Source organism: Myiozetetes cayanensis, unplaced genomic scaffold, assembly GCF_022539395.1.
Source record: "Myiozetetes cayanensis isolate MyiCay16 unplaced genomic scaffold, myiCay2020 scf3, whole genome shotgun sequence".
NCBI classification, from domain to species: Eukaryota; Metazoa; Chordata; class Aves; order Passeriformes; family Tyrannidae; genus Myiozetetes; species Myiozetetes cayanensis.
In genome coordinates, this window is record NW_026087521.1 from 69,511,007 (window position 1) to 69,758,491 (window position 247,485).

Genomic DNA, 247,485 nt, shown 5'->3' on the forward strand with positions numbered 1-247,485 from the left:
TTTGCTGACCTTTTGTTTTGATAAACTCTCCTCAAACTCAGGTTGGAACTTCAAAGATCAACACCCACAGGTGTGTAGGCTTTTTTTTAAGAAGGGGGAGGCATTGGTTGGTGTGGTGGAAAAGTCTGAGGGAAAGATTTGAACTTGGATGTTTTCTGCAATATCTTCTCTGCTGGAAATTTCTCTTAAACCACAATCATGGTATCTTGGTTCCATCACACTTGCCTGGTGTGTTGAGAAGTGCAGCATGATTCTACACACAACAGAGTCTTTGCCTATTGCTGAATAGTTCTGTGGCAACTGAATTTGACCCTTGTGTTGTGCCCACTAAAACCCTAAGCACAGAGCTGTATCCTCAGATCTAGCTTTCATTTTTCATTTCCTTTGGCTACTCTTTCAGACTAAAACATGTTCATTTTCACTGGTGCTGATGCTCACAGTAGTGCTCAGCATCAACAGTTTAAGCACTTGAATATCTAAAAGGAAGGAACACAACTTATCCTTCCATAAAATAATCTACTTAGTCTTCTTTAACTACCAGAATATTGTTTAACTTTAAGGAAGCTTCATCCAAGTATTTTAAAGATCCTATTGCAAGATTTTTCCTTCTTTCTTAAAAACCACTGAGGAAAAATCATTTTCTCTCCAGAGTAACTGAATTAAAATGCATTTAATTACAGGACAAAGAATTACACTTCTTTGTATTTTAATATAGGTACCTACTTTGGAATAAAACTTTACTTGGTCCACACAGGTTTTGTCTAGGATAAAACATATTGGTAATAGGCCAAGCTTACTGGATAAAGCCAGGGCTTGGATCAAAGCACCTCTTTAGCAACATGGTTCTTGTTTAAGATTAAGCTTATATGGACTGTGGGTCATGTGTGGTACAGACTGCAGCTAAACAAGGGGATGAGAACATGTATACACTGGCCCCAAAACAAGCACTTTGATTTTAGGAAATCTGTGTGCAAATCTCCACCACTCCATAGCAAGCTTGGACTTGGATCAGGAAAGGGCTTGATTCTCTGACCCAGTGCTCAGTCTTCCAGATGTTTTTCGATGGAAGAGTTTTTTTTTTTTCCTCCCTGCAGTAAACTGAGCAGATGCTGCAATACACAGTTAGCTGAGTTCCAGCAGCATTGGACTCTCTTCATATTACAGCAAATTAAAGAGGAAGTCTTGAGAGGAACTGTGGTCCTGTGGGCCTCCCTGAAAACTGCAGAATTCCAAATCAGTACACAAATCTCACTGGAGCTCCCAGTGGCTGGCTGGGTGGGGAAGGAGGGAAATTGCAGGAGCTGGCTGCATTACAGCTATTTTTCTCTCCTGTCTTCAAGAAGGTGTCCTGAGAAATAACCTTAAATTGTTTGTGGAATCGTGGAGTCAGGAAAAACTTCAACTAAAGAACCTCTGTTGGAATTTTCCTGCGAGTCTTGTTGCTGCTGTTAATGTTTCAAATGAAACACTGTTGGTTCAGGGAAAGGCCCAAAAGAACTGCTGCAGGAATCTTACAGGATCTTACCGTGATTTGGCAAGATGTGCTGCCAACTTACCCACACCTCTGCAGGTGCTCTGCCAGGCTGCTCCTGGAATCTGCAGCCTCTGGAATTTTTGGTGCTCCTTGGAGTGCTTTTGGTTTGTGCTGGTTTTTGGGTTCGAGCTGTGCTGAAGGATAAAGGGAGGTCTTTTGCAGAAGGCTATAGGAAGGTCCTGCTGATAAATATGTACATGCTTCAGTGTTCCTTGCATGTTTAGGGCCTTCATTAGACAGGGAAGGTGAATGATGACTGACCACAGATGATGGGTAACAGTAAGAAAGTAACAGCAGAAAGTACCTCAAGTGCTTTGAAGAAGAAATCAGAGCCAACTGTAGCCACTTTTGAGGGAAAAGTTCACTTTAAAAAGAGAGCTCATGAAATGCCTTCCAAAACAACTCACTAGCTCTCTCATTTGTTGTGTTACTAGAATTCTGGATGCTGTCCTGTGCAGTCCAGAGCAGTTAATGGCTATCCAGAGTTAAAGATTTCAAATTACTGTGGTAAGCCTAAAATACCCAAGACAGTACCTGGGTGTTCAAGAGAGTGGCATTCTAAAACAGCTGCAATAGAGTTACTTCTTTGCAATCACAATAATTGGTGAAATTCATTTTGAGTGACTGAACTGCCCATGCTAAGATACAGTGTGAGGGAACCTGCAGCAGATCAAGAACCAGGACTTGCCCTGCCACCAAGTCACTGTTTTAAAGACTTTGGTGGAGGAGTCAACGAGCTAAAATTCTGATCCTACCCTGGTCTGAAGCTAGTGGATGGGCAAAGAGCAATGAGATCCTTTTCCCTTGGTAATTCCCTTCTGGCTCCCTTGTGCCTTCACTTCCTAAACCCAAACCGTTTCAGACTGCTGCTGCCCACCTCCTCGTGAGCACAAGGACACATCACCACTACGACTTTGGCAACAGAGTTATCCAACAGGACTTTCAGAGAGGTGTCGTTTTCAGCTGCATGTTTCCACAGGTCCTTGTCATCCTCTTCCACCTGCTGTAGTATAATCTCAGAGCAGGTTGTACATAAAACCACGTTCAGTAAAACTTCTCTTGTGTTTTCCTGGAAAGAAGCAGTATAGCATCGAGCACATGTTCATGCCCATTGCCTCTAGTTTCCAAAGCTTCCCCTAAGTACGTGTAGAAATGCAAAATATGCTTTGAAGAGCTGGTTTTACATTGCTCCTTTCTTCCTAATAGGAAATATTTAAATAAAGCTTGGAGATAGATGATTCAGGGTTCAAAGCACAGGTGCTTCCTGCACAAATTCTGGAACATGGACTCCTTTTTCCCTCATCTGAGGGTGCCAGGCTTCACTCTTTAAAGTCCAGTTCTTGAAAGTCCAGTTCAGTGAAAGAGAAGAACTGAAGTTAAAGAGGTCAGATATGGCTCACTGGCCTCATGAAAGCCCTAACTGGAGAGACAAAGTTTAATGTGTTATTTTGAAAGACAGGCCCTGCTACAATGAGTTATCCTTGTAAATGGACAGAATGGACAGAAGGAAGGAAGAGAAGCAGAGGTACAACCACTGGTTCAGGTGGTTGCAGAGGCTATTCAGTCTCTGCTGGGATTCACAGCCCTATCTATAGCTCGTGTTGCCTCCTGAGGCAGATTTGGCCCCAGGATGCAGGTGCTCATAAATAGCAAACCAGGAAACCAGATAATTCTGCAGATGCTCTTCTGTCTTCTCAAAGCATTTTTGGAATGGTTCGTGTCTGTGGGAGGTGTTCTGAAGGCAAGGCTGCTGCTCTGCAGCCACTCTTCTATTTATGCCCTTTCCTGATATTCAGCTCTTCATGGACCTTCTATAAAGAGATGGGTCCCAATAAAACACACTTCTTTCATTATTAACTATTATTATTATTTTATTGGAATAGTTCCTTCCTCGGTATGGAAGAACATTAGAAGCCAATTAACATGCAAGTTGTTGCTGCAGGCTGCCCAAAGGTTCTTAGGCAGAGCTCAAGTACTTTGGTAGAGAGCTTAAACGTGGCTGGTGCTTCCCAAAATGGAACATTTGTATCAAGGTGATGCCCTTTCCTGAGTGCTGTACAGGTGGGAGAAGTACTGTATAGATTATAAATGCATATAATTGTATATATTCACGGTAGAAATATCATGTATACATATAATATGTGGTGTAGAGAACATCAAGGCAGCTGGGAGTATTTTTTTGCTTTGTCAAACCCCTTTGTTGCACTGTGACTTTTTAAAAAGTTGAGACAGTTCTTTTTTAGACAATTCTAGTTAATTCCTTCGTGAAATGTAAAACATTCTGGACAATTTATCCCGTGATAAATTTCAGCGTGCTCTTATGAAACAGAATGACAAAGCCAGTTATGAAATATATATATATATATATAAAAGGATTTAGAGAAGATTTAGCCTTGCTTTTCACCTAGGACAAAACTCCTGCTTCCCAAGTCTCGGAAAAGAGGAGCCTTCGGGTCGCTCTGCTGCAACATTCCAAAAGTAGGGCACTAGGTGGCACTCCAAGGCTCCAGGTGATCCCTCTGGGGACATCCGTGGCAGGAACGCTCGGCGTATCCATGGGAAGGCTGCGGCATGGAATTCACCGCTGCACCTCCGCGTAGTCACACACACACAAAAAAAATAAGGGACCGGATTTAAAACAGCAATAACCCCTGCCCCAGCCCCGAAGGATTAAGGCCGGGAATGCCCAAAGTCGAGGTGTAAACACGCGGAAAGCAAACAGCTCTGGCACCGGGCAGTGGGAGTTGAGTTTTATGAAGGAGAAGGACGGTGGTTTGTGCTTTCACCAAGGGCTGAGCAACTTTTCTCACGTTTCCTTCCCGTCTCTTCAGGCTTAAAGGTACTTAACAGTGCTACCCTCTGGGCGAGCTGTGCTGAACCGCACATTCATTTGGGAGGAACTTGTCGAAAAGAGGCGTCCAAGGCTGTGCCGGGGTGTATTTACTTTCCAGATGACTAGTGGATGTCGCACACTACAGCCTCGCTGGGGAATTAGGAGGAGCTGAAACAACCGAAAGTAGCAAAGCATTTCAGCAGGGGGAGTGTCTGTGAAAGAAAGGTGTAAAGCAAATAGGGGTGCTCATAACAAGGGACCTTTGCAAGCCGTTTCAGTCCTTTAAAAACAGTCTGGAAGACTTCAGGGTCCCAGAGTTTGCCTCTGAGGGGGGCACATTTCTCCTGTTTGGGTTTAAAAAAGGACGGATTTTCTCCTCCAGGGTGCTGGTGACAATGACACTCGCGTGTCTGTCTGCAGCAGAGGCAGTGCAGCTTCCCTGATGATTTTGGGGAGAGTGGGGCCCCTGGGCTGGGCCAGGACCACACGGGTCACCTGCAGAACCCCAGTTGGATCCAGAGCAGAACCTGGAGGAGCGAGACAGGTGGAAGGGCTGGAAAGAGGCAATCATCTCCATAGCAAAGCCCTGGAGGAAGCCAGTGGCTGGTGGCAGGCAGGGATGGAGTTAGCAGAAGTTGGGAGGGAGGCAGGGGCAACCAAAACAAAAAAAAGTTGTGTTTTAGCCTGAGCCTGGGAAGGGGGAAGGATCCCTGCCTGCAGCTGCAGAGGAGATGGGCAGCTGTGTCTGCCGGCCTGTCTGCCCTCACAGCCTGCAGTGCAGGGCCACCCATCCCTCTCTCTGTCCATCCCTTCATCCACCCATCCCTCTGTTCATTTATCCCTTCATCCATCCTTCTGTCCATTCAGCCCTCCATCCCTCCACTCACCCACCATCCCACCCCTCTGTTCATCCACTCATCCACCCACCCATCTATCTATCCATCTAACAACCCATCCCTCCATCCACTCAGCCCTCTGTCCATTCATCCCTCTGTCCTTCCATCCACTCATCCACTCACCCCATCCACCTCTTAATGCCTCGTCCTCCATCCTTCATTCCCTCCATCTCCATCCACCCATCTGTCTATCCATCTAACAACCCATCCCTCCATCCACTCAGCCCTCTGTCCATTCATCCCTCTGTCCTTCCGTCCACCCATCCACTCACCCAACCATCCCTTAATGCCTCCCTCCCTCCGTCCACCCATCCCTCCCTCCCTCTGTCCACCCCTCCATCTATCCACCTACCCATTCTTGTGTTCCTCTGTCCACCCATCCTTTCATTCCTCTTTCCATTCTCTCCATTCTCCATCTCTCCATTCGTCCATCCTGCCCTCCCTCCATCCACCTGTCCCTCCCTTCACCCATCCCTCCATCTATCCACCTACCCCTTCTTCCTTTCCTCTGCCCACCCATCCTTTCATCCCTCTTTCCATTCTCGCCATCTCTCCGTCCACCCATCCTTCTGTCCACCCCTCTTGTCCCCCCCGCACTCCCCCGGAGAGCGCCCTCCCTCGATGGGGCCCGATCCTCGCGTCCCGCTCCCGGCGCGTCCCCCGCCGTCCCCGCCAAGCCCCACGGCGGGCATCCCCCGTGCCGGCGGGACCGTGGCTGTCCCGCAGCACGCCCTCCCCGTGGGCGGCCCTGCCCGCCCGTCCCCGCCCCGCGGCGGGACCGCGGCGAATCAGCGGGGCGCTGTGCGGGCGTCAGCGCCGCCGGCTCCGCGGCCGCCCCGGCGCGTCCCTTATCGCGCTCCCGCGCCGCCAGCGCATCGTTATCATGGGCACTGTTTGCTTTGCGCGGCGCTGCTGTTTGCTTTTCGCCCTCGCCTGGGCCGGCAGGTTGGCGGGAGGCAGCGGGGGCGCAGGTAAGGAGAAGCGCGGGGTTGGAAAAGGGGAGGTGGGGGGGGGGAGCTCCGCCGCGGCGGCCCCGGGGGGAGCCGTGTCTATCTGTCTGTCTGTCTGTCTCTCCGCTGTGCCCGCTGTAAGGTGCCGAGGGGAGGGTCGTTTCCAGCACCTGGGGGTGTTGGAAGTTGCGGTGGGGAGGCGTTTTCTCGCGTGTCTGACACAGCCGGAGCCGAGGGACTTGTGCTGGGGAGAGATGGGGAAGAAAAAGTTACTTTGCTTAAGTGCCTGCGAGATAAGTCTGTGCTGAGCCCTGGGATATCTTCACAGTTTTTTTCCCTGTCTGCGCATTAACCCGAAGACCTGGCGTTTCTTACACTCTGTTTAATAGCAGTAATGATACTTAATCTTTGCTTTAAAAAAAAACAACACCCCGAAAAATCAAACACCCCCCGTCCTAGCTCTCTCTGCCTAGGGATGTTTGTAAGCCCAAAGTGATTTCTTAAAAGATGCGTATGCGGTCTCTGAAGTTGTGCTAGAAGTAATCCTTTAAGGTGAAGTACGAGCGAGGAGGGTTTGGGAGGGGGATGCGTGTAAAAATCCCTCAGATAGAGGAGTTAAAACGCAGCAAAATGAACGAAGTCAGCGTAAAAGTTCTTAAAGTCCGAGAAATGCAATGTGAGATGTGGAGCAGAGCAAGGGCTCATATTTGGTTTTGCCCTTTCATTTGACTCATTGGCATTCACGCCTGACTCCCAGGCATCCTCTGGTTGCTGTGAAATGTCCCCCTTGGCTCAATGCAGTTTGAATTTTTGACGGCATTATAAAGAGTCCAGCTGTCACTCTTGCTGATCTTGATGGGAGATGGGTGCCGGTTTAATGACTCAAAAGTATGAACCAAGGCATTTAAAAAAAAAAAAAAAAAAAAAAAAAAAAAGAAAAACAAAAACCAACCCCCAAAAAAACTTCTTTTCATTTTGTGCTTGACTGAATCTCTGCCTGATCTAGGCAACACCCTCGGACCCCCTGAGCTAATTCACGTAAATCATGGCTAGATCTGAACCGGCTCGGCGGTTAAAATAAACGAATGGACAAGAAAGAAGGGAACAGATTACAGCAGCCGAGCGTTTCTCCTTAAAATCACGGCGCTTAGTGCGCCGTTCCCCTCTTTCTTAAAAGAAAGAAAGGGGGAAAAAAAAAAAAAAGACAAAAAATCCCCCACAACAATACAGAGTCCAGGGAATTCTCTTGCTGGGATCCCAGAGGTGCCCCGCGGGGCCGCCCTGGTCTGCACCTCCCAGACAAGTTCTCTGCTGTGTGCCATGCCACAGTGTCTGCTTATCCTCCCCTCTCCAAACAGCCCCCTCCTGTCCCCGGTGACTTTGAAGGATCCGTGTGTTATCACTGGGGATGGCTGAGTGAGCACTTCTGAAACAATTAGCGTTAGGATTTCCAGCTCACAATAAAGCTGTTTTCACTTTAGGGCACCTTTTTGGAGGATCTGCTAATCTCGTTGGCGTGATACCAGCTGCACAGGTCTCTCGCTGGATGCCCCTCTCCCTCCCTCCGCGGCACCCCCGGTGCCCTCGGTCCTTCCTGGGCATAAAGGGCAGGCTGTGCTCCGCTCCATCCCCCGGGCAGCGCTCCCCTGCCCGTCTGGCTCCTCCCGGGAGCCCCAGATGTGGCTCTGGAGCGAAATGGGGAGGCAATCCTCGTGAGGGGAGCTGTTGACACGACCCTGTCCGCCCGCTGTCCCCAGGGCGGGGGCGGCCCCCACGCTGCGGGTGTCGAGGTGGTCGGGGACCGTCTGTGGGGACTCCGGGGGTCAGGGCAGGTTAGGCGTGGCTTTAAATGTTCCCCTGTTACAGCACACCCCATCCCTTAATAGGTCAGAGCTGCTTCTTTTTCTTTTTGCCTTTTTTTTTTTTTTCTTTTTCCCCTCCTATGTTCACTTCATTAACATTCCCACGACTACCAAATCTCCCTCTCATCCTCCTCCCTCCCCATCCTCTTTAAATCCGAATGCCCGTCACTGAAATGTTTGTAAAGGCTTCCTACCCTGAAAACAAGCGGTCTGAGTGCCCCCTTTCCAGAGCAGGGGCCGGGGGGGACTGCTGGGACTTTCTTCCTCCTAAATGAGTTTTAGTCCAAGTAGATGATGTTATTGCAGGTTGCTTTCCACCGTACTGACTTACCGAGTTTCATATGGTCTGCCATTTCTTTCTTTTTTTTTTCTTTTTTGCCTCTTAGTAAAAAGTATTAATGTGGTTTTACTGTTCAAATATTTCTTTTTCTCATTCCCCAACCAGCAGAGTTTATTTAAACTAGGGTCTATCTTTATAAATTAGGAAAATCTTTTCGCTAGAACACGCAAATGGTCTTTTTCTGTCCTCTAAAAGGTCATTTAAATGCTGGTTTTTTTACTAAGGGTCTCCAGTACCAGACCTGCACAGCAGAAGCTAATTTTTAGTGCCTGAGGATTTCCTAATGCGGGAATGTGAGAGCCAGTCCCTGTGGCTCGGTGGAGCAGTGCTTATAAATGACCTGAGGAGAACATCCCGTTGGCAGGTTCAGATATTTAACCTCAGATGTTCCCCTTTCCAGGATGACACTGGGAAGGCAGGCAGGCAAACAGCTCCAAGGGGACTTTCTATCCCCCGTGTTCTGCGTCTCAGGTCTCCCTCCTTATCTGTCCCCCTGGGGTTCGTTCTGTGCTTCCAGATGTTGACGAGTGCGCGGAAGCCACGGATGACTGTCACATCGATGCCATCTGTCAGAACACACCGAAATCCTACAAATGCATCTGCAAGCCGGGCTATAAAGGGGAAGGGAAGCAGTGTGAAGGTACGGACAGATCGGCTCCTCTCCCCTTTCCCCTCCCCTCCCTTCTCTTATTTGTTTGCTCTTTGAAAGCTTTTGTAAATAGCTGAATTCCTGAAACGATTAATGCAGATTTACAGCTGCTTAACCTCAAATCTGGGTGTTTATTGGCAAGCATCCCCCTGCTGCTCTTGCTAATTGTCCGGCACCGCAAACGTCGTGCCCGCCAGCCTACATGGAAAAATTAAATTTAAAAAGGGGGGCTCGGCCGCGGGATGGGATGGGATGGGATGGGACCGGATGGGATGGAATGGGATGGGATGGGCCGGGCCCCTGGATCGCCCCCTGGACTGGCCACCGTTCTCCCCGGCCAAGTTACAGTAGGTGCTTTTCTGCATCTCCTCGACCAGGACCCTGGAACTTGCTTCTCTTTGACACTATGAATGTGTCACGATCGTGTATTTCTAGTCCGTGGTGCAGTATTTTAAAAGGAAGCATTTCAGATTATTGTGCTTATACAGATTTAAAAAAAAAAAAAAGTTGTTTTTACTTTTATATGCCTTCTTGTAATTGAGAAAGAGCTGGCATGTTTTATTAGGCACTGGGTACACTTGTATTTCAGATTTTGTCCCTCATCTTGTCTGTTGAATCTCAGCAGAGAGATTCTCTGGTCGATAGAATTAATACTGTAAATCACAACCCCTACAAATAAAAGATACAAGAACATTATGTTTTCCTACTTGTAGGTGCTTAGCAGGTATAAAAATTTTCCTTCCAAGTCTCTCTCTTTCTGTGGCAGAATGAAACTTTAAAAAAAATGTTTATAGCCAGTCCATTAAAAAGATTAAAGACCTAGAAATGACTTTGCTGAAGTCTACAAAAATTTGAAACCACATATTATTCTCCATGGACTTCCGAAGTGTTTGTTCAAGTGCCCTCATGAAGCATTTTTGTGGTTGTCATATTTTTCTGTCTTGGGCTTAAATTGACAGAGACAAATTCCTACTGTCCACCTCTTGCTACTCTGAGCTGCTGTTCATTTGGAAACCAGATTTTCTTCCTTGCAGACAGGATAATCATTCAGCACCCCTTCTTCCTCTCCTCATCCCTTCCAGGGAAAGAGCTACAGAACTCTGAGGAGAAACTCAAGGCCACAGCTGGGAAGTTACAGCACTCTCAGCTTTGGAACTTGTGTTGGTTTTGCACATCAAGAGTTTCCTTGAGCTTTAACTATTCATGTTTTAGTTGTTAAGCTCTGTTTAATGGTGAAAGACATGGCTTATACTCATGCTTGTTTAATATACATATTTTATACTCATGCTTATTTAATATACATATTTCTCTTTGCCTGACTTACCTTGGCTTTGTAAAAATAACAGAAGAGAGCTCAGTACGTAGTAAAAACCCAGATTCCTCTTTGCAGTGATGTACAGAATAATGGAAATTCTCTGTCTGATATCAAACTCATATCTAATAGAATCAGTGTCTGACAAGCCTGATAACTAAAGTGAACTGGGACAAACTGCAACATATTCTGCATGGACACTGAGCATTAGTCAGGTCAATGAGCACAAGCTGTCTAAACCAGGTATCCCTCTGCACGATATATAACCTTTTTTACAATATTATGGTGCCAGTTCTAAAGATTTTGCATCAGCTGTGTGTCTCGAGTTTGCAATTAATATCAAACTCCTGGATAAGTGGAAAGCTTGAAATGTTTTTGAATGCCTCCTGTCTGGGGCTTGTTTTGAATTGTTTATGTAGTACCTGTGAATTTGATCCCAAAGTACTTTCAAGCACGAAGTAACTGAAGTTATGTAATTCAGTGTAGGGCAGGTATCATTATGTCCTTTTCCTAAGTGAGTAAGCTCATAATTAAAAGGAAGGGTCACAAAAGTCAGTGGCAGATCTGAGATCCACCTCAGGCCTGCTGTGCATGTAGGATGGGTTTATTTTGCCTCTTGAGCTTCAGTATTCAAAACCTACAGAAATAAATGGGCTAAATTCAGTGATGGGTATTTAGTGTTCTGTCACAAGACAACTTCAGTGATCAACCTTTTTAATTACCTTTTAAAATACAGGTTATTTCTTTAAGATAAAAGTAATTTATTTAATAATATTTCGTTAACAAAAATGAAAGCTACTGACTGGTCTCTGTGGTGTCAAAACCAAAGCTGGGTCATTAAATGATTCTCAGAGTTTTATACCTGGGCTTTTCTAAACAAGCCTTTTGATCACTAAAACTAGTTACCTATGAGGCAAAAAAGACCACATTTTTACAGATGATGTGCCTCTTGAGCTGAGTTTGTAGCAATTTACCTGTATCGCTTCATGTCTGAAAAACATCCATTATAACACAACTGACTCACTTATACCCCAGGCTCTCCCACGCAGCCAGGTTTTACTAAACAAGCAGAATTGCAATTTATGCAGCATAGTGAGCTTGAAGAAATTACACCCCATGATCAGATTAATTCTGACAACTTTTCGTTGAGGTTGTACTGAGGCACTGCAATTGAGTTAGAAACATGTCCATGGTTGTTTATTTTAAACATCAATCTTAAATACTGCTTTTGTTCACTTGAAATCCATTTTTGGAGGAAGGGAATATAGTATGGGAAATAACATTTTTTTGGATGGTTCTTAGGTTTTAGAAAAGCAACAGAGCATATACTTATAGAAACGTGCCTAGTATGTGAATATATATTTGTGTGCTCCTGTGTATTTGTTTATATTTCTTTTAAACAATGGGATCTTCAGGTCAGTGCAGTAAATGTGGAGCCCAGCCACTTGGGCAGGATTTTGTGTGTGTTTTGCTGCTGTGAGCTAAAGGGTGGGGAGGAATACATAAGACAAAACTGTTTCTTTAAGGACCCTTGGAGAGCTCTACCAGCAATTACACAGAAATGAAACATTTTCTTGACAGTCTGTTAAATTCCTTTTAGCAGGGAATTCCTTCCGAACTTTGCTTTTCTCTCAAAATGTCCTTTATGGCCTGGGTTTCTCCAGAGGTTCTGAGGATCAGGGATGACTTGTCAGACAGATCTACCTTACCTTTTTCCTTTGTTTTATTTTCTGGTGAGCCTGTTGCTGAACCAGCTGACCTGTTTCTTTCCACAGAGCACAGTTGTTTCTCCAAAGACAGGAGTTCCTCATTCTTCCTGCGTCCTGTCTCCTGCTTCCCTCTGTAGATTTCAGTTTATACCTTTGTTCTTTTTTTTTTTTCTCTTTTTTGTAAAGCCTTATGGTCAGCATTGCTCTGATGTTCTCCTGTATCACATAATATTTGTGTTCAGTATCCTTTGAAAACAAATTTTCTTACCTGACCTTTTCATAGGACAGAATGATGTGTCCAACCCAGGTGATCTTTAAACAAAAGTAATTGCTTTCAAGTCTCCATTTCTATTCAATATATAAAATGCATTAATTGGTAATTAACTGATTGACTTGCCTAGGAAATCCTCCCTGTTGGGATTTTATTCAGTATCTCAAATGCAGTGATCTTCATGCCCCCTAGGTCTTTGTCCTCACCTTCTCTGCCTTGACTTTTGGCTTCCCCACAGGGTGATATCTCAGTAAAATTGTGAGCTGGAAAACTGTGTCAAAGCAGTGGAAATTCCAGAGGGTTCAAAAGTATTCCAAGTCCTGGTGTTCCTTATGCCCTGATGGCCCTTCTCTGCCTCCAGTGCAGTGTGTCAGGTGTTGTAGGGTACCCTGTCACTGAGCACTTTATGAAGAGGTTGAACTCTTAAACCTAGCTTTTAGTTGGTTTTTTTTTGCCAATGCTGCTTCTTTGGCTACTCCAAACCCTCACCTCATTAATAGTTGAAATGCTCTGTGTAATTTTTCATTGATGTTTATCTGTGCCCATTTTATATCCAGTTACTGTGTTATCATTATTTTAAATGCTTTTTTTTTTTCCTTACCCTATTCTTTATCCTCAGTGTGACTGTAATCCCAGGGAGTTGCTTTAGCTGTAGGATTTTTTTTCCTTTGGATTATACCTTACATGTAGGACCCTTTCTCTACAGTGTGTGGAGGATGTTAGTGAACGGATGGGATTTTTCCTTAAGACATATTCACTGGGACCTGTTGCTTCTGGATTGCAAAACTCTACTCTGAGATTTCCCATATTGACTGTGATTTTCTTCTAGGAGTAGTTTGTTGGTTTTTTTTTCTTCTATCTTTCCTAGTATTTGCATAACTCTTCAGTTCTTTTAATAACGGATCACGCACAGGTCTTGCCATGTTACTTTTTGTACAGAAATGGTCAACAATTTTTAGCTCTACTTTTTTTTTTTTTAATTATTATTCCTGTTGTGAAGCTTCATCATTTTTTTGATGGACATCTTGCTGAGGGCAAGATATACATACCATGGCAAAGTATCTTGGCCGAGTCTGCCCTGAGAGGGTGATCTCCTCATTCCTGCTCACGTTGGAAATTTGTGCTGTATCAGCAGCAGCCCTGCTTGTCTGCTGGCTCAGTGGGCCTGTGCAGTTCTGGTGATGCAAGTTTGTCACGTGTTGATGTATTTGCAGTCCTTTTCCTAATGTAAACAGTCGTTCCAGGTAAACAGGCAGGTGGTCGTGGTAACCTGCAGCGAGGGCTGTTATTCCTCATTGCCCCATGGCTGGCACCTCACTGGCTTTAAACATCATCCCAAAATCAGGTAAACCATTCCTGCCTCAATCACAGGTAGATCCAGCCTCACAGCAGGTCATGTTCCTCGTATCCCCATTTGGAAACACACCCCAATTGTCCTTTCTGACCCCCAGTGCTCATTTAAAGGCTACTGAGCTGAAGGAAGTTTTTGGAAGATGTCCAGCCAACCTAGCAAGTCAGCTCCTAATCTCCTAAACTTTTGTCATAGTTCCTAATATTGCTCTGTGTACAGTGGATGAGAAAAACTCAATGCTGTATCTGGAAAAATCCTTGCATTGGTATCCCTAGATTTTGATATTTCCATGGATGCTCTCTGATGCCTTTGTCTCTTACATGACCTGTTGCTGCAGAGAGAAGAGCACAGAGTTCTGCACAAATCACCTCTAAACTGCCAACTGAAAGCCCTTTTCTGAACTAGGAATTCTAATTCTGTGGAAACAGCAGGATGGTGAATTTCTTCCTTTGGCAAATTTGAGACTCTCAAATCTGTCACATTCACACAGCAATTCACAGAATATGCTGAGTTGGAAGGGACCCACAAGGATTATTTCGTGCTGCAGGTGCAGTATCATCCCTAAGCCAAAATTTAAACTACTCACAGTGTTTGAGAGCAATATACTAAAGTTTAAAATGATACTTCATTGCACTTGAGTCAGAAACTGTACAGATAAACCAGTTTTTACCCTCTTTAGTAATTTTGTGGATATGAAGCCAAGTTTCTTCTTATACCTGTTTGCTAGGTCTGTTTTTAAAGGATTTTAAACAAATCTTAGCAAATGGAAAAACATGTAGAAAATGCACCCTCTTATCGATTTAATTTAAATAATAACGATTGTCTCTTCAGGCTTGACTTAATATTCATATAATTTTATAATAAAGACCTGTTTTATCTTTCATTTACTTGGGAAGCTCATTCATGGTCTGACACTATGGATTTTTGTTTTACTACAGTGTTTGAAATACCTGCTGTGTTCTTCTCATGCCTTTCCAAAATGAACCCAAATATTGAAGGGGGGCTGCTCTCTGAATCAACCAGCCTGGAAACAGCACAGGGAACCTCAGACTTGTCATTTCCCAGCTCCTGGTCCTGTATCTCCCACCAAAGCCCCCTCTTGTCTGCAGGGATAAGCAAGTAAGGGGCTTCTGGATGTCTTTTGAATGGAACAGCAATCCCATTTATTTTGAGGGCTCGGTTTTGTCCCATCAAGCCACTCTAAGCAATTAATTCTTAAGTGGACCATCTTCATCAGTGATGGCATGTGAGAGTTGGGTGTCCTGTGGTTTCTGGAATTTGGGCATCTTGATGCTTGCCCAGGTCTAGGGAGCTGAGACTTGTGACTGATGATCTTTGTAATTGCAGTAGAAGGTGAATTAATTCCTTTAAGGACACCCTTGATTTCCCTGAATGAGGTCTGTGGTGGACATTAGGTACTGGAGCTGCTTTCCAGAGCTAGAACACCTTAACAGATGGTGTTAATGTCAGATATTGAACTTCATGTCATCCTCCCTTCATGGCTGTGTTCTGGATGAGACCTGTTGCTGCAAGTCTGTGATGCTGGTTTAGGTCCTGCTCATTTATTTGGTGTCTTGATGCATTTTTTGGGGGTTTAATGTTTCCCAAAATTAGATTCTGAGGTGTTCTATATCTGTGGTTTTTTTCTTTTCAAATTGTCTGCTACCATTTAATACTCCATTCCAACTTGCCAGTTTTCTAATTTGCTTCAGGGAATGAGCTTTCTTAGGGGATGGAGAAGCAGAGAAGAAGTAAGAAAATACTCCTGAGAACATCCTGTATTAAAACAGAATTTTATTACAGCCTAAGTGAATTAACAGCTTATGATAACTTTTTTTTCCCCCTCCTTCATGCTTCTTCAGTGAATAGAGCTTTTGTTTCGGTCAGAGCTGAGCCTTAATTTTATTTATTTATTCCAATTGCTTTAGTTTTCCAACGTTGTTCAGTAGTTTATCCAATAAAAGCAGAATATCCCTTAGCTGGGCTGACACGACCCGTTTATCTTCTCACAGGGCCATCAGTCCCCACGTGTCACACCCCCTATTGTTTTCTCCTCTCCCTTTTCTCCCCTCCTCTGTCCTACCTCTTACTTTCTGCCAGCCCATAATGCTGCCTCAGTGAACAGCTCCCCCCGTGGTCCACTTTGGAAATCTTCCATTTTTACTTAGAAAAAGAATATTTACTCCAGCTTTATTTTTTTACCCTCTTCAGAAATATTTCTCAGATAGAAATATCACTATATTTTACATAAACAAATCCACACCACTAGAAATATGATCCCATTCTTCAATGGGATTCCCAGTTTGGAAAAAATGTGGGTTTTTTTCCAAGGACACTTCTTTAAATAGTTGATAAGCTCCCTGTCTGCTGGATGGTTCTATGGATATTCTGGGAACTTCTAAATATCATAAAATTTCATCAGTGTCAAGAGTTGCTGAGCTGCAGAACCCAGGGTGGCCTCCTGTGGTGATGTGAACTTGGTATTTAGAAGGAACTTTTCCTTTTCCCCAGATATACAGTGCAAGTTATCTGCCAGGAAAACTATAATAAGCTGAAGGGGCATAAATAAAATGCACTAAGTTCAATAGGTAAGAGCCTGTGCTTCTTTTGTCTTCATTCTTCATACATCTGCCAGATGCTGTCCCATTTTCCTTGTTTTCCCACCTGTCACCTTCTGGTGCAATCCCCTTTCCTTGCAGTCTTGTATATTCTGTTACTCAGCTCTCTTTTAACCTTGTCACTTCCTTACTGCAAATCCTGCTTCTCTTTTGTCCTCTCCTCGTGGATTTTCTGTTACTTTATTCAGTTTTCCTTCCCCTGTCCTCTCTCTCTCTCTGGGAGAGAGTTACCCAGTGTCCCACAGCAAGACTTGTGGGACTGGAGAATTGGTCTTCAGGTCAAACCAGCGCTCAGGTTTCCCTTTTCCTTCCTTCTTCTCCACCTCTCTCCTGGCCCCCCTCCCCATCTCAGAGCTCACCTGTCCCTCAGCCCATTCCCTGCTGTTCCCATGGCTCTTTCCTCGGTGGCTGGCTGGAAAAACCTCTCTGCATGGTTGTTTGCCGTCATTTGTTGGCTCCCATTCGATCATGGGGACTCCTAAAATGCACATTCTGAGACTGATGGCATCACAAGGTCGTGGAGCTTCAGGTTCCTTTTCCCTGATCCTGTTTTTTTTTGCATAGGTGCAGTTGTTGTGGGGCTGCTCTGTTAGGAATATCACTGAAATAACACCCCTAAAAGTGGAAGAAAACAAAGGATTACAGCCTGGCCCTGTAAGCAGGGCCATTTCTACCCTGAAATGGCAGTGAACTGGGATGTAGAGGCTGAGACACATGGCAGGGAGAAGGTGATGGTGAATAAGGTGAATAGATTTCCTAATCTGGTTCATTTTCTGGAGCCGTTGTGTTGCAAAAGGCTGGGGGAAAAAAACACCTACAAAGAAGGTTGTTTTGGAAACTTAAGCTGCATAAATTTCAGCAGGTTGAGCTTTGAGTTTATTGTATTTGGGTTTCTCTGTAAGGATTTTTTTTTTTTTTTAAGTGGCCTGTTTTTGTTTGGTGAATTTTCAGCTGTAATTTGTCCATCCTTTTTTTTTTTTTTTTGTGCTGAGAAATCTCCTGAAAGGGAACTCCTTGACTCCTTGTAGGAAACAAAATCTGAGAGCATTTAATCTGTCCAAGTAAGGGGAGAGATTTTTTACAACACAGCAAAGAAGTGAATTTTCCATACAATCACTTCAGGGAATAAAAAGCCAACTTCTCGAGGGTTTTTTTTTCCCTTTGTTTTAGTTATGTATATATTTGTTTAAAATTTTGGCTGAAGAAAGCAGACCTGCTTTAAAGCAGATACCTTGCATGAAAAAAACGTAGTTCATACATAAATATTTGGCAGAGTTGTAAGACACTGAAGGGAGGGTGTGACAGACCCCCTTAAATTTCAAGACTTCTCTATGTGCTTAAGATGCTGAGCAAAAGGAATACACTTCCATTAGTTTGCTCAAATGCCTTGAATCATCAAAGTACTCAAATGCTTAATCTTAAGAAACTGTTACCCTTTAATTCTGTGGAAGTGCTTTATTAAATTGAAGATATCATTTTACTTTACAGTGCTGCTTCTCTGGAGCCTGTAGAAGGCCACAGTTTTTCCTTCAGTGACAAATTAATTAAAAAAATAAAATCTGGATCATTTAACAAGCTGATACAAGACCTTGATCTTGCTTTAAACCTGACCTTAGTGCTTAATACATGAGCAGTTAGTTTGGTGCTTTAGGCCTCATAGACAACATACATCAAATTAAAGGCCATGTTTTCACAACTACTGATGATGTTCTACAGCTCAGCCACCAAAGAATCAGAAATGTTAAACAGATTAAGCAATTTTCAGATGATTGTTCTGATTCCTATAAGCAACTTGTTAAGCAAATGAGCTGTTAGAATATGGAAGCTGATTTTCATTTACTCTCTCAGCTAGAGGTTGCTGAGCTGCATCCCATCATTCCCATGCCTTAGTCTGCATGAACCACTGTCAGTCCTCACCTTTAACAAGGCATTGTGCTCACAGAACCTCAAAAGTTTAACTGAGGGGGGGGAAAAGAAGAGCAATGCATAATATGAATTTGGGGATTATTGGGGGGAATGGTGTTGCTGCAGAATGTGCTGCAGAGAATGGGAACCTCTGCAGGAGTAATTATTTGTTGGACATACCATTGCTGAAAATCCTGCAGGGTGTAACTGCTGTGCATTCTGGTTCTTGCTGTTGTAAGAGGGGAAACTGCTCTGAAGTGCCTTTGTTCCGATTTCGTTATCTGGAAGCAGAGGTCACATTCTAAACTTCCAGTCTCCCTGTCACAGTGGGAAAAGGGGATGAAGTGAGTGGGTATTTGCTTTGCTGAGCAGGGAGTGCAGGTAATGCATATCTCAGTTGTTTGGCAGCACATGCATGGGGGGAATTTGATATCTGGCTTTTTACCCCTGGAGATGTCAGTCTTTGTTGGGTAGAGTTGTGCCTTTATTCTATTTCCACTTTTCCTGTTTGTAGAAATTCCTTGGAAAAGGAATCTGTAAGAACTGTGACTTGGAGACATGCCAGCGTATTCCTCTACCTACAAAACACCAAAGTCCAACTTTATTTAGAAATTCCAATATTTTTTTTTCCCTGGTGCATTTCAACCTGCCTAAAGATGAAGGTGATCAAAGCTCCTCCTTCCACGTCCTCCCCTGTGACTGTTCTGGCTTTTAAGAGTGAGCTTGTCAGTACTCTGTTGGCCTGACATAAAATCCTGAAGACTAAAAATGCTTTGGTTGGATATAATCTGTTTTATTAGTTATAGACTGTTTCACTGTGTGAAAATGGCAGCAGTTTATTCTGTGTGCAGTTGCACATTTAAGGAGATTACGCCTTCAGAATGGAAGAAGTTTTGTGTTGCAGTTCTCTCAAAAACTTCAACAATGGAAACAACCCTATCAAATTGTTTATACTGTGGTTGTTGAGTAGGAAAATACTTTTTCTTTGTGATATGGGTAAAATCTAAGGTGTTGTCGCTCGAGTTTTCTGTTATCAGTCACTTCTAAAGGCATACAAGAAGTATTTCTCTTCTTTAACCCCCTGGCACTTTGCATCCTTTCACTGCCTGCTCTGAAATATTTTTTAAAATCTTTTCCTTGAGGGAAGTGCAAGAAGTGCATTATAAAAGAAATACCAGTTGACTGCATCACATGTGGTCTTGTGAAGGGAAACCCCAAAGCTTTAGCATTCTTTTCTGAATAGGGGATACACAGAAATGTCTTCAGGACAGCAGCAGCAATTGCATTAATTTTCTGTAATAGCTCAGTGACATACTTTGGGTTAATACAGAAGTGCTTTCACTGGGTGTTGCTGCCCAAAAAAGAAGTTACTGCAACATGTTCCTGTATTACTTATCCTGAAAGGCTCTTAGTGATGACCATTAATTTTGATGTCATGATTATGTACTAGTCATAATTTTTAGCTGTTTCTGAGGCGAGTATTTTGGTGGTGGTTGCTGTAACCTGTTCCTCAATGGGGAGACAACATCAACCCTTGTCCTGAGTAGAATTCCACGGCACAATTGCCCGAGTTAGCAGCAGTCTGGACTTGATCTTAAAGATGGCACCAAGCATGAAGAATTTCAGCCTTGGAAAAAACTGCGAAAAAGGGAAATGGAAGGGGAGTTGGGAATGGCTGTAAAAGGCCATTTATGTAAAGGATACAAATCATAGTATAGAATTATACTCTATATATATACTATATAATATATATATTATATATATACTATATTATACCTTTACCTGCCAAGTACACACCCAGCTGCTGAAGACCATTATGCCAAGTATGAATACAGAGAGAAATACGCTCCTGGCAAGTTTACTACATATTTTTATTACTAAACTGTGTAAAATTAAGGGAAAAAAACATAATAGGAGCAAACTTCATACTATATAAAATCACAGAATTTGTGTTTTATGGTTAAATTGTGCACGATAATCTGTAACATACAAACACATAGCAATTTTTTTGTTCCGCTGAAAATCTAGTTCACCAAGGATTCCTTCTTTAGCAAACTTTATGATCAGCAGGGAAGTAAAAATCTTAAGGGGAAATACGTGTCTTCTGGTCTGAATTAGTCACTGACATAGTCTTTTCTATTATAGTATTTGAAGCAGGAGGGAGTGCTTTAAATGCTTCAACCCATTTAACCTTAATTGCTCAGTTTTAATAGACATTTGCTAACTAAAGGAACCAAATTATAGCTTGAATTAGGCCTTACTAATCTTAATTAAAAGCTCTACTTTATAATCGGAAACAGCCTATGTTTAAAACACTGAGCCTTTCTTAATGGCTTATTTTAAAATGCTAAGGCCCTTTTGATAATAATTGTTTGGACTGAATCCGGGTAACCATTATTCTCCTTATATTGCACTTAATTAAAAATATCTCCTCCATGTGGTTTTGTGCAATCTGCTGGCTGTAAAATTGTTTGACTGGTAGGGGGTGGGATTACTTGACTTTTCCTGGGGTAATTTGAAAACTTGTTGCTGCCCTTTTTTTAAAAAGTTTTCTGGGGTCAAAAGTTACAAAACCAATATGTGAATCAGTACAAACATTAGCTTATCAGGCACTTAGAGCCATTAATAATACAGCCTAATAATTAATTTAACATCCAAACTGTGTTTACTGCACTCCTTTCAGAGACCTAACTTTCAGTAAAAATAAAGTCTATTATGCTGGGAGGGAGGCAGGTCCTGGCTCTGTGTGTTGAACATTTGGGATAGGGACAGAGTTTCTCTTTGTTTCGAGGGTATCTGAAGAGGACAGAGGGTGGATTTCATCTCTCCAAAGATGGGGCTCTGTAGTACAAACCACTACTTTATTTTCCCTTTATAACTGATGGAGCATCATGCTCAGGAAGCACTGCTGGACTGTGTGATCATACCTTTATTTAATGCACGTTGCTCTTAATTTGTGAAAAATTAATAGGTGCTTTGAAAAGCTTGACCTGGATGTTTAACCTGACTTGAGATGGCTGCAGTGTTAAACCAGGTGTCGTGGCTAAACACCCATAATCCCATTATTTCGTTTTTGAGTCTTTTAGTGAGGGGGAAGTCCTGTGTTATTCATGGGTGAGTTAAATAGTCAGGCCTTGGGACCCTGTTTTTAATGGATAAGCAAGGATGTTGTAGCATGTTCTTTCCTGGACTCCTGTTCGTGTATCTTAGGACTGTACTGGTGTATATTCATTGTGTTTCTAAGAGAGGGATTGTCTAGAAAGAGGGGAAGGAGGAAGAAGCATGGGGAATTCATCAAGAACATTTCCAAAAGTGACAGCTCATCTCTAGTCTCATACTGGCTGTAATGTCCCATTAAAAAAAAAAAAAAGCCAACCCAAACTGTTTATTGGGTTGTTAATTGAGTCTTTAGGCAAGATATTGCTGCATTTTGTTTATCTGTGCATAATAAAACAGGATTGTTGTGCAAGGCTTCTCATGAGAAACCACTTAAATGAGAGTATTGGAAATAAGTTTACAGGACTAAAGAAATGTTTATATAAACTTACCCACTTTTATCCCTCTACTATTGGGGAGGAGATCTATTGGAGTTGTAGACTGCCTGGCTTTTTATGGTGCATTCTGTGAATAATATTCAAAAAGTATTATTTGAATACTGCACAGGAGGTGTAGGCATTTTTTGGTCATTTTTACCTAAAGTTCTCCCCAATATAACAAAAATAGGTAATTACAAAAAATTGCCAAAGGAAAATTTCCAGGCTATGAATATAGGCATTCTTCAATTTACAGCAAATGCCCACATTACTGTTTCCATTCTGCACTTCCATTCTTTTTCCACTGAAGAGCATTAATGGAAGCTGTATTTTCTAGTACAGGATGTTTGAACATTGGAGCAGAAATGTCTAATTTTTCTTGGCAAAGCCAAAATTGCTTCTGTTTTGCTCTTATCTTTCTTTCTTGTCCAAACATCAGATGTAAGCACAGCTTGTAAATGAAAATATTTGATGATTCACAGGTCAGCAATTGTGGGTTTGAATTTTAAATTTCCTCCTTACCGCTTTTCCTGGATTTTCCTCTCTGGAAGTAGGTGTTGGTACAGCCTGGCTTCATGTCACCCTCACAAGATAAGTGTGTAAATTCATAAATTCCTGATCAGAGAGGCTCTGCCATTGCTTACCTCTCCAGTGGTCAGAGAGTCCAGGCAGTGTTTTGGGAGTCTGTAAAAGGCGGTGATGTAGGAAAAGCCAGTGGGTTGCATTAATATTCACTGTCTGTACATCTCTCTCCTCTCTGGATGATGGGTACACATCCAAAGCTCAAAACCCAAAGGCTGCTTACCACTGTTGGTTAGATTATTTGTCTCTGGTGATAAATAGAGCTCTGGCTCACAAGATTAATTTCTGCATGGCCTTTTAGAAGACTAAGGAGACCCTGCATCCTAACTGATGGACTCTCCCCGTGATTAAAATTTTAGAACTGTCAGCATGTCTCAGTAGGACAGGGTTCTCTCTTCCAGGAACGAAATAGCTGGAATCCAAAAATTACATCAGTGTAGGATTTGTTTGCAAATAAAACTCTTTTGCATTGATCTGCTACATCAGCAACCAGGGCTTCTTGTTGGTACTGGCCAGGGCCAGGCTTTCAAAACATGGAAAACATTCAATCTGCACACCCAAGCGAGTTGCATGGCAGGTACTTTACACATTGTGGAGGCAGAATTGTTTTTAAGGAGCTGGGAGGCTGTGCCAGAATTCTGAGGCTGCCAAGTGTTTTGGCATCCTGAAAACAGCTCCACATTTCCTGATTGTACAGTGCCCAAATTCCCTGACTCCTGGTGGAGGCAGCTTTTAGAGCTGTGAGCTGTTTGGGGCAGTGCTGGTGTGTGCTCACATTTAGGGTGTGGTCATTTATCACCACACCTTTGGTGAGGTTTAACTTACTGAGAGAGGAAATTCTGAAACACAAAATCTGTAACAAGCTGAATTTGTCATTACAGGAGCAAAATGTGACTTGATCATCTTAAACTCTGGCATGGTAACAAAATCTGCAGCCTAGTAACCTTTTTACCTTTTATATGATGCAGAGAGCTGGAGGATGGGCTCACAAGAAAAATCAATACTTACCACTCTCCTGAAAACATAATATATATATATATATAATCTATCTATATTGCATCTGTGTCTAGGCTGGAGCACTGAAATATTTTGTAAGAGGGCTTACTATCAGTACACACCACAGAAAAGAGAAGGAAAATAAGAATCCCCAGCACTATCTCCTGGATTAGAAAAGTGTAATGTGAAATGATTAATGTTGGAAGTTAGGAAACACGCTGATAGTAATCCATTCCCCTTGCCAAAGGTGCTGTGAGTTTTAGTTACCACAAAGTGTGAGGGAACTTCTGTTTCACTGGGTTGTAAGGGCCATTTTTCAGTGCATTCTCTGTGTGTTGAAGCTTTTTCACCATCGTGTAGACCTTCCTAGTGCAGATAAACACTTCTGTAGTTAGAAAAACTATTTACAGCAAAAATAAACGTAGTTGTGCAAATTAAAATACTGGGAGGCCTTCACTTCATCAGAGATGCTGTTGAGGGATGGTGGGAATTTGTCTGCATTCAGGGAACAGGTAACAAAATAATAGGCAGAGTTGGTTTCTTGGGCTTGATGAGTGTTCGATCTGGCATTGTCAGGGGACACAAATTCATGGTTTCCCTGTGTGTTACGTTCAGAAGTAGCTGCAGAACTTCAGTAAATGTTGAAATGAAAGGCAGCCCTGAACAGGTGGGCTGGTGAAATTAATATCTGATACGTGTCCCTTACAAAGCAGGAAGTTTGACCAAGTGATACAGGATGACAGGAAGCCCTTTATTTTACAAATCTTCTGTTCTCCTACACCAAGGGCCACAAAAAATTAGTTAAGACTCATTCACTGACAGGTAATAAAGAGATTTACTTCAGAATCGAAGCTTGAGATTGTTTCCCTTTGTCAGTGGACAAACATTTAAACATGAAATGCAAAGGGAGGTTGGAGAATCTGAGAATGAGGTGCCTGCAGAGTCTGGGATAAAAACCAGGTGAATTATGTCTGTATCAGTGAGCTAATTTCGCTCCTTTAAACCTCTGCCTCCAAATTTATAGGTGCAGTTTTCAACTAAAAGATCTGGGAACGACCTCCTGCCAGGACTTACTGAAATGATTATCATCAGGATGCAGGCACACACCCCCTGTGCCAGTAAGGTGCACAAAAATCCTTCCCCATTAGGCACCCAAGAACTTTGAAGATTAGATGTGCAATCAAACATTTCCCATTCTATTAGAAGAGGGGAATTGGGGTGGAAATGGCTGTGATTTAGAAGTGGTGGGAAAAAACGCTGCCAAATGTCATGTTTCACGTTGGGAACAGCTTGTGAACAGGAAATCTCTCTGCTTGAGCTTGTCGGGCACGGCAGCCACTAAATAAAGACAGGCTCTGAAACTGCTCTGTGCTCTGCAGGTATCCATCTTTATTTGGGTATCTCACTTGCAGTTCAAAGAACTTGCAGCCAATCTGTTTAAATATCAATTAAGACAAATGTCAAACTGCAGCAAACTCCAGTCAAGGGTTCAAGATGCTTAATGCAGGGTAACAATAATTTGGGATTTGTCTAGAAAAATATTTGGTGTGAATGGTAAGATTGCATTGTGCTGGCTGAGATGGCAAATGACACACAGGGATAATACTATGGTACATTAACAGAAAGTACATTGTCCCCTAGGGAAAGAACTCTGCTTAATTATTTTTTTTCCATAAATGATTCGAGCTATCCAAAGGTTTTAGACACCTATAAAAACAGAAGGAAGACTTGTCAAAACCTCTATAAGGTAAGAAAGATCCTAAGGGAAGTGTTCCATGTCAGGTGTTGGACTCGATGATCCTGGTGGGTCCTCCAAAACTTCGAATATTCTGTGATATAATTCTGTGATTTATTTGATCTCTCCATTCCTGCCCCTGAAGCTTTATGTATGACTGTATAGAGTATTTAGGTGGCTGGCAAATGGTACCAAATCTCAGCTTTCAGTTTATATGTTACTTTTTTATATATATTTAAGTCTTGTTTATTCTCCTGTTCTTCAATGATAACTTCCCATTGGCAAAGTACATGTCCACTGAAGCAGGAATACCTGAGAGGATGAATAAAGGGGTACTAACTTCTGTTTCTTGTCAGTTTGACGAGCTCATCAATGTCCAGCCATTAAAAATGTTCTTCTGACTCTTTGAACAAGGAGTTTAAGTAAGGAAGGAAATGCAGAGCGAAGAGAACAGAGACAGGAAACTGGGAAGGGAAGGAGAATTTTAGAAAAATATGAGAAACTGAGTTCTAGAGACCAAATTTCTTATCAGTGGATGAAGAATGTGAAGGTCATTCACCAAAAATATAAAATAGAGCCATTCAGCTTGGATTTTCCTCATCTGTTGCCTTGTTTCATTTAAAACTATGTGAGCTGAGGCAGCTGAATTCAGCTCACAGCACTGGGTGCCTGGTAGTGTCTGGAATCTTTAAATGTGACTCCTTAATGTGATTCTTTAATTCTCTCTGTCTGGTACACAATACTTGAAGATCATTAACTAAAACTTGGAAAATAACAAGTGCTAAACACACCTGTGTTTTCTGCAGCTGATAAACTCAGTGCATGCACTTCATCACCTCCTTAGAGAAGGATTTGTGTGTCTAAAACCTTGTCTGGGTTTTTGGTTTTTTTCCCCAAGCAGTGAAGGTGACTCTTGTAAGGCCACCCCTCCTCTGTGGGATTTGAAAATTTGATTCATGTTTCCTGTGCTCAGGAAAAAAAAATTCAGACACTGGGCAAAATAGGGACCAACAATAGGTGACTGTGCTTTCTCTTAAATGATGAGTTAGTAATTGTGGTTAGAGCAAAAATACTAAACACCATATTAAAATATTAATAGAAAGTAAAGTCATATCCTACAGCCAGTGATAAATGGGATGGTGTCTCATTTGCCTTCCAAGTGTTGTCCTAAATGCTTTTAGGCAAGATAGTTCTAAATGTGGGACCGTTCATACTTTTAAAATGTGTGTGCTGTTTAACCAGCTGCACAAACCTCTCCATAGCTTGGTTTGTATTCCATTTTCCCCTCCTTTTTCCAGACAAGTGCATTAACAAGGTACAAAGCACGATGAGCTTTGTGCTTAACCATCACAGAAGAAAAGGAAACGAACAAAGCTGCTGCAGAGAACTTGAGCTTTTCTGGAAACTGTGGGAAATGGCTTCCAGAGAAACAGCACAACAATACCACAGATTGCATCCAAATCATCTCCACTGAGCTGCCGTGGCATTTTCATTTTAGTGCTGGTTTAATGCTGGAAAACAGGGGTTTGTGACATTTTTGAAGGAAGTTGTAAAATTGATTTTTTAAAAAAATTTTTTTTAAATTATTTTGTTTGTTCTTTGTGGATGCACTAATGGGAAAAATGTGGGAGAGGCAGTGCCCGTGGTGGAAAGGCTCTTGAGGGATTTATACTGGGAAAAAAAAAAAACAACCTCGTGCTAAATAACGTATTGGACCTGTTCTTTTTCTTTCTCCACTGAGAAACATCAGGCTGCTCATTCTGATTTTCCCCTGTTCCCAGCCTGCCCACCCTTGACCTTTCCTCTTAGACTGGTCCTAATGGCTATCAAATTTTACAGTTTTCTTTGGCACAAGGGTCTTGAAAACATCATGGCAACTGGAAAGCTGTAAAAGCTGCACTCAGTGTTCCTCTGATTCATTAGAGTGTAACTTTCCCAAGGTCACAGCATCTAAAGAATAAAGATGTTAACATTTATGAGTCAAAAAAAGTATCTCAGGAAGAACCAGATGTAACAAATGATAGATTTTAATTTAAGAAGCTTTTCGTGGGAAGGGATTTTTCAGAAGCGGGTGAAGGTTTTTTTATCTGGAGTAGAAAAATTGAATGAGTCTTGATGTGTCAGCGTTTTCTTCATAAAATGTGGTAAAAGCTGAATTCTGGTACCACAAAACTCAGAAGTGGTGTCTCAGCAGGTCAGGTGGAGTGACATGGATAACATTTTCCCACCTGATTCTCTACACATCAAGCTGAGTCGGTTCTTGCAAATTTATTTAAGAGTAGAGCTGAGTGGACTTCAGCTACTTCTGAACATTTGGAAATGGGCTGGTGCTGAACCCTTCTGGAGAATCTGATCATTTGAGTATCCTTGCCTGGGCTGAGTTGTTCCCTGAGAGAGCTGAACTGCTGGCAAATTTGACCTACACTTAATCAAAATGGGCTTTAATCCTGGCCCTTAGGTCTGGAACCGGTTCCCCTTCTTGAGGAAAGTGCAACTCGGTATGAGAAATACAAATGCCAGGGGTTCAGGTTGCCCAGTGTGTGTTGTATATCTGCAGGAAGTGTGTTAAATGTAGAATCTACCAAAGGAACAGAGTAGATATGAAGATCCCCATGTAATTTTTACTTAATGATTTTTACAGTCCCCAAATCCAGTCATTAAGAAGAATAAGATGCTGATCTGATTGAGATCCAGGACTTGAACTTGTTTCTATTTTTGTCAGTGTGCATGTCACTTAATTTCTGATTTAATGTCTCCATGGTGCCTCTTTGACTGTATTTTTTAGATAAACACCAAAATACTGTTTTTTCTTTAGATGTTGAAGAAATATGTGGATTTATCCATCAAGGTGACCTTACAAAGATTTTATTAGTTATTTTTCTATCTATTTAATGGATCCAGCTTCTTCAGGAGATATTCCACATCTGCAGAATATACCTGTGTGCTGACTTTTGTTTGTGGTTCTCTAAATTAGAAGCAACTGATGTGGGCAGACAGCTTTCTTTGGCTATTTATTTTAAAATGTCCAAGCACATAAATTACTCCTTTCAAAGTCAATTGAGGTTTTTGTTTAGTAAATTAGCTCCAGATCTCTCCCTCATATTACTAGTCAAGGAATACTTTAAAATGGGCTCAGATTTTACTCAATCCCACCCCCCCATTTTGAACATCTTCTCTTGCATTGTGAGTGTTGGGATGGATCCGTGGCCTCAGCAGATGCCAAGATAAAAACCGTGCCAATGCACACTTCCCCATTTTCTGTGGAAATCTGTGGAATTCAGCGCTAAAAGCTGAATTTGGCTCATGGACTTCCAGGCCTCAGCCATTCTTCCTTTTGCGTGTCGGTGCCATAAGGCTTCTGTGACACTTCAGCTGCGACACTCATCCAAAAATTCATCAGCTCCTGCAGGCATTTGCTTTGATTTCAGTATCTCTGCCCACAGTGATCTGTAGCTGTGCTGACAAATTTGGTTACGTGCGTCGGAACGATTTGGGGACATCCAGGAACTTAATGAACTGCGACCGTGGGGACGAGTGGGGATGAATTCTGCTGGAGGTGGACTTTTTACTTTCTTGGCATGGATTCTGTGCCACCTTCCAGCAAAGCTGCTTGCTGCTTGGTGAAGATGATTAGCACACAGTGAATTCCGTGCCGCTGCTGAAAATGTTCAGGCAAAGAGGGAAGCAGCATGTCCCTCTCTGTTTCACAGTTGGTTCGTGTTTTGGACATTACTTATTGCATGCTGATGTGTCTTCTGTTCTCTGCTGAAGCAGCTGAAATCCTCTGATATCGGAAGCTGAAGAGTTTGGTTGTTGTTTTTATTTTGAGCGTTTCTTAGTCAGGTTGTATGAGCTCGTGGAAGAGCTGCTTCTCTGCAGGGTGGCCTTGGGAGAACTTCTGAGAGTGCCATCTCCTTGCTGCAAAATACACAAATTAAACCAATTTCTGGGGGAGTGTCACCTCTAATAGTGAAAGAAGAGCCAACCTCAGCATGGATGGGATACATGACACATCCCATCAGACTGAAAAAGAGTTGTGTCACTTAAAGAAAACAAATTCAAGTTGAAAGACAAGGATTGTAAATTAAGCACTAAGAACACGCTAAGCCCAAATAGGTCCTTGCCAGACTGTGTCACTATTATAATAATATTATAATATATTATTATAATAATATTATTCTCTTAATAATTTTGGAGCATCTAATTCTTGTCCAGGACTCCTGTAATTCCTGCCACTGTAATAGCATAGGAAATTAATTCCTCTTAGAGATTTTCAATACGTTTGCAGTTTAAGGTGCTTTCTCAGTTTTAAGGTGATTTCTTCACTAAACACCCTGAGTTTCCTGTCTGAACAACCAGACTTCACTGGATTGAAAACTCTGGGAGTATTTTGCCAGTGTAGATAAAACTTCAGATTTCCCTTTGAGACAATTTCATAGTTGGATGGCAACACTTCTTTTTTTTTTTTTTTTCTTCTCTTGTTATGGTAATGCCTTCATGTTGAAAGACAATTAAGTGATCACCTGCTAAAAATCTTGCAGATAGTTGAAGCTACAAATTTAGGAGGGAGAGTTTGCTTTCTGAGTTAGAGGTGTTTGGAGTCCAGATTAGTAGACCCAATTCTATCAATTACAGGAAAAAAAAAAGAATAAGAGAAAAAAAAGCATATGGAGGATATGACCTAACCAAAAGGAAATTTTGAGTTGTACAATAGACAAAATTAAGAGCTGGTTTGCAGGTTTTATGTGTTTAAATGTACTCCCGTTGCTTTTACTCTGTATTAAGCTTTCTAAGGAAGCCTTATCCAGGCATGTCAGGTGTAATGTTCTGTCCATAAATTATAGTTGGTCCACGTTTTCACTGAGGCATTCTTTAAAAATAAAGATACTCCTTCCTCCAGGTATGTGGGAAGAGAAGATGGGATGGTGGTCATGTTGTTTGCTTTGCTCTTGGCAGCAGGAGCTTGAAAAAAGTTCAACATTTGGACTTTGAAGGCTTTGTGAATGTTTTTTTCTGAGATTTTCTTGTTTACTTCTTTTTAGAGGGAAGTGGGGAGGCTTTTTGTGGTTTTGTTTTTTGGGTTTGCTTTGTTTTAATTTTTTTTTTTAAGAAGGGTTAAATTCACCATTCTTACCCCCTTCTTGCTCTGCTAGCAGTACTGGGGATAGAAATTCCATCAGCCTGCCAGGTGAAAGTCTCTTATAAAGCAATGTGGTTTAGAAGGGGGAAGAAACACCAAAAAACCCACAGCATGGCTCTAAAAAAGTTAGAGTGTTTGGTTCCACCTCTAGTTTTGGACAGCTATTGGGATACAAAGGGGAGAAATAATTTTCTAATCCTCCTGCAAAATTTATTGTGACTCTGACTCCTGAGAAAGAGATGAAAAGAATCTGTTCCTTTTGTTATTTTTGTGGTTTATATATCTCTTACATTACCCTTTCTGTAACTTGAGTATTTATTACATCATCACCTTGTGCTGCTAATCACAGCACAGCTTTTTAGAAATAAGTATTATTTAAAGGGCAGACATTCAAAAGGCTTCACATTTCTTTGATTTTACTTTTTTGGCCCCTTCTGAAGGCTCTCCCATTGCTTATTTAAACCAATAGTCCTATTAGATTCGTTGTTTGGAAAAAAGGCAGTTAACTGATGGATGGAAATTGTTAGTGAAGGATGAGAACTTGTCGAAAGAGAACAGTGGTTGAAAGACTAGGAGGCTTACCTTTAAGCAACAGGTTGTATTTTGGGGGGGAAGATCCTTCCTCCAGCTTCTTATTTCCAGTATTTCTGTGGTGCTGACTGCTGAGTTATGAAATAGCTGATTGGTTTTGCAGATAAAGCTGCATTTGTAATTTCAAGCTGCTTGGAGAATGTAAAGGGGGGGTTTTGGAGCTGCTGGAGGGAAGTGGATGGAGACTTTGGACTACTCTGAGTTTAAGGTGGATTTCTGGGAGGGACCAACATGAGGGGGAAGGCTTGGCAAAAAAAAAAAACAAAACCAAAAACTTGGGAGAAGTTTTCCCTGCTCTGACAGATTGTGCAGGAATACTGAAGGCATGGGGGAATGAGTCTGAGCTGGCTTTTCATCAGGGGCTGTTTTTGCCAAACTACCTTGGCTGTCTTGGGCTTGAATCTGGGTGTGAGATCAGGTAGCAAAGCTTTTCTTGGAGTACTTTTAAAACTGGGGGTGGAGAAAAGGCAAGTCTGTGTGAACACAAACCTAATTCAGAAATATGTTGAGCACCTTTGCAATGGAAGGCACATTTGAAATGTTCTGATCATACTAACAGGTGATTTTTCTAAGAAGATCATTTTATCTGTTTATCATTCGCTGCCTAAATTAGGGAAAATAACTGGGGTTTTTGGTCTAACCCACTGCAAATTTCGGCCTGATAGTCATCAAGCTGTGAGGTTATCTTTAATTATTGATGTATTTTGAGTTGGTTGATGTGCACCACTGAATGATTCACAACAGTGACTGTGATACTGATGTTCCAGGTGTGAGCCAAAATACAGTCTGTGAAAAGCAGAAAGTGTTGCCTTTTCTAGAATGAGTGAAGAAGTGGTTTTGGATTGTTTTGTTTTGTTTTTTTTTTTTAATAGGAGGAAGGGAAGATCATAACAGGATTTGTAGTTAAAGCAGAATGCATCTCTCATCATTCATGATACTCTTTTAGATACAGGCCAGAGTACAAAAAAAAATAAAAATCCTGTAAATCTTCTAAAACACTGGACTTTTTGTGGTTCTTGCTGTATGTGGATTAATACAGAAAAATGTAATAAGGATTATTTTGTGGGGAAGACAATCTTTTGTTACAAAAGCCATACCTTTTACTCATGCCATATTAACAGCATGTTTCAGGTTGTTGTTTGTTACAACAAAATCAGTGTTTGAGCTCAACTGCCTGCTTATTTTAAAGTCAAAAAATTAAAAAAGTACATTTTAAATACAAAAAGTGTACCAAAGTCAGGTGTTTGGTTTTGATTTTTGACGGCATATCATTGTTTATTGTGATGACACTCCAGTGATTTTGGGGAGGAGTGTTCCATGCACTGGGTTGCTGCTTTCCAGTTGCACTTATTCAGTCAGCTGTATATATATTTCAGCTGTATATATTCAGTTTTGTTTGTTCAGGGTCCCTGAGCATTAGGCAGCAAGTCTGTCGACAGATCGGGAACGTGCATATATTCCCAAAAATTGGAGAAATTCGTCTGTGTTCTCAGCATCCTTTTCTTAAAAAGCTGCTTTTTCCCTCCCCTTGTGTTTCAGACATCGATGAGTGTGAGAATGACTTCTACAACGGGGGCTGTGTCCACGAGTGCATCAACATCCCAGGAAACTACAGGTGCACGTGCTATGATGGGTTCATGTTGGCCCACGATGGCCACAACTGCCTCGGTGAGTGCTCAATTCCGACAGAAAAATCCCATTTCATGCCTCTGGCCTCTGCTCTCTGCTACATTTTGTCATCTGGTGTGTTTTCAGGGAAAGGCTTGATCCAGATCACGCTGAATTAAAGTTTCTGGTGACCCCAGTGTGGTTTAGACCAGGCCTTTAATGCTGTCACTCCTAATCCCAGCATATCAAAACAAGTCTTTAATATCCCGTCTTTAATATTGCTGGAGAAATCTCTGACCACCAAAGCCTGTGCTGGATGTTTGGCCAGCCTTTTTAAAAGAAAAGTAATCTGTTAAATATATTAAATATACTGAAATCTATTTGGTCTGCTTCTTCCAGTTTTGTAATTCCAGTCGTATCTGTAGAACTTCCCTTTCCCTTTTTTCCCCTCTCTGGGATGTGATGTATGAAGAGAAATTACAGGATGTTAAAAGTGCAAGTGAAGATTTTGGGATCTATATTTTTGAATTCATGTCCAGTGCTCTGGTTTAAATAGGTTGAGTTTATCCTATAAACTAAATAAGTATATGTTTTGTCATAAAATTTCTTCACACCAATTACCTGGAAATGAACCTTGATTGCTATGCCCAGTTTCCTATACCTGCTTACTTGGTGGTCATTTTTGGTTGGAAAGTCTCTAAGCACTGGCATTTTTCTCAATATGCCCAGTATAAATGCCATGACCAGTGTTTTGGTACAGTCCTAAATTAATTTTGAGGTGATGTTTATAAAACAGTTTGGAAAAGGGATATTTTTCTGTGTCAGGCAGCAGCTTTACCTTGGTAAAACCTGAATTACTTGCAATAAAAGTCAGGAAGTGAGGCACTGAACCAGAAATACTGAAGCAAGGATTTGGTTACCCTTTCAGTAGATGTATTTCCTACCTGTGTTCATTTTTAAGCTGAGTAGTATTTGTTCACGTGAATTATATATGCTACCCATTGACAGGCTTTTGACTCAAACTTCCAAATTTCATGTGTTATAAAAGGAACTAAATAGATTTATTTGCCTTAGTCTGAGGTGGTACAATGATTATTTGTGCAAGAACTATTTCTTATACAAAGAGCAGACAGACATTAATTTTAAAAATAATTTTAAAAAAAACCCTCTTATTTATTCTAATTCCAAATTGCTTCCATTGTAGTAGGGTAAGAAACCTTTTGAACAATGAGCAGCAAAAGGAGTGACCTGGTAAAGGATGAGCCATTCAGGAGATCTGTGGGATTTTTTTGGACCTCCTGTCTGTGTTTTTGCTCTCTGCTCAGGAAACAGAGAGGTTAAATCTACAAAGATAGTCAAATTTCTAATTATATTTCCATTAATTTCTACTCAGCCACTTGGTTTTGGTTTTCTTTTGAAACCAAAAATGTGTAAATGCAGTTGGCTGGATTTAAGAGGTTGCAGTGAGGTCTCAAATCAGAAACAAAACACACAAATTTAAGTTAGGATTTCTATAAAATTTTGGAAATTGGTTTGCTTCTGCCAGAAAATTTCTCTTTCACCATAGTGAAATTAGGCATTGAAAGGAATTAAAGTTTTGATGAGACCACTGTTTTCCACCCTTCCTGCTTTTTGACAAACCACTTATTTTTCACGGATTTTAAGGAGGCAAAGAATGCTGCATAAGATTAGTAGCCATGTTCTTTCTCCTTCCATCCTTCCCTCCTTCCTTATTTACTTGTTGGGAAGAGATAATTTGGTTAAGAATTCTTGGTTAAAATTTGTACTGAAATATTGCCCGAGCTGTCCTCACAGGAACTCGACTTACTTTCTGTTTGGTGTTTTCACTGAGGAACTTCTCAAATATAGCATGAAATGTCACCACAGGGTATTCAAATAGGATGAGAACCTTTTCTAGCTAAAAATCATTTATTTTAGCACTGTAATCACTTGAAATACCAGTTCTTTCTCAAAATTTCCTCTGAGTTCTGCTCAGTGGATGGCAGGCTGAGATTTGGTCTCATGAAATAAGTTTGAAACCAGTTAAGAAATATGTTTTCCCTTTTCTCATATGAAATACCAGGTCTGGGGTTTTTTTATAAGCAGTTAGTTCACTGGTCCAGATATTCTTTCCTACTCGATAATTTTTCTCTTCCTGAGATAAATTGACTTTTCCTCCTTTGTGCCTTTCATATGTTGGGTCATGCTTTCACTTCTCATTCTCTCTCTTGCCTTCAGGAAAAGTCATGGCATAACTGATCCTCCTTCCTGTTATTGCCAAACACTTTGCCCATCCATGTAGTAATCTGGAGTCTGTTCTCAGATATCTGGTAAAATCTGTGCTGGAATATCAATGGATAAGATGAAAGAAAAGGATTAATTTTCTTCCAGGCAAGAGAAGATGAAAAAGAAGATTAAATGGTCATCAAGAATTAGATTTTTCCCAGTTTGGTTTTGTGTCTCAGCAGAAGTGAATGAGGCAGTGCAGTAGTTGGTTACTCCCTCTGGGATACTCAGAAAGAGCATTGAATTATTTTTCCTTTCTCCTGAAAGACTCTCACTATCTCACATTAATGTTTCCCCTGCTGTATAAAAAAATGAACTTCCTGAGAGATTCTTATGTGCTGTGTTGGTTCTGAAGCATCACCAAGGAAGGGAGTTCTGAATTTTATCATGGATTTCTAAACCTTGGGGTTTATCCCAAGCAAAAACTTGCTAGAAACCTTGCTGAAAGCAGTTCTTGGTAATATTCTTGACTAAGTCTCACAAGTTTATTCAGCATCTGCGAAGCGAAAGTGGAAGAGAGTGCCAGGACTGTTCAGATCAGAAAGCAGAGAGCTTTGCTTCCCCAAATTCCCTTGCCAAAGGACTCAGCTGATATTCCAGCTGTTCCAAGCCTTCTGAAATTCACCTGTCTCTGATCAGAATGGGGAAAAAATGGGGAATGAAGAGTGTGCAAGAAAAACATGCAAAAACAGAAAGCTGATGGTTGTTGATTCTTATTTGAGAAAACCAGGTGACAACTCCTCCACATTCTGTTCTTGTGTCCTTTTTTCCTGGAGGCAGGTTGTTGTGTTAGCGAATTCTTCCTAAAATGTAAATTGTTTTATATTATTTTCTCCTTAGCTCTCCTTAGATTTGTGGTAGTTGCTTTTTTAATGGGGTATAAGCTTGGCTTTTTTTTGCATGAACACTTCTTGCTGCCAGGTTGCACTCATCTTAACTCTTCTTTTTTTTCTAAGGATAAGGATAGGTTCCATGAAGTCCTCTGCTTTTTATGTTTCTCTCATTAGTAAATGTGCTCAAGATGGTTGCAAACTGTTCTTAGAAAGTATCTAAAAAGAGACAAAGCAGCATAGAGAAAAAATCTATTATGATGTAATCAGAGACTTACAGGTTTTTCTGTGGAATTAATTGCTGTAATGTAGGAACACATGAATAGCTGGCCAATACTAATAGACTTGTCCTCAGAAAGTCCTGTAAGTATAATTTTAATTGATTTATAGATGAGCAACTAGGGCAAACAGATGAAGTTCCTTCTCAGTCTTCACACAGGGTGATTGAGGCATCTCAATATGTGCACCAAAAATAGAATCCTTACCCTTCTGCATCCCTGCTTACACACTCTTATTTCAAAACCTCTGTGTACCTGTAGTTTCACTTACAGAAAAATAGCAATTACCTAATTTTGACACCTATAATACGACATCTCAGTTGATTCTTTCATGTGTCAGACTTCCTGCAGATAACTATAGAATTAGGTTTTGATGGTTCATCCTAGTTTGTGGTTCTTCAGCAGTTAATCCTGTGTGTGATGGGGAAGAATCCTTGGAAGCTGAGTGAACTTCTGGTTATAAATCAAGCCAGAAATGCAGTTACCAGTGTTCCATATGTGCTCCATGGATGTTCAGTGTAGTGGACACAAGCACAGTGAAGGGAATATCAAAGTCCTGGTCGTGTCCACAACCTTGGAGTTGTGCTTGGGGCAGAAGGCCTGATTTTCCAGCCTGAACAATGGACATCAATTTTTTTATATGTCTGTTCTCAGATGCTGCTTTGCATTTCTTGACTGTGTCATGTGGAAACCCCTGTGGGGAAGGAGAGGGTGGCACTTTCCCCAGAGCAATGGAACCTGCTCCAGGGGTGGAATTGCTTGGCCAGCTCTGGTGGCTGAAGCAAAGCAGCAACTGCAGCATTTGGGAGCCTGCAGCTAAATGAGACAAACTGGGGACAGATGAGTCACAAGCCTGTTATAAAATGGACCTTGGGATCCTAAATCAGTATAAAACTTCACGTTTGAAATGCCATCATTTCATTTCTTTCTTCCTTTCTGTCATTTCTTCTAAGGTGTGAGGTTAAGATCTGAACCCAAGTGTGTGTGTTGCAGTGCTCCTTTAATATCTGTTGGCTTATTTTAAGAGGAGAAGAGGTTTTAAGCCTGGCATGTTGGCTTAACTCCTGCCTGGGTGGTGCAAATCTGCAATCTGACTCAGGTGGCAAAACTAACATTAGGATGTACACACAGAGAAGCACAGAATCATTTAGGTTGGAAAAGACCTCTGAGACTGAGTTTAACCTTCAGATTGTCAAGTCCATCCTTTAAATGTGTGCATATCCCATCATACCATTCATCTTCTTTCAGTGAATGCTCCAGTGCTCCATGTTTTCCTTTCAAAATAAAGCCAAACCAGTTAGAAATCAAAATCTGTCTGTTCCTACCCTGCAGTTTGAATGTTCACACTGGGATGTGGGACTGTGGCCTAATGTGACAGTCTACATGGAGTGGGAGGAGAGCTGCAAATGGATGAGAAGTCATTTCTAGAGCTCCCAGATGTGTAATGTCAAGTAGTGGTGCATAACTCAGCATTGCATAATCACTGCTGTGATTAAAGAGACCAGTGTCTTCCTTTTAATTTAGCTGGATTTTTCTTCTTCTCCAGACAGCTGTGCACAACGTGTTGCTTTGCTTAAACTCCAAACAAATGCTTCTGTTACTGATACTTATTTTTCTTTATGTTTCCCAACAGTTCAAATCAATTGGTGGTTTTGGTTTTGGTTTTTATTTTTTTTTTAATGTGAACATTTTTAATATAAAACTAAACAGCTTTTGGAAAGTTATTTTTAGTTAAATTTTTTTTAAAAAGCATTTTAAAGAGATTCTGAAAAAGGCTCCATTTCCTTGGCCTCCTCCTCCAGTTTTCCTTGACCTTCTTTCTTAGTTCCAGAAAGGTGAGCTGACAGTTAAGTGTTGTCTTCTTCCAGCACGTTAGCAGGGCCTCTAATAATGTTATCAGTCATAAATTCCCTGCCAGATTTTCATGGCTGGTAATCTCAAGCTTCTTGGCAGATGGAGGAAGGTTGAATACACCTAAGAGTCTTCTTTTCAGAACTCCTCATTTTTGTTGGAACACGTGTAAAATGATGGTATTTTTGTAGAGGAGGTTAATAATGTATATCTGTGATGCTCTTCCTCACTAGAATCACTAGAAATGAGCAGAATTTCAGGACTTGGCAGTTGTTTTATGCCTTAAGAGAGGCAGGTTGGACTCTCAGATTAGGGCTCGGTGGTTGAGTTGGGAGCTGTTCTAACTACGAGGGGCCCAGGCCACATTTCCAGATGGGAATGGGAATGTATGTCATATCTGTTTACAGACTAGATGAAAACTGTTGAAATGCAAGGTTTAACAGTAGGTGTATCTGTATGTTTTAAACCTTCACGAATTCTATATTCCTGCACACGATGATGGGCAGTGATGAGGTCCTTGGAGCAGAGTAAGGGCTTTGGGACGAGGGGAGCCCTGCAAATAGGAGCCCAGAGCTATTTAGCTACTGAACCTTCCCCAGACAAGCTGCAGTGAGTGCACTCCCAAAAATCCACGCTGCCAATAGCACAACAGACTGCATTTCAGTGACAAAAGCCTTCTCTCAGCATGAAAAACTTAAATGCGTTTTTTTTTTAAAGTCCTTTATTTTTTGGATACAAGAGAAAGTTAGTTATTTCTGAAATATTTCTTCAGCAAAGTGATTTTTACTGTATTTCTGGTTTCAGATCTTTTATCAGTCTTGTTTGGTCTGTAGATTAGATTAATAGCAGCAGCTGTGTTTCATCAGAGCAATTTAAAGTATCCAGTCTTTGTGGTATTTTAGAACATGTACTACTGTTCTTCTGACTGATGGCTGGGTGCTGAGAAAATATGAATAGCTGGGAGGTAAATATTCCATAGACAGTTCTTTTATTGGATGTTTACATGCAACTTCTGTATATATGTTTACTTCTATTGCCTGTGTCTCGTGAAAGTCTTCATAATGCAAATGGTAGCAGGCAATCCTAGAGCTAAATTAAATCTCTCTTTCAAGGTGGGATTATAACGTGTAAATCCTGATGATCTTCCAAAATCAAATAATCTCTGCAGCTGGAATCTGAACACAGTGCTTTTCTTACCCTGCTGCTTCTATTTCTGGATCCAAAAGTTTCCCCCCCTTTAAAAGTACTCTAATGTTTGGTCACCCCACATTAATCTCTGGAGTTTAAATGAGATATAACTTTCTTTACATGTTAATTTGCCGTATGTTTGCTTTCTTAAGCCAGTGTGATCTGAGAAGTACTGAAACAAGTGAGAACATAAATCAGCACGGGCCCAAGGTTTTTTGTTAGGTATGGGGAAATAATCAGAAGTGTGGAATAAATCTTGGTCTCTGTCAACTATGAAGGTAGATTCTCAGACTGTCATAATAAATTAAGAAACTGGGAGCTATGTGACAGCAGCATCAATCTCAGTCTCTTGTTTCTGCAAGTCTTCTTGTTGTCTCAGCCTTTTTTTTTCTTTTTTTTTAAAAATACTTACTCCCTGGAGGAGGTGATCAATCACAGCAAAGATTTCTCTGCATGGAACACTCAGGAAAAGTAAAGAATGATCAGCTTAGAGTGTGAAGTTAATACGTGTAAGTTAAATCCCATGTGGATGATCTGTCAGTTGTTCTGATAAGCCTGTTCTTGGTTCAGAAAGCTCAGAATTTTATATTGTATCCTCACTGCTTTATCTTGTTTGTGTTAGTTTTGTGTGCTTTGTTAATTCATCTTAACCTTCTCATAGTCGCAAATTTCTAACCCAGTCTGGCCTATAGTGAGAGGAAAAACTATAAAGTACATTGAAAATAACCAAAGCTTTGGGAGCCACGTTGTGTTTAGCACTTACTTTAAAAAAAGGGAAGATGTGTTCACCCAAGGGTGCAGGATTTCAGCCTGTAATAGGTGTGTTTCCCAGTCAGATGTGTGTGCCATTCAAGCCTTCCCTAAGGAATGGTGTCTTTTCCAATCCTAGAAATTGCACAGATCAGTGAAAACACTGAATTCACATGGATTACAAAAAGACATCAAAGTGGAGAGCAGCAAAGTCTCTCTGATTTCAAAGAGAGTCACTGTCGTTGTGGTGTGCTTACAATGCAGACAGTTCTTGGCAGGGCTGATTTATGATAAATATTATGATTTATACAGTCAAGAAACAACCATCAAAAAGACTCTCTGCTACATAGTTCCTTCCTGTGTTAGAGGATGAATCCTGACTCTTTTCCAGTATGAATGAGCACTAGATGAAAAGCTGGGAGTGAATTTCCTTGTTGAGTAGATTTTAGGGTTCTCAGCTTTCCACAGAGCCCTGGCTTTGCTGTCTCATACTTTCCATGGATTTCTGCACCTTGCCATTATCCTCTTGACTTCAGTGTCCAGTATGCAAATTTCAAAGTATGGATCAAACCACAAGACCAAGGCAGAGGGTTGTTTTTCCGCTACCTTGAGACTTCAGTTCCTTCTCTAGTATCTCAAAATACTCCCTGTGTGCACATTCCTTACTGGAGCATAAGATGTAGTTTTACTAGAAAAAGAGGGGCAGGAAGGGAGATGGACTAGTTGATGGCAGTATGTTTTGATATGACTTTTTGATGATTTTGGTAGCTGGCACCAAAATAGTCAGAGCAATAATAATTACTCATTAAAAAGTCACTGGGCATATCTACAAGAATGATTTTCTGGTCACAGTCCTGTGCAGCCTGCTCCAGGTGACCCTGCTTGAGCAAGGGGGTTGGACTGGATGATCTCCAGAGGTCCCTGGCAGTCCCATCTGTAATTAAAATACACTTTATTACATAAATAAGACTGGAGTAGACATACATTATTGTGCTGTAGGAAAGAGAACTGTTTGAAAAAGTTAAGAAGCTTCATTTGTTTAATTATTTCTGTTGTTTATTTGGAAGGCATAACTAAGAAACTGCTTCTGAAATTAGTCAGAGACTGCATAAAAATTACGAGTATGAGAGCAATGAATGGGTTCTGGACCTGATAGTGATGTAGTGGGATTAGAATTTTGGGGTGTGACCAGTCATTTTGGGCTTGTTATTTAAGATGCTGAGCACTCTGATCCCAGTGCATCAAAACTTCTGTGCTCACACCAGATATGAGTCACAAAATTTGCTTTCTTCAGTAGGCCTGAGATCGTCTGTACATCACCAAGGGTTATTCAGTACTTACAGAAATCTCTGAAACTCCCTGTATGAGCATCTTAGGGAAGTCTGAGAGGCTTGATTTTACTCATTTTAAAAATAACTGGATGAACTATAAATTCTCAAAGAACCACTGGCTCAGGCTGTTAGTGACTGCACACTAAAGACTGTGAAAACTCATTCCTGTGCTCTGAAATGACGTGAATATCCCAGATATGAACTGACTCTTGCTTTGATTATTTCAATTTGAAGTCAGAACTCAAAAGAACTCTAGGAAGCTGAGCCTCAATTAAAAAAATTCCAGCAAGTGCCCACACTGTCCCTTCACACAGGCTACATGTCCATTTATGTGTTCCCAGGTGCTGGGGAAAAGAATATAAAGGTCTGGTGAATTTTACAGGGAAGGTGGAGTTAAGGTGGTTGTTTGTTTTGATTTATTTTTGGGTTCTTTGTTTGTGTTGGCTTTGCACTACCAAGCCAACCCCAAACTTATTAAATTCGTTCCTGCTTTAGATAATTCTGATGTTCCTGAAGTCAGGTTTTTTTGACTGCTGTTGTTCTTCATCGATAATTCCCAGCACTTAATTATGTTTTCAGGTATTTCTGTCAGAGAAATCAGGGAAAATAGATGTTCTAAATACTGTTGTTTGTTTTACTTGTGTTTAGGAGAGTGGAAATGCTGACCTTGTTTCATAATATGCCCCTTTGCCCAAACATTTTGTGCTAAATGAACCCTTCGTTCACTGAAACTTCAGAAACTGAGGCTGTCTTTATAAAATCCTTCCCACCAGGGGAGGTGCTTTCAGGAAAATTGTTTTGGTATGACCTGCAGGAATAATTTCAGCACTTCCAAAACATTTTGCAGCACTTTTCTGTTCCCCAAAAGTTTACTGAGTGTCTGACTAAGCCAGTGTACCTGAATAAACCAATATTTTTCAACTCCTGCTGTAATTCTAATTTCAGTGTGTTGAAGGTTGTGCTCCAGACTCTCCCATTTCTTACACTTTTCATGGACTTTCAAGTATTATCCATATGGAGGGTGAGAATATGAATCTAGAGAGTCCCCTACCTGTGTTACCGATAGATAAGAAAGAAAATCATTAATCCAGGCATTTTCTTGGCTTTTATTACCAGAGCTGAGAATAAAGTGTTTCATGTTGTATAGACTTGGAAAATGTTCCCAACCTGAAATGAAAATACTGTTTCACTTTTCCTGTCAAATTTTATGTTTTGCTTTGCCCACAGCAAAATCTCCTTTTTCATTTTTGCGAGGAAAAAAAAATCAAAACAACAATAATAATAATAATAAATGAAATTTTTGAAAAAGGCAGTTTTGAGTTAACCCAAACCAGACTTTTCTAATGCTGGCAGGGTCTACAAGTAAAAGGAAACAGGTATAAGCAGTAATTAACCTGGAAGAGGGGTAGAGGATATTGCTTCAGTTGAGTCTTCAGCAGTTAATGATGCCCAGGGACAAGACAAAGCGGGGGACATGATGGTAATAAACTGGATAATTTACTTAACTTGTCTCAGATTTTACCTTCAGTTGATCAGGACTGCTGCTTGTTTGTATCTGTAATTAACTCCCCTCCAGTAGTTCACGGGGTACTGTTAATCCAGCATTTGCCACTTGGAATGAGAGGGCAGAAGATGCACATTGAAGGAGTTGGGTGTTTATTTTGGAAATGCTAAAAGCTGTGAAATTAAAAAAAAAAGTTTTGGTGGCTTGGAAGGACAGAGAGTGGTGCCCAGGTTGTTTAAGGAAGGAATAAACAAGTGATGTCAAGAGACTTGAACTCCAGTGGAACACTCATGGAGCATCCATGGGGCTGTTTAATTCAGGCAGGCAGCACATGCAGCAGAGTTAAGCTATTGCATTAAATGCATGTTTCCTGTGCTCTAGACAGCAAAAAAAGTCCTTTGCCAGCCACGTTTACACCGTGTTTGTGTAGTGTGAAATGTAAGGAGTTCCTCTGTGTGTCACAAAATAGCTGCAGAAGTGATTTTAAGCCTCCTTTTCAAGCTGTGCAGGCAAACAAGAAGCCCAGTCAGTGGGTGTTGAGGTGATGGGGGGGTTGTAGCCCATTAAAAGACAGAATTATTCTCCAGGGCAGATCATGGCCATCTTTTTAGGTGTTGTATCCTTGTAGATAAGAGTGGTTCTAGAGGTCAACTCATTGATCATTTTGGAATTATTTTAGTATTCATCACCCAAGAACATTGTTTATGTTTCCTGTCTGTAAAATATGCTTCATTTTTCAGGGAAAGGTAATTTTTCACCCTTTTTTTTTTGTTGTTTGTTTGGTTTTTGTTTTGTGTGGTTTTGTTTGTTTGGGTTTTGTTGTTGGTTTTGTTTTGTTTTTAATGTCTAGTTCAGTAAACATGTAGGATGTGTTTTTTGCAAGTGGATCTTTTCTCAGCAGGGGCTCCAATGAATTTATCTGCAGCTGTGGTAATGAGTGAAGCATTGGCTTCAAGGCTCTTCTCTCTCCTTTCCTTCACCAGATTTTTCAGTCTCTCAGAGGAGGGGCCAGAAAGTAGAATTCTAACCTCAAATAGTGCAAACAGTAGACAATTTGGGCCCAGCTTTTAAATTTTGGGTGAAGCCTGCTTTCAGATCTGCTGGAGATACAAATGCTGTGCACACAGGTAGTGATGTCTCTCTCTCCTGCTGTTTCTCTCTGTGTGCTCATATGCAGTTTGGCTACAAGAGATGGTTTAGCAGTTCAGTTAGCAATGATTCTCGTTTCCATGGCCCCCTCAGCTGATCCAGTGTCTCCTTCCCTGCCTTTCCCAGCGTGTCAGCACTTGTATGAGCATTCCAGCAGGAGCACCTGCCTGCAGCCTCTAATCTGGTACCACTTGCTCTACTCCCACATGCCACATTTGCTCCTTGGGCTTCCATGGGTATCAGGAGATCACATCTTCCAAGACACCCACTCCAACAGAGCATCACGGTACTTGGGGGAGCAGAGAAGTGAGAAGAATGTGTTCCAAATGTTGCTGTCATTGAAGGGTAGCTCCTAGAAAGGAGCACTTTTTGGTTTAAGCATGAGATACCCAAGTAATCGGAATTGTTTCTGTGATTATCTTGTTTGTGCACTGCTGTGCTTCGGGGCTCAGGGCAGATGAGAGGGACAGTGCGAGGCTGAGGGGGATTTGTAAGATCAAGAAAGATGCAGGAAAGGCAAGTAGTGAATGAATATTTACTGTTTCTCACAATAATGGAATTTGAGGACCTTCATTCAGATTGAAGGAGCATGTTTGAGATAACCAAAATCATGTCTTCTTGATATAACTCATAATTAAATTGCAGAAGTGATTGCCTCATCATGTTGGGTTCATCAGAGATTAGAGAAGTTCATCCAGGAAAAGGTCCAGCAGGGTGATGGTCTAGCAAGTGATTTAGGAAAGTTCATGGGTATGTGATGGCTGAAACCTGGGAGAGCATGTCTGCAGTGGCTCTGTCCCATCTCCACAGTCTTCTCTTGAGTATCAGCTACAGGGAAGTGTCAAAGATCCAGGAATGTGATTTTTTATTTTATTTTAATTTTTCAACCAGTTTTCTGACTGGAAATATTCAGAATATAAGGATTTTAAAATCCCAGAATCGGGCATGATATAAATCTGAGTTTGTGGTTGCTAATCATTTCCCCTACAAACTCAAAATATCCCAAGTGGTGTTTTGTTGCTAACATTTGAGGAAAAGTCTGTAGTGCTGCAATCAGCAGTTCATCTCTCAGTCATGGTGTTATGCACTGGTAAAATGGGCATCTGACAGAGCTCTTCCAAAAGCATCAAAGAGTAGCTTAGAGGGAAAAAAAAAAAAAATCAGGATCAGCTCCCTGGATCATGAGTCAAAGTCCTGATTTTAGAAGTCTTGATTCCCAAATGCTCTGGAGACTTTGAAGTCGAGACTCAGATTTCTCAGGGGCTTAAGTGTTGATGAAAATGCTGACACGGAAGGAAAGCGTCCGAAGGAAGGAAGAGAAGATCCTGGGAGGAAGTGAACAGGCAGGCTGTTCTTGGCATTGGCTCTGTGGAGGGTTTCGTTTTCTGTGTCTTCCTGCTCGTGGTTTTGGTTTCAGGTACCCTCAGCAGACCTTTCCCCCTCTGTGGGTACCCAAACAGGGCACTGTCACGAGAGCTTCTTCAGGCCAAGTGCTGCGGGAGGCTCTGCCCCACATCAGGGTGAAACACCAGTGAAGCTGGTTTGGAAAGTTCATCAGATAAGTGAAATGAGAAACTGAAAACATTTGGTTATTTATTAAATAAAACGTTCGTCTTTATCAGCTGTGATATTTCCTACCCTTTGATACTGATCTGGAGGATCTCATCTTACCCGGGTGCAGAGCACAAGTTTGATGATGTGAGGGCAGTGGGCCAAAAAGCTAGAGGTCTTATGCAAATTCAGATCTGCATTAATTTGCATAATGCTTCTGATCCATAGATACAGCTATACATTTATGCATAGATGCATCCATTTATCTGTCTCCTTTGAAAGATACTTCTCCTTTCCCAGCCTCTCCCTGAGCTGGCTCTTCCCCTGTTCCTGGTTGTCCTGGATGATGCCTGGCCACTCTGAATCCAGGCCCTCACCTGCCTGGAAATTGGCCTAAATTCTGTATAAGCAATCCCAGTTCTCATGCTGGGTGTCCTCTGAGCTATTTGTTTCTAACTTAGAGCTGTGGGAACTGAGTTATTTCTGGAGGATTGTCTTTGGCAAAGGTAATCACAGGGCAGTCCTTTGTGATGAGTATTAAAGGGAATGGCTTGAGGACATTTATTCACTTTCTCCTAGTTTTTCATCCTCTTTTTGAGGATGAGGGTTGGAGCAGCCACGTGGAATCTTTTTCCATCTTTTTGTGAGTCTGGATTCTGCAGGTTTGTTGAGATCTCCTACCGTGGGATCATCAGGAGGATTTTGAGACTCAGCTCTCCTTTAAGCAGTGGATGATGCACTGTAGGAATCACACTTGGTGGTGAAGCCAAGCTGAAACTTTTGTCAGATAAGTAGCCCAGGGAACGACTTTGACTTTCCATACATCAGTTTAAAGGACTGGAAACCTGCCCCTGCTGCCTTGGGACTGCCATCCTCAGAGGGACAGTCTGGTCCTGACTGGTCAGTGGATTTTGTGCAAAAGGTTATGAAAGAAGACACACTTTGTTCTAGGGGAAAAAAAAAAATCCTTTTTATTAAGAGTAGAGTAATAGAGCAAGTGAGCTTTGTATTTGTGCTTCAGTTTAAAAGTTTTTAAAATGGGTTTAGTTGGGGCTTGGAGTAGATTCACTTGAGTGAAGGGATTTTATGCCATAAATGACTTTTTTCATGTGTCCTGAGTTAGGCCCTGGAGTGCAGGTCTCCAGTGTCACACAGAGTGGCCACAATCAAAGCTCCTGAGAATCCACCCTCAGTTTTTTCAAAACACTCAACAGCCATGTTTGACATGTAGAGCCACCAAAACTGGAGCTTTATTGAAAACCTGACCACTAATTTTGGTGCTTGTGTGGTACTTGATCTCTAGCAAATCTGGTCCAAAATTCAGTCTCACCCCTGCTGCGCTGTTGATGTTTACAGGTTCAGCTGGGTAATTTGATCTGAATTGAATGAAATTGCACAATAAAAGAAAGGAAAAGCCCCTTTGGCAGCCCCTTTTCTTTTGTGAGCTTTGAAAAAAATTCAGAAACATGAAGGAATTATTCCTACAGATCTACCAGAGCTTGAGCTTCTTGGAGTCAATGGAGTTCCATCTGCTAACTTCAGGAGACCATTTTACCCTGTTCTCTAAATTGGGTTACTGGTAATCTGATTATAAAGCGACTTTATTGGAAAGACAGTTTAGCAAGTAAATAATTCAATAAATATTTTCCAGGCATTGATGTCCAGTAGATTGCTTGGTATGGTGGATGCTAAGCATTTTTAAGAACTGTAGTAATACAAAGTGCTCCAAAAAGCCTGGCCTAGAAGGACTGAGGCCTGAGAAGAGAAAATATTAATCCTGCACTGTCAAGCCAAGATCCATTGGAAGGCATGTAGTATGGAGATAGGGATATAGTAGTCCTAAATCCAGCTGTTCCCTTTCTTCAAGTCCTTCTATTAAAAAATGCATATTAAAATAATTTTGAGGCAAGTAATTGAAAACAATTGGCAGTAATTCCTCATGGTAAAGTTTTTTTTAAAGGGTTTCAATTGTAATAATTTTATTCCAGCATGTGGATTTGGGGCTTGGTGGTAAATTGAGCTGTCTCTTTATGGAAGTGGTAAATCCACCAGCATTTGCTATCAAGAGCAGGAAAAAAATGTGTTTATAAATCATTGCATTTGTTTCAGATTATTCATCAGAGCTGGAAGGCAATTGTTCAAGTTATTTGGGATATTATAAACAGAGCTCTGGGAAGGCCACATACTTTGTAGCATAATTTGGAGGTTTGTGCATGTACCAACTGAGAGTTTTTCCTTCAGTAAGTGTTCAGCTGATCTTCCAGAGAGGAGAATCCAGATTCCAGGGTGCTGTTTTGGAGGGAGCAGGTTGGAGTTGGCACTAAGAGGGCAGCAGGGCTGGGAAGACAGAGGAAGTCTCTAACTAGGATCACTTATTTATCTTTCCTTCTTGTGCAGCAGTAGGCAAGGAAAGTCTTCACTTCTCCCTGGGCACTCCCAAACTCTCTGATGGGGGGGATATGAAAACATTCAGATCTGGAAAAGAGTAAGAACTGAGGGCAGGGGGGACTTTGACACAGAAAATTGGAGGCCATAGTGCTTAACATTTCCTGGTCAGTAAAACAATGAGGACTGTCCACACACTTGCATTGTAGTTCAAGACAGAAGGAGCCTGCCTGGTTTCCCTGGGTACTGTAATTACCCTGGAGCTTTTTTTCTCTGTGAGAAAGAGCTCTGATTTGTGTCACATGAAGTGCAGGCAGCACCCCAGCACAAATAACCAGCAAGGGGCTGGAACTCACTGGCCTTCCTGCATTAGTTGCTGGCAGAGTTTCTGCAGCCTTTCAGAGCTCCCTGGCCTTGCCTGCAGAAGTACCAGCAAACCAGCTTGGTTTTACCTTCGTGTGTTGTGGCCAGTCCTGGAGGAATTAATTCCTGCAGGAGCTGTGCCAGCTCTTCTGAGGTTTTGGGTGTCGTGGATCATTTACCTTTGTTGTGGGTTTTTTTGCCCCCCCCTCCAAAAACAAAATGAAAGCAAAACACACACCAGCTGAGTTGTTGACATGTTGGCACATACTGTGAAATAATTAACTGGCTGAAGAGTCTTCATTAAAAAAAAAAAAAAAAAGGAAAACATGGGATTTTCAGGTAGCAAGTTGCTCTTATCAAAACAAAACCAAAAAAACCCAAACAAAAACAAATAAGAAAAAAACAAACTAACAAAAAAACCCCAGCAAACAGATACGATTCACTTTTATGAGCAAAACAGGAGAGTTGCAAGGTTGAATGTGGGTCAGGTATCTCTTAGTGTCAGTGGTTTTTCAGTGCTGGAACTTATGTCTCTGTTCAACACAACAGCATAAAAACTGTTATGCCAAAGGGAAGGGATAGGTAGAGACCCTCAAAACAGCCAGTAGCCAATGCTGCCTTTGTGGTTTTATATATTTGCCTATTAAAAGTACAATACAGACGTGGAACATTCAGATTTAAGAAGCCTTCTTTTCATTAAACAACATTAAACAAACTGACAGAGTAGGGGGTTATGACTCCAGTAATTGAAACATGCTGTTCTCTTCAAGACCAGGACTCCATAAAGACTCTTTTCACCCAGTAATGCCCTTTATGTTTGCCTGCTATCCCTGCTAAAAATTACTGTAGACCTGAAGTATGTCTTTCCAAGTGGAGTGGGAATGACAGAGTGCAACAGCACACTTGGCAGGTGGGATCACAGCCCTTTTAGGACCTTAATGTTCATTGTGCATTGGAAATCAATTTGCAGCTCGGAATACGTGGAGATGTAGCCGGACTCCCCTCCCCACTGTTTGGTTTTTTTTATGTTAACTTGAAACCTGGGATGCAGGAAAAATAATTAGGTGGATTCATTTGGGTTAACTGATGGTGTTTGGGTAGTTTTTCGTTAGCCTTTTTGTGGCTTGCTTGCTCTTCCAGATGTATCTTCTGAATCTGTTGGTTATCTTGGATTTCTTTTCCCTTCTCTCTTCTAGATGTTGATGAGTGTCTGGATAACAATGGAGGGTGCCAGCAGATCTGTGTAAATACCATGGGCAGCTATGAATGTCAGTGCAAAGAGGGCTTCTTTCTGAGTGATAACCAGCACACCTGCATCCATCGCTCCATTGGTAAGTTCTCAGCCTGTAAACTCTGCTCCTTGTTCAGTCAGAAATGCTACAACAGTTTGGGGTTTGTTGGTTTGATTTTGTTCTTCTAATCCCCAGAGCTCCCAAAATCATTTTACTGGTTGAGTGGGATTGATTGATTCCTCTGCTACTCGAGCTTGTAGCAGAGCCATAAATGAGACGATGGAAAAGGCTTTAGTTTGACACAGAAATTGTACTTGATTTGCGCAGCAGACTCTTTGGGCAGGCAGAGACAGATGTTCAAATGGCAGCTGAATTCCCAGGAATTAAAAATTTCTCATCTGTTTGTGCAGCAGTTCACCTGTCTTTCAGCTGGGAAAGCCTGGCATCCAAAATTCAAATGACCAGCTCGTTGCTTCTGGAAATGATACAGGTTATGTGGGGTGTCCTTTGCCAGTTGTGTTGCTCGTTACTTCATTGCAGACTGATCATGGCTGATCTTGTATTGACACAGCACTTTTCTTTGGTTCAGTACCCTGGCCTAGGGTGGGTTAGAAAGCTGTTCCGCTGTTGCCTGTACACTAGTGGGAGAAATAAGGAATCCCTGCAAAACTGGGATCCTTGTCTGCTGCTGGTTTTGAGCAGAACAAGCAGCTCTCCCTTTTCTATAGATGTCAGACACGGAAGACAAGTTTGAGTGGAAAGGGAGAAAAGAAAACAACATAGCTATAAATCTTGGCAATTAAGTGGACTCCTTCTGTGTTCATTCAGACTTCTGTGACCCTGACAGCAATGGGAATATATTCCAGCAAACTCATTTCCCAATAGGCAATACAGGATGACAAAGTAGCGAGATGAGACTGGTGATCAACAATGTAAGCATGCTGTAAATTCCAGCAAGCCACACAAATGGTTCTGAGCTGTTTCAAGGGACTCAAAATGAACCAGAAGACCCTACTTGAACACAGAGTATGGATTTGCTCTGTTCACAAGAAGTCTCAGAAATGTAAATGTATTCCTGGCACTGCGTGTCTGCTTACACAGAATTGCAAAAACAGGTAGTAATTTTGATTTTTTCACAATTGTGAATCCCTGGAATACACTCACAAGTCCACTTTTTAGCATGATTGTTAAGTTTTAAGCAATTGAGGTGTTTTGCTTATGGCAAGAACATGCAATTAAGCTCCATCAAGCAGTGCATTTTGGGGGTTGTTATCTAATAGGCTTTTAGTCATTCTTTTCAACATAAATTGTCCAAACTTCTGTCCAGTGTAAAGTAACCCTGACACAAAGATATCCAACAAAGCAAGGAATGGTAGCTGGAGGCTTAATGAAAACCAGTTGAAGAGTATTGTGATACAATCATTATTTCAATTTGCACATTATAAAAATTCCCAGCTGTAATAAAAAAGAATTTAGTTATCTGAGATGGAAACTAATGAAATAAATGAAAAATGAGACTCTAAAGGCAAAAGTTTATTCTTTATTGAGGGAAAAGGGTAAGTTTTTATGGCAAGGAGGATTCCTAGTTTGCCCCAGGGACTGGGGGAGTAGATTTGAAGGCTGACTGCTGTGTGTGTATAATAAATATGCATGGGAAAATATATTTGTGCTAACTTGTTTATGAAGAAAATGTCATGAAAGGCACGGATGTTTAATTTGAAGCAACACCTTAAAATTATTTTAGATCTGAAAAAAACCCCAAGCAAACTACCAAATAGACCAGTGGGGATTGCAGAGTGTTTTATGAACAAATGGCTTGTAGCTTTTCAAAAGTGAAGTGTCAGTTTACAGTGACAGCAAACATGGCACTGTAGTGCCGTGATGCCCCCCCAGAAATACATCAGGTGGGTGTGCTGGAGGAAGGAACTGAGATGAAATGATCTCCTCCACTTGCCAGAGGTGACTGAACCGCAAACAGTAAACACGCAGGGTGAGAAAGCAAGTGGCTTTTTTAGTATCTGTGTTTACTTGTTTTTGTATGTCTCACTTGTCAGTGCTGCTACAGAAGCTGTTGGAACATAAAAATACACATCAGCCTGTTTAGTTGTGCCCAGGGCTGGGTTGTGCCTGTACCTCTGTTGGTAAACAGGGCTGGAGTGGATGAAGGCAGAGCACGCAGCCAGCACTGCAGTGCAGACACTTGGACCTGGCTTGCCAAAGCCCTTCAGCAACTTTGCTGGCTTTGTGCACAATAATATCCATTAACTGCAGCGGGATTGCCTTGGAAAAATATGTGTGCACTCACAGAGTCTCGGTGTCCTTGCTGTTGTTACCTGAAGTCTCTTCTGGGGCTCAGCCGGTCCAAAACCATCCACCCCAAGGTTCTCGGTGCAGTTTGCTGCCACCTTTTCTCCCCTGTTTTCCTGTGCCTTGGGAAAAGGGGAGGAGGCTTGCAAGGTGCTTGGGGCGTGTTTGGAGTTGGGATGGGTTCAGGATGGAGGGAGCAGTACCAAACCTAAGGATGCCCTGTGTGCTGGTGCTGATGCCGTGCTTGGAGCTCATCAGCACATTCTGGGGGCAGTTTCAGAGCTGGAAAAGGGGCATTGGGTATTCTCTTGGGGGTTGAGCAGAGGAAGGAACGTGTCCCTTTTTTCATTAACCAGGCACAAGAAGGGTGTCTTCTGATATGAGGTGCCCTCCCTAAATTGTTGGCTGCTGTGTGAATTTTCTGTGTGAATTTTCACTGTGCTCCCACAGTGGTTAAAAGCCACACTGGAGTTCACGACAGGACATTGTAGACAAAAAGGATTAATGATCCACAGAGAAATATTAATTTTATACCAGTGGGAGGCCAGGCTGACATTAAAGTCAGAGCAAACCCTGGTGTCCCAGCATTTGCTTTGTTTCACTGTCTTTGTACTGATTTCTTATGTTTAGTCTCAGTATCTTTTGGGAGGATTCTGTGCCCTGTACATCTTGCCTCCTTTATTTTTGCATAAAACTTCGTTTCCCTTTGCTGAGTCAGATTTTGGTGGTAGTTTGCTCACAGTAATGATGGCAACAACAGGGAGAGTGATTGGGAGGGAGAATAGATTGTAAAAGATACGGAGCACATAACAGTTGTTTATCTTTGTACATCTTAATTGCAACACTAGGTGTGAACACTGTGAATTATACCAGAGACAGGGTTGTGTTTGTTTCCACGTGACTTAAAAAGAAAGCAGGATAAAACAGCTGTTACTGTATCATCTCCAGCTCCAGAGGGAGCATGTGTTTAATAAATGTGGAGATTAGGATCCTGCAGTGCAGCTGTGACTGAGTCAAGTGAGTAGGTTACGCCACATTTTCCCTTAATTTGATGATGAGCCAAAAACCCTAATTCAGCAAAGCCTCAGGGCACACCCTTAAGTCCTGATGTTGGCAAGGCTGGTTAAAAATCTGAGTTGGGCTTAAGAAGTAGCAAAATAGACAAGAGTTGAACTCTGTGTCTGTATCTCCACTGAAGGTCAGAGTGATCACATCCTTCTGGAGTTCTGTGGCTGGCAAGGCCTCTGTCACTTCAGATTCCATCCCCTGAATGCCTACCTCAAGCATAAATTATGTTATGTCTGCTCATCATTCACTGCCAGTGTTTTTACAGCTGGCTCCAAACTGGACAGGCAGGTGCCACTCTGAGCGGTGACAAGAGGTGGAGAAGCACCAGGTTATAGTGCTGAAATTAAGGTGGATTCATCCAGTGGTGGAAAAGCTCTTTACACAGTTGTCACTGTCACTTTCAAGCCTGTTAAAAATCCATTTGGCAAGGAAATGCTTTTTCACTTCCCCTTATCCCATTAGCCTTCTGTCCTTAGCAGAGTTAAGGAATTTGACGTAAAGTCAAATTTTACCACAACTTAGCAAATTGCATGTGTGGCAAACAGAGCCTCAAAACCAGGTTCTCTCTTTTCTCCACTAAAAGTGTGTCAGTTTAATCCCAGAGGAAAGGGGAACATGCTAAGCCACGTTGCCTTGCATTTGTCACGGGCTAAGGGGCATTATGAAATGGCTTACCTTGCTCATGCTGATACACAGAGACTTGTTAAACTTGATTATGTGCTAAAACCCTTGTTAATTTTGCAGTAGTAGCACAGGAGTCCTTTGGTCAGATGACATCAAACTACAGAGTTTCTTCTGGCCCTGAGGATTATAAAGCCACCTTTGTTCAGGTTTTTTTTTTTTTCCCCTACCTATTTTCCATGATTTATTTTTATTCTTTACCTGTTTTCTTAGTTCAGTGTGATTTTTGTGGTGGCAGAATAACCTGTTAGGACTCGCTGGGAGGAATTGTGGTCCTCCTTGAGTGCAGGAAGGGTTAGAGTGGGACTCTGGGATTCTTTATTCCCATCTCTGATGCTGATCCCCTGTGAGACTCAGGGCTTGTGCTATTGTGACTCAGAACTTCTGCACTAAAGCACTTCAGAGGACAGAGGTGTATTTTCTACAGAAAGCACAATAATCTATTCACATTTAGATTCATGTGGAAGGGCGACTTTAAATAATTACGTGTTGCCAGCACTGTTCCAGACTTTATGAAGTACAAGGTTTCTCATCTCAGCTATGAAAGCTCTTTCATAATGATGTAACCAGTTCAATGACTCCATTACTTGAACATACATCACCAGAGGTACCCTGAGTGCAGGCACCCCATTCACAGAACAATCCTATTTGTCTCTTCTAATTGGAGCCCTAATGTGATTGTAAAGGAGAGGAATATATGTAAGGCAAGTTTTAAGGAAATCAGTCCATGTGCTTTTAGATAATATAATAAGAAAACATTTCAGGCTGTATAAATTTTATCTGGACAAACACACTGCGATCTTGGAAGCTTTTTCCTAAACCTGCACACAGTATGACCTAAGTGCAGTAGAAACTTGTCTGTTTGTGCATTCTCATGGTACATTTAGAATAAGAAGTTCAATTTCTTATCTTTCTCAGAATATAGGATACATATATATATAAATATATACACACACTATTTTAAGTCTCACTGTGCCCTGTTAGAAGTGTATAACCTTTTAGAACTGTGTATAACCCACAAAAATTGCTGTCCCTCAGTTTCTGGGATTCTTACTTGCTCCAGCAGCCTGTGTGAAGACACCTCAGTTATCTTTCTCCATTCCTCTGGAATGGGAGGAGTTTTTAATGTGCCTGGAGGGAAGATGCAACAGGTGAAAATACCTGGTTTAAGTAAAAAGCAATTTCTGTTGGACCTGATCTCCCTCCACTTGTATGTGAATGACTTAACCATGATTAGGACTAGTAAAGGTTCACTGGTGTAAAACTAGTTTAAGTGTCATCTGGCTTAGGTTCAGCTCTGAGGGGAAACAGTAATTATCACAGAATCATAAAAACAGTTTAGGGCTAGATGTTGGATTAAATAGTCTGATAGAATCATAGATCAGCCCGGGTTGGAAAGGATCTCCAACCTTCTGTGGGAAAGGGAGCCCAGATGAGAATATCAAGTGCTCTGTCTGGTCACATCTAGAAAACCACCATCAGTAGGGACCCTGCTATGTCCCTGAGGAGGTTTTTCCACTGAAAGGTTGTTCTCATTGTAAAAATCACCTTTCTTAATGTCAGGATAAAACCTCTGCCAGTGCAACTTGTACCCAATGCCCTTTATCTTTTCTCTACTTCCATCCTCTTTGTAGCTGCCCTCTAAGCACTAGTCAAATAAAACTAATTCTGTCTGAATTAAATTGCAAAAGCAGAGTTTTAAGTGTCAAAATTGTCAGTAGGTTTTTTGGGGTTTTTGAGGTTATTGTGGGTTTTTTTGTTCTTGTTGGGTTTTTTCCCCCTCAGCTTTTCACTTTAAGGCCCTCACTGAATTGTCAGCTTAAATGGTGACTGCTTAGGATGTCACAGAATTGGAGGCAAAGGCACGTCACTTTTGGCTTACAGAAACTGTAAATGCACCTGGGGCCTGAGGCTGCAATCTTCCTTTTGTAGGTGAGAAAACCGAGGTGTAAATATGACAGTATTTTCTAAGACTCTGTCTGGGCTGCAGGACAGATTCCCTGTAGCTGCAGTGCTGTTGCTCAGAGCAGCCCAGGTGGAAACCAGGATGTGAGGAAATGTTGTGTGATACGAAATGAAGAGAGAGTTTCAGCATATCCCAAGTTGCAGAGTTAAACACAGCCATGGAAAGATGGTTGCTGGCCTCAGTTGAGTTCCTAGGGACCAATTCAGCCACATATCCCAGTTACACTCAGCAAAATGTGGTGAAGCCTCTATGCACTCTACCTTAGTTTTGTAGCTCACTTGCCTTCTGAAAGAAAAACCCTGTGTTTGAAAATTTTCTGGGACTTTGAATGGGTTTTAATTCAGAAGGAAAACCAATTTTTGTTGAGTAGCCAATGCCTGTTGTTGCTTTGCTTCAGCTGGGTTTGAATGCATCAGTAAACCAAACCAGTCACCAGGGCACAGTACTTAGGAGTTGATTGAAACTCAAAGGAGAAATCTCCCAACACTCAAGGAAGAGCAGCAGATTGGCAGACTTTGCCAAGAAATCTGGGATTGAATTCCAGGAGTGTAGTGCAGAAGCTGTCCTGTAACAGATAGCAGATTTGATATTTTGAAAAGAAAATAGAACGTACAATAATAGTAAAAAAAATTAAAGCCTAGATGTACTAGGAAACACCACCTGGGAGGTAATCTAGAATTTAGTGCTTGAACAGCAGTAAAAGTAGATGCACAGTGGAACATGACTGAGTGACAAAATAGGACGTGCAGGTAATTTCTCAACAAGCAAGAACCTGAAATACTTTTAAAGGTAGTTGTTTCTGCACGGCTCCACTGCTAATGCCTTTTACTAGGGAAAGGATGAAGCTAAAGGGGGAAAATAAAGCTGGAGATGCAAGGAAGTATGTCTTGGAAAGAGCTGCAGCAGCCTGACAGCTTGTCAGGGGGAGCAGGGGGTTTGTAAGCCAGACCAAAAATCTCTCCACACTGTGTGACAGAAAGGGCAGTGACCGGTCTGGAGCTCAACAGCTCCACTGGAAGTGCTGACAAGATGGAGAAGCAACACACACCAATGGGAAAACACACTGGAAAGCAGTACATTAAAAAAAAATTGAAGTATGCAAAAGGGGCTTTCACACTCAATCCTTCAACAGCACTGGAAGTGAACCAATATTCTGTTCGTACTGTCTGCTCTGGGTATATCAAGATTATAGCAAATAAAAGAACTGACGTGTTTTTTAAAGGCCTCTCCAGCATCCAGTTGACTGAAACGTCAGGTGAGAAAGATCTGGGAAGGATATTAATCCAGAGTGTTCTGGGAAAAAAAAAAAGCTTGCATTCGCAGATGCACACAACAAATGGACTCTGCTTTAAGTAATACCTTTAAGTAAATGTGTTGTATTTGTCATGGTGTGTCTCCCTGTGAATTCAGGCCTGCTCTGAATACTGTGTAAGGATGCTCAGCATCTTTTGGAGTCAGTATGGGTTTCTCCATGGATTTTTATTGTATATTTTTACTCTGCAGAGATGTCAGGCACAGACCATGTTGCAGGCCCTGTTCTTCTTTTCTGCTTTTCTTTTGCAGACATGGGATCCAGCAGGAACTCTATAGACTGGTATCACAGGGTGGTTTTGTTTTTAAACCAGCAGAAATTCAAGATTTGAGTACCAAATACCTGTTCATATATACTGTTAGCCTCCTGTATATGATGTGGGTTCTGTTAATTATTCAGTTCCATGTAATTATGTTTGAGGTTGCTCTGAGCTACTCCGAAATAATTTAGGAATTAATGGTAATAGGAAGGAAGATGCTTGTATTTAATGGCTGTGTATATCTGGAACTTAAGAATATCTACATGGCTTTGTTAAGCTTCATATCTTAGAAGTCACTGTGAATGCTTTCATGGCAGGAACTTTGTAGTAGCACTATGAGATATTTTTAAGAGGAGGCACAGAGGAAGAAGGGAATGAGAGAGAAAGAAGGGAATGAGAGAAACAGAAAAAAAGGAGAAAGAGAAACAACCAGCCTGGGGGGAATGAGGTGAAGTGCAGAAGAGTAGATTGAAAATGAAGAGAAAGGTGAGAAGCACCATGAGGCAAAAATCCATCCTTCTCTCTCCTTAATTCCTTGGCTCACTAATGACATTTCTTTTCATTATCTTAGAGTTTCCTTTTCATTTGGGAAACTCCTCTCCTGTATAAATCACAGTATAGCCATAGTAGAAATGACTTTGGAATCTTATTTTCTTCTCTCAGTGGAATGGATCAGGTACTGAGGTCACAAAGCCAACCTGCAGTCATGTGCAGGTCATCGGGATGACACCCTGCAAGGCTTCAACTCTTCAATCCTCCCAGGAGCCCAAAAATGCAGAAAGGGAGATGTTAAGTGTAACAGGGAGCGTTGTGTGCTGTTGGGGTTACTCTCTGAACTATGTTTCACCATCGATAAGAGCGCTGAGCTCTGCAGCAAATCAATTAACCTGCTATTTTTGTGCACGGGGCGTAGTGGGACCGATCATTTTCAAAAGGCTGTGCCTGACTTATCAGTGCCGAGGAGCTGCAGATAAGCTTTCTTCTCTTGTTCCAACATAAAGCATTCACCTCTGAGTAAAAGCAACGGCACTTTTGGCCCCCTTTGATATGGAGCACCTCCTTTAAAAGTTCTTCTCTCTGTTTATAGCTCACTAAATCACTGCACATGCAATGTAAGGCCAGAGTATCCACTTTTGCTGCAAGCATTGTGTTACATCGGTGATTTACCAGAGCTGGCAGATTTTCTGCCCACAGTTAACATGGGCTGAGGATAATATAATAGCTGCTATCTTCAATCCATATCAAACTTCAAAGTACCAGACAGGCCAAAACTAAGAGCCTCCTTGCTAAAACATTAATTTTTGACAGAATTCCACATGATCAGGGTTGGCATTTCAGTATTTAGCGTAATGAGAACTGGTTATTTAAGCTGACATTTCTTTACAAGGCTACAAATGCCAAGATGGGGGGAGCAGGGATGGGAACTGTTCTTCTGCTGTGTGTTTCTCATCCTGCCTTATTCAGAAGTGAACTCCTAGTTATTTGCTTTTCTAATCACTAATTCACTAGAGGATGTCACAGGAATATCCAAAAAATTACCTCAGGAGTCTAAACCCCCTCTGAAACAGGAGCTGTTACTCCATGTGCTCTGACTTACAAATCTGGGAGGCAGAAAAGTTAAATAATTTGCCTGGAGTGACACAGGAAGGCTGCAGAAATCACAGGAACTTTCCAGAAAAGCTGTGAAGGGCTCATTTGACAGAGCATGCAGTTTAATGTGTCGATCTCACCAAATCTGTTTTGTTAAGCTGAGGATCTGTTTTTATGTGTGCTCCCACTAGGAACAGAATGCAGATACCCTGAGCCCCCCATTCTTTTGGGCTGTTATTTAATTCCCTTCTTTCATCCCTGGTGCACTTTAACATCGGTGATTGATGTACATGTTTAGAGGTCAAAGTGTAGCACGGGGAGCCGGGTGGGTAAGGGTGCATTTTGCAAATCCTGTTCTCTCCCGCCTTTCCTTCCCACACTTTTTTTTGTTCTTTTTGTTCTCTGTTGGCTCAGTGTTGTAAACTGAACAATTTCTGACGGTGCCAGGCAGCTTGACTTCTTACTGGGATTCGGGGGTGCCTGATGGGACTCTGCTGGGAAGGGCAGCCAGACTGACTCTGGAAATGGGGAGGCTCTGAAAAGTGAGGTGGAATCCAACCACCTGAACCAGTTGACAAAATATTGCCAGCATTATTTTTGACAGAAGTTATTCTGTCACTGAAGCAAAATGAGTTCTCAGGAGTAGCTGATTTTCTTGGAGAATTTTTTTTTTTTTTTAAAGCATAGGAAAAAAACCCTCTGAAACATTTAGACCTGGAGGTATTGTCCTTGGCACTCCGTAGAAGTGGTGGTTAGGCAGCCTCTGGTGCCTCCATGGGTGGCTGTTGTATTGCTCTGCAGCACAAATATCCATGAACCCCCAACAGCAGGAGGAGAGACTGGTACAAGAAACAGCTCAGACATGAACCCTGATTAGCTGGGTGAAGCAGTGTCTTCCTGGGAGTGTCTCTGACTTACCCCTTTCCTAGGTGAAATATTTCAGAGTTGGGGGAGCTTTGCAGGAAAAGGCCAAGCTAAACTAAACTAAACTAAAAAAAAAGGTGCTGCCAGCTCTGCCAAGGGGCAGCATTCAAGCTCTGTCTGCCTGCTCCTCTCCAGGACTGTGTTTCTGCTCCTCAGCTCTGCAGGCAAAATGCTTTCAGAACTCCCTCTAAGCTTCCCAGGAAAAGCTATCATTTGGCCTAAGTGCTTACTTAATGGGTATTTAGTTACTCTGCTCTAATAGGAGTCTGAAAAACAGATCATTAAAAAAAAAAAAAAAGAAGAAGAAGAAGAAGAAAAGCCTGTAATGAGCTGTTTTAAAGCAGGATTTGTACTTTCCTAATCTGTGTCTCGCTCTCGAGTCCTGAGTAGTATGTTTACCTGGAGATTTGTTTTGAAAAGGTTTTCTGTGTAGATCTAAACATGACTTTGGAGCATTTGGCGTTAGTTGAAAATACCTTCGTGCTGCTCAGTCTTCTGAGAATTCCCAGAAAGAGATAGGGAGCTGTCATTCCCATGCCCCCTCTCAGAGAAGCTGACCACTTACTGGCCAAATGAACTCTGAATTAATCTGCTGGATTACCTGGCAGGAGCTCACTGAAATGCTCCATGAGACAGCCCCATGACAGAGCAAAGAGCCAGAAAAACAATAAAATCCGAAGAACACAGGCTGTAATACTCTAGTAGTTAAAACTTTCAAAAGGATCTTCAAGGATCCTCCCTGGTGGGAGCAGGAGAGCTCTGTGGGTTTTGTGCTGTTCTTGTTAACTTCATGCAAGAGGGGCATTAGATGACTAAAGGAATTTTCCTGTTGTCCAGACTGTGGATGTGTATTTTAAGGCAGCTCTGAGTGTGAATGGTACCACTTCTGAATGTCCATCAAAGCCCCCCCTTGCTCTCAACTACCAAGTACCCAAACCTAGAATATAAATGAATATATCTCCAAGCACTCCAAGTTTATTTCTATGTCCTTTGGTTAAATATTTCATGGGATTGTTTTGTTTCTTTGTTTCTTCTAAAAACACCTGCAGGGCCCTCAATTTCCCTCTTAGTGTTTGTTATGACTCACTTCGTGGACTGAGCCATACAAAGCTGACCTGTCTCAAAAGCAACATTGTGGTCAGGAGCGTGGCTGTGTTGAATGACATCCCATTTTCCCTGTTTCATATTTATTCTCTCTTTGGACTTCCACAAGTCCTATTTACAGGTAGAAACAGGGTTTCCTTACTTTCCAACACGGCATGAGATCCAGAAAAACACTGTCAGGTCTTTCTTTCTGCTTGCCTTGACCGCCAACAAATACTGCCTAAATTAAAATACACGTTCAGTGTTTAGCTGATGCTTTTCTTCACAGTGTAGAAATCAAATCCAGCCTCTTATCAAGAAGAATTCTATTTTTCCATGTTCCCCCATGCACAGCAATATTGACTACACTCTATTTACAGTCCTCTGTTGACCTCTTGCAAACAGCCCATAGATTCCAAAGGATTTTCTCCAGCTTTCTTTTCTTAGATCATTGAAGCAGAGATGGCTACAAACCAGATATCCTGCTGAGCTTATTTCCATGTGCAGCTCTGCCCGTGTATCACCATCTTTGCTCATCCAGACTCTTCATTTCCTTTTAGAAAATGGAACACACAGGTGTAGACATGGTGACTGGGATGAAATAATGCAGCATTGTTAGCCCACGGAGTCTGTGGAGGCCTAGAGGCTGCTCCAGCCACTGCTCCAGTGTTCCCTCTGAAGTGGAGATGAGATTCCTGCCCCATCAAACCGGTTCAGGCATCCACCAACTCCCCAGCAGTCTGGGTAGAGTTTGAACTGGCATCACGAGACTCTGAACATCTGCCAGCACCAGAGATTGAATCAGAAGCTGAAGCAAACCATGATGATTTCTTTGGGGTTGCAGCACTGTGCGGGTGGTGCAGAGAAAATCGTGAATAACTGTGCTACAGTGGTAAACTTTTCACCTGCTGAGGAAGACACTGGCAAGTTATTTCACTAAACTGTAGGAGAGAGGTGTCTCCAGGCCCCACACAGAACTTTGGGAGGGTAAAAAGAAACTGCCAGCAAGAAACCAATATATGATAACTGGACTAAAGCCAGTTCAGTCCTGAAGGATATGCTTGCAGCAATTACAGAGCTGCTGCTCCCAAAGGATTGTTGTGGTAATAAGAGGTAGGTAGCACTGAAGCAGAGCTGTAAACAGGTGCTGAGATAGTCACTTGGGCACAGAAGGGAGCCTGCCAGTTTTAGGGTGAAGAAACCATTCTGCAGTGCCAAACAAGCCTCAATCTACAGAAAAAGAGCACTGATATGACAGCAGCAGTGTGGTTTGTGTACACACTGGATGTTTCTCACCCTGAATGTGCCAGCAGAGCATTTAGACCTCTGAGAGAAGCAGGTTCTTCCACTTTCACACCACTGTTGCCCTGTAAACATTTCATTCATTTCTGAAGTACAGCTTGCAGATTAGACTTCCACTCATTGTGTTGGTGATAGCATTTGGTCTTAAATGCCCTAATAACATAGCACTGCTGTTTCAGGTGCCTCCACCTGAAATCTGATGCTGAGTGCCCCAGAAAAAAAGAATTAACTGTTTGTGACAGGACTGGGATGAGATTTGCTGCTTTGTGGGAGATGTGTTTGCCTGCATGTGCTCACTGTGTGTGTGTGCTAGGTGCTGGTTTTAGCATCTGAACAGAGAGACCAGAGGAGGAATGCAAATACAAGTGACAGTAAAAGCAGAAATTACAACTGCGCTTTAAAATGGTCCTTTTGCTAAAATTCTTTCTCTGATAGTGAAGGATTTTGTTGCCTGAGGTAACGGGAAAAGTGGTTTTTTGAATGCCGTAATGGTGCTGTCTGAGCAGATCTTGAGAGCAGGTAACTTTTCTCAAATGGCAATATATTCACCATCTCCATTCTGATCCATCCTTTCCGAGCACCTCTCAATTTTCCCTGGTCTAGACCCTGCCGGGTCTCCTCCCAGACTGTGAATCACTCCTGTCTGTCCCTTGTGCTCCCACCAAGTGTTGTCATCACACTCTCCTGAACCCTGACATTTGATTTGTGTAAGCCAGGGTTGCTGCGTGGCTCAGGCTGACATTTTAGTCAGATTCCTCCTCTGAAGAAAACTCAGGGAAAAACACAGCAACGTGTTTCCTTTCCACAGTGTGGCAAAGGGTCTGACCATAAAAGCAACCCCAGCAAAAAGTTTGGAAGTTTTTTCATGGCTAAATGGCCCTTTGGGGGTCAAACCTGTATGGTGTTTGTGACGTTTTTGTTTGTTTGTTTGTTTAGAAATCAATATGTTATCCCACTAATGTATGTGTATTTCAAATTTCTGTGTACAAATACAAATGCATGTTTTAAATACATTTTCCTAAGCTGTCCTTGAATGTGGCTGCTGTGACCCCACTCCTTGCTTGCTATACCCAGGGGAGGCAGCATTGATTTTGTTCTCTGGGTTTTGCAGGTTTTAATGAAAGCAAGGGAGAGGCTTGTGCCTACATTGCAATTTACTTTAATGTATGGGCAGTCTTTCAGACCTTTTGTTGTTGGGACTATTCATGTGCTTAAGTGTTTTGCTGGATTGGAGCCACAGAGCAGTTAGTGAATTAGTGCACATACCAGGGTATAGCATTCTATTTCTGCTTTCCAGACGAGTTTGCATTTCCAATGTTTGTGTAGGATATAAGGTGACCAGCAGCCTGTTTTCTTTATGTATGAAATTGTATGTCAGAAAAATGATTTGTCTTCTCAATACTCTGTATTTCTGCATCGCCTTCTGAAAGATGATCTTCCCCTTTTCTTCCCATCCAAACTCTGTTCCCTGCAGAAAAAGTGTCTGTGGTGGCCACTGTTGCCATACTTCCTTATCTCCTGTGAAAGTAGCATTGTGTGAATGGGCTTTCCTCGTGGTGTGTCCCAGACGGTGTTGGAAACAAAATTTAGCTGCCAAATAATTAGAGCGATAGTGGCAACAGGAATTCAGTGCAGGCTGACAGAAGCTTTCTCTGAAAAAACATTTCCCTAATTCCGTGCTTCCAGCTTGGAAGGTGGGAGAGCAGTTGTGCATCCCTGTGGCAGATTTCTCCTTGGGAATGAAATTTTGGCAGTGGCACTTGAACTGGGAACACACACGTTTCTGCACACTGTTTCGTGGCATTCTGGGCGATTTTCTGTCCTGCAGCGTGAGAGCTGTTTGGTTGCATTAACTTTTCGTTCCTGTGTGGACCAGTAGACCAGAAGTTATTTTAAGGCATTGGTGTGTATTGTTTTCTCACAGTGCTGCTTCTGAGGTAGTTACCTGTTTTGTGGTAGAGCACCTTTCATCCTGGAGTATCCCAGGGGACTTTAGGGATGTGGTCCTAGGACATTTTGTTACTCCATCGCCTCTGGACAGAGATGCTGGAAGATGGGGACACTGTGGGATGCACAGACATGGATTTTGCTGGAAACAAACCATAATACTCACAGTAGTGATGAACACTGGTTTGTAGAGAAAGCAAAGCTGTGGTAGCTACTATGGAGGTAAGAAGAGAGGAAAGCTGGAGTGGTAACTTTTAGCAAGGGATGTTGTGACAGAAGAAATCTGGCAGTGTGGTAACTGTTGGCCAGCGAGAATCACATGAATTTGGGAGTTGGACACAGTGATCCTGAGGGGTCCCCTCCAAATAGAGATAAGTTATGATTCTGTGATTAAGGAGGTTATCAAAACCCAACACAAAGAGGAGAAACACCTCAGGAAGATATAACTCAGCTGTTATGTTCATCAGCTTCTATATAGCAACCTTACTTTGATTTGTTGAGAGAGGAGGGGGATGAGTAGTTCAAACTTTTTTCTTTGGAATTGCTATAAACAGCCTCAGTAAATAGGAAATTAGTGGTAAATGTATTGTATTGTGCACAGTAAAGTGCTCTGGTGTTGGGTTAGCTACTGAACAGCAAGTGGGAAGTGAGAAAGAAAACAGCAAAATATATCTGTACTTACAGAAAGTGTATTGTCACGTGCTGATTCATAGAAGTGTATATCCCTTCACACAGCAGCTTCATTCTAAGAACTCTGGAGGTTTCTGAAGATGTGCTGATATTTAAGCATGTAAAGAACAGCTGCTGATGTTTTGGGGTAGAGGCAATTTACTCTCCAAGTGTAAGCGCAGCAAAATATTTATATAACCATCAAACTCTCCACTTTGGATGGGTCATTTGATCTGATTCTTGCTCCTCATAATGTCAGCAGTGGGCATCAGGAGACAGTATCTGTACAACCAGCACAGATCTCAGGCTGGCACAACTGGTGCCCTTTGGTTCTGAGTCCCTGATTGTAAGTAAATGGATTCGTTCCGAGATGCTCTGAGGGAAAGGGACTCACTCCTGCTTTCAAACTATGGAAAACATAGTCATGCTGCCTTTAACTGTTCCTGCTAGAAGAACACAGTGACTGTGTGCAGCACCCTCCTGTGGTGTCTTGTGGCTTTTACTGCTGCTTTCATTTTCTTCTCTGCTCTCTCTTAACCAAATTTAGTGTCTTGGTACTGACTCACAGGTTGTAGCCAAGGCTGAGGACAGCAGGGTGTACCACAATGAGCAATCCATGGGATACTGCCAGCTTTCCTCATGGCTCTTATCCTTATTTCTGGATCCTACCACATCCTTTTCCAGTTCTGCCTGACGTCAGAATTGGAAAAATGGTTTCTGAATGTGTTTAGAGTCACGTTAAGAACGTAATTGAAAGAGGGAGTATTATGAAAGGTAGATGTAGTATGAATAAAGGCCCTTCATCACATCTTCCAAAATTCCTCATTCTTATTTGCTGGTAGCAGCCCTTTTCCTCCCTTTTGTGACCCCTTGTTGGAGCAAGAAATTGTTAGTCATGCTGAAATAAGTGTGAAGTCTCCATGTGGAAACCTTCACCTGAATGGTTCCGTTCAAGAGCTGAACTTCAGGTTTCCAGGGTGTAGTTCAAGCAGCATTAATCTGCTGTGATGCTACTCCATTCCATCCATACATTTTACTGTATCCTAATCACCTCCATCTCTAAGCACTGCAATATCACTCTGCTTCACCAATAGAAATTATTTCTATTGCATTTGTCTTGTTTGTATTCTCATGTTTTCCACAGGATGATCATGAGGATCTCGTGATTCATTTCCCCTTCTTCCATTCACCTCCAGGAAAGATGTGTCTCTGCCATAAATTTAACTTTACCTCAGAATTACACCCCTATAAAGAAGTTTCTTTTTATTTTTAATTATTTTTCTCCCCTTCTTTTTAATGACTAAAGGTCTGCTACCTCCACAATAAAAACAGACACTATTCCATGTGGGTTTGGAAAACAGCCATACCAAAATTAGGTTGAACTGATACGTTTTAGACTCTTATCTGTTGCTCCTTTTGTATGATATTAAATTGCTGTTACATGTCTCTGTAGGAACAAGAGTGGTTAGGTGGGTGATGGAAGAAAGGGCTGACAGAAAAGCACTAATTAAATACTGTTTTGCAAAGCCCTCATTGAAATTCATAGCTTGGTACCTTTGGGGACTTGAAAGCAGGGGAGATGGAAAGATTTCAATTAAAAAGGTATTTGTATGGTGCTTTGTGAAGCCAATCATTGCCTTTTTAATATGAAGCATGTAAGTGCCTAATACGCTTTACAAACATCAAATATTGTGCCTTGAAACAATGAGTGTCTTAATAGGTCTCAGAGCAAGATACTTTGAAATAAAATAAAAATCCCACAGACCTAAAATTTAATTCAAATGAAAGCTCTGGGTTGTTTTGTTTTTTTTTTTAGCACAAATGCAATCTCAGTGTAATTTCTGTATTGATTGACTGATTAGAAAATTTGAAAGGAAAAATCTGCTTGCAGAAAGAAATAGTGTTTTTAATGACTAAGTTAGTTAGTTGTGTTTAGCTACAGCTGTAGTTGCCATTTAGAGATTTTTTAATGCACATAATGATTATATTATTCTTGCAAACCTTTTAGTTTTTTTTTTTAATTTGTTAATTATTCCAGGGGCTTTTCTAGCGTGAACCCCTCACTGAATGGGTGTCTGGGCAAGCTCAGTCACCAAATAACAGAAATAAAGCAATATATGGCTAGAAAAGCTGCAGTCAGTTGCAAGAGACACATGGTCCAAAAGGGTTCAGAGAACATGTATTCCAGATGCATCTAAATGCCACAAAACGCTTGTCAGCAGAACAAACCCCAAACTTTCAGTAGAACCCCCAAAGCCACTATAATTTACTATAATAAGAAAAAAAAAAATTCAGGCCACTGCCAGGTCCCTAAATCCTTGAAGTCATGAGGAACTGGAATGATATTCCCAGATAACCCTGGTGTTCTGTATGCAGTTATAAAAGCAGGTTCAGAGAGGCTGCAGTGGAACTGACTTAAAATAAGAATTCCTCTTGTTCCTCAATCTCATGGACCCAATATGCAGAGAGTGTAGAAACACACAAACAGGTGTTGTGAGGGCAATAAAACCTGCTGTAAGTATTCTTCATCTTCTGTCTTCTTACCAAACCATGAGCTCTGCCTCACTCCTACAAATCCAGGCAAAGCCAAGGGTTTTACAAATCAAACCTTGGAGAATCCCTGGAAGCAAGTGCAGCCAGTGGGATTCAGGGCAAAAGTTCCTGAGCAGAGAGGAGCTGAGGCAATTTTTTGCAGTCATTTGGATCTCATCAGATCTCCTGCATCTCATGCAATACTTGAAATTGTATCTTGGAGCCACAAGGTTTTCACTCTGGGAGTCTCCAGAGCATTGGGCTGAAATGAGCAGGATTTCTTGGCAGGAGCACAAATGGCAGCAGATTAAATCAGTGCCCTTTCAAGGCGAAATTGCTCGGGAATTTAATCTCCTGGGCTGTATCTGGGTTTGTGTGGGGCATCTGTGGTGGCATTTGAACCCCTTAACTGCTGCATCACTGGAAGTGGCAGAGCACTTAACAGGCTTTACAGTAAATAAAAGACAAATTGTATCTCCTGTTAGTGAATGACAGGAGGATGCAGCAGAATGCTTTATTTGAAATAAATTATTTTGCCTAATACCCCCCAAGTTCTACTCATCAACTCTTTTTTTTTTTTTTTTTTTCCCCCCCCAGAAGTTGCCTTAACTTTTTGCTTGATCCACAGGCCCATCTAGTGAAGCACTTTGATTTTGTTCCTGCAGAATTTTTATGTAGAACTGCTGGGGTTATGTCCATAAAGAAACTTCATTATGACTTTGTTATCTAGAAAAATGACTCAGGAGGCAGAAATAAACTGTGGTTTTAGGTTTTAGGACCTGTTGTCTCATGCTCAGTGGAAAGCTTTTGGGATTCCCAGTGGATTCAAAACTTACCTGGAAGGACTGAGAGGTGGATAAGGCAGCACAGTTGCATGAGCATAATTTCCGTATAAACAGCAATAATAACAAATAGCAATTGAATAATAACAACAAATTATACCAACAGTAACATGTAACAAAGATAAATACCACTTCATTTTTTTTTTTTTTTTGTAATTATGACTGCATTTTATTTTAAAGTAGCAGCCACTTGGAAAGTTCAGATGGCTAGGCTTGCATTTTTAAGTTATGAGATTTCCTTAATTTCCTTTTAAACAAATCCTGTGCACAGCTTGAATAAAAAACATACGGTCTTCGAAAAATTACTGTCATTTTTTTGCCATCCATTCTACATAATTATGGCTGCTCTACACAGGTTTAAACATAGTAAGACCGTAGTCTTGCCAGTGGCAAATCTTGTGCATTTTACACTTTGCAAAAGCACAGAAGTATCACTTAGGTGATGAATATTTCAGCAGAGGAGCTGGCATTGAACAAGATGATGCTATTTTCTTTTTATACCCCTGAGATCTAAAAAAAAAAAAAAAAAAAGGATACTTCACTTTGGGAATCGCAGTACAAGTGGTAAAAATCTCTGGTGCAACGGATTTGTTTTGTGGCCTAAAAGTATATTTAGGCAGCTTGTGGGGAAACTGGTATTAATTTGTATTACAGTAGCTTTTTGGTCTGGAGCTATTGTGTCAACTGCTCTAAAAGCTGTACAGAGAGAGAGGCTGAGGGGTTGAGACTCTCCCTTGCCATTCAGGGAGACAAAAGATGTGTATCCCTGCTTTTCCAGGCAGGGAAATGTGGTTTTCAGCTGAGAGAGAAGAACCCTGCCTCCTGATTTCTGGCCCACTGGATTTGTGGCCTTCAACTACCTGTGTCAGGCAAGATCTCACAACCTGTTCATTACTTTAAAAAAATCACGTTTCTATAATCTGGAATAATAAGTAAATTCACAGAAGAATAAGAAAACTCAGACAGAGAAACAGCTGAAATAGCTGCAGGTTAGAAAATAGTTACTTTGATTGTCTCTAAATGAAATCCTTGCTGCTTCATTTTGGCCAGAAATATCCCCTGAACCTAAATGAAGTGGGAAAAAAGCAAAAGTGTTTCAGCCTCCCCCCTCATGTGGATATGATGGGAAGAGGTTCTCCAGAGAACATTCATTCAACATCCATGCTCATCATCAGTAGGAATGACATGAACTCTGATGAAGCTTTGGTTCAGAGCACTTGAGTTCAGCACATCTCCAGAAGGCCCCAGGAACACTGGTATTAGGTGCCTAAATTTAACAGTGGAAATGACATCCTTTTGCCTTGGGATTTGATGTGAATTCAGGACTGCAGTGTGATGTCAAGAGCTGTGAAGATAAGTTTACTTCTACTTGAAAAAGAAGCCAGTTAAATCCTATTATAGGTCTACTAAGGCAGCAAGGAGCAGGACACGTTTGTCTCAGTGGCAATTAAACCCCTACTAAGTAAACTGAAAATTAATTTCCCTTCTGGATGATGAAATAAAACTCCATTGCACCCCAAGTTTTGCTTTAAATGGTGAAAATCAGTTTAAAGTTATTTAAAACCCTTGCTAATTAGCCTTTTGTAGAGAAGTATTTGCTGGTATTTTCAAATATACGTACCTGACTTTGCATTCTGTGTTACCAGGCTGGTCCACACTTAATGATCTAGAGAAGTGGTTTGTTGTCAGTCAGAAAGCTGTTGGGAGAAAGTGAAGGGGATTCAAATATGCAAATGTGAGAGTGGGTGCTTATTTATATTTACACTTATATTTACAACATATATTTACAAATATATATTATATTTATATTATTCTATTTATATAATTTATCAGTGTGGAATTAGAAGCAGAAAAGCTAAAAAGAAAAGCACTTAAAAACCGCCTCATCTGCTGTGTGAGTAAAATAATTCCTTTGTTATCCAGGAAAAGTGTGATGTGGAATAACCTGTTAATAATGGGGAAAAGCAGAGTATGTGGGCCACAGGGAGCATGCTGGAGGGACTCTTCTTGGATAATAAGAACAGTGGTACTCGCTCAGAGCACGTGTGTGCCCTGCTGTAATAGCTGCCTCCAGTAATAGCCTGAAGTACCTGGGGAAGAGGAAAAGCAGGGCAGGCACATGTGATACCTCCTTGCTCTGTTCCCAGCTCCCAGGGATTTCCCAAGCCTGCTTTGGCTGCTCCAAAGATCCATCAGTGGATCTCTCTTAGGTCTCCTCTCCTTGTCTGCCCCTGAATGCGTGCAGGCACTTTGAAAGGAGCCCTGCAGGCCTCCTGCCTCTTGTCTGAAGCGCTGCCACCTCCTATTTGTCTCGTCCTGGCTCCTGCTCCCTTCCTTTGGTGGCCTCTTCTTCCCAATTAGTGATTTACTGCTTATTTACTTGCTACTCACTGGGGGTTTGGAGTAAGGGGTCCACCTAAGTGAGGGAAGCTGAGGCCCATTGGGTGCTTCTTTTTTTTGTTTCAGTAGTTGCATTTATTTTTCTATTTGTGGTTTCATCTCTGCAGTGTTTATAAGCCAGCCCAGGTCTATTATAAGGAGTGGAAGTGGATGCCTCTTCACAGTTTTGTTGAATCCAGACCAGTGTAGATTCATGTTGTTGTGCATCAGAGAGCCCTGAGGAGCAGTGGGAGTTTGCTTGCTTGAAGATTACGTGGTATTATGTGTTTGAAAATGTAGTAAGGGAAACACAAACAAAGCATGAAGCATAAGAGAGATTTCTGAATAATTAAAGCAGGACTTGTTTAGTAAATGCATCAAATATGTTTCAAAGTAAATAATGAGTGTAGCTGAAAAACAATCCTGTTATTATCTTGCCCTCTCTCCAAATAGACATAAAGTTCTATTTCATGTAGGTGGGTTACTATTAAGAGGAATTACTTTTGTGGCACAAAAAGTGATATTATGGTCTTAATATTAATACACCATTTTCTGCAATGTACTCTACAGCTCAGTTGCTTTCCTGAGGCAGTAAGTGGATACAGGTGTGGGGTGAGGCAGGAGGAAGCAGTTAAGACTCAGTATCAAAGCTTCAGCTCTGATAGGAGGTGGAAAAAAACCAAACAGCAAACTTGTTAACTGTGTCAGGATATGCGAGTAACAAGGCTGGAAATATGTTGTTAAAAATGCCTCATCGGGGGGTTAAGCCCTCCCTTTTTTGAATTACAGAAATAAATTTCAGTTAGCCTTTTACAGTTCAGGTCTTGTCTTGCAAACTTTTAGAAGTAACTTTTACTCCCTAGAGATAATTTCATGTAATATCAATAAGGTTCTTTGGTCAGAGTTTTGAAGGGATGTCTTCCTGTGAAATCAAATAATAAAAAGGAAGAGTTTTTCTGTTTATGCAGTTCTACATTGCTCATTTTACAGATTCCTGTCATATGGTCTAGTAGGTGGAATAGGTTATCTTGAGCTGCTATAAGATTATATACCAGCACAAGGTGTCACAAATGATGTAGATAAACAGTTTTTTGCAAATAACTCGGGTTTATGGTACTGCTTGAATTCTTCCTCCTTTTACTCATATCATGAAAGGAGCCTGTGCTTCAGATATTCAGTAGTGAGAATACTTTCTGACTCCAGGAGGAACAAGTCTCATAAAAGAGCTGATGTTTTGGAGTGGCAGGTGTGTTCCTAAAGCAGGCAGCATGGGAATAATGCAGGGTAAACTCTTCATCCTTTTGAGCACAGGAAAAATTCTGTTTCTGTGCATACCTCGGAAAGAATAAATTAAAACTGATTAATAAATTAACACCTACAGGGCTTCGTTGGAGCCATTTGAATTCCTGGTTTTCAGCAGTGACAGGTGTGCCTGCAAGTCTGGCTGGGAACAGTCTTACACTAAATGGGCTTACTAATTTCTGAAAATTATACTCCTTAAGCAGAAACCAGAAGTCAGATCCTGAAATACTGACACATCCATTCCTGAGAGCTGGCCTAAATAAAAAAGGAGCTGATAAGTCACTGTGTCATCTCAATGGAAATACTTCTCATTACTAATGGATGCTGCATCAGGCTCAACATGCAAGTGAATTCCTTTACATCAAGAAGAATTCACTTCATTTCACAGGAGGAACAGGGAATACTTCTTTCCAGAAGAATAGGTGATGGGAGTATACAGAGGTCCAAACCACTTTCTAGCGGTCTCTGTCTTTTCCTCCTAATTTCTATTATGTCATTTTCAAGGCTGTTAGGTGTGACTCAACTTGCTTTCCCTTCCTTTGCAAGTGACAAGAATAAGCTGAAGTGTGTAAGAGCTCTGGCCTTTTGCTCCCAGCACTCTGTTCCTACTGCAGTGTGTTGTTTTAATGGAATGACTTAGGTGGTCTCAGTTCAGATCCCAGTCGACTGCAGGCCGTATTATAAAATCACTGTGTACAGATTCAGTGGAATTGGCAGCCTCTGCTTGAAATAAATCCAGGGCCAAACAAGCATAAAGAATTAATTATTTCTTGCTTCTAGAGAGGGTCTCTTTAGGTCAGGGTTGAAAGCATTGGCAGGCCAGTGCAGGGAAGCTTCCACTCCAGCAGCCTGCATGGAAATCAGGCTGTCGATAAATAGAGGGACTACAGTTTCCAGAACTGCCAACTCCTTAACCTTCATTAGCACAAATATTTGCTCAGGGGTTTATGAATGTTGTATTTTCAGTGTCTGCTGTTGCATTTCATCCCTAGAATGATACCCTTCAGGACAAAATATTAGGGAGTTGTCTCTTTCTTCAGCAGCATTAGCAAGGTGTACGAGATCCTGCCGTTTTCACAGATAAGTTTCCTAAATTCCCCAAAGCATTTCCTCTTGTCTGTGGGTGTTGGATTACTTGGTAAAGAGGTAGCATGAATTTTTCCTTCATAAAATGGGCAGGAGGCCCACAAGGGACTCGTAACCTGACTTCAAAAAACTGCTTTCTTAAGCCACTCCTTATGGCAAACGAGGAATCCCTGGAGAGCTGGGTTAGTTTGCGGTCTTGGCAGCATTTTCCTCTGGCCCACCAGGTCTGGTGCAAGCACAGGTAGTCCTAGGCATAAATAACTCTTGATTTTAATGAAAAAGATTTATGTGGTCATAAAGGAAAAGGTTCCCAGTGAGCCAGTTCTGTACATGCCCAAATACCAGACACATGTATACAGAGAAATAGTGTCTTTTTTAAAAAAAATATTATTCCACCCCATAAACAATGGAGATGATTTGGGATAATCTAATGGCATAAGAAGCATGGGGATTGTCAGAAGGGACAGGATTTTTTTCAGACTTACTTGATAGACATGGAAAACCTGGCAAGCTTTGAGTGTGTAAAATCTTTCAGGTCTGGAATAGAAACAGAAATGTTGAGGAATAAATATGAACTGAGCACAATAGTTCCGTGTTTGACTGGATGCACTGAGGGAAACACTGGCTGTACTGAGCAGGGGAGTAAAGGATAATAAGGTCATGGTAGAAAAGAGGGGTGGTGATAATTGTTCTTCAGGTGATGCTGTTTCAGCGTCTCCTCCAAGCAGATTATTTGGTGTATTCTGCTACTTATTTTTTTTTAAATACAAGCACATTTCTAAGGTGGCAAAAGTACAAGTGACAAATGTCACCAGCATCAGTAACTGCATAACAAAGGGCTGAGAATTTTATTAGAAAAATCCTCAGAATTCATTTTCAAATATTTAAAAAAGACATTTTACCAGACATCACGTGGTTCATAATTGCTGTGCTGACAAATAGGTATTTTTAAGAGAGCAAACTCCAGCAATGCAAGATCCAGTGTAACTCTGAAGCTCTGAACTAATGATCTTTTAAGGAGCCTTCCAATCTATGTTATTAAATTATTTTAGGACAACAAGACTTACTGTAATTGGTGTTCTGATGATAAGGATGCAGGTAAAGAGGTGTGGAAAATGCTTGGGCTAGAAGAGGTGTTTATAGTGATTTTTATTATTGCAGCTGTAACCCTAGAGTACCTCAGAATGAGTGTGTATCACGAAGTCACAATAATGTGCTGTGCTTCTCAGTCCATATTTGCCTCTTTTTGTCCAGTACTAAACTGGGGAGAGAAAAAAAGATGTCAAACCCTTTAGAAATTGTTTAGGTTCACTAGGGTATGATTCCCTTTCAATAATTTTATTTTAATTACTATGCAAATTCTAAAATAGCATAGAAATTATTTAAAAACTCTCCACAACTGCCTTTTCTTTTTTGGGGGCTGCACAGCCTATGCCTCAGATGCTGCATCCCAGGAAACCATTCCTATCACCCTTAAATCCAGGGAGTCATAACCCTTTTCTAGCCTTTCCAGTGTCCAGCCAGGTTCTAAATATCTCCAAGGATAAAGGCTCCATATCCTGACTGGACAACCTGTGCCAGTCATGCCCACAGGAAAAAATGGAATTTTATGTATTCCAGTGGAATTTCTTGCCTTTCAGTTTGTGCCCATTGCCTCTTGTCCCATCATAAACACCACTGAGTAGAGCCTGGCTCCATCTTTTTACTTCCCCTTTGCTGTCAGGTGTTTACACACATGGATAAGATGCCCCTGAATGTTCTGTTCTTGGGGCTAATAATTCTGGCTGTCTTAGCTTCTCCTCCTAGGTTAGATGCTCCAACCCCTAAATAATGAATTATATTCATGGCTCTTCACTGAACTCCCCCTGCTGTGTCCATGTTGTGCACTGGGTGCATAAACAAACAATAAACAGCCTTCAGATTTCCAAGATTTTGGCTTCAAAATACTGTCTCCAGGCTACAAGAAGCACTGCCATGTTCTAAAAGCAATCTCATTCCTGGTAGGCAGATACTTTTAAATGGTTGCAAGAAAAAATGGTATTATTTTTAGACCAAAATATGTTGCTATTCTCTGGAAAAACAGGTTAGAATGGATTTTTTTTATCATTTTTCCTAATCTCACTGGCAAGGATTCTTTCCCTAGTTATAGATGATGGGTCTTGGAAGGGAATTGATCTGAAACAAAGAGCTGAGGCTTCCTGAGTTGTACTCCTGTGGGCATGACTTTATCTGAATACTACTTCATCTTCAGGTGTTTTTTTGTTGTTGTTGTTGGCAACTATTCACAGTTTCTTTATATTTTAAGTGGATTTCTAATTAAAAGTGCAGATCATGCAAGAAATGACATTTCCGTGAGTGGGCAAATGCATTTCTGAAAATTGGAACTTAGGTGTGAATTCTTAGTCCCATACACCCAAAATACTTCTCTTCATAATTAATGTGCAATTCCAGCTTAAAATTTGCTGTTTCAGTGGGTGCTTTTGCCAGTAAATTATCTGAGTGAAATTCATTGGAAAACACCCTGAAAAGGGAATGCAACCTTTATTTTAAAATTCAAATGCACACTGGGCATTAAAGGCATTTTTAAGAGTATCTGTTGCATTTCTAGCTCAGGTCTTCAATCGTAGGGGGTTTTATTGCTGAGAGCCCAGCTCTGTGGAGACCATGCTGGTGGTGATTTGTGGTGAGCACTGCACCGTGTAGTGGTGGGGTCTAACCCTGAGAAATACCATCAAATGACAGAACTATCTCATCTTCTAAACCACAGAGCAGTTATATGGTAAATACTCCGGGATCCTGTGGAGTGTAATTATCAGGTGAGCTGCAAACACTTGTAATTACTGTGGAGCCCTACCTGTGATGTTTGCTGGTGGAGTTACCACATAAGTCAAATACACTGCAGAACTCTACTCATTCTCTCAGTGTAAAGTATCACCGTTGGGTTTTGTCATGGTTTTTCAACCATAATTCTTTTATTTGTGGAGCTTTCAGCTCATGTTTCCCCTTGCACCCCTATTGCAGCTGCCCAAAGGGAGGGCTCAGCCCGCTTCTCACATGGGAGCTCAGGAGGAAAACCTACTTGTCCTGATAAAGTGTGGTGGTTAAAAGCTGAAGGAAGGTTCTACATACCTCAAAAAAAAAAAAAAAAAAAAAAAGGCAACAACTTTAAGAGATAGTTGCTGCCTGTATTTCTTGGTACTTGCACAGACTGATGTGAACATGTAAAGGGTGAGGCACAACCGTGGCAGAAATTGTCACAGGTGATGCTGGTGGCAGGGAACACCGAGAATAGTAGGATGAAAGTACTTTGAAGTTTGGGAGAAAACAAACTGGTAGATTCACCAGGTGTAGTGGTTGCACTTCCTGAGAGAAGCAGATTTGTCAGCTTTTCTGCTGTATTTTGTGATTTGTAGGTCTGGCCGAGAAGTCTTTCGCTCATGAGCCTTTTTTCTCCAGTGTTCCACATTGCACAGGGCAAGAACATTAACTGAAGGGAAACACACTAATCCAGATGCTGTACAGTTGGTTGGTTGGTTTAGAAACCCATAAGCACATTGCTTTGAAAGAAATAATGTTTTCTTCGGTTGTCAAGTGCTGGACTGTTGTCTTGGTCAGACACATGCACACAGATCCAGTGCACTCTTTTTCTAGTCTCAGTCATAGTAATATGTTCAGTAATATTTTCTCAAAATGATGTCCAGGGGCTTTTATCCCCCTATTTGTGGTATTAGAAGAGCGGTGGGTGACATGGACCTGCTGGAACAGCTCCAGAGGAGGGCCACAAAAATGATCAGAGGGATGGAACAACTCTCCTATGAAGACAGGGTGAGGGAGTTGGGGTTGTTCAGCCTGGAGAAGAAAAGACTTTTGTGAAAGCTCATTGCACCTTTTCAGGACTTAAAGGGGGGGGTTATAAGAAAGATGGGGACAAACTTTTTAGCAGGGCCTGTTGCAGTGGGAACAAGGGGTGTAATGGTTTAATACTTGTAGATTCAGACTAGATTTAAGGAAGACATTTTTTACAGTGGGGGTGGTGAAGCACTGGCACAGGTTGCCCAAAGAGGTGGATGCACCATCCCTGGGAACATGAATGTTTTTAACCATCCTTCAAAAAAACATTCATCTGATGTTATGTTGGCAAAGCTGTAGTTCACCAACAAACTTCCTTTAAGAGGGTGAGGGAACTGAGGGGTGCAGATATTGTCTCTGTATTTAATGTCACACATCCCAGAGAGTTTCTGCCTTCTAGGGGAGTTTATTTCTCTCCCTTAACCGTGCAGAGAGAATACAGAGACTACTTCAGACAGGAACTATTGGAGATGGACTGTAAAAATACAAACTTCCCACTTCCACATCCCTTAGTTTCTTCGGAGTTACTGCTGTAATCCAGGCAATCTCAAATGTTTTGTTCATGTGAGGTGCAGTTGGTTTAGAGATTTCTGGGAAAGCAGTCTTTTTGCTGTGAGGAGTAGCATTTAAAATCACTGGCTTAACTGGCCTAACTATATGAACAGTGCTATTTAATTTTCTTCCAACAACTTTGTTATCTTTGGAATCACAGAATGGGGCAAGCTGGAGGGGCCACAGTGGCTCATGTGGTCATCTGCTCAAGCAAGGCCATCCCAGAGCACATGGCACAGGATTGTGTCCAGACAGCTCTGGAATATCTCCAGTGAGGGACACTCCACACCCTCTCTGGGCAATCTGTTCAGTGCTGGGTCACTGCACAGCAAAGTTGTTCTTCCTCATGTCCAGGTGGAACTTCCTGGGCATCAGTTTTTGCCTGTTAAACAACATTTTCCTTGGCTCTCCTTTTGTTGTTGATGTATTTATAAAAACACTTTCTGTTGTCTTTCACAGTCAGTCATCAATTACTAAGCAATCTCAGTAATGCTAGAAAACTCTGGCTAAATTAGGTATGTTTTCCATTTTGGATTTTCTCTTTGACAATCTTCCTGCAACACTGATTCCTCGTGTCACTGCATGACATAGGAATGCAAATCATTTCATCCTTACTCCTAGAAAATGAAGTTTAGAACTCGAGACCCCTGACCTTGTCAAGGTCAAAGAGGGTGAGAAATTACGTAACTTCTTCACTTTTAAACTCTGAAAAGTTGTTATAGAACCAAATCAGTATTAAACTAAATATAAAACTTTCCACTGATAGCAGATCTTTCCACTCCTGTGGAACTAAAGCGGAGGTTTTGTGCTGAGTAAAAAGATTGCCAGTGATTATTGCGTTGTACTGTCGCTTTTGGATCCGAAGGCTCTTGCAACATCATAAATTCCATGCAAAGAGCAATGACTTCTAAATTATCAATCTAAGCTTGCTCAACATTTCATTAAAAAACCCTATTTTGTAGGAATGTTATGTGCAAATGTCATCTTATAAAAACACATTAATGCAAAGCCTCTTATAAAGTACTATTTATTTAAAAGATTATGTGGTTTTACCTAACATTAGTCTGATTCCTTATTATTTCTTAAGCCACTGACATTAATAAAACTTGCATGCAAGAGGGAAGACCTGGAAGACAAGAGTCAGGGTCAAAAGTAACAACATAGCAACCCTCTCAGTACTTATGAAATCTGGCAATTCCCATAATGGAGGGGGAAAGCAGGGTGGCTGCCAGTAGGGTTTCATAACAGGAGATGGAAGGAGAACTCTGTCCTTCTGCTCACACCAGGAAGATGAAGGTGGAACCTCCGTGGCATCACTGTGGGACAGAACGCTATAAATAAATTAAAAAGCCTTCCTGTTGCTGGGGAGTGTGGTAAGATCGGGGTAGTGCATGTCCCAGACCCATAAATTTGTGTGCCTGAGTTGTGAAGGAGAGGCCATAAAAGCAGTTTCACAGAAGGATTGCAAGTGTGGGGGGGAGAAGAAAGGCTTCCTGTAGCACCTCTGAGGGGCTGTGGGGGTGCAGTCCCCATTTTGCTTGTTGGCCCATCTTCTTGGTTACTTTTTGGCCCAAAAAGGGGGAGCATTTCCCATCTGGTCAGCACACACACCCTAAAGCAGCCTTGTGTCCTCTCCCTTGGCTGGCCAAGTGAGGTAGCTGGAGTTTGTTCTGCATGTGTTGTGTTTAGCTCAGATTATGGTACCCTGTAATTTTTAAGGATGTGGATTACCATCAAATTAGGTTTTCAAATTCAAAGTCAGGCCCAAGTGCGTGTTCTTTGCCTCTTTCAGTGTTTCAGTGAGCACAGAAAAAAACCCATCAGCGATACCCATATGAGCCATTCACTTAAGAGATGGACTCTGTGATCCTTGTGGGTCCCTTCCAGAATATTCTGTGATTCTGATACCCAGAACCAACATACACCACCTATTAGAATGGCTCACAACCCACAGCCTGCGGGGATTTCCCAGGTCTGCACATTATTCTAAATTATGGCAATAACACAGCTAATGTAGAAACCCATTGTTAAACACACAAAGAACTCGACTTCAGAAGCACTCAAGAATGCTAAACTCACCCAGTGTAGCACCTGGAGACTGAAAAGCTCGTGTTTGTATCACAGAGTGTTTGCTTCTAAACATGTAGAGTTTCCAGTGTTCTGCTTTGCTGGATATTGATAATGATGGTCCTTATGCCAGTGGCAGAGAAGGAATGCTCCCAGTGCTCCTTCGGGCTGATGTCACCCCACAGGCAGCCTGGGTACACAGAGCTGTGGTGAGAATGTAGTGGATGAAATCAAGCCTGCCCACGAAACTCAGTTAGAGATCCTGAAAAACATACATTTCCTCCAGCCAAGAGCTTTAGTGACGTGTGAGTAATTGTCACTGAGGAGCACGGACTAAAACTGAGTGGCACACCTTTTCCTGGTAAGCCTGATGGCTGTGGACAATGACTCCTTCTGTCTGCCAGCCTTTCCATTTATTTCTCCAGTATCCCACTTTTTCAGTGTTTTCTTTGGGGTTTCTTCCCTGTCTTTCGAGGTCCAGAGAATGTAACTTACTGCTGTATTCAGCTAGACCATTTGCAGCACTTCATCCAAGACAGCTTTGCCTTCCTTCCCTTCGTGGGACTTGCCTTTCCCTCTCCAGCGTGGGACTGTGACCCACACCTTTTATCCTCCAGAGAATATATTATTAAAGCTTTTCAGTGCTGTCTTTGAGAACATTTTAAAAAAACTTTTGTAACTTAAGCGTAGGGGAAATACACCCATTCAGGTAGAAATGCTGGTCGTGTAGAGGTGGAAACAACTGGAGTTATAACCAGGATATGGCACGACGTAGTTTGCTTTTTTTGTGGTTGTCCAGCCACAGTGAAAATTTTATTTAATTCTAAATTGTCACAAAGGTGCACTTTAGGGTTCATCTCCAGGTTTCCATTCTGCAAGCATTCCTAAAATGGAAAGATCTTGCTCTCCTGAGAAGCAACCTTAGCATTGAGAATATGTTAGCATGGGGGAGTTTAATTTTTTACATCATTCCTTCTGCTTTTTTCCCATTAAAAGTGGTACAATTTTATGTGATCCAATGGAGGAAATTCCAGCTGAGGATTCAGGGGACACAAAAAGAGAATGATTTAGCTAATGCCTGATTAATGTAAGGAATTTAATTTTTTTTAATTACTGATGAAGGAGAATAATATTATGAGTAGTGGGGTATCTTCATAAGATGTCTCATCTCACAAGCTTTCTTCTCTCTTCAGAATAAAAATCAAAGAAGATTTTTCTCAAAGATCTGTGTAAGAATGTGTTCACATTGTAGTGACCCAGAGGTATTTCATGCGTTCTGAGGTAACCTACAGGCAATTAAAATTACTAGGTGTCCTTTCAGCCACAGAGTTCAGCAGAGTTAAGAAACTGTTGCTTAATGAAACACATGTACACTTTTAATACTTACTCCATAAATTAAGGATATAAACTTCCACTGGCCTTGAAGTATCTCAGGGGAGTTCAGGAGCCTCTCACCAGTTCATCTAAACAATTGGCTTGGTTTGTTGACAGCCAGGCAGGAGTGTTGATCTGAGGGACCGGGAAACTGGGAATTGCCATCCAGCTTTCAGCCTGTTGAGTCCAGCTAGGAAATTACAAAAGCAGATTCCCCCCCACCAAAGTCTGAGGCAAATCAGAAGGGAAGGGAACCATCATTCCCTTCTTTTTCAGATTTCTCTTTTACTCCTTTGGCTTCAGAGTCGAAGGGTAATGTTTGGGTACTGAGAAATAGATGTCAATAATTGCTGTTTTCCGGGGAATTTGGTGAGGAGCCCCTCAGATAAGCTGAGTTAGGCCATCAGCTGCTCTATTAAAACCTTTCCACGGAGCTTTCTAAACAATTCCTAAATGTGTTGAAATCTAGAAGGAGTTTTGAAGCCTTTTTTTTTTCCCATTAAAGAGAACCCTGTCAGTGTTTAGCATTTAAACTGAGCTGAGTAGTGGAACACTTTGAAACACCTCATGAGCTCTAAACCAGAAAGGAAGAGAATTGGCTCCTGCCGTCTCCATATGTTGTTCATCTTCACTGGCTCACAATTCCTGTAGGATTTGCACAGGAACAAGTGGAGAGCTGAAGGAGCTATCCAAAGTGAGCAAGCATTCTCTCACTTTAGAGGTAGACAAGCAGTGAGGAATCAAAGGACAGTGTAAGACAATAATGTGTGCAGGAAAAGATCCAAACCTCTTGAATTCCCTTTCCTAACTAGCTCAGACTTTGCTGCCATATGATTAACTTACTGCCTTTTTCTCACAGAGCACTCTCAGTCAGCTGAAAAGTTTGGAATTGCATCATCCTAACAGGTTGATTTTACTGCTTTAAACCTGATTAGTTTTCTGCTGTCATTAATCCTGATGGCCCTTTGGTCTTACTCTGTGGGACCTGCATGTCTGAGCTTATCAGCTCCTCATCTTCAGCAAACATCGCGGCTTTCCTACACACTTTTCTCTCACTTAATGTTCCTTTTACTACCTGTAGGCAAGAAGGAAGCAGGAGATTTTTCCCTTCACTATCTTCAACCTGTGGCCTTAGTGTAGGGATGTTGAGAAAGGTCCAAAGATATAAACAAGCCAGCGCACAAAACATTGAGCTTTACTGTCTGTAGGAAACACTGAGCAGCATGTTCAGGGCTCCCATTTGCCATCAGAGTCGGGATAAAAGCGTAATGTTTCAGAAGGGCTTCCTAATTATATGACCCTTAAAAGTCCCTGCAGTCACATCTTGCCCTGGTGAAGGTTCCATTATTTATGAAGTGACTTGCTGTAGTAAGTGCACCTACCATTTTGTTTTAGCCACTGAGGTTTTAAATTGAACAGTGTTTTCCAACATCCAGCGTTGAAATCCCGTTTTCCCCCATTTGTACAGAATCAGAACAGCTTCCTGTTATTATACAACTTAAAAAGCCCAAGTTTCCCACTACAGACAACTTGAAAGTTATATTGATTCTGTCACTAATCTAGTTGCTTTTGTTATGAGTCTTTAAGGTGAATGTGCAGGGTTCTGTAAATTTAATTGCAGCAGATGTTTCTCTGGGTTTTCTCTCTCTCATTTCACTCTGGATTTTAGTTGTTTTTCCTTGGAAAGGTACATGAAAGGGAAATCCTTGTATAGTCAAATGTTTGTTTTACCATCTAAAGCTTGCAAAGGGTCCTTAGCCTGGGCTGATTTCTTCTTGAAGAGCTGTAATTATTCATGGAAAGAGAAAAAAAAGCCTTTGTCACTAATAGGCTTCTTGGTGCTTCTTGTAACAGTCTTTATTATTCCTTTCTACATAATTTTCTATTGATGAGGTGAAAAAAAGGCTTCCTCTGCTGTTGAGAGAGAAAAGGTAATTGTTCTTTTTTCACATTTACCAATGCTTGTTGCGTTCCTTATGTGTTTAAAGGACAAGGATGCAGAAAATGATGTTATTGATGGCATCACCATGGCAACAGTTCTTTGGAATAATTCGTTCTGGCATTGTTATTCTGCACACACAAAAAAAGGGGGACTTTCTTTTAAGCACAAACAGATTGTGCCCCTTTTAAATGCACCCATGAACTTTGCTTTTCTGAAGATTTACAGACTGGTTTGGGGCAGAAAGGATTCTGACATCATTTACCTCTCTGTGTACATCACATTATGGTGTAAAAAAAAAAAAAACCACTTTGAAAAAGCCAATGGTTTAAAGAGACACAGTATGGGAAGGATACATAAACATTTCTTTGATCAGAAAGACAAAAAAAAAAAAACTTGAAAGAATTTTGAAATTTATGAGCTCTAGCACCAGACTTGCTAAATAATCAGTCAAGAGACAGAGGAGAATGGAGGAGCCAAACACTCTGAGCTTATTAAAGTAGTTATTTAGTTATGACAGTACTCCAGATAACACTGTTTTCACCCCAGACATTACACATATTTGAGCACATTTTGATGGGAAATCCAATTGCTGCTTCACAAGGCAGTTTGCAAACATATTTTGGCTTTCATACTCGGTTTTCCATCCTCCTCAGGTGTGTAAAGTCTTGCTAATATTAACATTTTAGAAGCATTTTCTAAGGCACAGTATAATCCTGTTCTTTCTTGCCTCCACTGCAGTTCTGAGTTGAATTCCTTTGTTTCTCTGATACTTTCCAACGAAATACATATATTTGTTCTTATTAAAAAAAAAAAAAAGGAATTTATTGACATTTGCACCAGGTTTGAAATCCATTCTCCACTCTGGCACCCTGGTGTGCATCTTCTTGTCTGACTTCCCCGCAGGACAAACTGTGTCCTGCACACCAATGACGAATGGAAGTGGGCTGGGCAAACCTTGAACACATGAACACTTGGCACCTAAAAAGGACTTGTGGAGTGTGTAAAAATACTGCTTAAATATACCAGTTCTTGAAAGGAATTGTAGTGAACTCCAAATTACACCGCTAGGATTTTGGTTCTGAGTTGCACACGATTTTTCTGGGAGTCGCCACAGCTGGTAGAAATCGGCTGTTTGGTTGTTTGGACAACAACCTGGACCACTGGGTTTTTCTCCTCTCAGAATGTTGTTGGAAATGTGGAGCTCTGGGGACTACAGCACACCCAGGTGTGGATGTTCCTTCACATTCAGCTTTTCAGAGCTGAGGTGACCCCAAAAAACTGAACAGGAGGCTGGAAACTATTTGTTGATCCCTCCTGACCACCTCTGTGCTATGTGGTCCTTTCTGCATGGGGGCAAGTCTAGGAATTCCTTCACATCATGGTCAGTGTTTTATTTTGTAAGGAACAAAGCAACAGAATGAGCTTTAGGTCTTTTGTAGCTTTAGCCCTACAAAAATGATAATGCTGGTGTAAAATAATCATTTGATCTGTATTTACCTGTAGAACAGAGAGCAACCCTCACTTCTTGCACAGCATATTCTTGGGTTTAAATAGGTTGTAGATGTGTTAGTAAATGTAGTATTACCTATACTTATGAATATTCATTCTAAAAACTATTTTATATTAAATATTATATATAAATATATCTATAAATCATAACATATATTAATATAATACATAGTGTCAGTAGGTACATGCACTACAGTGTCCCGTATCACTTTGATAATTAATCTCACAAATGTCTTTTCTGTTGATGTAAAAAAAAGCAATAGGAAAAATTCTAGTGCTTGTATGAAACTTTTTCCAGCCATCAGCACCTAGAAATGCCTTCACATGTTGTGTTCATGGTAGTAAAATAATCTTGCTGGAATAGCAAAATCAGTATCAGGTTTCTTCAGGCAACGTTGTCTCGTTTGGAGCGTGTCATGCCTTGCTGTAAGTCAAGGCCACAGGAGACTCTGCTTTCCTGAGAAAGAACTGCAGGGTTGTGAGAATATTCCCAGGGCAGAATAGGCATTGCTGAGGTCATTCTTCCACTTGGAGCTCGAAAGGAAACCCTCACACACACCCAGGGCCCTTCACCATCAGCTGGTTCCACGAGGAACGATGCGTTGTAGTTAAAGCTCAACAGGAGCCCAGAGGAAGAATCTGTTTCATCCTCCTGTTTTGCAAGATTTTATTTGCTACAGAACTTTCCTAAATAGCAGAGTTGGAAAGTCAGCCTGCTAAATATCTCTTCTGCCATTCTGCCCGATCAGGGGGCTGATCAAGCACGCGTGCATTTTATGTTTCTTTACGTGATTTTGCAAGAAGTTAGGAAATTTCGATGTGAAGGGGTTCCTGTAAAGAAAAGCAGTGTTGAAATATTTACTGTTGTTCCATCTATTTGAAAAAGTGCCCTAGAAATACTTGTCTTTAAAATATTTTATTAGAAATATTTCTGGAAGCCAAGTCTCTCTCGTGTCGGTTGTGCAGATTTCAGAAGAAGGGAAAAAAATACAAGATTTTAGTATTCTTTTTTTTTTAATCCTATCATCCCATCTCTTGCCTTATCTTTACACAGATGATACTATAATGATTTAATTTTTGCTTAGACCTGGTTCAAAACATTCTCACTAATGAAAAACCACCTTTTCAAATTAAATTATTTATTTATATTTGTGCAAAGTGTCTGCTTTCTGAGATTATTTTAAGTCTTTTTATTGGAGACCTAAAAACTTTGCTCCATCTTTGTGAGAAGTTTCACTTGGTAGAGGTGGTGAATGTTTGATTAAATACCGAATTTTCCTGTGATCAGGGAGGGCAAAAACATTTCCTTGCCACTGTCTGGTCTGTTGTTCTACAATTTTCCCATGTTGTAAATAGGTATTTTTTATCTCTAGCAGGAGACTGTCAGAAAAGAGGTTTTCATATCTCTAGTGTGCTTAGAGGCCCAGAATATTTTTTAAAAATTATGTGGGAGTTTCTTATTCTTGTGACAGCTCAGGGTTTCTTTGTGTTTACTGAACTCCTACTGCTGTGAATGAGTGTTTGGAGATCATGCACACAGATCATATGTGTGGCAGTGTCTCCCTGAAAACCAGCTTTTCCTTCTACTTTGCTTTACTGTTTAAGGAATTGCTGTTTAAAGATGGAGATTGTAGTGTTGGCTGTGTTTTATTTCACTTTCTTGTCCTTATCTGTCTCTCCCCTTGCTATTTATTTGCATTAATTTCCCTTTGTGTGAAGTCAGAGGGAATATCTGGTGCCACTGACAGAGACTGACACTCTTAGTTCTGCCAGAGCAGCAGCAACTCACATTCTATGGTCTATCTTGCTAAATTTTTATTTGAGATATAATCCATATCTATGTGTGAGAAGGTAACAGAGACTACTAGAAAGGTTTCTCAGTGAGCATCAGCTTCTCTTGGGAGCTCTGCAACGTGGAAAGCGGTGTGAGATTGCAGAGCTTCTTCCACGTGCTCCACCAAAAAGCCATCACCCCATCACAGGTTGGTCACAGCCAACCTGACGTGGATTTCAGCCAGTCTTTTTTATCCTCTTCTTGATCCCAGGGGAACTGCTGATTTTCTGGCAGCTTTTGATCCTCTCTCCTTTCCCTGCTTCCATGGTTTTTCTGCTAAATTAAACTTGGTCTGTTCATTCTTATCCCTCGCTTGATCTTTCTCTCCCCTCTTCTGAAATCGCAGCACCTTTGCAGAATTGCAAGTGTTTGCCCTTCCTGACAGAATGGAGTTACATTTCTGACACTATTTCTAAGCCTTAAGACAGAATCCCTCTCCGTGGCTGGAGGACACATGTGCTTTTCTGGCCACCACTCAGAGCAGGAACATCTTGTCAGAGACCAGACTGCTGGAGATGCTGTCCCTGAGCACGTTTTAGGTCCAAACTGAAAACACATGTCATTGCTAAACAAACTTGAATTTGTTTATTTTATAGTGTACCAGCAGCTGTTTTCTTGTATGATGTCCAGGATTTCTCCAGACAACCTACTTAGTGGTGTAGGATTCTGTTTCCTTGGGGGTCAGTTTGCCTGCCTTATTTGTTTGCTTTTTAACCTCCGTTGGGGTGAGTTGTAGTCACTGGAACAACTGTATTTTCCTAAAGCTTCAGGCAGAACCAAGGCACAAAGTCAGAAAGTTTTATGTTCTTTCAGTGAATACAAAAGACATTAGCCCGTGACATAGATTGTTACACTCCCAGTTTACCCAGTGCCAGGTTTCTCACTTGGCTCTGAAGGTCTGTTCTTAGATGGATGCTGTGCACCCATCGTGTCATGATCAGCTCCATCAATTCCTTTCATCCTCCATTTTCTTGCTGAAGAGAGCAGATCTTGAGAGGGATTTTATCCTCAAGTAAGGACATTCTGTTTGGAGATGAAACCAACTTAAGCTCTCACTGGGGGGCCTGAGCTCACCCAGCCAATTCTTCACATCCCAGAATCGGGCTCTCATTAGTGAGCCAGAAATGTCCAGAAGATCTGATGCAACTGTGCAGCATTCCAGGCTGTTGGAAAACAATCCTTCTGCTTTAATGGGCCTAAGATCTGACCATATGTATTTGTTGGCTGTAATTGGGTTGTTCAGCCAAATGCTGATTTCCATCACTGTCGAAACGCACACGAGGTGTTGGCGTTAGAAGGTCGAAGCAGGGACACTCGCAGGTGGGGATGGGGAGCTGCTTTCCACAAAGCCACACAAAAAAGTTAACAGTGTGGTGTTTTTTATATGACAAAAATTTGCATGAATAATGTAGCATTTGGCATAAAACAGCCATCTCACATTTTTCACTACCATCATGTTCCTGTCTTCATCAGAAACCGAGTGTCTTTTGGTTGGGTTTCATTCCTCACGGAGTAAGAACTCTGGGAGAGGAGTTGTCTTTTATCAGTTTTCTAAGCTGCTTGCTCATTGACCACTGGGGGTTTTTTGTAAGTGCTGTAGTTTCTCACACAATTTTTAAAAAGTAAACAAAACAAAAAAAATCCCATTATATTAATAGTTTAGTAAACAACTAAAATGAAAATACTTGTTTTTCTCTTGCATTCTTTCCTCTCCCTGCTGCTGTAAATATATGCCCCTCTTCCCAGCACCAGGCCTGGAGAGAAGGACCACGAGTGACAATCAGATCATCTAAAGACATTGTATTTCACACCACCTTCTGTTTCTTTCTTTATAGTTATTACAATTGCAGTAGAGTTGGTATTGTTATAATTTCCTATGAGATTTTGCTATGAATTGTATCGACTGATCCTGATACAGCTGAACTGTACTATTCCTTAAATTAACAGTTCTCCAAGAGAGAAAAGTCCTGAAAGCCCTGAATATCCCCAGTCCCAGTTTCATGGATCCTGTACCCAAGCAGGAGTAATTATCCCCCATAACTAATACTGATGGGGAGACACCGACCACAACTGCATGTTGTTTGTAATCGTGTAAAGGTTTATGCTGTACTTTATGTGTGGGTTATGTTCCAAGAAGTGTGTAAACCAGCTCAGAAAGAGTTAAGCACTGTGGCTTCTCCGAGTCCAGCAATTCAATGACTTGAATATAACTCATATTTGGTGTCTTTTTAGCTCTTCTGGGAGTTACTGGAACAGAATCATTCAAATTATGTGTAATGCATTAATTTCATAAGTAATGTCTACAACTGTTTTTATTATTTTTTATTAATAAGGTACATATTTTGTATTTTGTATAGGGTGCAACTCTAATAAGAGCTCTCACTCTGTACCTGGTGCTAAAATTAACAACAGAAAGGATAATCTGATTATGTAGCTTTGAGGATTGAGTGTAAATGATGCTACTGTGCATATCAGTGTTCTTATAGGTTAAGTTCAAGATTTCTTATCTTTTCTTACCACGTTCAAGTCCACATAGTCTGACAATACTCTAAAAGTTACCACTGTGTGTTACATCTTTGGTTGCAATTTAAATAGTCTTCTTCAGATCGTGTTTGGAATCAACTTGTTTATTTGAAAGTTATGAAAACAGCAGCAATGCAAACAGCCAGTAACTGAAATCATGACAACATAGAGGACAATCTGAGCATATACGATGAACCACAGGGTAAAATAATTGCTGGAAGTCTTAATTAAGATGAGAACAGGCAGTGTTAATGAAAAATAAAGGCTGATCAGTACATTAGTTGTCACAGTCAAGCTGATTTAAGCACTTTCAGAGCCATTGAGCTGAAAACATTTTTAGAGCATAACACAATGGAGGGGTCATTGTATCAGACTGAACATTTTGCAGAACAGCACTGTGAGGAGATCTGTGATAACCAGGTGGCAGACTGGATTAATGTAGTGGACTCACACCCAAAGCTCTCCTAGGCCAGGAACAAAACTGAGTGTGGGTTGTGGGTGCACATGACGACGTCTGCCACTCTCCCATGAACAACCTTTTGTAACTCAAAGTCAGAAAAAAGATCCAGGAATGCAACAGGAGAGAGTTTCTCAAGTCGTATCTAGAATGCTGAGAGAGGATTTGGGTTTAATTAGATTAGTGTTTTCCTTTCTCAAGTGGCATTTCTCTTCCTGTTTATATTTTCCAGTGGATTCTGTTTTGCTGTGTGTAAGGTGAATTTGCTGAGGATGTGTCTGTGTTCCAAAAGTTTATTTTACTGTCTGCCAGCACTGCCAAAGGGAACATGCACCCACTCTTGTGCTGACTTTGGAGATTACCTTGAGTAACAGCACATGGAATTGAGATACTGCTTTTATTAACAGTTAATATGCAAAACTTTTCAACACTGGGCATTTTAGGGTCATGACGATAAAGTGGGGGTTTTCATTTGGTGTTGTGTTTTGTTTTGTGGGTTTTTTTGGGTTTTTGTGTGTGTGTGTGTGTGTGTGTTTGTTTTTTTTATTCTTTTGGTGTACAGACTTCTCTTTTACCAACATTTAGACTTGCCCTGCATTTGGGAACTGTGGTTTTTCACTTGACCCAAAGTCCCACCAGTTCTAGAAGCTGATCCCTGCAAAAATCCCAGCTGGGAACAGCTCCTGGTGTTCCAAACCTGAGTGATGCAGATGCTGAAAAGAAGACTGAACAAAGTCATTTCAAGAGTATTTTTCCCTCCCATTTACATGCATTTCTGTAGCAACAAAAAATATTACTAGGAAGGTATTTAGCATATTTTTGGGGTTTTTTTCATGTGATTTATATGCTGTATCATTTAAGATTCAGTATTGTCTGAAGAGTCAGCTTGCAGAAAAGGTAAACTTTATTTATCAACAATAATTTTTAGATTATTTGTGTATGTAGATTGATACAGAAAACATCTGGCCAAATACTGTATTTGCTGAAAAAATAAAATTTGGAATTATTAGAACTATTTGCAAATTAGGACAAATTTGGTTTAGATTACCTTTTTTTAGCAAGGTAAAATTTGCTACATTCTTCTTTCAGTATTTTTCTTCAGGCTAGAAAGGTTTTGCTCAGGAGTTTTTTGTGATTTAATTTTCATTGTGCATGAGTTCTTGCTCTTGACTGAAAAATAACAGTCTTTCATTTCACAAGGAAAAAACTTAGCATTATCTAAAATAATGAATTTCAGACTTAGGAGATTTCCAGCGAAACGTGGAACTGAAAGAGTTTTTCTACAACTCTGACTACCTGATTCTTACAATAGCTGAAATAATTAATACAGTAACTGAAATATTGTGAAATTACACACAAATAGCAGGATAAAATTCTACTCTTGTCTTACTTTTGTTTCAAAATGTCATGATTTTGAGCTTAGTTTTCTCTCGGTATTTTATGTTGTCTGCCCAAGTGATTTTAACAATGGCAGATATTCAGTATCTGTAAGCAAACAGTACACTCCTGGGCCCTTAAATATCTTCTTTCATCTCTGTAATTCCCCTCTTCTCATTGCCTCAGCAGTGTGACTCAATCAGCCATGTGTTATCTTTCCCAGATCCTTTTCTGGGCAGAGCTGGAGTGCACAGGAATGCAGTTTGACAAACACATTGTGTCTGAAATCCTTTGTTGGGAGAAGTGGAGAGAAAGAGATTATAAAATGCCTCAAAACCTTCACTGAGGCCATTCCCAGGTTTCTTGTATCTGTTCAGCCAAACAAAACGTTCATACCTCACTTTGATGTGTAGGATGGTGTTATAGGATGTGTTGTATCTCACAATAGCATCTGTTGTCCAGGCTGCAGAGTTTACAAAGAATAACTCATTTTGTGTTTTGGCAAGTTTTTAGACTCAGCAAGGACAACACAGAGGGGGATTCAGAAGTGATAAATATATCTGTTGTCTATAATGTTGGTTGTTACAGGTGGTGAGGTTTAAGATCCTGGTATCTTTTGTAGGACTGGTGGTGATGTGTGTTTTTCATCCCTCTGCTAATATAAACCTTTCAGAGGTAGAATTGAGGAGAGAAAAAAAAACTCTTGGAGCTGTTAACTTCTGGCAACCTGAGGGAATCTCTGGCTTTCTGTAGCGTTTCTTCCTCAAAATTTTGCACAAAACCCCCACATTTGCTTACAGTAGATTTAAGTTGAACATTTTACACTGCAGTTATTTTGAGAAGTTAGCCTAGAATAGGTTGGGATGTGTTGCAAAGCATCAAGTGCCTTCCTGAGTCCACACTGGTGATGCTCACACCAGTGTTTTGGGGAACAAACGCTGGTTTTTGGGCAGCAGGCTGAGTTACTCTGTGAATTCTCTGTCGGTGTACTCTGAGAGAATTTGTCTCCTCTCCAGGTCAGATATCCAAGGGGAAGTCTGGGAAGGCTTTGTAATGCAAATCTGGCTAGCCTCCCTTCACAGGAGGAATGTTAGATGCTGACCCATAAGAGCTGAGTTCAAGATTTCTGTGAATATGTGGGATTTGAATTAACCCAGCAGTGAAAGGCTCTAAGAGTATAAGGTGCATTCAGTATCTAAATCACTCACATGGTTTAGAAAGCTAAAATTGGCACTGTGATGGTTAAAAGAAAGCTGGTTTGCACTGGCACAAACATTAACAGGAATCCACCCATGGCACTTGGATATTTGTGTGTTTTGTTTCTTGGAGTCAAAGAGAGAAGTGGTGGTAGGTTTGTTGGAGGTGACAGATAATTGAGGTGCATAACAAATAGCAAAGAAACAGATCCAAGGAAAAACAGTATTTGATGGATTTTGTGTGTTAGAAAATATAAAGAACATTAAGAGGCAAATAAAAATGCATCAGACAATAACAGCCATTAAATGTATACCAGGAAAAAAATAACAGTGAGCTCAGTTGTTGAACTCTGATAATCACCAGTGGGACATTGCTGGAGTATCCTTTAAATCCATGATATTTTCATGGAAGGTTAAGATATAGATACAGAATAGGGAAGTCACAAGTTCTGAGTTTCCACATGCAACAGAGACACCCTGCAGTCCACAGCAGTACTTGCCCAGGAGGATGTTTGACTTGTATTACTCTGTTTTGTTGATTATCAATCTCTTTTCAGCTGTGTCCTCTCGTCTCGTGGAATAAGCAAAATGAAAGTTAAAATTGCTGGAGGACTGGAGATGTAAAACTGTTTTGTAATTTTTTTACTTCAACACTAATAATTTCCATTTTTCTTTCTTTTTCTTTTCCAGAGGGTATGAACTGTATGAACAAAGATCATGGGTGTGCACACATCTGCCGGGAGACGCCCAAAGGTGGGGTTGCCTGTGAATGTAGGCCTGGCTTTGAGCTTGCCAAAAACCAGAAGGACTGCAAATGTAGGTAGATGAAGATTAAATTTCAAATGCCCCAAAATGTCTTGTTTTCTTGTTGTTGTTGTTGTTGTTGTTGTTGTGTTCCAGAAGAAGTTAACTTTGTTTCGACCAAAGATGATTTGTAATGTTAGTGGGGTGGGGTTTTTGCTGTGGAAGGTGTATTTGGGGGTGGATAAGAGGGATTGGATGATGGAATGTTGAAATCTTGACAGTGGCTCTGTTGGCAAAATAGTAACAACTTTTCTACCTTACTATGAATGCAGAAAAGTGAAGGATCAGTTTAATCCAGACTTTCCTTATAAAGCATATTGGATTCTGGCTTGCAGTGTTTGGGAAGACCATAGTGACAGATGCATTGATAAGTCTGCTAATGGATTTAATGATAAACCCACCAGAGCTATCAAATTAAGAGCGTGAATTCCTCTTTTTTAAGGGATAGAAGTGATTAGTCTTGATTCCACTGCACACAGTCTAGCTTTCCTTTTATTACTTGGAAAACATGCAGCTGTTATCATATGTACTGTTCTTCAGAGAAAAACCCTGCGTGACATATTCTTGAAGCTGGGGTGCTGAAGATACAGATATTCATTAGCACACCAAATTAGAAATTGCTCTGTTCAGGTAGAAATAATTGACCTCAGCATCATTATCTGAAAGCTTCAGGACTGAGTCTTTCTGGTGGCTTCAGGGAGTGTTAGATCTGACTCCAGTAGCTTCCATTCCTACTTGGTAGCTTTGTGAGAGACCAAAAGAGAAGGAACTTCAGTGAAGCAACGTGAGAAATGTTTGGTGCTTTGCACAGGGCCAGTATTTTTGAGACAGTGTTTCTTACACTTCAGTTTTTTTCTTCCTGAGATCTCCACTGCATAAACATGCTGAGATGGTGTTAGTTCCCAAGTACAAAATCAAAAGAACCACCACTGATTATCACCAAGAAATGCCACAGGATATCATACAGCCTGATTTCTGCTTAGTATTAAGAGACTACACAGGGCCAAAGGCAAAAGCACAGAGAAAAACTGCCTTTATGGTAATTTCCATTCCCAGTGTTTATCAGAAGTGGACATTGCGTGCTGGTAATTGCAGTGCAGCATCAGTTCCATTGGTGAAGTGGGAGAGGATGTTTATTTGTGCTGTTTGTTATTTGTTCCCTCAAATTGTGTATTCTTGAGGAATCTGAGGATCCCTTTTCATACTGAGATGGTGGCAGGAGTATGAAAGCCTTTTCCAGAACACTGTTTCTAAATGCCTCGAGGTTTAAGAGAGTGAAAAACCTCAATTTATTCTGTGCCCTGTGGTGGTGTTCACATTGTAGCTGGAAGTATAATGAACTTCTGGTGACAGACCTCTTAAGTGAGGATGTTGAGTTTTTCAAGGCTGCAGACCTTACTTTGGAGTGCACCAACCCCCAAACCCCCAGCACATTCTGCAAGCCTATTGCAGAGTTTTATTTAAAATAACCACTTCTGGCCCTCCCAAACACAAAATAAGCAGATAGCCTGGGACAATAATTGTGAGATTACAGCAGGCTCTTTATAAAGGTCTAGTTCTGAAATCAAATACTGACTTTTTTAAAACTCTTTCCCAGCTGACCATTTCAGTGGGATTGGCTTAAACCTTGAGCTGGAGTTTTGCAAGCGACAAGATTGTCATTAAGTTCTAATTACAGCATCACATATGATTATCATCTGATCATTTATCACCTCGTGCTGATAAGGAGGGCACTCTGCTTCATTCACTGTACATGATGGTCAGTGTTCAGCATCTTCCTCTCCATAATTTAGTGTCACGCCTCTCCTGCTGCACACCATTTAAACCCTATTATGAACCCCAAATTTTTAATTTCCTCGTGGGCTTTTCCCACGATACCCATTACTGTAACATCAAAGTGCTTTGTGGGCGCTGGCAGCGTGTTTTCAAAACATTCTTGTCAAGTTACAAAGTGCTGCCTTGCCTGGCTTACGGATGGGAAATGGATATAAGGCTGGTGATGTCAAAGCCATTTAGTAGCGACAGGTGACGAACAAGAAACACACAGAACCCAGCTCAGCATTTACAGCACTTTGGTGTGGTCTCAGCCGAGCTCCTGATGGCTCCAGCCCTAGTTGCAAATGCCATGGAGAAAGGGATACAGGATCAGCAAGCTGTAGCAGAAGGGATCCAAGTGATTTGCCAAACCCTAAGCGGGAATTCCACGGCGAAGGCAGGAGTAGATCAGAGTTTTTAGGGCTCTGTCTGAACAAGACCATTCTTTCCTGACAGTCCATCTCTGATCTGCTGCTCAACTCTGCAGCAAATGAGAAAAGATTCCCAGCTTTTTCCACAGCCCTGACATTCCCCAGCTTCCCTGGGCACTGAAGGGCACAGAATTGGTTTCTGTATATGCCAGTCAGGAGAGAGATCCTGATCCAAGGAGTCTGTGGACAAGAAGCCTGGGATTTTGGAGCTTTTGAGTGCTTAAGGTTGCAGCCCTTATGCTTTTCTTAGTGTAAATTTTAAGGGTGCAATTTCTCAGTTGCGCAACATGCTGAGAAAACAGTGGGACTGAAAGGGCCCTCAAGAGGTCATCTGGAGAAACACCCAAGATCCACACGTAATTCCTCCGATGAGCTGCATCCTTTAGATCCAAAGCTTTGGGAAACTTCAGCTTCTGGTAGTTTACTGATATTTCTGTAAAAACTGCTTTAATGGCTTTATTAGAAGAATATTCTGCTTTGTCAGTGGTTCTCACAGATACTTGCTGGCAGCAGAAAGAAGAGACTTCAGAGTAGCAAATTTGGTTCCAGATTATATTGAGAAAATGTGAGAATTTACCCTCCTCTTTCTACATCTGTGTATGGCAGATTTTAGGATCCTGCTCCTGAGCATGATTGCATTAGAAATCTTTGATAAATTGAAGATTTTTTTTCCCCAAAAAATGTGAACCAACCAGGAACATTTTGTGTTCATCTCTTTATTAGCTGGAAGCTGAAAAAGTAAGAGGAAACCTATAGCAGATACACATGCCTGCCAGTTGCAGCCTAAAAGAGTTATAAACAATTAAAAGACCTTCAGAATATTAAATATTTAAATAAATAATTTAAATAAAATAAATTTAAATAGAATAAATAATGTAAGCAAAGCTGCGTGCACAGCTTAATCACATAAAAAAGAGAAGCCCATATATTAAGGTAAATTATGTATTTAATGGCCAATTTAGTTAAAAAGCCGTGCAGTTTTTAATTTATCTGGAATTACAATGTCTGAATCATTGCAGAAATCCATTCTACAAAACTGTAAGACCTGGCTTGTGACAAATTCTGTGGCATCTGAGCCATAGGATTCATCTCAGGACAAGATCAGGACATTGTTGTCCTGGGGGATTTTTTGAGTTACTGGGTATTAAATGCTGGATTTAATAATTAGCACGTGTTTTCAAATACTCTTTTTCATGGGCATGTGTGGTGGAAGAAACAAAAAAAACCCAAGGTTCTCTGAAACTTCAGAGAAGCCCTGAAAACAGGATTTAGGGTGTAGAGTGAGAATTCTGATATTTTCTGTCTTCTGGGAAGTTTAACATGGGACACCAATCATTATTTAGGGGAATATGTACCTTAAAATCCTTTTTGTTCTTTAAGATGTCATTCCTCTTCCAGACAGTTGGATCTTGTCTTTCATCATGGAAGTATCATTTCTAGACTAGTCCATATGTATTTCTAGGGATGTAGGCACTGGTGTCTGAAGCAGTGGTGTTACTCTGGGTTTAAATCTGCTGTGTGGGAATAAATATATCTGAATTCTAACAGCTAGTTCCATATTCTCCTTTGGTTAAAAAAAAAAATACTATATTCCATCTCTTTTATTGTAACATGATTTATAATATTTTAAGGTGATGTGTGTCTGTCAGGATTTACTGTTTTGCCTCTTTTTGTTTGCCTCTTTTGACTTCATAGGCTCTGAATGAGCACACAGCCTTTTGCATGGCTGCAGAGTCCAGATTAATCAGAAATAATCTTTAAAAGCACACTTTGGGAATTCTCAGTAATGCTGCTTTAATGCTTTCTGACAAAAATGGAGTAGATCTGGGTGTCCATTTGCTTTTAAATAATTACGATTTTCTTCCTCTAAGCAAGAGAAACTTCTCACCATGTAACTGCCACGGAATTAGGGCTGGAAGAAAATTGAAATGACATATTTTACAACTGGATTTTGTTGCCCATTTCACCTGCAGAGCTGTCAAGCTTCAGAATTTTGGCTCAAGTTGCTTAAAATAAATAAATAAATAAATTTGTAGTCTAGACAGAAATTCAAATCCCTCAAAAACATGATTAACTAATGTTTGTAGGAGACAGGAAAAGGAACTGACCTACATCTGTGTTCACTGACTGGGTAGAACAGGAACCAGTAACTTTAATAGACAGGGAAACTATAAAAGAAGTGTGTGATTCTGCAGGGTTTATTATAAATGCCATCAGTCTGGATTTTTTCACAGGCAAATATAGTAAGGAAAAGTTCCTCATATTTACATCGGATATTTTCATCCCTGCCAGCAGAGGCTTTCAGCAAGGAATGCCAAAAATAACCTCTACAGTCAAGTTTTTTAAAATGTGGGCTTTGTTGCTGATTGCACTTTAAAATCTCAATAAAAATACTGAAATGTATTCAAACATCTGGCATAAACAAGGCCTTTAAGTTAATTTGTGATGGAATAGAAACATGGGATAAACCTCCATATAGTCCTGGAGGCACATGGGGTCAGGAAGGAGGGGAGGAAAGGTAGAGGGAAATCACTTTACTTTGGATTAGCACAAATAAAAGATGGGAGGTTTAAGAATAGAGAATTGACAACAAATTTTGTTTGGTTTGCATCAAAAATAGAAGCTAAAATGCTGCTGTGTAACAAAGGGAAAGAAATGTTGCAGAATCAGTTGTTTCAGGTGTGGGTTTTTGTTTTGTTTTGTTTTTTTCACAAAGATAAATGATTAGTTAAGCTGTAAAAGTGGAGGAGAAGAAAGAATGCCTGAGGGTGGCTGTTGCTTAGGGGGATTTTTTAATGTGATTCCTTGGAAGTTTAGGATTCTTATAACTTGGGCTGTGTGAGTTCAATTCCCTCCTCTGTCTGGTGGGACTGAACCCACAATTCCCATTTCCCAGTCTAGTCAAGCTCCAGTAAGGGAACACAGATCAGGCTGCTCTCCATTTTTCTCATTGGCATTCCTTGCAGCTGGGCAGATATTCCTGGAAAGTGAGGTGGGAATCCAGGCAGGCTCGCTCAGAGATTGTTCTCAGCACTGGGCACCGAGGCTGTTCCCTCTCTGTCCCTGAACAGCACAAAGATTTTATTCCAAGTGTGCGTTGGGAAGGACCAGGGCTGCACCTGTAGTGGCCTCAGGTCTGTGCTCACCTGAGAGATGGACAATTCCCATTGGGATCTTTGCTAGACTTCAAGGACTGAGGTGGTAAACTCGCAGTTCCCACACCGGCAGGAGGCTTGAACGGGAATCCTGTTGGGTGTGGGTCTCCCTCAGTTGGTTTTCTTAGAACTGTTCCATTTTAAGCTTCAATATTTCAGTGGTTACTGAGAGGGACACGACAGCTCAGCACTGAGGTGCTCACACCAGAGGGGGGGAATTTCAGTTCTGAGCACTGTGACTGAAAATTCCGGTCTACTCCATTTTCAGAAGGTGGCATTAAAGCAGGGTCACCGAGCTCAGTGGGAAAACAGATGAGCTGCATCAGATGAAACCTCAGTGTAGAGTCAAGTCAGATACACGATTTTCAAGCCCTGTTAACCATTGTCTTGGTTTTAGTGTATATTGCAAATTGCTCCCCTGGCTCTTCTCTAAATTTTCTTATCTAGAAGGAAAATTCTGCTAAGACCAACATGAGGAAGTTCCTTCTGATAGCAGGAGTCAGCATTTTAATTACTGTAACATTTCAAAACAGGGAGATGAAGGGGAGGCAAACGAGAGATGTTGTCTATAGACTTGAAAAAATACATGTGTTGATTTCTTCGTGCCACATCCATCATGGACATGAAGCTTTTAGGAAGAGGTGGAATTGGATACCCACTGCTACTAAAATTATTAATACAAATAGCCTGGGGAAAATGTAGCACATGGCCTTGATTTTTTCTCTCTCCACTGCATGGATCGAGGTTAGGGCAGGAGATAGACATAAGGGAGGGGGCAGAAAGAAGAAGAAGAAGCACAAAATAACTTGCAAACACAAAATGTTATGTTGCCTCATGTCTTGGTATGTTACTGCTCTTCCGCCTTCCGCGAGTCCCTCAAGACTAATTGGTTTCATTGTCATTTTATTTATATATACATATATGCACATTCATTTGGGGCTTAACTAGTAACCTGTAACTATGGGAATGGAGGCTGCCAGCACACCTGTGATGACACAGATACTGGTCCTGTGTGTGGTTGTCACCAGAAGTACGCCCTGCACTCGGACGGCCGAACCTGCATCGGTAAGTCCTGCTCTGCAGAGCCTCTTTATTTGCTGTTCCTCGCAGAATACACGTGTCTGCACGCTGGTGTGTGTGCACATGAGGGTGTGTGTGTGTTTGTACCTCACAGGGGTTCAGCAGCACTGCTGAGAGGAGTGTGGGGCAGCGGCTCCTGCCGTGGCTGAGGTCACGGCGGGCAGAGAGAGGAGCGTTTTGTGCATGTCCTGTCAAAACGTGTGTTAATGGAGTATCCCCTCTGTTACTCACGTGTGCAGCTTTTGTTTCTCTTCGTAACTCTGTTCATTTTGGAAGTTAAAAGGTGTAGAAGGTGATTTTTTTAAGTAAAAAGGCGTAGAACATAATTTCCGGCTCTTCCCTCTCACTTCCATGAGTCAAGACTTCCTTGCACGAGCAAAGTTAGGAAAATGATCTTCTCTCCTAAGCTGTTATCGGGGAAAATTAGTCATCAGGTTGTGCCTTCTTAAGCCCTGTTGTATGATTTATGATTCTAAAAATTGTAACACCTGTAGTGAATAAGTTTTGATTCAGAATATCAGTAGAAAAAGGCTATTGAAGAGGTGGAGCATCTTGGGAGGTGCTGTGCAAACATTTGTGATTAGAAAATGTGTTATTTGCTTAACACCATTTCTTTCCACTCTGCTTTAAAAGAAAAAGAAAAAGAAAAGAAAAAAAGGATATTTTTGCATAGTGCAAGTTAACATTTGAAAATTCTTGGTGACAGATCAGAACCTAAAATCCATAATGTTTTTCTCATTGGTGAGGGCTTTTAGAGCAGGTTTTATTGAATGGATAATTGATCTTCTGTTTATTATTGTTCACTAATACCCTTGGATTGATGTTTTATTTTGTTCAGCATGTAAAAAATGATTTGAAAAGCTGTGTACACTGCACCTGGTTTTTTACTTTTTTTTTCTCATTTTTTGTAATGTAATACATACAACTCCATGTTACATTCCTTGGTCTTGTGATGTAAGTCACATATTACTGCCTGTGCTGATTTTCGTCCCTCTAAATAGTTCTTTCTCTTAGAATACTTCTAATTTTTTTACTTCCTTTTTTTCTTTTTTTTTTCTTTTTTTTTTTACATTTTTATTCCTGCTTTCTGGTGATGGTTCCTGATTGCCTGTCTTGTCTGATAACTGACGTTTATTAATTATTTACAGAGAAAAAAAAAAAAGGCAAAACAAAAACTCAAACACTCAAACAAAAGCCTCTATTGCAGCCTGATCCCATCTAGAACTTGTTAAAAACAAAACAAAACAACTTCTTGTTACCACTCAACCATGTAGTGTTGCCACAAACAAAACCTGCCAGCCTCCTCCTCCTCCTCACTTCAGTGATTCCAGTGTTTGCTGTCTTCAGTGGTGTATCTTTACCAGGCATCACTGCAAGAATGCAAACTTCTGCAATGCCAGATAAATACTTGTTGACCCTTTGTCTAACATATTTTGTCTTCGTTTGCTTGACTTAACCTTTTATTTTTTAAAAAAAATTTTTTATTTTATGTTTGCTGCATGTGAAAGCCCCCACTTGCATTTTTTTCCTTTTGTTTTTTTTTTTCCTAATCAGCATTTCCCTTTTCCTAGAAATCATTTCATTTACCCAGCTGCTGCTTCTCCATTGCTCTCCTGTTATCAGAAACCTTTAATTTTATTTCACCTACTGATCGTCTCTTCCCACACTTGTGACTGTTTCTGTGTCTTTCTAACAAAGCATAACCACAGTCCTCATTCTGCTGTATGAAACTCTGACATGTAGGATATCAGAGACTACCTTGTCAAATGATCTTTGATGCCATCATCCTGCTCAACTGCATGCTTCTAAAATTACTAAACCCTCTTCTTTGCAACATCTTTCCTAGCATTGAATGTTTAGCTAGTAGTGTTTCATAGACAAGCAGGCAACCAGCACTGCCCAAATTGATCTTTTTTTTTTTTTGTGTTCGTTTGGTTTGTTGTTTGTTTGTTTATTTTTTGGTGTTGTTTTTTTTGTTTGATTTGCATGCTGGTGTTTGGTTTCTCCTTCTCTGATGTGTCAGTGTGTACAAGACTATGGTGCATCCATCACCGGACTCTTCCTGCTCTCTCTGTCTGTCTTAGTCCTAGTCCTTAGTCTTAGTCTTAGTCTTCTGCCTGCCACCTTCAGATCCTGGTACCACCATCAGCCTGAACCACAGTTTGGTAGTTTGTTTAACTAGCCTTCCTGAATTTTAATTTTCATCACTAACACCTCACTGGGGCACTCATGGTTAGCTGTCTCCTTCTCCAGTAGGAATGCAGCTTCCTGTGTGCTGTTAATTACCTCACAGTCAACCATTCTCCCTTCTCACCCTCTTCCTTCCTCCTCTCCCTGAACTCCCTTGAATTTTTTCCTGGGGTCTCGAAGGGAATTAACTCTCTAACGGGGATTTAGTGCTTTCATGCCTTGCTTCTTGGCTTCGGCTGTGCCATGCCAAGAAACTGTCTTAGGCAGCGGAAAATTGGGCTTGTGATTAACCAACTGCTCCATGTTTGTCCCTTACTTGTGTTTTAGAGAAGGATGAGGCTGCAATTGAGAGTTCTGAGTACAATGCCACGTCAGTAGCTGATGTGGACAAGCGGGTGAAACGGCGGCTACTTATGGGTAACACTTTTCTTCCACTTCCTTTGTTGTGCTCTCACTTTTGTCTGTATGTGTGTTGGGGGGGAGGTTCTCCTTTGGTCTCATTTGGTTTTGGTCTCCTTTGGTTTTGGTTTGGCTTGTTGGTTTTTTTTGGTTTTGTTTTTTTTTTTTTTTGTTTTTTAACCTGACTTCATCTGTGTGGAAAGGTCACCGATTTTGTTAAGTTCTCATCTGTTTGTACAACTTCATTTCTTGTTTTTAAACTTCCTTTTTTTTTTTTTTTCCCCCTAATGCTGCAGCTTTAATGTTCAATTTCCTCTGCATAGAAAGAAGCTTTTGCCATTAACCTTACTTACCTTTTGCAAGCTACTTTTTACATGTGGTTTGTGTGTTTGTGTGTATGTGTTGCTGTAGGATTCCTGAAAAACCTCCTGTTGCAGGCCTGCCTGTTGACTTAAAAGTGAATGATGATGATGGTGATGATATAAACCAATGTTCTATTACATATGTGGTGTTAAATGAACAACTGTATTTGCCTAATTAAAATTTCCTGTGCTTTTGATTGAAGTGTAAATATTATGACTGGAAATTCATTTATTTCCTTTGTGCAGCTGTTTCAGTAACCACTGAAAGATCTTTCCCTAGTGACTAGTGAGCTTCTAGTATGTTCTTCTTTCAAGACTGAAGCATGGCTTGTTCCTCTGTGTGGCTGGAGCCTGAGAGTAGAAGGGAATACCAAGTGCACTGAACAATGAGGATAATTCTTTAGCTTCTGCTCTCAGTTAACCCACTGCACACCCTCGTGCTTGTCTTCTTCACGTTCCATTTATGGCTGTTTAGTGAGAGTGGCCTTTGGGGAATGGAGAGTGGAGAGTGGCTGGACCTCTGCCAGGCCCTTTCCGTGTGACAGAGAGCACAGAGCCAGCAGTTTGGGGTTTCCAGGTGGTTTATTTCTCTGTATTTTCCATTCTGATGCCCTGCTCACCACATAAAATTACTTCCACTAGGATTTAAACATAGTGAGCGTTGGTGAGATGTACCCATTTACAAGACAGAGACTCCCCACCCACAGAAGAGCTCCTGGCAGGACAAGATCCTGCTCTTTTCCCTCAGGGTTACTATTTAATTTCTTAAAACCTTCTGAGTCCTTTGCAGAGGGTCCTGCTGGCCTTTGGCAAGCTCAGCTCTGGCTGGGAGTGCCCAACACCTACCTGGAGTGACCACCTCTAGGAGAGCAGAATATTCACTTGGAATATTTAGTTGATTGCTGGGCTAGTAGTTGCAGGAGGTGACAGTATTTATGAAGTTCCCATATCACTTGTATCTTGCCACCCGTGACAAACCATCCCCTCACCAGCAGTACAACCCCTGGGGTGGAAATGGCGCAGTGTTAATAAGTCTGTAATGGTATTAGATGAAAATACTGAGGTAGAATATTTTCCCTCAAGTGAAAACCTGGGGGCAAAAGTCTCTTTATTTTTAGCTCATCCACTATTGTTAATTTGCAGTTCGCCTGCAGGCCCAGCAAGTGAGCCACGCCAATTTATTGTTTAATGATGCACTATTTCAAGTAATTGAAGCCAACAAGAGCTGTGGGGCAGCTCATCTTGCTTTGGAAGTGTGCTATTATAGCACTTCTAGCTATCATTTCAAGAGGACCCATGGTCTCACAAAAAGTCAGGGGAAAAAAAATGTGCCTCAAGACCAGTGAAAAATGCAGCCCTTCTAGGTCTAAATGGTGAGTTTGCCCAGTTAAAAATAGGATGTACAATACAGTTTAGAGGTACTGAGCAACATAATGCAGTGTTGATGCCTCACCCTCTCACAGAAGCAATTTATCCAACCTGAAAATAAGCTCACACTGCTTACAAGAATCCAGGAAAATGGCATTAAAAAGTTCAGCATTAAAAAGGTTGGCAACAGCCTTCTTAATTACACCAGCTCTGCAAGTTGCAAGCTGAACACAGGCCGTGGAAATAGGTTTAGGCAGAGAGTTTAAAATCCAGATGGCAAAATACATTGTTTAGCTCTTCAGTACCTCCTGTATTAGCAGGTATCACCCAAGGGCTGACAGTGATTCCTTAGTGAAACATTAACTGGGCCAGAAAAATTCAATTAGTGAGTGAAATCTTATCACTTAGAGACTTCTCTACTTGTTCATTTCTTCTGATTTCTGATGCTCAGAATTGATTTTTTTTTTTAATGGATCTTACTCATTTCAGAAGTGTTGTGGCATTTCCACAAAGTTCCACATTGTCTTCAGATGTTTTCTAAACAGCTGGTTTAGAAAGCACTGGAAAGCTCCTCAGGAAACTTTTTTTTCCCCAGCTTTTCTAAATGGACTGTGGTTTTTTGGCCCTCCTGCAGGCAGTCTTGGGAGAGCAGGAAAAGTGGATGACTTTATGTAATTTTAGTAGTCTAATGAAAGGTGCTTTCAGTTGCAAGTCCTGAGCTGATAATTTCTAGTCCCCTGTCATTTGCTGCACACAAGTTAAAATTACTTATGGTCTGTATAACTCTTAATATCAACCAAGATGTTATTAATAATAATAATAGGATTATTAAATATTCTTATTTATTACAAATAATTGCTAAGAATAGGCTTCCACAAGATGATTTTGGGAGAACATTTTGCTGTCATCTTGCTACAGCAAGACAGGCCACCCCTGTGTCTTAGGCTGATTATTACAGGGGCTGTGTTGTAGTCATGGTGTGGTCCTGTGACTTGGGGCTAAATCTTAAATAGAGCAAAGTAATAAATACTCTTTCTTCCTCCCTGTTAGGTGCATTTTTGTCTGGGTCTTGTGGGGCAGCCAAGAAAGTGGTCTTCTCTCATGGCCTACGAGAAACTTTCCTTTAGAACCATCCAATTATTCCTAGGAATTTTCATCCAGCTTTTTTCATAGTGTTTGGAAGGAGTCTGTGGATCAGGAAGGGCATTCACCCTGCAGAAGTTCACATCCACCCAAGCATTTAAAAGCAAAGCTGTACCACCATCTGTAAGGTCCATTTACACCCCTCTTGTAGCAGAACACCTTGCACTTACTACAGACCAGCAGGGCACAACCAGTGCCTTCAGCTCTTCTTAAACATTTGGTATTTTTATCTTGCAGTTAGTAGAGCACTGCCTTCAGCTCTTAAAATTGCGCTCAAATCTCTGTTTTGTGTGGCACAACACATTTTTTTTTCTGAAAATATTCTCAGTGTGTTTCTTAGGGGCATCACAGAGACCTTCTCCCTTTTCCTTTCCCTTCTTTTTTCCTTGGGAGCCTCTTTGGCACGACTGTTGTTCCTGTCACAGCATCACAGCATGATCTCCTTTTGCAGTGCAGAACTGTAAAGATGAGTCATCCAGTAGTCCAGCTTCTTATCATTAAATAAATTGTAAATTTATCAAATCTCATGGGTTTGACATCCTTCTTGGCCACTGTCTTTCGCTCAGAAAGGCTTCAGAGTTTTTATGGAGCAACTGTCTGAAGCTTTCTTGTACACAGAACGTGATATTGTGGCCACAAAAGTAGAGTTTGTAGCACCAGTTATGCCATTGGGGCTGCCTCATTACAAATAAATCAGCTGCTTACGAAGATGTGACAGGCAGCTTAAAACTTCCTCTCTGAGGAACCAGAGCTGTAAAACTGATGTTAAGGAAATAATGCTTTGCATTTTGGCTACTCTTTACAGAAACTCTTAGAACCAAATAATTTTTTTGTTGACATATTTTTTTATATTGTCTTTAAAAATGCAGTCACCTGTTACAGTGGCATCATCACAGGCCTTCCAAGACTGCATGAGGTGTTTTAGCAACACAACCACGACGTTCTATCTGTGATCTTGCCCTCTGATCAGCTCTTTTTGAAGACCCATTTCTTTCTCACTGTGGTTCATTTTCCTTCCTGTACCCTTTTAGCAGTCAGAGGATCAGGTTCATTTGGGCTTGACCTCAGGTGACTTCAGAACAACTGCCAAGGCTTTGCTCATCTTCCTCACCTTCAATCCACCTTTTCCATTCTTTCCAGAGATCCCTGTTACAAGAACTCACTTTGGCAGTAAAATGTTCTTGCTCTGGCTGTAAGGCTGGTTCCTTCTTGTCACAAGAAGAGAGTTTTACAGAGTTCTTTTGGGCATAGCAAAGAGCAACAGGACACTGAGCCCATCTCGAAGTTAAGGGAGCACAGTAATTTCCCTGGGAAGCATTACAGTGCAAATAACAGTAATGCCATTGCTACACATGTCTTCAGAGACCCAAACTCTTCCCAGAAATTCACTCTTTCATGAGACAAGTTCAACTCATTTCGTGCCAGGGCAGCTTAAGATTTTTCCAGTGGACGGTGACTTCTTGGGTCATCAGTGAGGTTATTTGCCACCTACATCAGAAACAGTGATGCAGTTCTCTTCCCTCTAGCTGGATCCCTACAAATTATTTAATGTCAGTTGGTCAGCTCTTTCATCCAGTCTCGTGTCTCCTGAAGGAGGAAACATGGAAACATCAGCCAGGGTAAATGTGTTCATCCTGTCCTGGCCAAAGCTGGTTTGATTGCAGATTTTTAGCCCAGTACCTACGAAGGATTTTAGTGAGCTGCTCATATCATATTAAGAAAAAAAAAACAACACAATTCGAGCTTGTCATCGTGCCCTACAGCATTTACAGCAAAGGGAAGCATTTCAGCATCTCTTACATCAAACAGACAGAGAGATTTACAACTTTAGAGCTTAGGTTTACTCATTTGAACCAAAAGTGGCACTCAGTTTCATATATCTTGAGTCATCTGAGCTTAATAATCAGACCTGTGGTATCTATCCCTGTCTAAGGATTAGGCTATCCTGTTCATCCTGGACATCAAGCATGCTTTGGTCTGGAGCACCTGATTGCCTCGGTGGCAGGGAGGTACCTGCTTATAGCTCTTTTCCGCACCAAATGACCTCTGCAGGTGACAGGTTGTGTCAGCTGATTGTCAGTGGGCAGAGGTAGAACCATCTGATGTGAGCTGAGCACCCTCCCCAGGAGTTCAGGACAGAAAGGCCACCTGAAGCACCATCCTTGATTCTGCACTTGCCCCTCGCAGAGGCTCCCAGGTTTCAAGCAGCTCTTAGCAGATCATTCCTCCACATTCCCTGCTTCCAATGAATTAAGATCCTCCTTCAGGTATCTTGCACAAAGCAGGGATTGCAGAGGGCACACGCCCAGTGTGTGAACTTCATATTGGTCATGTCTTGTCCCTGTGCACATCCACAAGGTGCTCAGCCACCCTTCTTCCCTTTCTCCCCTTAGTCCACCTGGAAATTCCTGGGATTCCAGAGCTCAGAAGAACTGATGGTGTGGGACTGTGTGGTCTTAAGGCTAAAAAAACCCTCAGGTCTTAACTTGCAAGGGTCTGTGCCCTGCATGAACATGCATATGAACAGCAAGCAGATAAAAAACTTCTAATTTTTCTGGTGTTCTTTTCCTTTCCACCTCTCCACATGACACCCTTGAGGGGATTAATCTTTCTACTGAAGACCACGAGCTTGGCAGAGCAGCAAGGGGGTGTTATGGCTTCTGGATTTTGGAATCATAGAGTAACTTGTGAATTTTCTAGTCCACTGATTCCAGTCTGGTGTGTTCTTTGTCAGGAATTTCAGGGCTTAATTTCATTGAATCACTGTTTTCTCTTCAGCAGAGACATACAGCTCTTTCTCCATTACAGGAAAATAGAATCCACAGAGTTAATAAGAACTACCAGAGTCTCATAATGAAGTTTATTTTCTCCTGCCACGTTTAAAATGATGGCATATCAATATGGAAACCTTCCTTGTGTGTCCTTTCAGTCATCCAAGGATCTCTCCTCTGGTGATTCAGCATGAATAACTTCTCCAAAATCAAACCTCTTTCTTGAAATACTGTATAAACCATACAGTGTTTGTGTAGCTGATATGGAAATCCACCACTTTCTGCATTTCAGGTCGGTATGGTGGAGCCATATTTAGCTGCTTTTCAGCTCAGGAAAAGGAGCTGTAGACCAGTAGAACCTACTGAAACCATGCATTCTTAACCTAAAAGAAAAAAAAAATAATCCTTTCACCTGATGAGAATTATCTGTCAAAAGCCTTTTTCTCATGAAAGTAAGTTGTGTGGGAAGACTCAGGTTTTCACAGTGCTTGTGCTTGGAATGATCTTCAGAAATAGGGAGGCAGGATGTCCCCAGGAGTCTTGTCAGAACATTCATCTGAAAAGTGAGGAAATGGTACCAAAGGCCCTTTCTTGTTGCGTTGCCACCCGTGTTCAAGGGAAATGTTGGTCTGTGAAGTCAGACTGACTCGTTATTGCCTTATGGAGGTGTCCCACCCTTGGGACCAGTATTGATAACCAATAGCCTGAGAGGGGATTGGGATTCTTCAGGTTCAATAAACATAAAAGCATAGAACATTTGGTTTTCTAACATGGCATTCAATGCCCTGACTACCAGGCATTGGAGTACAGAGTGTTACGAGCTCTGGTTTGCCATTAGAGGATTTCCACAGGTCTTAGGCTGTTTGATTCCAGTGTGAGTTAAAAACAGATTCTGCAGACTTCTTTTTTGGTTTCTTTCAAAATGGAATTTTGAAGAGTTCCCAGGTGATACTGCTCCCAGTTCTCTGTCTCAAAGAGCAGGGAGGTGGACAAGCTGGTGTTTGTTTTCAAGTGTTCTTTCAGAGCAATTAGCTTCGACCACAGGAACAGCCTACCAAGGGTCATTTTAAGCCAAGAGCACCTTTTCAGTCTGTACTGTAGTACCTAGCTTTGTTGTGCTGCCTCCTAGGACTCTTTCCAGTTGCTTAAAATACGTCTTTTATTTTTCTGAATGGCTTTTCCCTGACTTGGAACTGCTCGCTGACAGCAAACCAAGCGTGTGGCTCTGTGTGCACCACGAACCCCTTTGTGCTTTAATCAATAAAGAATTTAAAACATATAACTAACAGGCACATTGCTGGGAGGCTCCCTGACTCAGTTACTGGCTTGTGAAACCAAGACCTCTCTTTAACTCCTTCTGTCAGTTCTGCTTTGCTGTATGAAATCATAGCAAACAGGGGGAAGGAATCCCTGAGGTCATTCATGCATTCTCTCTCTCCCAAGGGCAGGTCCTTTCATCTCGAGTTATCGTCACTTTTATTCACTGAGTTTGTGAATGGTGTGCTATTTCCTGTAAAAATCCCTTTTCTCCATTTCTTTGCTGATGATAAAGACTCTGACCTTATCCAGAATTCCTGGCAATACCTTCCATTGTTTTGCTTTTCCATTTTCAATGAAAGGATTTGTCCAAGGTCAGGAGATAATGCTCCTTGGCAGTGCTCAGAGTATTTCAGTTTGTCTTAAATGCAGCTTCTCCGTGTAGAAAACACACCACAGCTCCTAGTGCTAATTTTGAGGGGCCAGACTGGACTCACAGGGTGCTTATAAAACACCTGATCCAAATCTACCAAGTGATGTTCCCTAAATATGTCGCGTTGCCTGAAGAGGAATCGATCTTCACACGTTCCCTGTGTGGCAGTGCAGAATTCTCATCCTATTTTCATGCAAATAAAATTCTACCAATCATGAAATTGCAAGGAAATGAGGAGACAAGCATAACGAAGGGAAGAATTCCACATCCTGCAAGTTACCCTTTCTGTCTCACCTTTTTCATTCCCTGCATATGAAGCTCTTTCACTTTCTCCTTCATCTGTTCACAGCTATTTGTTTCTTTCATTATACTCCCGTGAATGCTCTTTCTCCCTCCTTTCAGCATCACAGAGCAGAATTTGCATGAGAATGGCATAGTTCTCCCTTAACTGAAAATTGAAATATTTCAGTTGTGTGTTTAGTTCCTTCTTGTGCCTGTTTGTCCTTTGGGTCCCTCCTTGTTCCCTCATCCTGTGGCACATAGAGCCATTTGCAGTAAAATTCTCTTTATGGATGGCAGCAGCAGCCTTACCATGTGTTCTGTCTCATGGCTTTCTTACTCATACTGAATATTCTCTCTTACTTCAAGGCAAACTCAGCTTGATTTTTTTTTTTTTTTAAATTGCCTAAGTTGAGTTTTAATCTCTTCCAAGTCTCAGGCTTTCAGAATTTGTGTATTTTTGGTCAGAGTCCAAGGGAGCTCCAGTGTGGGGGTTTTTTTGTTATTCAGTTAGGACTTTTATCCAGTCCTGCAGTTCACCTGCACACAGCAGTGATACCACTGGTGGTTAAAATTGTTTCTGTGTGATTCTCTGTACAACACAAAAGTTAAGAGGAGGAGGGTACTGTGAAAATCCAGTGGAATCCTGCTGCTGGTCCTTATGAGGGCCCTAAAATGCTGCAGTGATGCAAAGAATCATTACAGGCAATGGCAATTCATGGTTTCAGATTAGACCTTCTCAAAATTCCCAAAGCTGTCCATTTGGCTTTCTTTAACAGATATCCTTAACCTTTCCTCACTTGTTCAAAGTTTGCGTTTCGCTGTGAATTCGATACACAGAAATAAACTCATTTTTATGTGCTTAGCACAGGTAAACAGGTCACCCCTTGGTTCAGGCCCAGTAGCAGTTTACAGCAGCTTTAGGTACAGCACAGCTGCTGAGAAACCCTTCCTGCCACTCCAGTTTCCAGGCAGCATCACCTCAGAGGCAGCTCTTTGGGAAAAACTGGTCTGAGGTAATCCCTACACCTCATGCTTTCACTGTGAGTGCACTAAAGCTGATACCCCTCTTGCAACGTTTGGCCTTCAGTTACATCAAGATTGATGTGTCTGACCCCTGAATTTAACACAGAATATACTGTGTTCATGTGCACTGTGTTCATGTGCAAAATTGGGACCAGGTGCAGGAGGAGATAATGGTTACACTCAGAGCACTGTTACTCATAACTCTGCTTGGACTGTGAATTGCTTTGATAGCACCTGATGTCATCTCTGAATTCAGGCTCCTCCGTCAGGAATTCCTCTTTGGCTAGCAATAAAATTGACTCAGAATAAGCTTCTCCAGGATGGCACAGATTTTGAGAGCAAAGCTGACCCCAGTGAGCTTTAGGCTTCTGCAAATGAATTCCAAATAAAGGCAGTTTGAATGGCTGGTTTGCTTTAACTTGCCCCATGGTCAGTGTTACCACTTGGGCAATCATGGGAACTAAGCAGGGGGAAAAAGCATTTTTCCACTTCCACATCTTCCTTTCAGCTGTGCTTACTGCTCACTGTGTCAGCCTTTTACAGAAATCTGGCAAACTTAAAGAATATTCTTTGTTTTGGGGACTGCCATCTCTTTTATTTGCAGCCTACCTGTTGCTGCAAAAAAATCCTTTTTCCTCTGCCTTAGGACAGGAGCTCAGTCCAACCTTCCTCTCTGATTCAGAGATGGAAGTTGTTGTTGTTATTTTCTCTTCCCAGTCATTGTGTTATGATCAAGAATTAGAAAGCAGATAGGGTTTTCTGCATCCTGTTGACTTCAGTTTGCCATGCTGGGTAACAGAAAAGATCAGGTGTTTACCTTGTCCAGTCTCACAGACCTGTGTAATTTTGTTCTGCTTTGCACCATATCTCAGTTCCTGTAAAATTGGTTTGGATCTTTAGTTCAGATTGAACCAAAAATGAGTAGGACAGATTTGCCTGATTTTGACCAATACCCTTAAAATCACGTCATGTTCTTTTGGTCATGAGATAAACTGAAGTCACAAAAATTGGCTTTATTAAATAATTGGCTACTCCAAACAAAAAAAACCCCAGATTGAATTAGAAGCTTGTGTTTTAAATGGTCATGTTTACTTGTTTCATAAAAGAAGATGAAAATCAGTTTTTCAGAAATGTTCTCAAACCATATCCCACGTTGCAATATCCCATAGTTACTGTTTTTTTCCTATATATACATATATATAATTGTTAGAGCAGTAAATATTCTAATGGAGTAAACCACAGGTAAAACATATTGGTAAGTGATTTTAGTTATTTCTTGTCCGTGGATCCCTTGAGCAGATTGTTCCAGAATTAAGAGCTTACACTGGAAAAACACAATGTAATTTCTCCCAGACTGCCTTATGTAAATAGATGTCCTGTTCTTTAGATCCCTGTCTCTGTCCGAATTTTCTGGTAGGAATTCAATAAGGATGTAGATGGGGCTACAAACATCACTTTTAATTAATGGCAAAGTCTAATTGTTTCAAATTATGAGCTTTATCGTAATTCAGAAGGAACCTAAATGTCAGTTCTGTGACACTGCTTTACTTGTGTCTTCCTGTTCTTTTTCTGCTCCCTCATCAGAACAAAAAAAAAAGAAAAGCCAGAAATGCGTGAAAAAGTTTAAAACAAACAAACAAAAATGCTAAAATGCTGAGGTTTTCCCAGAGGAAAAAAAAACAGTGAAAATGGTCTGTAGGACCAATATCACCGTGAAGACCCGATGCAATTTTTAACATCCCCTTTTTTTCCCTTCCTCAATGCGATAAAATGAAAATAAGTAATTTGCATCTGCTCTTCATTCGAGGCCTAAAAGTTGTATTTGCTTTTCAAATATAAAGTTTGGTAGTGCTGAGGTGAAGAAGAGTGAGTTGAAGTCCTTACCACCAGAAGCACAAGGTGGTCATGCACTTGGGTTTGTGCTGTGTATTGGCCTCAGCTCCTCTCTTTGATGTGGCTCCCAGGACCTCTTTCCCACATTCTGCTATTCATGTTTGCTTTCTTTTCCCAATGTTTTCTCACGACCTTGAGTTTAAGGAATTTCATCAATACATCTCTCCAATAATCCAGAATGTTAGAGGTACTGTCACATGTCCTCCTGCTCACTTGGGTCTTCATCCTGCTAAAGGGTTTGTCATGTATGAAAGTCAGAGTCACTAGGAAAGTTGAAGGGTATTTATCCCTTTCGGTTTGTTTTACTAAATCTGTGTGAAAATAAGAAAAGCTGGCTTGATTCCTTCTATTTATATGTAGAAATAACTCTTGTTCACTGAGTGACCCTTACCCTATAGATCCAGTCATCCATGCCATGGGAAAAAGAAAAAAAAAAAAAATTGTTGTGTCTATTCATTTTCACTGGATGTCATCCAGAAAGCAGAAATATTACTGCTTATGTTCATCTTGTGCTGATGAACTACAATAAAGGAGACTTCATGTGCCAGAGTTAATCTGCTAACATAAGATTTACTGCTCCTTGCAGTGCCATGCCAAACCTAATCTCCAGTGCCTTTCCCTGGCTTTTAACCTTAATTCTTTACTCCTGGCAAATCATCCTGCCCTTAAACTGTAAAAATTTTTCAATCACCTGAAAGGTTTTCCCTTCTCTGAAAGATAAAATGATCTGATATGCTGGCCTGCACATGCATGCACACAGACAAGTGGAAATGCCAGCAGAAGAATTCTTCCAGCAGTAGTTTTAACCTCTTAAATCTATGAAATAGTCCCTTCCCAGAGGGGTAAATGAAAATCAGAACTGTATTACTTAAACAGTTTGGTTCAGGTCCTGCAAAAGCTGTACTTGAGGTGAGCAAGAACTCCGCCTGAAAATCAGGAATTGGCAGCCTCAGCTCCATTCCCAGAAAAACACATTGATCCATTGGTTAGCTGTGCCTTATGGCAGTTATATGCAAATCTATTTGTGTACTAATTGCCCTTTCTAATTAATGTTATTATGTAGCAAACATGGCAAAAAACCTAAAGTCCATCCAGAGGAGCTTGTGTGAATCTGTCTGGACTCAGAGTTCTGTCCCATGCTGGTAACGCAACCCCTTGTTTTTGGGTTTTTTCCTAAGTGCCAGGAGCTCATTCCACAACTGATGTAAAGGCCTGTGCCAGTGCAAAAAAACCACCAAAAATCAAACCAAAAAACCCCAGAAAGAAACCAGTTACACTTTTTTTCCCTCCCTATTTTAAAGCAGTGAAGTCCCTCCAAAGGGCCAGTCTAAGTTCACCTCGAGGACAAAGCAGAGGCTGCTTTAAAATATAAAAAAAATCTTTTAGTACTAGTCAATTGAAAGATAAAGCCTGTTCTGTGTAAATAATTTTTGATCAATGTACTGTTCTAAGGCAATTCCCAATTAGCATATCCTATAGCTTATTGTCAGACCCTGTCCACAGGGTACAATTGTGACACAGGCTGTGAATATTCAGCAATTGGAGTCTGTAAATCTGAGTAAGTAATGACAAAGCCTCTTTAGGGAAGGAGGTGAGCTGAGCAGAATAATGGAAATCTTGGGGGGCAGTGGGGTATTTTAATTTAATCAAAGCCAGAGCAACTGAAAAAGATACTATTAAAAGGACTTGCTCTCTGAAGTAAATACTTTTCAGATAAATGCCCAGTTCAAACTGACGTGCTAAATTGGCATCCTTACATCCACTCTATTCTGTGGATCAAAGCAAAGTTAATCATTTCACTTGCCTTTTATCTGTTTTATGGATGTGTTTGTGAGTGTGACGTGTGAGCCTGTGCATGTGTAATGTGTGTGCATGTGCATACATGAGTGGAAATAATGGCACTGAGGGGAGGGGTTTTGCTTTTTTCCTAACAAAGTTGAAGATTTTTTTTTTTTTTTTTTTAAATGTAGTGGTACCTCACAGTCACTGCCCACTGTAGTAAAAGCTCAGAAGTATTGCAACTTTCTCTTGCCTGTGTTTGCCCAGCCACCCTTCTACATACTACAAGCACTGGGAAATTTCAATGACACAGCTTGGAATGGGTTCAGTGACCTCAATTATGCCCTCCCACCCACTCCAAACTCCTTTCAATTTGCAAAAAGCTTTAAGTGGACAAAACCCAGATGCCTTTTGCTTGTAGTTCAGTAAGAACAGATTGGGCATGTAGATTCTTGTCAAAGTGATATATGTAGTTCATTTTCCATTAACTCTTTCTTAACTAAGGATTTTCAATTCTCAGTTCCAAGTCTGGCACGCTGCTTTGCTCTCTACTGTTTTTAGAGTTCATTGTGCCTACAGCATCATTTAAAAGTGAAGCCTGAAATGCCTCAGCCAGACATTGACTGATACAAAGCAGGCAGAGGGTTTGCTCCTGCTTTTAGAGGCAATCGCGCTTTTTTCATCGTTTTTAAACATATTTCCTACGTAACAACCCATCCTGTTGTCTAAGGCGGTTGAAAAGTAAATATAATAAGGAAAACCTCCTGGGAGGAGAAAGAGATCATGACTTGTGGAAAGGATTTCCCAGTCCAGACCAGTCCGTGGGCCCTGACGACCTCGCGAGCTCGCTTGGGTTGCCTTGCTTAAACTCGCATTGCTTACACACACCGTAATACCCCAAATATGTTGTAATACTGCAACATCCCCGAGAGCCAGTGCCTCTCCCCTCCCCCAGAACATCTCATTACACTCCCTCTCTCCCTCTCCCTCTCTCCCTTTCTCTCTCCTTCTGCAGAAACATGCGCTGTCAACAACGGAGGCTGCGATCGGACGTGCAAGGACACGGCGACGGGGGTTCGGTGCAGTTGCCCAGTTGGATTTACCCTGCAGCCTGATGGGAAAACGTGCAAAGGTCAGCCTCTGTTTGCTTTGCAATGCATCATTTGCCTTCAGTGCTTCCAGTGGAAGATGTAAATATCGAGTTATTTGATCAATACTTTCAAGTTAAGGCAACGCTGGCGTGGGGTTCGCAGTTGAGTTCGTTCGTTTTTCTCGCCCCTGATTTTTCCGTGTGTCCCTCCCAGCTCAAAATATTCTGTGATTTTGGTCATATACATTTCTGTGCATTAGAAGGTTTTATTACTGCAAAGAAATGAGATGCAGAGAGGTCAAGAGGAGCAACTCTGGGCTGCAAAAAGCCTTTAGTTTCAAAGGATATTCTTGTAAATCTGCAGTCATCCAGAGGTGTCTGAATTTGTCTGTTGAAAAAGCAAGTTAAGATACTCAACCAGTACTTTGTAACCTGCAGATAATCAGCTGGCTATCACTAACATAATCAGCTGGTTATTACCAAGGGAAAGACAGGAAAAATCCCAACCACTTGTCCGTTTCTGCACCTTCAAAACACAAGTAGCAGCAAAGGAAAACCAAAATAAACTTTGCAAATGCACGGGTCTGAACCACATGGCTGGTGCTCAGGTTTTTACTGTTCCAAAGGCAGCACGAGACCCTTGGTGTTTTTGGTCCTTCGTGGGTGTGTTAAAACCAAGGTCAGGGGAAGAGGGGGCAGAACGGAGCATCTGATATCGCTGTCAGCATTCTGTCCTCAGTTAAGGAGACAGGCACAGTCCTCAAATATCCCTCCAAAATCACCCTTACTGGCATGTGAGTAGATTTGGATACATGTTGATAGGGCCAGGCCATCCATCAACCATTGTCCCATCTTCCTTTTGAGCTTCCTTGCAATGGACTCGGTGATGGACACCCAGGAGGACGTTGCATATATTCCTGTCACAGAGAACACTTTTTATCACTCAGTGACTTGGCATAAGCTGACCTAACTTGCTAAGGAATTATTATGACTCTTTTTTCCTTCAAAATACCCAGAAATGTCAGAACACCTTCAGTCCAGGGCTTGATGTTACTTAAAATAGTAAACCCCACAAAAATAAACAGAAAATGTGTGGTTTCCTCTTGCTCCAGGCTGAAAAATCCCAGTGCTTGGGCATGATCCTGTTAGTATTTATAGAAATAACAGTCCATTTTGCCTGTTTATTTGAAAATAAAACATTTAAGCTGCCATTGCACACAATGTTAATAGTTAAGGGTGAGCTCACATCAAAACCCAGTCATCTGAGTTCAAGCCACGTAAAAATAAATCTTCATTTTTACCGGCAGAACAGTAACAGTGATTCCACCAAGTGCTTAAAAAGGAGGCATTTTAATAATGTAACATACACCTAGGCTTGATCATAATGTTTACTATTGAAACTGTGTCATGGAAAAACAAAGATTAATTCTAAATTTAGACACTTGGCCAGAGAACTAACATGGAACAATATTTATGTAAAAATCAAGTCTGTAGTTAGTCCTATCTCAAAGCTTCGTTCGTGAAGCCTGGCCATGATGATGAGTTAGTCCTCTAGACAAAATGAAATATTCAGCTGATCCTCCAACCAAATACTTTAGCTCCAAGCTCTTTCACTTTTTGCTTTTCCTCTGTTCTTATGAGTAGAGAATAGAAGAAACAGAATTATGATGCTGCAGATTCTTCTTTACTTTCCTCAAATAAGCAGCAACTGGAAAATAACTTACATTGTTTAATTAACCAACCAAGCCATTTCTTTTTAACCTTTATTGGCATTTTAGGAAATATCCTTCCCCATAAAAAGGTAAAATATATGTTTCAAATTTAATTTATTTGTAATTAATCACGTTTATCTCATGTGAGATTCCTGGGCTAAGATTCTGCTTTCCTGGAAGGTAGAGGTACAGGGCATGTAAGTAAAGCTGAGAGGAACTGGAGGGAAAATTGATATATTAACTGCAAAATGCACTTGTGGCTTGAGCAAAAATGATTAATATGTTTAGGTTTAATTTAGCAAATAAGGTTGACCAAAAATAATGTTTTCATTGGAAAAGTTTGTGACTTTTTAGTCAGTTTTGGCATCTTCCTCTCTTAAGACATTATACATTACGGAGTTGCTGAGATTCAGAGACTCAGAGAAACATCTGAACTTTTGAGCACTGCAGGGTGGACATTGTGTAATTTATTAATCTGTAATTCTAGCTCCCTTGTAGGTGACTTCCTCAACAATGGGCTTTTGCCATAATGGCATTTTATAGAAATCTTTTGACACTTTTCCTCCTTATTTTTAACAAGGGAATCAGTTAAAATAAAAAAAATTAAAAAAAAATTACTATTTTTCTAAATAACAAAAATTTCTAGATGGTTCTGTTCAAAAATCAGGACTAATCTGGTTTAGACATTGTATAGACATATAATGGGGGAAAAATTTACTGTCCAAAATGCCCAAAGATTTTTGTTTAGTAGTTTGGAATTACATTAATTGTTTAGTATAGAAAAAAGGCAAGTGGACCGTTAAAAAAAAAAGGGAAAGACAAGTTCTTAAAAAAGAGTATATGCAAACATGCTTGATTGCCAAAAGGTGGCAAATAAACCCTATTAAATGTAACTAATTGTGCTATACTTTGTTTGCAAATCTCATATTTCCCATTCTATAGTTCTGTCAGAAAAGCTGGCATGAATTTAAAATTCTAGTGTTTCTCCTGGCCCCTTTCCCAACTTATCAGAGGGTGGAAGGTGCAGGAAAGCAATTTCCAAGCAATACAAGGAACTACCTTCCGTGGGTTTGGATGTTGAACTCTTCCTCAGGCTCAGTGGGAAATGAGGGTTCATTGCACCTCAGAGAATCAAGCTCCTTTTGTTAATGCAGATTACAGTCTGGCTTATATCAAATGTCGATAAAACAGGGGGCAAATTTGTTGTGGATATGGTTTTAACATGGAATACAAACGGCCATCTGCACAGCCAGTAGGAAAACTACTGTCACAGAAGGTTTCTTTGGTTCCTGGAAACTGAAAAAAATCTTTTTTATCTCTGACTGTTTCTCCTTCTCATATATTTCTTCCCTGGTCTCGTAGTGAAATAAGAGCAAAATTGTCTGTGGTCTGGTTAGAGGGACCTTCAGATGTATAAATGGTGGCTGGGATAAAAGTTCATTAACCTTTTGCTGTTCTTTAAAAGTCAGTCTGGACCTCAAGTCCTCCCTCAGCTGGCTTGGCACACAATGGAGAGCGCTCCTTTATTCCCCTCAGCTTTCCTGTCAACTTGGCTTTTAATAAGCCCAGCCATGGAGGCTTTTGACAGCTAAGAGAAGAGACATTCCAGGCAGAAAGAGTTCCATATTCTCCCTCTAATTAACGCTATTTAATTTCTCCTGCCATTGTAACTGGGTGATCCCAGCTTGATGCTCAGTTCATTTGATGCTGTCCATTATTGTGCTCCTGCAGGACAAAACAGTGTCGTTCATTTCCTTAAATGCCTCCCGAGTTATCCCACAGAATTCAGCTAATTCAGCCAGAAAGGGAGCCAGAGGATTAAAAGGCACAGTAGCCCAGGGTGCCTGATGCTCATTGCCTCCTCCCCACTTTTTAATATCCCCTGTGTTGTGCAATATCAGGGGTTCTGTGGTCCCAAACCCCCTTGTTTGTTGGTTTCTGTGCATCCTTCCTGCTGAGAACCCTTTCCATGGATCCAGCTGAAATCTGCCCTCAGCGAGAAGATTCATCAGCCCAGCATTTCAGTTCTATTAAATACAACTTAGTGAAGTCAGACTAGGTTAGACCTAGCACAGAATTCTGAGGGTTGTTTAAATCCATCTGATAAACTGGATCAAACAATAAAGGGCAGCTACAGAAGGATGGGAGACAAGCATTCTTCTCCCAGGACTTACAGCAGAGAAGGGCAGTGAGTGATGGCAAAACACGGTGTCTGGAGAGAGACAGGGACTCTTGGGGTTCTCTGAGGGAATTAGAGCCAGAGGAAGGGCCACAATCTTCTACAGCATGGTATAAAATGTAGGGCCATGCGTCTGATGTGCTGCATTTCTGCCTTAAAACAGAAACTGTACCCCCAGGGGACTCCTGTGGCCAGAATGATGCAGCTTCCCAGCACTCTGCACACAGGGACACAGAGGCCCTGTGCAGGGTGCAGCACCTGCTGAACTCCTCGAGTCAAACAGCAGAGCAAATAAAATCCTTAAGCAGCAGAAGAGAAGCATAACTGGATTTCTAAGGGTGGTGGAGCAAAAGCCACGTGTCAAATACGACTTTTCCATGAACACCCATGAGGTGCTGCCCAGCTTTGCAACGTCCCTTTGATGTTTTGCAGTAGCAGGATGTGTGTTATTTTGTTCAGCTAACTTTGTGGTTTGCGTCATTTCATCGCTTCCGTTTGTGTCCCGTGACAATCCACCCTTAAGGGGCAGGGACTTGATGGTGGGATTTTGGGAAGGCTGGGCTAGAATGTCGGTGGGTTTAGCAGCAGCATGAGGTTATAACCTGCAACAGGATTAATTCACGTGCCCAAACAGGTCTCTGTGAAGCCCAGGTGATCCCATGGGCGTGTATTTAAGGAGGCAGAAAGTTCCCTTCCCATCTCCACCCCGAGATGGTGCGTTTTATTTACCATGCAACAACTGAGAAAGGCCCTTCTTAGCCCTCTGGCATATTGTTTAACTAGAGCAGTGTTATGCTGGGGTTATGTGGCTGGATGGCAAACATTTCTCCTTCCTGCTGTCTCATTGTCATGGTGACCCAGCAATGTGCTCTGCACATCCTTGAAACAGCCCCCCAGCCTTCAGCATTCAGATGCAGTGAAGAAATGTGGCACTTACATGCGTAAATACTCGCCTGTGCTGCAGTGGGAGCATCAGGAATGCCTGAGTGTTGAATCCAAGGCCTGTAACTCTGCTCTGTTACTCCTGTTAACTCCCTGATCATTCAGCAATCTAGGAAAGAAGACAGGGATTAAGGAAAAATACCAGTCAAAGAACTGAATCCGAGTTAATTCAAAATAAAAGGGAAATTTTGCATTGGCTCTACAGGGTTGACAAAGTGATAAGTTTTTTTTTTCATCTTTCTTAATTGCATCCTATTACAGCAGAAAAATGCGTTTTAAATTAGTTTTGGGTACACACACACACACACAAAAAAAGAACTCCTGAAAATGAATTAAATCTTGAAAATGGAATTGTTTCTCTGAGGAAAGAGTTTGTTACAGAATGAGTTTTAATGAAGCAAAGTGTGTCAGGTTTTGTTAAATATGAACTGAAACGTTTCATTAAATGAAATGTTTAAATGTTCAGAATTAATGCTTGACATCAGCTTGGTACAAGAGTATGACTCAGATGTTGAAGGCTTTCCTCTCTTTTAATTCAGAACACACTAACACTGAGTGAAAAGCTCACAGTGAGCAGTTTAGCTGGCCAATTTGGCTCCATTTCCTGGCTGCAGAGTATCTGTGAACAGTTATGATTTCCTCCATCATTCCATTAATCGAAATTACTTAAAATTTGTTTTAGGGTTTGTTTTTTTTTCCTCTAAATTGGATTAAATTGACTAAAGCTTTTAGAATTGCACCTTGTCGGTCTTAATCAATTCATACGACACTGAAGACGTTTCCTCTCTTTTCAAAAAAGGAGCTCAGGTTATTTTTATTGTCTGCTATTAGGAAGATGCAGTTGTTGATCTGGCACATCAACTATTAGCCTGCCAGAAGGATGATAATACCTTCCTTTGATTGTGATGGATTAAATGAGTCTCAGAGTGATATAATTTTTCACTGGTTGTCTAAACGCAGTGTTTTGCACTAGGGAGTAATTACCTATGATAAACTCGGGGTTTTTTTGATTAATATCCCTGAACAACCTGACTTTTTTTTTTTTTTTTAACATGTTAGTAAAAATCTGACAGTAAAACATATCCCTGTCCAAGATAACCTCTGTAAAATATATGCAATAGTCAAATTTACATCAAAGCAGGTAAAACTTCAGTGGTAAAAATGCAAGACAGGCCCAAGTTATTTCATGGGAATTAACTTTTTTTTTTAATATTTTTTTGTTTTGTTTTGTTTGGGCACTGTTCTAGTTTTCTTCCTTAGATGTAAAGAGACCTCACTGAAAAAGTAGGTATCCTGCCCTACCTTTTGCATGGCATTAGTGACAGTAAGTATTGTGTGAGATGTCATACAAAAAGAGCTTTTTTCCAGCTCACCTTTCTCTAGCAACATCGAGAGTTCTTTTTTAGCACGTGTGAAAAGCCAGCTTAGCTCCCTCCACACCAGGCACATAAGGTTTTTGAGGAGCACAAGCCTTATGAGGCACAACAAGCCATTTCCAGTGCTTTCTCAAAAAAAAAAAGGGAAAAAACACATGCAAATGGTGTGAAAGGATAAACTCAAGTGCAATAAGTTGCTGGCAGTCATCACCTCCACTGCAGTCAGAGTGCTGTGGTACCAGCAAATGTCAGCCTAAATGTCAAAATTACAGAAACTCACAAATGTCAAAATTACATAAATTTCAACACTACAAGCAGCATTGTTTTTTTGAAGAGGATGAGAGGATGTCTGGCAAAGCCAGAAAGGGTAGAAACCTGCTTGTCTTACTCCCTTTTGCTTCTGACTGTGTTTCCCTGGATAACTGCACCACGGCCATCTCCTCCTATGTCACATCTTTAAGATAATTTAGGTGGGTGTTGCTCAGAGTCTCTCAGAAGTAACGAAGGGAAGTGCAGGGTTACTCTCAGCAGACTTTTAACTCACGATTCTGGTATCTCTGCTGCAAAAAAAACCCTGCCAAACTTTGCAAATGGAAACAGTTGACACACACCCTCTCTGAAGAAGCTGACTTGAGCAGACAGAGCACCTTAACCACAGTTCTTGGGAGTAGTACAAGGTTTTTAGGTGGCAGGCCAGATACACTGCAGACTTTTTAGGGGGAAGGACATGGAATGAATTTTCAGTTCTCAGAAAAGTGAGTGCTCCTGGGATTTCAAGTCAAGAGGCTCAGTAAAAAAAAAGAGGCATTTAAAATCACTATTTCATTTTTAAACAGAGGTCCTTTGTACAGACCACACCTTCTGTGACTATTCATGTGATCCCCATATTGCCCCTGCTGTGGATACCTAACGAGAGTGTCTGTGCTCTCTCCTCTGCATCAGCTCTCAGTGGGCATTATATTTGATTTTGGGCCTCTTACTTCTCTCAGGAATCCCTCAGTGAACTGTGGTTTAGAATATAGTCAGAAGAATAGGTGAGCCCAAGGAAAAAAATAAGCACATCATCCTTTGTTAATTCCTGATGGGATTAGAGGTCTTGCATCATATGGCTGAGCTGTTTGTGCAAGCTTAAAGATATGTGCACTGGGAAATAACATGGAGCAGCTGGGCCCTCTGAACTCATATCTTATCCCAATAACCTGCTCATAAGGACGTGGAAATAGCCTAATCCCAGCCTACAGGGTATCCACTTTACCTGCCTGGAAAATATCCCTGAACTGGGTTATCCTTCCCACTTCCCTTCGGAGTCTAACCAGGGAGAAATGAAATTACTCTTCTTGAGCTCAGTAAGAGGAACAAAATACAAGGAAAAAGTGGATGTTGATACAGTGGTGCAAAGAGGCCTCTGTTCTCCACTCACATGTGAAAGTCAATGCAGGACAAAATCTCAGTCCCCCTCTGGTTTTCTTCTTCCTTCTGTGTCACTCCCTCTGAAAAACTCCCTACTCCAGAGGAATCAGGCTCCCCTGGTTTTTTATCATCAGCAGGCCATAGCCTGTTTGTCAAAGCCAGTCCACAAGTGTCCAGAGTCAGGGGATAGAACTGTAGAAGTTAGTTATTAAAGTGTGTTTTGTCTTTTAACAACCCTTAAGTGTTTACTGAAGTGGTTTATTCTTTGTCCCTGATGGTTTTCTCCCTGCTTCTCATCAACTTAAGCCAAGAGTAAACTTCCCAATAGTCAAATCAAGATCTAGTTTTCATAATTCATTATAAGCAACTTCTGCTTCCATCAGACTCCTTACATGATTCTGCTTTCAAGCTACAACTTACCCTCCCAGTGTTTGTAACTAGGAATAAGTGCATGTTCAAATATAAACACCATTTGAGTTTGCTTCTCTGTACATGTAAGCAAAGAGCTATCAGAAAATAAAAGAGATCAGATGAAATCACAAGGCACTACGGCCATGTATCAAAAAATAAAAGATATACCTTTGCCCTCTCCACGCTGAGCAAAAAGCAGATATAGACTTGTGGCTGAGGTTTGCCTTTTATCCTAAAAACAAGGGAAAAAAATAAATATAAGGGGCAAAACCAGTGATATGCTGTATATGTATGATGCACAGATTAAATGTGCAATTAAAATGGCTGAGCTTTCTTTAAATTGCTTTCTGACAGACAAGTTCTGACCATTTTCCAGTGCTTCTGCATAGTTGAAGAGTTTTGGGATCACATTCTTTTTTCAGGAAGCAAAGTAAAAGGAAACCTTCTTGGTAAAGGCTGATTTGTGTGAATCTCCTCAGCTGCTTTAGAGCTACCAACAGATTTTCTGGGAAGATTTTGCAGCAGCAAAGATACTCCTCTTTTTTTGACAAAACACGTATGAGTAGGAAAATAGAGGCATTTGTGCCAAACAGGCAACCAAAGGCAGTGATTTAACACTATGAAACAATAGATGTGGCTGCCTAACCAAAGGAAAAGGTAACAAAAGCAGCATTAAATGAGAGGGAAATTAGGAATTTTGTCAGTGAAAACAGTGGTCCTGTTCAGTGCCTGTGTACTGGCAAGATTTTCTGAGAGCACTTTGTGACCATTTTGGGGAAGCCCTGAGAAGACCTCCTGTAGTTTTAGTGTGACTCACTAAATGCTTCCACAGGGAATTTTTTGGTATGTGAATGAACCCTGTGGATGTTGCAGAGATAACAGGTAGACTTGTAGTTGATGAAAGAAGACACAAAGGGAATTGATTTGATAGGAATGGCAAAGGAAAGGCTAAAGCCAAGAGGGAATATTAAATTACAGAGGCAGTTTTGGGGTTGTTTCTGGTTTGATAGGACTCTAAGTGAGATGTGAGACCATCTCTGTCCAAAAAAAATAAAAAAAAAAGCCCTCATAAAGATCAGGATTGAGAGATGGACAGGACCTGAAAATTGAACCAGAGCACGAGCTCCCAGGTAGCTACAAAAACATCTTCAGTGTTTTTAATCCTTGCTTCTTTAATCAAACGTGGAGTAAAGAAGCGAACATTAAGGCCTGTCTGCAGTAGCCTTATTGCTGAGGCTGCAGTCATTTTATGCTGTGACACTGATTTTATCCAGGTCTCAGGACAAAGAACATACAAGATCCATCCAGTGTGAGGAAAACAGGAGCAGCATCCAGCAGGCAGCTGCAGCAGCTCAGGACAAAGCTCTGTGTCATGTCCAGTGAGGGAGCCACAATCATCTGGGCCAGCACTGCTGCCCTGGAAACAGCTGTTTCAAGGCTTCCTAGGACTGGGAATTTAGGTTTCTAATTTTTTCCCTGCTTTTTTTTTAAAGGAAGCAGGGAGTTGAATGTTGCTGATGCACCATAAAGCGTCTGATTTGAGGGGGGTACAGAGAGAGGAGAAGGCTCAGCCAAGTTGGGGGTGAAACCATGAGTAGAGGAGGAGATGCTGGAGAGACAAGAAAGATGCTGGTGACCAGCAGAAAATGAGTGAATAAATGGGGCTTGGAGGAGAAAAAGGTAGAAAACTTCTGGTGGTCAGAAGCCTGGTGAGGGGATCAGAAAAACGAACAAAACTCACTGATGATGGGATGTTGACTGAATTTTTGATTTATAGGCATTAATTTGATTCAGACTTTCTAAGAGGCACTTAAAAGTTCCAGGCCACAGGGACAAAAAAATCAATTTATAAAGAAAAAGAAAATGAATGCAAATTTTTGATATCAATACAGTTGGAAAGAAAGAAGAAAATGGAATGGAAGACCAAAAAAAAAAAAAGAGAGAATGGAAAGCAGAATCCTTCTTGAGTGTTGCTGCAAATTTACTTAATCCAGAATATGTGTGAAATTTTCATTGCCCCTTCCTTATTTTTGAGGGAATTGCCTTTTAGGTTGGTTTTGGGGTTTTTTTAGGTTTTTTTTTTGGCTTAAAGACACACAATTCATTTGTCTGCTGCAGACTTGTTCGTGACAGACAAATATAATATAACAAATTATCTTCCATTAAAAAATTGCAGACTTGGGTCAGCTGCCATGTAGCTCATTGAGTTTCAGTCCCTCCCAAGGGTTCCATCTATCCCCACGAAATAAATTCGTGTGTACTAAGTTAGGGGTTTTTTTTCATGACTAGGCAATATCCCTGTTCCCTGGAAACTTGCAGTTGTTATTTGTCTTTGTGAACCTCCCCTTTGAAAATGCCAAATCCTTTAAATTAATGCTTCAGAGGGTCATATTTTGCATTTCAGTTGTTGAAAAGACCTTGCATTTATTCAACAATATAAAGCCCCCTGAGGATTAACAACCACAGTGTATTTTGGAAAAGTGTGCTGTGCTTTCTGTTACTCGGGGCTCACATAATGTGACTTGACTACTCACATAATCAAAGCTACCAGCTTTCAAAACTTACAGTATTTTGCCATTCTTTCATCTCTGCCTTTTTCACCACGAAATAACAGATTTTGTATGATTTTTGTGTGGTCAGATCCTGCTCTCAGTGATGTGTCTGCCTTCCCTGGTACGGAACAGAACAGATCCCTGGTTGGTTGAAGCGGTGCCTTCAAAAAGTTTTTGGAGGGTTAATTTTTTGGTCAGCAGCTGAATTTCTTTGATTCATTAAGAGCCATGAGGCACCTGAATTATCATGGGCTAATTGTTTTCAGCTGCCCCTTTCAGCAGGAGTAGCTTTATCACAGGAAAGCTGGCACAGTTTCACTGGCACTTTAGAGGGAGCATCAGGACCCACAACTGTCTTTAATACCAATTTTATTTTTAAATTTCATTTCATTAAAAAACCCCCACGTTTTTAGAAGCAAACTGAGGTCCTTGCAAACAAGCACACAGCTTTCCTGAGCAGGTAAGAATTCCAAGAAGGGAAGTGAAGACAATTAACATAAAATTAAATGTAAATTGAGTTAATGCGCGAAACCTGGGGATTCTTGTCTCTCGGTCCAGCAGTGCACAGCTCACTGCTCCTGTGCTCTTTATTGAGATGACACAGCAAAATTAAAGAAAGAGCAAGGCCTTGGGGTTTTTTAGTGAGATCTAGTACAGAAAAAATGCCCAGGGATATCAGTGCCTTGAGTTTTATACCTCAAGAAACGCTGAATTAACCCCTTTGCTGTTGTTATGGTGTGTAACCTTCAGCAACCCACAGAGTTCTTGTGCCTCAGCTCTTCCTGCATAAAATACACGTAGAACTGTTATGGTCCTAGGGGCTGTGTGAGTAATTAAGGTCCATAAGTAGTCAGCCCAAGGTATTTGCACAATTCTTTACCACCGTTTTAACCACAGCCCCCAGATCTGCACACTTATTTCTCCCTCTCCCGTGTTTTATAAAAAGCATTTTGGTTGCTAAAACGTTACAGTAGGAGAAAAACTGGTTTGATTTTCTGGGATTCCTATGGCTGTTTATTTTTTTTCTTTTTTTTGAGGTGGGGGAGGATGGAGGTGGAGGGGTAGTTTTAGCATTTGACTCAGCCTAGACAGTAAAAGACCATCAGTCTGCTCCTTTATGTCTCCAGTCCACTTCACATTCTGGTGTCACAGCCTCAGACAGCTCGCACTGTTTGGGTTCACAGCGTTGCACCAACATGTTTTCAGGTTCAGAAAAGAATTCAGTGTTCAGCAAAAAAAATTTCAAATGAAAATCCTTTCTTTTCACATTAGATTTAGTAAATCCCCTTCCCTTTTACAGCTGAGAAATTTGGGCCTAACCTATTCTGACAGCTTTTCTAAGTTTTTCCACTTTCGAAGGTTTTTGTGTTTTATAAATCTAATTAACTGTAATAAGAAAATAATAGGACATAATGTTTGTTTTACAAGGTGATTGATCTCTTGGCAGCCTGGCAGACTCTTTCATTGATTGGTTGGTGGATAATGTCAGAGTGGATATGTCCTGGAGGAGAATAGCTGACACCTAAATCCATATGTGACAGATTACCATCTGTGTTGGAAGACAGGTTTCTTCGTGAAATTGCAAAGATAACAGGTGAAAATTGAGAAAGTGACATGAGGGAAATGTGTTGAAACCTGCCCCAACCTTTCCATGCTCTAAGAGCATTTACACAAAGCTCTCTGTTTTGTGGGCAGCCTGTTTTCAGGATGAGGGAGATTAAATTTTAATTACACTCATTCCTGTCTGCCCAGTCTAGATTTAATCCTGTTAATTAGGAAAATGCCTTGCCCCACAACCTAGCCATAAAGCTAATTAAACAGAGAATCTTCATTTGCTACTTAGTGGAACTGCAGTTCAGTAATGATTATCATACATTACAGTTAATTAGCACTGTGGGAGGGAAAATGAGAATGTTGTTGAAGCTCAGAACTCAAATTAGGGGTGCTGCAATATCTGCCTTTATTTCATTTTGCAGCTATCTGATGCAGGGAAGTCACACACTACCCTTACCTGCCTCAGGTTCAGGTTTGTGAAAGAAGAGTTAATTAAATGTACCTCTCCTGCCAGAAGTGTTGTGTAGGTTTAACGTGAGGAAGGGAATAAGCTGCTGGTCTTTGAAATCCTCAAGCAGAAGACACTGCATAAACAGAATTATTCCTGCCTGGAGCATGCAGAGCCTGCTGGAGGCAAAGAGCTGTGCAGTCACAGGGAGAGAGAGTGGTGGGACAGCAGTTGTGCTTCCTGAAGTAAAGGTGGCCATAACAGCTCTGCAGACACACTCAGAATCTTCCAGGGGGAAACACTACCAGCTGCTGCATCAAACCATTCAGAAGTCCAAATCAGGAGCTAAAAACAACTGTAATTTGTCTAAAATTACTAATTACTTCGATCCATAATGCTTTGTTCAGTTATAATAGGCCATTTTAAAGTATTGGTCCATAAAATATCAGGTGATAATTACCAAGACCCCATTCCACAGAGGAAGGAAAGCAGAGAAGTGTTACACCCTGCCCAAGCTGCTGGATAAAGCTATTGTAAAACTGGAACCAGGGCTAAGTCCATGTAAATAAACCACACAACAGCTGGCTGGGTGTTTTCTGGAGGGAACAGCAGAACCTGTGTTCTGCTTTGGTTTAGGTTTTCTCGCAGTGGCACTGAATCCAGCGAGTCTGAGGATGTGAAACTATCTTTCTACCTCAACAAGATACGGCTTAAAGGCATGCATTATTTAAGGTGCTACGGAATATTTTGAGTATTGCAAGTGTAGCCTGATAGTTCACGTTAATCCTGAGTTATTGCCTTTCAAGTTTTATTGCAAAGTGACAGGCAAATATCAAAATAATTGCAGTCTGAGCACTGGGGGCTCTGTAATATTTGGAAGGTGGGGACAGCGTGTGTTTGGTGGAAGCCAGTGCTGATTGGCAACACCGGGGGAGCCTGCTGAGTTGTGCACTGGGCATGGATTCAAGTGTGGATGAGTTGGTTTGTTTTCCTGTTCCTCTATTTCCCCACCCCTGACACGGGGTTTTAAAAGTTTTGTGGCTGCTTTATGAAGTACTTTGTGGTCTGTGTGCATCAGGGAACCAATATCTGTGTCAACAGGGCAACACTAGTTAGGAGCTTTAGGGGACAGTGGTGATTTGTAAAAGCATGAGAAAAGAGAAGGAAAGAAAAGCAAAGGAAGGTTGTGAAATCAGGGAATAAGAGCAACTAGCAGAAAATATATTTGTATTAATGTCCACTGAGTACTGGTAATAGCATTATTAGTCATTATTAAAACCAAGAAGGTTATGAAGTTTGTGTAATTATTTCAGGCTGATCTGGGAGTTTATGATTGTCCTGGAGCTAGGTAGCATTTTAAATCTGCAAAGGATTAGACAGACACAATCAGTTCAAATATTTGTCCAGCCATTGAAAGGAGAATCCTCACTTCCGCCTTTGGAAATCTCCATATCCATCATTGTTCAAGAGCTGAGTGAAGATTGCATATTGATTACCCTTTCAGTTGCCTTTAAGCAGCTTATGTGAAAGTTCTAAGTCACCCCAAATCCCTAGTTTTTAATTTGTTCCCTGACTTGTGTGCAGCAAGGCAGATCTTTGGGAGTTCATATGCACACACAAGTGCAGAAATGCACCCTGATCAGAACCAGGTCCTTCCCAATATGAATGACACTGAGCAGAGCTTCAAAAGGTGTAAGTGGAAAAGGAGCAGCCATTCCCATTAATCTTCTTCCCAAGGTCATGAAAAGAAAAATAATGGCCTGCCTGTTAACCCGAGTCAAATTGTGACTGTGCAGTTTATCACAAAGCATCTGAGTTTCTGTGCCTTTATTTAAAGCTGAAAAGTTCTATTTAAAGCCGATTCCCACTGCCTGCCTCGTGTTTTGAGATCCTCAGAAAACTTCAGGATCATCAGTTACTTCAGAAATGTTTTGTTCATTCCTCCTTCATCCTTCTGAACTGATTGCCCCCTCCACTCTGCTGAAATTACCTGTCCAAAAAAGAGCACGGACATTTGTGCTCCCTGCATGGGTTGGTGTTTGTAGCAGATCAACAGCTTCGTCTTGAGCGAGGTATCATTTAACAATATTGACTTACTTCAGGAGAAATCCTATGGAATTTCATTGCCAAATGGAAACCCATCAAAGCTCCTACTCTGACGTGACCCACAGTGTCTGATCAGGGGCCATGGGGGCATTTGGTGTGCAGCCCCCGTGGAGAAATACAGTTCTTTATGTCCTTTGGCATTCCTGAGGATAAAGGGGAGCAGAACTGTGGGAAGTTGGAGCCATTCTTCTGCAGCCTGGACCATCAGCTGAAAAGGAGCCACTTGAGACCTGTGTTGGGAGACTCCAGGTTTATGACTCCTCTACAGTCCCAATATAGGATGGGGAGTAGATGACTAAATAATATCAAAGTCAGTAGAGATACCACAGTGGGTTTCCACTGTGTTTTCTCTCCCTACAGGACAGGCAGACAGGCTTTGCTCTCTGTGAAGTTCAAAGAAACACTTGACAAAGTTGGGTACCAGTGAGTTTGAAGATAAATGGGGCCTCACCTTCTCAGGCAGTGGAATCATTTATTTTCACACGGCTCATAACACGAGTTATTTATAGCTATGGAAAGAAAAATAGTGGGGATATAGACGTGGTGCAGTTCCTGTGAACCAGTTAGACATGATACTGCTCTCTTCCAAGTGAAATGCAGCCATGCACTGCTCTCCACAGAGTGAAATAATTTCTGCATGCCTTGTCAGTCTCGCTATGGTCGTGGAAAGAAATACAGTGAAAGCAGAGACATTGGCACTGTTTATGTTATTTAGAATGTTTTTGCAGCTAACAGTTTTGACCTCTATTCTGTTTTGCTGGTGCTGGTTTCAAAAGGTCACGTCATGTTTTCCAGTCAGAAGAAATGTATAAATACTTTCTTTTCCTGTGGACTCTCCCAGGTTTCACCCAGGTCCTGGTTCTGAATCACTCCGAAGGATTGCTGGTGTAGAACTGTAGAACTGATCTGCTGCATTGTCAGTGGAATTACAATTATATCAGCAGCCTAAAATCTACCCTCTCGTGCCAGCAGGGTTTCATTTTTGTCCCTTCTGGTCTTCAGAGACCCTGAAAAGAAAGTCAGTGAGGCTGGAATTTGGAATTTAACGTGTGAAATGCAGGGGCCGTCATTTAAAGCATCAATCATTACTCCAGAATGATGTTTGACAGGCTGCAAGTAATTTCTGCTTCAAGCAGTCTCAGGCAGCAAGGAGTAGCCCAAAGGTCATGTTGTTCTTATCACAGGGTAAAAGATATCTTCTTCATGATGGATGACTGCTCTGTGTGTATGTGATGCGTAACATATTAGTAATTTTAATTCACAGTTCCATTTGTCCAACAGTTTTGTCAGGGCAAGCTTAAACTGTGGTTAGGTTACACCTGTGCTGTGCAAAAGGATGGGACCTTTTGTGGCGATCCATCATAAGACCCTCAAGACAGTCCCAAGCTGCACGTGCTGGAGCTGGGAGGAATCACTCCTACGAATGGAAATGCAACCTGCAAGAATTGGGCCAAAAAGCCGTGCTTTCACTGCTTTTTCACTGCTGATCTGGAGCTGGGCAGGTGATCACAGCTGAAAACAAATGGGTTTCTTCCTCCAGTCTCAGGGGATTATGTAGAGACACTCTCAGTGTGTTCTTTGCAGATACATCAGGTTGAGAGCCCAGGGTTGTCTGTTCTTGGCCGGCCAAACCCCCAAAACTGGAGGACCACAGACAGCAAACACGACTCCTGATGTCTGATCACTTTAAGAACTCTGTTGCCTGAGACATAAAGATTTGGGCAGGCTCGTGCAAAGCTCTCAGGGTGTGATATCCCCACAGCTGCTGCCTGCAGTTTACACTCGTTCTTTTAACAGGATTGAGTGCAAAAACCTCTCTTCTGCAGAGCCAGACACAGAAATAATAAGCAGCAGTATTAGTTCAGAGGGTCTCAGAGCAAATTTCTTCTTTGCCACAAATGCAACTCATAAGAAAAAACCTCTATAGCAACATACATTGTTCTTGCTTTATCTGAGTCCTGAGCAATATTTGTGTCAATGGGTGTGCAGCAAAGTGCTCTTCTTGGCTGAATTTGCCTCTCCGAATTTGCTGTTAGAATTTTTAGGTTTACCACCTCACTCCTCTTGCTGCTGTTCGTATTTTACAGGCAGAGATGTGGTAAGAGCCGTGCCACTCTCCCGATGTGTTTCCAAAATTAATGAATGACTTCCACCAAGAGTCATCCTGAATTCCAGTAATTTTTAAAACACGCCCTTCACTCACCGTCATCATGCTGGTTTTGATACATTTCCACCTCCACATATTGGATCTTTTGGCATCTAGATTTGCACTTTGCAAGATTGGCTTTTTAGGTGGCCAGCTGTTACCTGAAAATTTCAAAGCTCTTACAGCATGAGGGTTTTTGAGAGGAAACATCACTCTTCACATCTTGTTTTCACTTCCAGAAGTGGGCAGCCAAGGCTTGATTTCTTGTTCCTTCTTCACTGTATGCATTCATGAAAAGAGCTGGGTTTTGGCACTGTTCTTCTCTTGGGGGGAAAGAAAAAAAAGAAAAGAGTAATTTTTTTCTTTTTCAAATAAACATGGATTTATGATTGGGGGAGGATGGAAGGATGCTCTGTATTTCAAATGAGGTTTTGTGGCCTCCCAATATACTTGCTGCACAACCTTTTATGGGCTGGAAAAGGGACTGGTCATTCCAGTTCTTCAGCACCTTTGGGAGAAGTTAAAAGGTGCAAGGAGTAGAATCAACAGTATGAAATTCAGACCAGAGGTCTTTTCAAGTTCATCAGTGCACTTTGTAATCATTATGTGAAGTCAGAGCCATTGATACTGTCCTTCATACATACAAATATATATATTTATATATATATATATTTTTGGTTTTCAAATGCAGGCAATAGGTGCTCTGCCTTCAGAACAACTGGAGAAGCAACACTGGACATGTTAGTTGCTCTTCTTTTATACCAAATGAGAAAAGTTAAGACACATGAAAATGGGTTTTCAGGACACTGTGTGTCACTCTGTGTCACTGAATAATGGACAAACTAGCATCTGATGTTAATTCTGAAAAAAATGCATCCTTACATTTGTCTATGTAGGCATTTTTTCAGAATTCAAGTGTGGTTTATTTTGTGTTTGTTGTTATTTCAGGTTTTTTCCCCTGTGTTCTTGGGTTTTGATTGTTCCTGCACAAGGCAAAGGACTCACGTCTTGCACAGGTTGAAGTCTTCTCTCAGGCAGACCCACTACATCTGCAGAGGAGCTTCCCTGAATGCTCCTTAACATCAAAATACCTCAACTTTGTTGAGTTGCAGCTCTGGGTGGGGAAATACCTGTGTCTCCTGAACTACTCAGCTCCTACCTGTCTTGTGAGATTGGTTTGGGAAGGGACACACCTGACCAGCCTGGTTCCTCACAGGGACAGCAGCTTCCTTGGGGATCTGAGTGAATGAATTCCTGTACTGCTGCCCTGAATTGCTGTTGAGAGCTGAACTTTTGCTGTTCATTCTCTGCAGATATCGACGAGTGCTTGGTGAACAACGGTGGCTGTGACCATTTCTGCCGAAACACAGTTGGCAGCTTTGAGTGCAGCTGCCAGAAAGGCTATAAACTGCTCACAGATGAGAGGACCTGCCAAGGTAAATGCTTCATTTGCTTTCCTCTTTGCATAATGAGGATGCTGTTTCCAGTGGATTTAATTTTTTTTTGTAATTAATTCATTTGTGCTACAGGTTCTAAGCATGCTGTTGTAGGAATTAGGGTTAGAAAAGACCCACAAGATTTTCGTTTTCTGAGGTGGGGTTAGAAGATTACTGGAAATGTCTTGTTTCCATGTTTTTAATAGCAGGAATGCCAGTGTCCTGTTGAAGTGTAAAAATCCAAGTGGCACAGTGGAATAGCCTCAGGCAAAGAGCCTGATGTTCAAATCCTCTAATTTGCTATGATCTTAATGGGACAGAGGCTTATCTTACTTGGACCAGAGTTGTTTAGAGTAGCTAACTGGAACAGAGCACTTGCAAGGTTTAAACTGAAAAAAGAGAGTCTAATTTGTAAGCTCACCTTTGCCTGACAGAAACTGTTTGTGGAGGGATAAGGGTGGTGTTTTGTGGGAATTCAAATGAAGTGTGGTTTATATCCTCTGCTGTGCGTGCCATGATTTGTTATCTAAGTCACATGATGTTATTTATGCTTTGACTAATTAAGTGCACAACTGTTTCCAAGTACTAACCATGTACCTTTGGAGAAATGATGCTTGAAGCATTTGAGCTCTTTAAAAAAAAACCCTGGAAATGGCTATAAAGATGAGCATCAATAGAGAGAGAAGGGGAAGCAGGATATATTCAATTAAAATTTTATTGATATGTGATTATTTGCAGGGGCTTTTGAACATGCAGAAGTCCGAAGCAGTGTTAGTATTTTAGAGTTTCTTTGTTCGTCCACAAAAGAGAAACCAAGGTCTGAAGATATATCTGCCATTCAGAAATTTTTCCATTGCTTTTTGTTGGTACTTCCATCCACCATCTGGGAATGCTTCTCCAACCTGACTGTGAGATTAGACACAAAGGAGTCAGGGAAAGGTTGGTCTCAAGCTGGACAGGATGGGAAGAACTGGGAGTAGCACAAATTGGGCAGTAATAACATTGTAGGATCATGTCAGACATGGGTAAGTTGTCAGGTCTTAACTTACCTGCTAAAAAGGGGAACAAAATGCTAAAAAGAAACATTCCCTAGGTGAGGGATATATCTCTCTCCCTTAGAGAGAGTCAGAAATACCTTCTGGCCCATGAATTTCTCGTGTCATGACATGGTCTCGCTGTGGTGTCAGTCAGAGGCTTCACCACTGAACTAATTGTACTTACACCGGAGAAAAACTCCAGAGAAAAGTTAGCAGTAATAGGCTTTGAAAGCTCCCTGTAAATAATCAGGTTTCTATCATGGTAATGGAAATCTGGAAGCAGCTCTGTAGATGTTGTTCCAGTGGGTTTTGTTTCCTCCTGTGCCTGGGCTGAGGAACGAATGAGTCGCTGGTAACAAGAGATACCCTGCGAGGACCAGAGCAGTGGCTGATCTTCTTCCCTCCCTCGTGTGATCAGACATGGAAGTACAAGCATGGTCTGACCATCCTGCTTTTCCCATTGTCCATGAGGAAGGGCAGGCCCTCCCTCTGGCCCCTACATGATACTTTGACTGATTAAAACTGCAGCTTATCTGGTGCTGTAACAGATTAGTGCAAGCCCAGAGAATTTTGGGGCTGGACAAGTTCTTCCAGTCCCAGAAACGCTGGTTCTTCGGAGGGGAGGACAAAGTCATTTCCTGTTTGAAGTCTGAGGTGTTTGGACCCCAGAGACTGATTACAGCAGCCGTGGTGTGATGCCTGCTGTGTGGAGGGAGCACTGTGATAATTCAGTCCCTGCCCGGTGCTTAAGGTGATAATTGGTGCCTCATGCAGTCCGTGCTAATAAAGAGAGAAGGAAAGTGAATATAGAGCGAGAAATCAGTGATGTGTGAATCACCTGTACTCTGCTTCTCCTGCTGCACAAGGGGTATAGTTAGGGGAAGTGGTTGTGGTTATTAATGACAGGTCTGATGGAAAAATGTGTTTTGGGGTTAGTGACTCTTTTGGGATATAAATCATGCACAGGTTTGGTTTTTTTAACAGCCAGTCAACACTGACCATGGAACGTTAATGAGAGATTCAGGGAAATTTATTTTAGGCATATTGGCCTTTCCAGTGCTTGAAATAGAAAAGTCTTAATTTGTGTTTATGAAAGAAGCTGTTGTTCATGTTACATCTGTTGTTTTGATTCATAATAGAGTTTCTGTGATTTATGGTCTTTCTGTCTGCATTGCCTTTCTCCTCTGGTTTTCTTTTTTCCTTTTTTTTTTTTTAAATAAAGATTTCTTTCCGTTACTAATCAACATGTTTACAAAATACTCATTTAGGACCGTAGAAGTGTGCATTGTTTGAGGCTGAGTCCTCTTTAGTTCAGGTGGTCTCCCTTGTGTATAGAACGTTCATCTCCAAATGTGCTCATCATTAACATCAAGGAACAGATTCTGCTAACCTCGGGCAAAATGCCCATGGAAACAGCTGGTAAGCTTGCCCTTTTACAACCTGCAGAACCCCTGGATAAGACTTTGGATATTATTCACAGGAAGGAATCAGTAAAGAGCAAAGCCACAGAGATATAGTTCATGTTAGCAACATTTTTCAAACTGTTGGAAAATCCAAGTAAGCTGTTGCTGCATAACTTCATTTGTATGATTGTTGACTTCAGCACAAGGCTGAATTCATTCAATTTTACATGTTTCAGTAAAAAACCTCCTTCATATTCCCTGTGAAATTCTGAATTTGTCCCACCTCATGTAATTTCCTTGGTGTCCTTTCATTGTAGACCTCAGAGCTGACTTGGAGATTACAGGGAAATTGTATCAGTCCCAGACTTTGTTCTGGTTGTTTGCAGAGCCCCCACCCCATCACACCAAGTGCCTTACACACATTCATCCCCTCTGTGAGGAGGAAAGTATTCCTCTTTCAGTTTTTTAGGCAGGAAGGGTGAAGCCAAATATAGCAGCTTGCCTAAAATCACGCGTGGGAATGCCTGGGGAATAAACCTCCAGGTTTTGTGAACCTGCCCTCTGTGAATTTGCCTGTTACAAGTTTGTGTTTGGGTTTTTTTTTTTTTTCTTTTCTGTTCTTGCTCATATTCTCATATGAAAATCCACCGATTTTCCAGGAATTCTGCTCTCTTGGTGCCACCCTGCACGCAGAGGGCTTGTGTAAGCTGCCCTTGCTTTTGCAAAGGGCCTTGAAATGTCCTGCATTTGTCTGTTTACAGCCAAACCATTTTTAGCCCTGGCTGCAAAGAAAACCATTGTCAATCAGAGATTACTCCCGCTAGGGAGTGGTTCTCACGCTGTGGCTCCTTGTTAGACAAGGAGAATGTGGGGGGTTCCCTTCCCTTTCCCCTCCCCTGCATTCCAGCCGTTTAAAAGGAAACTTATTTCTAACCCAGAAGGTGAAGAATCCACATTGCCCTGCCAGTAATATTGTGGAGACTGATGCTGCTTTCCCAGAGTCTCTTTTTTAACCTAGACTTAAAAATAGGTCTTTTTCCTCCTTTGACAGTGAAATCACCCTATGACAACACAGCTTTATTTTAATTGATCCCTTAAGTCTAAGGTATTGTAAATTCTTGGATGCAGGAAGAAGTAGTTGGATCTGTTTGTATGAACTTAGCAAAAGAGGTCTGCCTCTCCTTTGAACATGTAATAAAAATAACATAGCTGTATTTATAGCGAGGAGAACTTGTGTTTGTAACCTTTTTGGTAATTAATAGAAGGACAACAACTCAGATCAGTTTTAGAATGACATCAGCAACAAGCAGACAGGCGAGACTTGCTGCAGTGAAATGAAGCTGCAATGAAAGTGTGTAAGCTCAGACATAATTACCTTAATCCTCAGCCAATATGAGTTTTAAAGCCAGTTAACTTAATTGCTTATTCAGTTTCTGTTTGTTGTGCAGTGATCTCGAAAAAAGATCAACAATAAGCAGCCTCTCTGCTCCACTCAAGTTCAAGCTTCATTAAGCACCCAGAAGAATGTGTGAAATTCTATCAGAAATAATTTTCTCTTCCTGCTCCAGGAATTGCTTTTTGCAAAGCAAGACAGTGAGAGACAGCACGCACATTTATCATAAATTTCTCCAGGGAGTGGCAGAGATGGAAAGATGTGTTACCCTGAGGAAAAACAAGCGTTCCTTGAGGAAAATCAAGGGCAGTTCAAGGCATTTGCATCATTCTAGTCCACTCACAGCTTCCACAGAAGGCTGAAGTGGGGCTTGGTGATTGCAAGAGCTCACAGACAGCGTGTTCAGCCATGAAGCAGCCTTTTCACCAACCATTTGAACTGACACAGGCACTGTAATAAAAGGAGGTGACCGTCCCCTGGGGCACGTGGAATACCTGCATGGCATTTTTGGGGCTTCTCTGAGGCCACAGGAGACAGCATTTTTTTTATATATGCTTTGAGGTATTGCCTGTTGGTTATTCTTTGTTCCCTTCCTACCAGATTTTCAACAGATGCACTGAGTGTTCTGTAGGTAGGCACTGGAACACAGGGTCTCACAGTCTGCTCTGGGCACTGCTGGTGTGTCTGCCCAGAGGAAATTTCAGTGATGCAGGTCTATGGAGCAGGAAATCCCTAAACAGCATTTGCCCCCTCGCTTCATGGGTATTGAATTTTTTCCCTCCAGTGATTTTCTGTGGGCACATTTTGCCTTTTAGTGCTAGAAAGGTGTCCAGGTACAGCTGATTTGAGTTGTTTTTCTCTCTCATTACAAGAGATAGGTTACAGGATATTACTTATCATCTCTAGCCATCCACACCTGGATTTTACTCATGATCTGGAACATTATTCAAATCCAGCCTCAGGCCTTCTGTGTTAACCTGCTGCACCACAGAACTGTAATCCATTCAGTCCTAAAATAACACTGTTAAATGAGAGACTGGCCATTTTTTACTGCCAAATAGCCCTTAGTTCCAGTGAATCTGAGGTGATTGGACCTAGCTGACTGACTCTGTGATTGATCTATTAGCAGAGGGATGCTTTAGATAGGGCTCCCAATGCAGAATTGTCAAGAAAAGCCTTATTTCATTCCAGAATGAGAGGAAGAAACACAGCACCTTGGAAAACACAGTAACACACTGTGATCCAGGGATCCTGCAGGCCTGGCCTTGAAACAGTGCCATAACATCCACCTTTTCATTTATTTGTGTGAAAGATGCCCTATTAGCCTTCCAAGGGTAAGATTTGAATCTCCCAGCATGGTATCTCCATTTTGAAAATGGGTGTGAAATGAGGGGTTAATCATACAGGGAAGGACAGATAGAAAGTGTTTGTGGGAATTATTTTTGGCCTGAAGAGGCCCATATAAAGATTAAGCCACAAAGATCTCACTATACTCTTCTGTATGGAACCATTGATGGTAAATATGGATGTATAGGACCAGTTTAATCCCGAATAAATCAGTGCATCCACACTGGCAGCACTGAATCACACTGGACATCTTTGACACAGGGTGACCAAATTAAGAAGTAAAACTGGCAAAGAGGTTTGCACCTTGGGCTGCATGACAGGGACCTGCCACTCACATTTGATCTTGAAACCCAGGAAAGCAACTGGCCTTGTCCCAGTCACAGAACCTGATGGAGGTCCCAGGATAAGGATACAAAGACAAGATGCCTTGATTTATGTAGTCACCCATCTGGGATTACTTAACAAAACACGTACACAGGGGTCAGGGCTGGAGCATCTGCCCCTCTCTGTCTCTCACTGCACTGTGGAAACAAAGGACAGGAGTATTCAGCTTTAAAATCCCGAGGAACTTCCTTGGAATGGCAGGACAGAGGAATTTTATGTCATGGTTCTGCCAGCCAAGCCAAGCTATCTTTTGCCTCACTTCTTGCCCTGAGTTATAGCTGAGTGTACCCTGGTGCAGTCCCAGGGGCTGTGAGGAACATTAAATGGGTGCAGCAGGAAAGAGCTGATTCAAGACTGCAGCTAACCCATGTCAGTGCTAGAACTGAGCTTTCATGTGAGTCAGTTTAAAACACAACAGGTCCCCCCAAATTCAATGCATCAGCATCATGGTTTGGCCAACTGTCCAGGGAAGAGTGTTGGAAAGTTTCATTGTTGGTCTAGCCCCTCGCTTCCCTTTTCTCCTTCCATTAAATATACGGAAAAGGAAGCAAATGTTCAATAAAAATAACATTATTTAGCCTTCCTCTCCTTTCTGGAGGGGCAATAATATACAGATGAGATTTTACTGCCTGGGTGTGGGGTTTTGTCTTAATATTTAAAACACATTTTTAGCCTAACCCACTCAAATCTCTTGCTGAAGTTGCCACCTTCGTGGTCAGGACCGAACTGTAGAGAGTGGAGAGCATTAGAAATCCATGAGGCTGCTGCTGCCTGTGTCCTTGGGAGGGAAGGAGATCCCAGAGAGCACATATGCTGTCTGGGGTGAGGAGCAAGCAGACTTAAAAGTCCCCTCATGGACTTTTTGCCTGAGTCTTCACGTGTATTTGCTGTAACTTTGAGGTCTTCAGCAGCCAGAGGAAATATTCAGAGCTCATTTTGCTCTCATTTATATCGAGGAGAAGGCTACTGTGCCCAGCAGAGTTGCAGTGCTGTCACACTAAAGGAAGGGTGAGTCAGTGCCCCTGTGGAGGTGATCAAAGAGAAAGGGATGAGGAGACTCAATCCATCCCCTATCAACATTCCCTTTGTGTGATACACGGGAAGGAGAGTGATTTTGCCTTGATGCACTCATCCACAGGACCCAGGAATGGCCTGGAGCTGTGCCAGGGCAGGGTCAGGTTGGATGTTGGAAAGAATTTCTTCCCCCAGAGGGTGGTTGGCACTGAACAGGCTCCTCAGGGCAGTGGACACAGCACCAAGGCTGCCAGAGCTCCAGGAGGGTTTGGATGATCCTCTGGGGCACAGGGGATCTTCCAAGGGATCATCTTGGGGATGGTCCTGTGCAGGGCTAAGGGCTGGGCTGGATGATCTTTGTGGGTGCCTTCCAGCTCAGGATGTTCTGTGATTCTGTGATCAGAGGGCTGTGCTGTAACTTGTAAAATACATCGACTTGGCAGAGGCTGATTTTCACCCAGTCCAGCTGGGTCTGGCCCAGGGTGTTTAATTGTGTGGACTCTTGGTATATAGACAGCAGTGCTGGTTCAGTTGTTAATACAGCTCAGAAACCAGTGACAGTCAGTGGCGTGCTGGAGGAGATACTGGGAGCTGCTGGTGGAAACCAGACTGGCCCACAGAGAGAAAATTCAGGATGATTTCCCTGTCACTGGTGATGTTCTCTCCCGATGCAGATTTTCTCTAAGGCGTTCTGTGCCACTGAGCCTTGCAAAAATATCTTGCTTCTGACAAGCACCATATTGCTCCTCGCATCAGATTAAAAAAATACTCTGCTGGGAAGCAACATGTTACACTGTCAATGAAAGGAATACTTTTCAAAATCCTTTCTGTTACACTTGGTGTCAGTGAGACTGTGAATAGTGGTGCATTTGCTGCCTCTGTGAGAAAAAAAAGGGTTGCAGGATCATACCCAGAAACAATAAATGCCCCAGGCATGAAGTAAAAACAGCTCTAGCCAGTACAAGTTTGTTTGCCAAGTGATAGTATCTGCCGTGTTGGTTGTAGCAATTAAGTCTGCTGAAACATGAAAACAAATACATCCCCCCCGCTCCCCACCTCCAGCTCTCCCCTCTGCAGCACAATGTTTTCATAAGTTAAAGGAGAATGTTCTTTGGAAGGAATATTAAACCTCACAATCTAGGCTTTAAATCAATTTCTGATGGGATGAGACCTAACGTGGGGAGGGCAGATGGGACAGATTATTCCACTTCTATTTTCCCATGAAGCCTCTGACACAGGCTACTGTTGGAAGTAAGATAGTAGATTAGTTTGACCTCGGGTCTCGTTCAGTATGGTAGCTCTTGCACTGTTAAACTCTCTAAAAGTATACTGCTATCAGATTGCTTTTTACAGCTCTGCCTGGCCCCCTCTCCTTGATGATGTGTGTGGGAAGCCAAGCAAAACGTTCCATTAGTGTTTAGAGAGAGAATTTGAGATACAATTTTCAGTTGATGCTGTAGGATTTATGATGTGTATGGTGCAGAAATGACTTCAGTGGACTAGAGTCACGTTGTGTATTAATGAATTACCAGGATATGAGTCAGCCTTGGAATAGTTTGAGCAGGAAGGTAGCATTCTTCCACAAACAATAATCTGTTGATAAATAATGCTGAAAGCTGTAATTCAATAGGAATTGTTTTTAAAGGGAATCAGAGAAAGACTATATGGATAGATATAATCACATTGATTAAGGTCAAGATAGCCTTTACCCTCATTATATATGTACAGAATTGCATTAGAATGACAACTCTGTCCCAAATATTCATTTTCCTGTGCTTGCAGCTCCACTCCTGAGGCTTTTAAAAGTGCCCTGGTTTGCTTATTTTGTTCTAATGAGAATAAAAAACCCTAACCCATAGAAATGAAGGGATGTGGTTTTCTTCCAGTAGCCATGTTACAAACTCTGCTGCTCTTTGTTGTGGTCACTTGGAGATGAGACCTGAGTCAGGACAAGTGAGATAAAACCAAAAATCTAAGCTCAGATATCGACAGGCAGTGGAATGGGGGAGTGTCTCCTGGGGGTTTGCTGGGTGGGGTTTTTTGATGCATTTTGCAAAGGACAGTGTTAGTGTTTTTGGAGGGATACATGCCTTTCTGGGCAGAGTTTTTCAGCAAGCTTTTGAAGCAGAGAACAGCAATTCTTGTGTTCTATTCAGCGGTCACTGACTTCAGCAGGAGGAGCTGGGAATTCCCAGTGAGGTCCACGGGAGGTGAAGGGCAGTGCTGCATTGGAGTTCTGGGCTGAAAACTGAAACTGTGTTGTTGTACTTGCTCTTTCAGCGCCGTCAAATAACACCAGGCACGTTTTCACCCAGACTGGTCCCCTGCTCCTGCAGGGAGTCTCACCAGCAGCTCCTGCTGAAGGGTAATGGAGACAAACACCTTAGCAAAGAGAACAGTTTTCTCTTTTCAGAAATGTGTCTAGAAATCCAGTGTATTGCAGGATAGAGGGAATATTCCTTCCTTGGCACAGAGGAGGGTAAGGCCTTTATTATGTTGTCTCATCAGGTTGTTAAGCTGCTCTTACAGAGTTGCTGTGTAAATAGTGGCCTCAGCAGAGTGCAGACTAGTAAACATGTTTGTGTTTGTAGGGAAACCAATAAAGTTTCTTTTAATGTGCCTGAAGTTTTTTTTTAATGTACTTCTCCTGATATATGGCTTCTCCTACCCCAAGCCCTTGAAGTAGTAGCAGAGTTTATTGCTATAATAGCAGTAGCTAACTCAGCTTGCCTTTGCCTTGGGAAATGATTGATATTGGAAAATGATACATGTTTGCTTATAAAATCTTGGCAATGTTTTGATGAAAGTGCTTTGTTTTCTTTAAAAACAAAACAAAACATTGGAAATAGTATTTAATTGCATTTTAGATTGCCCTAGCAAAACAATGGTGAGAGCACAAAGGTAACAGGAGCCAAAGCCAGCTGCCTCCTGCTGGGTTCCTCAGATTAGCAGGGGAACCTGAGCACAACAAAACCCTCATGTCACGGGCAAGGGATGGGGAAGATCCAGGGCAGGTAAGCCTAGACCCAAGAGAAAGGGAAGTCTGAGCATAGACACAACTTTGCCTCCAATTTCAAGATGTTCCTCACCCAGAAATTCAGCCTTTTGCCTTTCTTGTTGCCGTCTCCCTTTGTCCTTCCCCTCACGTCACAGCAGATTAAACCCTCAAAGAGAAAGCCAGGAGGCCTTCGTGTAGCTGGGAAGTGACTGTGTCCAGTTGTCACCTACAGAAATACCCACACAAGCAAACTGGCTCAAAAGGATCGATATTTTCATACCATAAATAATTTTGTTTCAGAATTTCATGCCAAAAACAATCTGTAGGTAACGTGGGGCAGCAGTGACGCAGATAAATTCAGTGTCAGAGATGCACTGAGGGTGTTGGTCCCGTCCAAAATACCACTGGTTGTAGCTGCAATTTCATTCTCTGGGCTGAATATTAAAACTTAAACTCAGTTTTAAGTCAGGCTCATTTGTCACAGCTCTGTTGACCTTTCTCTGATTTGTCATCATTAAAAAGTTGCACATGTACTTGGACTTGCTCTGGCCTTTCACCAAGCAGTTCCATCCCCTCCTGATCCCAGAGTGGGTAGATTTTGCAGCCCTCATGCTCAGCTTAACTCACTTTCTACTGATTTGAAAAGTAATGGGTTATAAAAATGAATAATACTGTTAAATGTACTTAGGCATGTTTTATAGTGTTATTGATACTATTAGCTTTGGTTGTATTTAGAAGATAAATGGTGCTTTACTCAGCTTTAAATCCTTGTAGTACATTTTTATATATTTTTATGTCTATTTTATTTTTTATTTATATATTTTAAAATCCTTCAGAAATCCCTTTAAAAATTGTTATTCACACAGATAACAGTAAACACGAGAAAACTGCCATGAGCTTGTGGTGAGGTTAAATGTGATACACTCGACAGAGAAAACCAATAACAGTTTGAAATCTTCCTTTCCAAATGCCTTAATAGAACACCTCCCCTGGCTCACTTTGTGCCTGTGACCTTGGGCAGACTTACTAATTTTATACCATTGTGTCTAGTTATTAGGAGGTTTTTTCCATGTTCCATAAGAGACCGGGCAAACTTTCTTACCTGAAAAAAAAAAAAAAAAAAAGAAGAAGAAAAAAAGTCCCTTTCTTTTTTTAACTCCACTGTTTGAAAGTCTCTGCAGAGCTGCCTCTGGTAATTGGGCTGCCTCTTTGCAAACCCTCTGGGGAGACTGCCTTAGCTGAGGGTTCTTCTGCCCTCTCTCCCCCTTCAGCGGGTGGGTGAGCCCTGAAGTTCCTTATCTTGGAGGATGTGAATGGTCAGGCTGAGGGTTTCCAGGGTGTGTCTGTGCAGAGGTGACGTACAGAGAGTGACACATGGCCGGATACACGGGCACCTTGGGGTGCAGTCTCACAGGAGGTGACCTGTCCTCACCTGCAGCACAAGTCTGTGGCCTCTCCCTGCCTCCAGAAGGTCCAACATCCAGTGCTGCTGGTCATTAAATTTAATACCAGGTTGACTAAGCTTTAGAACTCCCCTTGCAGTGCTGAGATTCAGCAGGCAGTTTTGCACAACCACGTTTAAAATGCTAGAAGAGGTTACTGTCTGCCAAATTGGCATTTCTCAGGTAATCCTTTACCATTATTCTGTTTTTTAGTTTGGTGCTCCGTGCAAAAAAAAAAAAAAAAGTGGGTGGTGGGGTCTTTCATGCTGCTGCAGGGAAAAAAATATCAGAAATCCACCCAACAGCAGAGAAATAATAATCAGTAATAATGGTGGTGATAATGATGATGTATTTCATTATAGAAGTGTCAAAAAGTTTTGGGCCAAACCCCACCATCTACAGTCAAAGAAACCCCCAAAGACCCCAGAGTTGGCTGCCAGTTTTTGCCTGACTGGAATGGCCAGATCCTGCAGTTTCCATCCCAAACCATAAATCTTCCCAGCCCCCCTCGGGAAAACCTTTGGTGCTCCCAAAGCAAGCCAACAATTCCACGGCTGGTGCAGGAGGCAGAGCAAAGGCAGAGAGAGTGGGAGCAGAGCTGGCCCTGCAGTGCTGGCAGGAGGGGCAGTGCGTGGTGGTCACTTCACTTGGCACGTGTGGTAAGGGGAACACCCAGGGGATAGACCTTTACTGCATTAAGATGTTGTTCCCCAGCCCCATTTCTGCAGACTCAGAGGAAGCCCCGAGGGAGGTTTGTGGAAAGGGAATGAGCTTGTGGACTCTGTGTGGAAGAAAAACCAAATACGGAATTTTCGGGAGGAAAAAAAAAAAAAAAAAGGAGAAAGGAAAATTAATTTGTCGATACGTGAGATCGCATAAAGCTCCCTTTGGAAGAGTTCCTAAAGAAAAGATTGTGTTTGCTCTGGAGAGGGAGCAAACAATTTAGGCCTAGAATTTTATTGCCAAGCCTCATTTTTTTAACCTGCTTTCCTTCTGTTTTCAAGCCCCAGAGACAGCACGGTGGTTCACAGAGAGTGCAACTGGTCTCTTTTGATAAGGTCTGATAGCAGAGATAAAGAAAACAAGCTGCCATTTGCCTTTAAAGACTCTTACTTGGAATCCTGCTTTCTTGTGTGTAGCCTCAGACCCAAGAAAACAGCATCTACCAAGAGGTACCTGGTAATTGCTGAAAGGAGCAGGTATTGCACTATACTCTTTTAAGAGAAAATATTCAGCCAAATGTAGCAATTAAAAAGAAGGATGCCAGTTTGAACTCTTCAAAATTAAACTGATGGAAAAGACTAAGGGTCCAGTCCAGGAAAACATCTAAACCCTTTCTGGAGCAGAGATGCTTTTGGAGGTTACCAAGCAAAATGCCAGGCAGAGGCTGCTGAAGTGCAGGGGGTCAAACTGAATGGGTATGGTCATCCTGCTGGCATTAAAATGCACTCATTCTTCCAAAATAAATATCCAGTTTGTGGATTTTGTCTTGGAAGATGTTATTTGATTTCTGACATGTGAGAACACACGGTAAGAGGAGAGATCAGGGGTGCCCAGATATTCCACAGAGCAAAATGAGAGTATCTGAGGTGATCAGACCATAATGATAAACAACAGATTACTGTGGCTCCCTAAACTGCACTTGCAGCCAGAGCTATACAGAGTGTTAACACTGCATTTAGTACTGCATGAAGACAGAAAGACATGGCCTTGGACTTGTCCTTCTCTGCTGCTCTGTGCCTGTCCCTGAAGCTGAGCAATAGTCATGTCACTGTGCACTGCTACATCCTTGAAGTATCTCCTCAGTGGGATGCTTGCATTGTCACAGGTTTCTGATTATTTGTTGCCTCTGTCTCGACTATATTTTGCAGGTTTCTTTTCGCTGTTTATATACATTTATTTGCTTTGCTACCTCTCTGCATTCTAACAAATCATCTCTAATAAAAAGCACATTTCCTTGCAAGCAGAATCAATTGCCTTCAGAAGTCTTTCAGTCCCTGATTAGTGGGTTGCATTTGGTCTTCACTAATCACATAGTTAACTCTGAGCAATAAAGTTCTTAAATAAATAAATGCTCTGGTCCAAGTCAACCTTAAGTCATAATGCACAGTTTCCCACTTAAATTTCTGAAATACAAGATGAGACTGTGCTGCTTGGGCACTTAAATTCACATTAAAAGTATAGCCATTAATGGCAGATCTGTTTTTCTTCCTGCAGGTCATTAGTATGTTATTAACAATTAAGTCTCAGCAACAAGTTGCCTTGATTGCAAGGCAGTAATGCAGTGGGAAGTCGAAATGGGTGTGGGTTTTCAATTACTTTTAAAGGCTTGGGGTTATGGCTTTTTTTTTTTTCCTTTGCCTTTGTGTTAGCCTGCTCCAGAAGCACTCGGTGGGAAGGTAATGAAGTAGAGGATTTGTACATTACTACATCTTTCCACGCTTCCTTTTCATTGGTTTTATTATTGCAGACTTTGAAACATAAGGAGAAGTCAGCCCTAAGCCATTCCTTCTGGTCAGGGGTGGATGTGTGTTAGAGAGCTCTCAGATGGAGGGATGCATTTTTACTAACTGTGAACAGGGGCAGGTCACCGTGGATCAAAAAAAAACGTGAGATGTGGTGGAAACCCCATCACGGGGCAGAATAATGCCTTTCCCAACACTGGGTTTAAACCACCATTTGCTGGAGAACAGAGCTTGAATCACGACTCCCTGTGGCCCAGCAACCACTACTCAGATTAAGATATGTGGTTTCCCTTCATGTCTGTCAAATATTGTTGGAAGGCAGGCTGGCTGGGCTCTGAAGTGAGCAGCGTTACATGGGTGGTATCAGTTCCCTGCAGGAACTGGAGGGGAGGGGGGGGAGGAGAAGACAGAATATAACTTCCAGCCAAAATACATACAAAAAAGCATTAGTGTTTATTTTAAAAACATCATGTAACACTTCTTTAGAGTTCCTATGTATGGGTGTGCTTAATGAATGGGAACAAGGGAAGGCTCTGTTCCTCAGAGGAGCCGATAACTTGGAAGCCGAGAAAGGTGAACGCGAAACGTTCTGACTAACCCTGAGCTTGGCTTGTGTGCATGACCTGGGGTACAAATGAGCCCACAGTTGGCTTGGGGGTTAAAAATAAGCCAGGGCTGTGTGAGGTGGACAAAACACAACTATATATTGGGAGTGTGTGGACTCAAGAGTGTAACAGCACCTCGAAGTATTGCTGTGATGTCATGACTATTTTTGACTGATGTACCAGCATTCAGGGTGTCATGAGCTGCTTCTGCTGATGAAGGAGTTGCTAGTAGACACAGATATTTCCTTTTCTTTTTGTTGTACATTCCATAGCTGAGCAAAAAGTATTCATTTTCTATTTTACTTCTGTTTGAAATGGTGTATATAAATTTATGTGTTTTGCATATATGCAGTGATCTAGTGCATACTTCATGTCTCGCCTCACCAGACACAGATAAATCACATATAAGATGTGTCACGCAGATCAAATATATCATTACAGCCTGAACTCTGTCACAAATCCCAGTTATAGCTTTTATTGATTGTCTTTGAGCCCCCCCGTCTCGTTCTCTGGAGCACAAATAGCACCGTCAAATACCAGTGATCTCTCCTTGCCACTTTTATTTTCAGATCACAGGGCAAAATACTCCAAGCAGCAAGGCCAAACTCTTCTTGAGTCACGATATGTGGCCTGTGTTTAGGGAGGAGGTTCCCAGCCAGTGGAAAAGAGAAGGAACTTGAATGAGCATGGAAAATAAGCTGCTGTATTCGCTGTTCCCTCAGGTCACCTCTGAGACACATCTGTGTGAGGAGACTTTAGAAGAAATTTGATCTGTGGTAGCTCCCTTCTGGAGATAGAAGACTTGGCTTTCCAGTACTGACAACCTGACACCCACTTACTAACTTTGCATTCAAGAAAAATAGTGATTATTAAGGGATCGTTTAACATGTGAAAGCAGGGGGGAAAAAAAGAAGCTAAGTATGATTGAAAAACCAACAATAAAATCCAAATGCTGACTTGAAATAATGGGAACCCAGCCAAACTAATATTATCAAGTGTGGCCACCGCTGCCAGAAATTGCTTCCCTCAAAAACCCAGGGAAATCCTGCTCTTTTATTAAACCATTGAACAATCTCTTCAAGTTGAATCCCTTCTGTGCAAAAAGCAGGGAGTGCTTGCACTGTTCAGACGTTCTCTTGGCAGATGGGAACATGGAGTGCTAGAAGAGATGTTGGACTTTATTCAGCCTGAGGTGATGCCTTGATGTCATTGGAAACAGGGGCTGGAAGTTGACCCGTCAGGAGCATAGGAAGAGGTCTGGGACTGCCCATGGATCAGTGGTGGAGATTGGAAGGGGCCTTTGGAGCTCCTCTGCTCCAGCTCCTGAACTTGGCATTTCCATTGAGCCATCTCCTGTGAAACAGGGAGGTCCTGCTTTATATGTTTTTATATAGATTTTATATGTACCATCAGTAATCCAAAAAAAAAAAAAAAAGCTGTCAGGAAACTAATCAAGTACTATAAGCAATGAATTTAGCCCCATAGTCCCTGTAAACTTCAAACAGCAATGCTGTGAAGACATCTCTTCATGTGCTGAAATGGCACAGCAGCCTGTGCAGTGATGGATGTGATGTGAATTCACCTGCAGTGGTGAGTGTGATAGGAATTTTTGACTTGATGTCAAATAACTGCATTAGCAAATCTGAAATGTTCTGACAGAGCTTGGACTATTTCTGAATTTACGCCAAATTCAACTAAAAATAGAATACAAACTTCAGCCTCAGGTTGAACTTTTCCACCGCAGCTCCTTGAAAACACAACGCTTTGACTTTTCCTGTTGAAACAGTTAAAAATCTTCATTTAAATAACTTTAAGTTGACCCAGAAAATTAATTTATCAGTATTTCTTCTGCCCTGTGGGAGGGGGGAAATTCAGAGCAGCACAATACAAAAATGTGTGTTTGGGGAGGGTGATTTGACCAGAAAGCTGAAAGATAAACTTTTTGTTCTCAGTGCTCCAGTTGCAATCTGCCACATCTCTGCCTTTGGGCTTTTTTTTACTCCTCTTCAGTAGGTGAGGCTACTGGATTTTTTGCAAAGGAGACAGGATTTAGATCCCTACATTTTTTCCCAGTTGTTGTAGTAAGCAAGGGCTGCAAAGGGGTAATTCCTGACTTCTTGTGTATCTTATGAGAGAATATTGTGAGTTGGAAGGGACCCACAGGGATCATCGAGTCCACTTTCAAGTGAGTGGCCAATACAGGGATCAAACCCACAACTTGGTGTCATTAGCACCTCAGGATAAAGGTATATGGGAAACAAGCACATCCTTTCAGGCTCAGTTTGGAGACCTAATTATGAAGCACCACAGAGGTGTCAGCGCCAGCTTCAAAGTTTCTGGGAGCCAGGGGATATGACAGCGTCCAGAGAGCACTGATTTCAGAGTTTAAAAAGAAAAGGGGGGGCGGGGGGAGAAGAGGATTTCAAGGATTTTGGCATCCTGTATCACACCACCGGTTTCTTGTAGTGAGGAGTATGTGGCGCATATTTTTCCCTTTTCTATGCCAAGTGCTGAATTCCTCAGGGGACTGGTGATTGTGCAGACAGGGCTCTGCTGGCTCCCTCGGGCAGTGCCCAGCCCTGCCTTCCCCAGCCAGCAGGAGAAGGGGCTGGGGGTCAGCAAGGGAAGTCCTCGTGGAGCCTTCCCGCGTTCCACAAGCCAAAACAAGGTGCTGAGTTGTGGGGTTTTTTTTTTTCCTATTACATCTTTGTGATAGAAATGCATTTGTCCATCCTGAGTGCCTGTTCCTCGGCAGGCAGATGACTGGTGGTGTTATTGGGCAGAGGGATTTGCATCCTTCCTAATGTGAAACAAGAAAAGGGCCCAAGCCCCACAAAGTGCCGTGTGGGTGAAAGCAGCTCATAAACCCCACTGACCAAACTAGTCCAGGGTAAGATCACTGCTGAGAAATATGAAATTGTAGTTTTGAAAAAGAGCCTTCCAGGGCAAGGCAGAGGCCAGAAAACGAACTGCTTTTGTGAGTTTCCCGAGGTTACCCGTGAATGAAACCATGATGTATGATTTGGCTTCTTAGGCATTAAAAATCCTTTATAACTGCAATGTTCATTCCCCAGTGATTTTACTTTGTGTATTTATTTTGAGGAAGCTGAAACAGTTTGCCATTTACGTGTGTTCAAAAGCTGCGTATTACCGAGACTATAAAGGAAACCTTTAAAAGAAATTACTTTCAGAACTCAAATAATGATATTTTAAAAGACATAGGAAAATGCATTAAAAATTAAATGGATGTCAGAAAGAGAAAATCTCAGTTGTTATTTTTGTGGCTTGCTTGTAGTAAGTGACTGTGATGTACACATAAAACCGGGTAGCACAGATTTTTGTTCATCATGTTTATTTTATTTTGTGTTATGCATTTGCCTGAACAGTTGCTTCCCACGTTGTGAATTATCTTTTGTGTGAATGTTTTGAAACATTTAAAATTGGAGATTGTATAAAAATAGAGCTGTTTACGACGTTCTAAATTTGTGCCTAAGCTCTCACACAGATTTTTGGATTTGCGTACACATGGAGAAAATCTTGATTTTATACTTCTTGCAGTTAAGTGTCTGCATTTATAATAGCAAGATGAGACCCAAAATGTTTCATTAAACATCAAAACTGTGTAAATAATACTTGGATCTAGGAATACAGTGAGTTGTCAAGTTTTTACAGGCACCCACAGCTTTCCAAGCATGTACAATATGAAAGTCCAAGTCATATATTGTAATGGGGTTGCTCAGGTTATGTTCTTAATAAGTAACTCTAGAAAGTGTGCAAAGTGTTACAGGAATATTATTCCATTCATTTATATCTCAGGAACACTGGAGGAATGAGATCCGTTGAAACTACCACTCTCAAATAATGCCATTGTATTAATTTCTCTGACCTAAACAAAGAAAAATTAAACCCTGAAAAGAATGTGGTTTTTTTTTTAAAAAACCAATTGTTTAAGGATAAAATTAACTCTGAAGTGCCATTTTGCACAGATTGCTGTTTAAGGTGCCTTTACTTTAACCATTTTCTGTAAGTCTGTTCTGTCGTGACTGCTGGCAGATAAACCTCTGTAGCTGCTGCAGGTCTGTCCTGGTGGCCAGGGTGTCAGAGGAATGGTCAGTGGAAGAGGGAACGACCTGATTCAACCCAAAACTTTTTCCCGTTGTGCCACTAACCCCCCAAAAGTTGAACAGTCCCCCAGCCCTGCCGGGTCGGTGCGATCAGAAGTTAAAGGTTGCCATCTAATGGTGAATGTACATAATACAATCTGAGGGTTTTTTTCCCAAATTATCTTTCCTTTCTCTAAGTACCTGTTAAGTATTTCCTTTATAAGGCACTAAAGGAATCGTTTTATTCAGATTTTACATGGGATTAAAGTAATAAATATCTTGCTGCTTTATCAGTATCAAGGGTTTGCAACTGAATGTTTAGCTGAACTCTAATTTCTCGCTGCTTTTTCTGTTAATTCAGATATAGATGAGTGTTCATTTGAGAGGACCTGTGATCACACCTGTATCAACTACCCTGGAAGCTTTGAGTGTCTCTGCCACAAAGGCTACACCCTGTATGGACTGACACACTGTGGAGGTTTGGAAACTTGAGTTTTGCTCACGTGTGTGTTTGTTTGCTCCATGAATGTTTATTGAGCCGAAAATTTTTTCAGATCGAGGTTTTAGAACTGAGGATGATAAAGCAATAAAGTTAAAATAGAGCTAAAAGAGCATGAGCTGGGCATGACTAAAATTTGCTGGGATAGGTTTTTGATTGTGTTTAACACACAGGTCAGAGGAGATCGAACGGGTTTTTTGAGGGGTTTGTTAAGTGTCTCAAGTCCGAATTGTGGATCTTAACCAATCAGATCAGCATTAAACAAACAAAAGTGAAAAGAGAAAACTGTAATAAAACCTGAAATCCCTGAATCTAAATTACACATTAGAAAATACTGACAACCAAAAAGCTCTCCTTGGTGTTTTTAAGTGTAAAACTAAATGGTTTTGTTCAGTTTAATGATGGTTAATAAATAGCTACTTAATTATTCAAATTATTCAATATACAATCTTAAGTAAAGCTTACATCATACTATTAACAAAGCCTTGGCTTTAAATCCATGAGGCCACTGCTAATGATGTCTCTGCCTGGCTGCTTTTTTGGGAGAAAGGTGTAGGAGATGTAAGTATCCTGTGAATTCACTGTACAGTAGAGGCAGGCAGGAAGAGAAATAGGAGTCCATCTAAGGAAACAGTTTGGGGAAAGACTCCACTTGAGGGCAGTTCTGAAAGCAGAGTCAGAGTCTGAAAGTTTTGGGGACCTGTGCTAAGTGTGGCGTGGAGAGACTGGTCTTCAGTTTCACTGTTAATTCCTTAGTGTCATAATTTAGGGAAAGCCTCAAAGATTGGGGTCTGGCCTCGGTTTTTAAATGACCTTCAGCCTCAGTTCAGCTTCAGCCTTTTAAATAAGGCTGAAATAGGACCAGAACTCTTAACTGGAAATAGTCAGTGCTGAACTTCAGGCAAAACCAGAACAAGATCCAAGCCTCCTGCTTTTTTTCCATAATGAACAAATCCAAAATCACAGCTCAGAATCCAGACTTATCCAGACCCTGAGCTTTGCCACTCAGGCCTATCTTTAGTTTTAGTCAGCCCCTTGAGAGAGATGTTTACAGTGGAACAAACAACTTCCCCTGGCACTGAGCAAAAGTGAAAACTGGGGTGAAATAATGAGAACCTTCCAAAGGATGTGGTGCAGGCTGACCTCTTACTAAGCTTTCTCTCCATCTTGCTTCCCCTCTACTAGGAATCAATAAACCACATGGAAATGTCCTTGTTCTGGGCCTTTTTATGCTGAGGGGCAGCTCTTGTTGCTCTCTCTCAGGCTCTTCTCATGGCATCTCTTGTAAATAGAAGTTGTGTGTCGTAAGGGGATTTTTTAGAAGGGCAGTGCTAGTGCTTCCACTACCTGTTTATGTAAAGGGTTTTTCTGGGACTCTGCCTTGTCAGTTTTTGGGACTGCTGACCCAGGACCTCCAGAAGTCCTGACTCTGGCCCAAAAATCGTAACGTTGTCTAGAGACGTGCCTGTTGTATGAAGGTCTCTTTCCCAGTTTCTTCCATGCATGTAGTCCGTGTTTTCTAGATTTTTGCTTAATCACACAGGCTGAAATCTTGCATCAGAAATTCTGGATTCCACAAGGATCATCGAGTTCAGCTCTTAAGGTCCATATGGGGATTGAACCCACCACCTTGGTGTGATTAACCTCCCCTCACCAGAGGAGAGATCTGCCTCGTTGGCACAAGTGTATAAATGCTGAGTGAATAGGCTTAGAAAGGATATACCTCACATTGGCTGAATACTTTTCTGAAGCACCAGAATTTGAAAGATTTTATGTGGGACATCAGTGATGACATACACAGTAACTTCTTTGCCTTCTTGCAAGCTTTCACCTTTTATTTTTATTCAAGGAGTAGAAATCTAAACTACACTTGAGCCGCTAGGATTTTATTGAATCCATCATTTCCTCCTTCACATGGATCATAAAAGCAAACCCTGGGAATCACTGTGGAGAATTTATCTCCCTGTTTTGCACAAGTGACCCAATCTCGCAGATGTTCGTGCCTCTGACGTTTTTCTCTGTAATGCAATATGCATTACTGTCCAGATGCTGCAGAGACTTTCGAGCATGTTTTGTATCTTGTGAGGACTTCCAAGAATTTCAGTGTAACTACTCCTGGCAAGTAAATTGTGTTATATGCATAAATCCTTGAGAGAGCAGGAGCTTTACATGGGTCTGAGGACAACAAAGAGAGGCAGTAGGCACTAAAGGTGGTTGGCATGGGCATTGCCTGCCTTTATACATGTTGACAGAGACTCAAATATAAAAGATAGAGTAGAAAGAGGTTTCCTTATGCACACATTACCTTGGTGCACAGTATATGTTGGTACATATGGTTAACACTCCTTGCAACTCAACTTATGTTTTCAGATATTGATGAATGCAGCATCAGCAATGGTAGCTGTGACTATGGGTGCCTTAACACCATGGGGAGCTATGAGTGTGTCTGCCCACCTGGAAAGAAACTGCACTGGAATAAAAAGGATTGTGTTGGTAAGTGTGGAAGCCTGGACTGTGGTGATGCTCCTGTTCTCAGGAGAGTGGAAAAGCCCTTGGTTTTGTCTGGGAGATGCTGCATTTTCACAGTGTAGAGCCTCAAATTAATTCTATAAACTCAGATAACACCTTGGTCCTTTAGGGGTCCATGGGCTAGGATAAAACTGCAGGTAGTTCAGAGAACAGGCAGTATGTTGAATTTTATTTGTGTAGATTTTTTTTTAAGGTTACAAGTCCATTCAGAGAAAAGTAGTGTAATTAGTATTATCTTATGTATTTTATACTTTTGTCCTTAATTTATCCTTTTTGCATCTCTATAATGTCAGTTATAAAGCTATTTCCCTCTAAGATGAATTTAGACTATTCAAAACATTTACCTGTTTACAAGTAGAACATGGTATTAAGATTAATAATCTACATTCACAGCAGCACACCCCAAATTTTCAAGTTATCTCCAAAGGTATCCTGCCTAATATAAAGTACTGACACAAGCTGTGTCTAGAGACTTAATCACAATGAGCACAAATCCTGAGACCACTAAAATTATGGCCCTTGACCTGAATTTCTGTATCCTTTAAATAGATGACTGTTTTTTCTGGGATCTTATTTGAAGCACAGCAAATCTTGCTCATGGCCACAGCCATTCTGATTATTTTCCCTGAGATTTTAATTCTGTTGTTACATTTTTAACGGGAATGCCATAGCTTGGGTTTTTCACAGGCAAATTTGGGGGCTGAGGGTTTTGTTTGCTTGTTTTGGGTTTTGGTTTTGGTTGGGTTTCTTTTTAAGCACAAATAACTTCTCAGATATATTTTGGGTGATGCCTAATACCTGACAGGGAGCAAGACAGAGCAAGAAGGGGGGGACCTTATTACTTCAGAGAACTATATATTGCTTACCTTTATATGTATCTTACCTTCCCTGCTGTATAGAGAACTAAGTGTTGTAACAGTGAGAAACAGATAACTCTGTTTCTTAGTTATCCACCAGTTCTCCCTTGCAACGTGCCAGTTATTCCTCTGGAAAGGAGCTTGTAAATTAGCAGCAGGGACTCAAGTTTTTGGAGGTGTGGTATGAAGTCAGACTACAGAAGTTTTGAGCTGTATTCCCTCTCAACCTACTAAGAATGCTGTTCCCATTTCCCACTGGAAGCATTTTCCTTGCTGTAAATTTCTCCTCATTATTTGCAATACTCTGCTGGAAGATGGGAAATAGAACCCCCCTCTCTATTGATGCACACCATTGTGTTTGATTACTTTAATGAGGCTTAAAATGAGTGTCATCTCCCTGTTGATCGCCTGCCTTTATTCCCATCGTCGTTGAGAGGAAACCACATTCACCATTGTTATAAAAGCACAATAAAAAGCAGGTGAATTATATTCAGTGATCCTGAATGCCACAATTTGGAGACATTTGCAGTAACAAAACCCTCTTCTGCTCAGCAGTGGCGCTTCGTGCTTTGTTGTCTCCTCGGTCCAAGGAAATAGTTTCTTTAAAGACATCACCAAAGCAATATAAAAGACCTTAGGAGGGAGATAAGTGGAGGATGATTATTCCCATACTTGAGATGTGAACATCAGGCGTGTTTATGGGACTTGTATATATTTATATTTAATGAGCAGCGAGGCCAGGAATATGAACCAGCTGGGTGGCTGCTGGGACCCTTCCCCTGCACTCAGGCCAAGCCAGGCAGCCTCTTCTGGATACAGAATTTGAATTGCTCTGGTCATGCCAACTTTACTGGACTTCTCCCAAACCCTGGTGGAGCCAAACCAGTCTGATCTCAGAAGTAACCCCAGCCTTGGTGTGGGTTCAGTGGTGAGCTGACAGGGAGGGAAGATGACATTTGCAGTAGCCTGGTGAGCTGTGAGAAAAACCAAGAGTCAGCCACAGCCCACCTTGTAAGGGGAGCATGGTTGGGAGAAGCAGCAAGAGAAGCAGCTGGAGAAGAATTATGTCCCTGAAATGGCCTTTCTGTGGAGCTGAAGCAGACACCTGGCTGAGATTTACTGAGATTTAACCAGCTGATGCCTGAAGAGGTGCCCAGCTGCGCTCCGTGCAGAGGTGAAATCTCGGGGAATAAAGGAGGGAAGCAGCGAGGCTGCCTCAGGGATGGCACCTGCCAGCTGCAACTGGGAAAGAACCTTGTCATTTGGGGGTGAAAAAGGATGCACTTCAGCAACACTTCAGTCCAAAAAAGCGATACATTACAGTGAATGCAGGCTTATGATCATCAGTGTCATCACCTCGGGGTGCAGCACAGAGACTGCTCTGATGCGTTGTAACAACTTCGTGTGTTTCCAGCCAGAGCACTGGGCTAAAGTCTGTGAGAGTGAGAGGAGTGGAAAACACGATTTTAGTGGTTCATCTGAATAACCAAGTCTTTGTGAGGGTGACTCCTCGTGCACAGTGTGGTAGCTGGGCTGTTGAACCAGAGAGCTGTGCCTCCAAAGGGGGGGGAGAGGACATCTCAGGTGATGAGCGTTACCTGTTGCTTCTGAGATGAAGATGTGCCCACGAAACTGTGCCCACAGAGACTCCTGCCTTCCAGAGTGAGATCCGGAGCCATGGGTGGGTGGTCCCAAAGCAGAGGACAGGAGGGAAAGACCGATCTAGAGTTTAGGTCTAAAAACGTGGAGGAGTTTCACTTGCAAGTACAAGCTCAAGATCCAAATCCAGATCCTCTCTCCCTAATATTTTCTTACTTCAGAAATGCCTGCACCTGTCATTTTGGGGTTTTTTTTAGCACTTCTGCCTCTCCTCACCACTGTATCCAAGTATAAGCACAAGGTTCTGGGTTGGGCAGTGTCTGATTTTCTTTTTTTTTTTTCATATTTCTCCTTATTTTTTTCTCCTCAGAGATGGTGAAATGTCTCCCAAATGCCAAACCAGCTCCCAAGGCTCAGCTGGTGTGTAGTAAGACAGGAGGCATAGAGAGCTGCTTCCTGTCATGCCCATCCAACACTCTTTTTGTTCCAGGTTTGTAGAAGGCATTTGCCCTTATAAGTCTAGAATCGTGACCTGATGATTTTTCTCTGTTATTGCATTCCTGATTCTTGCATTCAGTTTTTGTTATGGACAAGGGGAAATGAGCAACACATCGTTATATATATTAAATTGGGCCAGATATGCACATCAGTAAACACAAGGAGAGCTGATTGCCAGTTCCATGAGAGGTTTGGTCCTTCCTTGTTTAATTTGAGGTGTCATTTGCGGGGGTGGGAAAATTCTGACAAAAACCTGGGAGACACATCCACCTTAGCCAGGATGGTGCACAAGAAAAATTGCAACATATTGAATTGCTGTGTCAAAAGGGAAGAAAAAAATGGATTTCAGTGAGTTCCTGCTGCTTTTTAGTGCCATATTTTTCAGCTTGAATAGAGTCTCCCCCCCATTTTTCTTTTTTTTAATGATTTGCTACAGTTAATTTGCATCTACACAGTTTTTCAGGGCAGGGTAGGTGTTGCTATTGCTTTTTCATAGATATTCTGGCACAGGATTATTTTTGAGTGTCTCTGCTTTTCATGTTAGTCCTGGCACAATATGCAGCAGAGCTGTTCACTCTTTATTTACAGTTTAGCAGAGATTGCTGGAACTGTGCATTTGTCTAATTTGTAAGCAGCAGTACACAGTTTGATCTGTGCAATATGTAAACCCTGTTATGGTTCTAAGTGTATTATTATTGTTTCTGCCAATAAATTCTGTCGGAGCCTGAAGCTAAAATTATTGTGAAAATACATGGTTTATTTTTTTAAATTATAGGGATGATCAAAGCAGAAAGACTCTGCCATGGACAAACACAAAATATTTTCTACTTCTGCACCATGGAATTATGTACAGTTAACCTCGTGCCAAATCATTTATAAAATGTAACATTCCAGCGCTGGGAGAAACAAAACTCGCAGTCAGCGCTGGGAAAGCAGCAGCCTTTGGCAAATCATTTCAGCCTTTCAAAATCCAAGTTCAGCACTTAAAATGTCTCTTTAATTCAGTGGCATCGAGAAGTTTTCCCAGGCACTGAGCATTAACAGGAGAGGGTGCTCTGTGAGGGTGTTGCCCCCTGTGCTGACAGTGTGTTCTGCCCCCCAGATTCGGAGAACAGCTACACCCTGAGCTGTGGAGTCCCCGTCCAGCAAGGCAAGGCTCAGCCAAAGCGCAACACCACCCTGCCCAGCTGCCCAGGTAGGTGCTGTCCTGCTCTCCTGGGGCCTCAGGGGAAGGTGATGGATGTCCCCCAGCCCCTTTGGGAGTGGCAGGACATGGAGCTCTCGAGTTACACACGGCCAGGATTAAGGTAGCTGGTGTTTCATCAGAGAATCACAGAATATGCTGCGTTGGAAGGGACACACAAGGGTCATCAGTCCAACCCTCAGCCCTGCACAGGACCATCCCCAGGAGTCACACCGTGTGCTGAGAGTATATTTCAAACACTTCTGGAGCTCTGGCAGACTTGGGGCTGTGCCCACTGCCCTGGGGAGCCTGTTCAGTGCCAACCACCCTCTGGGGGAAGAACCTTTTCCTGAGATCCAACCTGACCCTGCCCTGGCACAGCTCCAGCCATTCCCTGGGTGCTGTCCCTGCTCCCCACAGAGCAGAGCTCAGTCCTGCCCTCCTGAGGAAATTGTAACTCCAGTGAGGTCTCCCCTCAGTCTCCTCTTCTCCAGCTGAACACACCAAGTGCCCTCAGTGTCCTCACAGGGCTTCAGATCGAAGCCCTTCACCACCCTCACTGCCCTCCTTTGGACACTCTCGAAGGGCTTCATATCTTTCTTACGCTGTGGTGACCAAAACTGACACAACATTGTGCACACATTCACTTTTCTGCAGCTCTCCTTGAGGGCTGGAGGGTGCTGAGGTGCCCTCCAGCGCAGCATTGTATTGGTTGGTCAGTGTAGGAGCAGTGGAGGTTTGAGACATATCCAGTAAGCAGAAATATTTAGAATCATTTGCTTTCCATAGTCCAGCAAGGCAGTAGCAAGCATATCAAAATGGGATTTCTTCACTGGGAGGTGAGCCAGAGGGACACATCAGGAGCACAGGAGCAGAAGACCAGGGTGGGTCCCGACCCTCACCTGCAAATCCCTTCCACAGGAGCACAGATCCTCCTGCTGGGGATTACCAATTAAAAGGTTATGAGACTTGTCTGACAAAACACTGTGTTCCATTCATCTTTTCCTCAGAAGTAGCTGTATTATTTTTGCAGAGATGTTTGGGATGGTCCTGTGCAGGCCTGAGAGTTGGCCTCGATGATCCTTGGGGGTCCCTTCCAACCCAGCATATTCTGGGATTTCGAATTGTTTATAAAAGCTGATACTCAGCATTAAAAAAAAAAAAAAAAAGGTTGAAGTCTGGCAAAATTAGAAGCAGCTGAAACAACATCCAGCAGTGGGAAGTGTCAGCCCACTTTACATATCATTACCTGCTGTGCTTCTCCCATTTCTGCCAGTTCTCTAAGCGTGCATTTGGGATGTGTTAGGAGGTACAGTGCTATGGAGGGAGGTGACATGGCAGCAGATGTGTCTACCTGTGGCACAGGGACAGGCTGCCTCTACAGTCCTGGTTCTAACCGCCTTTAGAACAAGGCTGGGATTTAAAGCTGAAAAATCAAGGTTGCTGGCCATAGACTGCAGTCAAATAAAGGTGTTTCCTTTGGATGGTTTTCAGCTGCCACTAAATTAATCTTATTCCTGGCTGGCATTAACAGAACTGCAGCCAAGTGACATGGGAAGTCACAGAGAGAAAGCTGGGGGTGGGGAGAAGGTAGGAATTAATCTTTTTCATAGTAAAATGAATTCACTTAAAATCCAACAAGATGTGCTGGAGGAGAGGTGTATGTTCAGAGCATGTGTGATACCAGCAAATTCCTTGATCTCTCTGGGCTCAAGGGTAAGTGCTTCTGTGAAGAAATGAGCTTATGGAGATGCATCCCCTTGTACAAGGTGTGTAACTCTTGGGCTGCCTCTTTTCCACGTCACAGGAAAGCTTTTGAGCCTGCTTTTAAAAACAAATTTCAGATTTCATTTCCTCTGCATCCCAAACGATAGCTTTTCCTTTTTCTTTTTTTTTTTTCCCCACTTTACATCAACAGATTCATTAGCCCCTCCAATCAAGCAGAAAGCTCGTTTTAAAATCAAAGATGCAAAATGCCATTTACGGCCTCGCAGCAAAGAAAAAACAAAAGATTCTGGGAAGCAACCTGTTTCAGGTGGGTGGTTTCTTCAACCTGTAAATTTTTTTGTTTGGTTTGCATGTTTTGTTTTCACACTGTGAAAGGAAGAAGGAATGGTTTTCATATTGGGATCTGAATTTCAGTTCAGGCCAAGATTCTCAGTGCCTTGGGAAACAAAAGCTCTTATTTATTTGCTCTGTGCTGGATTAGTGACCTATTGTAGCAGCAAAGACAACCCCTAAGCAGGAAAGTTATTACCAAAATCTGATGTTACACAGCCTCAATCTTTTGTTATGATGCAGTGAGTACTTACGATGTTAGAAAAAAATATTCAGAAGATTTAGATGTGATTGTAAAACATGTGACATTAAAAAAGTTTGTGTCACAATGAAAACAAGTAATTGAATGTTTTCAAAACTTGTCTGACTAGGTATGTGTTTTATTGTTACTAGTTTTGAACACCACCACTTTTAAGGTGGAAAAAAAGGAGATTTTAGAAGTTACGTATTTAACAGATTCCTTGAGACATTTATATCTTACTCTGCATCCCCTTGATGCCATGACAGGGACAAATCAGGAGTGTTTGGGTGTCATTTCCACAGCTTTAAGTGTTTGGAGTTTATGTCAATTTAATATTAATGCTAAATGTTTTGTGGATTTTAATATCATTATATTTGTGTAATTGCAACAGCTTATATTGTGGTTTAAAGCAGTTTAGCAGCTTACACCAAACACCTATGGGTGATATATTTTCTGTTGTGAATTTGGCTTACCACCACTTATGCCAGTGAGTGAGGAGTTGTATGTAAGCCATGAACAGAGAAAAAATAGGTATTTAAAAAACAGCTATTAAAAAAAAAACCAAAAAACCCAAAACAAAACAAAACCCCCCACAAAAAACCAAACAAAAACACAAACAAAAAACCAAAACAAACAAACAAAAATAACCACAAAAAACACAACCAAAAACTCAAAGGTTTAAGTATTTTATTTTTAAAATTTAGACTGATTTTCTCTTTACCCTGAAATCCAGACACTTACGTCACTAATTTTGCAAGTATTGGCTTAAAACAAGTCTCAGCCATCAAGGTGCTTATGTGTTATGCTGTCTTTATGCATTGCTTTCTCTTCCTAAGATGTGATTATCAGACCCATTTTTGAAGTCGTAGAAGTTGATTTTTTTTGATCCTTTCATTCACCATGGATTTCTTGGATGCATTTGCTTGCCTTGCCTTGTGGTTGTTATGTCACCTGAACCTCTGGGTCTGAGAGGAAGGATGATATCACACAGCCACGCTCTGGGAATGAAATCCTTCCGGTGGCCTGAGTGCTCCAGATTCCTCCCTGACCTGGAGGGTCCCTCACCCACAACAATCTGTGATTCCTGCTCAGATGAAACCTTCCAATATATTTTCCTCACCTTTCCTATTGCACAGAGGAGGAGGTGTCTCACCACACACGTGAAATGCTGTGACTCGCTGCATTCGCGATAACCCAGATGTTGCCTGTTAGCCTGTCACTTGCTGCTTTGCCACTTGATTTCTTCTCTGTGTTGCTTCTCTTCCTGCAAAGGAGGCCAATTCCCTTGCACAGACAACTGCCAGGTGACCTTTGTGAACCTCAAGTGCGATTCCTCCAAGAAGAAACGCCGAGGCCGCAAGTCCCCGTCAAAAGAAGTGTCCCACATCACTGCAGAGTTTGAAGTGGAGATGAAGTCAGAGGAAGTCTCAGGTTTGTGAAAGATCTGTCTGTGGAGGGAAATCAGTATTTAGTCCCTCAGCGTGTTGTTAAAATCTCTTTGATGCTATTTCACCCTGCAAATCTTTCAGCACGAGGCTCATTCCACAGCCTTTCCAAACTCCAGAGGTTCAGAGATTCAGTTGAAAAGGATCAGGTGTGAAATTAGGCCAAAGGAACAAAGATTGAATCTGCAGCAAAATTCCTTCAAAGCCTTGAGTTAAGACATGTACTTTAATGCAGTCTGATTTCCTTGAACAGAAGAAGGGCTAATGGATGCACAGGGAATGTCAAGATTGTGTAGAAGTTCTGCAACAACAATGATAAGAATAGCTTCCAAAAATGTAAGTGGCTGAAACTTCACTCTGAGATTCAACCACTTCTATCAGACCGCTGGAAAAATCATGTTTTCATAACAATCTTCAGGAAGAAATATTATTGCTTCACACGATTGAGATGGAGCATTATGTTACACATTCCAGCCAGAGAAAATATGTACTGAATTCTGTAAATATGTCAGCCCTCAAAGGCAGATTCCTCAGCCTTGGGGGGGCAGCTCACTAGCCAAGTGATTCAAACAGTAACAGTAAATGTGCCTGTGAAAGCACCTTTCTTTTTGTCACTAAGGTATTTTGGTCAGGGAAGTGGCAAGAACTCCTGATCAACCAAGGAAAGCGTGGGCAGAGAAAATTCAGAAACATTAGTGGTGGCAGACTGGAAGTACAACACAGTAGGGTGGCAAATTTGCCCCCATGGGCAAAGCCCACAGGAGGCACAGTGTGAGGGATCACTGGCAGGAAGTTTCCTGCAGTGTTTGCAGAAGGGAGGTTTGAAGGAAAGCCAGCACTAGAGGAGCAAACACTTCTGTATTGATACTAGAAATCTTGCCCTGATTTCTTCTTCAAATGCCTACTGAATTATTCACACACAGCTTTAATCTGCATCTCTTTTGATGCTCCTCGTCCTCCCACCTGGCTTGCCATCACGAGTGTTTTATTGTCCTCAACTTATCAGGAGCTCAGGGACAGCCAGTGTCGTGGCTGGGAGAGAAAGCTGTGGCCAAACCAGCAGGACAAGAGCGGGCTGGAAAGTAAATAATCAGTGGCAGCCTTGCTGAATTCACAGGGGTGGTGGCAAAGCAGTGCTGAGGGGAGGTGTGGGCTGGAGGGTCAGCTGAGCACGTTAATGGCATCTTGTTAAAGCATCTGCTTCAAGCATGTTCAAGCCCTGTGTGACTCCACGTATTCTGTGTCTTGTGTTCATGTGTGTATTTAAGTAGGGGTGTTTCATGTGTGCTTAACTCTACCAGACATCTTAATTAACCTTTACCAGGGAGGTTTGGTGGAAAGCAAAATAACTGCTTGCAAACGTTGCAGACTGCTTTATGCCATTAGTAACGATGGAACACAAACTTAGAAGCAAATTGGAATCCTGGACTGCAGCAGAATTCTCAGGGAGGTCTGAGTGCTCTCTGCAGCCCTCTCCCTGTGCACTCAGTATAACCTCAATGCTGCTATCAACACTCAGAGTGCACTTGGCGGGTCATGAAGCTGTGATGGACCTCAGGGCACTGTCCTGGCCTGATCTTGAATCCAGTGAGCTGCTGCTTCAATTTATATGGAGAAGACAGTGAAGCAGACAGAGGTGTCACAGTGCAAGGCAGGCTGAGCTCTTTGTTAAGCACCTCTTTTAAACATGAATCTCAATTGCTTCTAGTTTTGTTATCATTTCCCATCTAGACACCTGTAACATTGACTGTGTTCGGAAAAGGATGGAGCAGAAGCTGCAAACTGCAATCAAAACATTGAGGAAATCTATTAATAAACAGCAATTTTACATTCAGTTTTCTGGGACAGAGTATGAAGTGGCTCAGAAGCCAGCTAAAGCTACTGAGGGGCACGAAGCTTGCAGTACAGGGCAAGTACTGCAGGATGGAAAATGTGGTAAGTGCAAACAACTCGAATATCCAGCCATATCCCCTCCCCCCTACCCCCAAAACCAGCCATCCAAAATTACCTTTTCCCTGGTGGAGCAGGGGGGAAATCTCTGAGATAACGATTTAGATCAGTATTACTCAGCATCTGTGCATGGTCCATAAGGCTTTGAAGGAAGGGAATTCATTAGAGGGCTGCAGGAAAACAAAAGCATATACATGGATACATTCCCATGGTAGGTATCAAAACCTGCCACAGGGCAGTGTTGGCAGTTGGTTCCCAGTTGCTCCCAGCATCTTATGAAAACATGATTACAGTGCTGTAAAACAATAAGATAATGTTTGCCTAGATGTTATTTATTTACTTTTATATCACCTCTTTCGCTCTCCTCACCACCAAATAATCTGTGACCCATGGATATATTTATATTTAATGCCCAAGAGGTCCATTAAAAAGTAAACTGCAGAAACCTATTTTAACTTTACATAAAATACCTAATGCCTTTAAGCCTTTTCCCACGTTACCAGGCTCTAGTGCTTTGCTGGGGGCAGTGTGCTGGTGCAAACTTACTGATGGCAGTTCTCAGCACTGCAAGCTTTCTCATCACCTACAGACACCTTTTCAAAATCAGCATATCTGTTTTTCCAGCTTTTTAAATCACCAGGTGATTTACAGGCAGAAAGAAGTGCATATCTGAGAGGTGCTGCCAGTGAGGCTGTGTTGATCATATGGGAACAGTGATTTAGAAACTGTATTTGAAAGACTGTTGCTGTTGGTCTCTAGAAAAATGTGCATTGCAACCACCTCTGTCCAGCAGAGGAACATGTTTCATGCAGTTATGTGCCCTGTTGCAGCAGGAAAAGCATCTGTGCTCATATCTGTGTCTAAAACACTTTACAGTTGGGGTGTTTTGAGTGTCAAGACACATAAAATATTACATGGGATACACTGCCCTCAGAGAAATCTCTAGAACTGATCTCAGGAGACAGACTTTTTGTAGTCACCTGTCATAAAACAAGCACAGAAATGCACCTGGTGTAAAGTAAAAGCTCACATTGCTTCCCATACGTTGTTCAACTGTTTTAATAAACTGCAATATACTGTTTTAAGGCTGCATCAGCTTTATAAACATCTGTGTGATGAACACTTGAGCACAGCACAATGCCATTTAATAGTTTAAACAACAGAAGAAGGACTTTATCCTGATGTAAACTGACCACAGTGGAGATGGGTCTGCTTGCATCAAGTGAGGATCCTGCTCTAACACGTGCAGAAATTACCCACTGTAATACCTGGGCCAAAGAGATCCATCTTCTCTGAAATGTTTTGATATAAATGTGATGAAAATGACAATCCTTATGTAGATTCCCCTTCTCTCTCCTCAGTTACCTGCAGCACGGGCACCTTTTATAGCGGAGAACACAATCAGTGCGTTCCTTGCTCCCCAGGAACATACCAGGACACAGAAGGACAACTCACCTGTGAGCCTTGCCCAAGTAACGATGGACAGGGAGTAGCAGGAGCCCGGAACGTGTCAGAATGTGGAGGCAAGTTTAATTTGAATCCCAAGGGAGTAGGTGTTGCCACCACCTCCTTGAGGCGTGGGGGCTTAAATGAAGGGGGAGCAATCCACACTTCTGCCTTGTGGGGGTAACTTTGAAACTCACCCATGTAATTTACAATTAGTGCTTTCTCCCAGGATACCCAAAGTGAACACATGATGAATGTCACTTAAGAAATTGCTGGTTTTTCCCACTGGGTAAAAAATAACTGGTGTCTCCAGTCCAAACATGTAATAGATTTACTGATTTTTGCTGATTTATTGTATGAAGGAACTGTCAAAGGAAAAATCTTGCCATGCCTGTGCATCTTTGCTCTGTTTATATGTATTTATCCCAAGTCCAACAAGAACAGCTTATCAAAATAAAATCTGAGTTTATAAAGGTTGACTGTGGAATACTGACAAAAGCAGCACAACTCCTAGAGGAAAAAGACTTTTGTTTCAAGGCTTGCATTTGAATTATTGTTCTGCACAGCACCAACAAGAAGGCTGGCACCTTCTCACAGAAGCCACTCCTGTAGCCCCCTCGCTACCAAATCCTGGCCGCTCCAACCCAATACATGTGCTGTGATACTTAATTTTCATGAGATCCGTGTAGATATGAGGCCAAAACATGACTTAGTCAACCTAGTCAATTTGGGGCATTTCTCAGGGAAATCACCTCAGATCTATTTTGCTGGCAATTTCAGTACAAAAGGCAAGTTAGTTCATTCTAGGAATGAATAGGAAGATTGTCTTCAAACTGGTAACATAATATTTCTCTGAGCTCTGTGTCACAACAGCTGACAAAGTGCTTTGAAATACTCAGACAAGAGACTTGGTGAAAGTACGAAGTATTTTAACAAAATCTTAATTAAAAAAAAAAACTACACACCAAAAAAACAAAAAAACAAAACAAAACAAAACAAAAAAACCACACAAAAAACAAAACAAAAAAACAACAACAAAAAAAACAAACCAAACAGAGATACAGTTACCAAAAAGCATATTAAGAAACTAGTTCTATTTACTGGTGGTGTTTTTAGGAAGCAGTGACAGGAACAATACAAAACCAGCAGGTAAGATTAGGATTGGATGTGCAGCTGCCTTGATGTCACACGGTTTAAGCTGCAGGAAGCCTTGCTAAATCGCTGGTGGGTTTTATACTTCGCCCAGAAAATTCAATGCACTAATACAGAGGATCCTTTTCACTTTCTAGGGCAGTGTTCTCCTGGGCACTACTCTTCAGATGGTTTTAAACCTTGTACAGTCTGTCCTCTTGGTACCTACCAGCCTGAACCAGGGAGGACCCTCTGCTTTCCGTGTGGCGGTGGGCTGGTGACCAAATATGAAGGTGCTGTTTCCTTCCAAGACTGTGAAACCAAAGGTGAATTTCAGACTTTTTCCATGATTCACGTTCTCTCTTTTTGGTTTTCTTTGGGATTTACCACAGGCAGGTCCAGGGTCAGCACTGAAACTGGTAAGTGAATCAGCCCCACTGTATGGCAAGAAATAAACTTGCATTAGACAGTGCTTTAGCTCCCATATCTTGTATATTTTTATGTGTCACGTCAGAAAAACAAAACACTGCAGAAGTTCTAGGAAGCCAAGGACTGATTATTAATGGGCCAGGCAGAAACTGTGAGGGTGCAGCACGTTCTGTGTTCCATAATATCAACTTCCAGTGCCAGTGCTGAAGAAGGAATCTGCTCAAATGCATTTTGGTTTAGTTACTGGAATGACATGCAAACAGACAGAAGTGGAAACCTCTCTCCTGATGTTGCGAAAGTAATTTTTCTTGTTGAGGTGGGCCTGCATCAGCTTCCATTTATTATAAATTCATAGGAAACAGTGAGAGACGTGTGTGGCACTCCCTACTAGTTCATCAGGGTTTAGCTCTAGTCTTGGGATTGTAGTTAAAGATCCTTTGTACTGGGAAATGCAGGGACCTGCTGGTGTCTTTTCTGCCCTTTACACTTAATAAGTATTGCAGGACAGGGATCCTGAGGTATGTCCAGGGTAGGAAGTTCTCTTTGCACTGAAATTGCTCCTTTCTGAAAATAATACACCTCCTGCCTTGCAGTTCACTGCTCTCCTGGGCACTACTACAACTCCACCACGCACAGATGCATCCGATGCCCCGTGGGAACCTACCAGCCTGAGTTTGGGCAGAACTACTGCATCACCTGCCCTGGGAACACCAGCACAGATTTTGATGGCTCCACTAATGTTACACACTGCAAAAGTGAGTCACACTGATACGGGCTGGGGACACAGAGCACAGCTTTGGCTCTGAACTGCAGCTTGAAGGCTCCATCTCGCGGGCTGGACTTCAATTCTGTATTTCCTAGTTAGCATGTATCTACTGCCAGAGGGAATAGTAAGAACTGGGAAAACGATGAGGGAAAAAAATTGAAAAAGTACCATTTGATCCATATGAGTGTTTTAGGTTTAATATGATTTCATAGAGTGCCATCTACAGAGCCTTTAGTTTCCCCAATCCTGTAGGTTATCTAACAGTGAGGCCTATTTCTGTGTGTCTCTGTTAGAGCACAACATCCTCTCTCAGAGTTACTGCCATCTTATAATAACTATAAAATATTAGCAGAAATGGCCCTGCATTCTGCAGCTGCCAGAGAATCACTTAGGACAGTGAGATCTTGTAGGCTTTTTTGCAGTACTCAGCCTCCTACCTTTAATTACCATTTTAAATCTTCCCAAGGATTTCAGTGCAGTTTTATTTGGTCTTTTGTGAACGACTGATTCTTTTAGGCAAGCTTTTGTTTTCACCTCTACCATGCTAATTTAAGACAGTGTCTCCAATAACAATTAAGCAACGTCATCTAAACTAACTGTTCACGTGCAAAGCTATCGTGAGTTTTTATTCTGAATATGTGAGATGTGCCTAACCCTTCATCATTCCTAATGAAATTGGAGTAAATTATATATTTGTAAGGAATTTGAAGAAGTTTGATGATTCTCCTGCTGTCTCAGATACTCCCTGTTTTCAAGCCACTTTCTGACCTTGCACAATCTTTGATGGATTAAGCAAAATATTCAAACATATATCTAGTTTTATGTGGATGAGTAGGCCTGGAGAGATCAAGCTTAAGTGACTTGTGCCAAAATGAAGAGGAGTTTTGAAAACTCAGAAAGAAAAACTGATCCTTCAGTAGAGATTCTTTACTGGCTGCTTTAATGTGAGATGAAGCAAGGCAGATCTGTGATCAAGATCACGCTCATTCAGCCAAATCAGGTTAAAAAACAAGTGAAGTGAAACCAGGTTCATGTCAGCACAGTCTCCATGGTGACCCCTGTGCCAGTAACTCCACAGCTGGATCATGTTTACCTACCTGTGTTTCTCAGTGAAATGTTAAAGCAGCCTGAATGAGGTATTAAATCAGTTTATGCACCTGAGATTAAGCTTTTGCAAACCAGCTGGAGCAACCCTGCAGATCAAGTATTCCTTTAAAGGCTTTCCCTAAAGGCTTTTCCTCGTGCCTCTCTAAAGCCACAAGGAGGAGTTTCGACTTGCTCTTGACAGATCTAGAGAAACACCTCAAATTAGCTGATCAGCTGACGCAAATGCTAATTATTTCTGTTTCTCCCCAGACCAGCACTGTGGAGGAGAACTCGGGGACTATACTGGCTACATTGAATCACCCAACTATCCTGGAGACTACCCAGCTAATGTTGAGTGCATTTGGAATATAAACCCACCCCCAAAGAGGAGAATACTCATCGTAGTGCCTGAGATATTCCTCCCAATCGAAGATGAATGTGGTGATGTTTTAGTGATGAGGAAAAGTGGTGAGTTGCCAGACGTGGGTTGTATTTATTATTGCAAACTGACTGGAGTGGAAAGTTCATGTTGAAGGGACAGCTGGTGTTTCTAAAAAGACTGTGGAATGAAGGGGCACAGGAAATTACAACAAAACCCTACCAATAACAATTGAGTGATATTAATTAGGCAGGTTTCTTGTCTGAATCACAGAGCAGGTAATGGGCTTCTGTCTGGCCCGGTTATCACAAGGGGTAAATCACTGCCTCTCTAGAAGTCAACACAGCCATGCTAAGTTATATTGGGAGGGTCATCTTTAATCTGTACAGGTTGTCCTCTCACCCTTCATAAATACACATACACTGAAGTTACTGCTAAATCCTGGCAGTGGGTTGGTACCACTGACACCCTCAAGAACTCCAGAGTTTTCCCAGTTTTATGTGGAGTTAAGACACCAGTGAGATGCTCTCCTGTTTCCCATGGAGCAGATTCCATCTGCTGATCTGTTGCTGTATCTCCAAGAAGCACCAAACCTCTATGGGAACTGTTTATATATGGAGCTTTGTTCAAAACAGTGTATTTTACTCACTAAAATGGTGTATTTTATTTGCTAAAGCAGTTTTCACAATTTTTTGTCCTTGAGAGCCTGTGTGCAGCTGACTTGTTCTTTACCTGTCTAGAACAAGCATATGGGAACTCTGGAATTCAGTGCTAGAGAAGGAAACAAAATAAGTAACATCGATAGTAACTTTATAAATGTCAAAAATTATGCCTCACCATCTACTTAAGCTTCTTGCTGTGGGACTCCTGTTACCTTTGTGGAAAATCCTACTTCTCCTTTATAAGCAGATAAAGACTAAAACCATTCAATCACAAAAAACTTGTCAGCTGAGAAGCGTCCTGTCAATTTGACATCTCTGACCCCTAGATGAGGAAAGGTGGCAAAAAAAAACCATTTTACAAAGAGCATCATTTAACTTTGTTTCCAGCTTCTCCTACTTCAATCACTACCTATGAAACATGTCAGACTTATGAGAGACCTATTGCATTTACCTCAAGATCGAGGAAGCTCTGGATTCAGTTCAAGTCAAATGAAGGCAACAGTGGCAAAGGATTTCAGGTCCCCTACGTGACCTACGACGGTGAGAATGGAATTGTTTTCCATCTTCGTGTTACGTCTGATGTGCAGAAAATTGTCCTTCAGAATCTCTCTTACACTGCTTACAGGGGGAGGACAGTGAGGAAAAACTTCGATGTAGCTCATTTTTAGTCCATTGAATTACTTTTAGTTGTGAAGACTTTGAAATAATATAAATGTATATTGTCAGTTGTTTTTTATCCCTGGTCCTGTTTCTTCATCGGATATGCAGATAATTATCTGGGGGGAGTAATATTTCGAGGATGTTAGCATTTATAGGGACAATTCATCAGAATTACTGTTCTAAAGCAGTAGAGAATTTTCAGGAGTTTTTTAAAACTTAGACTAAAGCAGCCTGAGAGACACTGAATAATGAACTGGATGTGACATTTCTCAGCTCTGTCTTCAAGAGGAGGTCTAATGTCTGGCTGTTATCCCCCCAAAAGGTGTCCCAAACAGTCACTCAAGTGATCTTTATTTTTCAGAGGATTACCAACAACTAATAGAAGATATTGTTCGAGACGGCCGATTATACGCGTCAGAAAATCATCAAGAAATTCTAAAGGTGAGAAATTTCTGCTTTATCTGAGGCCAACCAATAACTCCTTTTACTGAGTGTTTTCCCAAAATAGTCCTTATTACCTTGAGAGGGTCATTACTTTTAAAGCTCAGGTGTGACCCCAAATTCAATTCTCTGTCTTCTGAGGTTTGTGCCGGTATTTGAAGCAGCACAAAAATCAGTGGCTCAGCTCAGTCCTTTGTGGAATCAGGAACTGAATTAAATGTGTGCTAATGTGATTAATAAGATTGTATGTTAGAAAAGTTACTCAGCCAGGAATGAAGAGCCCATTGTTTGAAGGGCCTTTGCCAGCCTCAGCCTGGCATTTCAACGTTTAAATGAGTCATTAAGTTTCCCGTGCATTAAAAAATGTGTTTACCTAAATCACTGTCCTGCCTCAACAAGACATAACCATCGTATGGAGCATTGTGAGCTGTCCATGAAATGGCTTTCCAAAGGGACTGCAGCAAGTTGGTGATTAACTCTGTCCCTCTCGGAACAAGACCTTCCAGGAATGCTAATTGTAGACAGATTAATCAGTATAAAACTCCACAGCAACACGGAGCAGTTTCTGTACTCTGCTTCACCCAGACTCAAGTGTTGCAAGAGAAACCCGATTGTTGTTCTTTAATTTCAAAACCTGGGCAGACACTACATCCAAACTCTACTTTTACCTAACATACATACATATATATATATATATATTTTGTCTTCCACAGGACAAGAAACTGATTAAAGCTCTCTTTGATGTACTGGCACACCCACAAAACTATTTCAAGTACACAGCACAAGAGTCAAAGGAGATGTTCCCAAGATCATTTATAAAGCTGCTGCGATCCAAAGTGTCCAGATTTCTCCGGCCATACAAGTAGTCCAGCGGTACTCAATTTTTGGTTACTTTGCATTCCTGTCAAATACCATCTTTCCTCCATAGTAGAAACATTTGCTAATTTGAAGGCTCTTTTTTTTTGCAGTCTTTGTTCTCAGCTGTATACGGAAGAACACCTGTAATGTTTTATAACTGTTAAAAGTCAATGTTTTGAATGGGATTTTTACTACCAAAAAAAAAAAAAATTGTGCATCCCTGAGTGCATCTCGTTGAAGATCTGAATTTGTGTCTGCACTAGGGTATCCTCACTCCCCATTTGAAATTTCACCGTGTAGAAAATATTCTTTCAAGCTTTTTATTATTCCATCGACAATAACGTTTGTCAAAGAAAGGAGGAATCTATTCCAATGTGATTAAACTACCTGCAGATAAGTTCTGTTGTAGAGAGAAGTATGTAGTATAAATAATATTTGGGTTTTTTGAATTGCACTTGAAGTTTATATTTGAATCTTTAGAAGAAAACAAAACAATCTAAATTTTGTTATTTCTCAGCTGTGGCTTGGTGGAACCTCTGTCCAAGTAGAAATCAAAAGGGAAAAACAGAAAAGAAAAAAAAAACAAACAAACATATGTATAATTTTGTTTCATGAACAACATGAGATTGAGTCCCATGCCCTTATGTCCTAATGTTTTTATCTGTCCTCTTCCAAACTTCCTCAGAGGTTTGCCACTGTGGATTACTTGATTAAAACAGATTTAGCTCTGGATTTCCGTGCCCCAGTTGGTCCCTTTAAAGGCATTTACAATAGGATGTGTGAGAAAGGAACAGCAACACCAGTAGTCTTGTTTTTCTTTCCATTAAGAGAGCATCTAATTAAGTACAATATATAAATATATAAATATATACTTCTATTTGTGGGTACATTAGTAATGTTATCTCTAGTTACTGTAAATATTATTCATGCTTAAATCTTTACTCCCACACACCCTATTTACTCATATCTATATGTAACTTTGTGTAGAGGATTAAATGACTTCTCCAAGTGCTTGTCACTTCTGTTGACACCGAACTGAAGCCTTTTGGAGTTTTATAATGCTGGATAATGGTTTACTCTGGGACAATCTCTTTCAATATATGCAGAGGAGTTGGAATCTTCAGAGACAGCCTCAACTTAGGGTCTAACAATGGGCTTTCTCTTTAATACCTACATTAACCCTCATTTCCAAATGTAACTTCTCCATAAAAGTTACCATAAAAGTTAAAGGCTGTTAAACCTAAACCTTTTGAGAGGATGTTGTCACTACTTTTATTTATTATTCACCACAAGTTATGAAAAGTGGACTTTCAAAAAAGGCATTCTTATCACTCCTGGATTCGCTGTGTGTCTAGAACAACAACAAGGAAAAAAAAATTTAATGTATTTTTTTCCCTTCTCAGTAATTATTTGTAGGAAAGAAAAATTTAAAAAGTTTTTAGGCACTCAATTCTGTGAGAGTGTATAGCTACAAAAACTACTTCAGAGTCTGACAGGTTATTCAGAGTATTCTTAAGATACATTAGAACAGGTCAGGATTGCAGCCATTCCACTGAAAGATATGAAGGAAAAGATATTAAAAACATGGAGAAAATTAACTCCCTCATTTGGTGAATTATTTACAGTGACCTTTAGAATTTCAGGCTTCGGTGAGCAGACTTTGGAACCTGCTGCTGTACAGGTTTAGTAAAATAAAAACTGCTGTACAGTTTAGTAAAATCCATGTTATTTTTAAAAAAATCCTAAAACTTTTTTCTTAATGACCATCAAGTTTGGGCATGATTAGAAAAATGAGTCAGGTCTGAATGTTTGCGGCTCTGCTTAGAAATACTCTCGGATGTGCAAATTTCTATTTCCAGTGAAAAAAGCAATAATGACAAGTGGTACATGAAGTTAAAAATGCTTTGAATTTCATACTAGATTTATAGTTACAGAAACTGGCAGTCACCAAATAGAAGGTGTGGGTTCAGCTCTCCATTTGTTAGTGTAGGATGCCTTCATTGTCAGAGGTCAGAGAACCTGTTGCTCCTACACAGTAGCAGCACGACAACAAGGGAAGTCTTCTTCCATGGAGAAGACCTGGGAACGTTTGGGAATCAAAATACACACAAGGAGGAACGTGGCTGCCTTTCAGAAAACCAGCTTTGTGAAATGGTAGAAGCAGTAGAGCACAGAACACAGAATTGGAGCTTTTACCCTGAATGTGAAATGTTGCATTTAAACATCAGAAATCCAGCCCTGCATCTGCTCTTCCAGAATTACTCATGGTATGCAGGAGAGGTGCAACAACATGTTTATGTGTTATTGCAGGAAGGCTGAAGAAGTGCCCATTTGTGATTGCCCAATTCTTTGGCACAAACAGAGCTCTTTATTTTCCATTTGCAAATGCCTGTGTGCTTAAAAGCTGCACCTGCAGCACTTACCATTTTAAGCCTCCTCTGCTTTAAACACTGCACTTATTTTTAGTGAGGTGGCGGTGAATCATCCCTAAACATTCTCACAGGCCACCAAATCACCTCCTGCCACAGTCCAGGAGCCTGCAACAATCAGAAGTTGCTAAGCAAGCCCTGAGTCGTGCCTTGAAAGCACTTAGGGCAAGGTCTGTGTGTGTCATTGGAGTGCAGGCACCATCAGGATTTGGTGTTCAATACATCGCCATCTGCAATAGCAAGATTCATTCTGCCTGAAGATTTAGCTCCTTGAAAGTGGATTTAAAACTGCTTGCAGTCTTCTTTCAGCTCCATCATACACCAGATTTTTACCTAAAGACAAATTTTTCAAAAGGAATTTATTTCCTCTTTGTGCCTCCCTCATAGAATCAAATTAGGACTACTTAAGATTTAGACTAATCTTTCCTACCCATCAGCTTCATTCTAGGGTAAGCTCACTTAAAAGTAAGTCAGTTTACTTAAAACTAGCTTTAAAAAGCCAGGTTTAGTTTAGTTTAGTTTAGTTTTAGAGTAGCTTAAATAAATACTGGATTGGTCACAGAGTTTTCAGAGCCCCCATTCTGAGTTGTCAGCTGGTTTGGAAAGAGCAGAGCTCGCCTGTGGTCCTCTGTCTGTGAGCAGAACACGAGGATGATGCCACACCAACAAGAAACATCCTTTACATGTGTTCAGCATTGAAAAAGGAAAGTCAAACCCCACCCCAGGGCCCTTTGTAAGCCTGCCCAACAGATTCAGATTTCTCAGGTCAGTCCAAACTATAAACAACCCAGTTTTAATCTTGCAGAAAACAGGTTGGGAACTTCAGGAGCAAAAGCAGGGGATGACTCTTTTCTGCAGGATCTGCTGACAGGTCTTGAGACAGTAAAACCTCCCTGCTCTGTGACAGTTCCCATGTCTGGCACTCTAAATACCTTTGGGGCTCTTAAGAAGAAGCTGGAGTGAAATCTTCAGCAGCTGAACCCAAATTTCTCAACCACCTCAGGGGTGATTTTCTGATGATGGCAGTTCCCTGGATCTGTGTCGTGAGTTCGAGTAGTTGCATTTTTTTCCGAGTTTAAAACCACTGATGGACAGGAATGGTAGTAACTGGAGGAGTTTCTTGTAGACTCTCAATACTTTGAGACTTTATTGAAATAGTTTTCTAGAACGAGAGACTGTTGTTGTAAGCACTTGGGAAAAAAAAAAACAAACAAACTTTTGTCTTCCATAAGAATTTATGGAAGAAGTGAAATTTCTGTAAGGTACTATGAGCTTATTCCTCAGAGTGAGACTTGGGTTCAGAGACAAGTCTCAGGTTTTATCATAACATCTCTCATCTGAATAGAAACAGACTGGGAAATAAACAGTGTCAAAAACCTGTTCACTAAGTAGCTGAATATATACAGTTCCAGTTTGTTATTTCATTTATTTATTCTGTTTCAGCTTTTAATCTATAAAATTAATATGTAATATACAAGAGTAAAATGTACAGAAGTACCTTTAGATGTAATAATTTAAACCATCTGTATTCAGAAAGTGGAGATAGCAAGTTATACCAACAATTGCAATTCAATTTTAGCTGAACTTCTCCATATCTAGAAAAAGAAGTGGCTTTGATTAATTAAACTTTATTTTAATGATTGTGAAAATATCTTTTTTTAGAGTTTGTTTTTGTTACTTTTTTAATTAAAATTATTTTGTAAATATTGTTTTCTATGTTTTATAACTTAGAAAGGCCATTCATTTGCATTGAAAGCAGCAGAGACTCAACATGATGATTATAAAGGTACTTTAGGAGACGGGGGTGGTTATCCTTCCAGATTATAGATCCTGTTATTCCTTCAGTCTCACTGGCATCATAGGAAGAGGTTTTTGGGGCAATTTAACATGTTCCTTTCCACAGAACTGACTGTCAAGTGTCATTCTGAACTGTTTACTGTTTTCATAATATATAAAGAATATGTATTTTAAAGTTAGTGCTACACAAAGCTCAGAAATAAAATAAAAGGGAATTCAATGGATTACAGCCAAGAATAGTAAAAAGACAAGGGAAGGTACCTCTGTGCTCCTACTGGAAGAGATAAAACCTCATATTGGATCAGCTCATAGAGCCTTTTTTAGGCAAAAAGTTCACCATCATCACGTCCATCACCAGTTTAAGCAGGAATTTCTGGTAGAATAGATTTTGGGGGAAAATACATGGCTTCTGCCCCAATTTGCTCCTTGTAAATCACTGCACAAGGGCGACATTTTGAACTGTTGACATTTTAAACTGTTGTAGATGCTGCTGGGACTTCTAAGCTTTATTACCAATGTAAATTGTGTACAAACAGTATTTCCACATGAAATGTACGATAATAGTTTAGGGCAAGGATAGCGAATAACTGTACAAAATTTGATACTTAGAAAATAAAATACAGTGCTAAGCTTTACCAATATTTTAACAATTCTGTTCAGATTTATAGTAGAAGATGTTGTTGTAAATGTACCTTATAAGAAAATACATTTCCTTTTGCCTCTGTATATTAATAGCTTTGATTTGCTACGTCAAAGCTCAAAATGAAGCATGTAATAAAACTTTTGTTAAAATCACTTTCATAATAAACATAAAATGGAATGGATAACCCCTGCCTGCTGTTTATTTGTGTACATGGACAAGAATCAGAAGAGAACTCCTCTTTTTTGATAGCATTTACATATCTTGGTCTGGTTTTCATCCCTAAGCAACAGAGAGAGCTTTTTCTTTCTCATCAAACAACTGGAGTCTGTGGGTGCTGGGCCACTGAATTAATTTCCTTCCAAACAGGCTTCAAGGAGAGTTTTTCAGAGCAGGAAGAAATGGTGGCCACAGTGAAGCACCACATCACTAACATCCCTCCAAGACCTTTAACTATTTCTTTAACTCTGATGTTACTGTGCAGGTGCCCTTTTCCACACACTTCTATTCCTCAAGAAAAGAGGAAGGAAACTCTTCCACTGGTGGCCTGGTGGGCTGTTCCCACCACAGGCTGCCAAGAAGACCTGTGACTCCTCCAAACACAGCTGCTGCTTGTCCTGCTGAGGACTAGGATGAGAGCAAGCTACGTTTGCACCCACAGCAGTGACTTAAAGAGAGATCAAAAGTGTGGGTTCAGCTTTCCTGTAGAAAAAGTGTATTTATTTGCTGCTGAATTTTACTATGGTTGTACCCTTGGGTAGTCTGGAGGTTACAGAGCAAGTAGAATCCGTACAATCAGTGGCCCACGTGATGCTGGTAATGATGAAAACAGATGATTGACAGAAAATAGACTCAGTGGCCTCAGTAGTTAGGTCTGATTTGAATCACCTTTCGCAGTGCAAGCTGTCACTGCGTGCTCAGGCAGACAGAAAGCAGAGCTGTCATTAGCTCAGTTGGGTAACACCTGGTGCAGGTTTAACAACACCTGGTGCAGGTTTGCTAACACCTGGTAGGGGTTTGCCACTCAGCAGCGAGGGCTGGTTAGGAGCTGAGCACAGCCTGTGGAGCATTGCTAGCTCTGCAGCAGCCACCTGCTGCAGGACAGGCAGGAGGCATCCCATCCATCCCAGCATCCCGCTGCATATCCTCGTTTAGCTCGTTAAGGGAAAGCATTTATTATGTGACTTTACACTCCGCTGATTTTATATACGTTGTAAATGATGTAAATGCTGTCAGCGTGACTGAGGGTGTCTCTGAAGGCTGCAGAACACCAGTTGCTGCCTTTTTTCAGGTGGTAGCAATCCATTTAGGTGATATGGGCAGTTACCTCGTTCCAAGAAGACATAACCGTTTTTATGGGAGCACGTTAAGATGGCACTCAGCTGTCCTTAACAGCTTCAGGGCTTTAAATGTGCAACAAGAAAAGGCAGCTCCTGTCAAGCACAGAGAAAAGCTGAACTCTTAAAATCCCTAAAAATCATTAGAAGTCAAACTGATTTCTGGTAACAAAGTATCTGTGTACAAGGATGAAATCTTCTGTGGAATTTTGGAGAGGTCCCAGCTGACTGGAAGCTGAGTGAAAGAATGAGGAGGACCCTGGAAACCACAGGCCTGTCAGTCTCAAGGAGAAGATTATTCTGGGAAGTATTGAATCTGCACCAGGGGAGGTTCAGGTTGGACAGACTTTTATAAAAATAATTTATCTGATGACATGCTACGTATGTAGGCCTAAAGACACAGGAAAGGGGAGAACAGGGATCTGCCTTCCTGAAGGCATCCAAGGAGCTTGTGGAAAAACTGCAGCAAATACGTTTACTGCAGTAAATAATGTTCCTTGGGGAAAACAATCAGTGAAAATATTGTTTATACCAGACAATTTGTTTGTTTATTATCCTTAAGACGCTGATCTCTTGCCAGACTTTTAGGCAGGAGTTTTAAGTCTGGCCTGCTAAGATCATTCATCCACCTGTTCCACCATCTCTGCTTCTCCAGGGCTCTTTCCAGACTCCACACTCACTGCCTCTGCACAGCTTCCTTGCCAGGTGAGTGCAAAACACAGTCAGTGCTGTTTGGGGGATTATTGAAGGACCTTCCCAAAAAATATACCTGCCCACAAAAGCAGGCAAGCCAAAGCTATCCACGGTAACTGCTATTTTGATGCAGGAGAATATGTCTTGCCTTCTTATGGCAGCATCTCTGAGGTTTTAAACTCAGAGCTATGATAAAGTATTCACAGAAAATTATGTTCCTCTTATCTAAGCCCCATCTCAGCTTTCCATGCTTTGAAGTCCTAGTTTTACCATTGAGAAAGCTGCTTATTTGAAAGCAAATAGTTTCTTCTATAACATATTACAGCATTTATTGTAAAATGCACCAAAACTATGTCCCTGCATCTCCTTTTCACTATTGTGTTAAGGCCTCTTCTGTCCCTTGCCATCCTTACCTCTCTTGTTGCCAGAGAGGAAGGTTCTAACGTGAAGCAACAGGAAGATGAAGCGGGCAGTGCACAGCAGATCTGTTTGGATCAGACAGCCACGAACACCTGGAATAAAGCCACAAACTACTAGACTCACAGAAACTCTGTAAAACGCCAGTTGTGTCTGTTGGGGGACAAATGCTGCTTCACAGATGCCAACTCATGATAAATTTCTGCTGGTGGTGGTGGATAAGTCATTGGGACTACTGTGACAAGAGGCTCAACAGCTGCATGGGTTGGCCCCCTACAGATAGTGCCAGAAGGCTAAATCCTCCTATTTTAGACTGGGCTAGTGCTAGTAAGCTCAGCCTTGCTGAGACCTATTTGCATTCTCTGCAAATACCTGTGTAAAGTAACCCATTAAATTTAACAAGCGCTTGGCCTCGGTAAGGACCGCATTGTTCAGGCACTGTAAATTAGCCCCTCTTGCTAAGGAAACAATCAGAATAAAATACTGTGGTGACTTTTTCTTTACAAAGATTATCCACCTGCTTTCCTGAGAGGCTGACTGGGGTATTTCTGGGCTATGGCACAAGCAGGAATGAAGTGATGGAGCAGGATCACATTCCCCTTGCCTCTGGACAGGACATCATCACTGTGGCTTTACTGAACAAAGAAATGAAAATACACCCCACTTTGCATACTTGGTTTGTTTGAGGAAAAAAGATTATTTTTTCCCTAAAGGCTAAAAAATGTTATTTAACTATAACGTTATTATGTATTTTCTGGGAACTTTCTTATTTTTATAGCCATCTGGCAAAAAAACCAAACAGAAGAGAAGTAAACAAACGAAACAAACAACCAGCTCAAATGAGGAGTAGTAAACACTCCCAGCCTGAAACATTTTTTGCAGGGAACAAAATCTATGCTAAAAAAACAGGTCATGTAGGTTGATATACTCGATACTGTGTAGAAATGTATCATGTTGTGTTTGTACATATAACATCAGGTAGTGAGATTGTGGTGAAGACAGAAATGAGGGAAAGGTGGCCTTTTCAGTATGCAAAGACTAATAAATGATCTAATCTCCACATTTTACAATACTAGGACAAGGTCATTGCCCCAGCCATCCTCTTTTTACCAAACCACAATATTGGCAAAAAAAGTACACTCAAACTCAGGGTAGCATGGCAGGAACCCAGTCCAGGAACACTGGAAATACAACTATTTTTTTTGATCTGCTGCTGTTTAATCAGGGAGGTTCCCCCAGCGACATCCCAGCGGAGCCTTTGTGCCGAGGAAATGTGGGAACGCAGCGCGTGGGGAGGCAGACACGGTCCCAGGCAAAGAGGAACATTTGCCTGCATTTACTATTCAGATATCCAACGTGAAGACTGAGCTGGATCCCCGTCTGCTAAAGGGTGATGTTACAGCACGTAGGCACCGCTTTTAATGTCTTTCTGCTCTATCAGGCACAGCAAAGCCCTCTGAGTGTTGGACACCTGCTCTTGTAGCTTTATGACCATACCTGAGCTGAGACCAAAGCTACCAGTGATGTTCAGAGAGCCTCGGGTGAAACTGGTTTGGGCCATTCCCCACAAAATCTCGGAAGGAAGGGAAGGAAAGCTCTTCTGAACAGCACTGGGAAGGCAGCTCCCTGGTTGCGGGAAGCACACCTCCCTCTTGTACTGAGATACTTAAGAGAGGCCTAGACGTTAAAATTTACTTGTCGGAGTTCGAAATAGTGATAAAAAGCGCTTTTAATTTAAAAACGACTAATTTTTTCCCCAGCCCACGCAACTCTCGGAGAGCAATCCCCGCTGCTGTGGGCAGTGGGGCCGTGGGCTGTGCCAGCCCCCTTGCCAGGCATGGCACCACACCCGCAACCCGCCGCGGCCGGGAAGAGCCCCTTCGTCGGGAAACGCTGGGGAAAATAAACGCCACCGGGGCAACAAACGCTGCGATTTTACTGACGCTTTTGTGATTTTATTAGAGCGAAGCAGAGGCAGAGCCCGCACCCGCTCGGCAGGGTGGAGCCGCCCTCAACCCCCTTCTCCTGGGGGGCGTGTGGGACGCGGGCACGGCCGAGCCCCGCTCCGGTGCCGCGGGCACCTCCCTCCTGCCCGCCCTCCGCGGGGCCGGAGCCGCCTCCTCCCGGCGTGTTCCGGTCGGCGGCGGGAGCGGCGGGGCCCGGCCATGTCGGGGGACGGCGAGGAGGACCCGGCGGCCTTCGTGGCCCTGCACGGGGCCGCGCTCCGCGCCTCGGGCGTCCCGGCGAGGTACTGGGAGAGCCTGAGCCGAAAGCTGCGGGCAGAGGTGGGTGAGCCGCGCCCGGGGCAGCCCCTCCATCCCCGGCGGAGGAGAACCGAGCCGGGCTGTTCCTCGGCGGGGGAGGGCGGGCTGCGATGCGATGCCGACCCGGCGGGCGGTGAGATGGATCCAGGTGTGCTGGTCTGTTTCCAGGCGTCCGAAGCTCTCGGGGAGAGCGGAGAGGGGCAGTGCTGGAGGGAGTGATGAATCCTGGAAGGAGGACGTGATGAATCCATAAAGAAACGCAGCTGCTAAGAAGGAAAATTAGCTCTGTCGCAGCCAAACCCATGGCAGTGCCCTAAAGCCTTAAGCCCTTCTTGCCGAAGAGGAATTTTAAAAAGCAGCAGCAGTAGTAGTAATGTTGCTATATGTTAATCCATTACGGTTTGGGTTGGCTTTTGCCAGATTTTTTTTTTTTGTTCGTGGTTTTTGTTTTTTTATTTCTGGGTTTTTTTCCCAGTTTGCACGCAGGTCTACCCTGCCCTCAGTCATTTATCTGTGCAGGTGTGGTCTCCTGCACGCACAAGTTACCTGTCTCAGGATGCTTTCCAGGAGCGCTTTCAGTTTGTACATTAATTCCCGATCCAATTAAAAGCTCCTCACCTCTCTCAGAGAACAGGGATGCTGGTATGAGAATGTTCTGGCAATAACAATTCAAGGACTGCTTTGTAAAGCAGTCCGGGAGGGGTGGTGCTGACTTTTTATCAGGCTGAATTCTGTAAGCCTTTGTAAAATTGCCATTTGTCGATGCAGTGGCATAAATTCGGGGATGCTGCCTTGTCTGAGCCTTGAGTTCCCCTGTTGTAGCCCTGCCCAGGCATCATACAGCTCATCCCCTTGCCCGAGCTGGCTGTGTATCAGCTGGAGCTGAAACACCTGGCCCTGAACTAAAGGGGATGTGGTGGCACCGGCACAGCTCCAGGACGGAGTATCCCTTTCCACCTTTGTAGCAACCACCTGCTCGCTCCCTGGAGCTCTGTGGCGAGAAAGGGAAGAGAAGCTAAGCCGAGGAGTCACTTAAAATAAACTTGTAAGGACACTAGGTTGAGTTTTGAAGGGTTTTTTTTTTTGTTGTTGTTTAAACATACCCAGCCTCAGTGATGAGGAAAACTCTCTTGGATTTGTGGAGGTAAAGGAACAAGGAACTGAGGCAGGAAAGAGGTGCAACCCGAAACTGGTTGTCTGGAGACCTGAGAGTGCTCGAGGGAGTCTGGAGGAGTCGACCTGGAGGAGGAGAAGAGATAAATGAGGTGAACTTTTAGTCCTGGGGAGAGAAAGAGAGCAGGGAAGGGAACTCGTGTTGGTTTGCTGGAGGGCATGACGAGCAGTGAGGAAACAAGTAGGGCGGGATGAGAAGTTTGAACAGGTAGTGTAGGACGGCGGGGACTGCAGCTTAACATCTGTGTACAAGTTAATTTTTAATCACTTGAACGCTTCTTTTCCCCAACTTCTCAACTTTAAAGGAGGCTCAGGAGAGGAGCATAGCAAGTCATGATAGGAATGAATATTTGTAGGAAAGGAGTTACCAGCATTTAGAAGGTAAGACGATGGAGTGAGAGGAGACCTGTGGTCCTGATCTTTTTAGAGAGGCAGGGTGACAAAAGGCAGAGTGAGGAAAGGATGTGCCCTAAGGCAGCAGCTGCTCCTGTTTCATTTTGCTTGCAGTGGTGGCTGAGCGTGTTCTTCCGTACTAAGTGTTCCAGCATGTGTGGAGAAAGAGGTTTAATGATTCCAGTGAGCTTGAGAAGGTAAATTAGTCTGCTGAGGGTGCTTGTCTCTGCTGCTGTAGCTTCTGGGTTTTGTCCAGAAGAAGGGCAAAAGGATATTGAGAAGGTTGGGATGTCCAGGAAAAGTTCCTGTGAGGAGTGCTGTGGACTGGGATGACCTCTTGAGGAGGTAGGGACAGAGCTACACCACCTCACTTAGAACTGCACCACGAGGAATGGCTGGAGGAGAGCAGGAAAGAAAGCAAAGGAGGTGAGGGGACAGGATGAAAACGTTTTGGGAGCCTAGGTAATAAAGAATAACTGAGGGGGGAAGAAAACCGGTGCAACGTGGAGCATAGGATGAGTGTCCTTGTTTCCACGTGTGGAGGTGGGAGGAATTTTTCATTTGTCCTAACCTGTTGCAAAGATTAAAACTTTCTAGCATAGGACTTGAAAAATTTGCATCCATAATAGAGGTAAAAATATCTCTTGCATCAGTTCCTCTAGAACCCAGCCCAGGGAATTGTTTTCCAACCCACATGTGCTTCAACGTGGAATGGATGCACCCTCCCTCCTTTGTGTAGGCTAAAGCCTTAAAACCTGTGAAAAATGAAGAGTTTGGGTGGTTCTTTTTAATTTACCTTGAGATCTGCTGGAGCAGCTTTCCTTCTGAGAGCATTCTGTGTTTGGATTACATATTGGATTGCTCATTCAAAACACAGCGTTATCTGCTAGCTTGGTAAAACCTGCCTTTATTTATCCCTTCTGCATTTAGCATTCATCAGCTGCTGGGGAGGAAAACTTTTCTGTGTCCCTGGCAGAAACTTCAGAAACAAAACAGATGCGTGTGTAATCAATTTTTATAAACACCAAACCTGCATTTCTGTAGTGGTGGTTGTTTCTTATGTTACTGGATAAACCTTGTGTAAGCCTGGAAAACGTAGTGCCTGCATCCAATTTTATTCATAATCTCTTTTTTTTTTTTCTCCCTATTCCAGCCATATGCTAAGTTATTTTGCAGGCTTCTGTGTGTGTATTGCAGCAAGATTTTTTTTATAGCCCTGAGATGTTGCTGGCAAAGGATTGCTTAGAGTTTCATCCCAGTTAGAAATGGAAGCTTTTAATTAATTACTAGAAGGAATGCAGCATGATAACACTACTAGGCTTTACTTTGCAGGGCAGGGGAGTGCAGGCTGTTTGTTGCTCAGAGTCTACCTGTGGCCTCTAAAGCAGCTTGCACTTGTAATTGTCGTGGCATGTGCCTGCTTTGTTATCGAGTTCTCTGGTTTGTTGGGTTTGTTGGGTTGGAACTGCACCCGAGCAGGGAGAGGGAGGGGTTTTGCCCAGACACGTTTTGCTTGCGAGTAGTTGTGCCACCAAAACGTGTTGTTGGTACCCTTTTGTTGTTCTTCTAGACATCATTGGTTACTCTGTGGGAGCACTTGAAGGGAGCCCTCCCTGCTCTGCTTCGAGCCAGAGGTTGTGTTTTTCAGACTGGTGGCGTGATCTTATCCAGCTGGTTTTTGCTTAAGTAGCTTAATTAAGATTCCCTTAATGCAGCTGCTGTGTTAATAGGTTCAGTGGGACAGATTACCTCAAAGGGAGGGTGGGGAGGACAGCAGTGCTGGCTCCCCCCTGACAACGAGGTGCTTCTGTCACAAGGCCATCGGTGTTTGCATCATCCGTCATGAGTTAAAAAAAAACAGCCCTCGCAAAAAACACTGATTAAGGTGGCCCTGAGCTGCTGCTCCCAGAAAGGTGCATTTCTCATCTTCACCAAATCACACAGTTCACTTCTCCAAGGTTATAAATTCTCTGGGAGATGTTTTTCAGTAGGCATAATTCTGTGAACTTCTTCAAAGTGGGGATTTTTTGCTAAACGCAATCTTGTGCGTCGGATGCTTTGTTGTGGGGGGAGAGATCAAAACTCTGGCTCAGAGGATTTGGAATCTCTTAATTTCTTAAGTCTTGAGATGATGTTTTAATGAAATACGAAGCCAACATCCTGAGTGTTGTAGAAGAACTTTATATCAACATTTATCCAGGAGTGTTTGGTGAATAGGTGGAGCCTGTTGGGAGTGGAAGCTACACCTGAGTCAGTGGCTCACCTCCTACCCTACAAACTCTTAAGACAAAAGATGTAGAAAAAAGCGTAGACAGAAGTGTAGAAAGCCACACAGTAGCACCTGTCAAGTGCTCCAGTGATTCACACTTGCAGTTTTAATCTTCTAATGACTTGGCTGCAGTTCCTCCTGCTGGCTAATGAGCTCCTTGAGGACTGCTCTGAGCCAGTGGCAGGAGCACTGAAGTGTCACTTCAGGGGAGGGTGGAACACGAGTGCCCTGGCAGATCTGTTTTGGCTGCCATGGGCTGGGATTAACACTTGTGTGGTGAACCAGACCTGGGAGCTGATCCAGCTGGGAGCCAACCTGATGAAAAGGAGTTGTGAGCACCCCTGAAGGCCACTCTTCCCTTGGCTGGGACCTGCCTGCAGCTGCTGTGAATTTTCCAGGCAGCTGTGCAGAGACTTAAACGTTGGTGGCTGCTCTCACAACACGAGAGGCTGTGATACTGCTCACCATTGAGTAATGTTATCCTCTTCTAGCAAAACTGGAAAACGAGGAATAAATTAGAGCTACTGACTATTTTGACACCTGCTGAGGTGGAAGATGCTGAGTCAGTTTCTGATTTTTATTTGTTTGGTTTTTTTAGTAGGCGTGTTTTTAATCACTAGTGAGTTTGTTTGCAAAGTAATTTTCTTTACCCTAAGAAAAACGCATGTGCTTATGTTAGCCAACATATTGCTAGCATTTAGCTAAGAAGCTGTTTAGCCATTGTTAGCATCTGGAAGGTGTCCCTGCCTGTGGCAGCAGGGCTGGAACTGGGATGATTTTTTAAGGTCCCCTGTAACCCAAGCCATTCTGTGATTCTTTTCTCTGGTTCAGAGCTCTGTTGGTAAAAGCTCTTTTTCTTCAGGTACCTCAGTGTACTTTAGCTTCGTTGTGGAGCCTGGGCAGCACCTGCTTTTGCAGGTCTTAAATTGTTGATTTTAGCAAAGGTTGAGCCAAGGTATTCTGTTTTCAGCCTCTGAAGTTCTTAATGAGGCATTAAACTAATAGACAATCATTAATAGACCTGTTGGTAGGGAAGAAACCAACAAAGCTTCCTGCCAGTGTTAACAAAGAAGCTTCCCAAATAAACAGTTCTATTCAACTGGGAAATAATAAATACTGTTAAGGTAAAAATGCCAATTTTTAAGAGACTGCAGGCAAGAAATGTCTACAAGGGTTGCACTGAACATATCAGGGCACTGCCTTAACCAATTGCTTGATATTGTGTGCACTTTCCATCTCAGGTGTTTGATGCTGGTGACTACTTTGGGATAATGCAAGTGGAAGAGGTGGATGATGATGAAGAAGGTGATGAAGAAATGGAAGAACAATTGAAAAAGAAACCAAATCCTGGAAATGGGCCTTGTTTCAAAGTGATTGTAACAAATGAGAACGGGCTTCAAGCCTCAAACCCCAACAGGTGAGCAGTGATTTAATGTTCAGTCTTCGAGTTGTGTGAAACCCTAAAATTGTAGTGATAGTTTGCTTTGAAACTTGTTTGACCCTGTTCAGAAATCCTCTTTTCCCACTCTAGGACACAGCTGTGTGTTTGAGGAAAGGTGCATTCACCCTGCAGAGGAGTGAGTGCAGGTATCTTAACACTGTTCCTTTCTAAATCACGCAGGAAGATGCTTAGAAAGTGGTTTTAGTGAACTGAAGGAGAAAAGAAGGAAAAGGCAACCTTGAAATGAATTCTGCAGAAACAAAACCAGAACTTTGTATCTGCAAGACTGTGCCCATGGAAAAATCCCACTGAAGAGGCACTTGTGATCTTCCCAAATCCCAGGCTAAGGAGGCACTAAGCAGCTTCAGAGTAATATCCGTGCTTTAAACTAAGTCATCTGCTTTCTAAATATGAGAATGCACATAAGTGGTGAAGTTCAGAACTACCTCCTGTGACAATCTTGGGCTTCCTTGCAGCTTTTGCTTTGCAGTTGTGTGTGGATGAAGGAACAGAACACCAACACCCCTGTTTGCTCACATTTCCAGAGAGCTTGACCTTAGCATTCTCTGGAGCATTTAATTTCAAAATGAAATGAGGTTTCAGCTGCATGTGGAATCTGGGATGCAGAAATTGTTGGAGGCTACTCGCCCTACGTGACAGCTGACGTATTTTTTAAACTTTCTGAAATACGAGTGGTGGGGGTGTTTTATAATGGGGTTTTTTGTTTGTTTGTTTGGGGTTTTTGTTAACAAGTAGAATTCAGAGTTTTCTCTGAGGTAGTGCAGCAAGATGATGTAACCAAAGTATTGAATAACTGTGTGGTTTCTCCTCAAAATCATGCAGCCTAAACCAGGGTTAAACTTGTCGAGGGCAGCTGTGCCAGATGTGTATGGTTTTATTTTGGGTTGGACTGTAATTCTTTTAAACAATGCCATTTTTTCTGAAAATAACTTGGTGACACTCCCCACCCAGGTTAAAAACCAAACCAAATTGAAACAATCAAAACTTAAAACGTAGTAATTTTCTTTTAACAGCATATACAGGCTTTTGATGATGAGACTTCCCCACCTAGTTTTGCAGAAGACAGCAGATGTCACAGAGCTCATGGCTGCCAAGGTCCTGGAATAATTTTGCAAAATTCATGCCTTGTTTTCCTTCTTCAGGCAAGAATATCAGGTCGATGCAGTGGAGTTAACAGTGATTAAAAGGGAAGACAGAACTAGGCTTACAGACTGAGTGCTCTATTCTCTGTTTGCTCCTCGTTTTCATTGAAGTACTAACGCCCTATAAAGCTTTCTAGAACGAAACAAAGAGTGTAAAGTTACTGCTGGAAAGTTTACTAAGCTGTAAAAAAGCCACAGTGTGTGTGTGTGTTCTGGGAGGGACTCGGTGAGTAAGAGGAGATTTAGTTATCAAACCATCTGCGGGGCAATTCGCCGAACGTTTGGCTGCAGACGTGTGAGAACACGGCCGGTGTGTAAGTAATGCCACCCAAATTCCCTTTAAGCGTTTTCCTGATCGACCACGCCTGGACGTACCGTGTGGAACACGCCCGGCAGCAGCTGCTCCACGTGCCGGGGCTGCTGCACAGGATGGCCAATCTCATGGGCATCGACTTCCACGGGGAGATCCCGGACGAGGGCAGCGTCGAGCAAGTGCTGCGGGAGATGTGGAAATACAACCAGACCTACCAGCTCTCTCAAGGGGTGAGCCTCTAGTGGAAATTAAAAACCCAAAAAACCAAAAAGCCTGGTTAGGGTGCTGAACGTTTTGGGGTGAAGACGTTCCAGTTAGGTGGATATTAACAGAGATATGTACCCAGTTAACAAAAGTCCTTTACAGGCATTTCAGAGTAAACTTCTCTTTATGGAAGGAGAGCAGCTGCCACGTAGAGATAAAGCACAGCTAAAACCAGCTTTTCTGATGAGAGATTTGAGGGGATTTTTATAGAGAGGAGAAAAGTCTGCTGCAAAAGAGGTCTGCTTGTATGTTATGTCTTTTTTTTTTTTTTTTTCTACTCAAACTTCTTCACAGTGGAGGAAAGAACCTCTCATAGAATCGACTTGTCTTGCATAAAAGTGTGTGTTGTAGCTGTGTTTGCAGTTTTCCTCAGCTGTAACAGAGTGCTTTACACACCAGGGCTGTATGTACCCTGTCAAATAACTTACCTTCCTGGTTTGTTCGTGCTGTGTAAATGTTTGCTTACCCTCAGGTGAGAACCAACTGCCTTCAAGACGGAGCCTGAGTGTTTGTAGGCATAACTTTACTCCAAGGGCTGCTACTTTTAGATGATAAGACACCAGGTTTGGTCACTCTGCCCCACATTCTTCAGCTCTGGACCAGCATGTCTTGAGCCTTCAGTCACTCCAAGTGCACACCTGCCATTTCTGAGGGCATACATCTCTCAGGGTTTGGCTAAAACACCCATGGTAGGGTTTGCCAGGTAGCCCCAAGGCTAGTTTGACTCTTTAGGATTAAAAGAGGAGAAAGGTGAATTCTTTGGGCTGATCCCTGAGCAGTGGGAACGTGATCAACCTGCACCTCTTAGCACAGGGACTTGAGGTTATTCTCTTCTCATCAATTAAGCTTAGCTCACAGGAGAACCAGGCCTGAAAAATCCCTGAGAAAGGGATTCATTGTGACTGCTTTTTCTTTTTCCTTGAATAAAAAGGAGATCTGAACAGTATATCTGAGTCTTTCTACCCTGTGTGTCTTTGTTTCCCAAATTGTCATGAATAGCTCGTGAGGTGGAATTATCAGTGCTACCACTTGAAAAGTGATTTTCTGGAAGGTCATTAATTCAGCCTGTAGTTAACTTGTCTTCTGTTCCCTTCTCTGGCACTGAGCTGTTTGGATATCTCAAATCTAATCTCTCTGCTCCATTTCTGACTCTGTAAAAGGACCACAGTGGTTCTACCAAGCAATTTAAAGTTGATTCTTTCATTCAGGATTTTTTTTTTTTTCATGACAAATGCTTCAGGAAGGGGTACTTTGATGAAAACTAATCTTCCTGTCTTTGGTGCTTTTCTTGCACTTGTTATGTGCAGGATGTCTCACCCTGTTTCCTCTTACAGACTGCAGAGGAGAAGGTTCCTGTCTGGTACATCATGGATGAGTTTGGATCACGCATCCAGCACTCGGATCAGCCCAGTTTTGCAACAGCACCTCTGTTTTATATGCCCCAGCAAATTGCTTACACTGTTCTCTGGCCTTTGAGAGACCTGGAAACCGGTGGTAAGTGTGTTTTTATTTATTTTATTTAATGCTTGCAGTAGAGGACAGGCCATATTCTTACAAATCCCTGAGCATTTCCCAGTAAAACAAATATTTCAAGACCAAAATGGCTGCATACATGTAATGCTGTCAAATTTAAAAGTCCTCTGCCTGGTATTTCCATAATTTGTGAGATCAAGACCTTTACCAGTCTAAAAACGTTGCTGTTGTTTTATTGGCAGAGAACTTCAATCTTGCATCACTGTCGTCGTGAAACTGCCAGTTTAGTCATCTGAGGGTTTAAAAAAGTTAAAAAAAAGTTTAAAAAAACTTCCTTAAAAGTCTGTTTGTAGCTTTGAGTCAGAAAGTCAAGTGTTGAAAGTTGGGAAACACCAGGCCAACAGTTTATTCCTGAAATCTTGATCAGGGGCCACCTTTGCCTCCATCAAGTGGAGAAGATAAACCTCCTAAATAACCCCCTTTTTACTGTAGTCCTTTAATTACTTCTAACTTCAGTAACAGAAGTTGTGGTGGTATGAACTGTCCAACTGTCATTTGTCTGATGTGCCATGATAAAGATTATCCATGGAGGAAGAAACAGTTCCTAAAGGTTCTCCCTGTTGTGCTGCAGATGAAGTCACTCGGGATTATGCCCACGGGGAAACGGATAGATTGATCAGGAAGTGTGTTTTGCTGCCCTGGGTGCCTGATGAGGTGTTGGATGTCAGCTGCTTCACACCAGAGCCATCAGATGAGTATTACCAGGTAGCATTTCAGCAAGTTTGTATCATGTTTTACTTCTGTCAGGAAGAGGCAGTGTCTGAAAAAAACATTGCAGGAGTTCTTGTTGTGCTTCTTTTTAAACCTAAACACTGATTTCAGAGTGTAGCCAATAAATAAATATGTGAGACAAATGTCTTACATTTACATATAATTTTAAGTGTTTAAATACTGAAGCAGCATAAATGAGTTCTAGTGTGTTGTTGCAGTCTTGTGTAGCTTCTTTTATAAGCATGCTACAAAGTACTGCATATGAGATATCCATCTTCCTGTTAGCTATTTGATTCTGGATTTCTGACTGTAGCACTGCTGTTCAGGTCTTGAGTTACAGAAAGATATGTTTTGCTATTTTAGGAGTGGTTATACATTTTTCAGGCTGGCTTACTGGGCTGCTCATTTAATGTGGTGGTTCAGAAGCATTAAATGTTGGAGCAGAGACATCTTTAATTGCATGGCACTACTCTAAAGTACTCACTCATCTGGTTCGTTTCAAGCTCTCCTTTCTAATAAGGGATATGTTGGATGTTTTAAGGATGTGAAAATTAATGTTTGGAATCTCCTTTTCATGAACCAAGTCTGCATGAGATTCACTTTTAAGAAAAATGAAGAGACCTGATGTGTGTGAGGATGCTGTCCTGGCCACCGACAGCATTCAAAGTGCAGCTTCTGAAGATGAGTCCATACCCCAACTATCCATTTCTTATAAGAGATGAGGGGCAGAAAGGGCTCTATCCAGCTTGTTGTTAACAATAACTACTCAGAAATGAAGTTAACCTGCTCCTGGTAAATAAAGGCATGCACTCCAAGTAGTTAGGCAGTCTTGTAACCTAAGTCTGGTTGGGATTTGCATTTTTGGAAGAGACATAACTTTGCATTAACAGATAAGCAGCAACAGTGCACCCACAGTTTATGTCTTACATGTGTTCTCTGGGTCTCAGATAAAGCGATTTAGTTTTTGCATGTGTTTTAATTCTGTTTTGGTACAGTCAGGTCAAGTTAAAGAGCTGTGTGTGGCAAATGAGTGCAGTGTCCTCCTTTACCACTCCACCTTTAAAATACCTTCTTAGAGCAGCCTTTTTTTTTCCCCCTTAACTGTGTCTCTGCCACTCAGCTCTTGAGATGACAGCAAAACATTGATGCTAGAACCAACCAACAGAGCTTTCTTTTGCTCTGGAATGTCTAGAGGTAGATTGAAGTCTTAACTGGTGACAGAGCAGTGAAGCACATCCTTGGACACCAGAAGTGACACAGGTAGAAAGAGTTCCTGTGTTCCTCACCCTTCTGCTTCCCCTGTTTTCCACATGAGCAGAGCTGCATGCACCAAAATAAGCTGCAGACAACTTCAGAGATCTGTTTGCAGCATTAACACACGAGCCAGCAATTCTGCAGGAAAATACAGTTGGGTGAAAATGTTTCTAAATGCCTCTGTAAGCCAGGCCACTTCAGAATTGTTTGCTGCTATCACTGTGTAGTTTTTGCAACTGCTTTACTACTGTGTGCAAATAACAATTAGTGAAATGGGCTGTGTGTTGGCCTTTGCTATAGCTAAGGGTATTAAATTTCTTATTCTAATTTTTCTGAAAGCTTCGGTGTTCTGTGTAAAAAAATTAGTGTTGTTACAACAACAGCGTGGCTTAATTTTTTTGACTTATTTCTTGTTCTTTTTTGCTAATAGGGTTCCCTTCTGCCTCTGCTCTTGTACTGGTTGATTTGGTTTTTCTGAGCAGCTTATTGCACAATATAATGAAATTCTCAAAATGTAGCTCTGGTGAAATTCAGTTGCACCAAAGACAACAGAACCAACGAGACATGCAAATGGACTGGCCTATTTTCTGGGATTATATAGATAGATTATTTCTGTCTATATAAATTTTTATAGAGATTTATATAAACCTATATATTTAAAAATATTTTTATATATATTAAATATATATATATGTGTATTTAAATATTTACATGGAGAAAAGAAATTGCAGAAGAGTATCTGTAAAGGTCTGCAATCTGAGAAAATCTCACCTGGCTGAACTTCACCAGGATATTGCTGATAAAATGCTTGGATGAACACTGAGTCACACAGAACGTTTTGCCTGTAGCTTCCCCTGAAAGATGATGCTGTTTTTTCAGTCACTTCTCTTATAAACCTGAGTGTTCACACTTTAAAAGTCAGTTTGGTCTCGGCTGCTGTTCATACCTGCTGAATATTCTGCCTGGTATTAATTTCTTGTGCTTTTCTGTGTTTTCCAGGCCATTTTAGCAGAAAACAAGGAAAAACTGCCTGTAGTGATAAACCCACCAGTTTATGCCAAAGACAGAGTTTTCAAGTAGGTATCTGCAAACAAAATGCTTCCTTAGCAAGATCATGTGTAGTAATTGCAGTGTGTTCAGGCTGAACAGCCTTTTCCAGCTTTGAGGGAAGTTAAAGGGGTGATTTTATGTAGCCACTTGCCTGTGGTTTTGACTTACCAGTTGCTCTTGTTGCATTTATTCTTCAAAGTGAGTGAATGATCACTTACAGAATTTCCAAAAAATAAATTTAGTTGGGTTTTTTAGTGGGTTGTTTTTTTTTTTAGATAAGTGCCACCTTGTGGGTGAAAAGAAAGTTGCATAATGTTTTAACGCACACAAGTGGGTGTTTTCACTAAAAAGTATGAGTAAGGGATATAATAAAGGCTTCTTTTCTGCATTATAGAAACTTAAAAGCTTAGAACGAGTGAAATGCCCTTATTTTCCCTCTCATCTTAACCTCTGTCAGCTTGTTACAGTAGCATTTCTGCTCTTAACAGTTGAGCCCCCCTGTTTATTTTGTGCTGCACTTTTGTATTCTTTAAGCAAGTCTTAAAATGCATCATCCTGAGTGCTCTGGCACATGAATTTTTTAGCAAGGCTTCAAGATTAGGAAAGCAGGCTTTGTATTTTACAGAAGAAGGGGTGTTGGGGTCGGACACAAAAACCTGTGACTGATGAAATGATGCCTAGAGAACGATGTGGAGTAAGATTTATTGGATTTATCAGATGCTGCCAGGCTCTCCCAGTGTCCTTCCATGCTGTGTAAGGCCCTCAGGCCCTTGGCACAGCAGCGTTTTTCTTACCACTCTCTCTTATTAATTGGAGTAAGGGAGTTTGCCACAGGTTTGACTTTCAGCACTGATTATTTGTTTTTAACACCTCAGGCCTAGGGTTAGGTGAACACCTTAGGTTCAGCCTCCTTGTTACTCTAGGAAGAATTTCTGTGAGAAAACTCAGTTCATGAGCCAGAGGTTCGAAAGGTATTTGCTGTGGGGAAAGGAGGGGAAAGAAGCCACTTCGTCAAAACACGTGAAACTGCACAAGTTTTAGCCAACCACGTTGCTTTTCAGAACGGGTGTAGCAAGCTACAGTCATTCTGAAAGCTACTCAGAAAAGTAACTTCTAACCCTTTTTCCTGAGCTGGAAGCCAGATACTGTTCATACAACCTGAAGCAAAAAAAATCCTGTGCAGTGTGTTGGCTGAAGCACAAGAAGGAAAAGAAACAACAAATGACAACAAAACTGTTGCTGAGTGGATTTAACCAGCAGAATAGATCCACTTGTGTAGATCTGATGACCCTTTTGCTCCTAAAACCTGTTAGCCAGGGTTTAGGTCTTAGGACTACATGAGATGAGTGTCTTTATTAGTGGGATGGTGCCTTGTATTGTGGGGTGTGTTTGTGAGGAAACCTGTGTGGGATTGCCTGAGCAATTTAAATTTTAGCAGTTCTCGTGCTGCACGTGTTCTTCTGTGCATTTTTGGCACGTGGAGCTATGCAAAGCATCTCACACACTTTTCTTTTTAAAGAAGTTCTTTCCCCCCACCCCTTGTGACTGGGCTAGTTTTGCAGTTCATCTTTTCAGAGAAGTGTCTGGGGAATAAATCTTCCAGTTGCTTAGTAGTGGAGGAGGAGAGGAAAGTTGTACAATGGGTAAGAATAGGTCTGGAAAGGAGGAAGGATATAGTAGTTTCCCATGGAAAAAATTAGTGGTTTCTTAGTCTGTTTAAATATTCCCTTACTATAAGAACAGTTTGTCTATATCAACCTCATTTTGGAGTCAACATGCTGAACTCTGAATTAAGTGACCTCACTTTAAGCTGTAAAATCATCAAAATAACCCCTATTTCTACATGCTTATTGTAGCATTCAAGTGCCTGGTTTTATTTGAGAAGGGAATTTCCTGAGATAGGCAACATCTTGCCTCCTTCTCGGTCATGTACTGGGATGCGTATCAGGTTTGGGTTGGGTTTTGGTGTGGTTTTAAATGGGGTTGAGAGGAGATTTGTATTAAACCTCAAAGCTGCATGTATTTCCTGCACATACCTAATGCACACACTTTCATGTGTTTTGGTTATTTGCAAATGTCTCTGTGTGGGAAGTTCTGACCAAAGGAAAATAATCTTTCGAAGCTACTGAGTTAATCTGACAAGATTTACTGTGTCTTTCTTTCATGGGGTGACAGCAGGTTGATTTTTAGAGCTCTTCCAGCACTGAAGGTATTTACAAGGTCATGGACTTCTCATGTAGAATAGTGAATTCCTGTTAATGCTTCTCTGTCAGGGACTTGGTCATCATCTTCTGAGCTGTTACTTCTGTGAAGCTGTCAGGGCTAAACCACCTTGGAGATTTCTGTCTCAAAAATACAGGTTTTTGAATCTATTTTTTCCACTTAACTATCTTGGAGAGTTGTCTCAAAATACAGTGTTTTGAATCTGTCCCGCTTCAGTTTAAAATGTTTTTGCGTATCACAGGGAGCATGGGTTGGGAAACTGTAATTCTTGGAGAAAGTCAAGACTGAAACTTCTTCTATTCAAACACCAGTTGATCAGTCTCAGGTCAAATTGATGTTTCCATTCATTTGTCTCTTTGTTTGTTTGTTTGTTTCTTCTTCCAGGGTTTTCACAGACATTCAGCAAGTCCTCAACAACCTGACACATCCCCGCTTTGTGTTCACGGACAGCGAGGGGGAGGCAGACATCCTCTACAACTTCTCTCACTTCAAAGATTACAGGTTGGGATTGTTCCCCTGAGAATACAGTTTATTTTTTTTTCCTCCCCAGAGCCTCCCTCCTTCACCCAACGACTTGTTTGTTTTGTAGGAAGCTCAGTGAGGAGAGGCCCGAGGTGATGGTGAATCAGTTCCCGTGTGAGAACCTCCTGACTGTCAAGGACTGCTTGGCATCCGTTGCCAGACGAGCTGGAGGCCCAGATGGGCCAAGGTGGTTGCCTCGGACTTTTAACCTCCAGACAGAGCTGCCTCAGTTCATCAGCTACTTCCAGCAGCGGGACAGAAGGTGACTTGTGTTCTCACTTCCTTACTTTTGTGCTTTCTTGATCCCAGCTTTCCTCAAAGACCCTCATTTGGGGCTTGGCAGCTGCTGCACCACCACAAGTTGGCTCTTGCTGCTTTTATGTCCGAGTGAATTTTGACTGGAAAGTGGGAGCTTTTTAGATATTTTGTTTTAGTGTAACAGTAGTTAAGCAGCAGATTTTGAAACCCAGGAACTTTGCCATGGTTTGAATACAGGTTTGAAGTTCGTTGCTTTTTGTCTAGTCAGGACCTTACCTCTTGTATTTAATTGATACACAAAAGCTTAAAATGAGTTTGCAACAAGTCTATTTGTTGGGTTTTTTTCCAGGGGACAGTAGCAGTTGTTCCTGCACTTAAGCCAGAGGGGAAAATGTTTAAAGTACTTGGGTTCTGTAAGGCTGTGAAAGTAAACTTTAGTTTTAGTGTTAACTTAAAGCAATTGTGGACCTTTAGGGTTTTAAATCTACAGCATCACCCTCTGCTTTTGAGTTAGGACTGTAAAGGATACATGGAAAGGCCAGCATCTTGCCAGTTTTTCTCAAGGATAACTCAAAGAATTTTGCACCTGGAGGTGTCTGGTACTAGAAAGTGAGATGATGGTGCTGTGCTTTCATTTTCTTGTAATGTGAGCTGTTGAGATACTGTGTGGGTTTTTTCCCCAGAGTGATGAGTTATGGTGTCATTTAATGTTAATGATTTGGAGGAGTCATTAGGGAACCAACTTGGAATATGGCACGATACCCTGCTAGAATGTCCTCAGACTCCTGGATGGAGAACTGTGCATGTCCATGGAGGTGCTGTCCTTGTCGATGGGTTGTTTTCCCCCTTTGATGGAGTCAGATGCAGGAGAAGGAAATAACCAGTGAGATCATGCTGGGCCATTAATGAAAAAAAATTATCTGTGAAAGATAATAAGCTTGTTCTCCCTTTTATTCCTAACACCTACTGCTCCCAGCTGACAGTCAGAAATCCTTGGTTCTTGCACTGCAGCTTTATGAAGTATTTTTTCAGGAGAGGGTATGGACCTGCTCAAGTGGATGCTCAGACAGAAGAATGAGGTGGATACTTACAGGTGTTGCTTGCTCTCTCTTTCTCTCTCAGAGGAGAAGACAACCACTGGATATGCAAACCATGGAACTTGGCCAGAAGCTTGGATACCCACATCACCAACAGCCTTAACAGCATCATCAGGCACAGGGAAAGCAGCCCAAAGGTCAGAGAGAGCGTGGCTTTGAGCGGGGTTTAAAGGGCAGAGCTGAAAAAGCTGCTTCACGGAGGGAAGTGCTGAATAGATTCAGTGTGAATCTGTGCTGAACAGATTCAGTGACACTGTCTGTGGCCTGGCTTTGTTGCAGGTAGTGTGCAAATACATCGAGGAGCCTGTGCTGTTCCAGAGGGAGGACGTGGGGATGGTGAAGTTCGACATCCGTTACGTTGTGCTGCTGCGGTCCGTGAAGCCCCTCCGGCTCTACAGCTACGACGTCTTCTGGCTGCGTTTCTCCAACAGGTAATCCCCTTCCCCTCACGGGTCCTGGGCTGGAATCTGACCCCTTGGAGGGTCTTGGAGTTGAATCTGACCCCCTTGGAAACTTAAGGAGTTGCTCTGTTCCTCAGGGCGTTCTCACTTGATGACTTGGACGACTACGAGAAGCATTTCACGGTCATGAATTACGCTCCTGGTGTCACATTAAAACAGGTGAGCAAACAGCAAAAAAACCTCTCCCTCACCTTTCTGTTGTTAGAAGATTTTCCAATGCCTGCTTTGGGACTATTAGCAAATAACCAATTTCAAAGTACCCCAAGTCCTAGGCAAATACTTCCTAGACTCCTTCCCCTCTTCCCCCAGGCATCTGTGATAATATAAAGTAACACAAACCTCCATCCTGAATATAACCCACTCTGAGAGAGACAATAAAAGAGTTACAGAGAATGGCAACTTGTCACTGGCAAAGCCTTAGTGTGGTCTTTCATAACAACAAATACTGCAACAAAGAAAGCATTCAGGAATTAATTCCCTCGTTCTCTACCTGCATTTTCATGAGTGGCAAAAAATACTGGATATTCCATTCTCATGTTGTAGTCATTCCCAATTAAACTGTTTCAGGTACACTGTGAAGACTTCATTCCTCTGTTTGAAAAACAGTATCCTGAATATCCTTGGACAACAGTACAAGTAAGTAAGCAGTTCATTTTTCTCATGTAAATGTTCATGGATCTATTTGGGTGTGGTTTTTTTTACTCAGCTTTTCCATTTTTATCTCAGCAGACATATTTTATGTGTGTCAGTTCTACCAACGACATCACATGTTGACCTTTTACTCTGAAGCATTTCTTAACTTTGCATAATTCACCCTCAAACACTTGGATGCTAAAGACTTTTATTTCATGATCTTAGGATTTTACTTTGTGATTACACCGTGTTGGACTTAATACAGCCAGTCCTCACTAGCCAATACTGTGCAGATTTTCCTCTGTTGCCTGGTGTAATTTATACAACCTCTAAAAAAACTGTATTAATGAAGTGATTAGAAACATGTTTATTGCTTATGTGGAACCTCACTTCTCACTCAGAGACCTTTTTTCTGTTGTTAGGCAGATATTTTTAAGGCATTTGCTGAACTGTTCCAAGTTGCTTCAGCTAAACCTGCACCTCTTGGCATCTGTGATTATCCCTCATCCAGAGCAATCTATGCCATTGACTTGATGCTTAAATGGGACACCAGCAGAGATGGTGAGAAGCTCCTTTATCTGAATGTTGAACTCTTTATTCTGTCAAGTTCTTGGCTGCCTCCTTGCTTCCCTTGTGCCCTTTCTCTTCCTGTTCTCTGTTTGGAAAAAAACCAAAACAACCCGGGTGGGGGGGGGAAACAAACAAAAGGACCCAAAACACCACAAACATACACAAAAACCCCAAACAAATGGGAGTGGCTGCAGTGTAAAGGAGCAGGACTGCTGGATATCCAGGAGGTTTAAGAAAGGAAGGTGTGTACTTGAGACATGAAAGGAGAAAAGAGAGTTTTCTGGAAGATGTTTCAGGCAGGGCAGATGTATCAGGGAGATCCTGTTGAATTCCTGCAAATTCTCTATCTAAATGAGGCATTGGATTAGCAGTGATTGCAGGGTCTGTTGGATGATTGTCCTCTGGATAATGATGGTAGAACAAATCTCTGTCCCTCCAGTAAAAGCCAAACCCACTGAAACTAAACCAACCCGGTTTGGGTCATAGAAGATGGCTTTTTTCCAGCCATCTTCTGCAATCTCTGGATCAAGGACAGGTAGTGATTCGGGATCTCTCGAGGGCTTGTACTGAGCTGCAGTGTTTGTGTTCACCTTCACAGGGAAAAGAATCATGCAGCCTCAGATCCTGGAGGTGAACTTTAATCCTGACTGTGACAGAGCCTGCAAATACCACCCCACCTTTTTCAATGATGTCTTCAGCACCCTGTTTCTGGACGAACCAGACGACTGCCACGTGACGTGCATTGTGTAGCCACAGGAGGCACAACTCTTACCCATCTCCTTCTCAGATATGCTTAACAGCAAGAGAAATATTTCAGTTCTATGAGCTGCTCATGCAACTGTTTTCCTATACTGATAACCAAGGGGGGAGGGGGAAAGAAATATTACCAGAAGAATAAGCATATACTGTGTTGATAATCACGTTGTCTGCGTTTTCCTCGTCTTCCTTTGTTCTTTCTTGTAAGTCGTTGGTGTGTGTTAAAAGCGTCTTGTTTGTTGAATGTGGGAGACCTCAAAATAGGGCAGTAATTAGGGCAGTGGACTTGTTTTTCTGGTAGCCTGATTGCTTGCTTGCTGGGCAGCATTGCACAAGTTCCCTGTGTCAGCATTAAAAGTATAATTTACTGAATCGTGCTGGAGTTGGTATCTCTCTTTCTTATCTATTCCTCCTTAGACAAAGATACAAAAAGTTCTGGTGGGAAAATAATAGGGTGTTTCTGTGCAATGAACACAGGCTTTAGGAGACTCAAGATTTTATGGCTCTTCCCATTTTTCTTATTTAAAAAGAGGTAAACCAAACCCACAGCTTTTAGGAACCCTTTAAGGATGCTGGCTGTCAGCCTTAAAATCAATCAGATTTCTGAGAAAGGGTCAGTAAGAAGGAGGCAGTGTCAAGGGCAGCACAGGAATGCAGAAGGAATGCCTGAAGGAATGAAAAGGATTTGGAACACTCTCCTAGAAGCCCAAGCGGTCTTTGGACTTCAGAGTTTAGGCCTTAAGGAAGGGATGTTTGGCAGTGGGGCGTCAGCTTGAAATTAATTATTCCTAATCTCTCTTCTTTCCTCAGATCAGAGTGACGGGCTGAAATTTAGGGTTGCAAAAAATCCTGCTGTCATGGCATACATAGCAGGTGGATGGTCATTATTTCAGCCAGTTTGCAGCACAATCAGGATGTGTTTGAGAGCAGAGTGTAGTTATAAAATTGCACAAATGTTCTAAGCCTTGCTCCAAACTTGGTGAATGTGCTGCACGTTATCCCTCATGATCAGGAAGGGAAAGGGATATCTGAGGCCATTTCAGGCTGGTCTGCAGAAAGCTACATCTTCCCACTGACTGGAACACAGGCTGGAGAAATAAACCATCTGGGACTTGGGAAAATGGGATTGCACAGCCAGAAGTGCTCAGAGCCACACTGGCCTCCTGGCTCATGAACCAGGACTGGTTTGGACCAGTAAACTCGACTCAAGAAACCTGGTGAAGTGACTTAACTCAGGTGGTGTGAATGCTTCCAGGGCAGGGAGAAGGTCTGGCTGTGATACAGGATATCCTAACGGATGTAAGGAGACATTCAGATGGATTTGTCACTTGTAGGAGAGCAAAAGGCACTTTATGCCTTGAAAGGATCTGAAAACAGGTAAGGAAGTGCCTGTGGATCTAAAGGGGAAGGTGGGGCCTCCCAGTTTCTTTACAGGTGCTCTGAGTTTCCTGGTTTGTCTTGCCCAGTACAGCGTGAGGAGAAGAGGTGAAGGGGCTGTCTTTGATAAGACAATAAAACCCTGTTACCTTCTGCTCCAAACAATTTACAGACACCACAAGCAAGGAACAAGGTAAGTTTGACATGTAGTTTAATGCATTCAGGTATCAGTAGAACGTGCCTGGCTTCAGAGTGGGCAGGCACAAATTGTTAAAAAGAGCTTGTCTTCAATGTTTCCAGAGTACAGTGACCAGAAGACAAATACCTGGCAGCTGTAGTGGGACTGTGCCTGGTGGTAAACACGAGACATTGAGGCCACAATTATCCCTGTCACTGTTAGGAGCACCTTTCTGGAAGCTTGTGTTGGTATGTGGCTGGATTTCTTCCTCTGAACATAATGGAGTTGGAGTTCCTGCTCATTTCTGGTAATTGTTAAAATGCTGCTGTCATATAGAATATAATGCTGTCGTAATGGAGCATTAGTACATGTAAATTGTACTTTTAAATCAACACCACTTTTTAGTTTGCTGTAAAACCCAGTCAGTGACCTGCCTGGTAAAGGCATATTTGTTTTGACAAGTACTGCTTTGTCAGCTTGTAATTAGCAAACTAATGGTGTGAGCAGTTCAGCTAAAAATAAAAGAAGGCCATAACTTTTATATATAAAAAATTATTTCGGGGGAAAAAAAAGGATCTTTCTGGCTGAAAACTGGTTATTCAGGTTTTTTCTTGCTGGGATTGTCCTTCCAGATCCGATAGTTGAGTGCAGAAGCCATGGTGAGCCAGGCTAAATAAGGAACCATCAAATAAGCTGCTGTTCTGTTGATGCTGTACCAGGAAGCAGCTGTAGCTGTTGCTGTCCCCGTTGTAAGCAGGAGAGTCACCAAGCCCTGAAACACAGGAGGTGGTTTAGTGTTGGTTTTCCTCGTTGGGTTTCCTTGACTCCACAGTCTTTGTGTGGCTCTTCCCACCTGGCTCTGTCCCTCTGTGGGCTAATTCCTTCCCAGAAAACCAGTCAGCAAAAAGAAAAGACAGATTTCTGCCACGTTAAGAATCAATTCAACTCATCAGATGATACAACAGGTACAAGAAAGGGCTTTGCAAAGTCTTTCCCTGTTACAGCATCTCATGTATGTCTAGAGAATCAGGCAAATATTTTATTCTTTTATTTTTGAGGCAAGCTATTTCTCTTCAGAGAACTGCAGAAAATGAGTTTGTTCTAAAATGGGTGTTGATTACCTGAATAATGTTGTGATAATAAGCTGCTTATCACTGCTGTTTGCCAGAGAGACCCAGGAATTGCAGTAAGGCGTAAATGTTTGCATTTTCTGGTCACACAGAGCTCTTACTAAAGGTTGGCAGGAAGAGCTGCTTGAAATCCATACATTTAAGGATGCTCTAGAGAGATAAATCCTCTCAGGTGGCTGCTGGCAGGCATTAAAGAGAACTCTAGAAAACCTCTGCAAGCCTTTTGTCTGCCCTCGGGCTCACGATTATGACACAAACCTTTCCTCTGAGCACCTTGCAAACAGGAGGAGAAGCCTTTGACTGAGAAACTTCAGTTTTCCACTCACCCATCCCATTTTGTGAGCTCCAAAAAACACTGGGGTCCATGCCCAGTTCAGTGCCAGCTGCCCTGCATACAGACCCAGGGGAACCACTGACTTCTCATTGAAGCCTCCCAGTTCCTTCCACACCAGGTAGGAGCTGTATCTGTAGGGAGAGAAGGGAAGGTGGAATTCACTGCACTGGTTAGGAAGCTACCACAAATTCCTTGATCAAATGACATGGATTAATAATAATAGATTAATTGGGAAAATTACATATACAGGTACTACCTGGCAGAGCAACTGAAAGCACAGGGTTGATGAGCTGCTCTGGGTAACAACATGGAGAGAGAAAAATTCCCAATCCTGCCAGAGTTCTCACTTCTGGATAACCTCCTGCACTTCAGTCTCAAAAGAGAACGTTGAGATGGAAGCAAGTCTAAGATGCAGAGAGCGAAGGAACTTCATTTTGGTACTGGGAGCTGGTGCTTTAAAGATTTCATAAAAGAATAAAATCACAGCCCACTAACTTTTGAAGTGGATGAAATCAACATAGGAGAAATAGGAACTGAGTGGCACCCCAAGGCACAGCTGAGTTATGGGGAAGGATGGTATTAGAGCAGGAGGAACCCTCCAGTCACTTTTTGGAAGGAAGGAAGGGGACAAAGGTGGGGAGAACAAAGATTTTAGGAGAACTGTGGAATTAACCACAAGGAGCACCCAGCACCCTCCTGTCTGCAGGATCCTGGCCACTGAAAGATCTCCCCAAAAGATTTTGAACAGATTTTAATACCAGAGAAGAACAGTTCGCTGGAGGGAGCTTACAAGGTGCTAAAGACAGGATTTGGGAGCTCTGCTAATGTCAGGTTTATTTTTGCGCTGGAGAAGCCCGAGTAGAACAGGGAACATTCACCAGCTGAGACTGCTGCTTTTGCTCATTTGACTTAGATTTCAGTCCAAATGACTGCACAGCCTTTCCAGGTCACTACAGTAGAATCCCTTGGATAAAATGGCAACAGCCTGAATTGTTTCAGAATCAGAAACTGATACAGACTGTGAACTGAACTGGACAGCAAAGGGCTCAGTTGTATTTCTCCTGGAAGTGGAGACCAACTTGTAGGAATTGTTTCCTCAGGAGCAGACAAACATCCCTAGAAGTCATTGCAGGGAGTTTGTTTTCACTTGTAGGTCATACAAGAAGGATTTGTTTGTTTGTTTAACCCACTTAGTGACCCAGACTTGCTTCTTGGCCGTTACTTGCACAGGAACTGAAGAATGCAACTTTTGGTATTTCGGCAGGTTGGTTGCAGAGAATAACAAAAGCAAAAGGAAGGAGGGGGCAGGGTAAGCATTAGAAACTTAACAGTCTCCTAAGTAGAAGGAATTCTGAAGGAATGAAATGTCCTGATCATTTAAGGAATGTGTGTGCATGATGGATTACAGGAGGAAAGCCTGGCAGTGTGATCCTTTTCACTGAGCTAAATGTACAGTACAGACCTGAGACCATCCACCTTCTGACATACTGATTCTGCTGTTACCAAAATAAGGGATGAGCTGTGACAACTTGGATTTATTTTTTTTTTCCTCCAAGGTTTTTAACCTGATAACCCAGGTTTATGATGAGGAATCCAGGAGCAGGGTTTCAAACTGTGCAGTCAGCTTGAAGGAAGCTGGGAAATGCTTAAAAGCCTGGGAGAAATGGGTGGGGTGAGCCAAAACAGGCCTATTACAGCCCAAACGTTCTTACTGGAGTAGCAACTGTGTGTGTTTGAGAGCTAGGAAAAAACATCCTGAATTTTGGTAGGCACAGCTCAGCACAGTTTACACCAAAGCACGTGGTGTTTGAGTGCTTCTAGAGCAGGGAGGAGGATCAAAACTTCCCAAACTCCTGAGACAACCTGCCTCTACAAATATTTTTGCTCCATCATATTAACAGTCACACTGCCAAAATACAGCATTATTAATTCTCTCATGGTTCCTGTGGGAATGGTATTTGGCCTTGTGATTCCTTGGTCATTTGACAGGTATTCTAAACTAGTTAAAGAAGGAGGCAGTGTATGGTTTCAAGCATTTCCAGTTTGGCAGCCTGGCAGTTTCATTTGAGAGGACATGTATGTTTTGATTTTGGTTTCTTTTAATTCAGCTCTGTTAGAACAGTTCTCTCCTAATTCTCCTCCTTGCCCCTCACATTTACTTGGTTTTAATTTTCCTAAAACTACTGAAGGACATGCTTAGAAGAAACCCCAGTGCTGCAGCTTGGCAGGTTCCCTCCCTCAGAATGAATGAGGAAAGCAAATTAGTGGCAGCTTTTCAAGCTCCTGCTTTTGATGTGGATGCTTGTACAAACAACATGTCCCATCAAGCCCACACACAACTCCCCAGACAGGTTTCTACCTGTCCAACAGGCAGCTTGACACAGTTTCTTACAAACACAGAGCCCCAGGAGTACAGTGAGAGTTCTCTGGTCCAGCACTGTCCAGTAAGAAACTCTGAGATCAGGTGAAGTGCCTTAAGACATACCCCATGGATGTATAGAGAGTTCCCCACACAGGAGCAAACACCCAGTTGGGTGGACACCAGGATGGCTTCTGCAGAGTCTGATACCATGTTGGGATTTCCTTTTTGGTGATAGTGCTTCCTAGAAATCCCCCTGCATGGGGCAGGAGCGTGAAACCCACGGCTGGGGCCCAGGCTGGTACCACTTCCATGGAGACAGTGAACCTGGAACGAAACCAAACATGTGGATTGGCACAAAAAGTTTCCATTTGGGGCAGATTTAAAAGATGTACACGTGTGGGATCTGATCCACAGCCTACTCAGGTCACTGAGAGATTAATGGATCTTGTCCCAGCCTCACTGGACAATACTCCTGTAAATTGGGAATGGGAGTGACAGAATCCTTTACTTCTTTCTCAGCACTAAAATTACTGAATTTTACCTTCATAAATATCCCTTAAGGGCATTTGTTTCATACCCATAAGTACGCCAGAGGAATGAAGCAGTTTGATACGACAGGAACTGCACTTGGAAAATAAAAAATGCAGTAAGAAGTACTTCTGCATTCACCAAAAAAAACATTCACTCAGTGAAAGGGCACAGCCAAGAGTGAGGAAAGAGCATGTGCAAAATAACGTTATGTGTTGTATTGCGGTTTTTAGCCTCAAAAGGTTGCTGAGGATGCTCAGTGGGGGCAGTAAGAGGGTCGTGAATTAGTAATGGCCACTTGAGAAGCCGCCTCTGAAAACAAACACCAGGGAGGACAATGAGAAGGCAGCGACCTCGAGGATGTTTTGTAAACGCTTCAGTTTAAGAGCACAGGCAGCAGGAAAACCGGTGAGCAAGGAAGGAGGGAAAAGCTTCACTGCAGACTTTCTGGCCAAAAGCCAAGTGCTCCAAGTGTTTCTTTTACTGAAATGTAAACAGACCAGAGCTACAGTAAAAAAGGGCAGGACTGAAAGGTGGGTTTTTTTCAAATATGCAGTAGGCAAATAATACACCCAGTTCCTGTTCCTCTGTCGAGCAGGAGGGGGAGGCAGCAGGAAGGGAAGGTTGCAGCAGTGAGGGAGGAGCAACTGTGGAAGGCCCAGGGGGATAAAAGAGTTTTAAAGCAGCAAGCATTTCAGAGGCTTGTCAGAGAAAACAGCCATACTGATACTGTCTTGGCTCTTGTCTTTCACTGCATTTAAAAACTTCCAGTGCTAATATCAGCACTGCTAGGATGAGGAGGCAGGGACCGAGGAAGAGGAAATCCTACTGGGAACTGAGAGGAAATGGAGCACAGATTTTGTTGCACTGTGGTGGCTCTGATGGGGTGGATTTCTGTTTGGAGATCAGGGACAAGCCTGGCCAGCAAAGGGAGCTCCTGCAGTGTGGTTTTTCTCCCTCTACTCGGGGCTGGGACCACAATCCATGGGATCAACAGAAATCCCTGTGATAAAACCAGACCAGAATTTTGAAGGCAAAACAGAGAGCATGGAGGGGCTGATAAAGCATGGAGGGATAAGAAAGGTTGTCAAGAGCAAACAAGAAAGGGTGTGTAAGGGCTGGGCTGTGGGCAGGCCTTGGGAGAAGTCAAAAATTAATATAAATGCACACAAAAAAGGCAGCAGACAAAGCAATGCAAGGTCAAAAGCAGGACAAAAGAATGAATGGGTGAAAAAAACTAAGCAGGGAATAATTCATAACTAAGGCTGGGGAGAAGGAGAGAACAGGATCAGTTAGGTCCTGGGTAAAGGATGGACAAGGGACAGAGGAAAAAATCTGCACAACTCATTGCTCTCACACTCCTGCCTGATGGATTCAACTTGCTTTTTACCAGGGTGCATCTTAAATTTAAAGTTAATGAGATCTCAGCTGATTTTTAACCGTCTGCTTGTGCTTTGCCTACAGGGAGAACAAACACCAGGCTTAGTTCTGTACATGTTCTGTCATCTGTGCACCTCCACTGTGGCTGTCAAATACTGTTTGGTAAAAAGTGATAAGCAAAAACCCAAAGGGTTTTATTTGGATGTAACAATATGAGGGTGGTTTCCTGCAGTGTGAAGCAACTGGACTTTGCCAGGGGTTCTGTCAGCTTTTCCCCCCAGGGAAGAAAGTCTGAAAGTGTTGTGTGAGCTGAGAGTGCTAAATACTGCTCTGTTGTAGTCATTAGTGAAGAAATGATGTAGGGAATGCACTGAAATAATTCTTAAGTGATGATGGAAGGGAAACCAGGCAGGCAAATAGAAACAGGGAAAGCAGAAAGCAAAGAAAGAAGCTGTGTCTGTCTCTCTCTGGTTACTTCATGTGAGTCTTTAGCAGGAGAGTAAGCAGAAGATAAGGATGCAGTGGAGAGTCTGTGCATTCTGTCAGTGCTGGGGCATTTATCTGGTGAGCTGTGCAGCGTGAGGGGTTTATAGAACACCCAGCACATTTTCTGAAAGTAATGTAACCACAGAGGTCCCTCAGCCTTTTTAGTTCCTTTCAGTGTATTGCTGATACCCTGCAATGACCTGGTGATAATTTACACACCACAGACCTGCTAGCACAGCCCCTCTGGATTGCACAAGCCAGAAATAATAACTGCTTTCCCAGTCATATCCCAGCTCCACTTCAGGGCGAGTTGCACAACATTCTTGCACCCTGATTTCCATCCTGAGGAAACCTGGATGTCTGGAGATGGTATCTGCAGTGCACCCAGCAGGTACTGTCCTAAAGAACCACCACAGTTGGAAATATTTTCTTCTCTCACCCCTTTAACTTGCTTATTTCTGTTTCCACTTTCTTATCTCTGCCCTGCAACGTATTCTTCACCATTTTCTCTGATCTTGCCCATTTTCTCTGACTTCAGGCAGCTTCAGCAGTCCAGTGGAAGCTGCACTTTGTTTTACATACATGTTGCAATAATTTCTCTAGGTATTCAAAACAAAGTTGATTCCAGCTATAAAAAGTAAAAGGAGAAACAAAGGGGGGGAAAAAACCCCACTAGTTCAACTTGCTTAATTTATATTGATAAACTATTTGTGTGTGTGTTGTGGCTTTAAGTCCTGGGAAACTGCAACACTAAAACCAAAGTTATGTCACAGTCTGTGGCACAGAAAACAGCTACCACAAAACAAAGGTAGCCTTTTCTTTGCTACATAATCTCAAGTAATATTGAGACACTGCAAACAATAAATGTTACATATCTAACAAGTGTGTATAGTATGTAGTTTATGTTTAATATATAATATTAAGTATATACTTTATGATAAGTGGTTTTAATTGAAAACAATGGTATTTATTTAAGAATACAATGCAAGGTGTAGGGATAGGAACAAAAAAAATCTCACTGCCCAGGTTACAATTCTTTTAAAGTAGCAGAGCACAAGTTGTGCAAATAAATCTATGATTTGCTGAAGGTTTAAATACAGTGAACTGAAATGTATGCTGGAACAAAAGCTTCCCAGGCAATAATTTGCCATTTCCTGTTCAGTATCTCTTCTCATTTTCCCTGTGTCTGTTTGCATTAAAACCTCTGCATGCAGACAAAACACCCCTTCTTTCCAAGCAGCCACCCAGTGTCCTCTGTAGGTTTTTCTTCTTCATCATCCACACCTTCTCTTAAAAAAAAGCCAATTAAGTTTCTCCTGGATATTTCTAGTTTATAGGCCTGACTTTTTTCAGCTTGCCAGGTATTCTGATGGGGTAAAATGCATCACCACATGCTTAACACACAGACTGCACCCTTTTGCTGTTGGGACCCCTGTGATTCATTTCCTTCTCCCAGCTTGTACTAACACAGTAAAAGTCTCTTTTACTGAGATGCTCTGACTCAATGCTTGATACTGTTTCATAACCTTTACATGATGCAAAGTTATTACACAACTGCAACTCTGGCACGGCAACTTTCCCTTTTTTTTGTCCTTTTTCATGTCTTTTTTTTTTTTTTTTAATAATCTTGCCACTGAACGCTCGAATTGTACCGCAGAGCGTTTTGTGCCGATTTGCGAGCATTACCCAAAAATTCGGAAGAAAACCCCTCTTCTTTCAGCCTTAGAGAAACGCTACTGAAGGAAGAAATGTTCCCGAGGGAAGATGCCTTTAAGAGCAGCCCGAAAACTTCTGCCGAGTGCAGAGAGCGAGTGTACAGAGCCGCAGATCCGAGGGACAGGGGCACGGCTGCGAACCGCTGGGAAACTCGTACGCCGGATAAAAAGTAATACCGGGCTTCCTTGTTTTTTTGGGGGGGTTGTGTTTTGTTTGTTTGTTTGTTTTTAAGGGGTTTTTTTAAGTGCTTTCCACGCCAAACGCGGAGAAGCCGCGGGTGTTTCCCCTAAGCCCGCCAGCCGCAGCAGCCCCGTCCCGGCGCCTCCTCCATCCCGGGGGTATCCCCATCGTGTGTCCCCGCCGCGGGATAAACCCACCCGCGATGAACTGCCCCGGGGCGCGGCGGGGTGCCGGCGGACGCTGTGTCCATCCAGCGGGGAATGGATGATCCCTCCCGGCCGCGGGCAGCGGGATAAACGCGCTCGAAAGTGCCGCGGGGCGCGGAGCGGGACCCGCGCTGGGGCTGGGGCAGGCGGACCCTCCGGCTGCCTTCCATGTCCTATCCCGTCCCATCCCGCAGGAACACCGCGCTCACCTCGCTCCTCAGCCGCCGGTCGCGCCTCCTCCTCCTGCTGCTGTGCCGCGCTGGGGCAGAGCCCGCCCCCGGCACCGCCCGCGCTGCTCCCGCCCCGAGGCGGGCTCTGGCGCTGGGCGGGCGGAGCGCTGGGGAGCAAGGGCGGCGAGTTCGGCGGCTTCCCGGCCTCCTTCCTTCCATCCATCCTCCTTCCCTCCCCGCTTCCCTCCCTCCCTGCCTCCCCCGCCGCTCCCTCCCTGCCTCCCCTCAGGCGGGCCCGCCCCGTTGCCGCGGCAACGCCCCGTGCGGGTTGGCCATGGGCGGCCGGGCCGTGTGGGCGCCATGGCGGCTCGCTGGCTGCAGCGGGCGCGGCGGCCTCCGCGGCGCTGCGGGCCGGCGGCTCCGCTCCCGGGGCCCCGGCGATGGGGCGACGCTGAGCGACCTCCTGCAGAGCTCGGTGGAGTCGGGCGAGGCGGAGGGGGCGCCGGCGGCGGCGGCGGCGAGCCGGGAGCGGCGGTGCCCCCGGGAGGGCACGGTGCTGCTGTTCCCCGGGCAGGGCAGCCAGTGCGTGGGGATGTGCCGCGGGCTGCTGGGCTACCCCGGCGTGCGGGACATGTTCCGCCTGGCCGAGAAGGTGCTGGGCTACGACCTGCTGGCGCTGTGCCTGGAGGGGCCGCGGGACGCGCTGGACCGCACCCAGCACTGCCAGCCCGCCGTGTTCGTCGCCTCCCTGGCCGCCGTGGAGAAGCTCAACCACCAGCGGCCTGAGGTGAGGGGGACGGGACGGGACGGGACGGGACGGGGCGCTCCTCGGGGCTCCCCCTCGGCTGGTCGGGGCTCCCCCTCGGCTGGTCGGGGCCCCGGGGGCTCCCCCGGGCTGATGCGGGTCTGGCTGCGCTGTGTCCCGCAGGTCGTGGAGCGCTGCGTGGCGGCCGCCGGGTACAGCGTGGGCGAGTTCGCGGCGCTGGTGTTCGCTGGAGCGCTGGGCTTTGCCGAAGGTGCCTCTGGAACCCTCCTCGGGGATCTTTACCCACCCCCCTTTCCCGGCGTGTTCCCGCTGGGACGGGTTTTTTTTAGGCGTTTATTTACCCCCACACCCCGTGTTTTTCCTCTCCCCACCAGCGCTGTACGCCGTGAAGGTGCGCGCCGAGGCCATGCAGAAGGCGTCCGAGGCTGTTCCCAGTGGGATGCTCTCGGTTATGGGCCGGCCAGAGGCGAATTACAAATTTGCCTGCCTGGAGGCCCGCAAACACTGTGAATCGCTGGGTATTGAGAACCCCGTGTGCACGGTCTCGAACTACTTGTTTCCCGACAGCAGAGTCATTGCAGGACACTTACAGGTACTGCTGCAGGGTAACTTAACTACTGCTTCAGAATAACTTGGGTTGAACTTGGCATTTCGCTCTTATAGCACTGTTGCTTTGCACGTCTGTGTGGGTGTTATGATTACGGCCTTAGTTTGTCCAAAAAGTGGTGTTTTTTTTTTTTCCCAGCATGTGTTCAGTTGATTGTACTGATGTCTAGTTGGTTCTGTGATTCTTTCAGGATACACAGAATTCCTGCAGAGATCTTTCAGCTGTTGGGTTGGGAGAGGAATCCCCTTATCACCATAAGTCTGATGAGGTGGTTCTTGCGGGGCGACTGAGGAAACCTTTGTTTTGCAAGATTCTCACTTCTCCCTCTCTCTTTTACAGGCTTTGGAGTATTTGCAGCAGAATGCCCGAAAATACTATTTTACACGTACAAAAATGCTCCCAGTCAGTGGGGCTTTTCACACCAGACTTATGGAACCAGCAGTGGAGCCTTTGGCCGAAGTCCTAAAATCCATCGAGATCCAGAAGCCGCTGCTGTGTGTGTATTCCAACGTGGATGGCAAAAAGTACATGCACTCAAAGCACATCAGGAAGCTGCTGGTGAAGCAGGTGGTGTCCCCTGTTTTGTGGGAACAGACCATGCACTCGGTGTATGAGAGGAAACAAGGAACGGAATTCCCTTACACCTACGAAGTGGGGCCCGGGAATCAACTGGGAGCCATTCTCAGAAAATGTAATTTGAAGGCCTGGAAACAATATAGACACGTGGATGCTCTGGAAGATGAGGAAGCAGCAGAGATTTAAGTGACCTTTTGAAAAAAATCCACAGAGCTTGGGTCTTTTTTTCTGATTTAGAACCTTGTGCTCCCAAGAGAAGAAGTCATAAAACATTCGTGGCTTCTCCTGATGAAAAGATGGGAAGAGCACCATGTGCTTCATTGCAATGAACGTTCTCCTTCTCTGAGTGCCTCAGGTGTGGAAGGGAGAGCAGAGTTTGGCTCTTCCATCTGTGTTGGGACTGCAAAGCTGTCAGCAAACAGGCCAAATAACACTGTTTGGCCTCCATCTTGCAAGCAACTTTCCTTCTCTTTTTTTTTTTTCCTTTTTTCTTCTTTTTTTTGCTCTTTTTTTGTTTCCAGTGTTGGGGTTTCTTGGCATTTATCCCAGTTAAAGTTGGTAGCCTTGGCTGTCTGGAGCAGGGATCCTCTGCATGAATACAGTGGCTGGAAATGAGCTGAGTGGTGGAGGGCTCTGCTCTGGGCTTGAGGGTACGTTTAGAGGATCCACCTGGTTGATGTTCCTGTTTTGTAACTCACCTGACTTGTGGGATGTTCATCTGTGTAAAATCCTTCTGTTTTTTCCCATATTTCCAGGCAGCAGCCGAGTAATGCAGATGATGTTATGGGGAATGTGATTTTCTTAAGGTTAAACTGTTCAATAAACTATGAAGCTTTTCTTGCTCTTTTCAATGCTTTGGGGTGCACCATTACTGGCCTAGAGTAATTTTCCTTCCAGTTCTCCAATGCCACGGTGGTTGTGCAAAGTTCCACAAAGAAATGTTTTGCTTGGAGGAGGGTGGGGAAGAGGAAGAAAGAACAAAAAGCTTAACAAAAATGTGTACATTTCCTGGCAGGGGGAAATGATGAGCTGGAGAGCAGCAGGTTGTCCTGGAAGGGAGGGTGAATTCTGATTGCTAAGTGGGCTGGATCATTAAACAGCTCTTTTGTGAGCTGCAGTTGGCAGCTCTGCCTGCCCCTACAGCACAAATTCCTCATTTTTGGCAACGTTTGTAAACATTAACAATTAGTAAAACGCTGATGGATTTCTCAGCTTCATCACTGGACTGTTGGAGGGTGACAATTCAGGGATGGGATTACTGTAAAGAAAATGTCTCAGTGAAGGCTCCCATGTTACAGGTAAGGTGTCATTTATTCAGTAAAGCATCCCAAAATTTTCAGTGAGTGTTAGAACATTGCAACTAAATCCCACTCATGTTATTAAACGCTGGATTGTGCTCTCTTAGAAGCTTCTGATTACACCTTTTAAGACCAAATATAACATTGGTGACTTTCAAACCAGCTTTTAAGATAGCTGGCACTGAGCATGGCACTTCTTTTTTTTTTTTTTTTTTTTTGCTTTTAGTACAGTGCTTTAAAATTTCTGTACTTTCCTTTTTAATTATTTGAATTTTCGACCTGGAGACGCGTTTTTTATTTGTAGTGTTCTTACCTTCCACCTTGTGGGCCTTGCTTAATGAGTGGGAAGAAGGGCCTGGATGCTGTTTGCTTTGTGTTTCACTTGTTTCCTTTGTGTGATTGGATTTTCTGGACCTGTGTTTTGCTCTGTGCTGGATGATGGACTTCCCCTCTCTCGTGGTTCAGAGCCTTACAATTATTGATTGCAAGAGTGGGGAGAAAAGCAGAGCAGCTCTGGGATGAGATGGGCAGTGCATCAGTCTCTTGAAATAGTCCAGGTGAGCCTGGCTTTTCTTTTTCCCAGCAGGATTTTCCGAGGTGGGCAGTTAGGATTGTGATGGGATTTGGGCATGGTTTATTAAGGAGAGGAAGCACATTCCTCAACACCCTTAAATCTGACTTGACTCGGCATTTGTCTTCCCTGACAAAAAAAAGAGGGGTTTAAATTCCTTGTCTGATTTAAAGCAGGGACTTGAAACTCCAGCCTCTCAGGTGAGTGCTTAGATCACAAATCCACTAAATACTGCATTTTCCTGTTTCACAAATGCACTGACTGTAGCAGTTGCTTGGCTGGGCAAGAAGCAGGAATCCCCTGTGCTGAGGGGAATACCCAAACCACAGAGATGCACTTTCATTTTTCTCTCTCTGAGAGTCTGTAACTGTCTTACTGCACCAGAATCAAACTCAGCCTGACCTGTAGTCTTAGACAGCAAAAAGTACAGGACAAGATATTGCTATTAACGTGTCTTGGAAAATAGAGTGGACAACACCGCAAAAGGTTTGAAGCAACAATTTAATTAAAAAAAAAAAAAACATATCATGGTTTTAAATCTTTACTCTTGCTTTTACAGTGTTAAAATTGAAAGGATGTCCAGCATGCCTTCAGTCTTCCTCACAGCCAGGTTCTCTTTAACAAACTCATTTATATGAAATAGACACTTTATATTGTATTAAAACACACACACACAAAAAAGACAGACTGTCTAGTGGCCTGGAGTCACATTTCAAAACTAGCAAGTCAGGCAGTTATCCAGCAACAACCTCCTTATTTTAAACATTTTTAATTCTTTAAAAAAGTATGAAACAGCAGTGACCCAGCACTAGCCTAGGTTTTTTTAAATATTAAAGAGATTTTTTTTTTTATCAGTGTACATTTGAAAAACAAACCAGCTGCCACCACCGGGGTGTTGATGATGTTGGTCAGAGTCCAGCAATGACCTCCCGTTGTAATTCCGGGTGTTCGTTCTACGGTCCGTAATTCAGGGCCCACCAAAAGGCAGCGACCAGCAGGGCTGCAGGCACCAGCTGCTGGCACACACACCTGAAAGGAAGCCTGGGAACCTGGGGGGAGAAAGGAGACGGGAATTAGGGATAACTAATTCCTTTACTCATTGACACTTAATTCCTTTTTAAGTGTTGCTGTTGCTTCCTTGTCAGCAAAAATCTGGGAGGAGAGAGGGGGAGACCCTACCCAGCTTCTACAGCCAATGATCCTCTTCGCCCAGTTCCTGCTCAAAACGTTCCGAGAGCTTCTTATAACACTTCTAATAACATTCCATGTCTGGAAAACACTGATAGCAACTCTGAGGATTGAAAGAAAACAAAACAACAACAACAACAAAAAAAAGAAAGCATGGGGATGGGAAATTTGTTCTAAAAATCGGCCAAGAAAATACTGGTTTAGAACATTGAAAAAAGCAACCAAGAAAAAAAACCAACAAAAACAACCAGAAAAAACCCACCCAAATTCAAAAAAACCAAACAAACAAAAACCGCAAAACAAACCGACCCAAACAATCCACAGGATCCCCCCCAAAAAAAACCCACACCCAAACAAAAAACCTCCAATATGCTCCTTCCTGAAAGTCTTGTGTATTTACATATTCCTCTAAATACTTAGGGTGTATATTTCTCTAAATATTTAGGAAGCAGACCCCTGAAAGCTAAAAGTAATTTGCTTTCTGAATTAAGTGATTCAGTGGCAATCTCAAAAGTGCCTTTTGACTTTAAATGGTTGCAGTCTGTGGAAACAATTTACATGCTAAAGCTTTTCCTTGTAAAACAAGCTGCAGTGTCTGTTTTCCTTTCTTAGACTCCTTAGGAGGCAGCAGTAGTAGCTATAATTTTTTATTTTATTTTATTTTATGTACAGGAACACAACATTTTGGTTATCTAAGCGGGTTTTCAGAAGGATCTGCCAAGAAGGTGACTTACAATCGTGCCAGGTGAAGCAGAGTGTCTTCTAAGCTCCTGTGGTACCTCCTGTTGAACTCATCCCCGATCAGGGCCAGCTGATGGCCAACCTGAGTAGCTGAGCTGCAAGATGTGCATGTTATTAAGAGGAGAATTCTGCCACAGCAAGTCCTTAAAAGCACTCTGCAAAGGTCAGGTACAGTTATTCCCCCAACAGCTGGGCATGGAAATGTTAGGGTTTGGGTTTTTTTGTTTTTCTCTCCACGTTATTTGTGGTTTTATCGATTAAGCGTCTCTAACCTGTATTTACATGCAGAAAGAAGAGCCTTGATGTTCTCATAAAAAGCTGCATATTTGGCACTTTTGAAAAAAACGTGCTGATTTTTTGAAGGGTCTCATTTCTTTATATAAGACAATGGAATTCCTGTCTGGGTTTGGGTTTTCTTTCCCACCCCTACCCCCAACCCCCAGAGTCAAAATACTGGAACAGCTTTCAATTAGAACCTTTCAAAACATTTCATCTCACAAAAATGTTGCCTCTGTCATCCAACAGATTTACCCCAATGATTTCCATGATGCAGTCTGACTCTCCAGCTATTGGGTGGTACCCTGGTAAGAACTGACCAAAACCTAAAGGCTTTTTTGGGAGGTCCTGGGGCACAGAAAAACCTGAAAACAACATCTGTGGCAACATTTTGATGCCAAAAGCCGGTTATGCCTTCCTGATGAAAATTTCCAATTCGATTTAGCTTCTCTCAGACACAGGTTTTTGTGTTTATTTTGGTACACAAATAACAGGAATATATGTTTTTTTAATTTTAACTTGCATTTCTGTTGAGATCTGCTGAATAGTCAGTGGGCTTAAGAGCTTAACTCTAGAGAGCTGCTTAAAAAAACTTGGGCTTGGTTTGGTCAGTCCATCAACAGGGAAAAAAAAAAAAAAAAAGAAAAACAAAACAAAAACCACCCACAGAAAGGAATTTTCACAGATGGGGGAGAAAGGCAGCCCCTGACTCTTCAGCTGGAAAAAAATGTATGTATGGGATTAAGAAAAACCCAAAGCAGCACCACCAGCTTGCTGTGAGCGGCGCCTGGAGAATTATGTAAAAATGGCCTCTTCAGCTGCCTGTTATGACAGGTGGGTTTCCCATGAAGAGCCACATCTGTGTCCCCTGTGCGAGATAAAAACCTCCCAGGCACTTTGTGCCGGGTAATCTTGCACTACAGGTTATCTGCACTTGCATCTATCCCGCTTGCAGCAGCAACCCACGCGATTATTTGGCTTAGCAAAGTCTTCTGGACAGTCTGGCCCCTCTGTGCTGGGGGGGGAGGACAGGAGGAGCATTGATGTGGTGATACCTGATATCAAACCCCATTTGCTCTGCGGTGTCTGGGATTGTCTGGAGGTTGCTGTAGGGCTCCTCTTCTGGTGCTCCGCTGGGGTAGCTGGAGAGGACAAAGTGCCTGGAGGTCCTCCTTGTTTGAGACATCTTGCTCTGCAGAGAGTCATGACACACAAACCTTGTGGCTTCTGGTTACGTAAGGTCTTCCCAGTTTAGATGGAAATTAATCTTTAAAGTGCTCTTTGAGTTACTCTTTTTACCTCTCCAGTCAGAACACGAGTGTTGCTAAGATTAACTATTTTGAGAGCAGTCAAAGGAAAGTTTCAGTGACCCAACAGATGTTCAGCGATTCAAACACGCAGCATTTAGGTGGCTGCTGCTTTAGGTTGGCCCAAAACAACCTAAAAATTGGAAAATCTCGATAAATATAGCCAGTGTAGTCAAGTATAGTTTCTCAGTAGTTTCACTCAGTACGAGATGCTTTCCTACACTGATTGCAACAACCTGCCTGGCATTAAATCAACCCTAACCCATGGACATCCCCTGGCAGCAAAGTATCTAAACCAAACTTGAACAGGTTTTTCCTAAGTCTTTAATTTAGGCCCAAATTCACACACCTTCCTCAGCTGGAGGCCACCACCATGGAAATGACAAGCAACTCACCACAGAAATAAATATAATGAAGATTTAAACCTATTAAGAGCTTTCCACACAGAAGAGTGGACAGAAGGAACCACTGAAATCAGTGGAGCTGCCTCCTTGTACAGTGGGGAAGTTATTTGGGAAACACTGAGAGAGCAGAGCTTGGAGAGGGGCTGATGTTTTTGTAGTCATTAGGATGGTTTTATTTGGTTCACCAAGGGAAACAACCTCAGAGTTGTGGATGGGGATTATTTCCAACCACACACACCCCCTTGGGCAGGTAACACTCCTGCCTCTTGGATATTTGCTGGCTCTGCCTCTTGTCCTGAGGGTGCCTGATGATGAATTTAAGTACAATCTTCTGGAGATGCCCTGGTTTTATCTGGCATTGGTTTTGCCCAGCTTTTTTGGATGGTTTCTTTGCTTCCCAGCTCTGTCCTTACAGAACTAATCCCCTTTGTTGATGGTGTGATCTGGGACATCAACAAAGGGGATTTCCTCCGGCCGGATTTCTTTTCTCCTTTTAAGCACACCCTCAGCAGGTCAAATAAATTAAAACTCACGTGAAATATTCCCAGAAGTGAAACTAAACCAAGCAAAAAGTAATGTCCCCTGGGTAGGGATTTGGTTTGCCACGTTTCTGCAGCCTTGTAAAGCCTTTAAATTTTGCACTGGGGATGAGGTTAAGGCCTCTGTGCCCCGGGGGAGCTTTGATCTCCTCTCAGTATTTAGATGAAGTTTTCCACGAAGCAAAGTTACTCATAATTACTGTGTATATATTATTGCATGAGCAAACTCACAGAAATGCGATACTAGATAAATGAAAATATACTTGGCTTAAAGGGTAGCATCTTCTTAGTGATGTAGGAAAAGCTGGGGAAAAGCAGCTACAGATGAGTTTCAGCTGGGTGGATGTTATGTGTCATACAGTTTGCAGTTTAATCTTCTGGGGTTTTTCCTTCTGTTCAAGGCATTTCTGCTTCCCTTACAAAGGTGTTTATAATCGAGGACTTCAAATATGTCCAGAGTTCTGAAGACCTGTGTGGTTTAGCAGTGCTGGGGTTCAGGTCTTCTGAGTTTTACTGCATCTGCTGTGAGGGAGTTGTGGGACCCAGCTCTGTTTCTGAGGGGAAATGCTGCAGTCCTTCCCTCCAAGGGAGCACTTCTCTGAACATATTTTACAGGTGAGTTAAAAGGCTTATTTCGTTCAGATAATATTTTTTTCAGGTGCTGTATTGTTTCAAAACATGCCGTGTCCTGTTTTAAACACTTCTTTTATGTATTCCTGTGTCTCTCCCCTCAGTCCAAAAAAAAAAGGGAAAAAAAAGGGTAATGTTCATAAAGGAAACTTTGTGCATTCCTGATTTCCAGATACCCAGTCACCCCCAAGGACTTTGTAGCTCTGAATCAGGGCAATCCCTGATGTAAGAACTCCACCAGAGCTCAAGACACTTGGGAATGGCAGAGCAAGGTTTGGAGGACGCTGGGGATGTGAAGTGCTCACTCAGACATCACACATAGGAAGTAAACGCCCAGGTATGATTGTGGTGTATTCCTTAAAATAAGTCCTTAAAAGTTATCTAGTAAAACAAGTACTATAGTGGATAAAACGTAGTAAGGCCAAGCATAAAAAGTCAGCTGCCTACTGCACATGTATACTGACTATTTTTAGCTTTCACAACCATGTAGAGAGGGGGGCGGGGGGGAAAAACCTAAAAACACTAAAAAAAGGTATCTTCTTTTTCTTTCTCTTTTTTTTTTTTTTTTTGTCTTGTTCATTTCTAGACTAGATGCTGGTTTCACATTCACAGGGCCGCACGGCGGAAACGTCTCTCTCTGTGCGAGACGAAAACCGTGCTCTGAAAAAGCCCTGTAATTAAAGTCCAGGCACCGCAGGACTCAGACATGTAAACAAACCACACAACAAGCACAACAAAAGCCCGAAGTGCAGCATATGCCACCTCACACCTGTTACCACCATAATACCTTCCTCCCACGGGGCCAAAAAAGAAACTGTGGGAGCTGTCGGGCCGCGCTCCCCACGGCTCAGCTGCAGCCTGGGATGTTGGCTCTGCCCATCCGAAAAAAGAGGGGAGTTGTAATGTATTTTATGGGATGGACAGCGCTGAGGCAAAGGCAGTCTGGCAGGGCTGCTCTCTTAAAGAAGAACAAGGTGGGTCTAACTTAGTTTCAAAGCAAAGCTTAGCAATTGCCTTCTCAGCCCTGGGGTGTTTTTACTGATCTGTGTCATCGCTTGTAAAATTTAGGTGTGTGGGTACAATAGAAAAATGCACGTAGAAGCTGCATTAACATGGACCTGTTCTGTTCTTCAGGTCTGGATCTGGGCAGAGGAGCAAATATCACACTCCACAGGCTCTCCTGGCTCCCCCAGAGCAGGATGTGTTAATCTTCCACCACCCATCTTGCACTTTCTGCCCTCAGCAGAATAAATAATGTATTTCAAGTTTAAATACACACCTAATGTTCTGCTGAATACCCTAGATCCAAATTTTAAAAACCAGCCCTCTAAATGGCTAATTATATGATGGAAATTGTGGCAGTTTATGAGCACAATTAGGGCTGAATAATGAAGCATCCTCGGTAGAAAGATTATGTTTAGGCTGTGTTTACTTTGCACAGTCAGGGTTTTTTTATTTGTGGGTTGTTGTGGGTTTTTTTTACCTAGCAAAAGAGAACAGAAAACCTTCCTGAAAAAAGAATATGTTGCTAAACAAGGCATACCAGCAGGTGAGTGGGGGAAAACAGAAGGATCTGAAATTTACTTTTAGTCAGAAATTTACTTTAGATTTGCTGTGTTCACAGTTTTTTAAGGGAGGCCCAATAATACTTCAGTATAATGCACTGAATGCATTAATTATAGTGAATGTATTATCTTTATGTATTTTATCACTTATATATAGTAGAGTCTGTGTGCACTTTATGCCTTAGACATACAATCTTACATATTTCATGCAGACGTGACACAGTAAAACTATCAATAATTACAGTATGTGGTTTAGTCAGTTATAAAACTGGTGATGATAATGGAAAAAGCAATAATCTAATTCCAATATTTGGGCTCAAGATTCCCAGTGCCCACCCACATAAATACGGATTTCCAGACAAGACCCTCACCCTTTACCCCCAGGGCATCAAAGCACATCTCAAACTGTTTCAGATTCTCCCAGCTGCCCATGCAAACCAAATTTAAATGAAAAACAAACAGAGGCTTGGTTGTTTGCATATATACCTCCAATCCATGGCCAACTCTTCCAAAACATGACATCATCCTCCCTGCTGCGAATACAAATCTCTAATGCCGTTTTACAAGGGCAAGTCTTTGATAAAACCAGCAAAGATTAAGAGCCAGTTCAGGTTTCAGAGAACCAGGAATATGAATATGCCATCAGCAACCTCAGTTTCTCGTGGAAAGATGAGAGGTGAAGTCATTGCTACTCGTTTTTTTAGTAGGGCAGGTTAGTTAACCCAGGTTGCTGGATTAACTCTTAAATCAGGAGCAGATCAAGGAGCAAAGATAAATTAATTCTTTGTCTCATACTGTGTTCTCAGTCAGCTTAACATCAATGACCTTGGAGACTGTTTACACAAAACACTTGTTAATATTGCCTCAAACAGCCATTAAAGGCACACTTCTGTAAATCTAAAAAAATACACATTCTGCTGCTTACATTTTCCTTCATTTCTGGTTTTATGCTCAGTAAGTTAATGATGATAACATGCATTTACTGGGAATTTAACACAGGTTCTCTCACCTGAAAACAGGATAAGGATTAAGCATTTGATTATATTTAAACAGAAAAAAAAAAAAAAGAGGATTCCTTAAGCAAGTTCTGTGACCTCAGTAGCAAAAGAAATACATAATGGAGGGAACCTTTTAAAGTAAAGAGCTTGTACAACTATTTTGTATTTCAGTCTCTGCTGAAAATCTTTAAGGGGCCCTGGTTCTGAGTTAAGACTTGGAGAATCCCTCAAGACTTTTATGCATCAGCAGCATTTGCATGTTGTCCGTGCACCACTGTGCTGTGCCAGTTAATACATGACTCTGGAGAGCAAGAGATCTCCACCTTAAAAAGCAGTAGTATAGTTATGTCCACATTAAAAAGCCATGACTTGATAAGCCTACAAAGTATCACTTCCCTCGAAGAGTCCACTGATTCCTTCAGTGCTCACAAACCTATTCCCATGGCTTCGAAACAGAAACAAGAAAAGAGGGGTGTCTGCTGTTAGCAAAATGAAAACATTATTTACCCAAGAGCTTTTATGGGAAGAACTGAGAATATTGAATAGGAAAATACATTGATACCAAACTGAAAGTATTTCTATTAAAAAAAAAAAAAAAATCTCACACACACTCTGCCACGTTCAGATTTTTGGTTTGTGACAGCACCACCTATCTCAGGGATATCACCTTTGCTCTATTTGTTTACAAAGAGTTAAGGTTTAGATTAAGCCAGAAAGCTCATGCTCTAACATTTACATTTCCCTTTCAAAACATCTTCTGCCCTTTGCACTCCTCAGTCCCACCTAAAGGTCGAGATTCTTTCATAATGAAGAAGTATTTGTTTGAAATTGTCACTTGAACTGCAGGGCCAAGCTGTAGGAGGTAAGTATGACAACGTATATAATCATCTATTTACATTCATTCAGGTGCCTCTGAAACCCCAGTTACTGCTGCTGGGTTGGGAAGATGAGAGATGTGAGTACAGCAACAACTGTAAGTGCAAGAACTCAAATTTCACTCACTATTTGTGAGTCATTCTTGCTCTGCACATCAGGATACAGAATTAAAATGCCACACTGTTTTCAGTTTCACTTAGGCTCCCTGTATTGGTAAACTTTTGGTAGTAACAGTTTTGCAAACACCGTTTCAGTTAAATTACAAATTTATTATATTATTATAAATTAGAGCATTACAAATGTATGACTTAAAATCCTAGTTCACCTACTGTGTGTTAAGTGTTTGGGGTTTTTTCATAATAAAAATAGGTATATTCCCTACCTCTTGCAGACATTCACAATAAAAACAGAGTCTCTTATTAAACAGATCCAATGTGCAGCACTGACTGTGAGGAGCAAAGAAAGGTTTTATGCACAGAACTCATCCTACCCCAATACACCACTGTATTTCTTCAGACACAATGTGGTTTTCACCCATTTTCTTCTTATAGATTTGCAGCCCCTACCCATGTAAGATTTAATTTTAGTATTTGGCCTCCCAGTTTCATTTCAGATTTACACTGCATTAGGAGGGGTTAAACTACTCCCTTTGGTAACCTCAGCATCAAGCTCAGAGTTATTATTCTACTCCCACCACCTCTTGCTTTGGCCCTGCAGAAGCTGAGTGTGCTCAATTCTTCTTATTCCACTCTTGCAGTCAATAGCCTATGGATATAAAAATCCTTAAAAAGAGCTAAGACAGACACCTACCAAACAGGCAAAGCAAGAAATTTTGTTTAATTTCTTCTTTCAGAGAGGGTCTCTACAGTGGCTACGTTCTGACAGCACAAGAGACCAAACACCTTGAATAAACATTGATTTTCTCCTTCATTATACTCAGTGCTAACTCCCATTCAACTGACACGCCTCAAATGAAAAAAAGATAAATTACTGTACCCCAAATAAGTTACCTCAAAATAACTTTGTCCATGTACCTGTGACAGAGAGTGACAGTGGAGCCCACTCTGTCTTCTTGTTACATACACGGCCTAGGGGAGCAGACTCAAGCTAACACTCCCTTTCCATTCAAACACCCAGAAATCTGCTTGATCACAGGACTCACCACGCTGCCGAAACCACCGCCTGTGGAATGACTGAAACATTACTGAGCGTACACTGCCCTACAGCGCTGGGTGAAGTACCCAGTATCCGTCCCCATCCCTGCTGCCGCACATCCCTCCCGCTGCCACCACCCTGCACCCAGGCAGAGAAAAAGCGACTTAGCGGGGAACACTTTTAGACCTTTCAGCAGCGGCACGCTGCGCTTTGCTGTGCATCGCGGGCTTACTTTGAGTGCTTATTTCCTGCTTTGCTGAAGAGTGAAAGCACACGTACCGCGCTCGTCACTCGCTCCGCACACGAGCACGGAGCACACGGGTCCCGCTCGCAGCATCCTCCGGGAGCGCACACGGGAGCAGCGGGGACAGGGAGCAGCCGGGACAGGGTACTCCTCCCGGCACCCCCACCCTGGTTTGTCAAACCACATCCATCCCTCCTCTTCCTCCTCCCCAGGATGCTGCGGCGCCGGAGCCGGCGGAGGAGCCGCCTGTGCGGGACCGCCCCGGGACAGCGCGGAGCGCAGGTGAGGGAGGCGGCGGGTCCCGCACGGCCAGCCCGGCACCGCAGCCCGGGCTCTGCCCCCTAAAACCCCGTTCCTCCCGCTCCTCCCCGCCGGGACCCCGCCGCTCACCTCGTCCCGGCGCTGCGGGGACGCAGGGCAGCCGTGGGGAGAAGGGGGGTCCCGGGGGTCCCCGGCCCCGCCGCGCCGGCCACTCACCGCGGCGTCCCCGCCGAGTGTCCCTATTGTCCGCCCGGCCCCGCCCCGGCACGGCACGGCCGCCCCGCCCCGCAGGGACACCGCACGGGGGGAGCGGGCACGGAGCGGCGGGGCGGGTTTGGTTGGAAGTGCCGTGGTGGGGTGGGTGTGCGCTTTTGGGCAGCGAGGCAGCGCGTTCTCCTCGGGGGTCAGCTCAGCTGGAGCGACTGAGGGACCACCCGCGTACCCCCGCTGTCCCCTGGGTGCCTGGGGGAAGTGTGGGCGCCGAGCAGGATAAGCCCTGGCAGCGGCTGCTGAGGGGTTAAAGAGAGAGAGATTTCGCTGCTGACCCCTTGCCCGAAAGGTTTAGTGAGGTCATGGGACTCGCAGTGTTTTTCTTTTGTGCTGTTGATAGCAGGGTGGTGAGTGATTCAGGCGGTGGAGAGCACGGTTTTACTGCAGAGGAGCTTTAAAAGGAACCAAAACCCCCTGTTGCTCCACGCTTTATTGTCATGTCAAACAGGAGACTTTACCCGTTACTGTTTGAGAGTGGACTTTGCCCTCTATTTATAGTATGATTTCATCGCTTTATGAGTGAAGGTAAACACCGGGAGAAGCAGAACCGGCAGCATAGATACAGCACTCCCCCTGGAGCTGGGATGTCCTTACGACTTTCACGGCTAAGTTTTTAAATGTACAAATGTGCGTGTGTGTGTGTGTGTGTGTATGTGTGTGTGTGTGTCTTATCCAAACCACTTCAGCACTATGCATAATAAACCTCCCTGTCACATGGATGTTTTTCTCTCATCCTCGAGGTTTACTCATCTGTAAGAGGAACATGACAAAGCTTATCTTCCAGCTCATGCCAAGGACTGTGCTGTGTTTACATTTGCACATGCTGGATGAAAATTGCCTCGAAAGTACAACATAATAAAAGGGGAATTAACCTCTGTAATATCGCTTCTTGCCCTGACTTTCTCCTGTTCACCAGTTCTGATATTTCAATTCTTGTATTTACTTAGCTTCAAATCAATAACAGTTCCCCTCCCGAAACCAGGCTTAATTCTGCACGTCCAGGTAACCTCGCTTAACTCAGCGAGTTGCCTCAAGCTTAAAATAGAATACCCAAATGTCATCATAGGAGGGATTTCTGCCACAAAGATAACACGCCAATGCTGCCACAGCATTTCCTGATACAATAACAGTGAGCATCACTGAGCTGCTCTCAAATTACCCCGCACTTCCCTTGTTTTAACAATAATGTTACAAAGTGGAGATGCCTTCATATTAAAATCTAGGGCGTCCGTTATTACCTATGATCTTAATGCTGTCCAGTGTGCGTTTCAGAGAGACAGCAAGACAAAACAACAGCTTTTCATACCACGGAACTGCAACTTCAGTTAAGGACTGCTGAATTAAGCTAAAAGACTTCCATGAGATAAAAAGTGTTTGGTTTTTTGTTTGGTTTTGTTTTTCTCAGTTTTCCTCTGCGGTAGGATGGACGCAGGGACCCACCAAAAAAATGACTGACAGAAAGGGGAAGACTGAGTTGCACTTTTCTCGCCGCCAAGTGTCACAGCAGCGGTCCCTCCCTCCCCGATGGAAAGAAGGCTGTGGAGGCTGCTCCCCTCTGCCGCCAGAGGTATTGTGGTGCCAGCAAATTTCCACTGCACGTCACCGTAGGACGACACACTGCATTCTGCAGCTGCTTTCGTAGCTGAACTAGGGAATATTTAATAGCTCCCGTTACAGTAATTATTAAAATTTAACGTTTTCCCTTTAGTCGCATCCTCGAAACAGCCCATTACCAGAGGGTGATCTGGCGAATCATAAAGCGTGTTTATTCTATTCAGATTATCTGGGGAAATAAGGCTCTTAGGAAATAAAGAGATCACGCACACTTTCAGAGTTATTTGCTCTACTCCTACACACTGCAAACCGCTTATTTCAGCTACTGTCTTCATGCATCTATTTTTTTAATGAGCAGCTTGTCTTACAGGGACAAATTAAAGGTATCATAACAAGTGATTTGTCCGTTATGTAATACTTTATTGTTTTGTATTGAGCCTACCACAAAATGTCAGTGACCTTAATATACGTCAGGTGTCTTAACATGATTTCCTTTTGGAAGGAATTTTGAATGTGTAAGTCAGGCTTCTCTGCACGGGAGCTAACGCCGTAACTCTTTTTTGTACTATTTCACTGTGAATTATAGTTGTTGATCGTGCTGACGATGGCACAGGGTGCCCAGAGAAGCTGTGGCCGCTCCATCCCTGGAAGTGTCCAAGGCCAGGCTGGACGGGGCTTGGACCAACCTGGGATAGGGGAAGGTGTCCCTGCCCATCCCAAACCATCCAGCGATCCCACGGTGATGCTACGGACACCGGGGTGGAAATCTGGACGCTTCCTTTGAACAGCACCGGTACAAAATCAGCTATTCCTACAGCCACGTGGGTGACCAACCCTTTAGCACCTGAGGGGCTCACACAGGGGCTCGAGCGCCCCTGGGGGGGGAGGGTTTGGTGTTGCGGGGACATCCAGGGGTGGATTTGCCCGTGAACTCTGTGCGGGGTCCTCGCTGAGGGGCCGCCCCGCACCCGACATGGCGGCCGGGCCATGGCGGCCCCGCCCCGGCAGCGCCGCCGGAACGGGCGGGGCGATGGCGGCGGCCGGCGGGGACGGCCCGGCCTGAGGGGCAGCGCCTCCCGCCCACAGGTGAGAGCGGCGCGGCGCGGGGAGGGTCGTGTGTGTCCGTGCCCCCTTCCCCGGCACCCCCTGCACACGCAGCCCCATCTTCCTCCTCCGTCCTCGTCGCTCCCCTGCTCCCCCTGCGCACACACCCCCCCAGACCCGCGCGCCCCCTTTCGCCCCACCGCACGCCTTCCCATTCACCCCACAGGCTCTCCATTCATCCCCCACACGCCCTCCCATTCACCCCACGGGCTCTCCATTCATCCCCCACCACACACACACACATAAACCCCACACACGCTCCCATTCACCCCACACGCACCTCCCCATTCATGCCCACCATACACCCCACACACCCACGCTCCTGTTCACCCCACAAACCTCCCATACGCCCTGTCCGATCACACCTCACCACCCACACCCCTTCCGATACACCCACACACCCCCAAAACCCCCTTCCCCATACACCCTCACCCCCCATACACCCCACCCCTCCCATACAGCCCCCCACTCCCACAGACCCCCCACTCCCCTTCCCCATACACCCCCTCCACACCCCCCGGACACCCCACAGCCCCTATACAACCCCACACCCCCCTCATGCCCATACCCCTACACCCCCTGATACACCTCCCCCCAACATCGAAGTGTCTGTTTCAGCCTCGGGCTCCTCCTTATCCCTGACCCTTCGGGAAACCTCCCGCCCTCCTCTGAGTGCTCAGCGGCCTCAGCCGACCTGGATTTTCCAGGGAGAAATTCCATAGCCAACAGCACAGGGACGTTCCCTGCCCTCGGAAGGACATGGAGCTGGCTGGGCCGGGTGCCTGCACGGCTTAACTTGTGTTTTGCGGCGTGGAAAGGTAAGCCTGCCGTCAGCACAACCTGGTGGTGGTGGTGACCTGGTTATCTGCAATACCTAGTATGCAGATCAGAGGATTCCTGCAGAAAATAACGCTGTATTAAAATTGTGCCACTGAAAATAAGAAAGATTTTGGTATGGCTTAATATGTTGTTTCTTTGTGCGTCCTTGTTGGTGGGTTTCAGTTATCAGTTTATACAAAATTGGGAGATTGAACCAATTGAGGCCACTTGAACATCCATCTGAGGAGATCAAACTGTCTGCAGAAACCAAGGAGGAGTTCTCAGTCTGCTGTTTGTATTGTTATCCTTTCAAAATCCTCCTGTAGCAGGAGGGAGCTGTAAGGCCTTAAGTTCCCAAAAACAGGAAAAGAACGGCAAACTTGTAATTTTTGTGTTTTATTTCTGGTGTAAGTTGTCTTCAACGTGTAGCCTTCCTGTGTGTGAATCTTCTGCTGGACTGTGTCTGGCTTCTGAAATCAAGCACAGTGCAGCCTCTGGGAGTCAACATAACCCCTCCCTGCTTCCACAGAATCCACTCGCTGGATCAGGACATGGAGTCTCTCAGGGTTCCTTGCCATAGGATGTGCAGCAGGTGATGCTAATCCCTGAGCTTTTAAAACCACAGCAAGGTGGTGCGTGGCACTAGTGAGTCACTGATTGTCGATCCTACACACTTCAGTACAAATAAAGGCATCCCTTTGTTCCATTTCCTTTTGTTTTGGTAGTACCTGGAACACCCAGGGAGAGATCACGACCTTGCAAGAACTGAGCACACACAGAGAGGCAGACCCTGAGCCTTCATGTGCTCTTTTCTGTCAGTTTAAGCTTGATTTCAAATCGGTTTGCCAATAGGAATAAAAAATAAGCATGTCTGAAACTCTGTAAAATTGGAGTTTAATAGCAAACATTTCTGCCTTGTAGGATTTTACAGCATAAATAGTCTGGGGGGGGGAGCACTATCTAATGGGTTATATCTCCCAGGAAGAAAGGAACTGTAGGGGCCTGAGCTTACTGTGAATTGTACATCTCCATATCCAGTCCTGGAAAATGAAGACCCCTGGAATTCCAGTCCAGTATCTTACTTGCAGAAATGATATTCACTACAGTCATTACTCACTTGCACTAATTGAATTACTGCATTTAGCAAAGGTGATTTTATGTTTTAATTTCCTTTTCAGCAGAAAATTGTCCGTGGAAGGGGCAGTAGATAGTGTTATGAGTGTATGAGTGTGCAATAACCCCACCCTCCCACTGCTTTGCGTGGTTTTTTTTCTGGGGAGGGAGTCTGCCTTTGGCTCCAAGCGATTTCCTTCTGAACTAGGATTTCCCTGCAGTTGATTTCTGTGAAGCACGGCCGGAATGATCGGGTGATCCTGACAAAACGCTGCTGCGGGGGAGTGAGATCCCGTGTGGAAAAGTGACACCTGGTGTCGGGAGCTGGAACGCAGCTCATAAACACTCCTTGGGCGTGGGGAAATCCTGCTGTCAGGGTTTAGCGGGATCGGTTACAGGTGTGAAAGGTCCCTGTAACTCCTGCCCTTGTGTCCTTGTGTCCCGCTGAGAAATGCAGGGTTTCACTCTGAATCTAAGTTGCTGTTTTCCTTGATTTTTAAATTTATACATCTCCATGGAAGTGGTTTCTGTGTGCTACTTCTGCTCTGACTTTCCCACCTTTAAACTGTTCCTTGCCAACAGGTTGATCCTGCTCTGGGACAATGGCAGGGAAGGTGAAGTGGGTGACTGACATAGAAAAATCGGTGCTCATAAACAACTTTGAGAAAAGAGGGTGGATTCAGGTGGCAGAAAACGAGGACTGGAATTTTTATTGGTAAGCACGTTACAAATGCCGGTTTCTAAAATTTGTGAAGCATTTTAGTGTCTTGTGTCGATACCATGAATAATAAAACAAAGTACGTATTGAACAGTGAAAAGTGCAGAAATTAGAACTGACCTTTTTTTATGCAGTAAGCAGAGTTTTTCCTTTTCAGTTGCAGGGAATTTGTGGTTTAAGGGGAGTCTTTGAATGTATCTTTTCCCAGAATTTTCCGACGACACAACATGAGCAAAATCACTCAAGAGTTCACAGTTGCAATATATGATAAAGTACTATTTTGTCCATGTTGTAGAGGCTTGCCCTGTAACCAGAGACCACTTTATTCTTTAATAATAAATGCCTTGTACTTTCCTTCTCCTTTATAGTAATGATTTATATGCAGACCAATTATTCAGCATTTCAGTGCTGAGAGTGAATGTGAAATTAGATCAAGATTCTGCTGAAAGGAGGGGAGTAAATAATCTGCCTTCTTATTTGGTATTTGTCTAATATAAGACCATGAAATGCTGTCCTAGAATGCACTAATCTGTTAATTGGCAGAAACAGCACTCTTTAAATAAACCAAACAATTTATAATGTCCCTTTCAAATGCAGCAGAATGGCAGTTTGTGCTGCCAAATGTGCCCTTTGTGAACCACTTATTTAAACGGGCAGGAATCTGGTACTAATCTGCTCATGCCTTTGGAATGCAGCTGTGGGGAGTGGGGGATCACTCATGGAAGTTGTTGTGTGACTGGTTGTTGGTTTGTTTGTTTTTCTTTCTGAAATGATAACTGTTTCAGGTTGATGGCTTTCAGAGAGTATTCTTAAATTTTCACTGTGAGACATCTAAGACTGGAAATTCTTGGCAGTGCCTGTCCCTGCTCTTATCCTCAGTGAAAAATGTGGGAGATAACTGATTTGATGACTTTGTCCTGGGCTTCTGTAGCATTTGGGGGCACTTCAGTCATTTCTAGGCCCTGCTGGAGGTTGACCTGACTACCAACAAGCCCGAGAGTCCAGTAGGGCCAGTTTGTCATCTTCCTGTCCTCACTTTCTGCACCAATTTCAGGACCAGTAGAGGGACTGATAAAACCTCCAGCAGGATTTCATTTGCTTAGCTTGTAGAATTTCAGGATATGTTGGATTGTAACTCCGCCAAAATATTATTCTATAAAGAGAAACAAGAGAAAAGATGAAGAAACCGGAGCAAAACCATTTCTGCTTTGTCCTCCTGGGTTGTGTTTCTTGGGAGAAGTAATTTGGTGCCTGTCCCTGCTTTCAGGATGAGCGTGCAAACCATCAGGAACGTTTTCAGTGTGGAAACCGGATACCGCCTCTCCGATGACCAGATCGTCAATCACTTCCCAAACCACTACGAGCTGACCAGGAAAGATCTGATGGTAAAGAACATCAAGAGATACAGGAAAGAACTCGAGAAAGAAGGAAGTCCCCTCGCAGAAAAAGATGAAAATGGGAAATATATTTATTTGGGTGCGTTGTTCTCCTTGTCAGATTTCCTCTTTTTTTTCTTTTCACCAACCTTGCTTTGAAGGATAATATTTTACAAGTTGAGAGGAATAGAGGGAACTTGTTGAAGTAGAGACAAAGCAGGAATAAAAGACTGAGCACTTCCTTGTTTCCCTGTTGTATTCCCACAGCACTAAGCCACAGTTCCCCCCCAGTGTTACTACTCAAGGAGGAGCACAAATTCAGTTTGCATGCATGGAATTTAGTTCTGGTTTAATTTTTAGGCTTAGTTTTGTAAGTAATAAGGTCAACATTGGGTGAAGTGATAGGGAAATTATTATTTTTAAATGTGAGGGTGCAGGACTACATTTGTGACTAGGATTTTTGTGGGGGTGTGTGGGAGTCCAGGGGATGGGTTGGTTGGTTGGTTGGATTTTTGTCAGGTTTGATTCATTTTGGGGTTTTTATAATTATTTTGAGGAGGGAAAATTGTGGGATTGAGGTACTTTGTAATAAAATTAGTGGTGGAACCAAAGGGCCCTTGTACTTCATATGATACAGAGTTGCAGTTTCTTTAATTCAAAAGTGAAAAAAACATCATCTGAAAGTCTTATACTGGAGCAAAAACTAAAATAAACTTTTGCAGAAAGGCTCTGGACCGAACTGAATGAACAAACACTTCAGAGGAGAAATTTGGGAAAAGTTTGAGAACAAAGGAAAAAAAACCCAGAAAAAAAAAAGAAAGCCAGACTAAAAAAAAACACCCCAAAACAACCAAGAACCCCCAAACTAAACCAAGAATAAATCAGGAATGAGGAGAGTTGATTTGGGGGTCAGAAAGCATCAAAGTGAAACAGGTGGGAATGTGTGGAGTTGATTTACATCTTCAGAAAGTGAAATGAAAACACTTCATATCCATGCAAGAAACAGTTCTTTATGGATGGAAGTGAAGATAATCTGATAGCAAAAAATGAAAAGTGCTTTTCTTTAGATTTCAGTAATCATGGTAAAACTGATTGTGGGAGAAAGTAAGAATAACTAATGGGGGTTACATGGAAGTAAAAATTCCAAATCCAAACAGGAGACAACATCAACATTCTTTTTTTTGCCTGCACAGGGGATGGTAAGTTGGTGGATGGAATGGTGAAATTTTGATTGAGTTGGAATGGTATCTAGTACTGTAATTTCACAGCATCTAAACAGAAGAAGAAAACTGATTCATGTGAATTAGAATCTGTTCATGTGAAGGTGGCATCATGAAATATTTTGCAATTGTTTTGGTAAAAACTAGAATTTAAGTGGGATAAAAAGCAATGTGAGTCTTAGTGAAGGTGGGTCATGCCAGACTGGAAAATTTATTTTTTAGACTGAATTTTTTTCCCCATCTGTTATGTGTCAGTAGCCTTATCAGATATACTGTCCTTAATTGTGCTCCTTTCTCTTTTCCCCCCCCTTAACTCAGATTTTGTCCCTGTGACTTTCATGCTCCCTGCCGATTATAATCTCTTCGTTGAGGAATTCAGGAAGAATCCCTCCAGCACCTGGATTATGAAACCTTGTGGCAAAGCTCAGGGGAAAGGGATATTTCTGATCAATAAACTCTCCCAGATTAAAAATGGTCTCGAGACAGCAAAACATCTTCGTGAGTTCTGAAGACCTTAAAGCCTTTTATTGTGTTTTTCTGCAATCAGGTGAACCACATCAACGCTCTGATTGTCTGATGCATGGGAAAAGTATTCCATGATTGTTGTTGCTTTGTCATTATATCATTAGGTTTGCATTTAATCTCAGTTGTTATCTGGCTTCCTCCTTCAGCAGGACTTGTTTTGGCAGGAGGAGGTACAAAGAACTGTGCAAGTAGCTATTCTTTATAAAAATGCTCTCAAGTGTTGGTGGGGGGAGAAAAAAAAAACTGCGCAGAAATAAATTGTTCTGCTTCATAGTGTTAAATAACAGGAAGCAAGAGAAAAATCTTCCCCTGGCAATTTCAGTAATTACTTAATGTGCATTAAATCACTTTCTAAGTTAGTACAAAGGAAGAATGGATTTATCTGAAATAAATGCGTTGTCCTTTTGGAACAGAAAATAATACACCTCATGTTGATGAAACAGTTTAGCAATCTGTGCTTTTCTCTGCTAGGAGAAGTTTTGATCACACAACTAAGGTTTAAGGTTTTTTCCTGTGATCAAGTGACTGGCTGAATATCACTTGAGAATTTGCTTCCCTGTTGGACTTGGAATCTGAGGAATGTCGGAGTCTGAAAGTTACCTCAGCTTTTCCCAGTGGTTTGCAGTTGCACACCAAGCATAAATGCAAATATTCTGGTGGTGTAAGACCTTGAACAGGGAAGGTAATGTACTGTGTGCCTTTTGCTTGTCTGAACCCAGCCAAGCTCTAAATCCTCTTTCAGGAAAAGACTGGCTTGGTCAGCTACAGTGTGAACTTCAAAACTAGGTTTCAATGGTTCATTCACAGTGATCAGTTATACATACACACGTACACACATTAACTTTTATACATATATAGATATATCTACGCCAACATTTTTGTTGCCTTTTTTTTGTGGTGTGTATCATCAACCACCACAGCTGTAGACCTTGTCTTGGCAAAAGAGGCAAGATTTCAATCAGTTCAAAAATTCCCAGAATACTTCTGAAGGAGAAAAAAAAAAAAAAAAGAGTTACTGTGTTCTATTGCAAACATGAGTTGTATTTTTCAGGTTTGTGTCCCAGTCTTCCAAAGAAGCCTACGTGATTTCACTCTACATCAACAATCCCTTGCTCATTGGGGGAAAGAAATTTGACCTCCGGCTGTATGTTTTAGTATCCACCTACCGCCCGCTGAGGTGTTACATGTAAGTTTGTATACATTTGTGGTTTTGTTTTGGGACAGTGGTCTAAAGCAGTCAAAATAACGTGGGGCTTGTTGCTTGAAAGAAGTTTTAATTGTTGGGATTTAACACGGTTTAATGACTTTTGTTTTTAAGGTATAAGCTTGGATTTTGCCGTTTTTGCACAGTAAAATACACCCCAAGCACCAGTGAACTGGACAACATGTTTGTGCATCTCACCAATGTTGCCATTCAGAAACATGGGGTAAGTGTTCTTAGGTGCTCTTTTGTAGCAAGACTGATTTTCTTACATTGTCCCAAAAACTTGGCATAAAGAGGTTTTGGTGTGTTTTTCACGACCTTGCAACTAAAATACCTCAACTTGCACTTAGAAAATAAATACATTTCAGAAGGCTGGAGATCAGAAGTGTGCAAGATAATGATCTGCAAAAGGCTGTGGTATCTTCAGCAGTTGAGAGTAGGGGTGTTCTACAAATCTCTTTTCATTTAAATGTTAATATGCTCACTTAGGGATTGAGCAATGAAATTAATGGTGCTTGGTTCCTGTGGATTTGTGCTTTACAGCAGTGCTTTAGTATCTCCTTCCTGATCTCTGCGTGCTGCCTGGACAGCTGGTGGCTTCCTCTTGCCTGGACAAAGGTGGAATTCTGCCTGCACAACAGTTCTGTCCTGGAATTTGCCACGGATATTCCTAAAACACCTGGAAACACAATAGCTCTGGCAGCACTTCCCTGTGTCCCAGTGGGCTGAAATTCAGCAGTGGGGAGGAAAGGGCTGCTGGCTCAGGGGTGACGTGGCATTTCTGTCCGTACTACGAACATTTCATTGCTCAGATGCTACTTTGGGAAGTGCTTTGAACACATTGTGGGCTGACAGGGCACGCTGAGAATTAGTTATGGACCCACACAACTCAGAGAATAAATCCTGGTGCTGTTCTCAGTAGCAGTGAAGAGGTGAGGCAGGTGGTGGCCTGTCTTGTTATTGTGCACCGTTCCATCTTCTCTGCCGGTTAAAGAATGGCCTTCAAGATCTTCCCCAAATAAAAGCAGCAGTGAAAGTGGTGGTGAGGTCATTTTGAGAGAATAAAGAACAGGAAATGGGTATAGAAGGAGCAGCCTTAAAATGTGGAATCACTGCTAGAATATTTGAAAAGCTTTTCTTAAACTGGAAACCCCTGATATCTATTGAGTTTTGGAGACAGGATAAGAGAAATTTAATGTAAAGCCTTCCTGTTTGTTCTTCTGTTTTAGATGTGCCTGTAACTTGGGAGGCACTTAGGCTGTGCAGTTTTAGTCTTCCAAAACTCCCCCTAATTTGAGCTGTCAGGTGATTTGTCAGAATTATGATGGGGTCTGGAAAAACTCCTGTGAGTTCTGGCTGTTCATCTCCACTCTCAGCCCTGAGGGAACCACAGCCTTCCAGTGTGTTTGTACCCTACAGGCTCCTGTGAAAACATCCCTGATTTGAAAAGGGTACAAATCAGTACTGGGAGAGGGAAAGGGTAAAATTAAGGAAGCAGGGTAAGTCGGAATACCCACTGGAATGTTTCTGCTGGAAAATACAGTTCCAAGTCATCATTCCCTGCAAAACAGCAATAATTCTTATACTTAATTATTTTCACTCAGTGGTCTCCTATGTAGCCTGCAATATCCTACTTTGTTTTGATGTCTTTAATTAAACAGTTGTGATTGTGTAATGAAATTATCTGAGGAGAACCTTTATAAAGGGACAGAGCAGTTTTCCTGAGAGTTACCTGGGGCTAAACATGTGTCTTTCCATCGGTGTGAACACCCTGTCTCTGCTCTTGTCTCTCCATTTAAAGAGAAATAATGCAGAGCCTTGATAGCCTCTGAAAAGACAAATATAAGGTATCCTCTTGTCCAGTTTCAGTAACAGCAGCTTTTTGTACTGAATTACTTGAAAAATTAACTTTTAAAAGGAATTTATGTGTCATTTGTCTCCCTGTCTTGAATGTAACTGTTGTCAGTTAAGAAGTCTCTTAAGAAGAGCCCATGTTTGCCTTGTGGGAACAGACAAGTCCTGTTTTAAATGAATAAACACAGACAAGCACTTTCAAGTGCTGCATTTAAGAACAGCTAACTTCAGTGACATTTAGCTCTTGCTCCCTTGATTGCTTCTCCCTTTTCCCCAGAGGAGGAAAACATTCAATTCTTTCCTTTCACATTTTTAAACTGACATTTCTAAATCTTAACTCATGTCTTACTCTAAAACTGTCAAAGTACCTGCTGTTTTTCTCTTCTAAGAAAGATTTGATATTTGATTTGAAACGTGAGATATCAGCATACATAATACAAACAGTTGTCTCTGTAGAAGGCAGTTCAAAGTGAAGCTGAAGAACAATTTGCCAACTCTCTTTTTAGAGCAATACTTTTTATGTAACTATAAGAGTGGACTTTTTGTGTGAATGAAAAAAAAAAACAACCAACCTGCTGAGCCACTTCAAAGTCTTAGACTGAATGAACTCCTTAAACCCTTCAGGATGATTACAACCACATCCACGGAGGGAAGTGGACAGTGAGTAACCTAAGGCTGTACCTGGAGAGCACCCGTGGAAAAGAAGTCACCAACAAGTTATTTGATGAAATCCACTGGATAATTGTGCAGTCCCTGAAGGCTGTGGCGGTGAGTACTGTCCCGGGAATGCTGCCAGCTGCAGCATTAGGGCTGCAGGCCCCTCACAGCCATCAGAGTGGGTTTGCCATCAAAGCCCCTACCCCTGTTTGCTGCTGTTTGAGTGATGGTGTTGCTGCTGATTTCCACAGTGCTGTCATCTCTTGACTTCTCTGGGTGGGTGAGCTATCTGCCTGTATTTGAAGGAGTGAGTAAATCTCTTTCCTTAAGGGCTTTGTGAACTATTTAATATGACTTGATACTGCCCTTGTGAATAGGATTAAGTTCTGCCAAAATGTGTGACGTCACTGCAGCAATAACAAATGTGTCAAGGAAAAAAAAAATACCTCTGGAGGACAATCCAGCAGAGAAAACCTCAGGCTATTAGTTCATCAGAGTTACATAACCTCCTTTCCCCTCTTTTATACACAAGTCACGTAGTTATAATGAACTTTTATTTAAAAAAAAAAAAAAAACCAAACCCGAAAACAAAACAGAAGTAACGAGCAGTCCCTCTGCTTGAGTGACTTTGTGGTGTTTGAGTGATAACTTTGGAGAGCAGGTATCACCCTGGGGGTCACCCGGGGTGACTGAGGAGCCCAGTGGTGCCAAGGACTCTCCTGCTCCCAAGTGCATTGTGTTGTCCTCTGTTTTGGGTTGGTCCTGGCACTGCTGTGAGCTGAGTCAGCTCCCTGACAAATTGCTGCCTGGCTTTATTGATGGGTTTAGTGTTCTGCCAGTGCAATCAGCTGAGTCATGGAAGGAGCAGAGCACCAGACTCAGCACGAGGAGGAGGGACAAGGTCACACTGCAAGGAGCAGTGGGAGGTGGGGGAGCTCTGCTTAACTTGGCCTTTTGCTGGGCAATCCTATTTGAAAACAGCTGGAAGAGCGAAAGGGATTAAATCCAATGATAGCAGACCCTTAGAAGAGAAGAGAAAAAGTGTTAAGAACGACTGAGCATGAAATTTGTTGGTCCTCTGCCTTTCTGACAACAAATATAATGAGATGCTTGTTCCTCCTTCCCCCTTTTCCAGACCCTGAAGAACTGAAAAGCTCTTGTGATTACTTTGGGGAAAAACATCTCCCTAACCTGCTACTAAGGTTTCTCTAAAAGATCTGATGAGATTTATTTGCAGAGCAGAGGAGTCTTACTGTGCCTACTGCAAACGTTGAGCAGATGCTGGAAAGCTCCTGATTCTCTGGAGGATCAGCCAGGCACGACTTGGTCTTGGTCTCTCCTGGCTTTGGGGTTGTAGTTGACTTGAGCTATTTCTAATTTAAAAAAGGCATCTTGGAACTGCTCAGCCCAAAGTTTCTGCATAGTTGCAGCAGCAGAATAAAGGAAATGTTTTTGAATGTGTCCTCTTTTCCTGAAGTTGAAAGAATTTGTGAAGCTGCACATTTTCAAAGTTCCTTTTTTTCTCCTGATGTTTGTAGGCTTTAAATATTGGTGCTGCTTTTGCAAAATCTGAAAACACTTATTTTTACACTGGAAACATAATGGAGAGTTAATGTAACTTCATTCTTGGTATCAGTGCAATCATTAGTATTGAAATATTTGCTTATAGCTTGGGGAAAAAAGGCAATCCTGAACTTAGTAGCTGGGAGAAGAAAAGGGATTTAATCCAATATTAGCAGCATCTTTAAAGAGAAGAGAAGAGACAAAGTGTTGAGAATGATTAGGCATGAAATTTGTTGGTCCTCTGTCTTATATCAGTTTATATCAGAGTTATAGCACTGAAAAATCACTGTGGAAATTCAGTGTCATCACATTCTAGCAAACAAAGTGTGTAATCGGGTGACTTACTGAATGGTTGATTTTAACACATATTTTTGTCTTTTTCTTTCTTTTTTAAAATTTTTTAGCCTGTAATGAATAATGATAAACACTGCTTTGAGTGCTATGGATATGACATTATCATTGATGACAAGCTGAAACCCTGGCTAATTGAGGTAAGGTTGCCTGAAACACAGGAAAAAAACTAAAGTAGATTCCAACATAGCCTTTCCTCTTTTTAAACAATGTTTTTTGTTCATTCATAAATGGATTAAGGAAAATGATGGAAAGTAAAATGGGCCATGTGATGACCAAATTGCTGTTTCTGTTTCTTAAATCCAGTGCATCCATACAATTGGGCTTGAGAATGTTGGCAGCCCTGTTAGATACTGTAGCTGTAAAATTGGCATTGGCTCGATGGAACATAACATCAAATTAAGTTTTTTTAACATTAAATTGAAGTTTTAGATGCTGTCATGGCCTTAATGTTACAGATTGAGAGGAAAGAAAAGGGGCACACGAAGGATAAATGGAATATTTGGAAGGTGGTTTTTTTTTCTACATAAATTTAGTGTATTAACTTTAGACCTGTTTGTTCAATATAAATTTTACCCATCCCTCTTCCTCCTCGACATAATTAAAAGTAAAGGAACTTCATAAAAAAATAAGTCTGTTTATTGTTCTGATGCCACTTCTCCAAAATAAATGTGCAACAGAGATATGTTCAATGAATCCCAGTTTTAACTAAGACAAGATCCAATGTAGTGCTTCGAACAGAGAGCATGGATGTGTTTTCCAGCTCAGAATTTCACAGAATCACGGAATATTCTGAGTTGGAAGGGACCCACAAGGATCATCAAGTCCCAACTCTTAAGGGAACGGCCCAAGCAGGGATCAAAACCACCCCCTTGGCTTTATCAGCACCCTGCTCCAACCAACAGAGGAGAATTCAAATTAAGAACTTAAAGAAAAGTTGTTTACCTAGAAGAGTCCCCTGGATTTCTGTATGTAACAGTGAACTGGGCAAATTGCAAGTGCTGAAATTTATGGGGTTTGTAACCATGTAAACTCAGTTAAAAAAAAAATAAAAAATCTGTGTCTTGTCTGATTCACCCTGGTGATCTCATCTGAGTAAAAATCTCCAGGCTGACACTGCAGTGGTTGGGTCCTTTCCTTTTTAAGTAAAAAGAGAAATTCCCAGTGGGGGGATTCCTTCCAGTGTCTGAGGAACTGAGAGATGTGCTTTGAGTCTTCCCCTGTGGTACACACAGTCATCACAGATGCACTTTGGAGAACCATATACCACCCCAAAAAAATTGATGCTGGCTCTATTTTTGGCTTTTGTAGGTCAATGCTTCCCCTTCCCTCACTTCCAGCACCGCCAACGATCGGATCCTGAAGTATAATCTGATTAATGACACCCTCAACATTGCTGTGCCCAACGGGGAAATTCCTGACTGTAAATGGAATAAATCTCCACCAAAGGAGGTCCTTGGCAATTATGAAGTCTTGTGAGTTTTGTCAGTTTTTATGTGGTGTTTTTCTGTCACCTCCCTCCTTTTTTTCCATGTGTAATGTAGGCCAAAGAGAGAAGGTGAACTTCATTCTGGAGGGAAAAAAAGAGACATAAGGTACCACTTTGTGTCTTGGTGACACTGGAGGTGGGAGGAGTTGTCTCACCTCATGTCCAGAGAGGATGGTGTCTGATAAGCCCCTGACTGCACCTTCTGAGCTTCCAGCAGCCGGGTTTGAGGGACAAAGAGAATGTTTGTCTGCTACATGTGTAGGACTTCAGTTGTGTTGAGGGTAATAGATAGATGGTAGTTAAATAGGTAGAATAGTTATTTGATGCAAATTTTGTCTCAGTTCACAGAAAGAGTGCCTCTTTGCTCCTCTAATTCTTGGATGTAACCATAAATAAAGTTGTCAGATACTTTTAAAATTCCTCCATCTGTACTATAAGGAGAGAAATGAGTTAACATACATGGTAGCAGTGAACCCCCATAAAATAGTGTAACTAAGTATATATTTTGATTGTTCTACACCATGTTATAGTCTTGTCTTTTGTTAATTACAATTACCTACCTAAAGCTAAATTCTGCTTGGAATTTGCATAGCTGAGAGGTCAGTATATACTGAGTTGTATACTTAGATAACTCAGTATACACTGATGAGTTATCTGAGGCCATAGATATTAAAAGGGTACTTTAAGGTATTTAAAAGATATTTTATATAGGTATATGAAAAGGTATTGCACAGACATATTAAAAATTATATATCTATATTAAAAATATTTTAGATATTGTAAAGGTTTAGCTATTTAAAGAACTACTCATCACTGTGGTGAAGTGTTGCCATTGAATTTAATCACATGGTTGCTTAGTTCACCTCATTCTTTCCCTTCTCACTCTCTGATGCAACAGTGGGGTTTTTAACACTGCAGCTAAAAATCCTCCCTTTGAAGCAACAACTTCAGACTTTATTTAACTGGCAGCAGCCTCGTGTTCTGCTTAACCACAGGGACCTGCAGAAGTACATGGGAAATTTCACAAGCACAAAATTTCACAAGCTCAGGAGTTTTAACTAAAGCTGCCAGATGGTTTGTGTCTCTTTCAAAATGCAGTTCAGGATATTTATTTCAGATGATCTGTGTTGTAAAATCAGATTGTATTTTGTAGAATCGGAGCTGCCATGTCACACCGAGCAGGCACAGAGCTGCGTGTGGGACAGCTTGTGCTCCATTTCAGTGCTAGATATGAAGAAAAATAGAATATAAAAATAGAATATAGAGGACTTATTTTTGTGTTTGTAGCAGGACTAGGCACTGAGCTTGTCTCTTTTCCAGATATGATGAAGAGATGGCACAGAGTGATGGGCCCGAGCGGGACCCGAGGGGTCGCTCTGGGCAATCCATGGGAGCCAAAGGAAGCCGGGCAAGGGATTTAGGAAAGCCTGTCCTGACCACCTGGAAGTGATAACAGGCAAAACAGCTGCACTCCTGGTAGGAAGACATCGTGGATAAACCGGCAGTTTTACAACAGGTTCCTGTGTTTTGCTGCAATGCATGTAGGAAATACTAAAAGAGGCAAAACAGCCTTTGAAAAGAAGTGGAACACTCAAAAACCAGGAACTTTACTAGACATACACTGACTTGGTTATTATGACAACAATATATATATATAGTGTGTATGTATATATAATAATATTTATATGATTTCTATAAACTGATATTCCCTTGGTAATGGTTAACAACTTTCTGTATAAAGATGGCAACTCCAAATACGCATTCTGAAAGAAACTCCTCGCTGTGCTGGGTATTATTGATTCCCTCCAGCAGCCTATCCCTTGCTCCCTGTAATAAATGAGCTGTGGATTCTGTCAGAGGGTGAGAGTGGTAAGTGTTAATATTGTCACGATGGTGGTTCAGATTCTTGCAGTAAAAGAAGAGCAAATAGCAAAAGTTAGGAATACATGCACTTGAGGCTAATGTCGGTTAATGCAGCTAAGGATTTATCCCAGGATTAGGAAATTGCAAAAGAGCTCTTTATATGCTGAGGGTTGGGGGTTTTTATTTCCTTTAAGTGCTCTGAGCTTCTAATTCTTCAAAGGCAGAAAGCTTGGTGGGCTGAGGGAGTGTTTCAGTGGTACATGGATGGTATGCTGATTATTTTGCTAGCCATTAATTTTTACTTTGAGATGATGCATTTCTGTGGAAAAACAGACAGAACAGCCACATACTCTGATAAATCTCATTGCTTGAAGCTGATGGTGAATCTTTATTTGCACCAGAACCCCTTAGTGTATTTGTGCATGTATATAACTCAAATATCTGTCTATTTTTGTATATTTTATGTGTGCTCTAACAAAAATACTGTTGCACATGGCGAGCTATTTCTGGCAGCTTTGATAACAACAGTTGTGATGGTTAGCTGCCAAAACACAGAGCAAAAGATAAAAATGAGTATTTCAGTTCTTCTGACAGCAGAGCAGATAAATAAACTAGTTGGATCTGTGACTGCTGAGAGTTGTAGATGTCCATGGAGCCATAAATTTGACCTCTCCCAATAGTTTTTAGTTTCTTGAGCACATAAACCAGACCCCTTTGCCTGCTTTTGAAGGCCCTCCTAGCAGAGGGCAGGAAACCGTGGTCTGTCTTTGGGACAGTGGGTGCTGAGGACTCCTTAGTCTGGACACAGGGAAGAGGGCAGGTGAGGGCTGGGCTCCCCACTAACACCCTTACACATGGTCTGGGATTCATCCTAGCAATGAAGAATGGAATATGTGGACTGAGTCACTCCAAATGTAATCTTGGACTTCATTGGTCTTGGATATTCCATTAAAATAAATACCAAATCCAGGTGGTTCTGTGTTCATCAGAATCGAATCTCCTCCCTGGCAAAGGCACATTCTAGTTGGCTCTTGAAATAAGGCTAAGAAAAGATGATCCCTGCAGGATAGTAAAGCTCATCTAAATTCCAGGGCTCACATAGTTTGAGGTTGGGATTTTCTGGTTTTGTTTGGGGTTTTTTATTGGTTGTTTTTTGGTTTAGTTTGGTTTGTTTGTTTTTTGTGTGTTGTTTTTTGTTTGTTTGGGGTTTTTTTTAGTTCCTAATTGAGTGTCTTGCTAGCATATTTGAACCTTGACAGGTAAGTAGTTGTTTTTAATTACGTGATATTTAGTGGGCAGAGGTTTCCAGTTTGACCCCCTTTGCCTGTCAGGGCTGAAGTGGGAAGCAGTGACAGGCTTAGGAACTATGGAACTGTAGTAAATAGGATTTTATACTCAGAACACACCAACTGAGCTGCAGTGACTTTCAGTCTCGCTTTTGGGAAGGCTGAAAGTGAAAGCAAAACTGGGATTTATTGCTGTAGAAAGCATTGGAGCCTTAATCCCGGGGGATACTCTCAGGTGTAATTTCACTGATGGCAATAATCTTGATCCTGATCTAAATAATCTTCCAAACTAGTTTGTCAGGTTGTTACTCTGTGTTGTGTCATTACACTCGGGGCCTCCAGAACACAGACACTGCCAAGACAGAACAGTAATGGCACTGCCTGTGATATTACTGATGTGGAATATTCTTATTTAATTGTTTAGGGGGGTTCTGATGGCTTGGAAAAGGTGAACTCACTTGAGCTGGCACCCTCAGTACTCAGTATAATAAAGCATCTCTTCCGTTGACTTAACATGATGACAGTTTTCAGAAGTCAGGGCTGGGATTCTTGGTATTGCTTTCAAAGCATGAAGGTTTCTGTCCCAGGGTGTAGCAGATGTATTTAATTCAAATATAGTAGCTGCAGAGCAGTATTTTATATGGAAAATGGTTTTGTAGCAGAGCTGTCAGCTTTGAACACGCAAATCCTTCTCTCTGGCCACTGCAGTGTTGAGAAAGCATATTTTAAACCCTTGAGGGTGAAATATCTCTGTGAAATATCTCTGTAAATTATCTAGTAAATTATCATTACTCCCTCAAAATAAATACATTAAAATATTACTAACTGGGGGGGGGGGAAGGAAAAAAATCCAAAGTGATAGGAATCTTGGACTGTGTAGTACCTAATCTCAGAGCCAGAATTTAGATTTCCAATGTTGATATCACATTTTACAGTTACATCTCCAACCAGTGTTGGATTTCTGATCAGAAATGCTTCCTTTTCTCTGCAGAACTTGAGGCCTCATCGGTAGGTAAGTGAAATGTTCTTGAGAAACTCAAAATTAGGAAGCTCTGTTGCTACATAATGTCTGGGTTTGTTTTTTTTTTTTTTTTTCGTTGAAAAATACAATGATTCACTGAAGGAATTTGAGTAAGGGAACTTTTTGAATGAGGAAATTTTTTGATTAAGGAAATTTTTAAATAAGTAATTTTTTTTTAAATAAGGGAATAATTTAATAAGGGAATAATTTAATAAGGGAATAACTGAATAAGGGAATTGAATAAGGAAAAGGTCTGTGGTAGCTGGAATGAGTGTTTGATTTTTTTGCTTGTCTGGAGACTGAAAAGGAGGATGACAAGGAAACAAAAGTAGTCACCGCTGCTGGGAGGGGGAGGAGGGTACTATGTGGATATCACCCTGTGAGATGCTGGTTTGTGCCTGGTTTTGAAAAGTAGAGGTGAAAACCCAGTGAGGAAGAAGAGAAACTGGAAAGAAAACTTTTAGTTGTCTGCTGAGGGATAAATTCTTAGAACTTCTCACTCCTTGAAGTCAATCTGTTGCTGTAAGAGGACAGAACTAGTGGAACAAAGACTGGTAAGAGCCTGGGGGATGCTCTGCCATCAACTGGGGCCGAGGGGCTCGGGGAGATGTGCTCTCCACTGGAGGCACCTTGAGGGGGATTGACTGAAGGTGTGGTGCTTACAGGTGTAATAAGAGCTGATAAACCTCATGGGGATGCTCTCATTCGAAGGTAAACTGACTCTTTTTGCCCAGTTCTTCATAAGATTAAAGCCTGGTTTACCTCTGACTGAGAGGGCTTAAGTGGGCTCAAATCTGCAAGCAACAAGCTCTGAGTTCTGACTGGGGGACAAAGACACTGGTTTGGCTTTCAGGGGAGCAGAAATAAATCAGAAATAATGAAACTCCCAAGTTCTGGCTTGGCCTGGTGTAATAAATTGCTGGGCAGAGCTAAAATAAACGTGTGTCTGGGCCTTAAAATCCTGTTGTTCATCTGCTGGAGCGATGGCTGGCATAAGGACAGTATTGTGGGAAGAGTTAGAGAGGCAAGCTCCAAACGGCTCCGGGGAGTTGGGATAATGGCACCAGTGTAGAAGGAGCTCGTTGCTGGGGTTGAATAGGGGGGTTTGCTTCCTGGGCACTAACCTTTCTCCCTATTAATTCCTTGACATGGAAGGAATGAATAAGATTCCCGCAGAATGGCTCCTTTATGCGGCTTTAGGAACTTCGTTAGTAGAAAAGAAACAGTGTTGTCCCTAAAGCCACTTCGTTACTGTTGGCTTTACAATGGGACTTCTGCCTGAAATGTCCCTGTCTCCTGCCTCACTTCCTGCTGGAAACTTAGCAAAACAATGGACGTTTCACGGGAGATGTATGGCCCTGCATTTCATCAGCAGGACGTGTCAGGCAGAGCTCGTTTATCTGCGGCAGAGGAAGGGCTTTACCCTCTCACCACGAGCTGGTGCTTTTTCTGAAGCAGTTTTAGAGAGAAAATGAACGTGCATGGCTGAGAAAAGCTGTGCCTGTGGCCACAGATTTATTAAAAATTCAATTATTTAGAGGAAATAGGAACAGAGAGGAGCACCTTGGAAAAACTGATTGTTTTCACTGAATGGCAGGAAGTTGCTGTGCTGGACTGGATGTTTTTTTCCACCTTTTTTTCAGTTGCCATCAAAGCTTGGGCAAAGAGCAGCCCTTAGCCAGGACTTTCCCAGTTGTTGTGATGACATGGATACCTTTATCACTGACTGGGAGTCTTCTCTGCCTTAATTATTCTCGAATTTTATGCCTATTAAAAGCACATTCGCACCTGAGAGAATCGTGCTGTAAAAGATAAAAGTTTGGAGAGTATGAAACTAATTAAAAGCAGTGATGTGAAGAGCGAGGAGATAATAAAGAGTGTTTCAGACAGGAAGGTGTCTTGTCCTTGAAGGGTTCATTCCCAGTGAAAGTTGGGCAGTGAAACAGTGAAATTGCTAGATAGGAGTGCAATTAAGTTTCGTAATCTCTAATTCTTTGTCATTGGCTGGCTTATATAGTCACTAATGGCGTTATGTTTGCAATCCAAGTACTCAGGGTCAGGATTTAAGTTTACATTTAAAGATGTAAACAAAGATGTATGACACGTGGGCTTCCTCAGCAAGAGGGAAACGTTTTGGAGGGAGTGCTGAAATGTTATTGCAGCAGTCGAGAAACACAAATAAAGTTGGTTCTGGGCAAAGCCAAGAGACAGAATTTCCTTACAGAGAAAGTACTGATGCCTGAAAGGACTCGTGGAATTTCTGAGGACAGCAGGAGAAACAAGAAGCATATTTAAAAATAGATTGTGTCGAAAGTAAAAATAACCGTGGGATACTTATCTAAAATAAGAGAGGAATTTTTTTTTCCCCCACCAGAAACTTCCTGTCCCGTTCCCAACACTCTGAATCAAATGCCCACCAGAGCTGGAGAGACTGTCAGCTGTTCTTCTAAGAAAAAAACATTGAGATAAGCTTTCCCAGGATGTCACAATTTTAGCAGAACTGAAAATGCATTTTAAAATTCTGGTTTAATATTTTAATAATTTAATAATTTAATGACGACATTTTAAGGGTTTGACATTTTTAATGTTGAGGGAAATATAAAAATACTAAAATCGAAGTGATTAAGTGTGATTCACCCCATCAGTAAATTATTTATGGCATCATAATAGTGATGGGAGCTTGCATCACTGATGATAGATATAATGAGACCACTAATCTCCTTTAATTCGCTGCAAGAAAAGCTGAAGTGTTTGAATATACATACAGTTAATTTACATGTTATAAATTGAAAGAAATAGGACTTTATTAAGCACCGAGGTGTGTTTCCCCAAGCAGTTTTTCCAGTGCATAAATGTATTTATTCACTGCACGTAGCCTCGAGCCCTGTCTATGTTTAGACATAGATTAAACTCTGTTACTGTAAGTAGTGAAGTCAAATTACTGCACCAACATGTGCAGTAACCCCAATGCAACCAAACTCACAGGAGGAGCAGTAGTGTTGATCCAAAAGGCGCCCCAAGATGACTCAAAAAGTTGTGTCATATGGTACACTTGGAAAAGGGGCAAAAACCTGACAGCTAAAACTGTGGGTTTGAGATTCTGATAGTGCTTATCGTCTTGATTGGCTTCCAGGGGTGTCTAAGCACTTTTCAGCTAAGTGTGAAAAGAGGAGAGGAAAAACCTTGCAAGCAGAAAAGAATATTCAGCAGCTTGGAAATACTGTTCCCTAAAGTGGTGCCTTGAGAAATCCCCAAATGTTAAATTAAGAAGTTCATAAAAATTGCCTTTTGATAAACTTGCTTCTTTTTTTCCAATTAATAGTCCTGCTTTTACCTCTTTATCTTCAAAATTAGGATCCCATAGCATTTATAAAGACGTTTCATAGCAGTAGCTAATTGATTTATAAAGATGTTTAAGTGAAAAAATCTCAAGTTGTATTAAAATCTGAATCCAGTTGTTTAGTATAGAAAAATGTGTGAATTCCTAATTTCTCATCACCCTCCATTCCCTTTGAAGGCAGTTCAAGTTCCATAGGAAGAAAACTCCCAAAATAACAGCCTGTGACACAAGGGCTGAACTTACTGCACCTGTATTTGTGTGTGTATATATATTACATATATTTATATTACATACATATATATATTTTATATATATAGATAATAAGTATATCTCTGGAAACCCAGCAACATGTATGTAAATACAGGAATAAATTATATATCATTTATATGCACATATTGTAATGTAATATGTACAATTATACATTATATGTGTATATATAGATATAAAATATCTATATATATCTCTATATGTGTAAAAAATATCTATAGAAAACATATGAAAAGCACACTGGCCTAACAAAGCCGATGCTGGTTTAAGTCCTGTCCTCTGCCAAGCTGGAATTCCCTTTCCTGGGAGGATGAACTCCTCCATCCTAACAGGGAGCGCTGTGATTTACATTGAATTCCTGTGCTGCTCCTTCGATCTGGGAACAAGCTGGAGCATTATTTGACCGTACAAAGAGATGAATGACTGTTTTGATGTTGAGGAAAGTCTTTAAATGCTCTGGCAGGGAGAATTCCCGGCTTTGACAATGCTCCAGGCAAAACGGAAGCGCGATTCCATACAGAAAGGGCTGGATTTACGACTGGATGTATCCCTTGTCATCTCCTGCATAAAGCCGCGCGATGCAAAGCTCGATCTCACATTTCACGAGGCAGTGTGACAAAATAAAGTGCAGCCGTGGTCAGGAGTGAAAGAAGAAACAATAAATTTCCAGGTTTCTCCCCTCAA

At 42.1% G+C, this 247,485-nt stretch overlaps 5 protein-coding genes across 6 annotated transcripts; 4 read left to right on the plus strand and 1 right to left on the minus strand.

Annotated features, from left to right (window-relative positions):
• The first annotated feature begins 6,075 nt into the window (after positions 1-6,075).
• SCUBE1 (signal peptide, CUB domain and EGF like domain containing 1) lies at positions 6,076-175,137 on the plus strand. Of its 2 annotated transcripts, XM_050325506.1 has the most exons (23): positions 6,076-6,234; positions 8,933-9,055; positions 32,347-32,475; positions 49,078-49,212; positions 91,733-91,858; positions 98,196-98,312; positions 100,845-100,934; positions 114,243-114,359; positions 132,467-132,589; positions 151,142-151,258; positions 153,650-153,772; positions 156,635-156,754; positions 157,865-157,957; positions 159,864-159,980; positions 161,517-161,675; positions 163,421-163,624; positions 165,001-165,162; positions 166,375-166,542; positions 167,239-167,400; positions 168,768-168,965; positions 169,926-170,078; positions 170,560-170,639; positions 171,353-175,137. In XM_050325506.1, exons 1-23 carry the CDS (start codon positions 6,147-6,149, stop codon positions 171,503-171,505), a joined length of 3,057 nt encoding a protein of 1,018 aa, XP_050181463.1. In that variant the 5' UTR covers positions 6,076-6,146; the 3' UTR covers positions 171,506-175,137. The 2 variants fall into 2 exon arrangements, with proteins under 2 accessions (XP_050181463.1, XP_050181464.1); XM_050325507.1 differs by lacking the exon at positions 100,845-100,934.
• A 5,791-nt stretch (positions 175,138-180,928) lies between these two features.
• On the plus strand, positions 180,929-199,535 carry TTLL12 (tubulin tyrosine ligase like 12). The gene is made up of 14 exons (XM_050324506.1): positions 180,929-181,095; positions 186,151-186,326; positions 187,858-188,056; positions 189,425-189,584; positions 190,195-190,328; positions 192,588-192,664; positions 195,246-195,362; positions 195,451-195,645; positions 196,764-196,875; positions 197,018-197,169; positions 197,277-197,358; positions 197,767-197,835; positions 198,255-198,393; positions 199,001-199,535. The coding sequence occupies exons 1-14, from the start codon at positions 180,976-180,978 to the stop codon at positions 199,150-199,152; spliced, it is 1,884 nt and encodes a 627-aa protein (XP_050180463.1). The 5' UTR covers positions 180,929-180,975; the 3' UTR covers positions 199,153-199,535.
• A 1,194-nt stretch (positions 199,536-200,729) lies between these two features.
• On the minus strand, positions 200,730-209,305 carry TSPO (translocator protein). Its single transcript, XM_050324507.1, has 4 exons — positions 209,245-209,305; positions 204,663-204,863; positions 202,170-202,308; positions 200,730-201,485 (listed from the first exon to the last, which is right to left on the minus strand). Exons 2-4 carry the CDS (start codon positions 204,848-204,850, stop codon positions 201,309-201,311), a joined length of 504 nt encoding a protein of 167 aa, XP_050180464.1. The 5' UTR covers positions 204,851-204,863; positions 209,245-209,305; the 3' UTR covers positions 200,730-201,308.
• Positions 209,306-209,539: 234 nt separating this feature from the next.
• Positions 209,540-211,991, plus strand: MCAT (malonyl-CoA-acyl carrier protein transacylase). The gene is made up of 4 exons (XM_050324048.1): positions 209,540-209,992; positions 210,134-210,221; positions 210,346-210,563; positions 210,918-211,991. The coding sequence occupies exons 1-4, from the start codon at positions 209,540-209,542 to the stop codon at positions 211,338-211,340; spliced, it is 1,182 nt and encodes a 393-aa protein (XP_050180005.1). The 3' UTR covers positions 211,341-211,991.
• Positions 211,992-226,043: 14,052 nt separating this feature from the next.
• Positions 226,044-241,523, plus strand: TTLL1 (TTL family tubulin polyglutamylase complex subunit L1). Its single transcript, XM_050324047.1, is given in 12 exon segments — positions 226,044-226,117; positions 226,754-226,953; positions 228,650-228,782; positions 230,053-230,261; positions 231,700-231,846; positions 231,849-231,879; positions 232,958-233,092; positions 233,225-233,333; positions 235,589-235,732; positions 237,589-237,675; positions 238,847-239,010; positions 240,345-241,523. Coding segments are annotated over 10 exon segments (1,269 nt in total). The 5' UTR covers positions 226,044-226,117; positions 226,754-226,953; positions 228,650-228,669; the 3' UTR covers positions 240,475-241,523.
• The last annotated feature ends 5,962 nt before the right edge of the window (positions 241,524-247,485 follow it).

Bases quoted from the DNA above. Each gene is read 5' to 3' on its own strand.
- SCUBE1 (XM_050325506.1), top strand. From the start codon at position 6,147: ATGGGCACTGTTTGCTTTGCGCGGCGCTGCTGTTTGCTTTTCGCCCTC. The intron at 167,401-168,767 runs GTGAGTCACACT...GTTTCTCCCCAG, and splicing joins TAATGTTACACACTGCAAAA to ACCAGCACTGTGGAGGAGAA. The intron at 168,966-169,925 runs GTGAGTTGCCAG...CTTTGTTTCCAG, and splicing joins TTTAGTGATGAGGAAAAGTG to CTTCTCCTACTTCAATCACT.
- TTLL12 (XM_050324506.1), top strand. From the start codon at position 180,976: ATGTCGGGGGACGGCGAGGAGGACCCGGCGGCCTTCGTGGCCCTGCAC. The intron at 196,876-197,017 runs GTCAGAGAGAGC...GCTTTGTTGCAG, and splicing joins ACAGGGAAAGCAGCCCAAAG to GTAGTGTGCAAATACATCGA. The intron at 197,836-198,254 runs GTAAGTAAGCAG...TTCTGTTGTTAG, and splicing joins ATCCTTGGACAACAGTACAA to GCAGATATTTTTAAGGCATT.
- TSPO (XM_050324507.1), bottom strand. From the start codon at position 204,850: ATGGAAGTGGTACCAGCCTGGGCCCCAGCCGTGGGTTTCACGCTCCTG. The intron at 202,309-204,662 runs GTATGTCTTAAG...CTCTCCCTACAG, and splicing joins ACTCTCTATACATCCATGGG to ATACAGCTCCTACCTGGTGT. The intron at 201,486-202,169 runs GTGAGTGGAAAA...CCTGTGTTTCAG, and splicing joins GAGCTCACAAAATGGGATGG to GGCTTGGTGACTCTCCTGCT.
- MCAT (XM_050324048.1), top strand. From the start codon at position 209,540: ATGGGCGGCCGGGCCGTGTGGGCGCCATGGCGGCTCGCTGGCTGCAGC. The intron at 209,993-210,133 runs GTGAGGGGGACG...TGTGTCCCGCAG, and splicing joins TCAACCACCAGCGGCCTGAG to GTCGTGGAGCGCTGCGTGGC. The intron at 210,564-210,917 runs GTACTGCTGCAG...TCTCTTTTACAG, and splicing joins TCATTGCAGGACACTTACAG to GCTTTGGAGTATTTGCAGCA.